The sequence below is a fragment of the Carcharhinus amblyrhynchos genome, chromosome 7 (genome assembly GCF_965287045.1).
Source record: "Carcharhinus amblyrhynchos chromosome 7, sCarAmb.v2.hapA, whole genome shotgun sequence".
Classification (NCBI taxonomy): Eukaryota; Metazoa; Chordata; class Chondrichthyes; order Carcharhiniformes; family Carcharhinidae; genus Carcharhinus; species Carcharhinus amblyrhynchos.
Window position 1 is genome coordinate 52915700 of NC_137330.1, and position 234586 is coordinate 53150285.

At 40.9% G+C, this 234586-nt stretch overlaps 2 protein-coding genes and 1 non-coding gene across 5 annotated transcripts; all 3 read left to right on the forward strand.

Moving 5' to 3' along the window:
* The first annotated feature begins 59093 nt into the window (after positions 1-59093).
* On the forward strand, positions 59094-114627 carry znf512 (zinc finger protein 512). 3 transcript variants are annotated; one of them, XM_080192311.1, is made up of 16 exons: positions 59094-59148; positions 65575-65674; positions 68932-69002; positions 71232-71302; positions 73480-73673; positions 76958-77044; positions 77797-77913; positions 90733-90857; positions 94343-94429; positions 95513-95611; positions 97322-97489; positions 98728-98922; positions 101253-101354; positions 103836-103898; positions 107184-107282; positions 108081-114627. In XM_080192311.1, the coding sequence occupies exons 2-16, from the start codon at positions 65584-65586 to the stop codon at positions 108387-108389; spliced, it is 1878 nt and encodes a 625-aa protein (XP_080048437.1). In that variant the 5' UTR covers positions 59094-59148; positions 65575-65583; the 3' UTR covers positions 108390-114627. The 3 variants fall into 3 exon arrangements, with proteins under 3 accessions (XP_080048437.1, XP_080048436.1, XP_080048438.1); XM_080192310.1 differs by lacking the exon at positions 59094-59148 and adding an exon at positions 59249-59422; XM_080192312.1 differs by lacking the exon at positions 59094-59148 and adding an exon at positions 59544-59621.
* LOC145345810 (U2 spliceosomal RNA) lies at positions 113240-113438 on the forward strand. The gene has a single exon (XR_013887189.1). It is a non-coding gene; the product is annotated as a U2 spliceosomal RNA (small nuclear RNA).
* A 13270-nt stretch (positions 114628-127897) lies between the features above and the next one.
* gtf3c2 (general transcription factor IIIC, polypeptide 2, beta) lies at positions 127898-225663 on the forward strand. Its single transcript, XM_080192313.1, has 18 exons — positions 127898-128073; positions 132650-134278; positions 139868-140234; positions 150793-150899; positions 153740-153817; positions 157049-157147; positions 158560-158787; positions 160205-160316; positions 162809-162926; positions 180512-180543; positions 180706-180835; positions 189312-189456; positions 196871-197032; positions 198969-199056; positions 201277-201405; positions 203718-203924; positions 210508-210612; positions 220103-225663. The coding sequence occupies exons 2-18, from the start codon at positions 132717-132719 to the stop codon at positions 220334-220336; spliced, it is 3903 nt and encodes a 1300-aa protein (XP_080048439.1). The 5' UTR covers positions 127898-128073; positions 132650-132716; the 3' UTR covers positions 220337-225663.
* Positions 225664-234586: the final 8923 nt, after the last annotated feature.

Here is a 234586-nt window from a genome sequence, read left to right on the forward strand (position 1 = left end):
TTGGCGCATGCGCCATGGTCCACTCAGCACTATGCTGCCAGCCTGCCCCCAACTTTCCAGTGTGAATCTCTCTGATGCAATCTATGATACACAGAGTACCGGAAATTCGTGAAACTAAGTACGCCCAAAAAAGTATGCCCCGAAATGGCGGGAAAATCTCCCATGGCTCCATGTGGGTTGGAGGCTGAATATGGTCCTGGCAGTGGACACTGCTCTTGGTAGCAGCACCAGGATTGGAGAGGTACAGACTGTGGATTGGAGAGGTACAGACTGTGGATTGGAGAGGTACAGACTGTTGATTGGATGGCAACACTTCGAGGTTGGAATTCCTGCCCAGAAAAGTTCTTCAACTGGTTAATGGCAATTAATGGTCCGACAGACTTTAAATATCTGTGTGACACCCAGCAAAGGGCATCATGATCAGCACGGGCTTGGAGGGCTGAAGGGCCTGTTCCTGTGCTGTACTGTTCTTTTTTGTCTTGTTCTTTGTTCTCAAAGTGAAGGCAGATTTTTCCCAACTTTTTCACTGGGACAAGCAGGTCTGGTGCATCAAGAAACCCAACCCCATGTTTTCTTACTTCAATTATGATTCTGAATTAGGTCCCAAAATGGTAGCATAGTGGTATTGTCACTGAGCTAGTAACCCAGATTAGTGCTCTGGGGACATAAGTTCAAATCCCATTATTGCATGTGACAGGATTTAAATTCAATTAATAAAAATCTGGAATCGAAAATTGTATCAGTCATGGTGTCCATGGCAACTGCCATCAATTGTTGCAAAAAAAACCCAACTGGTTCACAAATTTCCTTGAGGGAAGGAAATCTGTCACCTTACCCAGTCTGGCCTAAGGGGGCGAAAGGCATGAAATGAAGGCAATTCCTGGGGCGCCATGGTGGCACAGTGGTTTGCATTGTCTCACAATACCAGGGACATGGGTTCAACTGAGTGGACTATCTGTGTGGAGTTTGCGCACATTCTCCCTGTGTCTGCGTGAGTTTCCTCTGGGTGCTCCGGTTTTCTCCCACAGTCCAAAAATGTGCAGGTTATGTTGATTGGTCATACTAAATTGCTCCCTGGTGACAGGCGGAAAAGCAGGGTAAATACATGAGATTAAGGGGATAGGACCTGGATGGGATTGTGGTTGATGCAGACTTGATGGACCAAATGGCCTCCTTCTGCACGATAGGAATTCTATGATTCCATGATTCTATGAATTAAGGCAGACAAGAAGTATAAACAACACCTTTTAAATATTTGTTCTGAGGCTGTGGGCATTAGGGCAAGGCTGGCATGGTACGTTTAGTGACTTGATGCAACTGGGTGATTTGTTAGATCATTTCAGGCGGCAGGCAAACATGCTGATGTAAGGCTGGAGTCACATGTAGTCCATGTTTTTCTTTCATATCTTGATTTTTTTTATACTGCACTGGATTCAAAGTTGTTAACTGTCATGCTCTCTAGATTATTAGTTCAGCAATATAATTACGCCATTACTGTACCCCATCAGTGTTAATGAGAACTGACTGAATTATGGAGCTGCTCTTAATAAAAATGATTGCATAAAACAAAGGATCATAAGAGGAATGATTTTTCATAATTTCACCATAAATGATCTTTTATTCACTAAAGTGGCATGATTTATACTATTTTTCTAATTCATCAATGTTGAGTATGACACAAGTATCTGTATGATTTCCACAGAATAGCTGTGATGATTAATGATTTCATGTCTTCAGGGGGGCATTAGAAATGTTGCATTTTAGCAATTGTACTTTGCTGAACTATTCACAGCTTTCTTTTTCTTTTTGGTTGAGAAGAAGGTGGTTTTTGTCACATCTCTCATGGTCATGGCCCAAGCTGAAGTCTGCTGTCAGGAACTTATTTGTTACTCAGTCCTGTAAGTTCCCAGATCTTGTTAGTCATAGGAGTGAGTTTCCCATTCCGCCCACCACAGGAATCGTAGCGGGTGAGGAGTAGACCATGGGAAAGGTCTGTTAACCCCAGGTTTTGGGGCAAGCGTAGCCAAAAAATCCCAATTGCTTTGGTGGGATTTGAACTTGGAGCTTTAACCTGGGTCTTGGGATGATTCTAAATAAATTACCACTATGCCACTGACTCCCTCAAAAACTACTACACCTGCTATTCCCAGCTGGTTACCCATCAAAGTGCTAACCCAGCCTGACTTTGCTTAGCCTCCAAGATCAGAGTCATATGGTCGTAGGCCACATACTTGCTCCATGGTTACTTTCCTATTATTGTGTTCAAGGCTCATGAGGTATAATTGAGTTTGATATGGATTCAATAATCCCAACTTCAATCATTTCTGTGAGTTTCAATGCCCTCTCATGAGAAAAGTGGGATGGGTAATAAGTGCTGGCCTAACCAATGAAGCCACATCCTGTATTTTTTTGAATGGAAAACCTGGAAGAATCTCACCAAACCTCTGCCATTATCACCAATGCAACTTGTTCCCTTATTTCACATTCCTTTTATTTCATTTAGCTTCTAATCCTCCAGTCTTTTCCCCTGTTTTCTTCTCTATACCTTTCCTCTTTAACTTTACCCACTTCCTTTCATTTTCCCTGCACTATTCACACTCTCCCTTCATTTATTTGCTTCTATCTTTTTGCCTTACTTACCTTCTTTTCTTCTCTTAACTCCATCTACCACAATTGTATATTATTCGTGTATTATAGGCTCCCAAAGAGTCAGCAGGAAATAGAGGAGCAGAAATGTAGACAATTCACTGAGGCATGTAAGAATAATAATTAGATAATTATACCAGGGGATTTCACCTTCCCCAACATAAGTTGCACATGGCAGATCAAATTTGGCAGAAGAAAGTGTGAGGTGAAACACTTTGGTAAAAAGAATAAGGAGGGACAATACAAACTAAATGGTATAATTTTAAAGGGAGTGCAAGAACAGGGGGGCCGAGGAGTATGTGTGCACTATTTTTTGAAGGTGACAGGACAAGTTAACAAAGTGTATGGAACCCCGAGCTTCGTAAATATAGGAATAGAGAACAAAAGTCAGAAAATTGGCAGTAAAGAATTTGAGTATTGCTGAACAAAGACATTTTGTTGAAGCTTTTTGTCTTGCACTCATCAGGACAATCACAAGAATATCAAGGGAAACAACAACTTCATACTATTATAAAGAGTGCTAATTGGTTATCAAGTGGTCGCTGATTGGCAGATGCTTTGCCTAGGAGAATGCACTAATGGTGAACTACAATTAACTACCAAGTGTTGTTTGAAATTTTATACTGAGTAGCTTGACTAACTGGTCAAGGCATTGCCCTGAGGAATGCACCATCTATCACTTATTTCGTTTAGCTGAATGAGTTACAATGTGTGAACACGTTTTTTATGTCTCCAAAGAACAGGGCCCTGCATGTTAATATATGTAGTTTCTGGATCATATCAAGCAGCATATCTCTTCCACTATAGGCAACATGCAAGGTGCAGACAATACCTGACCATGTTTGCAAGACTCAAAATACAGTGTCCAACATTAGGTGTGATTCTGTGATTTTCCAAATAATTTTCAGTGTGCTAAAAATTATGTTGACCCCAGTTTAAGTTTGTCAGTTGAGCTTGCAGTGTGGCACATTTGTGTGTTGTGGAAGCTACATATATTAGTACACAGCATCGGTTCTTTGGAGGGGGCTGAGAAGTGATTTACTATAATGGTTCCAAGGAATGAGTGATTGCAGTGCCATCATAGGGTGGGAAAGCTATGGAAGGCTAAGCTAAGGTTTGATGGAGTTAAAGTCGTGAACGGCTTAGATAGAGATGATCATGAGCAACTGGTTCTGATCACTGAATAGTCAATAATCAGAGGGTGCAGTTTTAAGATGATTGGCACAGATGACACGAGGAAAAATATTTTTGTGGAATTCTTGTTAGAATTTGGATCCACTGCCTGATAGGATAGGTGGTTAAACATTCGATAGTGAAAAAGAGATTTGAACAAATGCAAGTTGGAAAAAAAATTGCAGAGACACGGGGAAAGAACAAGGGAGTGGGATTAACTGGACTGCTCTTCAAATGAACCATTGCAGATTCAGTGGACTGAATGGCTTCCTTCTGTGCTGTAGGTTTACCTATCAGAAAACTGGACTGCTTCATTTCAAGAAGTCAGCTCATGACTGCCTTCTCAAGGGTAACTACAGATGAGTAATAAATGCTGGTGGGCCAGCGACACCTATATCCCATGATTGAATTAAAAAAACATACTTTTCGACCAAATTTACAATCTAGCCAAGTGGAGTATAATGAGAACAATGTGACACATTTTTACTGGTGTCACAGAAATTAGGCTTGGTTAGCTGATGAGTTGGCGATTTCCATTTTTGAAGCAGGTACAGATATTTCCAGTAAAACAGAACAGGTGGTCTCCATTTTTAATTCAAAGACATGACTGAATGCTCATCTGTTCCAGAAGAATCATTGCTCTGGACATATTCTTCCACCCATCTTATTTTAATAATCCTAATCATTCATTTCATTTTCCAGTCATGTTTCTGAAAATGAATGGAGCTTAATTTTATTAAAGAATTTAATTAAAATTTTATTTCTGTGCACTTTCACTGAAAGCATGAAATCCCTCAAGAAACTAACTCATTACTGCAAAGCTTCAGTATTGGTTTCCATTTAAGTTTATAGTTATGGGGTAGTTAGTACAACTGAACATTTGCGGCAAATGTTTAGCAGAAAGTTCCAGGCGATTATCCTCAATACTTAAATCTATGCTGGTGATGTTAAAAGTGTGTTGCATATCTTTAGGGTAAGATCCCACCTTATATAAGATGTCTTCCCCACCTTACCTCTTCTTGGGTTGTATGCACCATCTTCCATTAGAAGCCCCAACCCCAAAAGTTGGCTAGTAGCATTATGAAATTGACCACTGGGAAGTTCTGTACCCCTGAATTTCTCTCTTAGGCACGTGCCTTTGTTCCCATCCTAACCTCTGCAGAGTAAAATGACAATTAGCGAAATTAGTAAAGCAGTAAGTAGAGGATAGATGCTATAGGACTATGCCAAGTTATCCAGTCTTTAACATTATTTCACCTGATTTATTTGATTTGATTAATACATTAGAGAATAATTGGTTGACTGTGAGCTGCAAAGAGGTATAGGCCTGACTTTTAACCAAGTCTGGATGACTCAGGAGCCAGCAGCCAGGATGCTATTCCAGAATTTATAACCCCACTGCTGGATTCCAATTTGCAGAATGGACCAGGTCAAAAACATATAACATTCATTTCAGAATTGGCTGGCTGCACTGCAGCAATAGGCATGTCCTTACTCCTCCTCAATTTTCATGGAGTCCGGCCAGGTTTTTAATGAGTTATCTACCACGCCACTTCAGCAGTGTCATGAACCTTTGTCTGCATGAGAGGACCTTTTATAATTTAGGTTCAACTGAGTAGGCTGCACACTGTCGCTGAGGCTTTCCGGCTCCACAGATTTTCCCATAGCGAAGTGACAATCCATCCAAATCTCATTGACTTTGGTGGGACAGGAAAATCCCAGTCATGGATGGAGCCAGAAAATCCCATGCTGTGTTTTGCTCCATTTGACTTATTTTTGGTTTATGTTGTTTATTAGCATATTTATGCCTTTACTCAAAAATGCACTGTTGAACTTCAGATTTGTCATTGATTTGAGGTATGCTATTCAGTTAATTATATTTAAGTATTCAGTGTTTTTGATGCTGTCATAACACATTTGCAGAAGTCTGTAAGGTTTAATGAAAAACATTTATTCACAAAAATAATGGAAGACATACAAAGTCTTCAAAACTTGAGAATACAATATGCTTTAACTTAAGAAACTGAGCTTCCAAATATTGAATAGCAACCACCTCAGGTTTTTCACATTTTTGAACTAAAATAAAACAATTTCTTTAACTTCAACACAACAGTTGCATTGGGGAAGGTGGGGAGGAAGGGAGGGAGAGAGGGAGGAAGTGAGTGAGTGAGGGAGGGAGGAAGGGAGGAAGGGACGGACAGATGTCTGGAAGTCAATGGCCAAAAGCATGCATCTGGCTCTACATTGCACTCCTCCACTTCTTCTGGCACTAAACCAATTTCAGGGTGAAGGGTCACATGCATGTTTATTGTCATTATGTCCATTCTTACATCAGTGCAGCATTTTGAGTTTGACTTTCATTCTTCCTTTGGTGTAGAGATTCCAAATATTCACCACCATTTGAGTAAAGAAATTTCTCCTAATCTCAGTCTTAAATGGCCTGAAGCTTACCTTGAATTTATGTCCGCTTGTTTTAGAATTACCAGCTAGAGGAAACATCCTATCTACATCCATCCTGTCACACCCCGGAAGAATTTTATAAATTTCAATTAGGTCACATCTCATTCTTTGAAACTCCAGGGAATATAGACTCAGTCTCTCCAATTTTTCCTCATAAAACAATCCCTCTATCTGAGGGATTAATCTGATGAACCTCAGTTGTACTCCTTATATGGCAAACATCCTTCCTTGGATAAGGGTCCAAAATTGTGAACAATACACATGATGAACTCTCACCAAGGCTCTATATTGCTGCAGCTTTGCACGGTCCCAATACACAACCTCTAGGGTACACTATTGGATTGACTCTACAACATTTGGAAGTTAAGCCCTGAAATCCATTAGTCTATACAGTGTCAATGGGCATAGAAGGCTCATGAGCATTCTGCTGAATCCACAAACAGAAGCAAAACATAGGTGCAGTGAGTTACAACAGCAATAATTTGGGTTTATATCACGCCTTTAATATAGTTAAACATTCCAAAGTGCTTCTCAGGACAGTTATCCACAAAATTTGATACCAAGTCACGTTAGGACATCTTCAGATAAATGTTGGTCAAGTTGTGGTCAAAAAGGTAAACTTTTAAGGAATCTTAAAGGAACAGAGTGGTAGAGAAATGGAAGGGTTTAGAGAGGGAATTCCAAAGGTAAGGGATAGGCAGCTGAAGGCAAACGTATTGATGGTGGAGCCATTAATATTGGTGATGCACAAGCAACCAGAATAGGAGGGTGCCAAGATCATATAGAATTATAGGAGTGACAGAGGTTCAGGATAAGAAGGAACTAGACTGTGGACAGATTGGAAAATTAATGTTGATTCTGACATCGGATCTTACCACGCTAATAAATGTCAGCAAGCTGGGTAGTAGGTGAATGGAACTTGATGTGAGTTAGAATATAGGTAATGAGTTTTGCATGAGTTTAAATTTGAACTGCATGAATAAAAAAAAAGTTCTCCTCATTTCTCCTCTAGACATATTTACCAATGATGTTAAATCTATGGCAACTGATTATTAACACACGTCTGATACAATAGTGCTTTTCTACTCTATTAAAACCTCTCATCATCTTGAAAACTTCCATTAGGTCATCCCTTAACCTTTCCTGCTCCAAGGGAAACAGTCCTAACATTTCCAACCACTAGTTACAGTTGAGGCTTTAAAGTCGATTTATTAGTGTCACAAGTAGGCTTACACTAACACGCCAATGAAATTACTGTGAAAATCCCCTAGTCACCAAACTCTGCTGCCTGTTCGGGTACACTAAGGAAGAATTTAGCATGGCTAATGCATCTAACCAGCACGTCTTTTGGACTATGGGAGGAAACCTGAGCACCCAGAGGAAACCCACACAGACATGGAGAGAACATGCAAACTCCACATAGACAGTGACCCAAGTCAGAAATCAAACGGTGCATGACACTGTGAAGCAGCAGTGCTAACCGCTGTGCCACCGTGCCATTCCTTAGTCCCAATTAATGTCCTAATAAACCTCCTCCTTAGGCCTTCCCCAACTCCTCTGATGTACAGAGCATGTTACGCCTTATGGGCTTCGCCAAGTTGACTCGCTAAAACAACATCAATATCTCGTTTTGTGTTCACCAGCTGCGTGTTCATACATCCATCAACTGATGCCAAGTAGCCCTTATATTCCATTCCCCATTTTAACTTCATGCCACTGTATGGTATTCCAATTAGCTCTCTTAATGAGATCAGTGCACATTTTTCGGATGCCAGCTGCTCTGAAGCTGGATGTTTAGTCCAGTGACTCACTCTTTAAAAACCTCAGTCCCAGCCTTGGACTGGCTGGAAAACATCGAGTGAAAACAGGAGATCCCTCCCATTCTGCAGTTTCTGCAGGAAACCTTCATTAACATCCCGCTTGAAGCAAGTAATGCCAGTACAACTATGTGAACTCCTGTTTGGCACTGCCTCCAGACTCTGAAGTTGTACCGTTAAAAAAAATTGATTGTCCTTTTAGATGGCTGGAGACCTTTAAGACCAGACTCCTGGCATAGTTCACGATGTGCAGGTTAAGTTGATTGGCCAGGCAAAATTGACCCTTGTGGCAAAGGATTAGCAGAGTAAATATGTGGGATTCTGGGAATAGGATCTGTGTGGGATTGTGGTTGATACAGACTCAATGGGCTGAATGGCCTCCATCTGCAATGTAGGGATTCCATGATTCTATGATATACTGAGGAAGCAGTGAATGTGAAGCGATAGTTTCACCTGTCTGTGTCACCCTAATGACTTGACCCAGAAAGTACAGGCAGGTTCGAGTCAGACCCATGCAAATTAAACAATACTCAACGTGTGCTGGGGCACTTGGGACAGATAAAGATTGATCCATGGGTTGGAAATGAAGATAGTGGAGAATCCCTGATTATTTTGCTGAGAAAATTAATGACAGTAGTAAAACTTCGAGTTCTCATGTTTTGTGGTGCAACTCTATCTGTGAGGACAGCAAATTGAATCTTCAATCACTTAACCCAACACAAATTGAAGACTTCCATGAAAAGTGGTGTTCGTTCCCCTGTGAACTGTATTGCCTGATTTCAAGCTGTTTTCATTTTGATTTTTGGTTTTGGTGTACTGAAGGTAACAATTTTTTGAAAGCTTAAAAATTGACATTGCCCTACCAATTGAAAAGGCTCAGAAACAGAAAAGGTTAGAAATGGATAACACAAATGTCATATGTACAGTTAGTCTCTGCCTGTCAAATGTAATAAACAACAGTGTCAATTAAATCCAGTTCCTTTTACACCATCTTGTTTGTGACAAAAAAAACTAACAATATTGTTCACTGGAGGCAAAAGGTGGTAGTTGACTCTACAATTCTATGGAACCAGGTTTTCTCTTAATCTTTAGAGTTTATCACATTAAGAACAAATTGGTTAGATTATTTCATGTCTGCACATACATATATATTTAAACATATTCAGCTGATGTAACAACTGAAAGCAACAGTAATTTGCATTTATAACACACTGAGCCAAAGATATAACAAGACATTCGCAGATGAGACCCAAAGATCAAAGGGCTGATTTTTAAGGGAGATGCAAGAGGAGAGATGAAAGTTTCAGGGAGACAATTCGAAAAGTCAGGTATGCACAATAGGATATAGAGTCAGAGTTGTCATGCTGGAAGAGTCTGTGGAGGTGGGGAGGGAGGACAAGACCATAAATGGGTTTAAACGTGAGAATGATAAATTTGAAATTTGATGCTTTAGGTGATGATTGAGAGAGACGTGATGTGGGATAGGATATGGACAGCAAAATTTGGGATCAGCTGATGTTTACGGAGGAGCCCGAAGATGAGACCAACCAAGAGATCATTGGAATGATTGTCTGGAGGTAACAAAGACACAGAAGAGAGTTTCAGCAGGAAGTGGACTCAAGTAACAGCAGCAACTGGCAAAGTTACAGCTGTCTTTTTTGATGGAAAGCTTGTAAAGTCAGAGCTAAGGTAGGGGTTGGAGATTGTATTAAGATGGAAACTCAGCTGAAAGACAAATAGCAAACCAAGTTGGAATGAAAAATGGGTGGAAGGATGATGAGTAGCTGGCAGATCAGCTCAGGGCCTCATGCTTGTATTAAGATCCTTCCGCTAAATTGAACAGCGCAGACCTGCCAGTCCCATCAGCGTCACCATCGCCAGTAAGGTCCACAAGACAAATGTTATTTACAATTTGACATGGAGCAATCAGTGCTTTTCCCAGTTTCTCAGCGCTGCTCAGTGATTAGCTCTCCCCTCCAGCCCTCCAACCATAGTTGTTGCTAACAAGGCAGGCATCCTGAAATTCACCCCTTGGAAATGAGCAAGCTGCTTCCAGTGACATTAAAGGCACTGGCAGATCATGCAAAATATTCGAATGAGGCTTGAAATCTCACTTAGGCTCAAAAGCTTTGGCAACAACAAACACAAGACTTTTTTTTCTAATAATTTTAATATAGTAAAACAAAAGAACATAAGAAATAGGAGCAGAAGTAGGCCTTTTCCCCTCAAGCCTGACACACCGTTCATAAGACCATGGCTGATCTTATTGTGGCCTTAACACTATTTTCCTGCCTGATCCCCAAACACTTGACACCCTGCTAGATTAAAAATCTGTCTAACTCAATGTAATAATGCAAGGTGACTCAATGTGACAAATAGCAACTGAAGGATATATTGGTAAGAAGCATTATGTACAACAAAAGGATTAACAGCACAACACAGGTCTATTCCCAAAGTGCCTTGACTCCAACAGTGAGCACAAGGGACAGAGGGAGATGTAAAAGGAGTGGGGGAGTTGCACTACTGGTTAAAGAGAATTTCACAGTTGTACAGTGGGAGGACACCGGCTAGGGCTCATACAGTGAGGCAATATGGATAGAGCTCAGGAATAGGAAGGGTGTAGTCACAATGTTGGGGGTTTACTATAGGCCGCCCAACAACCAGCAGGAGATAGAGGGACAGATATGTAGGTACATTTTGGCAAGGTGTAAAAGCTACAGGGTTGTTGTGGCGGGAGATTTTAGACTTCCCTTATATTGACTGGACTCATTTAGAGCAGAACTTGTAAGGAGAATCCAGGAGGGCTTCTTGAAGCAGTATGTAGATAGTCTAACAAGGAAAGTGGCCGTACTGGACCTGGCGTTGGGGAATGAGCCCAGCCAAGTGGTCAATGTTTCAGTACACCACAATTCAGTAAGCTTTAAGGTACTGGTGGGTAAAGATAAGTGTAGTCCTCAAGTTAAGCTGCTAAACTGGGGGAAGTCTAATTACAACAATAGTAGGCAAGAACTGAAGAATGCAAATATTTGAGGGCAAATCCACATCTGGAGTGTGGGAGGCTTTTAAATGTAAATTGATAGGGATTCAGGATTGGCACATTCCTGGAAGGATGAAGAATAAATATGGTAAGTTTTGGGAACCTTGGATAACGAGAGATATTGTGAGCCTAGTCAAAGTGAAAAAGGGAGCATTTGTCAAAGCTAGGAGGCTGGGAACACATGAAGCAAGTGTGGAATACAAGGAAAGTAGAAAGAAACTTAAACAAGGAGTAAGGAGGGCTAAAAGGGGTCATGGAAAGTAATTGGCTAGCAGGATTAAGGAAAATCCCAAGATTTTTATACATGTACAAAGAGCAAGAGGGTAGCCAAGGAGAGGATTGGCCCATTCAAGGAAAGGAGAGGGAACGTACGCATGGAGTCAGAGGAAATAGGCGAGGTATTAAATGAATACTTTGCATCAGTATTCACCAAAGAGAAGGACTTGGTAGATGGTGAGTCTGGGAAACAGTGTGTGGATAGTTTGAGTCATATTGAGATCAAAAAGGAAGAGGTATTGGGGTTTTTGAGAAACATTAAGGTAGACAGATCCCCGGGGCTTGATGGAATGTATCCCACTATACTGAAAAAAGCAAGGTAGGAAATTGCTGGGGCTTGAGAGAAATCTTTATATCCACACTGCTTCAGGGGAGGCCCCAGAGGATTGGAGAATAGCCAATGTTGTTCCTTTGTTTAAGAAATGTAGCAAGAATAATCCAGGTAATTAGAGGCTGGTGAGCCTTACATCAGTGGTAGGGAAATTATTTGGAGAGGATTCTTCGAGACAAGATTTACTCCCACTTGGGAATGAGTGGACATATTAGCAAGAGGCAACATGGTTCTATGAAGGGGAGATCATGCCTCACTAACTTGATTGAGTTTTTTGAGGAAATAACGATGATGATTGATGAAGATAGGACAATGGATGTTGTCTACGTGGACTTCAGTAAGGCCTTTGACAAGGTCCTTAATGGCAGACTGCTGCAGAAGGTGAAGTCGCATGTGATTAGAGATGAGCTGGAAAGGTGGACACAGAATTGGCTCAGTTGTAGAAGGCAGAGGGTAGCAGTGGAAGGATGCATTTCTGAATGGAGGGTTGTGACAAGTGGCATTTTTCAGGGATCAGTGCTGGGACATTTGCTTTTTGTAATATATATAAACGATTTGGAGAAAAATGTATCTGATTTGCTTAGTAAGTTTGCAGACGACACAAAATTTGGTGGATTTGCAGATAGTGATGAGGACCATCAGAGGATACAGCAGGTTATAGATCAGTTGGAGACTTGGGCGGTGAGATGGCAGATGGAGTTTAATCTGGACAAATGTGAGGTGATGCATTTTGCAAGGTCTAATACAGATAGGAAATATACAGTAAACGGCTGAATCCTTAAGAGTATTGATAGGCAGAGAGTTCGAGGTGTCCAGATACACAGGTCACTGAAAGTGGCAACGCAGGTGGAGAAGGTAGTCAAGAAGGCATAAGGCATGTTTGCCTTCATTGGCTGGGACATTGAGTTTAAAAACTGGCAAATCGCTTTGCAGCTTTATAGAACTTTAGTTAGGCCACACTTGAAATATGGTATTCAATTCTGGTCCAGAAGAATGCGGAGACTTTGGAGAGGGTGCTGAAAAGGTTTACGAGGATGTTGCCTGGTATGGAGGGCATTAGCTATAAGGAGAGGTTGGAGAAACTTGGTTTGTTCTCACTAGAATGACGGAAATTGAGGGGTGACCTGATAGAAGTTTACAAGATTATGAGGGGCATGGACAGAATGGATAGTCAGAAGCTTTTTTCCAGGATGGAAGGGTCAATTACTAGGGGGCATAGATTTAAGGTGCGAGCAGCAAGGTTTAAAGGAGATGTACGAGGCAAGTTTTTATCACAGAGGGTGGTGGATGTCTGGAACTCACTGCCGGGGGAGGTAGTGGAAGCAGATACGATGATGACTTTTAAGGGGCATCTTGACAAACACATGAATAGGATGGGAATAGAGGGATACAGTCCACGGAAGGGTAGGGGGTTTTAGTTCAGTCAGGCAGCATGGTTGATGCAGGCTTGGAGGGCCGAAGGGCCTGTTCTTGTGCTGTAATTTTCTTTGTTCTTTTAAAGTCCTCCAGCCCCAGGAATGTTCGTCTTCGCTCCTGATGGGCCCAGGTTTGCGTGTCCATGCTCCATTGGCTCAGTCCAGTCACATGGCCTGCAAAGGATAGCCCCTTAAAGGAGCCATGCTACCACAATCAGCCTTGAATATATTAAATTATAAGAACATAGGTAATAAAAATTGAGGCATTGCTTAACTAGGAGCCAGTGTAGGTCAATGAGCACAAGGGTGAACAGGATTTGGTACGAGTAAGGATTTAGGCAGCACAGTTCTGGATGACGTTCTGTTCATGGAGCGTGGAAGATGCAACATTTTTCAATGTGTGTCAAACCTAGAAATAACAAGGCATTCAATGGAGATTTTAAGTAGCATTAACAAAGCAGTGATAGGGTCAGTTACTGTTATTAAGGAAGATGTAGGTAACTACATGGTGAGTGGAAGTTCTTAGTCATAGAGTCACAGAGGTTTACAGCATGGAAACAGGCCAACTTGTCCAGGCCATCCTTTTTTTTAAAACCCTTAAGCTAATCCCAAATGCCTGCATTTGGCCCATATCCCTCCATACTCACTGTACCCATGTAACTATCTAAATGCTTTTTAAAAGACAAAATTTTACCCGCCTCTACTACTACCTCTGGCAATTTGTTCCAGACACTCACCACCCTCTGTGTCAAATAATTGCTCCTCTAGACACTTTTGTACCTCTCCCCTCTCACCTATGTCCTCTTGTTTTAGACTCCCCTACCTTTGGGAAAAGATATTGACTATCTAGCTGATGTGTGCCTCTCGTTATTTTATAGACCTCTATAAGATCATCCCTCAGCCTCCTACATTCCAGAGAAAGAAGTCCCAATCTATCCAGCCTCTCCTTATAACTCAATCATCAAGTCCCGGTAGCATCCTAGTAAATCTTTTCTGCACTCTTTCTAGTTTAATAATATCTTTTCTATAATATGGTGACCAGAATTGCACACAGTATTCCAAGTGTGGCCTGACCAATGTCTTGTACAACTTCATCAAGACATTCCAACTCCTGTATTCAATGTTCTGACCGATGAAACCAAGCATGCCGAATGCCTTCTTCACCACTCTGTCCACCTGTGACTCCGCTTTCAAGGAGCTATGAACATGTATCCCTAGATCGCTTTGTTCTGTAACTTCTTCTTCCAAAACAGAGATATAGGAGAGAATGGAATTTCCGGGGTTGGGGAGGTAAAGACAGATGGCTTTGCTCTTTGCAATAGTTAGTTGGGGCAAATATTTGCTTATCCACTATTGCATGTCAGACAAGTAGCCTGTTAGTTTAGAGACAGTGGAAGGACTGAGCATGGCTGTGGTGATTGCCCAGAACCTATTTCTATCCCAATAATGACGATTTGCTTGTGTCTCTATCTGAGAGTGAAATATTCCAGCTGGATTTCTCCACCCATATTTTCAGCATGTGGGAAAGCTGGCAGGGGTGGAGAATCCAGTAACAATTCTACACCTTTCCACATGTTTCACTGCTGAGAGCCTCCCTGTCTACAAACTAATAGAAGATTCTATTCCACTAGAATAGAATAGAGGCCAATTCCACTTAAAGAGAAACTATTTAAATGCAGTCTGTGCCCCCTAAAGGATAGGTACATTTTGACTGGGGCAGGTGTTGGAATATGCCTGGACAGGAACTATAACTACCACTGGTGGCCCAAGGTGAGCCAGACAGGCCCAGTGGCCCAATACTCTCCTTCTGTGTTGCGTGATCCAATGAGAAGGTAGAGAGAATGGGACAAGGCAATACTAACTGAGGTAAGTATTAACTAAGGTAGAAGTTTTGAACTTGTTCTTCATACACACTTTGTACATAGAGGAAAAATTCTCAAGAAGAGTTGAAATAGCTTCTGTAAATAAAAAAAATTGTCCCCTCAGTGCTTATTCAGCAAAAGAAATGAACATGGTAATAAAATCTTCCTGAATATTTATGTTTGCTTCAAGAATGCAACCTGTGAGCTGAAGACTTTAAAATTTGGATAGCTGTCAGTGTCCCTGCTAACAGTCTAAGGTTTAAGATTAGAGTAATGGATCTCAGTTATCCCAGAAACCCTCTACCAAAAGCTTGCATGACACTAGATCCTTAGATCCAACCACTTTAGTCCAATTAATTTTTTCTCCACCAGTAATTCATGTAACTTATTCAGCGGGTACCCTTTCTTCCAACTCATTAATGCTAATAACTTCTTGTTTATAATTTAGAACTCAGAATGAATAATTTGTGATTTCTACTTCAGGAAATCTTGAGTTAAGTTCTAAAGGCTATTAGCACCCTAATGGAAATTCAAAATAAATCTTTAGTCATTACTCCTCAGCACTTTTAAATTAACTGGCTTCAGACCGCAACAGCTTTTTTCCTGTAAGTTGTCCCACTTCTTTCTGGCTGTTAAAAAAAATCAAAAAACAAGCTATTAATGTACTTCTTGGAGCTGTATGATAATGTAAATAGGGGATTATGGATTCTTTCATGAACTGTAAAACAGTAATCCATTCTGAGGATTCAAATTGCATTATAAATCATACATTATATTCCTCAACTGAGCGTTCACTGCAAAATTCAGTGAGGCCTGAAAATGATGTAGGCAGCATGCAACCTTGGTGCCTACTCATTAAAATGATGTAACATGCAGTCAGTAGTAATCGTGTTGTTGAGTGGCTGCATGCCTGAACATGAGGCACCATATCATGTTAGGCCAATTCCACTTAAAGTGAAACTATTTAAATGCAGTCTGTGCCTCCTAAAGGAAAGGTACATTTCGACTGGGGCAGGTGTTGGAATCTGCCTGGACAGGAACTATAACTACCAATGGTGGCCCAAGGCAATGAGTGGGTCCCAAATCATTCAGACACAGAACTGGAAGCCTTGGTGAAAGAAATAGAGAGCAGTGATGCCTTGTATCCATAACAGAGATGAAGGCCCTTCAGGCAGACACTGCAACAGAGACAATGGAGGCAGATTGCCATCCTGGTCAGTAGCAGCAAGGTAGCCCCAGGGATCTGGATTCAGTGCCACAAGAAATTCAGTCAATTGTTTACTATTGATTCACAGGAATAATCATTGTCGTTGAGTCAAAATCCTGAAATTCCCTATTTCTAACAGTTTGGGAGTACCTATATCACATGGGCCGTAGCAGTTCGAAAGCCCAGTCCATCACCACCTTCTCAATTAGAGTGGGGCAATAAAGGCTGGCCTTGGCAGTGACACCAATAGCCCATGAACAAATGAAAAACATCACCCAAATTGCAGCACACTCACTGACAAATTTCAACAAGATGACAATCAACTGCAGCAACATCTAACCACAGCCATATCCTTGTGTCTCCTTTCAAATACCCAAGAACTGGCGCTTGGCTCAGCAGTTGTGCAGCAGAGAAAATTGGAGGATGGAGAAGAGGCTGATAAGGAAAGAATGCCATCATTCTCACACTCACACCCACCAGCTCAGATACTGAAACTGCATGTTCTTTAGAAGATAGCAGGAAAATCCAATCTCTGCATGGTAAGATGCTGGGCATGAGTGGCCAGAAGCCACATTTCACGTGAAGGGCAGTGCAGAGTCAAGGTCACACACCATTTCTACTGCAAAAGACGCAGATTATGCTGATAGATGCACATAACAAACATTGGGTGCATTGACAGATCTGCCAGAAAGCCTGCAGTCACTAGCAAGGAACATAGAAGAAGCTGACACAAATGTGGCACATGGCTTTGTGAAGAACTTGGGGCTCATCCTTAAGGTGTGGGAGTGCTGGCCCATTCCATTAGCACATTTGTGGACTAAATCATTGGGCAATATTCGACAGCTAGTATCTCAACTTCCATTGCAGCAAAAACAGAAGCCACCCTACATTTGACTGTTGCAGTGGAAGCTCAGCCTGCAGTTGGGTATGCATAGCTATCATGCATGCTCAGACTACCAACCCAATAGTTGTCAACAAGCTTGCAGGATCTCACAGCAATCCAGCAATCTGTGCTTTATCATATTAGAAGGATTGCTGAGGTACCACTCCAGGGAGTGACAATGATTCTGTGCAGCACAAACATGTTGTCCTGTCTCAGGGTGGCAGCTTTTGTTCTCTCAACAGTGCCCATTTAGTCAGTGCCTTTGTTATATAAGAACATAAAGTGCTGCGGATACAAAGTAGGTCTGACAGCAGCAATGGAGCGAGAAACAGAATTAATGTTTCAAGTAGAATATAACACTTCTTCATCTGAGTCTATCAGAAGAGTTCTGAAGAGATATTCAACTCAGTTGGTATGTGACCTCAGACTTTTGTGTCTTTTTCTCGGTGGAAGAAGAGATGGAAGAGAATATGTCTGGGGTGTGTAGGGTCCTTAATTATGCTGGCTGCTTTGGTGAGGCAGTGGGAAGTATAGACAGAGTCAATGGATGGGGAGGCAGGTTTGCGTGATGGATTGGGTACATTCATGACCTTTTGCAGTCTCTTGTGGTCTTGGGCAGAGCGAGAACTATTCCAAGCTTGATACACCCAGAAAGAATGCTTTCTATGGTGCATCTGTAAAAGTTTAGTTTATTCACACCAATAATCAATGAATGAATGAAAAACAACACACACACACACCTCCTTCTACCACAATCACACACACATGTAAGTCACCTCCTTCCACCACAAATTATCTGGTGTCTGGATGGGGCTTTTGTCTTGTGGCTTATAATGACCCAGTCATTAGCCACTGGAAGAGTCATTATCCATATTAATGACCCTGTTCTGGTTAGCTATTGCCTCAGGAGACCCTCAAATTCTGCTACAGGGGTAAGTTCGTAAAGGTGTTAATGATGCCCATTTCCTTTCAATATTTCCTTGTTAAAATGGACCTTGGCAGCCCCAAAAGTGAGATTCCAAGAGCAACACATGACAGCATTTCTCCAGTGCAATCCATCATAACGACTGGAATTTTACTGCCCTGCCTGCCTCTGGAATCGAAGCAGGCGAGGGGCAGATCATGGAAAGGTCCATTGACCTACACCCCCCCGACAAAGTATATTGGAGAAAAACCCATCAGGCTAAAAAAGTTAATTTTTATCAAACCCATGCAACTGGTAAAACAATCACACAAGTTCTGGAAGGAATTAATATACACAGCAGCTTTATGAACAACATCATAATCTAATCAAAAAAGTCTAAGCATGATGAGAGTCAGCCCAATATCACAGATGATCATTGTCATGCCTTTGTGTATGTGTCACCCAAGCTCCATCCTCCAGCACTCTGGGTCAGATCCTTCACAAAGATATTACAAAGTTATTGACTACTGCAATACATGGCATCTTACATTAAATCCTTTATAACCATATCCAATGTATTCTATCTCCACAATGTCAGTGCCAAAAAAGAATTGAATACCTACATGGATGGTCAGAGGCTAAAGCATGATCCAAACCCAACATACTCGAGAGTGACTCTAGCTAGGCTTCTATCCTTCCAGGGACATTTGAAGGAAACAGCAGCAAAGGTCAAAGCCAGCAACAATCCACTAACCAAACACTCAGGGTCTATTATGGGATGCCGCTGCCACAACACTCTGGACCTCAGCACTTGCCCTATCATAACCCACAGCAGAGTTCTGTGCAGCTGTCTGGCAGTAGGCCACAGTTGCACAAGATGTGTCCCATGTGTTCTGTGTTGACAGTGCCTTGTTACAGAATCACCCCATATATTTCAAAGACTATAGGCAAGACATTTTAGATATATTACTTAGTTCAACTGAGCTTCAATAGGTCGAGAGGGACAAAACAGCTCCTTGAATGTAATCCCCACAGAATTCTGAGAAAGGTTGTGTATGGGATGGATCTGGTAGTTAATCCTTTCTAGACGTCCATCTATCCTTTGATAGGTCTGCAGAGAAAGTCATTCAAAAGAAATGTCATTGATTGGTTTGTCTGATTAACTCTCCTATGAATTAAATTTGACAACTGCCTGTGTGTTCTCGGTGCTTTGAACAACTTGATCTGTGAAAACGACTGTTTGGTAGTTTAATGATGTTACCACAGAGGTAATCAACCTACAACTCTAAAGCCATGTTTCACTTTTGAGCCTCGGCTTTTGATGTCTCAGCAACAAAGTCATTTTTGTTTTTCTGTTTATTTCCTAGTTTGTCCCATTTATATTTTTAAAAATATACAAAGGCCATTGATAATGAGCTCAACATTTGGATAAACATATTCAAAATGGACCCACTAAAATACCTGCCGATGATGCCAGGAATCTTGGTAGAACCAAGTCACTGGAAATAGAAAGACATTCATTGGGGAGAGGCCTCGGAACTTTATACCATTTAGGTGATTAAGTAGACCCTACAATCATGAGGCAGGGATATGTGCTTTCACTCAATATACTGGCCCACATATCCCTCGACTGGAAATGTGGAATCCTCTATCTTAAAAATGTTCCCCTTGCTGCGTACCTTCTTGGGCTGGTACCTGTATTTGGGGCAGGGTGAAGCTCCTCTTTGGCCCCTCCAAAGCTTCCCATAAAGCAAGGGATACAATGGAGGGGAGGGGGGCAATTCTCCCAGCCAGGAGACTCAAGCAAAGACCACGTAGCGGGCTTCCCACTGGGCGCTGTGGTTCCCGTCCTTCTCCAGCCAACGGATTTCTGGCATGTCAGCTGTGCCAGAAATCAGTGCAGAGCTGAATAAATCATTATAATGAGGATTAACATATCATCAGCGGGACTGAAATCTCCAAGCCCATAGCCTCTCCCTGCCCCCCGCCAGAAGTGCTTCACTCCTGTGGGGTTTACAACAGCTCCCCACTAGCAGGAAGCTGGTAGCCCAACTGCACTCGAGTGAAGGGGGCCTTTCAAGGCACCCCACGAGGTCAGAGGTAAGGGAGGTGCCCCTGGACATTACCAACTTGGCAGTGCCAGCCTGGCTCACTGGTGCTGCCCAAGCACCAAAATGACTAGGGGGCACCTTGCACTTCCCATCAGGAATTGGGCAGTGCCAAGAGGGCAGGCCAGAGGGGGCAAGGCATAATGGGGTGGGACCTAATGGGCAGAGAGATCATTGAGGATGAGGGTGGGGGATCCCACTTCCACTCTACACTTGGGTTTGGTGATGGAGGGAGGGAGGCCAGCAATCAGGGTTGGACATGGGGTGATAGTGGAGGCAGGAAGGAAGGGCTCAGTCTTCTGGAGCTGTTGAGGGTGGGGTTCAGGACTGTGGGGGGGGTGGTGGTTAGGGCAGTGGGTGGAGTGATTGAAACAGGCTGGTAGGGGGAACATTGAGGCTGGCCTAAACACAGGAGGCCAGCATTCAGGTGACTGGGGGGGGTGGGATGTGGTGTTGCATGGCCAATTATGCTGGGGTCACAGGGCTGGCCAGATTGGCACATGTGCAGTGGCCCATTCAGCACTTTGCTAATGGCAGTTCCAGCAGGAATAGGTCCCACCCTCAAATTTCTAATGAGATTCATAATAGTGTAATCTGCAGTGCTCAGAGTCTGGGAAATTCATTTTGAAAATCCCGCTGAAAAGAAATAGCATGATTTACTCAAATTTTTACGTGAATTCGGCCCTTAGAACTTTTTGGAAGAATCCCACCTGATGTATTTAAGTTTTGGCTTAACTTGCAATCTTTCTGGAAGGGCCATCAATTTTCAGCCCAATGCCTCCAGACTATAGGCCTCAGAAAACTGGTGCTGTACTTTGGGTCTCACTTCATGCACAGCCTGGACAATGTAAACTGAGCAGGATTGCTGCATGGTACCTCTGTGGACAACATTGACCAAGAGTTAACAAATCACCTGCTCACAGCTAATGACATTGCTATCCTTCTAGTTTCACGGAGGTCCATCTGTGTGAGGCAACCATTTGTTACATATTGTTATTTTTCCCATATTTTGTGTGGAGAACTTAGTTTTCCTCCTCAGTCTGAAGACAAATTAGCTTTCATTTTCTGAGTGGAAATTATAAGCTTTATAATATTTATTAATGTGACTAATGCAGATTTAGATTTATTACACGTGTTTTTTTTATATTTATTGTAAATATAAATAGTACAATACTACATTATTCATATAACCTACTGCACATAGCAGCACACACATTTACATCCTCCTCACCAATATCATTATTTTTTCACATAACATATCTGTGGCACAACAAGAAAAGAAACCGAAACAAGATTTTTCATCAAATAATGTTTTGCAGGAGAAACGTCTCTGAGCAACATTAAGGTGGTAGTTATATCTTACAGCATATCTGATTATCACTGGAATGTTGCTTTCGTAGTTAATGACCAAAACTGTCTGATCCAATAACTGTTTTGCGATTTACCGTCAGCCATTTATTACCCCATACCATAACAATCCAAGAGATGTTATTTTATAAAAGTAATAAATGTTCTAAACATGAAAGTAACATTGAGTCATGAGAGATAAAGTAATGAGTTTTTTTGGGCAGCACGGTGGCACAAGTATTGCTGCCTCACAGTGCCAGGGACCCGGGCTCAATTCCTGGCTTGGGCTACTGTCTGTGTGGAGTTTGCACGTTCTTCCATGTTTGCGTGGGTTTCCTCCGGGTGCTCTGGTTTCCTCTCACACTCCAAAAATGTGCAGGGTAGGTAGATTGGCCATGTTAAATTGCCTCTTAGTGTCAAGGGGACTATCAGGGTAAATATGTGGTATTATGGGGATGGGGCCTGGGTGGGATTGTTGTTGGTGCAGACTCAATGTACTGTATAGATTCTATGAAATGCAGTACTTTCAATTCCCATGTTATGGAATTGAATCATATTGAGATTGAAAGATATGGCATCAGAAATGATAAAAAAACACTGATGACCATAGTGAACAATGTCAATCATAGGCCAGAATTTTACTAGAAAAATTCTAATGTCAGAATTCTACCACCCTACTCGCCACTGAATCAAAGTGGGTGAGGGGTGGACAACAGATATGACTGTTGACCTCGTGCAGGAATTTCTGATCTCCCTCAAGTGAGGTGGTAAAATCATGCCCTATGTGTCCAGCTAACATGAAAATGGGAGGGTTGCAGATCTGTTTTCTGGGTGATTTTTATGCCAAATTTGTGCACATAATGCATGAAAAAATAAACTAGATCATTTCTAGCTGCTACAGGCAATGGGCAGGGCTTAATTCACCAGCCAGCAGCAGAGGGAGCTATTGCGCATGTGCAGATCTCTGAGTCAATACATACAATTCCAATAGCAGAGGGCTGACAGAGAGAGAGACAGAGAGACAGAGCTGTCAGGACTCAGCTGTTGCAGCCATCCTCAATTAACCTCCCATCCCACTATCTCAGAGACCTGGGGCTGATTGCAAGCCCCACACCACCTAGAAATGTGGTGCCCTCCCAATCACCCAGGCTGATTGGCCCCCATCCCTCCATCTACCAATTGCAGGCAGAGTGGCAGCTTGGTCCTACCCCCTTCTGGCCCCACCCCTTCAGACTCCTACCCCCATAGGCACTACCCCTTTAGACCCCCACCGCCATAGGCCCTGCCCCTTTTGGCTGCTGACCCCCCAAAGGACCGACCCCTCATAGGCCTGGTGGGCATTGACAAGGTGCCAGGCTGGCACTACCCAAGGGCAGACTTGCCCTTGCCCTTGGCCTCCCTGGGCAGGCTCCAATTTCCTCCAGTTCTACCAACTAGGGCAATACAACTGTACCCAGTTCATGGGGAGTAGATGATTTCCTCACCAGAATTAACCTCTCCCAGCGAGGGCATAAAGGCAACTGAGACCAGATGATTAAGCGCTGGGCTCGCTACTCACATGCCGAGACTACAGTTTAAAAAGCCCATCAATGCTTCTACTTTCTCAGAAGACTAAGAACATAAGGAAATTTGGCATGTTAGTTACGACTCTCCCCAACTTTTACAGGTGCACAGAAGGAAGCATTCTTTCCGGTTGTATCACAGCTTGTATGGATCGAGCTCTGCCCAAGTCCGCAAGGAAAGACAAAAGGTTGTGGACGTAGCCCAATCCATCGCACAAACCAGCCTCCCATCCATTGACTCTGTCTACACTTCGCACTGCCTCGACAAAGCAGCCAGCATAGTTAAGGACCACGCACCCTGGACATTCTCTCTTCCACCTTCTTCCATCAGGAAAAAGATACAAAAGTTTGAGGTCATATACCAACCAACTCAAGAACAGCTTTTTCCCTGCTGCCATCAGATTTTTGAATGGACTTACCTCGCATTAAGTTGACCTTTCTCTACACCCTAGCTATGACTGTAACACTACATTCTGCACTCTCTTATTTCCTTCTCTATGAACAGTATGCTTTGTCTGTGTAGTGCGCAAAAAAAAACTTCTCACTGTATGTTAATACGTGTGACAATAATAACTCAAATCAAATCAAATCAACATTTTAATAAATTTAAATAATTTATTCAGCCTCTTGCTGGAAGTCTGGCTCCAGTAAAATTGCAAGAACTGAAAAATCAATCCTGATTTCTTTGCTCTTGCGAGATTTTACCAGCTCACTCTGTCCATCGATGGGTAGGGCGAATCGGCAAAATTCCACCCATAATGTTATTTTTTAAGTAGATATTCAGCAATATATTGCACAATATTTTTGATGGCTTCCTGCACAATAATGTGTTAATGTGTCAATAGCAGACAACACTTCACTTCCGGAAAATAACTCCTTCTTCTGTGTCTGTACTTCTCATGAATTCCCGTTATGTGTCTTTTGCATTCATGAAGTAAACCAAATAATGAAAAGTTGCCAGCATGGTAACCTCTTTGTCTTGACAATATCACACAAAACCTGAAGCGGATTGTGGAAAATGTGTTCTTGATTTTTGGAACCATTTCAGTTTTTATTCCTATTAATCTTCCTCTACAATAATGTTGGCAAATTTAGCTGTATTTAAATCTACTTTCTGTAACACTGCAATTATGCCATTTTGGGTAGTCCAGCTAAAACAACTCAATAGTTATGCAGGATATTTAAACCCATGAGATAGCTGTGTGGATGATAGTTTTGGAATGTGTTTCTCCTTAGATTTGGTCCAAATGATGTTGTGTCCGGACATTTTTCCGTATCTCATGAGACCGCTTCCCTGGGTCTAGCTAAATGAAGCCAGGGCCTGCTGGCAGCTACTGCAAGTTTAAGAATGTAGTCTGTTGGCAAGTGGCAAAGCAATGCATTGCCCAAGCCCTTTTGAAAAGGCAGGAATAGATCAAGGAAGGAGAGGGAGAGCAGCTGATTATTTTGGCCTGAATGAGAGCTGGCAATATAGGGAAGGAAAGGCTTTAGGAAATTTGGAAGCTGCTTTAATGACAGAGCTTGAAAGTTACTAATCTCTGGGTCACACTCTTGGCTATCTGCTAGACTAGGGTAGGATAGCAAGATTGGAAGTTCGGAATGTAGTGGAAGACATTCTGTTAAGACAGTGTTTTCATTGGTTGGGAGGTTTGCTTTGAGGAGGACCAGCGTTGGGATGGGTTATTGCTGCAGGAATGGGTTTCGTCTTATTGAGCTGAATAATTGGCATAATTTGATAAGTGAAAACTTTAGAAATAAACCACAATTAAAGACATGATAAAATGGTATGAATGAAATGATTAAAAACATGAGCTAGAATACAAGGCAGTAAAGAAAGCGGTTTGACAGGGATAAGTGGTTGATAGTGAGGCAGAATGTCTTGGGCTAAAAGAAGATATAGACGGAATGGTCAAATGGGCATTCCTCTGCTGTAAATGGAAATTAACGTTGAAAAGTCTGAGGTGATACACTATGGAAGGAGTAATTTGACAAGACAGTACTCAATGAATGGTAGGACACTAGGAAGTTCTGTGGAACAAAGCAACCTCGGCAAATTTGTTTGCAGATCTCTGAAAATGGAAGCGCATGTTAGTAGGGTGGTGAAAAAGGCATACAGGACACTTGCCTTTATCAATCGAGCCATAGATTACAAAAGCAGGGAAGTCACGTTGGAGTTATACCAAACTTCGATGAGGCCACAGCTAGAGTACTACGTGCAGTTCTGGTTGCCAAATTATCGGAAGGATATGATTGTACTGAAGGCGGTTGCAGAGGAGATTCACCAGGATGCTGCCTGGGATGGAACATTTGAGCTATGGAGAGAGGTTGCATAGGCTTGAGTTGTTTTTGTTGGAGCAGAGAGGACTGAAGGGTGACCTAATCAAGTTGTACAAGATTATTAGACACATGAATAGAGTGGATAAGGAGCAGCTGTTCCCTTACTTGAAGTGTCAGTCATGAGGGGACATAGGTTCAAGGTGAGGGGCAGGAGGATTGGGGGGAATGTGAGGAAAACCTTTGTCACCCAGAGGGTAATGATGGTCTCGATGCGCTGCCTGGGAGGGTGGCCGAGGCAGGTTGCCTTGCATCCTTTAAAACATATCTGTATGACTGCTTGGCACATCATAACATTCAGGGCTATGGGCCAAATACTGGCAGATGGAATTAGGTGGGAGTTCAGGTATTTCTAATGTGTTTGTGTGGACTCAATGGGCCGAATGGCCTCTTCTGCACTGAATGATCGTATGATTCTTTGATTCTATAAGGAAATCAAAGACAGAATATAAATGGAATTTTTAAAACATATATATTAAGTTGAACAGCATTCAGCAAGATTGTTGAATAGAGCTGAGTTGGGACTCCAGAAGAGAATGGATATTTGAATGGTGGATAAGTGGGAATGAATAAAGATAATAGGGTGGTAGAGTGGTTAGCACTGCTGCCTCACAACACTAGGGACTCGGGTTCGATTCCTAGCTTGGGTCATTGTCTGTGCAGAGTCTGCACATTCTCCCATGTTCTGCATGGGTTTCCTCTGGGTGCTCCGGTTTCCACCCACAGTCTGAAAAGAGGTGCTGTTTAGGTATATTGGCCATGTTAAATTCTCACTCGGTGTACCTGAACAGGTGCTGTGATGTGGCAACTAGAGGATTTTCACAGTAACTTCATTGCAGTGTTAGTATAAGCCTATTTGTAACACTAATAAATAATAAACCTTAAACTTTAAGTCATTTATTTCAACATTTATAGAAGAGGAAGATTTTGTGAAAGAAGGTAAATCCAGAATTGGTTAAAAGTGAGATGAGAAATCTAATGAAAAAAAAGAGAGAATTTAGGTAAGCTATAGGAGAACAAGATACTGGGCGTTGATAGAATGTATTCACAGCTCCTGAACAAAATAAGGGAAGTCAGAGTAGATTGGGGAATCTACTGAGAATGCTATATTCTTCAGAGAACTGAGGAATAGCCAATGTATAACCACTTTCAAAAGAGGGGGAGGGAGCTAATCCAATTAATTATAAGCCAGTTACGTTAATGTCCGAGGCTGAATTGGTTTTGGAATCTTTAAAGGTGAAGTTACTAATCAATCAAGTGAAACAGAAATAATTAAAACCACCAACAGGGATATTGGAGAGGAAGCAGAAAATGCTGGAAATATTCAGCAGGTTTGCCAGTATCTTTGGAGAGAGGAACAGAATTAACCCTATGGGCGCGATGTTATGGGCTCGCCATACCAGTCAATCAGCATGGCGAGCCAAAACTCCGGCACAACCCGGTGTGGCGTTTCCTGCCCTGTTTTGCATAGGATGGACAGCATTTCAATCCTATTAATGCGTCTGGTACGGCTGTTTCCAGCCTCCCAGATGCTTCCCTCCTTGTCAGCAAGAGGCCTCACTGGCAAGAATCACAGCAGAGACAAGGCGTGGTGGCCACACCAGGGGGATCGGAGGCCACTGAAATCCCCAGGTGGTCGGGTACATGGCAGGGCAGTGCCCATTGGGTGCAATGTCCATGGGGGGTTCGTGGTGGGAGGTGGTCTCCTTGTTAATTGAGAGATCAGGGCAGCCTGAACAATGACACCTGAGTTGGTTTCACTGCTGAGCTTAGGCTCCATCCCCCCCCACTGGTGCAAATCTCCCTGCTGTCAGAAAAACTGACGGGTGATTCTCCCAAAAACATTCTAAGTATCAAATTTGTGTGAAAACTGGAGTAAATCCTGCTGTTTCTTCAGCGGGAGTTTCAAAATGAATCTTCTACACTCTGTGCACTGCAGAAGACAAAAAATCCAAGGGTGGGGCCTATTCCCGCGAAAGAGGCTGAAATCAGTGCGTTGAGCAGGGCCCTGCACGAACGCACATCCCTGGGAGATCACTGAACAAACCCACCCAGCGTAGACATCGCTGACCTCAATCCCTTCCGGACGCTGCTGACCTCATCACTGGCTTCTCACTCTCTCCCTACTTGCCCTGTGGATGTTGCTGACTCTTGCCATCCTTCCCCCCCACCACCACAAGAAAACCACTGGCCTCCCCATTCCCCAGTGACCCGGATATCATTGGCCTCCCCATCCCCCAAAAGACTCAGACATCTCTGGCCTCCCAGCCTCCCTATCCCCCATTGACTTGGACATTACTGGCCTCCTGGCCTCACCATCCCACAGTAACCTGGAAATTGCTGGCGCCCCCACCCCTCCCCAACCTCACACACACAGCACTGTATTGCCACGCACATTCCCTACCTGCAAGAATTTCTCCTTGTTGAGTGAGACTCTTGACCATTGCACTGCACCCCCCTGCACACAGTACTTTGTTGAGTGAGAACCTTGAGCATTGCACTCCCTTCCCCCCTACCCATACTTTGCTGAGTTAACCCAATCAGCATCTTTGGAGATGGCTTACCCTCTATTGAAACCAGGTTTCCTGCACATTATTCAGAATTAAATTTAACTACAGGCCCATGACTGGCCCAAACTGACTATACCGGACTCCCTTAACAAGCCAGAGCTGTATATAAGCTGCAATGATGGACACACAGCCAGTCAGGTCAGGAACATGGCCCCAAAGAAAAGTGCTCCCAGATTTTCGGAGACTGAGCAGGCTCGCCTGCTGGACACAGTGAAGGAGAGGTGCCAGCTGCTGTACCCCATTTAGGGCCATCGCCCAAAGGGATCAGGCAACAAGCATCATGTGGGAGGCAGGAGCATCTGCAGTGAATGCCAGGACACTGACCCTTCGGTACGGAGAGCAGTATCGTAAGAAAATAAACAACCTTCTTCGGGCTGCAAGGGTGAGCGTGCATCCCATTCTGAAGCCTGTACATGTGCTGTGCTTACAATGTCAAACTAACCCCACACACCCCAAGGGCAGCCCCCAGTCGCCTACGCCCCGCACCCCCCCCCCCCAACCCCCAGTACTGGCAACCCCCCAATCAGCAACCCCCCCGCAGCGGGACCCATATGGCCAACACAAGCTCCCCAACCCCAACAAACATTGCACTCCATGGCCTTCTACACATCATGCTTTTAATCACCCTTACGTTCCCACCGGAGAAACCTCACGCAATCGGCATGAGGAGGAGAAAACTGGTGGTGGGGTGCTCAAGCTGTGCCTGCTGATGGGATCTGAGCAGCACGCCCTGAAGCTGACCAGGGCACAAGCAGCTCAAATGGTCACCGGAAGCCAGGCATGAAAATGAACATCAGCTGAATCCTATTCCTGACTCTCCTTTGAAGGAAGTGCCAGGCTGTGGGGGCTGTTTTCCCCCTTCCCCTCACGTGTGTTTTTTCTTACCGTGGTGAACCCTGGTGGATCAGGATCTTTTAGTCCCCCCCCCCCGACCCCCTGCTGCTGAGGAACCAACTCCAATGGAGAGCCTGAGAAATCCTCCAAGGACCAAGCAACACAGGCACCAACACAGAGAGTATCGCCACAGTGTGTCCTCTTAGTGCTGAAGCTTCTGGGTCACTTACTGGTGAGGACGTCACAGTCATTGGATGGAGGTGAGCACATCCAAGGGCTTGGGCGCGTGGATATCTGCTGGAGGCGAGGATGCAGCTCGCTCCAAGCCAGATGCCGCACCTCTGGGTTCATTCATCCTGAAGTTGATGGAGGTGTATTAGAAAACCTGGGGAGTTGTGGATGGGCTGTCAGCATCCAAGGCTGTTTAGAGGAGTCAAACAGAGTGGTGTCACAGGAGGTGGTGCTGGCACAGTGTATTAACCCAGGCCAACATTGCAAGGGCAGCGTCTGCAATGGGGAGACTGACGCAGCGGTCTAACTTCATGTGTGACAGGGTTCAGGCCATCCTGGAGAAACAGTGGACCAGGGCAGAGACACAGCAGGCCACCGCTGAAGGTGTCACTGGCATCCTGGAAGCACGACGGTCCATGGCCACGGGTGTCAAGAGCGTGTTGGAGACACTGGTGGCCATAACTGGGACTCTCATTGGGATTCTGAATGCATACTAGTCGCCAGTCTCAGAGGGTTAATGCTGAGGAGTTCCAGAGCTTGGGCTTGCTCACAGAATGCTGTAGCTGAGGGGCTCCAGAGCTTGACGCAGTCTCAGAGGGTTAGGGCCGAGGGATCACAAACTATGAGGCCGATGCATCAGGGCCTCCAGGACTGGCAGGGCCAGGTGACAGTGGAGCTTCTGGAGCTCAGTCCACCTACCTTGGCATCCCATGGAGTGTCCCTGGTGCCTATGATTAGTCTAATCCCTCACCGCACCCCACAGCCAGAACAATGTAACAGCTTGGCTGCAGACAGCATCCTGACCAGCGCACAGTAAGGGAGCATAATGCACTCCAAAGAGACTACAGTGTACATCCCTGTGCCTGGGGACAGCACTTCCAGCTCTCCAGGAACCTCCCCACAGCAAGCAGAAGGTTTCCGGGCCCTGCCTCCAACCTCCTCTGTACTCCGGGGGCTGCAACTCCATAAAATTTACATCCTTGCTCCTGTTCAACACTGCCACGCCAGCTCTCAACTTTTATACAGCAATTGTAATCCCTGCCAGTGTGACGTCATGCTAGAGTGGGGGGAGACACTAGTGGGGGTGGAGATTCCAGTCGCAAATCCGCTAATTAGATGGTGAGGTATGTAAACGCATGTTAATATCCACTTTCAGCATGGATCTGTCAATACGAAAAGATGTAGGCTGGGAGGTATGCTCAAGGCCAGACGCCCAGGGTGAATTACACGGGTCGGCCACTGTTTGAATCTCCTGGCCTGCTGCGCTAAAACATCAGCACAGTGGGGTGGGAGAACTGGGGAGATAGCAGTATCAAACACACCCAAAAAAATCAGACTTTTAGAACGTTTTTGAGGAAATCACCCTCAATGTCTCCGCCACACTTCCAACAAAGTTATAGTAGCACAGCAGCAAAAAAGGAAATTTAGGGCCTACGCTAACAATTAAGAGTAGGTTAATTAGCTTGTTCAAAAAGAGAGCAATAAAGGGATGCAGAAATAGAGAAAATACACAAGATTAGGGCTGATGTTCTAGTGGAAAGTAATTACTAGTATGGTCTTTTTGAATTTGCAGTTTGTCTTTTATAATTTTTGTGTAATTCTATTGAAGTCTATGATTACATCAAATGGCATATGGGCTTAAGAAGAGAAATTGAATGGGGAAGATTAAAAGTGCAGGCAATTGTTCTTAAAGTTAGGTATGGAATGTTGTAGGGGCTTGGAGATGGGTAAGGAAATGCAGAAAGGGATCCTTGACTAAAACAGATGAGACTAGAGGGAGTTTGCAGGGGACGTTGAAAGCTGGGGATTGAAAAAAGCCGCATAGACCCAAGTACAGATGGTCTAGGCTCTATGACGTGGTATACATGGATTTTAGTAAGGCGTTCGATAAGGTTCACCATGGTAGGCTTCTGCAGAAAATGCAGATGTATGGGATTGTGGGTAATCTAGGAAGTTGGATCAGGAATTGGCTATCAGATAGGAGACAGAGGGTGGTGGTGGATGGTAAATATTCATCATGGAGTGCAGTTACGAGTGGTGTGCCTCAGGGATCTGTTTTGGGGCCACTGTTGTTTGTAATTTTTATTAATGATCTGGATGAGGGTATAGTTGGGTGGATTAGTAAATTTGCTGATGACACCAAAGTTGGAGGTGTGGTAGATTGTGAGGAAGGGTGTCATAGTCTGCAGGGAGACTTAGATAGGTTGCAGAGCTGGGCCGAGAGGTGGCGGATGGAATTTAATGCGGAGAAGTGTGAGGTAATTCACTTTGGTAGGAGCAACAGATGTGTCGAGTATAGGGCTAACGGGAGGACTTTGAATAGTGTGGATGAACAGAGGGATCTAGGTGTGTGTGTACATAGATCCCTGAAAGTTGGGAATCAAGTAGATAAGGTTGTCAAGAAGGCGTACGGTGTCTTGGCGTTTATTGGTAGGGGGATTGAATTTAGGAGTCGCAGTGTAATGCTGCAACTGTACACTACTCTAGTGCGGCCGCACTTGGAGTACTGTGTGCAGTTCTGGTCCCCGCATTACAAGAAGGATGTGGAGGCGTTGGAGAGGGTGCAGAGGAGGTTTACTAGGATGTTGCCTGGTATGGTGGGGAGGTCCTATGAGGAGAGACTGAGGGATCTAGGGTTGTTTTCGTTGGAAAGAAGGCGGCTAAGAGGGGATCTTATTGAAACATATAAGATGATTAGAGGTTTAGATAGGGTGGATAGTGATAGCCTTTTTCCTCGGATGGAGAAAGCTAGCACGAGGGGGCATGGCTTTAAATTAAGGGGGTGTAGCTACAGGACGGATGTCAGGGGTAGGTTCTTTACCCAGCGGGTGGTGAGGGATTGGAATGCCCTGCCTGCTGCAGTTGTAAATGCGTCTAGTTTGGGGGTGTTTAAGAGATCTCTGGATAGGTTTATGGACGAAAAGGGATTGGTATAGGCTAGTGGGTCATTGTTTTTGTAACTGGTCGGCGCAACATCGTGGGCCGAAGGGCCTGTTCTGCGCTGTAATGTTCTATGTTCTATGTTCTATGTCAGTGGGGTGGGAGCCTGACTGCCAACTCCGCTCCTTCAATTTATAACATCTCAAAATTATTTTGCTGTTTTTATAAGATAGCACAAATTTCAAGGCAATAATTAATTGCTAAGTGGAAAAAGGCCTTTTTAATTCCAGACGTTTGATTCCTTTTAAGGCTGCCCGCTGGGCACCATCGGGGCTGAGTGTATTATCAACCCCTTCAGTCACATTTTAATTTAATGTTTTAAATTTCCTTTCTACTTCGTCTTTTGTTTCAGGCAGTTCCCCTCCTTTTGGGAACTGCCCCTTTTAATTTGTCCCTTAGTTACTTTGATTCAGTTTATTTGCCGGTTAAAAAGATTAATTCCTTTTGAGGAGATTATCAAGAACAACCTGGCATATCAGAACACGCTGAAAAAGTAGGATACAAGACTACCACAAACTGTTCTTCTGTCTTGTCTACCTTCTCATTCACCTCCACATAGTCACAGCTGCATCACACATGGCATCTTGCGATACAAGCTCCATTCGATGATGTATTGGGCAATCAACATTGTAACATTTGTTCCTTTTCTGTTATGGCATACACAGAGCAACAATCTGCCAGACACTCAGATCAAGGCAGCACCACACAATATCCTTCATCCCTTGAAACCCATAAGCAACAAAACAGTTATATCCTGCTTCAGATGACTTCAGGGATATTACCTAAGAGAAAGGGATTTGGAAAATGCAGCCCCACAACAAAATAAACGTAGTGTCCTGGAGCTAGACTTTCAAACCAGCTTTAGGACTGGGATGGATGTCAATTTGGCCACAATTTTTTAGGGCATTAGTTTGTTTTGTGAAACAGCAGGGCAAATCTTTCAAATCTCCCAAATTACAAGGTACCAATACATTAAGCAGGTGACTGATGGTTTGCTTGCCAGGACGCTATCCTTTGTCACTTTCTCTAAAAACACAATTATGACCATTCAGTACTATTAAACCGGTCTCCGTATCAAAGGGATCAGCAACTGTCTCGTTTATTCATTTCCTATATGTCAAGAAAATATTCTAGATAAAGTAATTTGTTTAAAAAGTTTGATTTGAGTTAATTACCTCTAATCATAACTTTGCCTCAAGTATTTCAGTCATTACCTTGATTGACTTTGCATCCATGTTAATAAGCAAAATGGATCTGTAAGTAATTCATAAAATTTTTGTTTTTTAATGGCAATTATGTCTGTTTTAATGAATTGGTGTTTTGCTGGAGCTGACTAAAAATGATTAATAATAGTATGATTAAAGACCTAAATTATTTATGTTTGCTATAAGAGCATGCAGAGAACACAGCCCCCAGGCTTCTACCAGTGCTGTTCTGCAACTGAATGTTTGATAATGATTGAGAGTGGCCTGAGGTGGCTCGCTCAGTTGTGAACCTGCAATCTCAAAGAAACCTGGTTGAGATCAAAGCAAATCATCTTATTAGGAAATTACAGCAACTGTCTTGTTCTAAATAGGCTGCAATCAATTCATATTCAGTGTTAACCCACAAAGCACTGGTAACTAATACCTTAATAATAATTTGCAATTCCCGCAAGGCAATAATATTGATGAAGACATTGGAATAAAATTGAATAAGACCTCAAAGCAGGCACGCAGATTGTGAGTCTTGATTAACCCAGAACCATTCATTCTGATTCAGGCAGCACACAATTTCATGCTGCCTCTTAATCTAAATGGTAGTAAAACATGCTGTTGGGCAGTTGCAATCCTCAGCAGTGGGCCCAGGTCGATGTAAAAATAATAAGTTTAAGGCTAGCATGCACTATTTTAAGTTTAAAGTTGCTGAAACTTGAAAAGGAGAGGATAATTGGGGGTACATTGTAGTCAGAGCTGGTTTCAGGATACATTCTGGGCAGGATTTTTGGGCTGCACTCACTCCAAACCGGAAAATCTCGCCCAAGGTCAATGGACCTTTGCATGGTCCATGTCCCGTGTGCTACAATTCCTGTGGTGGGCGGGATAGGAAAATTCCACCCTCTGAATTGAAGGAATAATGGTGCAACAGGACAGAAAATGTGCCAGCAGTTTCTCAGATGCAGCACTAAAAGCCTTGGTGCATTAGATGAACAGGAAGTGAGGTGTCCTTTATCCACAGAGGACAAGGAGGTCCACCTCATCACACAGCAACAATGGCAATGAGAGCATGCTAGGAATTTTGGTCAAATTATAATTAAACACAGATGCAAGTCAGAAAGACGGCAGTGAATTATGAACTGTCCTGTAAGATATGACCTGACATTTCCTGTTTTGATCAAATAAGAATAGTTATTTGGATCAATTGGGGTTGTTTTCGAGATAGAACAAACAATTGGCATTTCACGACACACTTTCTTCAAAGAAACTGCTTGTTGGGAATTAAAGATTATTCCTGCTGTTGGCTGAGATCTAATAAACATTAACTTGCATATGTTTAATTATCTCCTTATATATAGTTTTTAGCTTTGACCTCCCTCATCTGAACTAACTTCTTCAGTAATCAAATTACCTTGGCTCTTCCTTTGCACATTTAATACCTTGTTCTAATTCCTTCGTGTTCTGTTTCCCATTGTAAACAACTTTCCATAGATAAAGATTTTTCTGTAATGGTGCTAAGCTTAGCACTCATCTGCAAATAGTCACACCCCATTTTTAAGGTAATTTATGTGTGAGAAGGTCCCAACACAGTTTTTTGAGGACCTCTGGAGACAGCATCTTTAGGGGAGGATGATTCTCCATCACGCATTACTCTTTGTCTTCTACTGCTAGATCCAATCTATTAACATCTCCCGATTCCTTAGCGGTAGAGCTTGGACAAGACCTTTTCATGACTTTGTCAAAGGCTTTTGAGAAATGTAGTATTATCATGTGACTATTTTCATCTCTTTTGAGACTTGAAGTTAGTTCATCAAAAATCTGTTAAAGCCAACTGACTACCTACCCGGACATTGTAAGCTTCAATGTGCTTCATTAGATGAGAATGAACATTATGGTCAAGCAAATTGCAAATGACGCTGGTGAGAGATATCAATCTGTAGTTTTTTAGCTGACTTTTATCCTTTTTTTTGAAGGTGTAAACCTACACTTCTTTCAATCCAACTCCCTTTGAATCTTTCTCCTTTTAAATACCCAAGAACTGACACATAGCCAGCTGGTGGTGCAGAAATATGAAGTTCCAGAGGAACAAGAGACTGATGATGATGAAATGTTATTATTCAATTTCACAGTTGCAGCCACCAGCTGATACAAGTGCTGCATGTTCTTTAGAGAATAGCATAGAGACAGGATTTGTATACATGGAGTCACCGGGCAAGAGTAACCTGCAGCCAAGACAGGGGACAAAAATAGCACAGCTGCCTGCTTGCCAGAAAGCAAGGTCACACATGGTGCAGCTGCAGAGAACTCACGTGAGGATTGTGATGGAGAAGTGTGCAGAACTTGGCACAGGATTTTAGCACTTGGAGCCCATTCTTTCCAGATCCAATTATGATGCAGCATCTATGGTCGATACCTAACTTCCGCACTGCAGCATGGTGAGAGGCCACACAGTGTCTGCCTGCTGTAGTGGAAGCTCAGACTGAGATCATGCAATTTCAGCTGGTTGCCATGCAGCTGCCTTGAAGACTGTGGATAGCGGCGCTCAAAGGATCTCGCAGCAGTCCAGTTATCTGTCCTCCAACAGAATACCAGGAGCAATGAGGTGTCAACCCATGGCTGTGGCAGTGACTCTTGGCAGCATGAACCTGCTGTCCTCTCTCAGGATGGCAGCATTTTGTCCTCCTACTCCCAATGACCATCTCCTTCAAATGGAAGGAGTGATATTTTCTGACATGTTTGCTGCCACAGGCACTCAACAATCCATATCTCCTGATTTCACTTTCTTCATGGAGTATGTTCTGGTCCAAGTCTTGGGAATTATGCATCTTCTTCACTTCCTGTGTATCACACCACGCTGCCTTGTTTGACTGCATGTGACAGCTACTCTGAGGGAGATGTTCTTGAAAGGATTTTCACAGAAACTTCATTGCAGTGTGAATGTAAGCCTACTTGTGACTGATAAATAAACTTTACTTTAAGTGGCATAGAATGATTTGTGAGACATGCGTCAAAGTAGATGACAGTCAAGTGTGTGAGTTACACACGGTTCCTTTCTTACCTGCTCCTTCCCATCTGCTGCTGTAGTTTTCAGCCTGACACATAGAGGATCACTGATGCAATCAAGTGTCCCTCAGACAATTAAGTGACCAGTGGCAGGCCTTCCCCGTGACTGAGATCCTTGGTGGCAGAAGTCCTACCCATCATGAGTTGCTGACCAATCAGACCGGCAGCTCCTCATCCCAGCAGTACCAGTGGCAACAGTGGTGACTGGCAACATTGCATCCACTAGAGGGCCTGGGTCCTTTATCATTATGAGACCCTGGGTCAAAGGTGATTGAGGGCGGGATGGGGGTGAGGGAATGGGGATCATGGGAGGGGATGAAGGGGGTTAGAGGCAAAGGCAGGGTTTTGCCCTCACCCGAGAGGCTGCTAGCAACCTGACAGGGTTTTCTGGGTAGCTTTGCAAGGGTGCAGGAAATCTCTAAACTGCCACTAAATTGCACTGGGTTCAGGGATTCAGGGATAATCAGTGTCAACTGACTCAATAATGAACTAGTTTAATATTCTGTCAATATGACTGGGAATCCCCCATCAACCCCTTCTGCCCTCCCATGTAAACAGAGGAGAATTTTGCCTCTGCCAGGAGACTGACTTAAGGAACCTCCCATGATTAAGTGGGCCTGGCTGCTAAGTTTCCACTGCAGCCCGTTGTATTAAATCCAGCCTGTACTTCTTAAAGGCCGTAATCTTACATCCATGCATCCCAGCTGATTACATTCATTGTAAATACAATCCCGGATCATTGATCAGTGCAAATCCTTTTCCACTGGCACAAAAGCGATGTAACTCACCAAGCAGAAACGCTTCCCATCGTATTAATCCCTGCTATTGTTCTAGTTTGTCATTGTATAATCCCTGTTTTTTCCAGCGTGGCTTCCCTTAACAGCCAGTACTTTGCAAATTTGGGAGCAAAACAGAGCACTGTTGCTTGAGAGCGCAAATCATATTGGAATGTCATTTACATTGCTGTGAAAATATCAGCAGTTTCTCATCATTTTTTTAATGTGTCAATTACTATTGCGGCAGAATTACTGCAGCACTGCAGACATGGACAAATTCTATTTTTTTTAAAGCATTTGCCTTTGCCTTATCCTTATTGTCTGATATGACAGTGAAGGTAATTAAAGAAATGTGTAAATTTTGTTTTAAAAGCAAGTTGAGGTCTCATTCATCTGCAATAATCTCATTGTTCTCAAAGAAAATCTAATTTCTGTTTTCCCTCCTGTATCCTTCTCCCCTCCTGGGTGGACTTGAAATTCCAAATTGATATGCAGACTTGACCTGTCATCATCCTCGCTGTTCACTCTCTGAGATGTAAGTGCAACTGTTTCTCGAATGTTCAGTCCCTGGTGGCATTCTTTTATCCCGTGAAGCCTGCTGTTCTTAATATACACACAGAGGGAGAGTGCATCAATTTGTGGCAGTATGAGCAGGGAAGTTTATTGCTTTCTCACTGACAAATATTTGCTTCCTTGCCCAACATATGCATTCAGAACAATGTGATGCAGTGGGAAAGGGTCAGAGAATTGTTTAGTACATTCCTTTGAAGGTACGACTTGTGGGCTTTTGCTACTTGATGTCACCCTGTACAACAGAATGCAAAGGTTATTTTTTAAGTCCACATTCTGAAAGATTTTTTTTAAATCCATAAAGGTATTTGGGTGGAGTTCTGTGGACTTTTTGAGGAGGAGGAGAAGGTATGGGTAGGGTGTGACTTCTCCCTACCAATATGACCTGATCCAGGAAGGAGTACCTTAGAACATTCAGGGTGGACATCCGTGGTATTGTGGTATGATATGTTCATTGCAAAAATTTAGATTAAATGTCTGTAGGTGGGGAGCTTGACTCGTGCAGCTAGGCAATGGAATAACAGCAATGTCATTGGACTAGTAAACCTGCAAATGCTCTGGGCACATGGGATCAAATCCCACCGTGGCAGCTGGTGGAATTTAACTTCAATTAGCTAATTAATTGGGCATCTGCCATATCAAGCTCAAGTGTGGTAGCTCTGCACAGTGTGTGTCCCACTTCCCTGGCTGAATGTAGGATTTCTCTGGTGAATAGAATGAAGACATATGTGTGTGTGTGTTTGGCGTTTGTTGGGCCCCCAGTGAGAATCTCTCTATGTGGAGTCTTCTCCTTTGACATTAAAGGTTTGATGTGGAAGGTGTTGCACGCAGCAGTCCTGCATAATAGAAGATGGTTCATCAATTTCCAGGCCACCTATATTTTTTGTAACCTTGAGGAGTTCATTGTTCCATATTACCCGAGGTTTTACAAACTGGCAGCCCCATTTGAGGCGGCTGCTCCCCAGTACTTGAATGCACTTCTTCCCTGATCTTTGGCCACCCTATGCTGGGGGGAGTGGGGGTCAGGGGGTGCAGATCAAAGGACCCCCCCCCCCCTTGTTAATGTGTTACTATGTCTGGCCAAGGTAGCCATTAACAGGCCCAGGCAGTGAGCAGTTGATGGAGTCCTTCATCCTGGCCGCTTGCCCCTTATTCATGGTTACATCTGCATCCATTGTTTCTGGAAAGAGGGTACAAACTGCCTGCTTACATGCTTAAGGCCTTGTGTTGGCACCAGACTGCATTATTTTACCCCCAAAATATTATTTAAATTTAGTTTTGATGATTTTCCTTTCAAGTTTTGGGACGGCACGGTGGCACAGTGGTTAGCAGTGCTGCCTCACAGCGCCAGGGACCTGGGTTCAACTCTGACCTTGTGTGACTGTGTGGGGTTTGCACATTCTCCCCGTATCTGCATGGTTTTCCTCTGGGTGTTCTGGTTTCCTCCCAAGATCCAAAGATGTGTGAATTAGGTGGAGTGGCCATGCTAAATTACCCCTTAGTGTGTCAAGATGTGTAGGTATGGGGAATTAGTGGCATAAATACATAGTGTAACGGGGTTAGTGTCAGGGTAGGATGCTCTATCGGAGAGTGTCAGTGTAGACTCAATGCGCCAAATAGCCTGCCTCTGCACTGTATGAATCCTATGATTCTAAGTTTTGTTTAAGTTACAGTGTCCCTCTAAGTGATGGCTCTTTAGTTAATTTAATTATTTGTTTTATTGAATGGAGCGATACTTGACATTGATGGTTTCGGAGCTATGTCTCACTTTGTGATTAAACGTAAAACTGAATAATGATTTTCTACTTACCTTCTCCTTCATCAACTGGCTGTTAGAAGTTCTACTCAATAGAGGTGCATGTTACAGTGAAGAGGAGGCAAGATCTGAAAGGAGGCACTCAAGCCTCAGATCAGGCCTTTAAAATTTTAAGTTTCCTTCAGCAGTTAGAGAAATCTTTGGTAGGTAATCAATCTTTCTGGTGTTTTTCTTCACAATATCTTCGCAGGTCCACAGTAGGATGTACATTTGCTATCAGTAGGTGCAAACATCAGTGGACCTATCAAGGTTGAGCACTCCAAATACATTTGGTCCATGTATAATTTATAAGCACAGTAGTGTACTTCATCATTATTTGAAATTCCAGCATTACTACAAGTAATTTGATCCGCCCTGTGCCCCCCTCCCCCCCACCTCACCCAATACCTAACATCCCTTGTTCTAAGAGGTTGGCTGCATTGATGTTTTGGAGTACCAGCTATACTAATTCAGCAGGCCAAATATAAATCTGTGGAGTGAACATTGTTTTGGTGGTAGCATCCCAGCCTCTTGTTGGATAGTTGTGGATTCAGACATCCTCAGTAAGGGATCCAGTCTCCAAATATTGGGATGACATCCAGCAGGATACCCACATTCACTGGGAATGGCAACTATCCATCCCAAATCCCCACCACCCCCAACATATTAAAAGAGACCCTGTAGTGGAAGAAACCAGACTATGATCTGCTGGGCATAAAACAGTGGAAGAAAATAATTGTTTCACGTGCTGTTAGGCATGGATGAGAGAAGGGAAATGGTGGGGGCAATTTTGAACCTGCACTCTCTGTCTACATGAATGGCAGCACATGCTCAAAATCTGGAGAGCGTGAGTCGTGTTGGTGAGTTTCCGAGTTCTGATTTTCCTGGACACCGCCGACAGAGAGGTGTGAAAAACACCGCGGAACCACAGAGGGGCAGCTGGAGTGAGATTCAGAAGCCCCACTGTCCTGTGGCTCTAACACACATGGATTCCCACAAGTACCTACACCATGCAGTCAAAGCCCTGCCTCATGGAGTTCACACACTGAGCCATGGTGTGGACTTCTCCAGCCATGGACTGCACATCCTGCACCAAGATCCCCACTGCAGACGCCAACCTCGCAATGTTGGCCTCAGTGGGCTGCAGTGACGGCACCACCTCCTCGGACAGAAGGCTATGGGACTTTGGCATTGCACTCTGAGAAGGGCTGCTGTCATTCCTTCCTGATACTCACCACTCTGCCTTTGCAGCTCCAGCAGCTGTATGACGATTGGGCCGAGGGGCACATCACCAGCAAGGACTCGGCAGAGTCCTGGGCTCTTCCATTCCCTGCAGCTGTTGTGAAACAAATGCTGGGGAGTTGCTTATATGGAGCTCCCCAGCGCCTCCAGCAGTTAAGTAGTTGTGGGGTGGGCGAATCAGAGGGAGCACATCACCGGAGCAACATGAAACTTGTGGATATGAAAACTATTACTAATGAGGCATAAGATTCAGCCTGAAAACATGTCGGCGCCGTTGGTGGGAATCACTCTGTTTTTAATGCTGGAACCAGCATCTGCCATCTTTTGGTAAGATTTTGCCCTTTGTTCTAATTTGATTTATTATTGACACATGTATTAACATACTGTGAAAAGAATTGTTTCTTGCACACTATACAGAACATGCCATTCATAGAGAAGGAAACGAGAGAGTGCAGAATGTAGTGTTACAGTCATAGCTAGAGTGTAGAGAAAGATCAACATAATGCAAGGTAGGTCCATTCAAAAGTCTGAAAGCACCAGGGAAGAAATTGTTCTTGAGTGGGTTGGTAGGTGACCTCAGGCTTTTGTATCTTTTTCCCGACGGAAGAAGGTGGAAGAGAGAATTTCTGGAGTGCGTGGGGTCCTTAATTACGCTGGCTGCTTCGCTGAGGCAATGGGAAGTGTAGACTGAGTCAATGGATGGGATGCTGGTTTGTGTGATGAACGGGGCTACATTCACAACCTTTTGTGGTTTCTTGCAGTCTTGGACAGAGCAGGAGCCAAACAAAACTGTGATACAACCAGAAAGAATATTTTCTATAGTACGTCTGTAAATGTCAATGAGTTGTAACAGACATGCCAAATTTCCTTAGGCTTCTGAGAAAATAGAGGCACTGCTGGGCTTTCTTAACTGTAGTGTCGGCACAGGGTGAGCGGTTCAGGTTGTTGGTGATCTGCATCAGAATCAGCAAAGGTTACGACTAGCATCCAAATTAATTTACAACTTTACATGGGATAAAATAGGACATACAGCATAGACACAGGGCAGTCAACCCCACCAGTCTTCCTCATTATTCTCAACCCAAGCATCTTCTGACCTTTCCTCATCTAAATCATTTTAACAGTCTATTTCCTTCTCCCTCATATGCTTGCCTGGCTTCCTCCTAAATGCAGCTCTGCTATTCACTCCAGCTTGCTCCCTGTGGTAGCAGGCTTCATATGCTCATCGCTTGTAAATTAGTGTAGAAGTTGCCTTTGATTAAGAAGTCAGCCCTAGATTTCTGAGGAAGTTATGATGCAGTGTAGCAACAATGAACAAGTATGATTGCTGCTGTGGAACTGTTAGGTTAGGATGCCACCTAGTGAAATGTGGGATTACTTCTTTGTTAAAGACAGTCTTCAGGATAAGATTGTAGCAAAGATGATCACTGATAACAAATCCTATGAAATACAATGCCTGAACTGCCGCCACCCCCAATAAGCTGCTGAATATCAGCTTGCTCCATCTTTTCCAGGAGAATATTGAAATTATTGAACAAATTTGATCGACCTGTGGAAGAAGTGTTTGGTAGAAGATTGCCATCTAGTGCAGTATGGAAATTCAGCAAACGTGGTGAGGATTACATCTGAGACAAGGTCACTTTCGTAGGGAATCATAAACCAAATAAATTGACTTTTGCAAATGTTTCCTGTGCACATAGTCTAAAATGTGGAAAGCAAGTAAAAATTATCTGTAAAGCAGAATTTATTTCAGAACCTGTGAGATTCTCCTCACAGGGTTAGTAGAGATGCATTGTTAGGGAATCTAATACATCTTATAACTTTTAGGCAGGATTCTGACTTAGAAGCATTCAGTCATAATCCTACAGACGGTAGCTTCGCACCTTTTCATAATTTCTGTGCAAAAAAAACACAACGTAAAACATGCAGGAAAAATACAAATGCATTCCTTTTGTTAAAGAATGATTGGAACAGTTGGTTCTGTTTTACTAGGAAAAGCTTATTCACGTGAAATGAATATTTAAATTTTTGATTCCTTATCATCTTCGTTGCGTACTTGTATAATAAATAGAAAAAGTGCACAGTTAGAAACTCAAATGCTGGTGAGATTGTGATTTAAAAGAATTCTCCGCCTAATGTAAAATGGTAGGTTCAATTTCAATAAACTGCACCATTCAAGCTGTCACATATTTGTGTCATTTTTACTCAAATGATTTGCCTGTGACACTGCTTGGCAATGAAGCTGGTTAAAATTGCAGCTTCTGTCAAGGCTGGATTTCAGCTTCAAGAATTAATTAAATTCTTTCAGTCTTCAATGAGAGGAGCTGGCAGAGGACCTCCGTAAGTCAGTGCCTATTATAATCTCAATTCCTGAATGCTTAGCCCAGAGAGGCTGTGAAAAAGAGAAGATAGCTTACTAGCATGCAAGTTCTCCTCACAGGTTTGGTAGAGGTGCATTGTTAGAGGACTCTAATACAGCTTACATTCCTCAGTAACAACCATCCCAGGAGTACCTATTATTATGGCATTCAGTGGTAAAATAATGTTCCAGTCTCTAAAACTGTCATTTCTTGTTGTGATGAGCGCAGGTTCTTTGTACGTGATGAGTTGTTTGGTCAAGGGAATTACATTAGTGCTTTAATTTGATATACGTGTCATTAATGTTGCATCCTGTATGTTTGTTTTGGTCCACTGAGAGAGATATATCACAATATGGATGCCCCAGTGAACTCTAAATCCTAGCATAGCTGTGTTTATATTTTTAGTAAAGTTTGCTTGAAAAAAAAGGAAAGAAATGCATGAAGAAACATTTTCAAGAACACTTGCATTATTCAGATGCTTTTAATTCATTCGAACGCCCACCCTACCAACACTGTGGGTCCACCTACACAACATGCACTGCAGCAGTGACTTAGCAGCACCTTCTCAAGGGCAATCAGGAAGGGGCACTGAAAATGCTGGCTGAGCCAGCAACACCCACGTCCCATTAAATTTTTTTTTAACTTTGTAAACTTGAAAAGAGAATTAAACATCAAACATGCTTGATCTTACTTAACTTCATAGAAATCATATATGCAGAATCTTGTAAGGTGTCAAGAACGTATTCGTCTACATCAGTTATAGGATTATCATTGACAGCTGACCAGTTTCGGGATTGACATTGTCTTTTTAGTGGCTGATCTTAATAAAAATGCTGAAACGTTAATTGACTATCAGAGGTCTGGATTTGAAATATACAGGGAGAATTGGGCCGGAATTTTACCACCTTGTCCATCCACAGGAATCTCAGCAGGTGAGGGGGAGACTATGGAAAGGTCCATTGACCTCGGGCAGGATTTTACAGTTTCAGGATGAGCCAGGCCATAAAATCCTGCCCTTGGACTTTGTAGTGCTTATTCTTTGGTGCTGCAGAGTTCCATAATGTTCAAAATGACATCAGTAGTATGCATGCGCATTTGTAATTTTATCATTTTATCATTGCTTGTAAAGGGAAGAGGGTATAATCTGAATAATTAAAGGCCGGTTAGATTAGGTTGTGGACAAATTATTGGAATTGAGTCTGATGAACAATATAAACTTCTATTCAGAAAGAAATAGGTGTTTCTTCGGAAGGAACTCTTCAAATGCCGACAGTAAATATATACCAAACCTACTCCAATACATAAATCAAAGAAAGGGTTTAATAACGAAACTTCTTACCCCAAACTTGGGGCCTCACCTTGAGACAATTCAAGTTCTCCACAATTCCCAACAAGTTCTTATTTATAGTGGGTCAGCTGACCATCATATCATTCTGCAATTGTTCCATGGTTTACTGGATCAACTGACTCATACAGCTTGTTACCATTGGTCACATTACATCTGATACAAAGTTGCTACCGCTTACATCCTAACAATAGATTAACCAAGATAAAATCAGCATAGATTTGTTAAGGGAAAGTCACATCTGACTAACTTGACAGAAATCTTTGAGAAGATGATGAGTAGGATTGATGAGTGCAGTGCAATGGATGTGGTCTACACAGATTTGAGCAAGTCTTTGTCCAGGTCCCGTGAAGATGACTTGTCAAAAAATTATAAAAGCCCATTGGGATCCATGAAAGAGTAGCAGATGGAATCCAAATTTGATGAGTGTGAGGAAGCAAAGGGTAAAGGTTGATGAGTGTCTTTGTGACTGGAAGGCTGTTACCAATCAATGGGTCCAGGTTATTTTGTAGTTCACCTTATTGATTTAGACTCAAATGTAGGGGCATGGTAAAGGAATTTAGACATGATACAAAAATTAGCCATGTAATTGCCAATGAAGAGGAAAGCTTTAGACTGCAGGGAAATATAGATGGCCTGGGCAGAAAACTGGAAAATGGAATTCAATCCCAAGGTGTGTGGGATAATGCATTTTGGGAGTGCAAAAAGAGAGGGAATGCAAACGGGAGGATGAGTAGCCTGGAGGAAAAGAGGGATCTTGGAACATATGGCAACAGGTCCTTCAAGTTCGCAAGGCAGGTTGATCAGATAACTAAGGAGACAAATGGGCATCATTAGCTGAGGCATATAATTCAAGAGCAGGGAGATTTTACTAGGACCATACACAACACTAATTAGAGTATAAGGATTATGTACAGTTCCGATGACCACATTGGAGGAAAGATGTGATTGAACTGGACAGGGCAAAGAAAAGGCCATGAGGAAAGATTGGGTTTGTTATCCTTGAAACAGAGGCGGCTGAGGGGTGGCTTAATTGAGATATATAAAATCATGAGGGGTCTAGATAGAGGTTAATAGGGGCTGACCAATTTTCTTTGCAGAGTCATAAACCAAGGACATAGATTTAAAATAATTAGTCGAAGAATTATAGGGGAGAGGAGAAAGATTTATTCCACCCAGATGATGGTAATTATTTCTCCAGGATTTTTTATCATTTTTCGGCAGATCTTTTACCAAGATTACTGTTACTGAAATCAAGAAAACCCAATAGAAATCCCTACCCGCCATCCCCACCACCACCCAGAACTAGGAACACATATTTTGCTGTTATCGAAATTTGTGGTAAATCAAATGCTGTAACAACAGGATCAGCAACAACAAAGATCAGTGCCTCAAAAATTGTCTCCGGCAGTTGCTCAAAGCATAAAAAGATTTGAAGGAATTGTTCTGGACTTTCATTGGCCATGTTGTAAATTTCCCATAATTTAGTTCATGTTGCAGGAAACTGGCTCAGCTGCTGACAGTTAACTCAGTGTCTGAGCTGCTGAAGTATTGATAGCATGTGGACCATTTTGTTTGAGGTTCCGCTGGCAGTGCGAATCTCCTGCTCTCTGGCTCCACATACTGTAAAATCACAGGTTTCCTTCTCACAATTTTCTTTTGCTAATTTTAGTTAAGAAAACATTGTTAGCAGCACAACAAATTTTCCCAAAGATGGGAAATGCTGCTTCTCATAGGGTGGCCTCTGAAAGCTACCCAGCAATTTCTTCCCAAGTTATTTAAACAATGTGGCAGTGGGCCAACAAAATAATATTTTTTCAAGTATAGAGGGGTTAATAGTAGCTGTAATCAAATCAAAGATCTCTACTCGACTGTTTATTTATGAGAACCAGAATAAAGGCAGATGGGTTCGTAAGAGTGCATAATTCTTCGAGAAGCAAATCGTATTTTCTTTGGACTACAAACGATTTGTCTATCAATGTGTACCTGGGGGATCTGGAGAAAAATATTTCTGGCATCAGAAGAATCACAGTCCAGTTTCATTCAATTTAAAACATTCCAGTGGTCCATTCAGTGCGCGCTGCATTATATATTATCAGTTGCTCAAAGGACAAATATAGATTGTGGTAAGATATCATCATCAGTTTAATTATGAATATTCATTCTATTTATCAAAATTGGGCAGTTTGTTAATGAAATGAAATTATTGCGGCTGAAATTCTAGCACTTTTAGTATATACTGCATTTTATTATATTTATAAATAATGTTAAAGCACACAAAGTCATTACTGTACCAGAGAATTTCCTCAATTGATACCAATATTCACAGTTAAGTTTCAAGCCAGGCAAGTTGATTGTGATTGGTCAAAGCATTGCCATGGGGAAATTTAATTCAATGGTTTGACTTTACACAAAGTTTCCTGGTGTATTCTTTGATTCCACCAGTGAGAATCCAGTTGCCAAACAATCGACATCATCTTCTATAAATTGTTGTTTCCTTTGAGTTTTGGTATTCTTGTGATTCTGGCCTGGTGAGTACAAGATGGAAAACTTCAATTGCATGCCTCTTTTTCTGCAACACTCAACTTCTGTACTACCAAATGACTATTTATATCCCCATATCCCTTGATTCCCTTAATTCCAAAATCCATTGATCCATGTCTTAAAAATACTCAACAACTGAGCGTACCTAGTTTGCAGAATTCTAAAGATACACAACTCTGAGTGAAAAAAAGTCTCAGTTCCAAATAACTGACCTTTCATTCTGAGACTGTGAACCCAGGTTCCAGACTCTACAGACAAGGGAAACATCCTACCAGCAGCTACCCTGTCAAATGCATTAAGAATTGTATGTTCAAGAGGCCCTTTGCATTTTTTTAAACTCTTGGGAATATAAGCCAAGCCTACTCAACCTCTCCTCATAGGACTTTTTTCCCAGAAGCCTGTCTAATAAACCATCCAAGGCAAATATATCCTTCATCTAGTAAAGAGACCACACCTGTACATGATAATCCAGATCCTATCTAATTATAGTAAGACTTCTTTGTAATACTCTAATCCGCTTGTAATAAAGACCTACTTACCATTTGCCTTCCTAATTGCTGGCTGTATCTGCAAGTGATTTGTGATTTGTGTACAAGAACACTTGTGTCTCTCTGCATACCAGTCCCTCACCACTTAAAAATATTCTGCTTTTCTGGCCAAAATGAATACATTCACACTTAGAAATCATAGAAACCCTACAGTACAGAAAGAGGCCATTCAGTCCATCGAGTCTGCACCGACCACAATCCCACCCAGTCCCTATCCCCATATCTGTACATATTTTACCCACTAATCCTCTAATCTATGCATCGATGGCCAATTTTAGCAAGGCCAATCAACCTAATCTGCACATCTTTGGAAGGTGGGAAGAAACCAGAGCTCCTGGAGGAAACACATGCAGACACAAGGAGAATGTGCAAACTCCACACAGACAGTGACTCAAACTGGGAATCGAACTCAGGTCCTTGGAGCTGTGAAGCAGCAGTGCTAACCACTGTGCTACCATGCACATGATATTCCATCTCCCATGTTCTTTTCCACTCACTTGATTTGTCTATGTGGTTTCATTGCCTTTCTGCTTCCTCCTCACGGCTTAAATTCCTACCTAACTTTTTTTGAATATATTATATTTAGCCTCATCATTTCTGTCATTGATATAGATTGTAAATTGCTCGGAATCAAGCACTAATTCTTACCACACATCATTTTTTTCGTTTGTTTTGGGTTGATAGGCTGAAATTATTATTTGTTCCTACTTTCTGTTTTCTTCCTGTCGTACAGTTCTCAATCCATGGTAGTATATTACTCCCAAATCTCATGATTTCTGATCTTGCATGAACCTATTGTGTGGCATCTAATCAGGTATCTTTTGAAAATCCAAAAACAGTACATCCACTGCTGCTCCATTATCTAGTTCAAACTTCAAAACCTCCAACAGATTTGTCAAACACAACGAAGATGATTTTACCATTGCACCCCACTATGGGGCAGGGTCAAACCAGGTGTCCTGTTACCAGCAGGGTGGGGGGAATCGGTCTGGGTAGCAGGGGTGAGCGGATTGATATTTCCAGGTGCAGTGGGGCTTGCAATTGGCCGTGAGCCCCTGTGATAGCTTGGGGGGGGGTACTGGGTCTCGGCCAGATGCAGCAGCGGAGGCCTGACAGGCCTCTCTCTTAGACAGGTGTCTCTCTATTTCAATGGCAGTTAATATTGTTCATGTGCAGCCACAGATTTCTGCACATAGGCAATAATGCATTTTGCTGCCACAACAGGCTTGTTGGCGATTTAAGTCCATCTCTTTCCCCTACAGGTGAGGAATCCCCTACATGGTTCAGCCTATTTTTTTCTGCACAAAGATACTGGATTTGAATTCACCCAAAAAGTGGGTCAGAAACTTTCCCGTTTTCATGACCATCCTAGGCAGAATTTTTTTGATCGGATCAACTCCGATTTGTCTTTCTTAAGGATGAAACTATTGTTGATTGTTGTAAAAAAAAAACCCATCTGATTCACTAATGTCCTTTAGAGAGGGAAATCTGCCATCCTTACCTGGTCTAGTCTACATGTGATTCCAGATCCACAGCAATGTGATTGACTCTTAAATGCCCTCTGAAATGGCACAGCAAGTCATTTAATTCAATGGTAGTTAGAGATTGGCAATGAATGCTGCTCCAGCCAGAAATGCCCACATGAATGGACAAAAATTGTGTTGACTCTGGCCAATGGTATTATGATTCCCTAGGTGTCCTGTTACAGATTAACAGATTCTGGCACTTTCCTTACTATTGGCTAAACTGCCTCTTTACTCTCTTTCTCCTTTTTTGAATAACAGAGTAACATTTGCAACTTTTCAATCCACTGTGGAACCATTCTAGAATCTACACAATTCTAGAAGATCAGATGTATCCACCATCTCTTTCACTACCTCTTTTAAAATACTAGGTGATAGGCCATTGATTTCAGGGATTTCAAAGTTTTTAGTCCCATTAATTTCTCCGGTACTATTTGTTTATTAATGCTAATTTCTTAAAGTTATTCATTCTCATTAAGACCTTTGGTTCCCCATTATTTTTGAAATTATTTGTGTCTGCCATTGTTTTTATGCCCCATTATAAAATCACTCCAGTATCTGTCTCCAATGGATCCATGTTTACTTTACTAATTTCCTTCGATTTAAATGCCAACAGAAATATTTACAGTCTGTTGCCATGTCTCTTGCCAGTCTACTGTCATGTTCTCCTTTCAATTTCCTTCTTAATTTACTTACCCACTTCTTTTGAATGCTAAACTCCTCCCAATTTTGTGGCTTACTGCTTCTTTTGGCAACTATTTTCATTTTTTTAAAATTTTAACCCTCTGGTTAGCTATGGCTGGTTCATTTTTTTCTGTGGAGCTCCTATATCTTAGGGGAGTATGTAATTGTTGTGCAATTAATACTTCAATGTTTGCAATATCTTATCTACCCTCATATCTTTTAATGTATTGTGAAAAGTCAATTCAATCCTTAACTCAATGTAGTTTGCTTTGTTCTGATTTTAAACCCGAGCAGCATGGGCAACAATAGTTGAAGGCCACAATTATGTGAGCTGTCAATAAACATTATGAAGTGTAAACTAAAGCTCACTGCCTGCTTATCTCATTATAATGAAGGTTCACAACTAATTTACTCATCTTGGCCTGTCCCCATGATTAGGTGCTACTACCTCCATCACCCCAATTTGTGGCCCAAAAATGGGACCACACAAGTTTCTGCCACAATGCCCCCTCAAAGGAAATGTATTTATTTATTTTCTCAGTGAACGGTTAACCAAGATGCAAAAGCAGCAGAAGTGAAAGTGTAATCGCAGGAAACTTAATATTCAGCACCATTATTCATACATTACAGGAGTTAATTGACTGAAGCAATTATTTTAAAATTCAATATTGAGGTGAAGGTCAATTCATAAGGACAATTAACAACAAAGATGCTGCTCACTTTAACAGCAAAACTAAAAGAATGAAAACGTTGCAACAGAGTGGGTCATTTAACCACTTAGTGGAGTTTATTAGATAGGTGTTGCTTGCTTACAGCCCAGGATGGAAAAGAGGGGAAATCTCCCAAATGCCTCTCGTGACGTTACCATGTAATCATGTGACATAGTACACAGAGATGTATCGATTTACAATACATAACATCCCTCCTCCTTTACTCCAGTAGTATGACAATTAACATTAACTTTAACTCTTACTTACTATGAACAATAATTACTTTACTAAAATTCATAAAATCAGTATGGGAGTCTTTTAGGAGGGCGTCAGCTCCAGTTAGGCAGAATCCGTCGTTCAGGAGTCTTCCCGAATATAGTAGCAGGTACCCATTTGTCCCTTGAAAAGTAGTTTCTCACTAAAATTCTTTCTCATCAATCAAGACCTCTTGGTTTTGATGTCTGTTCATGGCAAGTAACTTGGTTTTACTGTTGTCCCTTTATTATGGTAGAGTATCATGCAGTAAGAGCAAATCAAATTTGATTCTCAACTTCCTTTTTAAAAATAAATATTGCTAGTGAGTTTGTATTGTCACATGGGCTGTGTTTCTGTAGGATATGAGAAAGTTGTTTACTCTTTTGGCTAATGTTCCTTGATCCTTTGATGCCTTAATGGCATTCTTCAATGACTGTAACAACCTCTCCAGCAATGCATTGGTAGAAGAATGATAAGACGTAGTCTTGATATGCTGTATGTCATGGTTTCTGAGGTAGTCCATGAATTCCCTTGACATGAATGGCATACCATTGTTGCTAATTAATTGTTCCAGGTTGCCAAATGTGGAAATTCTTTGTCAAGTCGTTTGATTGCCTTTCCAGTAGTCATCACCTTCATCATCGTGATTTTGGGCCATTTGGAAAGTGCATCCACTAGGATGAGAAACATATATAACAATTGGTCCTGTGAAGTCAGTATGAATTCTTTGCCATAGCTGCCTCAGCAAATCGCATGGGTGAAGTAGTTAAAGGGGGGGAGTATTTTATATCCTAATGCATAACTGATATTGTCCTAATTTTTCTTCATTCTGTGAGCAGGATTTTCCGGCCATGCTCACCCCAAGTCCAGAAAATCCTGCCTGAGATCAATGGACCTTTGCACAGTCCTTCCCTGCCTGCTATGATTCCCATGGCGGGTGGAATGGGAAAATTCCACTAGGTAAGTCTACATCTGGCCACCAGAAATAGCTCCTTGTGTGTTATTTCATCTATAACATCTCCTGGATATCCTTCATGGAATTGATCCCGTACATGATTCCGCAAGCATGGAGAAATGATCACTCCAATCCCCCATAGCAGTATTCCATTTCTTACCATCGACTCAAGTTCCCTTGTGTGGTACAGCTTGAATTCCGGATTGCTTCTCTGTTTATCCAATGGTATTCCTTTCCAGATCATGTCCTTGACTTTGCCCATCACCAGATCTGACTGCATGTATATTTGTAAGTGAAAAGTTGTAATTAGTATATTACAAACCTGGGAAAAGGACAAGATGTACACATAATTCTCATGTGATACTGCTTTGTCCCAAATTGGTAGACATGATAGAGCATCAGTGTTCATGTGTGGCTCAGATCTTTTGTATTTAATCTCGCAATTATGTGTTGATGAGGGATCATCTCTGCAAATGACTCACTGCTAGAGACAACATTCCTTTGTTGGACTAAAGATTGTTGTTATAGGCCTGTGGCCTGTTAACAAGGTAAAATGCCTTGCAATCAGATATTGATGAAATCTCTTTATTCCAAAACTATTCAAAGGGCTTCCTTTTCCAATTGAGCATAATTTTGTTGAGCGCTTGTCAACATTCTCAAAGTGAAAGCTATTTGTCTTTCATTTTCATTTGGTAATATGAGAAACAACTGCACCTTCCCATAACCAAATGTGTCACATCGATTTGTATTTTTAAGTTGAGGTCTAAATTAACGAAGAATTCCAATATCATTAGCACATTTTTGACTTCATTACATGCCTTTTCGCAGTCTTTTGTCCAAGTTGGCTTTTGGAGTAAGTGTTGTGCTACTCTAATTTATTGGACACATTATAGGGATCACCTGGAAAAGGAGGGTGCTTGATTATGGGTGTAATTCTATGAGTTTGCCTTTTTCTGGACAAGTATTGGGAAGAGGAGTTGTGGTCAAACACAGCAATGCCAGCTGCTGCAGGATAGAGGGCAGGAAGGCAAAGAGGGTAAGATAAAGTACATGCCCACCATGGACACAGAATATCCCTTTTCCTCTGGGTCATCATCATGGAGACCTATTGTCTAATGTCTGGAAACTTGTGCATCCTCCACAAGTTCCATAGTTTCTGAGCCATCAGGCAACTTGTGACTGTGTTTCAGCCAATAGACTACAAACTTTCATTGAAGTGGGGGAGAGAAGCCCACATACAGCACTCCACAAAAATCGTATCTAATCAGCGTTTCAGTGCTATACCTAAATCTAGGCAAATCCAAATTTTGGTAATACAACACTGGCATCAACCCTGTATGTGAAAAATTACACAAGCAACAGGACAAACCCAGCAAAATGATGGAAGGAGTCATAAACAATGTTATCAAGTGGAACTTACTTTGCAGTAATTTGCTCATGGATGCTCAGTTTAGATTCTACTACAGCCTGTCAAATTCTGACCTTATTACAGCCTTGGTTCAAACATGGACGAAAGAGCTGAATGCCACAGGTGAGGTGAGAGCGACCACTCTTGACATCATGGCAGCATTTGACAGAGTGAAACATCAAGGACCCAGCGGTCAAAAAAAATCCTCATTGTTACTTTATTGGCATTGAAAGATTCTCTCAGAATATTTTAATCTTTTACAGACAATAGACTGGAAAATAATGTTTTTGTTTAAAGTTCCTCTTGATAGTTTTCTGCATTCATTGAAAAGATAAAATCACCTTATTCTGTGCATCTCCATAGGCTTTTGAATAAATTTGATGGAAACCACTCTGAGCCTATTGATGGGTCCAAATGCAGGGCTGTGGATGCAACCTGCACTCAAATCAAGAGGCCCAAGAATTGATATAAGATGGTCAATGAGCCTCATCTTCATAGCAAGGATAAGCTCCCATCACTGTTTGTACCTTCATAGGCAACACCCATTGAACAAACCCATTTTGGGCTGCATCAGCAGTCCAAGTCCCAAGGGAAGCATTGGAGCAAGCTATGGGAGTGATCAATATTTCGGTGGAATTTGGGGAGTGGCTCTGCACCTCCCCAATTCATAGGAAAGATAATTAAAACACACCTTGGGAAAGCAGTTGCAGGAGCCACTGAAGAATCCTAACTCGGCAGACCTGACATTTTCTCCACTCATGAGGTGATTGTTTTTTCAAAGGGTTCCTTTACATACTTTATGCCACTCATACATTCACAAGGCTTCTAAGGCCTGTTAAAGGCATCCAACTGAAATGACAGAATAACAGGCTCCTGAAATTTGGCAGTGGGACTAAAACCTGTGCAGATTTTATCCAGGCAGTCCTGTTACAAGGTGCAAGGAGGCCCACAGATTCAAATACAAAGCTCTTCAGAGGTGACCTGTAAAATAATTGTAGCAGTAAAAAAACATGGTGCAGAAGCCACGTGAATAAATCCTGAGTTTGTGAAGGCTTCCAGCGTTAACACAGTGGGCTGAATGGCCCCCTTTTGTGTTATGACCATTCTCTGATTCTACTGTTTACCCTGAGTTTTCAACTTGATTAAAACAAAGCAGACACTTGCATTTTTCATTAATTTCCTTTGCAAAATCAGGGCAAGATCACCAAATAAATATGGACAAAAGTCTCAGCCTAGCTTATCTCCTCAGAAAGAAATCACAAATCACACCTCAGTATCCCACAGTCTCTTCATTGGTTCCATGGTATTTGCATTGATTAGGTTACCAAGGAAGTATAATCTACATTTTAATCATTATTCAAATGACAAAGTAACATGTGTTGTTTTGAATTTATTTTTTATTTGTTTCCACTTGCCTCTCAGTCTCAGTTTAATATTCCAGATCTACTTTTCCTATTTTTGTTATTTAAGAACTCAGTTCTCTGTTGCCTCTTTCTGAAGGTTGCGATCTCTAAGCATCCTGAATGTTTGCTCATAATTCAGTTCTCTGGGTCTTCAGGGACTAAAGATGTCCTCAATATCTTGGTGACCAGAACTGGACTCAGTACTGAAGCGTCAAAATCTTACTGCTGTTCACGCTGCCGGGATCTTACGATGCCGTTGATGACAAACTCCCACCACGGATCTCCCAGCGGCAAGGGGTGAGTTCAATAGGAAACTGCATTGGCAATGATGGGCCATAAGATCCTACAGCCAGTGAGTGGTATGCCACCTCCTGCCACCATGAAACATGCCATGGAGAGGGAGCAAAATCCCACCCATTGTGTGATCCCGTAGTGCTGTACAGATTAAGTGTGATTTCCTCCAAACTGGTCTCAAGGCAGTTTTATGGTTCAGCATGACAATTGCTTTGATAGCTATTCATCAGCAAGATTGAATATGTTGTGACAATTTTCACCAACACCTTTAAATTAAATTCAGTTTTACCCTTCTTAGAAGTGGATTTACATGATTTTCTTTCTTTCCTTTCGTCAAAGATGTGGGGAGCGTTCTGGATGGATGGATTAAAATGGGCCATGGGTGGGATTCTCCTGAAAAAATTTGAAGTGCTGAATTTGTGTAAAAACTGAATTAAATCCCTAGGGATTTTCAAAATGAATCTCCCACACTCTGCACACTGCAGAGTGCACTGGTGTAAATCTCATTAAAATCAGTGGGCGGGGCCCATTCCCACTGGAGATGCCAGCAACATAGCGCTGAGCTGGCCATCGTGCAGGCACCAATCTGTCATAGCAGAGATCAGTGCATACGCAGTAGCCCCGCACTGCCAGCCTCCCGACTGCTGGCTAGCTCCACCACCCTGCATCACTGGGCTCTCTCTACTGATCCCAGCCCGCCTCAATCTCCCCCCATGCCCCTCCCCAACCCCTACCATCTGGCCTCCCTCCCTCTGTCACCAGGCCAGAGTGCTGAGTGGCAGCAGGACCCCCCCATCCCCACTGATTTCTCCCCCAGAGGCCCTACACTGTATAGGCTGTGCTCCCTCTGGCTCCACCTCACCCACCTGGCAGTGCCAAGGTGCCATCTGCGCATTGCTACTTGCCCCTTGGGCAGTGTTGAGGGATAGGTCGGCACTGCCGGGAACTCTGTGTGCAGACATCAGTCCCGGGCCCGCTAATGGGATGCAAATCCTCATTATGCTAATTTATACAGCTTGGTGGTGAGACAACCTCACCCACCCCATTGATGTTACACTGGAAAATTCTGAAGACGAAGGTCAGGCATTCATTTCACCCACTCCTTCCATATCTCATCCATTGGGATGCCTATGGATATCCCTGGGCTACCCAAGGAAATCCAACCAGTTAAGCCACAATTTGGTCCATAGATGCCCACACATTTATTCCATATCCCTTAAACCCTCAACAACAAAAGCCAATTGATCACAATCTTGAAAATGTTAATTGACCCAGATTACACAGGAACAAATTCTATGTTTTTGCTTGGGATGCTTCCATCTTTTGAAGCTGCTATATCAATGCAAGCTGTGCTTTACTTTTACACAAAGTCACTAGATGCTTATCAATGAGAAAGTCCATTTGGCCCACTTTAATTCCTCCATTGGAACTCCCCTCATTTTTGCAACTAACCGTTTTGTTAATGATTCCAGAGTTTCCACCATTCTGCTGATAATTCCATTATAAGTGATGCTCATTTTCTGTGTGAAGAAAATCCTTTTCATAACAGCCAATGTTATCATTTGATGATTTGAACTTACGTCTTGACAGTTAGATGCATTAGTTTTCATCGGCCGTTGTTTGGCCCCCTACATTTTCTGTATACGTTCTGACATGAAACAATTTCCTCTCCAGTTTTGTTTGAGTTTCCAGCATCTGCAGTATTTTGCCTTTCCTCTCCAGTTTATTGACCTGTTGGGTGTGCTGTCTTCTGGATGAGTTGCTAATCTGAGGTCACTTCTAAGGGGATGTAAAAGCTTTCATTGCACTATTTCATAGAAGAGTCTGAGAGAACTCTGGCCACTCCAAGTCAATATTTATCTGTCACTAAAGCATATGATCTGATCATCATCTCACTGTTCTTTGTGGAACACAAGTATATGGAATACAAGAAGAGGAGCAAGACATTTTGCCCCTTGAGTCCGCTCTGCCTTTCAATGAGATCACAGCTGATCAGCAATATAATTCAATTAACCTGACTTTACCTCATATCTCTTGATTCCTTTGGCTAACAAAATTCAATCAAACTTTTTATTTAAATTAACAATTCATGTAGCATCAATTTCCATTTATCACTCTTTGAGTACTTCCTAATTTCAGTTCTGGAATTTGGCTGTGCACAAATTTGTTTCTTATTAAAACTGTGGCTATCATTTCAGAAAGTACTTTATTGTTCGTAAAGCACTTTGGAACATCTTGGGGTTGCAAGTCCTATTGAAGGGCTGCAACTGGGGCAGTACAGTAGTTAGCACTGTTGCCTCAAAGTGCCAGAGACCTGGGTTCAATTCCAGCCTTGGGTCACTGTCTGTGCAGAGTTTTCACATTCTCCATGTCTGTGGGTTTCCTCTGGGTGTTCCGGTTTCCTCCCACAGTCCAAAGATGTGTGGATGAGGTTGATTGGCCATGCTAAATTGCCTCTTAGCAACAGAGGGATTAGTAGGGTAAATATGTGGTGTTATGGAGATAGGGCCTGTGTGGGATTGTTGTTGGTGCAGACTTGATGGGCTGAATGGTCTCCTTCTGCGTTATAGTGATTCTATGATTCTAACTCCTGACGGACTGAGGCTTCAGTGCAAGGACAAGTGCACCAGGGAGCCAGGTTGCACATACTCAGTTTCTGACACCTGCAGGAATGGAGCAGTATTGCTGCATTGTGTGCAGCAACAACACGTTGCAGTGTGAAAAATAAGCCTATTGACAAAGCTAGTTGGGAGATGAAGTAGCAGCAGCTTGAATTAGCTCCGTGTGTAGCTCGGGCTTGGCAAAACCCGTGGGGAGCTAGTGTTCAGAGCAGCCCAGCAGCAGTTGATAACTCCATTCTCTTTGAGAATTGGGGTTCAGAAAAGCTCAGAAGCAGGAGTGTGCTGGTCAGGGCAGTTTGATAGCTGAGTTTGAGCTGGTGATTAGATGCTGGGGTGCAGTGTTGTCAGACCAGTGGTACACAGTTTGGAACAAAGTAATTGAGTAGCTGGGAGGTGGGCAGTGATTGAGGCAGTCTAAGCTGCAGTGCAGTTGATGGACAATTCTTTCTAGGCAGAAGGAATAGGAGCTGCTGCTGAAGAATTCAGAGGCTAAATGGTCAAAAGACAGGAGCTGAAATCTCTCATGAGGAAGACAGCATTTTTAATTTGTTTTTTGGTTACTCACATTTCTCACTGACATCTTGGTGGGTTGCTAAGAAATTCATGGGGTTGAATTTCCCCATCCTGTCAGCCACAGAAATTGTAGCAGGCAGGACAGAAAATTCAGCAGACCGTGCAAAGGTGCATCAACCTCAGGTGGGTATTTCTGGCCTTGGGATGAGTGCGGCCAGAAAATCCCATCCATGGGATGTTTTGTTTTTTCTTCTCTACCAATGAATGTGCAGTTTGTGGTATGTATGAATGCCTATTAATTCAGGTTGACTGCATTAATTCTAGATGTTTTTATTTCTTCATGTGATGTGGGCATTGGTAACTAGGCCAGCATGTGTTGCCCATCCCTAATTGCCCTTAAAATAAGTGATTTGTGGCCATTTCAGAGGGGAGTTAAGAGTCTCATTGCTGTGGATCTGGAGTAACATGTAGATCAGACTAGGGAAGGATGGTAGGTTTCTTTCCCTATAAAACATTAGTGAATAATACGATGTATGTGAATAGTAGAAAATATTCTGTTTGTTTAAAACTGGAACATTATGGAGGCATTCCCTTTACAAAAACTGGCATTCACTTAATTTACAATAGAATTTACAGATCCCTAACTGCATTTTATTACAATTGTGGGGCTTAGAATAGTAACACTATTGCTTTCTCTTTAATATTTGGGTTGCACACACCTCTTTCTATAAGTAGCTGCTACTGCACTCCATATCTTTATTTAATATCTGGATTGTGTTCTTTACCTCTTTCTCTAGACTCTGGATTGCACCCTCTCTAACTCTCAGTCTGAAGCTCTGGGTTGCACCCTCTCTAACTCTCAGTCAGAACTCTGAGTTGCACCCTCTCTAACTCTCAGTCTGAAGCTCTGGGTTGCACCCTCTCTAACTCTCAGTCTGAAGCTCTGAGTTGCACCCTCTCTAACTCTCAGTCTGAAGCTCTGGGTTGCATCCTCTCTAACTCTCTGTCTGACGCTCTGGGTTGCACCCTCTCTAACTCTCAGTCTGAAGCTCTGAGTTGCACCCTCTCTAACTCTCAGTCTGAAGCTCTGAGTTGCACCCTCTCTAACTCTCTGTCTGACGCTCTGGATTGCACCCTCTCTAACTCTCTGTCTGACGCTCTGGATTGCACCCTCTCTAACTCTCTGTCTGACGCTCTGGATTGCACCCTCTCTAACTCTCTGTCTGACGCTCTGGATTGCACCCTCTCTAACTCTCTGTCTGACGCTCTGGATTGCACTCCTACGTTTCAGTTGCAGACGCACATTAACCCAAATGTGCGCAGCTCCAGGCGGAAGTGTCGTCTGGAGCCACTCCTTGCCCCGGTGCGGCGGCGTCAGTCTGTTCTGAGCGTCTGGGATTTTAAAGGTAGTGTAACTGCGGCATTCACTCATCATTTAAGATGAAATAATGCCTGGGAAACATGCAATGGAAGTTGCAGTCCTCTCTGCTTCTCACACTGCTGGCCTGGTGTTGCACCGAGCAGTGGAGAGGGAAGGTGCACGGAGCTGCCAGCCTTGCTGCTCCCTGTCCTGCGCTTAGTTTTCTGGATATTGTAGAGGAGGCGGTTTTGTTGTTAACGCCATTTTTTGAAGGGATTGAGGGAAGGAAAATATTGTAATGTTTGCACTGTGTGATCATGGTAAGATGAGGGTTGGAAGTGGAAAAGTCAGCTGTTTTTTTTTAAAATGTTCGTTTTGAAAATGAAATTTTAAATTATTAACTCTTTGGACCTCTTTGCTCTTGTGAGTGGAAGTGAAAGTTCAAAGAGACAGTATCCGCCTGTCTTTCTCCCAGCTTCTTGCCTCTTTCGCCTCCAGCCTGCATTGTTTCTGTTCCAGGTATGTTCTACAGGAGCTAGGGAGGCCTTAAATCCTACTTACTAATTTCAGTTAAAACACTGACTATTGTCTGAGATAGAGGGAGCAGTATTTTCAGTGGGACTGTATGTACCAAGCTGCAATTGATTTGAAATTATGGACTATTGCTGCAGAAATAGAGAATAATTAAAAGCAATAAGTATGAATATCCTTTGTTGGTATCCACTCCGTAGGACAATTGTACTGACCTAGGCATCAGCAGTTATAATACTGATTACTAGCTATACACTTGTCCCTCTTGTATTTTGGGAGGAGTGCAGTATTCTTGTGCTAACTGGGTGAGAGAGAAATGGTCTCATTGGTCTGCAATGAAGTTACAATTGACTGTTTATATCTTAAGTCTCTTATTTTGGAGACTTATGGATCTTCTCTCATTTTTGAATCTATTTTCACTGATTCCTGATTTTGAGAGAATGTTATTAAACAAGTTAATCAACTTCCTTGACCAAAATGCTGACTGATATTAGTGTATGTATTACATATTTTTCTTTGCATGCAGTTGTTTGAACTCTCAAAGCATTTTACTCCTTTGCTGAAGCATTGACTTGTTGCCAAAGTATGTTGATTTGACAATTATTTTCTACCTACTATTTTGTCTGCTATCTATGTTATCGTTGCATGCATGTCAGCAGAGTTTCAACAACAACGTGTGTGTGCATATGCAAAGCATCTTCAAAACATTTAAAAGACACCTCTCGAGTATTACTTAGACATTGAACCACATTAAGAATGCCAAGTCTTTAGTACATATTACTTGGTTACAGAGGTTGGTTTTAAGGAGTGCCAATGTGGGATCAAAGAAAACTAGAAAGCACAAGAGGAAAAGTCCTTGGGTAGCTTGCAAGATTGAAGGAGATTAGCGCTATGATGATGGTGAGGACCTGAGGGAGTAGTTTGAACCTCACCTCTTATTACACAGTTACTTCTATTAAAGAATCATAGAATCATTTCTGTGTCCCAAGAAGTAGTTGGAATTGTGTGTTATAATCTGGGACCCCAACTTGTTATATGAAAGGAAATTTCTGATTTGTGGAAAGTACATGTTTGATTTAACCTGAAAGAGTTGTCTTCAGAAAGCTGTTGGTGGGTAGCCTAGGAATGAAGGATTTAACAGAATGAATGGTGCTTATGGACTATTGTCAAAGATGTTCCTTCACAGGAAGATGTGACTGAAAATGAGGAGTAGAAAGAGAGAGTGAATCCAGAAAGGATTACCTCATGAAAAAAAATTAGAAGTCCAATAACAATAGTGAGAAAATGGAGGAAAATGTTCCTGAAAATAATTTTTAAGGAAAGTAATTCAGCAAAGTTATTGCACATTGAGTGAGTCTCCTGGAATCAGAGGTATGGTGGAAAAAAAAGAAAATTGAAATAGAAAAAGTAGCAGCTGAAACCTGAATACTGAGGGGAAATTAAGAGTTAACAGGATGGGAAATAATGGATGAATGAAGAGAGCTGATGGTAATGTGACTCAGGTGATGCAAAAAAATGCTACTAAAAGACAAGAACCACTAAGTCACAGATTGAAAGAATTAAGGACATTAGCTTTAATTTATTTTAATGTGTTTTTATTGTTAGTTATTCTTGTAATCAAATATTAAAAGAAGGATTGATTTTAATAATTGCATGATCCTATTACAAGGTCTGGGAAGCCTTGCTCATGTTAATGATGCTCACAACTCCTCAAACTACAACTGCCTGACTTGTTTCTGATCTACTACAGAGACTTAACTATTGCTAATGACAGTTGAACAGAAGTACAAAATTGGGGGAAATATCAGAAAATGCTGGAAATGCTTGGGTCTGACAACATCTGTGGAGGGAGAGAGAGATAGAGTTAATATATTAAGTCCAGAATAGCATTTAATACCCTATCTAGCTTCCCTTTGACCTTTTTCTAACTTTGTTCCTCCTTTTATATGAAGTGAAAGATTATTGCACGGAAGTGAAAAAGATATTTTGTGTAAAGGCGAGTGGCAGGTCAGATAATTTAAGAATATAAAGAATATCGAAGAATGATAATAAGATTGATAAGGAGGGGAAAGCTGGAGTATGAGAGAAAGCATGCCGGTAATATAAATTTGGACAGTAAGAGTTTCTAAAGATATTTAAATATGAAGACTTAGAGTATAAATCTGATCAAAAATGCATCTAAGGAATTGGTAGATGAATTAAACAGGTATTTTGCAACTGAGTTCACTGGAAGACACAAGTAACATCTCAAGTAGCTGTAAATCAGGAAATGGAAGGGAGGAACTTGGGAAAATTAAATCACCAGAGAAGTGTTGAGCAAATTGTTAGGTCTGCAGGTCTGGATGGACGTCACCCTAAGGTCCTGGAAGAAGTGGCTAATGAGATAGTTGATGCATTGGTTAGTTTTCTAACTTTCCCTGGTAAGGTTTGGGTAAGGTTCCAGTAGATTGGAAGATAACAAATGTAACTCCATTATTCAAAAAGGGAGGGAGATTGAAAGCAGGAAACCATAGGCCAGTTAACCCAACATCTGCTAGGACCCATTAGTAATGATGATATTGTAGGGTATTTGGAAAAATTCAAGGCAATCAAGAATCAACATGGTTTTGTGAAAGGGACATCGCATTTAACCAATTTATTGGAGTTCTTGAAGGATGTATTGTACTTAGATTTCCAAAACACATTCAGTGAGGTGCCACACCTAAAGTTATTGTGTAAAATAAAAGCTCATGGTGTCAGGGACCAACCTATTGGCATGGATAGAAGATTGGCTAGCTAACAGGAAACATTTGGCATAAATGGGTCTTTTTCTGGCTGGAAGGGTGTGATGAGTGGTGTGCTACAGGGATCATTGTTTGGGCCTCAACTCTTTACAATTCATACAAATGACTCGGATGAAGGGACTGAAATTACAGTTATTTAATTTGCTGACAACACAAAGTTGGATAAGAAAGTAAATTGTGAAGAGGATATAAGGAGGCTGCAAGGAAATATAATTGAAGTGAATGAGTAAAACGCTGGCAAATGTGGGTAAATATATTTTGGCAAGAAGAATAAAAATAAGCTTATCTAAATGGTGAAAGATTGCAGAGCTTCTAAGGTGCAAAGGGATTTGCGTGTCCTAGTGCATGAATCACAAAAGACTAGTATATGGATAGAGCAAATAATTAGGAAAGCTAATAGAATGTCCTCATTTATTGTGAGGAGAATTAATTATAACAGAAGGGAGGTTATGCTTCAGTTATACGGGCCATTGGTGAAACTACATCTGAAGTATTGGTTTCCTTTATTAAGGGAAAAATGTAAATGCATTAGAAGCTGTTCAGAGAAGGTTTACTAGATTGAGTGGATGGCCTTATGAGGAAAGGTAAGAGAGGTTAGGTTTGTATGCACTACTGGAGTTTGGAAGAGAATGAGGCCATTTATTTTATAGCTTCCACCTGAATTGGATCTATCAAATTGCTTCACCTCGCATTTGTCCAGATTAAATTCCATCTGTAATTTCTCCACTCAATTTTCTGGCCTATCTACATCCTATTGTAATCTCACAGTCCTCATCACTATCCACAACTCCAGCAATCTTAGCATCATCTGCAAACTTCCTAATCAAACCAACTATGTTTTCTTCTGAGTCATTTATATATATATGACAAACAACAGAGGAACATCACTAATTATAGATCTCCATTCAGGAAAAACACCCTTCCACCACTACCCTCTCTTTGGCCAAGCCAGTTCTGAATCCATCTAGCCAGTTCACCCCGATAACGTGCAATTTAACCTTTTGTCGCTGTCTGCCATGAGAGACCTTGTCAAATGCTTTACTGAAGGCCATATAGAAAACATCCATGGCCCTTCCCTCATCAATCATTTTTGTCACCACCTTAAAAAAAAACTCAAGTAAATTTTTCCCTTATACAAAACCATGCTGTCTGTTGCTAAGACCATTCAGTTCCAAATGTGCGTAGATCCTAACTCCTTTCTTCAACAATTTCACTATCACTGACGTCAAGCACACTGACCTGCAGTTATCTGGGTTAGCCTTCTTAAATAATGGGGCAACATTGGCTATCCTCCAATTCTCTGGGACCTCATCTGTGGCCACTGAAGAAATAAAAATTTCTGTTAGAGGCCCAGCAATTTCATCTCTTGTCTTGCTCAGTAACCTGGCATAGATGCCATCTGGCCCTGGGGATTTCTGTACCTTAATGCTGTTTTTAATACACCTAACGCTTCCTCCCGTGTAATGATGACTTGTCCTAAAGGGTTTACATACTTCTCTGAGACACCACCAATCAATGTGTCCCTCTCCTTTGTGAATACTGATGTAAAGCACTCATTAAGGATCTCACTCACTTCCTTTGGTTCTGTGTGTAATTTCCCTCCTTTGTCCTTGAGTGGACCAACTCTTCAGCTACTCTTATCTGTGACATATGTATAAAATGCCTTGGGATTCGCCTTAATCCTGTCTGCCAAAGAAATTTCGTGACCCCTTTTTGCCTTCCTAATTCCTTGTTTGAGTTCTTTTCTACTTTCCCTGTACTTAAAGGTCGGTTATGGTATGCACACACAGGTCACTGGAGAGCAATTGAGCGTGTGATTTTTTTTTTCAATTCCTGTTTCCTCAGGAACTTGGTTGATGCACCACATGGTTTCACTAAACATACACATCAAGTAAAAGCACACTTATAGGTGAAATTAGACAATGAAGGAGTAAAAAGCCAGAGGCCCTATATGTTTTTAACTAAAGACATATTAAAAAACCTTGAATCAGCTGAAATTGCTTTGCATTCTCATATCTATAAAATATGACTTGGCTCCATTGATTTTCCTGCATGCAACTATGCTGAGCAATCATAAGTCAACTATATATGGCCTAGTGGTATTATCACTAGAGTATTAGTCCAGAAACTCAGCTAATGTTCTGCGGACCCAAGTTCGAATCCCGCTATGGCAGATGGTGGGATTTGAATTCAATAAATAAAATCTGGAATTAAGAATCTACTGATGACCATGAAGCCCTTGTTGATTGTTGGAAAAACCATTCTGGTTCACCACTGTACTTTAAGAAGGAAAATCTGCCATCCTTACCTGGTCTGGCCTACATGTGACTGCAGAGTCTTAGCAATGTGGTTGCCGCTCAATTGCCTTCAGGCAACTAGGGATGGGCAATAAATGCTGGCCAACCAGCAACATCTATGTCCTATGAATGAATTTTTTTTAAATCCATAGATGTTTTAAATATCAGTGTCTGTTATTTTTACTCAGAGGCTGGTGACAGTCTGGAATGTGCTACCTGGAAGGAAGATAGAGGCAGACCTTGCATCCTTTGAACAGTGCCCAGATGAGCACTTGGCACGTCATAACATTCAAGGCTATGGGCCAAGTGCTGGCAAATGGAATTAGGTGGGAGGTCAGGTGTTTCTCTCATCTCGGTGCAGACTTGATGAGTCGAAGGGCTTCTTCTGCACTGTATGATTTTTACATGCATAAACATAAAAGCTACTTGAAATAACAGCTGGGAATTCTCCTTTACAGGTCAGGTAGAGCTCAGGTATAGTTCATGAGCTTTGTGACATCAGTGATATTGTCACACAACTGGTACCAAGGGCCTAAGATCAATCTCTGCACACTTCTGTATTCTTTCAATCTGGGCAGGTTGTACGTGTGTGGGGCCAGGGCATGTGGAATTTGACCAACGGACAGTTATAGCCAGTGTGGATCGACAACAGGTCATCAGACACATGGTCTGAATAAAGAGTGAATGCACATGTACCCAGTATGATGGTCTCCTTCAGATTTAAAATCTTTCGAACCTCTCCCCTGTGCTGCTTGTGTTAATCCTGAGTTTATTATCTTGTTACCGATTTTCCCTGTTAATATTTCTTAAGCCTGAAAATACATTTCATAAGTCCATTTTTTTTGTTGTTGTACTTTGCAGTTTCTAGCAATGGCACAAAAGAACAAGATCAACTCTGAGGTGGAGGTTTCAAGCAAGAAGTTGTTAAAAGCAAAATCAAAACAGAAGTCAAAGGCACGAGGTAAAAATGAACTCTGATCAACACACATGCAGTACACTGATTAGTAGAAACTGGATTTTTTCACATTCTCTTTTATTTCCGTCCCCCCCCCTTCACTCAAACCTGTCACACTTCTAATTTTTTCCAGTTCTGATTTAAGGTCATTGACCTGAAACATTAACTCTGTTTTTCCATGCACTTTCCATGTCAGTGGGCGTGACCTTGTTTAGATTGTTTGGAGTGCAGCTTTTGTGCAAAGACTATGGGCCAATTCTGGGTGTGATTGGGACCAAGTTTGTACTTGGTATCAAGAACCAAAGAATTTTGGGCCCACAGTTTTGGTGAGACTGCAATACAAATATAAGAACAGTATAGCACAGGAGCAGGTCTTTCAACCCACCAAGATACCTGTCTAATCTAATATTTTCTTGCCTCTGCATGGTCCATATCCCTCTATTCTTGCCTATTCATGTATCTCACTAGATGCCACCTCACCTGAGTGTTTCCAACATTTATTCTTTTTAGATTTCAGATTTCCAGCATCTGTAGTATTTTGACTCTGAAAAGTAAATGTTCAATATCTACACTTCTCTTTTAAATGGAAGTGTATTTTGGAAAACAAAAGCGCTCATTGTGTTATTAATGACACTGCAAACTGGTGTGCCCTACATATGGTCTATCTACAATCATCAATGCTGCTTAGCAGAGCAAGAAAAGTTAGTCATTAACTTTATGTCCTATTGCATGCTTTTAGATGACCTTGCGTTACCTGGATGCATGGTTATTTCAGAATAAACAGAAATCCCAGTTTGGATACTATGATCAACAGAAATTGTGGGATTGCTACAAATATCCTCCACCTTTGGTTTGATTTGAATTTGGATGTAAAGGAAGGAGAAGAATGTAATTCTCAGGACCAACATTTCTTCTCAGTCCATGCCCACTGCAGACCCCACCAAAGTGTGTTAACTTAAGAAGGTTGCAAATTTAGAAGTTCCTAGTGGATTCTAATGCCTATATGGATGCATCTCTGGCACTCAGACATCCAGTGTCGGGATGGGAGTTACCCCAACTTGCATGCCGCATTAGTGAAAGAGCTGCAGTTAACATGTCTTTTTAAGGAAACTTGTCTTGTTATCTTCAATGTGCAATCCATACCTATTCCTGTTGGACATACCTGTCATCCAATATGGAAGCCTTTTGCTTGTAGCCCGGCACTTTCCATGTCAGTGGGCGTGACCTTGTTTAGATTGTTTGGAGTGCAGCTTTTGTGCAAAGACTATGGGCCAATTCTGGGTGTGATTGGGACCAAGTTTGTACTTGGTATCAAGAACCAAAGAATTTTGGGCCCACAGTTTTGGTGAGACTGCAATACAAATATAAGAACAGTATAGCACAGGAGCAGGTCTTTCAACCCACCAAGATACCTGTCTAATCTAATATTTTCTTGCCTCTACATGGTCCATATCCCTCTATTCTTGCCTATTCATGTATCCAAGCCAGGCATTTTCACTGTGAATCACTTTTAATGTTTTGAGGTACCAGTTTGAATTTTTGCAAGTGGTGTTCATATTTATTTGTTTGCTATTTCCAATTTCATAACAAAATGTGGCTTTCTGGCTGTTTTATGTGATCAGTGGACTCTGGGGTGGGGATCATTGAAAATTAAATATATGCTTGCATGAATATTTTTGTTTTTGCTTTAAATTGCTCCAATAATTGTATGAAATGTATAAGAATAATAGATTACCTCAATTCAGTCCTCTCTGTCCAGAAACTGAGAATTTAGATCCAGGTGTTTTATTACTTCTTTTGATCCTGTCTACTTTGCAAAATGTACAGATCTTGATGGGCTTCCTACTAAGGAATAACATTTGGAAGTAACTTGCTAGAGAGTGAAACCTGAATATGTAGTGTAATTGACTGAGAACATGTATTTAAAAGAAAGCTAATAGAAGCTGATAATTTGGGGACACCTTTTTAGAATGTATTTTAGCCTGAGCCTCAGGTCTGCCACAACTGCATAAAGCCAGTCAGAAATATGCCTTTCCCAAGTGAAATTACTGAGCAGCTTTCGTGTTATGTCTGACCACTTGTTACTGAGATTAACTTAATCATACAAAGCCATTTTACCAAGGGTACTTGCCATTACAGATTTTCTCAGAGTCCTATTTCAATTCAATAAATGTGCCACTTGCCAGCCATTTCAAATACATAGTGTTTTAAAGTATCGCAATTTATTATAACTTGCCCACAGGGCCAGATTTTGAATACCTTGTAAAGCCTGGAGTGCACCTCAAGAATTTTTTAAGATAAATATAATGGAAACAGAAAGATGAAAGAAACAATGACCTTAGATTTTCTAAAGAAGTGCAGAAATGGACATAGTTTTGTGCTGGCAGTTAAGGAATTCTGATTTTTGTTTCGTGTGCTAATGTTGGCTTTACATTTGTGCAATATTGAATTGTCGTGTCTCTTTTGCTACTCTACCATTTTTGTTGGTTTTTCTTTTTGATGCAGTTTTTTAGTATCACCAGGATGTGACTTTTCTAGGCACCACCACCACCTAAAAACATGCCCTCCACCATTAGCCCACAATGGAAGCAGTGTGTACCATCTACAAATACATTGCTTTAACTTGCCAAGGCTCCTTTTAATCAGACCTTCAAAACCTGTGACCTAGAAGGGTAAGGGCAGCAGATGCATGGAAACACCATCTGCAAATTCCCCTCCAAGGCACAAACCATACTGACTTGGAAATATATCTGTTTCCTCACTGTTGTTGGGTAGAACTCCTGGAATTTCATTGCTAGCCAGACGGTGGGTGTACCTACACCACGTGGACTGCATGGGTGCACCACCATCAGGTTCTCGAGGAGAGTTAGGGATGAATAATAAATGTGAATGCTGCCCACACCCCAAGGATGAGTTCTTAAAGCAGACTAGTTTGACAAGTCAGTATTGTCATATATAAATAGGTTTTGAAGTGTACAATGTCAGAAAGAGAATTAGAACCAAGAATAAACCTAACATAAATTGTAAAAATCTATGATGTACAGCTCTGTGTCTTAAGAAATACATCCACTTTTTAAAGTTAATACTCATTTACTTATCTCATTCTGGATTCTTAGTAGTTCTTTCTTTCCTGTTTTAGTAAACATTGCCAATTGCAGGTGTTCAGAATGTATACAATTGTACGGAATGGAAATTTCAGTGAATAGATTGGATAGGCAAGGTTTTTAGATGAGGTTTTAAAACATATTTTACTTATTATAAAGGATCTAAAAAAGCATCTGGAGGTGGAGATAAATCCTCAAAAGGGAAAGATGCTGAACACCTGGGATTTCAGGTACGAGTCTTGTTTGTTCTTTTGAAGATCGGCTTGTAAGTTGAGAATTTCTAGCCCACACTTTCAAAATTAAACTAACGCTCTGACACTGTCTTATTTCCCATTGCATCTTAATTTCTCTTATTTATAGCTTCCTGTGTAAGAGGAAACCAACCGTTCTAGCAAAAATTGTGGTATGGTTAAGGAATTTCCTGCAGCTGCAATTTGCAGTTCGTAGAATCATAGAATCCTATAGTGCAGAAGGAGGCCATTTGGTCCATAGTCTGCACCAACCACAATCCCACCTTGGCCCGATTCCCCATAACCCCAAGCATTTACCCTAGCTAGTCCCCTGACACTGAATCAATTTAGCATGGCCAGTCAACCTAACCCGCATATCTTTGGACGTGTTCATCAGTTGCATATAACAGACCGGCAAAATATTTAATCATTTTTAATTTCCATTGCTGTTTTCTTTTGTTTCTTCCCTCAAGGTGACAACTTGTTTAGGTATGATTTTCTTAGGCACTGGTTACACCACCTGATGCCTCAGCCAAGTCTGGCTCTTCATGTATGAGCTTAGACAGTGACTGCCAGCAAGATATTGTGACTTATTCACTGAGTTGCTCCATTGGTATCATTGGCTTTTATCTGTGTCACTGTGTGTTAAATCATTTGGCCTGACCACTCCATGACAGTTGAGCCACCTATCTCCCATGTTTTGTTTTTAAGTTCCACCTTAAATGCTTCTATAGTATTTGCTTTAATATTAGAAGTTTTCCCAAATTTATAGTATACTTATCCAGTGGCTTATCTGGGAAATCCTCCTCTGCAAGGATGCAGAAGACACTTCAAGGCTGAGAAAGGTGATTCCTGACTTAGCAAATGTGTCAAGTTGATAAACTTCATCTTTTTGGAAGAAGGGTTGATGGGTGCATTCGATCCAAACTTTGTCATTCAGGAAGTGGGAAATTATGGTAATCTCTGGCGGGCGAGAAGAGCCCAGGATCGCCATTGGACAGTTTTTGGTTGGGTTATTCAGCTCTGACACATAGGGTGCTTCTTAATCATATACACAAGTCCAGAAGGAACGTTTACCCTACGGAGTGACAAATCTGCCGATTCAGTAATCAGTGATTGTGACTTTTATAATGGCTGCATTCAGTGTTCACACAGCATCGCAGGAGGAATCAACTCTGTAACCTGTTCTCAGCAAGTCCATCAGTCATTATAGTATGTTAATAAGATTCCCACCCCTCCAGTATTTGACTGCAGCCTTTTCTTGCAGACTCTGCCACCCAACAGACAGCCTGTCAAACTTGGTGCTGACAGTCAGGGAAGAGTGAAAAAAATTCAGATGAGTTCCTGCTGTTAAATTCAGCAGAACCTCGGTGCTTCCTGCGTTTGAGTTTCCTGTCGACTGCAGGTTCCCCCACCCACCCGCTTCCTTGTAAAATGTCAGTAAAGGTATGCCTGATGTGGGCTTGGGCTTGGCCTTGCCACTAGACCTTCACCATACTCTCATGTATTTTTCATTAGGAGCTGAGAAAAGCAATCTTTAAAAAAAAAAGGCAGGATGGGAATGTAGTAGATTAAAAGTACGGCTCTCCAGCTGCCAAATTAAAGCATCTTGGAATTTATTAATAAATCTTAGACAATTTTCAACAATGCTCAATAGGGCAGTAACCTGCCCCAGGTGGAATCTCACCCATTTCCTTCCCATTGATTTTCAATAGATTGAAATCGGGCTGAATTGCACAATTGTTATAGTGCAGCAGGAGGATGTTCCGCAGGGGGGGAGATCTTCATTCAGTCTGGACGGAAATAACCTAATGATCAAAAATAGTGCTGATGGCACAGTATGTGGTGAACTTCATTCTCGCTGACTTCACAGTTCTCTCATGCCTCAATGTTGAAAATGTTAAGCTTCTAATCTTGAAATTTCAGCATATTTAAAATGGCCTGTGTATTATGATTGGGAAGGATATAACTTTACATTCACCTAACGTAGCTTCTCTTTCACCTCTCTGGGATTGTGGCATTTAATGATCGGGTATATGATGTTTTATTTCTTAAATCATGAAAACCAGGTGTAATTTGCATAGATCATTTGAATTTATTGAAATATTGATGCACATTGGAGAGTAAAATTGCCTATTTGATTCCCAGATTCGTGGAATATATTCTTTTCCCAGTATCTGCGTTCTACCTTAATTTTAAAATTATTTACAAAAATGCTTTTCTTCCCAGACTGCTGAACATCCTGAAAAGGAACTAGAACCAAGAATACAAAAGATAAAGATCACGTTGGGAGATGAGAAGTACGTGCAGTTTGCTGGACTATGTCAATTGTTTTCATTTAAAGTTCTGAATAGAACATTTCACATCTGTAATTTCTCTTCTAGTTTATCAGGTTCCCCTTTCATAGAACCCCACAGTGCAGAAGGAGGCCATTCGGCCCACTGAGTCTGCACCAACTCTCTGACACAGCATCCCACCTAGACTCTGTTCCCTCAATTCCATGTATTTGCCCTGCTAATCCCCCTAACCTATACATCTTGGGACATTAAGGAATGCAATTTAGCATGGCCAATCCACCTAACCTGCACATCTTATTAGAGCCCTGGAGGGAAATCTATGAAAATTATTTGTCATGCATTTTTGTTTTTACAGTCAAGAAGCCTTTTTATCCTTACTTCCAAAAGCCGAACACATCCAAAAAGCAAACACTATTTTTTTTGAATGTACTGTAATGTGAGCTTGAAAGACCCTCACCAACTTTTGTCCAGGAAGTCTAGTTGTTTGTCTGCATTGTTTACGCTCAGACCCACTTGTCTTACCTTGTGAATTTTAAGGTTATTTGTGCTTTTATTTTACCGTGATCATGCCAGAAAGACCATCAGATATCTTTATGGAACATTGCGAAAAGGAAGCATAATTCGATGTCAGTTGCTAAGAAAGTCATACAGTGCAGAAAAGGCCTGTTAGCCCATCGAGCCTGCACCAACATAGTGCAACTCCAAAGTGGAGTCATTGCAGAAAACTAATCATGGTACATCTGTGAGACAAATGAATGAGGAGTATGTGGCTGCAATTGCATCTTAAAACCAAGCATGCCTGAATACCGAAACACAGACAGCCTTAAAGGTTTTGGATAGAATCATAAAACCCCTGTGGTGCAGGAGGAGCCTGCACCTATAACAATCCCACCCAGGCCATATCCCTGTTACTCCATGTTAGTCCTGCTAGTCCCCCCAACACTAAGGGGCAGTTTTGCATGGTCATCAAACCTGCACATCTTCCTAGGCTCTAATGAAAATTATTTGTCATGCATTTTTGCTTCTACAGCCAAATATCTGTTACCCATACTTCCCTACTCACCTGCATGTCTTTGGTGTGTGGGAAGAAACAGGAACACCTGGAGGAAACCCATAGAGACATGGGGCAAACGTGCAAATTCCACACACAGTCACCCAAGGCCGGAATTGAACCCAGGTCCCCGGTGATGTGAGGCAGCAATGTTAATCACTGTGCCACAGTGGGTAAAGAATACTTGACCTGTAGAATTATTGGACAAGAGAACGGGCAGCAATGTGAAATATTTTGTAACGTAGTGAACTTGTTATGCAAAATGCATCACTCAGTAAGATGATGGACACATTCAGTAGTTGCATTCAAAAGTGAATAAATATTTAAATAAGAAAAGGCTTTGGAGAGCTATGGGAAAGAGCAGTGGAATGGGATTTGTTGCATAGCTCTGCTGAACAGCTGGTATAAATACACTGAATTAAGTGGTGACATTTTGTACATTTTTATAAAAAAGTGAATTGCATTTATAGTGCATCCATTCATGTGTATCTGGTTTGTGCCCTAATTTATACTAACTTGAGTACCGCTTTATATATTACTACGTTTTAGCAGCACAACAACAGGCTGCTTCACTAACTAGTGCTTGCGTGTGTTAATGCTCCATGTGAGCTTCCTCCCACCTCTTTAGTTTGGGATTTATTAATGACTATATTTTATAATCCCTGATTTGTATCTCACAAAAAGTGGGGATCTCCAGCAGTGCTTTCAGTTAGCGTACTCCTGGTTCTCCTTCCCATAGCAATTAAAATCATCTCTTTGTGAACCATGGGCATGATAGTACACTGGTTAGCACCAGCCCTGTGACACTGTCTGTGTGGAGTTTGCACATTCTCCGTGTCTGCGTGGGTTGCCTCTGGGTGCTCCAGTTTCTCCCCACAGTCCAAAGATGTGCAGGTTAGATGGATTAGCCATGCTAAAATGTCCTTTTAGTGTCTCATGATGTGAAAGTAAGGAGAAGTAGGGAGGTAAATACATGGGGTTATGTGCTTAGGGACTGGGTGAGATGCTCTGTCGATACAGATTCAGTGGGCTGAATGGCCTCCTGCACTGTAGGGGTTCTATGCTGTTCTCCAGTGTTTTGTTTTGACTGCTATTAAAACAGTCATGATGTTTACCTTTTTTTACCTAGGGCTAAACAATACAAAAGTAATTTTGTTACCAAGGACAGCCAAGAGGAGTCTTTTAGCGATGATTCATCCTCGACATCAGACGATAAGGTCAATGGAGAGGATGATGGACAGCTGGCAATCAGAAAGCCCAGATATTGGTTAGAGATGAAGGGGATGGAGGCATATGTGGAAAAATGCAAGCAGAAAGGGAAAGGTAAATTACAAATCTTATCTTTATAATTGTGTAGTTTGCACACAATCTCCGATTTTCATAACCTTGGAGCTGGGTAGATCATTTTGAAGAATCAGCATGTATCAAGATGTTACCAGTACACTAATAGCATCAGCAAGTGGCCTTTGTCTGGAAGTATGTTATCTGTGATTCCTTCACTCGCATTCTTGATTATCCAAGATAGATTTGGTGGAAGTTGGAATTAGTTTTGCATATATCAACTGAGGCGCAATTGCCCGTTCTGTATTATTTCACAGATTCTGTTATGCTCTGAATTCAGAAAATAAGTAACTGTTATCTGGACGCACAGTACCTTGTAGAGTTTACTCTTCAGCAAGCCAGCAGTTTGAATGATGCCACCTAGAATTACGACTCTGTACTTTCAAGTGTACCTCTTTTTTTTTAAAAAAGAGAATGAAGAAACTTGGAATCTATCTGCACATTCTCAGAATAAATCAGATAATCTAAGTAGACAACGTACTTACCCGAGGTATATGGTTATTCTGATTATAGCACTTGAGCTGGCCCAGATACAATGGCTGAAGGGTCTCTGCACTGTAAAAATGTGGGATGTTGAGGGTGGGGTGGCGGGTGGAGGGGTGTGAAGAATTCCATTTGTTAAGGCATTTCACTGAAGTTTTACTAATTTACTTTTCAATTGAGGTTTCGAAAATCTCACTTATTCTGCAATTTTAAAAAAAGAACTTCCAGGTCAGGTGGCATCTATGGAGAGAAAAATTTAATTTGAGATTTCATATTTTTTGATCTTTCAGCAGAATAGTAAAAAGTTAGATGTGTAACGAATTTGACAATACAGAGGAAGGGAAAGGCAAGAAGGATGCGAAGATCTGTCATGGGTGAAAGATAGGAGAGAAAAGAGGGTGGTGGCCTGCAAAAGGGAATTGTAATGGGACAAGCAGAGAAATGAAAGTTAGCTTTAGAAAAGGTGTAAATGGCAACAGCACAATCGTCATCAACAATCTGGAGAATAGAGTGGGTGTATATTGAGTCCAAACAAATAAGGCTTGAAGTGCTCGTCCTTGAGCTACTGTTGGGCACCATTAGGAACCAGGTAGGAGGCCAAAGCTGAACCAGGGCAACATGGTGGCACAGTGGTTAGCCCTGCTGCCTCTCAGCTCCAGTGACCTGGGTTTGATCCCTGACTTGGGTCACTGTCTATGCGGAGTTCGTACATTCTCCCCATGTCTGCATGAGTTTCCTCCAGGTGCGCTGGTTTCTCCCACAGTCCAAAGATGTGTGGGTTGGGTGCATCGGTCATGCTAAATTGTCCCTTACTACCCCAGAATGCATCGGTTAGAGGGATTAGAAGTGTAAATAATGTAGCGTTGTTAATCGGGCCTAGGTGGGATTGTTGTTGGTGCAGACTCGGGTCAAATTTTGCAGGATTCTATAATTCTATGACTGAAATTGGAATGGGGCAAAGAATTAAAATGTTAAGCGTCAGAAAGCTCAGACTAGTGATCATAAATAGTTGTGCTATTAGCCATTCCTAAGGAACAAAATCTACTTTATAGAGAGATTGCTATTTTAGTGCCTTTGTGGACAGGGGGTTGCTGGAACAAATGGGACATGACCATTGAATTTTTATTGTTGCAGGCTGATCCATTTTACAGAACTCAGGATAGCGTTAGTACAACTTAACTGACAAGCCTAGATCAATGGTAGCAATTGATTGTTATAGATGAGCTCTTATTTTCAGCAGTGCATAACTTTTTTACTTATTTATTTTCTGGTGTGTTTCTTTACCGGTACTTAAAATTTAACCTGCAATACGATACCCGCTGTAATGGTGAGTCTATTTGCTACCTGCTTTCAGCTTCACTTCAATTCAAATAAAAATCGATGGATGCTGAGCAGAGAAAAAGAGTCAATTTCTTAAGTATTGGGCAGTTTGGTAGGTCGGTATGCAATTCTTCCATTTTTGTGACCCGAGTTCAAATGCAGTCAAGAATTCAGATACAAGGCTTTACATGGCCAGCTATATTGATCCTAAGTTAAATTATCTTTGAGAGTTGCAACTCTTCTATTTAAGAGTATAAATCTGTCAAAGTTTGGTACTAGTTGCTGGTCTGAGAAAGGATGGTGTGAAAAGATCCAAGTGCTATAGGAGGGCAACTCTTGTGTTCCCTGCATTTACAACAATTAATTAGTGTTAAGTGCTTTAGGAAATCCTGAGATTGGAAAAGGTGTTTATAAATGCGAGATTGTACATTCTTTAGGATAGAATTAAAACGTATAATGAAGCAGGGTAGAGGAAGCTTCACTTTGCATTTTTTTTGATTACAGGAAATGGAAATCCTGAGTTCCCTGATGAATGCAAAATTAAAGTTTGCAAAATTAAAGTTCACAAAATCATTGTTTAACCTGTTGGTTCTCTAATATAAATTGTCTTTTGTTCTCTGACTTGCACACTTTTTTCCTTTATCTTGAATGCATTTTTATTTCTTCTGCTGAGGTGTGTGTGTCACTGGCAAAGCCAGCATTTGTTGCCCATCCCCAATTTTCCTTCAGTGTTGCGGCTTACTAGGCTATTTCAGAGGGCAGTTAAGAGTCACATTGCCATTGATCCCAAGTGACGTGGAGGCAGACCAGGTAAAGATGGCAGATTTCCATTAGTTTTATGACAATAACTTGATGCTTCCCATTTCTGAGCCCAGCTTTCAATTCTGGATTTTTTTACATTTGGAGTTAAATTCCACCACCTGACATGGTGGGATTTGAACGCACGTGTGTATAAACCATGGGGCTCGGGTCACCAGCCCCACGACTACTAATACATCATTCACCACCATCCACCACCCTTGCTCCCCCAAATATAACAATATTTAAACCTGGCCTAAAATGACATTTTTTACAAAATAGAGACTGCGTTGCAGCGTAATTATCTTATTTGTTTTTCAATGAGTGGAACACAATATTAGATCTATGATGAGAATTTCTTGCTGTGCTGATTTGTTTTAGTTGTATTGCATTTTACAGCGTGTCTTCCACTTTTCGGTGCCACCAGGCTAAGCAGATTGCTTGCTGCAGCACTTGCTAGGCCCTCTTCACCAGATTTCTTTTGTGATGTATGATCCGTTCAACATCTGTTGAATTTAAATTTGTAATTTTTGTGGTCCTCTAATCTAACCTAAACTGTGGAGATTAACTACAAAGCTATGCTTATATATTTGCATTCTGTAATCATAGCAAATTAATAGATTTGAAGTATTTCTATTGCAAAATGTTGTGATGTTCTATTACAGTGGACAGGAAGGCTTTGCAGAAAAAAAGGAAGATAGATAATGTTGACACTGATGAAGAATCTACCAGGAAAGAAAGAAAACTTACAGGTACAATTGCTTCTATTCAAGAAATGTCAATTAGTTGAGCGACATAATATGCAGAGTCCTTAACATTTTGACATGTTTCTCAAAGGTGGTTAGCACCTTTCTTCCTCATCAATTAATCTTGATTTATCTTAGGTTTTCTTATTAAATGCATTCTCTATATCTCTGGATCTCTTCCAGGTATAAATTTCTTCAGTCTGATCTTTGCTACATAATATAGAGTCATGAATCCTTCAAATATACATTGTCCCCATTTCACATCTAGTACTGGGAACTGGTATACACCATTACATTGTGTGACAGTTCCTGTATTCTCAGAATGATTATTTTAGGGGTTTGTGCTGGTGCTGTAATGCATCACACATTTTTAGTGTCACAAGCAGGCTTACATTAGCACTGCAATGAAGTTACTGTGAAAATCTTCTAGTCGTCACAGGTACACCGAGGGAGAATTTTAACATGGCCAATGCACTTAACCAGTATGTCTGTGGGAGGGAACTGGAGCATCCGGAGGAAACCCATGCAGACACGGGAGGAATATGCTGTCTGATTTACTTCGTAATGATGAATATTGTCACCCTTGTTCTTAGTGCAAAATCCAGGCCATTGTGTTAATGCTGTATTTATTCCAAATGAACTTGATTGTTACATGAGATTTCAGTGTGCAGTAAATAAGAAATACTACTTTTCTGGTGTTATTTTAAAATACTGAATGTGGATATGTCAATTATTTCAATTATTTGTTTTTTTAATAGTAACAAACAAGCATGGTAAAAAACGAAAATCCTTTAAAGTCAATGCAAAAGCACAGAGTCCAAAATCTAGAAATCGCTCTCAGTATGTGAGGAAGGATCCCCCTTCGTACCCAGCAGGTATGAGGTAAATGCTGCTGTGTTGACAGTAACTCAACATGATAAAGCTTCACTTTTTTTCTTGTGTATTTCTGCTGTAGTTTGTTGGGATGCTTATGGACATCGTTTGAGAAATATTTTTATTAGGCTGCTAACTATAATTGCTTATTATGGTAATGAGCAGCAACCTGTCAAGGGAGCTCTTGAAGCTTGCCTTTTAAATCTTTGAAAAAAAAGTTGTTTTTTAAAAGACTGTGTGCTATTTTACTCTGTCAGTTGACATAAGCCAGAGGGCTCCTGTTATTGGATAAGGGCTGCATGGCTGATATCACAACCTTCCATCACAGCAGAGCGCCAGTTCAGTTGACAGCTACACGTGGGTAGAAGCTTTGTTTAGCTGAAGGAATCAAACTGTAGTAAGTGGGTTTTTATGAACGAGTTTTTTTTTGATGTAATGAAGTCTGCAGAATTTTTTTACTTAATTGTACTTTGTAATTTCTGCATGGGTCCCAAGGTCTGTCTTTGGTGGGTACTACATAAGTCGACATGGCAGCTGTAAGGGCAAACGGTGGGGGAGCATGGACTTGCATGAGTTGGCACTAAATTGTTGACAGAGCTATAAAAGGTGAATGGTATAGGCTGATATGTGGAGGGGCAAAGATTGGCGTCAAATTTATAAAAGGCTGAGGGGTTGGTGAAGAGGAATAGGTTGACATCGGGGGAATGAGGAGCTGTAGGGTTGTGGGGCATAACATGGTAACACCTTCGCATGGGAGCAAGAGCCATATGGAATGGAATGGATAGAGGGGGCATATATTGACATTGGGGTGGGTGGAGGACACACCTTGGCATGAGGTGGGGCATGGGGAGTGCAGGCTAAAAGGATGTTTAATGTTTTATTCGTTTTAAAACTTTGGATATAGTGCCAGATTCCAGTGCAGGTCTCTACTCTACTCAATCTGCCTCCATATCCTCAGTCCTTGTGGAGTCATCTACCCTGACTTCTAATTCAGCCTGCCCTCTGCTCCCAGGCCCCCCCCCCCCCCCCCCCCCCCCAAAAAAAAATCAGGTTATCTTCATGCAGTCAGGAATTCTCCTGTCTTTGCACATCTGACCTGTGTGTGACAATCTGGAATCTGGAGTCACTGAAAGAAATTTCTGGATTTTGTGTTTAACTGCTGATGTGGATTCCAGAAGTTGCTGTCCATTTCTAGGAAGTAATGAAGACAAAGGCTGACAGTTTAGCTGTTGATTATACCTCCAATATCTGGAAAACTGTGTCCCTCCCCCTCACTTTACTGGCATTAATAACAATCCTCATATATCTGGGATTCCTTCCTAAGATAGGTTTCATTATTAATAGCTTTCCCCAGTTTCCAGTGCCTTCTCAAATCCTGCCCCCTCAACCACACACAGTTACTTCCACTAATCTATTCTCAAAGTGCCATGTCACCTCTATCAAAATCAAAGGTCCTACATAAATGCAATTTGTTAGATTGCTGTAATGTGGTTATTAATGATTGTTATGGGAGGGACTATACTCTGGTTGACTCTCCAGTGCCTCCTGAGAGCAGCTAGGGATGGGCAATAAATGTTGGCCAGCCTGCAATGCCCATGTCCAACAAATTAATTTTTAAAAAACTATTTATTTAGAGGAATGTTGTTTCCTGTATTGCCAAACCTGAGGAAGGTGACAACTTCATTGAGTTTTTAAACACCTACTTCAGATGAATGTTCACAAACTTTGATGGAAGAGACAATATCTGAGGAGCTCTGAATGCTGTAGTTTCGATATGTGCATTCTGATTGTTGCAGCAACTACATCACCACTGATGAATATAAGGGACTTGTCACTAGAGGGTGCTGTTGTCTAGCTTTTTGCTTTCAGTGATTAAGCTAAGACAAATTTATAACGTTTTGCGAGAGCATTGATGGCTGGGGTCATTGAATTTATTCAAAAATGAGTTAGTTAGATTCTTATAAAAAGCAAAATAATGCTTTGATAGATTCTTGATTGACACAGGTTTTGGGAAGCAGATTGGAAAGTGGAGTTAAAGTCACAATCTGATCAGCCATGAATCCCATTGAATGGCAGAACAGGCTTGATGGGCCAAGGGCAAAGTTATTGCTGGAAATATATTTTCCAGTGATAGATTACTCCACATTGATTTAGAAGACTTATTCAATTCTGATATATCATGGTAAGCTCACCAGTAGATAAGTTGTCAACTTTTGTCTGATTCTGACTGATCAGTATATTGATCCATAGAAATCTAGATTACTGTACCAAGATGTTTGCACTGCTCTACACCAGCACAATCCAGAATTCATCACACAAATGCATCATCACACCTTTAGCGTGTGTATCCAAATATTTATTCATTTATCTGTTAATAGAGCCATAGAATTTTGCAGCACAGAAGGAGGCCATTCGACCCATCGTGTCTGCACTGGCTCCCAAAAAAGCTACACTGCTGGTCCCATCCTCCAGCTCTATGTCTAAAGCCCTCTAAATTCACCACTTTGCAATATGTTTCCAGCTCTCTTTTGAAAACCTCCTATGGAATTCGTCTCCTCCACTTTCCCAGGCAGCGCATTCCAAATCCCAACAATTCTGAGTAAAGAAGTTTCTCCTCATTTCACTCCTAGCTCTCTTGCTGACCATCTTGAAATTGTAACTCCTAGTCACTGACTGACATACCAACTAGTGGAAACAGAATATCTTTCTTTAGTCTGTCAAAATTGTTCTTATATTTGAACATTTCACTAATGTCACCTCTTGATCTTTTCCACTCCAAGGAGAATAAACTCAATTTCTCTCATTTCTCCTTCTATCTAAAATTCCTCATTCCTGGTATCATTCTAGTAAATCTCCTTTGCACTCTCTCTAGGGCTTTAATATCATTCCTGAAATGAGGTGCCCAGAACACCACCACTATAATGTGGTCTGACCAGTGATTTACAGAAGTGCAATATCACTTCCTTGCTTTTATACTCTGTGCCTTCTATTGATAAACCCAAGGTTCCTATAAGTCATCTTAACTGTTTCAACTTGCCTGACCACCTTCAGAGAATTATGCACTTGAACCATGAGGTCCCTCTGCTTTTGTACTTCTCTCAAAGTTGTACCATTTGAGCCTGTGTTGTTTCCCATGTTTCTTCTACCAAAATGCATTTTGTAACATTTCACTTCATTTTAAATTCATCTGCCAGGTGTCTGTCCATTTGGCCAACTTGTCACCATCCTTCTGCAGTTGCTCAGCATCGTCCTCTCAATTCACTATTTTCTCCCAAGCTTAGTATCGTCTGCAAATTTGGAGATTTTTTTTCCCCTCAACACTCATCTCTAAATTGTTTATATTAAATCAGAAAAATATAGGGTCCCAACATTGATCGCTGGGGAACACCACTTTCGAATAGTCTCCTGATTGAGAAATCCACATCGATACCTACCCTTTATTTCCTATCTCTTAGCCAATTGCTAATCCATGCTGCTGAGGACCCATCAATCCCAAGCATTTCTAACTTGCTAACTAACCTACCATGTCTTACCGTATCAAAAGTTTCTTGAATGTCCTAATGTACAACAGGCACGACACTACCCTCATCCACTGCCTGTGTCACCTCGTCAAAGAACTCAAATTTGTCCGACGTGACTGGCCTTTGACAAAGCCATGTTGACTGTCTAGTATGAACTTATTTTTCTCTAAGTGTATATTTATCTTTTCCCATATCATAGATCCATCAGTTTTCCCACTATTGATGTCAGGTTGACAGGTCTGTCGAGGTATCCATTGCCCCTTTCTTGAACAATGGCATCACATTTGCAATCTTCCAGTTCTCCAGGCCCTCTGTTTTCAGAGAGACATGGAAAATTTCTGTTGACAGCTCCACGATTTGCTCCCTTGCTTCTAAAGGGATGTATTCTAGGATGCATTCTATCCCATCTGATGACTTCTCTACCTGGAGAACTGCCGGCCCTATTAGCCCCTCTTTATCTATCACTATGCTGCTCCTGTTGCTCAGCGTCTACATTTTCAACTGGGCCATTTTCACTGTCTTCTAATGTGGCAAAGACAAGCAAAGTACTCATTCAGTACCTCTACCATACCCTGTGCTTCAGTGAACACTTCACCCTGCGTGTTCCTTATGGGCCCCACTCTATCCTTCACTAATCTTTTAGCATTAATATGTTTGATGAACATATTAGATGAAGTGGTCTGTGCCTCAAACACTTCCTATGCAAAATATCCTGCACTTCAAAGTTTGTGCAAAGCTGTTTTTCTTAAGCACTGCAATTTGATCACTCCTCCCCCAACCACTCCATCGAACTCCTTCATTGTTTAAAAGATGTTATTTATTCTCCAGCTTTTTTGCTGTGGTGGAAATACTCCTTGCATTTCAAATCTGTCTGATTGTACTCACCGTTCCTGGTGTTACCCTGGCAAATCCATTCTGTCAATTCTCTTTAGATTTGATGTGGCAATGGTTTGTTGGCTTCATCTAGAATTATGTGGAATGTGCGGATGGGATTGAGCGATGCTGCTGGCAGCAGCTCAAACTCCAGCTAAGTAGGTTGGAGCTGAGCTCCACATCATGGTATTCCATGCAAAGAGTTATCAGTGTGGACGATAGATGAAAGTCAAATGAATGGATTATTGGCTTCCTCTCTTTCCATCTGTTTACCAGTTCCGCTCTTATTCCTTTCTTTGATCTTGCTTTCTTATTATAAGAAATAGCTGGGGAAGCAAATGAAATGCACTGAATTAGTGTTACCCTGGTAATGCAGTGGCTTGGTAGGGCATGTGTAGCAGTGCCTTGCCTGTTTACAAAGTTCAGCAGTCATTAATTCTTTAATGTCCTTTCTATAACTAGGTGCCCAAAGCTCCACAGAATACTTGAAATGTGAGCTAATCCAATAACTTCCATAATATCAGTTCACTCCTTTACTCTTGTATTAAAGATGCTCAAAACTGGGTACAGATTTCTATAGGCGGGCCAGTAGTTTTCATAGATTCAGCATTGCATCTTTTTGTCAAACTTTTGGTATAGAGTATAAGAGGTAGGTTTAAAGGAGCACTATAATGGTGGAAAGAGAGGCCAAAGAGGTTTCAGAAGTAAATTCCAGAGCTTAGGACCCTGGTAACTATATAGTTCTTCCTCCACTTCCCCCACCCAACCACCTATTAGTGGAACGATTAAAATCTGGATGCGCAAGAGACCAGAAATGAAGGAGAAGAAAGATCTCAAGTTGTCACATTGGTGGGGATTACAGAGATAGGGAGAGGCTGGGCCACGAATGGATTTGAAAACAAGAATGAGAATTTTAAAATCCAGGCACTCCTTAACTCAGTGCTACTGTGGGTTAACAAAAACAAGGTGGAGTCAGACATGGTGCAAGTTAAAGTATGAGCAATAATTTTGGATGACTTCAAGTGTTCAGAGGCTAGGAAGTGACCAACAAGCCAAGGTGACATTGAGTTGGTCAAGTCTCAAGGTAATAAAGATCTTGATGAGGATTGTGGCAGCAGATGAGTTAGTTAGTTTTAAGTTGATGTTTGTTTGTTTATTATTTATTAGTGTCAGAAGTAGGTTTACATTAACACTGCAGTGAAGTTACTGTGGAAGTCCCTAGTTGCCATACTCTGGCATCTGTTCAGGTACACTGAAGGAGAATTTAGCATGGCCAGTGCACCTAACCAGCACGTCTTTCCGATTGTGGGAGGAAATCCGAGCACCTGGAGGAAATCCATGCTGACCTGGGGAGAATGTGCAGACTCCATACACAGTGACCCAAGCCGGGAATCAAACCTAGATCTCTGGTGCTGTGAGGCAGCAGTGCTAACCACTGTTCCACCATGCCATGGCAGGGACAGAGTCCAGTGATGTAATGGGGATGTAAATAGGCGGTTTGGTGAAAGCACAGATATGTTGTCATAAGTCAATCTTGGGTTTGAATATGGGACCAAGGTTGTGATAATCTGGTTGTGTCTTAGACAACGACCAGGAAGAATAATGAACTTGGAGATTGGGATACCGAGTTTGTGATGGAACCAAAGATACTGGCTTCAGTCTTCCCAATATTTAGTGGGATAGAGGAAGACGAGGGATGTGACAGAAGCAGTTTGAACAAATGATCTTGATCCTCGTGACAAAGACATATGTATGAGCTCCTTGCACCCTTGAGGTTAGAGAAGATGAGGTTAAGAAGACTATTTGCAGTAGAGAAAAAGGAACCAGGTGTTATTGTTCTAGGATTATCTGGGAATAATGGAACATTTTAACAGACAAAAGTAGGACTCAATAGTGCTTCATGAAATTTAGCAAATGGCTGAATCACTTGTCAGTCATGTCCATTCCAGTCTGTGTTCCTTCAACATAAAGAAGTGGAGATGACGGTCAAACCAGGGAAATGGCCCACTTAAGGGAAAGTAATGGGGACAAGGACCTCAGATGTGGAAGTGAGCGTGCGGTTGAGCAGATCAGTAGTTGTAAAAATATTGCAGTGAATGGAGGGCTGGAGGTCAACAAATGGGGCTTTGAAGCATGGTTTAAGTGAATTGGGAAAGAGTATTTTCTGGGTCAGCCAAAGAAGAGAATAGGATTGTGAAGGAGAAATGGAATGGTGGCGGAGAGTGGTATAAGTAATAACGGCAAACTTTTCTATGATTTCCATCTTGGAGTAATGAGGACGCAAAAGATGGTTAGGTCAGGACGAAGCTATAACTATAGGTTGGGGAATTTAGATGTTGCTGGAGGTTATAGGGGGATATGAGGGCTGTGAACTCTACAAAGAGACAGTTTGATGAATTAAGATGGAGGTTGAAATCCCCATAAATGGGAAGTGACTCAGCCCAGAAGGTGAACAGTGCTGAAAATCTCTTGAGAACATTGTTTTAATGTATCTGGGTGGGCTGTAGGGAACAAGTTAGGGTGGCACAGTGGCTAGCACTGCTGCCTCACAGCGCCAGGGGCCTGGCTTTGATTCCCAGCATGGGTCACTGTGTGGAGTTTGCACATTTCCCCCTGTGTCTGCGGTGCACTGGGTTCAATTCTTAAATTGCTCCGTAGTCAGGGGGTTAGCAGGGTAAATAAGTGGGGCTATGAGGATAGGGCCTCGGTGGGATTGTGATCAGTGCAGACTCAATGGGCCAAACGGCCTCTTTCTGCACTGTAGGGATTCTATGAAGTATTTTAAAATTGAGGTTAGGGTATGGAACAAGCTGAAATACTGAAAGAACACCAATAGTGCCGGCAGAGTAGAGGGGAAGACCAAGGTCTGATTTTGGTAATAAGAGCCACACCATCGCTGTGATAGTCTGGACAGGATAATTTTAAAGTTTTACCATGAGCTATAATTATCCTTGACGAATACTTCCCAAAATATGTTGCCTTGTTTCTGTAGGTTAAATTTCATTTCTACTCCATGTTCTAACAAAGTCACATCTTTCTGAAAAAAAAAATAGAAAATGCTGGAAAGACTCAGCGTCTGTAAGGAGAGAAACCGGTAACATTTCAGATTTCATCCGAACTGGGAAAAATGTTAGAAGTGTAATTAAGTTTAGAAAAAGAACAAAGAGGAGTTTTTTGAGGTGGTTACAGGATTGATGAGGGTAATGCTGTTGATGTGGTGTATGTGGACTTTCAGAAGGCATTTGATACAGTGCCGCACAACAGACTTGATTAAACTTGTAGCTTTTGGAATGAAAGGGACAGTTGGAACAAGGATACAAAGTTGGCTGAATAATAAGAATTAGGTAGTTACAGTCAATGGATATTTTTTGGGCTGGTGGAAGGTTTCTAATGGTGTTCGGCAATGGTTGGTATTAGGATCCTTACTTGTTTTGGTATATATTAACGATTTAGAACTTGGTGCGCAGTGGACAATTTCAAATTTTGTGGATTATACAAAACTTGGAAATGTTTAAACTGTGAAGAGATTAGTGTAAAACTTCAAAAGGATACTGGCAAGTTACGGGGATGGGGCTTGGGTGGGATTGTTCTCAGTGCAGGTTTGATGGGCCAAATGGCCTCCCTCTGCGCTGTAGAGATTCTTGTTGATTATAAGTTGATGGATTGGGCAGATAGGTGGTAGATGAAGATCATTGAAGGTGGCAAGACAGGTGGTGAGAGCAGTTAATGAAACACAGTATTCTGGGCTGCTTTAATAGTCATAGATACAAAATCAAGGAAGTTATGCTGAACTTATACAGGACAGTAGTTAGACCTCTGGGTGCCACATCACAGGAAGGGTGTGAATGCATTGGAGAGAGTGCAGAAGAGGCTTGCACAAATGGTTCCAGAAATAAACAGGATCAGCAGGCATTTAGAGATTCAAGGACAGCATGGCTTTGAGAGTGGAAAATTGTGTTTCACAAATTTGATTGAGTTTTTTTGAAGGCGTAACCAAGAAGGTAGATGTTGGGCAGTGCAGTTGATGTCTGCGTGGACTTTAGCAAGGCCTTTGACATGTACCGCATGGTAGATTGTTGCTTCAGATTAAATCCCACGGAATCCAGGGTGAGACAGCTAAATGGATACAAAATTGGCTTGATGACAAGCCAGAGGGTGTTTGTAGAGTTGTTTTTCAAACTGCAGATCTGTGACCAGCAGTGTGCCTCAGGGATTGGTGTTGGGCCCACTGTTACTTATTTTAGTGATTTGAATGAGAATATGGGAGGCATGGTTAATAAGTTTGCAGATGACACCAAGATTGGTGACATAGTGGACAGTGAAGGTTATCTCAGAATGCAATGGAATCTTGATCAATAGGCCAGTGGGCTGACGAATGACAGATGGAGTTTAATTTAGATAAATGTGAGGTGATACATTTTGGTAGCTTGAACCAGGGCAGGACTTACTCAGTTAATTGTAGGACTTTGGGGAGGGTTACAGAACAGAGATCTAGGGGTACAAATTCAGAGCTGCTTGAAACGGAGTCAGAGTGGCGAAGAAGGTATTTGGCATGCTTTGTTTCATTGGTCAGAACATTGAATGGAGGAGTTGGGGCATCTTGTTGAAGTTGTACAAGACATTGGTAAGACCATACTTGGAATACTGTATTCAGTTCTGGTCAGCCTATTTTAAAAAAAGGGATCTTTTTAGTTTAATAAGAGTGCAGAAAAGATTTACTAGGATGCTACCGGGACGTGATGGTTTGAGCTATAAGGAGAAGCTGGATAGGCTGGGACTTTTTTTCTCTGGAGCGTAGAAGGCTGAGGGATGATCTTAGAGGTCTATAAAATGAGGGGCATAGATCAACTAGATAGTCAATATCTTTTCCCAAAGGTAGGGAAGTCTAAAACTAGAGGGCATATGTTTAAGGTGAGAGGGGAGAGATACAAAAGGGTCCAGAGGGGCAATTTTTTCATACAAAGGGTGGTGTCTGGAACAAATTGCCAGAGGTACTAGTAGGGGGATACAATTTTTTTCTCTTAAAAAGCAGTTAGACAGTTACATGGGTAAGATGGATATTGAGGGATATGGGTCAAATGCAGGCAATTGGGACTAGCTTTGGGGTTTAAAGAAAGAGGGTAGGCCGAAGGGCCTGTTTCCATGCTGTAAACCTCTGACTCTCCTGTGATGGGGTGCAAGACATAAGAGATATAAAGATCAAAGGGAGTGACACTGGGACAAGTAAATAAAAAATGTGTCTAGAGGAGGTGTGAATGGCAGACTGACAAACAGTTGCTGCCTGAAAGCAAATACATTTGAAAATCAACCTCCAGCATCCACCTTCCTTGTTCTCCTCCTCACAGCCTCCTTTTATCTGCTTCCCAAGGTCTGCAATAAGGACTAGATTAAAGCAAAATGCTGTAAACACTGAAATTAAAATAAAGTGCTGGAAAAACTCAGGCTGGCAGTAACTGTAGAGAGCAAAAGAGTTTAGCATTTAGAGTCCAATATGATACTCGTTCAAAACTGCAGAGAAGTAGGGATGTGATGGATTTTATGTTGCTGAAAAGGGGGTGAAGGGGTAGGTGGACCAAAAAAGAAGTTCAGGGATAGGTCAGAGGACAGGGGAGATTAAATAACAAAAATGTCATGGAACCAAAGTGAAGAGTCCAGAGCAGAATTTAATAGCAGAATGAAGGCCAATACTCTCTGAAAACCACATATCGGGATGTATTAGGAATAGGTATTACACTTCCTGTGATTACATCCGAAGGTGCTGTGGGAAAGCAGGGAGGTATTAGAGATGAAAGAGGAGTGGACCAGGGTATCACGGAGGAAATAGCCCCTTTGGAATGTTGACAACGAGGGGAAGATGTTTTGGTTTTGGCATCGTGCTGCATTTGATAGAAGTGGTGGAGGATTATCTTTTGAATCAGCAATGGATTTCTCTGGTAGATCTACCTTGCTAAACTGATGCCTTCTCCTTAGCTTGATCCCCTCCCCGTTGAGTCTCTGCCTATCTATATCTGTGATTCTCCTGATCCCTTTCATCACTTGAACAATTTCCACCTCTTCTTCATGGATATCGAATTTCCCTACATCTCCAACCCCACGAAGATGGCCTGACAACTCTACTTTTTCCTCAGAGACCAACCTTTCTTTGTCCAGCACGAATCAGGCGGAACTTGTTCTCAGTGAACAACTTCACCTTTTAATTTCAGTTACTTTCTCCAAATTAAAGTCATTGCTATGGGACACTATATGTGTCCGATTCATGCCTGCCACCTTATGGAACATTCCCTATTTCAGTCCTACTTGGTGGTGGCTGGGTAGCCTTCATCAATATATAATCTGGAGCATTGACTATCAGTACTTGCTCTGACCCTGAACTGGAAAATTTCATCAAGTTTGTTTCCAATTTCACCATTTATCACCATCATATTGTCCATCTTTGACTCTTTCCTTCTCTTGACTAACTTCTGTCTTTTCCAGTGCCCCACAAACCTATATTAAACTGAACTTCCCATGACTTCTACCAGCTCCAGTGTGATGTCACCCTCCAATCACATCCTTCCCTTTCAGCATTCAAAATGGGCCATTACTTTCAACACTGAATTGACCCAAAATGTTAACTCTGTTTCTCTCTCCACAGATACTGCCTGAACTGCTGAGTATTTCCAGCATTTTTGTTCTTTTCTCTGATTTCCAGCATTTGGCTTTGTAATTAAGTTGTTTTAGTTTTCTTCAGTCATTCTGCTTATGTTTGTCCTGTGGAAATTCTGAGGCTATATATCCTTTGCACACATTGGTGACTAATATAGCACCTCGAATCTAAACATCCTTTAATTTCCCAGCCATGTTGCCACATTCCTTTAAGTTTACCAATATGCCTCGTATGCGGCACTTTGATATGCAACATCCACTGCATTTTCTGAATCAATAGTTCTCAATAATACCTCAAAGAACTCCAGGTGAACTTCAATTCAGTCTGCATTATGCCCTCCTGACAATTCTCCTCAATTAAAGCTAGCTGGGCTGGTACATAGTAAGGAGTCTCTCAATACCAGGTTAAAGTCCAGCAGGTTTATTTGGAATCACGAGCTTTTGGAGCACTGCTCCTTCATCAGGTGAACATATCTGGATAAAAGGATATTGTTTGTTCTGGATAAAAGGAAGTTGGGAGGAACACTAGTATCTGGAAATTATGGGAAAAGGGAAGATTACATGCGCTCCCTTTTGGGGACATAGTTTATTCTTTTCTCCTTTAAGAACATAAGGAATAGGAGCAGGAGTAGGCCATCTAGCCCTTCGAGCCTGCCATTCAATAAGATCATGGCTGATCTGAAGTGGATCAGTTCCACTTTCCTGCTTTCTCCCCATAACCCTTAATTCCCCCGTCTATCAAAAACCTATCTACCCGTGACTTAAATATATTCAGCGAGGTAGCCTCCACCACTTCAGTGGACAGAGAATTTGAGATTCACCACCCTTTGAGTGAAGACGTTCCTCCTCAACTCTGATCTAAACTGCACGCCTCCCCCCGCCCCCCTTATTTTGAGGCTGTGCCCTGAACAATAGTATGGCATTGGTAATTAAACAGTCCTTTGCTGCAACTCTCCTGTGCAGTAATGTTTGAAAGGTTGTGATCAAGGCTTCTTTCAGCTTTCTGAATTGCATACCATCAAGACCTGATGCCTTTCCACTTAACTTTTCACCAGTTTGTTGCAAAGAAATTACGTATCTATTACCATCCTACTAAATTACTCCAATATCTAATTTGAGTATCCAACCTCTTGTGGTTTAATTTCCACTGCTGCACTCTTCTTAGAAGAAATCGAGGCAACGTACTTATTTCTACCAGCCTCCATAAGATTTTCCTTTTTCTTCTCCAATAGATTCTACCCTTTATCTATTTTACTTTTAATATACGCTTATAAAATCTTTTACTATTTTCCCTCTGTTACCGTTCAGTCTGTTTGCATAACCCCTTGTTAGCCTTTGTCATCTTTGGTTCTTTCCTCTCTCCAAGATTTTACTTGGTTACCATATATTAAGCTGATCTTTCTCTACACCCTAGCTGTGACTGTAACACTACATTCTGCACTCTCTCCTTTCCTTCTGTAGGAACGGTATGCTTTGTCTGTATAGCGTGCAAAAAAACAATACTTTTCACTGTGTACCAATACATGTGGCAATAATAAACCAAATCAGTTTTATAATTATTATCAGCCTTAGATTTGTAATACCCCTTTTTTGTTTCTGAAATGTCACTTGCTGCTGTGCTCCTTTTGAGCAACACTTGTTTTTACTGCACTTGTTTGAGAAAGGGAAGGGGAGACTTGAAATGTTAGTTCCTGAAATTAGTTAATCAAATTTTAGATCTAAAGAAAATAAGTGTACATATTAGATGTTTAAGTTTTAATTGCAGTTGAATTTAATTTACAGGAAGTCGGGAGGAACATTGGTATCTGGAAATTCTGGAAAAAGGGAAGATTACGTGCCCTACTTGTAAGGCTGTCATGCGGAAGACAGTAGAAGGACTGAAAAAACACATGGCAAACTGCAAAGAGGTGCTTATTAGTTTCAGTGTAAGGTCTCCCAGAGAGTATGGAACTTAAATTTCGTCACAACCTGCTACAAACTGGATCAGTCAAATAACTTGCAACATTAATTGATATTGGGTAGTATTGTTACTCCATTATAGCTGTCACATGCAGTTTGCAAAATATGGATTTGACAGTAACAAATGCATTACCCATCATTTTGAGTTGTACATTCAAGCTGCTTCATGTGCCTCCTCTGGTGTAGATATAACTGTGTTTTGGAAGTTCACTAATGTTAGGAACTTTGTATGAACTTCTTCCCACTGCGTGATGTTTGTGTGAGCAGGTGCTTCCGTTTGCTTTCAGGTTGACTGAAGTTTCTCACTGGTGTACCATAGGAACTGTGGTAGCCAGTTTGCAACTGCCAAGGTATCATGAATACAACTATGGCCAGATAATCTTTTTACTTGTGTTGTTTGAGGAATAGATATTGGCCAGCTTAATCGGAGGTACTCCCACACTCTTTGGAATGGTGTCATGGCATCTTTTACAGCCTCCTAAGAGAGCTGACTGACTTCACTGTCTTGTCATCTGCACTCTTCAAATTGACTATTTCAACATACTCCTAGCTAGTCTCCCATATCCTACAGTCTAAGCCCGAGATCATCCAAAACTTTGCTGCTCGTGTCTTAACTCGCATAAAGTTCTGACAGAATCTGGTGAACTGGTGCGGCAACAATAATCTCTCCCTCAATGTCAACAAAATGAAGGAGATAGTCATCAACTTCTGGAAGCATAGTGGAGAACATGTCTCTCTACATAATGGGGATGAAGTAGAAATAGTCGAGAGCTTCAAGTTTTTAGGTATCCAGATCATCTGTCCTGGTCCCACCCGTGCCGACATGATAGTTAAGCCCACCAATGCTGCTGCTTTCTCAAAAGACTAAGGAAATTTGGTATATCAGTCACAACTTTCACTAACCTTTACAGATGCAGAGTAGAAAGCATTCTTCCTGATTGTATCACAGTTTGGTATAGCTCCTGCTCTACCCAAGACCACAAGAAATTACAAAGGGTTGTGAATGTAGCCCAAGCCATCATGCAAACCAGCCTGCTACCCATTGACTCTGTCTACACTCCCACTGCCTTGAAAAAGCAGCCAGCATAATTACGTACCCCACGAACCCGGACATTCTCCCTCTTCCACCACCTTCTGTCAGGAAAAAGATGCAAAAGCTTGAGGTCACATACCAAGCTACTAAAGAACAGCTTTCCTCCCTGCTGCTATTTCGAACGGACCAACCTCATGTTAAGTTGGTCTTTCTCTACACCCTAGCTATGACTGTAACACTACATTCTGCGCTCTCTCCTTTCCTTCTCTGTGAACTGTATGCTTTCTGCATAGTGCGCAAGAAACAGTACTTTTCACTGTATACTAAAACATATGACAAATCTTAAAATCTTTATCTTAGAATCACAGAAACCCCTACAGTACAGAAAGAGGCCATTGGGCCCATCGTATCTGCACTGACCACAATCCCACCCAGGCCCTACCCCCATATCCCTACACATTTTACCCACTAATCCCGCTAACCTATATATCTCAGGACACTAAGGGCAATTTTTTTTAGCATGACCAATCAACCTAACCCGCACATCTTTGGACTGTGGGAGGAATCCCATGCAGACAAGAATGTGCAAACTCCACACGGTGACCCAAGCTGGGAATCGAACCCAGGTCCCTGGAGCTGTGAAGCAGCAGTGCTAACCACTGTGCTACCATGTCACCCCCACAGTTATCCCTGACTTCAGTTGGAACAAGGTGACCCAGAAGGAAGAAACATTCCACAGAAACAAAACACAGGAACAGAAGGCAAATCCCAGAAATTAAAGAAGAAAGTCCGAGAAACCAGAGAGAGGGACAGGAACAACTTCTGGGCAAAGGAACAGAGAACAGGAATCTGGGGGAAAGGTTCAGCTCAGTGAGGAACAGGGAGGGGTGGGTTTGCGAGGAGCTAGAAATTAAAGGTGACCCAATGTTTGCTGACTCCTTACTGTGGCTCTGTAAAGCAGTGGTGTTCTGTTGGTATGGTTGGATGTCTGAGAGTGTGTGTGGAACACAAATCTTGCATCCACATGGTGTTCCAGGACAGAGAAATATTAGAAGGTAACCAGAGCTGGATCCTTAGTGTGTACATTGAGAAAAAACATTTGGGAGAAGGCTCCAAGATATGTTCTTCAAGAGCAGAGATTGGAATCCTTTATCTGGAAGACATTCCAGTGAGATCTGTTGGCTCAGTGTGACAAACATCTGGGAGGAATTGATGAGAAATCCGTAGATGACGACGTGGGTCATTTGGTTTAAGTGTGAGGTGTCTGACTACGTTTCACTTATGGACTGAGTACTTGCTGTGAACATTAATGAGTATAAGATAAATCTTTTAACTTATATTGATCTAAATATATTACCTGTAAAGGAATAGTGAAGTGAAGGAGTAATTTATTACAGTTCATATTTTCTTGTTTAATAAATGTTCTATTAATTTGTTAAAAGTTCATCAGCGGACTCCTGTGACTCTGTTCAGTAGCTGCATTCCATGTATCTAAGCAAAAATCAAAGTTGGTATTTATCAAGCCAGGTTCCAGCTTAGGGCCTGATTTTTTTTTTCTTCCCCCAGTAGCAACATCAGTTGGGATTGTAACAACCCACCAAGAATCCTGTGCTCATCTAATTCTGACCTCTTGAGAATTTCTGAAATTAATCCCTTCATCATTGGTGGTCATGCCTTCAGTTGCTTCAGCCCCAAGCTCTGGACTATCCTCCCTCCATCTCACCACCTTGCTTCTTTTTAAAACACTCCTTTTAAAACCTAGTCCTTTGGTGACTTGATGTCTCTATAGTGGCTCTATGTCATTTGCTTCATAATGCTTCTGTGTAATGCCATGGGCCATTTTATTATGTTCATTGCAAAGTAAGGACCTAATTCTTGGCCAAAAGGTGGTGCCTCCATTGGTATCGCTCTGAAGTGTCAGCCTGAATTATGGATCTGGTCATTGGAGTTAGGTTGAACTCAATACCTTAGGATTTGGTTGACACAGACATCTTTTCTACAGTCTGTTTATTAATACACTATCATTGGTGTCCACTTAACACACGCAAACCCGGGCAGCGCTCAAACAGCTGACATTAGTGATATCAGAAGTGGAACTCAAATGGCATTACTAAATGTGCCATGGATGATGATTGACTGGTGGTTCCGTGGTGGATGCAAACTAAACCTTAAATAATTCACATGCCATTTCTGTCTGAAATGTTTCCAAGATTATTGCATTATTTACTTAACATTCAAGTGATGTAACCTAAAGTATTATAGAATTTTCTCTGTTTAAAAAAAACTTTGAGTTGCTGGTCACATTTTTGTTTAAGGTAACAGATGATGTTTGTATTCTTGGCAATAGAATGAGGTCACAAAAAAGGTTTTGACATACCACTGTTGCTGTTTTTCTTTTAGGAACCCTTTGTATGCCAACATTGTGGAAAACAGCTGAAGTCTCTAGCTGGGCTTAAGTACCACTTAATGGCAGACCATAACAACATGGTAATCAAAGTAAAATTCTTTTGTTATTGCTGCACATGATGGAGCTGAAATATATTTTTGTTTCTACTCGGATCCCATGAAATAAACCTGACTTCTTGGGTCATATTGGTAGAATGGCATGTCTTCTGGGCAGCAAACCCACTCCAATCTCCTCAACCGTGCCATCAAGTTAGCACAGCTATTCTAAATCATATCTGAGCTTTGTTTAACATCACTTTCAATGTTTTAATGTAACATAAATACTTAAATGACATTCTGTCTAATAGTTGGAGAGCTCCTGAAGTTCAACCAGTGAGTGAAGCAAGTTGACAGGGCTACTAGCTAAACAGTATCTGTGCAACCAAGTATCTTTCATTTACCCAGCTCTCTGCACTTAATTTTGGCACATGCCATTCATACAAAGTGTGTGTGTGTGTGTGTGTGTGTGTGTGTGTAAATAGGGTGAGCATCTTAGTGGTGGTAAGATGGGATCTTTGTCAAAATAATGCGAGTAACATAATGAACCAATGTTGTATACAATTCTTGCCTAAATTATAGAAGTATTTAAGTTATATAATCTGAGAATGAGGAAACTGTTTTATAAGGGAAGTGTTGTTGATGTATAACTGTCAGCTGTGAGGAATAAACCATTTTTCTACTTTTGGGCTCACTAAGATTAGTTCAAAACATATGTACAGAAGGTGGGTCAAGTGCAGTGAGAAGCTTCTGGAACTCTGCCCCCACACCGTATCCCTTGGATCCTAACCTTGCGAACAGTATGACGTTTCTGTTTTGTATTCCAGTCACCCTTGTAAGATTACCAAATTTTGAATAGGTTTGTGGTCTTAAAAGAACTTGTTGAGATTATCCAAACTTATTTCTGCATTAACAGGAGGTCGAGAACTTGTCTTTCTGAAATTGCTTGGCTTCTGGTTCTTCAGGGTGCTAACTCAGTAAGTCGGATCTGATGATTTATTTTGATCTGTTTCAGGACGGAACCAAATGACTTCTAAGCCTCGACCAGAAATGTCCATGTAGCATTGACTAACTGTGTGCGTGCATGCTCACAATGCTGGAATAATGCTTTAATTTTCTTCTATTCAGCCCATTTTGAAAGATGGGGATGTGGTTGATGAACAGACTGATAGGGAGAGACTGCGAAAGGTGTTGCGGAGAATGGGTAGACTTAAATGTCTCCGTGAGGTAAGTGCAGAAAGTGTTGAATGTGGCTTCTGCGATTTCCTAGCGTATTGTTTGTAAAATTAAATGTAAACTTGCAAGTTGCAAAGTGTTTAGTTTGATTTACTGCTTTTGAAAATATACGGAAGAAATATAAAGTGTCACAATCTTACAGCACTAGAGTATTTCTGCAATAACATTCCCCCTCTTGCCCCATAACCTATAGCCTATTTAATTTACTCTTTGAAGAGAAAAATATTAATTTTACAGTGGATTGACTCACATGGACTAACAAAGCAGTGAACTGTTTAATCTTGCGCCTCCGTCCCCAGTATTGTTCTCTGTTTCAGTGAAAGCAGAGAGTAGAGGGTTTCTAACAAGACCTTTTCCTTGCTCAATGTGCACTGGGTAGTAGCAATTTCAGCTCTGTAACTGGTGTCATTAAGGAGGATGACTTATTTGTTTTTCCTTCCCTCGCACATTTCCTTTTTTTGATTGAAAGACAGATCAGTTTGTTGTACATGCTCTTGAAATTTTGATTGGAATTGATATATGGTGAAGCCCTGTCATCTGAAGGGGTTACATTCCCCTGAAACCTTGCAAAAGGCAAAATTGCAAACAGGGAACATGCTTTTGAATAGGATCTGATTTAGCTAGGTTCTAGCCATGAGAGAGCAGTATTACGGTATTGTGTTGCAGTTTCTGTATACAACAGCTTGGGAGTCTCTTGTGCGCGGGTGAAGATTTCAAATTTGAATAGAGTAATTGTTTTGATGAAAGATATTTTGGTAAATGATATTTATAGTTGGAGGGAAAACAGAAGACCCAAGAAGTTTGAGTATTAGTTTGTCACAGTGGTGTCACCACAAATGGCAATTGAATATTTTGCCTGGACTTTTTATTTTTTTTAAAATCCTACCCTCTTCCAGCTGTCCTACAGGTGCACCACTGCCCTGCTTTTGCCTGTCTACCAACTCGATTTGGCTGTCAGTGAACTCACTCCCCTCCTGATTGACTGGCTACCTTCGAGTCATTTTAGGTTCTCGGTCTCTTGTTAATGCAGGCCCAACATTAAATCAGTTTGGCCTTCTCGATGCTACATGTGCACCACCTGCCCAAACACTGCAGAATACTGAAAATACTTACTAGATGGCACAATGGTTAGCACTGCTGTCTCAGTGCTAGAGACCCAGGTTCAATTATGGCCTTGGGTGACTATGTGGAGTTTACACATTCTCCCTGTGTCTGCATGGGTTTCCTCCAGGTGTTGCAGTTTCCTCTCAAACTCCAAAGATGCGCAGGTTAGGTGAATTGGCTATACTAATTTACCCCTTAGTGTCCCAAGATTTGTAGGTTAGATGGGGCCAAAGGCTGGAGGACCAGAGGAGGGCAAGGAGGCCTTTGGCCCCGACATATTGGCTGCCCCTCAGAGCAAGGTAGGAACTGCCGATTCATGATGAAACCATGGAGAAGTGAATTTCACTCTTGCGGTAAACAATGCAGTGTACAGAGAACAAAGCACAAGTAAGTGGAAACGTGAACCAGGAGGGTGTGAATGGAGTTGAGGGTGTAAGTTACATCAATCATATTGGGCATATCAGAAATGACCAAAAGGGCTTTGGCTGAACTGTTTTAAAGTCTACGCAACATATTTCTTCACATATAACATTACTACTGCTTACGTTGGGTTTCTATTAAAATGCTAACTGTGTACCTTTTCTGATATTCATTCAGGACTGTGGTGCCAGTTTCACCAGTATAATGGGTTACCTCTATCACTTGAAGAAGTGTGGCAAAGAAGAATCTGAGCTAGTGAAACAATTATTTAAATGCCAGCATTGTGGGAAGCTGTACAAGTCAAAAGCAGGCCTGGATTATCACATGAAATCAGAGCATGCCCCGGTATGTGTCTGCATAGTTCTCCCCAGTATTTGTCTGTAAAATTTTGTTTTCCATGAAATCTTCCTTCATCCTTCCTTGTTGCCAGTGTTGGCCAACACTGTACATAGATCTGGATAAGAATGTTATGCCCACATTGTTGAATATTTTCTTGTGTAGACACTTTTGATTTGACAATGCTGTGTGTGTACCTGGCCCTTTATAGAATCCCTACAGTGCAGAAGAAGGCCATTCGGCCCATTGAATCTGCACCATCTCTTTGACAGAGTGTCTTACCCAGGCCCTATTTATAAGAACATAAGAGCTAGGAACAGGAGTAGATCATTTGGCTCCTCGGGGCTGCTCCGTCATTCATGGCTGATCTTTTTGTGGACTCAGTTCCAATTACTTACCTGCTCACCCTTAATTCTTTTACTTTCACAAATCTGTCTATCTTTGCCTTAAAAACAAGAAAGCGTCAATTGCTCCACTGGACAGGGAGTTCCACAGATTCACAACCCTTTGGGTGAAGAAGTTCCTTCTGAGTCCAAAATCTGCTCCCCTTTATTTTGAGGCCATGCCCCCTAGTTTTGGTTTCACCCATCAGTGGAAACAGCCTCCCTGCTTCTATCTTATCTATTCCCTTCATGTTCCCCTGCCCCAGGGACATTAAGGGGTGATTTTATCATGGTCATCTTTGCATTGTGGGAGGAATCCAGAACACCCATGGGGAAACGTCTGTGTGAAGTTTGCACAGTCACCCAAGGCTGGAATTGAACCTGGGATTCTGGCGCTGAGAGGCAGCAGTGCTAATTAGTGCTGCTCCAGCTGATTTCAGCTGATCGATAATGCACCTTGAGGTTTTTTCCTCTTTCCTTTCATCTGTTTGACTTTACAGGGTGTTAGTTAAGTGGGCTAGTGGAGAGAACATTGGCATATTGTTAGCACTTATCGTGGCATGGAGAATTCATGCATTCAGCTAGACTATCTGAGGGGGAAGTGCTGAACCTTAAAGCAGAGATTACACTTCAAAACTCCCTCTCAAAGGAACAGGAATTACAGGGTAGATGAACTCAACTCTCATTGTTGCCAACGTAGCAGAGGGATTCGCAGAAATAACCAGAAACTAATGTGCTCCTTGTTATAGTGCCATTGCTGTAAATTTTGACTTCTCTCCTCCAGTGTATGTTTAATAAGGTAATGTTTCATATCTGAGTGTTTGCTAATCAACTAATTCTATGCACTGGTGTCTCATTGACCAGTCACCAGAAACCACAGATGATGAAGCTGCTGAAAAAGAGAGTGAACCGGAATTGGAGAGAACATCCAGTGGAAGAGTGCGGAGGATCTCTGCCAAGCTGGCTGCTTACCACCTGCATGAGATAGTAGCAGATGAACTTGCTCGAGAGTGGCCGCGAAGGAAAATTCAACGGGACTTGGTGCCTGATGATGATAAGGTGAGAAAGATGTTACACAGCTTGAAACTTGTTAATTATCCAGATAGGTTTGATAGCTATCAAATCAACAATTTCCTCAACTTTTGCTGCCACTTTTAAGGAGGGCACAGTGAGAAATCTTGCAACACCAGGTTAAATCCAACAGGATTTATTTGGAATCACGAGCTTTCGGAGCACTGCTGCTTCTTCAGGTGAACGAGCAGTGCTCCGAAAACTCGTGATTCTAAATAAACCCTGTTGGACTTTACCTGGTGTCGTGTGACTTCTTACTGTGCCCACCCCAGTCCAACGTCAGCATCTTCACATCATCCACTGAGGAGAGTCTTTCACACTGTTTTATAAAGAGCATGAGGATTTTGAACCTGCTGGTCCATGCTCCAATTGCTGTTTGACATTTCAGAAGTTATTATGGCATTGTTTGGAAATGCCTTCATGTTCTGTATATTGAAGTGAACAGGAAGTAACAGTCTTGTTTTTTTTTCTTCCTCCTCTCCTGTAAGTGGTATCTCTCTTGAAGGCAAATGGATGCATGCTTGCCAGGATTTATTGATACTTGACCAATTGGTGTTTGGCTATTTAGTATATGTGAACCTAGACAGTGAGTGATAGCAGGTAACTGGCGAAGGCTCATATTCAAAAACCTCTCCCAGCATAAGACTGCTGGGGTCAGATAGTTCAGCAAAGATTTCTACCAAAGTTACACCATAGAAACAAGCTGTTTGGATAACGTAAACGTGCGAGAATACTTCAAGAGAACTTTCTTTCCCCATCCAGATAGCTTGCTGTTCGCGTTTTTCTTCGGCTATAGATTATTGCTCCTCCTTCGATCATAGGAGTGGATGCAGGGAGATTCTTGTGACATTGCAGTGGGTTCAGGCTGGGTATGCGGTTGTTCATGAATAGTGCTACTGGTTTGGGGTAGGTAGATGCAATTATGGCAGAAGTAGCCATAATTGTAACAATGTACAGGTTTTGGTGGTTGGAGCAGTGAGAACACTCTTGCTAAGAGGTGAAAGGTTGGGCAGGAAAGGGGAGAACTTTCCTTCTGGCATTAGATTGTGTTGTGCTTATGTTCTTATGTGCTTATGCGCTGAGAGCTGGGAAGGAGAATAGGAACTCAAAGTGCTGAAGACCATTGAGAAAATGGAGGCCTAAAGTGTTATGGATAACTGCATTGCCAGTTAATTTCTAGAATTCTTGCGTACTTTGCATAAAATCTAAATGTTATTTTAAGGTTATGTAAAAGGGTGTTGCCATCATTATGTAGTTGAGTGAATTAGAAGGTTACTTCAGTAAGATTTGTGATTTGTTCTACAAACGTAAAGTAAATACATCTAGTATGTAAGATCATATTGATATATCATCTGGAGAGGCAATTGGTATTGAGGTGTGATGTAGGAAAGTAATGTTTTTGCAACTTTTGCATTAAATGCAAAGGACATCTGACAAGATAGAGGTGACCGTGTACTATCGGAACGGCATGGTGGCACAGTAGTTAGCTGTCTCACAGTGGCAGGGACCTGGGTTCGATTCTTGGCTTGGGTCATTGTGTGAAGTTTGCACATTCTCCCTGTGTCTGTGAGTTTTCTCCCACAGTATGAAAGATGTACTGGTTAACTGCATTGACCTGAACAGATGGCGGAGTGTGGTGACTAGAAATTTCACGGTAACTTCATTGCAGCGATAATGTGAGCCTTACTTGTGACTAATAAATAAACTTTTTTTTTGATGGAATTTGGAATTGACCTAATTCATAGCTACCTTTTTTCTTTGATACATTTTACAAAAAACAAGGTAAGTGTCAGATTTAGGGAATGGATTCCACTTTCTATGGTCCACTTTTGTGGCCAGGGAACTCTTTTTTTAAGGTTAGTCAAAGTTGAGTTAAATTGGAGCAAACAGAGTCAAGCTTCCCTCTATAGATATTAACTTTTGTAAAATACAATATTGTATGTATAGTTATTTTTTTTTTCCAATCTCTGTCATGTGGGTCTAACTTTCCTAATGTTTAGGATTATTGGCAGTTTTATGAACGTCCACCAATTTGAGATTTACTCGGACAATTTTAGTTGAGGGGTCATGGTCAGCAGAGAGGGGAAAGAGTCACTAATCGAATCATGTTGGGCTGAATTCAAATCTGTGTGCGATTTTTGTGAATTCAAACAATGTATGTGAGAGGTGGAAGTGCTGTGTGCTAACATTCTACATCCTGTCCCCTCAAGGCTTTTCAACAACACACTTCCTAAAAATTTGGTTTGTCAGGCCAAAATTCTGTATTTCAGAACATGTGTAATAGTGATTTTTCTCTTTTTCCCCCCTCCCCACTTCAGTTAAAGTACACACGACCTGGCTTGCCTACATTCAGTCATGAAGTGCTTCGCAAGTGGAAGAATGAGATGAAAACCTATAAGAGAGTGCAGTGTCCAAACAAGGTAAATACAGTATCCCTTGTGTATTTTGGTAGGGATGTTTGTGAAAAAGTACCACTTTATTTAAGTCACTATGGAAGAGTGTTCTACCTTGCACCAGTGTATAATGTTGTCTTGCCATAGGTCATTATGCAACAAATGTTTTGGGCAAGTTTCCTTGTAGTGTGTATCATCTACAAGATGCACTGCAGCAACTCAGTAAGCCTCCTTTCACAGCACCTTGTGTCAGTAGGTCAAATGAATTGCATTATGGATTCTGCTGGAAAGAGCTGCTCTGTAATACAGTATATTACCAAGTCAACTGATTTGCTTCCTTGAATTTGCGCAGAAGTGGGATTGATTCTGCTGGTATTTCTGTGCCCTCTGCAGGAGTATTAGTGACGTCACGAGATTGTTTGTCCCTATCCATTCAATAATGGGTGACTTTAGCCATGTTGAATATGAATGGTAATTTACTCCAGTTATATGGCATAACCTTATGTCTTTGATACGTACGTTTTCCCTGTCTTACTGGTTAATTTAAATATTAATTCTGATCTGAGAGAAATATTACACTCCTTTCCCATTCCCATTCATTTTTTTTAAAGTTACTATTAAAAAGAATTTTGAAGTAACCCCAGTTTCTATATGTTATCTTCATGGAATCCTCATTTAGTTGCACACCAACTCATTAATGTAAATAGCTAACACCCCTGAAGAATCTGCTGCTTCATTGTAGCTAATGTAGATGTTAGCTGCATGTAAGTGAAAGTGTTTTGTACAAATTCAGGATTTGTGTAAAGGGATCAGATAGCACATGAATGACATCCAGGATCAAAAAGATGTCAATTGCTTAGTTGTTATTTAGTGAAGAAAGGGCCAGGAAGAGGAAAGCATTAGAAATAAATCAACTCAAGAATTATTCTGAGCACTTCCTGACAGCTTGCTTTCATGGTAGAGAAAGAGATTTGACAGTAGACACATATGGATAATTGTGCACTAGAAGTGGAAATAAAATCAATACTGGTGGTGAGGATACTTGAAACTGCTGGCCCAGATTTTTGCTCCTGGGTTGGGTGTTAGAATTACTGAATAAATGAAATGGATTCTACCTGCCATTTCACAGTTTGATTGACAGATACAAGTAGTTACAGACTGTGATGTGGGACTATTATTTCCAGTGTTGGTTGGGGATGAATGAAAATTTTGTTGCTATTAGATTTTATTTAGTTAAAGGGATGTAAATATAGTAAATGGGATTTCATCATTTGAGTGATTTTTCTCCAATATAGTGTATTCTAAAATAAACAATCAGAACAATTTTATAGAACTTGATTTGGTTAGTACTGCTGAATCACAGCACCAGGGAGCTGGGTTTGATTTCCAGCTTGGGTCACTGTCTGTGAGGAGTTTGCACATTCTCCCTGTGTCTGTGAGTTTCCTCCGGGTGCTCTGGTTTCCCCTCTCAGTCCAAAGATGTGTGGGCTAGGTGGATTGCCCCTTAGTATCAGGGGGACTAGCTAAGGTAAATACTTGGTAATAGGGATAAGACCTGGGTGGGATTGTGGTTGGTGCAGACTCTGGGCTGAATGGCCTCCTTCTGCACTGAAGGATTCTATGATAATTTCATCCTTGCATGGGTTCTGATGGCTTTCTGATATATGTGCATGCTAGGTAAGTTGCCATTGTAAGTGCAAAGGATTTTTTTCGGTGGGGGGGGCAGGGGAAATGCATGCGATTTTATAAATGGCTACGGGTGAGCAGGGAATAAGTTGGCCTGGATGGGGCATGGGGAATATGTGTAAGAGGGACATCATGTTTTTATCTGTACTTCTAAACTTTGGACGCAGTGCCAGAGCCCAGAGACAGGCCTTCCATCCTACAGTAATATTGAATGGCTGTGAAATCAATCATGCAGCACTAATCCAGTAATGGTAACATTAAGGCTTATATCAACGGATGAGAGTAAAATAGCAAGCAATCGTTTTTTAACACTCCAGTTGTTTTTCAAAAGGCAAGAATTTTAAATGCCTTGACAAGCGCCCTTCGATATGTGTTTCTGACAGTTTTGACAGGTCTGATAACCATTTCAATCAGCTTGGCAAGTCTAATGTGCACACTTGAGGCCTACCGAAATCCCACTTCAGTGGAGACAGCTGATATATTTAAATAGTTAGCTGAATCCAAAAACCCTGGATGCACAAAATGCTTTCTGTCCCCATTCCCACCCTTGCAAAAATTGGGAGGTGCTATGTTCAAGATGGGGCTTAAGTTTTTTTTTGTCACAGCAGAGATGCTCTCCATACTGAAGTTCTGAGCCAGTATATTGACCTGGAATTCCTTGTCATTCAACTTTATTTCAGGGATGCATTTTTTGAGTACAACTTGTTAATTTTGTGTATTTCAAATTTAACAGCTGAGTTCTTAGATTCTATGACTTGCATGAAACTGAAATGTTTGAGCTAACCAATATGTAATTGCATTTAACAGCTAATTCTTTTTTAGGATTGTGGTTCTAATTATACCAGTGTATCGGGGTTGAAAGCTCATCTTGGTTCTTGTACAAGGGTAAGTATGACTTTTCTTTAAGGTTCAGAAAAGAGTGATTTATAATAGATCTCTGTGGTAAGGTATGTACTGGAGTTTTGACCTTGTAGAAGACTCTCTCATGGCATGCAACGCTTTGTACTTGAGCTGTATCTAACCCTTTTGTGGCCAGCTGACAGGTTAACTTTAAAGCCATTCAGCTGTTCAAGGACGTTAGCCTACCATCGCTATGAATTTTTCTTCCTTTTAACTTTGCTTGATTTGTATAGCAGAAGAAAACTGCACAGCGTTATTTTCCCTTTTTTTGGTGAATGTTGCTCTTATATTAAATTTTACTCTATTTCTAGACTGTTGTTGAAGGGGGGGAAGATATTAGCGTTTATCTGTGAAATTGTGAGATAGCAGACAAATTTATTCTCCCTACATACATTTTCAGGTGCATATCAGATTAGGACTTAATAAAACACTATATGATAGGACCTACTATCTTTGCATGATTATTCCAGTGGACGTAAGGATTAAGACATAGGGTTCAAATTACATGGATTAAATTTTGCTCCAATTAAAGGTAATTCCATGCAGAGGAATGCTTAAGTATAGAGGTTTTTAAAAAAATGCCAGTGAATGTATATTTTACGTAACATTTTCCCTGTCCTTCTCTTTCTTTTGGGTGAGCATTTATAATTGCAAAGAATTTTCAAATAAACCCAATTCCATACTTCATAGCTTAGTTATTTAGGAATTTCATCTTGATCCGTGCAATAATTCAATGGCATTTCTGTTTTGAATTCCTGCATTTGAGCCAAAAGATGCTTTATTTCCTTGTGTCTATCCTATTGGTGTAATAGTTTCATGAAAAGATGCATTTGTTTTTATTGGGAATCCTGGACAAAGAATGGCATAAAAGGTTAAAATGCCAGACATCTCAGAAAAAAGTAATTGTTACATGTTGCTGCTCTTTAGTTTCAAAACCCTGAGCACAATGGGAGGAATGAGGGAACTAATAATTTCTCCTTTATATGTAGGAGGCAATGTGGTATATTTGTTGCTGAAGGGCAAAAGAAAGACAAATGCAATGGGGCAATTGTCCTGATGTATTAATTAAGTCTGGCGAGAGACAGATGAGAAAGGTTGGGAGACGTATTGAATTGAGCAATAAGCTTTAACTATGACCTTGCCAAGAGAATGAAAGGTGTTTAAAATCAGTTTTTCAGGCTTAGACAAACATGATTTTTAGAGAATTAAGACGTGAGGTATGTTTGGTGTGAAATGGAAACCAAACTCTTTCTAATTTGGGTGGTGGGGAGGGGGGATTGCAGGTTGTGTTTTAGCAGCTAGGAGATGTGGACATTATGTTTGAAGTCCAAGGAGAGTGAGATGAATGAAAGTGGGAGATAATAGATTAGAAATAGAGCCATTAAAAATTGTACATAAGACATGGCGCAACTGCCTTTTTAAATTCATTCATGGGACATAGGTGCCAGCATTTATTGCCCATCCATGGACTTGAGAAGCTGGTGGTGAGCCATCACCTTCAACTGCTGTAGTCCATGTAGTGTAGGTAAACAACTGTTGTTAAGAAGGAAGTTCCAGGATTTTGACCCAACAATAGTGAAGTAAAGGCAATATATTTCCAACTCAGGATGATTACTGTGCTTGGAGGCGCATTTGCAGGTGGTGATGTTCCCATGCATCTGCTGCCCTTGTCCTTTTAGTTGTTGGAGGTCGTGGATTTGGAAAATTCTGTCACAGGAGCCTTGGTGAGTTTCTGTGATGCATCTTGTAGATGTACACTGTTACCAGTGTCCTTAAGTGCGAGAGGGAGGAAATGATTAAGGTGGTGGCCAATTATGTGGGCTGCTTTGTCCTGGATGGTGTCATGCTTTCTGTCGGATCAGCACTCATCCTGGCAAATGGAAAATGTTCCATCACACTCCTGACTTGTAGATGTTGACAGGCTTTGGGGAAATCAGGTGTTAAGTTATTTACCACAGGATTCCTAGCCTTTGACCTGCTCTGGTAGCCACACTATTTACATGGCTGGTGCAGTTTCTGGTCAAGGGTAATTCCCACGATGCCAGTGATGGGAGATTCAGTGATGGTAATGCCAATGAATGTGAAGAGGTGATGGCAGAAGATAATTTTAGAGATGTTCTTTAAAGTTTGAAAGTTTATTTATTAGCGTCACAAGTAGGTTTACATCAACACTGCAGTGCAGTTACTGTGAAAATCCTCTAGTTGCCATACTCCGCTGCCTTTTTGGGTGCACTGAGGGAGAATTTGGAATGGTCATTGCTCCTAACCAGCACGTCTTTTAGACTGTGGGAGGAAACTGGAGCAGCTGGAGGAAACTCGTGCACGGGAGAACGTGTAGGCAGTGACCCAAGCCGGGAATCGACCCCGGGTCCCTGGCACTGATTCAGCAATATTAATCACTGTGGCACTATGAAGAACTTAAGAACATAAGGACATAAGAACATAAGAAATAGGAGCAGGAGTAGGCCATCCAGCCCTTCAAGCCTGCCCCGCCATTCAATAAGATCATGGCTGATCTGTCGTGGCTCAGTTCCACTTTCCCGCCCTCTCCCCATAACCCTTAATCCCCTCTCTTATCAAGAACCCATCAACCCGCTTCTTAAAAATATTTAGCGAGGCAGCCTCCACCACTTCAACGGGCAGAGAATTCCAGAGATTCACCACCCTTTGAGTGAAGAAGTTCCTCCTCAACTCCGTTCTAAACCGCCCCCCCTTTATCTTGAGGCTGTGCCCCCTAGTCCTACTGTCTTTTTTGAGAACTGAAAGTTTGTTGCTTCATTTGACTGGCACGGAGTAGATAATGATGCAATGATTCAGCCATTGTACTCAGAAAATGGCAGTGTTTGCATTAATGTCATTGTCTCCTTTTGCTTTCTATCAATTGAAAGAAAAGTGCATAGTGTGATGAGTTGGACACTGAACTTTCATTCTCTATGACATAGGTTCAATTGCCATACAGACTCGGCCTTCTGTGAGAGTTATAAGTATCACCCTCAATTCGTGCTCTGTGCTATGATCAAAATAGAACAAATCTTCTACGAAGGTTGGGACTAAGGCCAGGAGAGTAGATGCATCTATACTGTGCGACTACGTGAATTTTGCCTGATCTGAAATGCTTGATGCGTATGTAGCTGTCTGAAACATCAAGAGTCCATCCCTAAGGGTTGATGTTTCTCATCATGGGTGAAAAGAAAAGCCACAGTATCTCAATTAAGCTTGTTATTTTATTGGTCTTAATTGCTAAAACTTGTGTTTTTTGTAAACTAATAGGGGGAATATGTTGCTGGAAAGTACAAGTGTCTGCTGTGTGAAAAGGAATTCAGTTCTGAGAGTGGAGTGAAATATCATATTAATAACGTACATTTTGAGGTAAAAACCTTTATAATCTTAGTGACCTACATCTTGGCAATCAGCTCAATAATAATTAGTTAATTGCTTTGCATTTTTTTTACACCCAAAGAATTGGAATCTTACAATTATGTTATTCCAAGTGTATGTTCAATTAGTGGATTCAATTAAATTGCACCACTTTAGATATCTGGGTATTGGTGGGAAGGTAGGGAGTCTCTGACTTAATTTACAAATGGTGCACCATGCTGAATTACATTTATCTCATTGTAGATAACATCAAAGACTTACAGACTTTTGTTATAGAGCAGGGTTTATAAGTTAAAAATGTGAGTGCAATCCATTTGTCTGGCTAACTGAGATGTTGTCAGTAACTTCCTCATAATCTTATCAGAATACCGGCTTGAAATGGTGGTTGAGTTCAACAACGTGATGTAGATGAAATGACATCAATATTTCATGCTGACCCATCCCCATGTTTATGGTTATGTCTTGGCTAATGTTCGTTTACGTTCCTTGGTTCAAGAAGTAGTTCCTTTAAGCCTGTCTCTAACTTTAAGTTACTTTTTTTAAAAATGATTTTGAATAAGACAAAAATAGAATGCTATTCTTTATTCTATGTAATCTTTTTAGAAATTGATCCTGTCAGTGGAGCTCTCTTCTCAAAAACATTTGTTTTTGATTGTACCCTAGGCTGATGCATTAATTCATGAACTATACAAAATTAATGATGAATAAAGTAAGGATGATTAATGTAACTGTGCTTTCCCCTTTTCACTGGTTTATTTATGTTTAATATGGTAATACTTTTGTGGACAGGACTGGTTTCTTCCCACTTCTAAAGCAGCTAAAGAATTCAAGCCTTTGGTGAAAATTGGCAAAAGACAACCTAAGATATCAACCAAGAAAAAGTCATCTACGAAAGTTGGCAAGAAACAAAGTGCCCACTTATTATCAATGAATGAGGTATCCTTCCTTAAAAAGGCTCATGAGCCTTCAAAAGAACGTGATCAGTACAGATTTACTGATAGTGAGGACGAACTGGAAGAAGAAGAAAAGGTGGGAAGCTGGCACCTCAAAAGACCAAGTGCAAAAGCTGAATTAAAGACGGATCGCGCCAAGAAATAAACAACCCTGGAGGATAAAGAATCGTGAACAGATTATGTAGCTTAGCAGCAAAAAACAAGAACTATATGGGCATTGATTAAAACACAGTAACAGTTCTGCAGATAAATATAATTTATTTTATCTACAAGCTTTGTTTTTCATTTTAAGTTGTGCCCTCATCCCTATTTGTTATTGGGAATAAGGAATTGGACCCTGTCAATTTTGAGATGCAACGTTGAGAAAGTGGGGGGTGGGATATAAAAAGTCCAGGTTGCGTAGGTAGACTTAGTAAAGTTGTGTTTTTGTGTAATGTAAACCTTCCACCTTAAATTTCCTTAATAGTTGTAGTCTGAAGTCCACATGATGGACATGCTGTACTATTTTTAAAAAAGGACTTCACCTTTTATATATAGGAATCCGAAGTCTGTCAGTATAAAATAATTGGGTAAATGTGTTCTGCTGTGCACCACTGGCTTAGACGAAGCTAGAAGTCATTGGTACTGGCAGTGACCCAATTGCTTTTTATATCCTATTACCTTTTTGTGCAAGGGAAAAATTCAGGTTAGAAATCTGTTTGACTGAACATTGCCTATTTAGTGGGTACATGAGGTGGGGGGCTGGGATTGTGATGTGGGGTGCTATAGGAAGAATGTCCTTATTTATTAAAACATTGTTTGTGGTACATTTGAAACTTTAGAAATGTCTTATTGCAGTGGCTAGTTACTAAGTTGTGCTGATTTATAATGCCTTAAATCTTCAGGGCCAGGGATGAGAATACTTGTTGTAGGATCAATCTGATCTTTTGACATTTTCTTATGAAAAGAAATTCTAGATGGTCAGTAGTTTTGGTGAGTCACTAGTAGATTTCAGAAAGAAAATACTGCATCTTAGTTTAAAAGCAATCTATACATGCACTATGTTAAATACACTAACTTGCTTTGCTTGAGAGGATATGTAATTATCAGTGGTTCAACATCCAGTATATTCCAGTTTACAGGAATACCTCAAACCTCCTGAGTAATATTCCACAAACAGTGAAACAAGTAAAGTTAGACCAATTCATTTTAAAAAGTTAATCAGAAGATCTTTTTTAGTATCTTAAACATTGATAGCTGTGAGGTGCATCTTCATGTGATGAGGAAACTACTGTGACATCCAATTAATTAGACATCATGAAGAATGTGTCCTTTTGCTATGTGATGACTTTCACTGTTTACAATACAGAATTAATCATAACATGATAAAAACATTCATTTTTAACAATTCAATTTATCTAGCTCTCAGTCCTTTAGTCTTATCTTGGTATCAGTGAAGGCAAATAAATTAAAATAAAACAATGTTGTTAAAATCCATTTTTGACAACTAATCATGATGCATACTTGATGCCAAAATGAGTAAAGTTTATAGGCTTGATATTTGATTATTTAACCTGCTTGGCTATATATTTCTTGGGAAGCAATCTCAATAAAGCTTGTCAGCCTGTATCCTATATTCTTTCTTTCAATTGTTCTCTACAAATGCTGCTTTTGAAACTGTTGCTTTGAAGCTGTCCTGGTTTTAGTGTGGTGTTGGCAGTGGTCCTAATAGAAGGTCATTGATCTGAAACATCCAGCTCTTTTTTTTTTTCCTCTCTCTCCATAGATGCTATCAGGCATGCTGAGCATTTCTAGCATTTTCTGTCTTTATTTCTGGAATCCAGCATCTATAATATTTGAGACATGTTTGGATGGGTGACCAAAAGCTTAGTTAAAGAGGTAGGTTTTTAACAGTATTTGAAAGAAGAGATGTAAAGAGGCAGGGAGGCTTAGGGAGGGAGTTACAGAAGTTGGGGCAAGCAGCTATTGGCAGAATTTCCCGAATTGGTTATCCCTCCAGCACTTCATTCAGTTGGCTGTTTCGTTATGAGTCTAGGTCCCTGGGCAGTCAAGGGAAAATGTACAATGGATCCAATTCTGTTCTTGTTGGATTTTCACTATCTGGGGATAGTGATGATAAGTGAGAGCCTAGGCTGTTTTTCTTTCCCTCCCTGACCTTGAAGCAGTGAAGTCCATTATCATGTTTGCATGCTGTCAGAGCAGAGATCAATTAACTCAAAGACCCACTAGAAAACTAGTTATGTTAATGATTTAATGCTATTGGTACTGCAAAGTATTGAAAAGTAAACATATCTTTAAATTTATATAACTGGCCCACAAATAGAAGTTAGAGGAAACAGATCATTTTGGTCATTGAGTTACGAACTTTTCTGAACTCCAAAGATCTGTGAATTCTCAGTCATCAAGCATATTTAAGATTTGAAATTGATAAATTTGTGGACACCAAGCAAATCCAAGAGTATGGGGATCAGGTGGGAAAGTGCAGCTGAGATATTGATGGAGGGGCAAGCTTGAGGGTCCGTATGGTCTGCTCCTTGTTCATTCCTGTTCCTGATTTCTTGTGCTTGTATCTTCAATCATTGATGGTTTGGGATCAAAAAGCAATGCAGCCTTTGAATTACTTTATTCAATAGAAACCATGTGATGTGCCTTTAAATGTAAGCTACCTTAACAGATGCATTATTTGAGTACAATACTTCTCAAAATTTGCCTTTATCTTCATGGAGGCACTGTTTGTAACAATTAAATCAGTGACAGATTGGTGCTTTTTACATCAGAGGCATATTAAAAGGCTTCCAACTTTTTTTGAGCACCAGGTTTTTATCAATTATGTAGTTTATTTTAGTCTATCATGGTCTTGTGACTTTTTTTAATAGGTAAGAACACAGTAAAATGTTTTAAATACCATTTAAGGTACTACTGCTAACTTCTAACCCAAGAACTTGCAGGAAGTTTGTTACATGTAACCTTCCCTTTATATAAATTTAATGCTAATACATTTTTAATAGACACTTTAGTCATTTTTTATTGGAGGCTGAAGAAATCTTACATTCTTGCATTAGAATTAGTATTATTTCCAACATTTCTTGTAAATGGCACAGACAAATGCAATAATAATTATGAAAACGTACATTTCATTGCACCTGGCTTTCCAGGAACCTAAGGCTCAAAATTGGCAGAAAATAGTTTGTGTGTGTGTGTCGAAATGTTAGCCTCCTGGCCCAGGATTCATTCTGGTGTAGCTATAATGCAGTTGCACTACTTTGGCTACTGAATATATTCTGCATTTTCACAAAGATCATCTATTCAGTGGAGCTGGATTCATTTCTGTATACGTACTCAACAAGTAAAATCTTGGTTATAGCAACAAAATGTGCATGAGTGTTTGGTCTGGTAGTTAAGGAGGGAAGAAGGCAGATAAAAGGTAATACTGAATATGAGAAAATGAACCATGACCATCAGCAGGACTAATCCAGAAGTTGAATTTTTCTCTCTCTCAAATTCTGTTTTTCTATTCTTGTATACTATTCGCCAATTTTTTTCCTTCGCAACATTACTGGTGAGTAGGCTACATAGTTATAGACAGCAATTCACACCCATTCTCAGAGGTAAAGGGTGGGATTTATTGCAGTCGATACGGCATGTTTTACAGGGCCCATAATTGGTTGGATCTTTCGGTCCCACCACTGTCAAAGGGGTTTTCCATTGTTCACACGCTCTGCCGCCACTGTTGCTGAGACTGGAAGATCTAAACTGGTGGGAATGGCCGTAATATCTCATCCAGTTTTGAAATTTTGAAATAAACTAACTGAGTTTAAGAAATAAGCAGTATTTTCTATCCAGCCTCATTGTATTCATCATTGTTAATGAGTTGCAGCAAGTAAATAAATTTATTTGAGCCTAATTTGTAGCTTGATCACAAACGTTGCCATGTTTACACTTTCAGAACTCTTCCCTTCCAGTAAGCCTTCTGAGACATTAAATGGCATAAAATGTTTAGGTTCTGGAATTACTCAGTGGGATATCAGCACCTAATGCACTCGTCTAAAATTCATATTCTCACTTTTTCAACAATGGTATTAATGCTTTCATTGTAAATAGGTCAAAATAGCAGAGGAAGCAATTACAGATTAACATATTAAGTGTTCACATGTTAGGTATTTACTACTGTGTTTCCTGTAGTAAATTTTAGGGTTTTATTGTTTTATTATGAAATAAGCAAGTAAAGAAGAAATGTAAGTAATAGAAGTACAACAAAGTGCTGGAAATTTGGAACAAGTCAATCAACATGAAAAAAATGTTTGTTGATTAAGGACTCTTTCACATGTGAGTATATATAAAACCTTTTTTTACATGGTTTTTTTTTTACATGTTGCCTGACCTGTACATTTTCCAACATTTTTTTTATATCTTCATTTATAAAACTGTTCTTCACCTGCAATTCCTTGAACTTCGGATGTCTCTCATAATGAAGTGTTTTTTCTTTTAAGACTAGTTCTGGGATGTTGGGTCAAGATTCTGAGGTGAAGCAATGTACTATATTGACACGATGGGTATATACAAAAATGTTGTTAGGTAGACTCTTCACAAAGTCAGTATTGGTGTTCCATTCCTTTCAGGGAGTGAAGAAAGATGTAGTTGCCCAGATCTGTATTTAAGCAGCTCATCAGGAGGTAAGATGTAGTTGCCCTAATCTGTATTTATGCAGCTCTCTAGGAGATTACACCATTTTGATGTATTAGGTAATTCTGCTTTTTTAATAAGAGAAACTTGTATTTTATGTATGCAAATAAGTATTTAAATTGGTGCAGAAAACTTGAATACAAAGATCAACTATTTGTATGTCAGTAAACACATTTGTTCAAATGTTTATCTGTCTGATAAATGAAACTGTTTATATCCTCTGAGTTACAGTAGTGAATGAAATAAACGTGGGCTTAACATGTAGCTTTGAAAACCTTGTTCACTTTGATTTTACCCTACAGAACAATTGTGACGACATCTCGGCCTTTTTGGCTAAGATCAAGTGTAGTATCGACATGCTGTGCTTGATTGGAGTCATTAGGTTACGTTTTAGCTTCATTTGAAGCAATTTTTAAAAGCAGCATCTTGGCCTTTGGCTAAGATGCAAATGAGATCAAGTTTTGGAGGAGGAGCTATGCCTACTGCAATCAGCTTGGATCATGTAGATCAAGCCTAAAACAGGAGGTGAGAGCCCTGTCTTGTCAGCTTGGATCGGGAATGTCTCGACTTGCTGAGAGTCTGAATTGGACTGGATTTGATTGAATTGGAATAAAAAAAAAATCGTGACATTGACTTTTCTGTTTCTTGTTTCCAGCTCAATGTAAGAAATGTATAATTTCCCCCTCCCCCATGCAGCCATGCTCAGTTGTATTTGTCTGGGCAGGGATTATCACATCTTGAACTTCCCAGTATTTGTCTTTTTTCTGGAATTACTAAGCCTAGTTCAGTTAAACAGCGATTGCGTATCATAGCATCTGTATAAAATCAGAGATACACTTTGTAACAGATCTTATTTGGCATGAGTTTCTTACTTTTGCAGTTGTTGCACAGTTTTGTAATACAATCTTTGTTCAGAATGTTTAAAGAAATTATGATTCTCTTGTCAATTTTCTGAAATCGAAAATTCATTTAAAGAATGCAACAGTTGGATCAATGCTTTGTATGTCTAATTTCATGGAAACTTTAGCTGGGATTTTCCAGCCTTTCACACTCTGCTGCCAGTGCCAGAGAGGACGGAGAATTTGGCACTCAACCAAATCTCCATTCACTGCAGTGGGATAGAAGAATCCCGCCCATTTTCTTGCTCTCCTTTTCAGAGATCGTTCAGAATAAGTTCAGCCTAATGATCTGATCCTGAAATATTTGTCTCTCCATTTGTTCAGGGAGGTGCGATGTGTCCCAGCCCACGTGTTTCACTGTGCAATTTGTTTTACATGCCACCTTTGTGACTTAAACAATTACTTGTTTTTATGTAACATAAAATAAGGTTATAAATTATTTGGGCTATAGTATTGCTTATTGACATCCTAAAGGGCAATGGCACAAACAGATTTGTGAAGGAGTAGTTTGTACCTTGACTAAAATAGCAGTCCTTATGGTCACTGTTCTTAACCACTCAGGGCATCAAATTCAGCATTTAAAGTTTGCCATCAACAGATACACCTAAAGCAGCCCTTGAGTAATTAGTCTGATTAAGTTCTACTGTGACTTCTTAATACAGGATTCATTGTAAACACAACTGTGTGTGGATGCAGTGAACGTATCACTTTAAATGTGACCATCACCCAAAGTATAGTTAAGTATTAATGTGCTTGTAATGTAGTTGCTGGATTGACTGTTAATAAAAAAAAAAGTATTGTTATGACCATGTCCATCTTTTTGTTAATTTGTGCATACACTTACTTCAAGTCTACAGTTCTCTCAAGAAAAATAACATCTCCTTTGTCTGATTGTACCAGTTAACCTTTATATTGGTTTGCAAATTTAATATAACTATCAAATAATTAAGTGGGAAATATAATACAGTACCATGTCAGACATTGTATCATGTTAATGTTGTACAGATACAATTGACTGCAATTGTGAAAGGATTGATATTTTCATTGGTATATAAATGGCAGTCAAATATCTGAAGCAATGAGAAGTTCTACCCATTGTCATTTTTAAGGGAGAAAACTCTTCTCTAATATCTGTGGCTACTGGTGTTTTAGAGTTCATTCTCTGTTTTTGCTGAATGGATTTCAAAATACTCAGTAAAGAGGTAAGTGACTTGCCTTTCTACTAGGTGCCTGAGGACCTTTTTTCTACAGCAACCCTGTATGCAAACAGAATTCTGTTGTCTCCCACTAGGCCAGAAATGCCTTTGAAACTCTCTCTGGTTTTCTCAATTTAAAAACTCCAGGCTAGTTTAAAGTGATGTCTCTGGAACACAAAGGAAAAAAGAGGGCTGAATAAAGGGAAGCACCCAACATCTCTTGGTTTTCTACTGAGCATAAAACTGCTAAGAAACTTGAGTATGTATTGGGGAAGATGGGCAGGCAGCAGCTAAAATATCTCTTGTTTAAACATTCATGCGATGTAGGTGTTGCTGGCAAGGTCAGCATTTATTATCAAAATTAAATGCCATTGAAAATATGGTGATGTGATTTTTTTGTTTTGAACTGCTGCAATTATTGTGTAGGTACACCCATAGTTCTGTTGAGAATGGGTTTCCAGAATTTTGACCCAGCAACTGTGAAGGAATAGTGATAAAAGATCAGGATGGTGGGTGCTTGGAGGGGTGCCTTTCCAATGCATCTGCTGTCCTTTGTGGTAGAGGTGGGTTTATAAAATACTGTCAAAGGAGACTTGATGATTTGTAAATTGTATAGACTGCTGCCATTACATACCAGTGGTGAGGAAATTAATGTTTAAGCTAGCAGATGGGATGCAAATCAAGGGGGCTACTTTGTCGTGGATGGTGTTGACTTCCTTGGAGCACCAGTCATCCAGGCAAGTGGAGAATATTCCATCGCACTCTTGACTTGTACCTTGTACGTGGTGGACAAGCTTTGAGTCAAGTGGTAAGAGAGCCACTGCAGAATTCCAATTCTGATGTGCTCTTGTAGCCACAGTATTTTATCAATGGGGATTCTCAAGATTTTGATGGGGCTCAGCTATGTTAATTGCTGATGACGAGGGGCATTGAGTAAGTGCTGTCTTTCGGGAGAAGATCATTGCTTCGCAGTTGTGTTGCATGCATGTTATTTGCCACATGTCAGTCCAAACCTAAATGTTGTCCAGATCTTGCTGGAGTTAAAGGTGCTGAGTTTGCTGGAATGGAGCATCTGAGTGCTATGATTGGATCTTTCGCCTTCTCTCTTGCGCTCTAGTTATTTTTGCACCACGACTGCTGGAAATGCAAGCTGATTACTTTGCAAGGTCAACAGGATATCTGAATGACACGACCAACAGTCTGTTTCCTTAGTTAGCTACTAAACTTTAGGACAGAGATCAAAGAAGAAGGAAATAAGATGGATTTGTGTCAACTTGGACACATAAGGGAATAAAAATTGAATTGAAAGAAAAACCTTTTTTTTAAAATCTCTTGGAATAATTTATTATTTGTTAGCATTCTTTCTAGGTTGCAAAGCTTGAGTGACATTTCAGGAACATAAATATTAGTATAAAAAGGATCCCTTTATTGTGAAAGAGAAACCCTAAATTTTTCCAGAAAGGTTCATTTATAATGTAAATCCAGCAGTTCCACAATTCATGGGGAGAATAACAATGAGCTGCTTTCTTTTTGAGCCGAATGGTGCACTAGTACAAATTGTTCAGAAGCTTGTGATGTTTCACAACTGGCACTGTTATCACTTCCTCACCATGATTTGTTGAGGCTTTATTATACTGGACAATGACCTACTCCAAAGAGAAAAGCTAACCATCTGCAAAAACTCTATTTCACCAGCAATTTCCGCACCAATGTGATTTAAGGGTACTATCACTACATCTTTAGTAAAGATTAGTTACTGGACAAAACTTCACATGACTATAATTCTCCTCCCGTGCAGAAGTCACACCTCTGGGTTTTGATTAAACTAAAGGGAATGTAATATATTCATTCTGGCCAATTCTTCTTTCCGAGGGCTATACCAGAGTATATCAATACTGAAGACTGCTGCAACATACAAGATGGTAATAGAATTGCAAAATGGGCATGTAAGTGGTGAATTTATATCAATATGGGAAATGGTGCATTTCGATATGATGAGAAGGTAACCTAGGAGTTCCTGTTCTGATGCAGGGCTGAAGTGTGATGGAAGAGCTTTAAGAACAGTGGTCAAAGCCTATAGTTGGGATTCCCAATCCTATTTCTTGTGCTAGTAATTTTTATTGGTGCCTGAAAAGGTGCAGGGTGGGAGTTCACAGACACAATTGTGAATGTGGGCATTTTGTAACTTCTGAAGTTTGGCTGCAGGCAGGCTTCAGCAAATAATTTAACATCTTTTTGTGGAAGTGATTTTAGAGATGGAAAGAATTAAAAGCCAACACAAAGGTATTACTTTGCATGCCATTTTGAACTGCTGTAGCCTAAGTTGTATCTATTCTAACTAAAGGTTGATGACAGTGCAGTGCTTGAAAATGGTAAGTGACCATTAAATAATGAGACTGCCACATGTCAAAGAATAGCATTGTGAAAGTGGAAATTAAGACCCACTAGGAAGCTATAACCAAACAATTTATTTAAGAACACAGTTAAAACATAACAAAAAGAATCAGCATAATGTTTACCAATTACAAGGCTTAAACATGAGACAGAATAACTCCTAACAGCTAGCTATTTCTGCTGTTCTAATGTAAAGCAATATCCTACAGCCATATCCCCTTCTCCAGCATTAGCACAAAAACAAGTATGCTTGTAGGATGTTGGATTTCCATCTTTATAACATTTACAGACAGAAATCCAAGCCAGCTGTTTGCAAAGAAGGATACATCTTCCAACAGCACATCCTTAGAGGTAAACCCAGTCTCTGCAACTTCCAATATGGCAACGCTTAAACAGCAAAACTCCAATTGCAAAGAGGAAAAAGGCATTGCTTCTCTCCACTTCAAGCTGCTTCTGAAACCAAAACTAAAAATTGGAATGCCCTGTAGAAAAATAACTGTACCCAAGCATATTTCCTGACATGTCAATTATCCCAAATCAAGCTCTACTCTGCAATCCCAGGGAAACATTAAAACCACACAACACTACATTAGTTCAGATTAAAATCAACATGGTATCAATTATATAGCTTCAGTAACGTTAAAGGACACACCAGCTACAGCCAACATGGTGCTGACAAAACATGATATTTCTTAAAGATACAGTAACATCATAACTTCAGATGCATTAGGGTAGATTAAATGGATAAAGTGTTACTTTGCATTGAGAAAATTGGAAGTATAGCCCAGTTTGAAATCTAAAGTGGTAGTGTGAAATGTCCTAACTGCTTTCACTTCTGTTTCAAAGCTTTGATGTATGAACTTTGGGCTGTCTTCAAAGGCTCCAATGGATTCTGTTCAGGGTTTGTTTATGCAGTTCAGGGGAATTTCAGTTTGTCTTTTTAACACAATAGATTATACTAAGCAAGGTTTATTTACAGAGCTTTTCAAAGATTTCTGAACTTTATTGTAGGGATCATGAGCTCTGTTTATAGTTGATACAGTGATGGATTCAGAGGTGAGCTTGATGGGGCAGGTGAGCCCCACACTGATCTTCAGAACTGGATGGATGTCTTTGTGAATGGACATATGCCTTTTATTCTGGCTGCCTCTGCAATTGGTCCATCTCTATCTTGGGCCTGCTATGGGAGGTGGATGGCGCAACTCCAGACCACCATCACTGCCAGATGAAAATCCTACTGGTGGGTGGGCAATGCTGAGAGGGAGTTGGGATCATGAAATTGGGGAAAATTCTATCTCCATGGTGAAAATCTGGCTCAGGGAGTTTAAATGTGGTAGAGGCATAAAAAGTTCTAGGTATACAGATTTCACAGATCAATAAAAATACAACACAGCAAAACCATAAAAAATGCGAGCAAAGCACTGGAGTTTATTTCCTAAAAGAAATCAAAAGCAATAGTGACTTTATATTGAACAGATACAGAATCTTGGCTAAATTATATCTGAAGTACTGTTCAGTTCTGGTGTTACAAAACAGATGGAAATAATGGAAGACTTCCAAAATGTTGTTATAAGGCTCATCAATTCTGTTAGTGAATACCCTGAATGGGTTGGGGCTGGGGGAGGGGAAAGCATTGATTTTCAGAATGGACAGATGTCTTTGTGAATGGACATATGCTTTTTTTATCCTGGCTGCCGCTTCAATGTATCCACCTCCATCTCTGCCTTGGGCTGGCCATGGGAGTTGGATGGTGCCACTCCAGGCCACCATCTCTGACAGTGCTGGCAAACCAGGCCAGCTACAGTCTTGCTGCCCACAAAATTCTATGATCCCAACTTTCTGGAGGGTGCAGAATTTGGCTCAGTTAATTTTCATGCAAATACACCTTGTACCGATTAGTGTTATTTGGATTTTGGAGTGAACGTTGGGTGGCACGGTAGCTCAGTGGTTAGCGCTGCTGCTTCACAGCTCCAGGGATCTGGGTTCGATTCCTGTCTTGGGTCACTGTCTGTTTGGAGTTTGCACGTTCACCTCGTGTCTGCGTGGGTTTCCTCCCACAGTCCAAAGATGTGTGAGTTGGGTTGATTTGGCCATGCTAAAATTGCCCTAAGAACATAAGAACATAAGAAATAGGAGCAGGAGTAGGCCATCTGGCCCTTCGAGCCTGCCCCGCCATTCAATAAGATCATGGCTGATCTGTCGTGGCTCAGTTCCACTTTCCCGCCCTCTCCCCATAACCCTTAATCCCCTCTCTTATCAAAAACCCATCAACCCGCTTCTTAAAAATATTTAGCGAGGCAGCCTCCACCACTTCAACGGGCAGAGAATTCCAGAGATTCACCACCCTTTGAGTGAAGAAGTTCCTCCTCAACTCCGTTCTGAACCGCCCCCCCTTTATCCTTTATCCTTTATCCCCCTTTGCCCTGGTTAGAGGGATTAGTGGGTAAATATGTAGGGATATGGGAGTAGGGCCTGGGTGTGATCGTTTTGGTGCAGACCTGATGGGCTGAATGGCCTCTTTCTGTACTATAGGGTTTCTATGAAACTACCAAGGCTATCCGTATTGAACTTACCAACGGTACCTATATATCCAACTTTCTCTCTATCTGCAGTTGCGGGATCAGAATGCCTTTGTCATGCCTGTTGGCACAAGCACAGCTTCAACTTCAGACAATCAGTAGAAAGTTGAGTTGCTGTGTTTGGATGTTAAATATATCAAGATAACTCGAATATTTATCATCTAATTTTCCACACTGGGTCATAAAAGGTAATCAAAGTGCAATAAAGGAGAATTGAAGTACAGGTCAGTAAATTTTGCCTGTAGATCAGCTAAAGTATATGCCTATGTATCTGGCCTCCACAGTAATAGGTATTGAATTGGAGCTGCTGCATATAACAAAAGTTCTACAACAAAGCAGAAATGAGTAATTTCCACAAAGGGACGTTAAATTGTTAGCAATGACTTACTTTAGAAATCAAAATCCTATGTTATTTAACTAAAATACTTGCATTCATATAAAAATCTATTAAATCTTAATGGGAATATTTGCAGAAAATAAGCAGCAGTTTTATTTTCAGGTGACAACCTTGGGTAAAATATGAGTCCGTAAACTCACCTGGCTTATTTATTGATTTTTCAAATTAAATGGGAGTAGGCTACTTGGGGCCCTTAGGCCTATTCTGCTACTTCAATAAAATCATGGCTGATCTGATTGTAACCTCAACCCCTCATTACCACCTTCCCCTGATGCTCTTTCACTTTTTCCTCAACAAGAATTGATCTAGCTTTGCCTTTAAAATATTCAAAGTTTCTGCTTCCACCATCCTTTAGGGAAGAGAGTTCCACAGTTTTGAGATCTAGAAAATAAAATCGCCACATCTATCTTTAATGAGTGACCCCTTATATTTAAACAGTGACCGCCTAGTTGTATATTCTTCCACAAGAGGAAACATCTTTTCCATACCCACCCTGTCACGCCCCCTCGGGATCTTCTATTTTTCAATCAAATCATCTCTTACCAACTTTTACAGATGAATCACAGGAAGTATTCTTTCTGGTTGTATCACAGCTTGGTATGGCTTGTGCAAGAAACTGCAAACTGAATGAAGCCCAATCCATCATGTAAGAGTTAATCCATTAACTCTTGTCTACACTTCCCACTGCCTCAGAAAAGCAGCAGCATAATTAAGGACCCCAGACATTCTCTCTTTCATCATCTTCCATTGGGGAAAAAGATATAAAAGTCTGAGATCATGTACCAACTGACTCAAAAAAAATTCTTCCCTGCTGCCTTCAGACTTTTGAATGGACCTACCTTGTATTAAGCTGATCTTTCTCTACACTCTAGCTATGTTGTAACGCTACATTCTGCATTCTACTTCCCTTCTCTATGAATGGTATGCTTTGTATAGCACACAAGAAACAATACTTTTCACTGTATGACAATAAATCAAATCAAAATAAATTCCAGTGGCTACAAGCTTAGCTTGTCAAATATTGCTCATAAGACAACTGTGCTTTTCCAGGTGTTGATTTGATAAACCTTCTCTAAACTGCTTCCAACAAATTTTCCATAAATAATACTGTACACAATACTCCAGATGTAGTCTCGCTGATGCTCTGTAACTGAAATGTAACCCCTCTAATTTTGCATTCAGTTTCCCTCACAAACAGGTTTCCTAATTATTAGCTGTCATTGCATACTAACCTTTTGTGAGTCAGACACTAGGACACTCCAGAATCCTCAAACATAAGAACTAGGAGCAGAATTAGGCCATCTGGTCCCTCGAGCCTGTTCTGCCATTCAATAGAATGATGGCTGATCTTTTTGTGGACTCAGCTCAACTTACCTGCCCGCTCACCATAACCCTTAATTCCTTTACTGTTCAAAAATTTATCTATTCTGGCCTTAAAAACATTCAATGAAGTAACTTCAACTGCTTCACTGGGCAGGGAATTCTACAAATTCACAACCATTTGGGTGAAGAAGTTCTTCCTCAACTCAGTCTTAAATCTGATGCCCCTTAGTTCTAGTTTCACCCGCCAGTGGAAACAACCTCCTGGCTTCTATCTTATCTATTCCCTTCATAATCTTGTATAGTTCTATAAGATCATCCTTCACTCTTCTGAATTCCAATGAATATAGTCCCAGTCTGCTCAGTTTCTCCTCATAAGCCAACTCTCTCAACTCTGGAATCAACCTAGTGAATCTCCTCTGTACCCTCTCCAGTACAGTATATTTTTATATAGCAGTATATACCAGGACTAAAACTATACACTACTCCAGATGTGGCCTCTTCAGCACCCTATACAGCTGCAACATAACCTCGCTGTTTTTAAACTCCATTTCTAGCAATGAAGGACAAAATTCCATTTGCCTTCTTAATTACCTGCTACACCTGCAAACAAGCATTTTGTGATTCATGCACAAGGACACACAGGTCCCTCTGCACAGCAGCATACTACAATTTTTTACCATTTAAATAATAATAGTCCATTTTGTTTTTGTTCCTACCAAAGTGGATGCCCTTGCATTTACCAACATTGTACTCCATCTGCCAGACCCTTGCCCACTCAGACTATCTATATCCCTTTGCAGACTTTGTGTCCTCTGCATACTTCACTCTGCTACTCATCTTAGTGTCATCTGTTAATTTTTACACAATACACTTGGTCCCCAGCTGCAAATCATCAATGAAAATTGTAAACAATAGCGGTCCCAACACTGATCCCTGAGGCACATCTTTAGTCACGGTCGCCAACCAGAAAAATACCCATTTACCCCCATTATTTTCTGTTAGTTAACCAATCCTCTATCCATGCTAATATATTACCCATAACACCTTGCACCTTTATCTTATGCAGTAGTCTTTGGTGTGACACCTTGTCAGATGACTTCTGGAAATCCAGATATCCATAAGGTTCCCTATTGTCCGTGCACGTAATGTTTTCAAAGAATTCCATCACATTAATTAAACACAACCTGCCTTCATGAACCCATGTTGTCTTCCCAATGGGACAATCTTGGAGCTTTGCAATCTCTCAACATTCAGATATGTTTTTTAAAAAAATTTTTCCTGCCAAAATGGACAATTTCACATTTTCCCATTTACCAAATCTTTGCCCACTCACTTATCTATATCCATTTGCAGCCTCCTTATGTCCTATTTACAACTTATCCTACCTCTTTGTGCCACCAGCAAATTTAGCAACAGTATCTTTGGCCCCTTCGTTCAAGACATTTATGTAAATTGTAAAAATTTGAGGTCCCAGCAATGATCCCTATGGTAAACCGCTCATTACATCTTGCCATCCAGAAAATGCCTCATTTATGTCTACTGTTTCCTGTTAGCTAGCCAATCTTTTATCCATTCTATTATATTATCCCATACTATGAGCTCTTATTTTCTGCACTAACCTTTTATGAGGCACTTATCTGACACCTTCTAGAAATCTAAGTACAGTGTATCCACTGGTTCCTTTATTCATAGTACATTACTTCTTGAACAAACTCAAATTAATTAAATATGATTTCCCTCTCACAAAACCACACTGACTCTGCCTGATTGCCTTGAATTTAATATATTATGTGCCCTGTCAATATATCTTTAATAATAGCTTTAACATTTTCCCTATGTGGATTGTTAAGCTAACAAGCTCCTTCCCTTTTTGAATAATGGTGTTGTATTTGCTAATTTTCAGTCTAAAGGATCCTTCCACAAAACTAGGGAATTTTGGAAAATTGAAGCCAACACATCAACTATCTGACTTGCCACTTTTAAGATCCTGGAATGAAGTCCATCAGAAACCAGGGACTTGTCAGCTCACAGACCCAACAATTTACTCAGTACCACTTCCCTGCTGTTTGTAATTTTCTTGAGTTTCTCCCTCCATCTCAATCCCTGATTTCCATCTATTTCTAGTATGCCACTTGTATCCTCTGTAGTGAAGATGAATGCAAATGAATGATGGGGGACAAGTAAACAACTTACTAGAAGAGGAGGCTCAACAAATATCCCCAGCCTCCATGATACAGGAGCCAACTTTGTCAGTGCAAAAGAGAAGGCTGAAGATTTGACTTCAGTCTTCAGCCAGAAAGGCTGACTGGATGATCCATCTCGGTCTCCTCCATAGGTCCCTAGCATCACAGACATCAGTCTTCAGCTAATTCGATTCACTCCACTTGATATCAAGAAATGGCAGAAGGCACTGCATACTGCAAAAGAAATGGATGCTAATGATCTTCTGGCAACAGTACTGAAGACTTGTGCTTCAGAACTTGCTGCACCCCTAGCCAAGCTCTTCCAGTACAGCTACAACACTGGCATCTACCCAGTAATTGCCAAGTATGTTCTGTACACAAGAAACAGGGCAAATCCAACCTAGCTAATACCACCCCATCAGTCTATTCTCGATCATCAGTAAAGTGATAGAAGGGGTCATAAGCAGCGACTATCAAGCGGCATTTACTCAGCAATAACCAGCTCACTGATGCTCAGTTTGGGTTCTGTCTGGGTCACTCCTGACCTCATTACAGCCTTGGTTCAAACATGGACAAAAGAACTGAATGACGAAGATGAGAGTGACTGCCCTTGACATCAAGACAGCATTTGACCAGCATCAAAGAGCCCTGGCAAAACGAGTGAAGAAGAATAGGCACAGTGCGAAACTTCAACTGGTTTGAGTCATACCTGGAACAAAGGATGATGGTTGGCGGTCAATCATCTCAGTTCCAAGACATCACTGAAGAGTTCCTCAGGGTAGTGTCCTTGGCCCAACCATCTTCAGCTGCTTCATCAATGATCTCCGTTCTATCATAACATCAAAAGTGGGGATGTTTACTGATTGCGCCATGTTTGGTACCATTTGTGATGACTCAGATACTGAAGAAGTCCATGTCTAAATGTATCGAGACTTAGACATTATCTAGACTTGAGCTGACAAGTGGCAAGTAACATTTACACCACACAAGTGCCAGGCAATGACCATCTCCAACGAGAGGATCTAATCATCACCCTGACATTCAATGGCACTACCATTGCAGAATTCCCCACTATCCACATATTGGGGTTACCAGTGACCAGAAACTAAACTGAATAGGCCATGGAAATATTGTGGTTACCTGAGCAGGTCAAAAGCTAGGGATTCTGTAGCAAATAACTCACCTCCTGACTCCCCAAAGTTTGTCCATCATCTACAAGGCACAAGTAGGGAGTGTAATGGATGAGTGCAGCTCCAACAACACTCAAGAAGCTTGATACTGTTCAGGACAAAGCAGCCTACATGACTACTATCCCTTCCACATACACATTCCCACTCCCTCTACCACTGACAAACAGTGGCAACCATGTGTACCATGTACACGGTGCACTGCAGGCACTCACCATGGTTCTTTTGACATAACCTTTCAAACCTATGACCACTACCATCTAAAAGGATAAGAATGGCGGACACCTGAAAACACTATCACCTGGAAGTTCCCTCCAAGCCACTCAACATCCTGACTTGGGAATATATCACTTTTACTTCAGTGTCACTGGGTCAAAATCTTGGAACTCCCTTCCTATAATAGCACAATAAGTATACCTACACCTCAGGGACTGCAGTGGTTGAAAAGGCTGCTCACAACCACCTTCTCAACAGGAGCTAGGACTGGTCAAGTCAGTAATGCCCACATCCCATAAATGATTTTTTAACAATTTGTTCCATTCATCTGCCATCTCCTTTTCCATTATTAATTCTCCAGACTCATTTTCTATGGGACCACCAATGCTCGCTTAGTAAACTCTTTTTAAAAAATATCCATAGAAACACTATCTGACTTGTATTTCTAACTAGCTTGCTCTTGCATCCTATCTTTCCCTAATTAGTCTTTTAGTCATTCTTTGCTTTTTTTTAATATTCTGTCCAATTTTCTGCCATCAATCCTTGTGCAATTATGTGCTTTTTTAAGTTTAATAAACTCTTTTAGATAATCATAGATGGTGGGTCCTACCCTTAGAATTTTTCTTTCTCACTAGAATGTATCTATTCTGTGTATTCTGAAATATACCTTCTAAGTGTCTGTTAATGTAGACTCTCTATTGATCTACCTCTTTACCTAATTTGCCAGTTCACCTTTGCTAGCTTTGCTTTGCTGCCTTCATGATTGTCCTTATTTAAGTTCAAAATCCTGGCTTTGGACCCACTCTTCTCTCCCTCAAACTGAGTGTAAGTTCTGTCATATTATGATTGCTGCTGGCTGGTGGCATTTTCACTATGAGGTCAATAATTAGACCTATCTTGTTGCCTGATTTCTTTTGTAATCAAAACTGTTCGACCTGGCTTTCGAATATAGTTTGTTCAATGGCATTTTACTCAACGTATCACTTTATATTCTGTGTTTATTTCACATCAAGCAAGTTTGCATTTATGTTGTGTCCAAGATAGAAGAATATCCCAAGTTGCTTCTGTGATATAATCAGAGAAAAAGTAGAGAATTAGTGGTGAATTAATAAGATTACAGTTGGAGTATGTGCCATTTGGATTCTCCACTATAGGAAGGACACTGAGGTATTAGAGAGGGAAGATCAGCTACCTGGTATTAAAAATGAGAAATACTAGTTTCCAGGGATTAATAGATCAAAAATGAAGGGATATATATGAACTTAAGACGGAATAGGATAAGCTGCTGAGACTGGGGAATGTAAACCTTCCATTAGTTATTTAAGCAGAGACCGTCAGGGGATTGGAGTAAACATTTGTGGAGTCCGTCGAATCTCTCCAATGCAGAAGAGGCCATTTGGTCCATCAAGTCTGCACTGACTCTGACAAAGTATCTTATCCAGGCTCGGTCTCCCACCCCATCCCTGTAACTCTGTGCGTTTACCATGCTAATCCACCTAATCATCACATTTTTGGACAGTAAGGGGAAATTATCATGGCCAATCCACCTAACCTGCACATCTTTAGAGTGTGGGAGGAAACTGGAAGAAACCTGCGCAGAACACAGGGAGAACATGCAAACTCCACACAATCACCCAAGGCTGGAATTGAACCTGGATCCCTGGCACTGTGCGGCAGCAGTGCTGCAGCCTTTACAGAATAATACAGGATCTTTTGAGAATAATTTAGGATTGCTAATGCTGGAGCCTTCAGTATGTGACTTCATGCTTCGCCTCAAACAGCCTTTTCTTTAATCTCCACTATTTCTACAACTAATCAATAAAAGTGTTCAATAAAATGAAAAACACTTTTCGAGTTTTTCACCTGAATTACAGCAGTGTCCACAAGATCGAAATTTAATTGCTGGAACAAAACTCCAGAGCAGTCTTTGGACCTTAAGGGTTGGCAATTTTGATAGCTGATACTATACAATCATGCAGCTACAGCACTGAAAGGAAATCTCAATTATATAATAAATTGGCTTGTGTGTGTCAATTAAAAATAGACTCTTGAAGTTCGAGCAGATTTTGCAAATAAACTATTCCGTTTTATAATTGCGCCTTTTGCATTAATAATAAACTTCGAACAAAAAGTTTAATGGACCTAACGGCAGATGAATTCTGGTTTCAATTCCATTGGCCGCATGCACAGATGAAAAAAATAGCCTCTTTGGATATTCCAGCAAATCTCCCATGAAATCCTGAAATATGACCTTGTAATTTGGCAGACGTTGGTACAGACCATTGCCCAGTTTCTCCTGCCAGTATCCAGCATTATAATCAGACAATGGGACGGCCTCTTCTTTGCCAGCATCAAAGATGGCAGTAACATCTTCAAATCGGCATCAGCGGTGGGGCGTATTGGATCCAGCTAAGCGCCCGGTCGCTTTTCTTTGACGTCAGCACAGCGCGGTCTCGGCGGCCCCCGTCGCCCCGCCCATTCAATTAGTATTCATCATGACGTTCGGCGACTCGGCCTGTGAGTGGCCAATCAGACTGTCAATCAGACGGGGGGCGGGGAGTTGCTAAGCGTCGCCCCTGGACGGTGGCCCGTTGGGTGTTTGGCAGCCGGGGTGTTGAATGGCCTCTGAGAAAGGCGAGGGAGAAGCTGGAAAATTAGACAAAATAACGGCGGCTTCGAGCTCCACGTGTACCCGGGTCTGAGCTTCATCCTCATCCGTTCAGTGAAGGAGCCTGCGGACGCGGGGGAGGGGGCGGGGTGCGATGAGACAAGGTACTGAAGCTTTACAATTGATCTGAGGCCGAGGCCGGTTGTAATGGGCCCAGCCTGTCTCTCCCTCCCTGGGTGAAAGCCCCAGGCAGCGGCTCTGACTGTCCCTCTGCCGGCTGAGCAGGCTCAGTGCTCGGTGTAGGCGGCAGTGCCAGGCTGCCCTGGCTCCCAGCAGATTATATCATCTGCCTCTGTCCGCTGTCACTCTGCTGCAGATGCCATTCTCACCCAGGTGGTTATTTCTCCCCCATGTTCTCTTCCAAGGACTCTGATTTGTTCTACAGTGAAACACCTCGGGCAGCTGCTCAAATTCACATCTTCCAGCTCTGGAGCCTAACCCCCTGTTCAATCGTGAAAGTACAACATGGAGTTAGTGAATAGTGTACAAAACACTCCTGTCTTGCCCTCCATCCCCACCCCCTCTTAATTACCCCCCCCCTCCACCTTACGAAAGTAGCTTATTGTCATTTGCATCTACTGGGTCTATCACTTACCGTCTCCATCACAACGGTTGTCATTATAGTTAAATGCCAAAGATACATCACAAAGATGATCAGACAAATTGGCATCAAGCTAAGGAAGGAGATATTGGGATAAAATGTCAAAACTTTCGCGTAGTTTTAAAGAGCGTTTTAAAGGAGAGAGGTGGAACATTTTGGTTATGGTGACAATTCCAGAATTTAGAGCCTAGCTCAGAAGAAATAGGATCAGAAGTACTGCATTGACTGTTCTGCCATTTGATAAAATCATAGCTGATCTGATTGTGACCTTAACTCCACTTTTTTTCCCTGCCACACCACCCCCTGTCCTTGTAAGTCAAAAGTCTGTCTAACTCAGCCAGGTATACAATCAATGCCTCGCCTTCTGTGAGTTCCAAAGATTAATGACCCTCTGAAAGACAAAATCTGTCCTCATAATCACTTTAAATGGGAGATCCCTTATTTTGAAACTGTACCCCCCTCTTTACTAGATTTCCCCCAGAAGAGGGAACATCCTTTCAACATCAATCCTGTCAAGCCCTTAGAATCGTGTATGTTTCAGTAAGATCATCACTATTCTAAACTGCAAGAGTATCAGCCCAACTTGCACAACTCGCCCTTGTAAGACAGCCTCATCATCCTAGTAATCAGACTAGTGAACTTTCCCTGAACTGTTTCCAGTCCAACAATGGCTGGAAGCTTGATTGTCAGTGGGGGATAAACGTGAAGCCAGAATTGGTGAAATGCGGGACTGAATGAAGTTGAGTTGATTTGATTTATTGTCACATGTATTGTTTCTTGTGTGCTATACTGACAAAACATACTGTTCATAGAGTATATGAGGAAGAAGAAAAGGAGAGAGTGCAGAATGTAGTGTTACAGTCATAGTTAGGGTATAGAGAAAGATCAACTTAATATCAGGTAGGTTCATTCAGAAATCTGATGGCAGCAGGGAAGAAGCTGTATGTGCCTTCAGACTTTTGTATTTTTTTCCAATGGAAAATAATATGTCCAGCATGCGTAATGTCCTTGATTATGCTGGCTGCATTTCCGAGTCAATGGATGAGACGCTGGTTTGTATGATGGAGTAGACTGTGCTACATTCACAACTCTTTGTAGTTTCTTGTGGCATGGTTTTACAGTGCTGCTTCATAGCACCCAGGGACCTGTGTTCAGTTCCAGCCTTGGGTGACTGTCTATGTGGATATGGTATGGAGATTCCAGTATTGGACTGGGGTGAACAAGGTAAGAGCTTACACGACACCAAGTTATAGTCCAACAGGCTTATTTGAAGTCACAAGCTTTTGGAGCACTGCTCCTTCGTCTTCACCTGACTTCAACTGACGAAGGAACAGTGCTCCGAAAGTTTGTGATTGCAAATAAATCTGTTGGACTAAAACTTGATGTCATGTGACGTCTCATCTTGTCTGATTGGAGTTAGCACATTCTCCCCATGTCTGCAGGTTTCCTCCTGCAGTTCAAAGATAAGTGAGCTAGGTGGATTGGCCATGCTAAATTGCCCTTTACTGTTAGGGGAATTAGCAGGGTAAGTATGTGGGGTTACAGAGATAGAGCCTGAGAGGAATTGTTGTCGGTGCAGAATTAATGGGCCAAATGGTCTCCTTCTGCACAGTAGGGATTTTGTGATTCTTGGTCAAAGCAGGAGCCATATCAAGCTGTGATACATCTGTTTCTGCAGTGCATCTGTAAAGATTGGTGAGAATCGCAGCTGAATTTCCCAAGCCTCCTGAGAAAGTAGAGATGTTAGTGGACTTGCTTAACTATAGCGATGGTGTGGAAGGATCAGTACAAGATTTTGGTGATCTGGATACATAGAAACTTGATGCTCTCGACCGTTTCCGCTTCATCCCCATTGATGTAGACTGGGGCATGTTCTCCACAATGCTGCCTGATGGTTGGGATGAGTGGAGGCATGGGAGTATTTGAATAGGAGGATAAGAATTTTGAAATCAACCTGTTGATGGGCTAGTAGTCAGCGTAGGCAGTGGACACAGGAGAATGGCACTTTACAAGTTAGGATATTCGTAGCAGAGGTTTTAATGATCTCCAGGATGCAAGAAGAGAGGCTGGCTAGGAATGTGTCAGAATAGTCAAGTCTGGAGATAATCAGAGCGTTGAAGAGGGTTTTAACAGCAGGTGAAGTAATGCAGGGGGCAGAGGGGAGAGATATTAAGGTAATCAGCAGGTACCCATTTTTAATATTTTTTACATTTCTCAATTTGTATGCAGTTTTTAAAATTCGATTTTGGGATGTTGTTGCTAAGGTTACAATTAATTGCTTATCTGTATTTTTTCCTAAAATATACTTTATGCATAAGGCTTGTAAAAGTACATTATGAAGTGTTAAATGTGAACTGTTACACGTACAGTATGCACCTCACTATACTCAGCATTGCAGGTGATATTTACAATGTATATTTACACTTCATGTTAAGCATTTTCTGTTGCACACAGCCCAAGGGGTTTTATATTGTTTCCAATCCCTCAGTGTGTAATGGTGGGAGACCCTTTCTCCATTGAGCCTTTGCAAAGGCTGTCCCAAGTTTTGTGTGTCCCTCATCATGTAGTACTGGACGCTGGAACATGCCAGTCTGCAATATTTGGTTGTTGACCAGCAAGTCCTGGACAGACCAAGGAATATCTTTCAGTACATGGATCCCCCAGCAGCACTTGATGTTGATCTCAGTGTGCTCACTTGGGAATAGCTATTGAGCACTGAGTCCTGCATTACAGAGCTGCTCGGGATGAACCTTGATGAGAGCAACTGCATCTCTCTCCTGCTTTGCAGTGGCACATTTCCAGAAGGAGTTTGATTACGGTCTGTTTTCCACCCAGCTACCTAAACGGTGGTTTATGGAGAGAGTGAGTTTCTAAGTATGCAGGAAGGATCTGACTGTGAGGGTTCTTCTCACCATCAGCGAAGCTGCATTTTGATGCTTGTTTGAAAGATCTGTGGTGATTCATTATGCCAAATGACTTTGAGAACGTTGTGTGCATGGACTTATGCTCAGAGGTGTTTTTCTGCACATACATTTCCATGAGGGGCAAGTGACATATCAAGATCCAACTGAGAAACTGTCCATTTTCGCTCACCACACAAATAGAGGTTGGTTTGGGTGACTACCATGTGGCTAGACCTTGTCATACAGAGCAATACCAGAAGCACCTCGCACCTAGAGTCATAGAACCCTATGGTGCAGAAAGAGGCCATTCGGCTGATTGAGTCTGCACCGACCATAATCCCACCCAGGTCCTACCCCCACATATTTTACCTGCAATCCCTCCAACATACGCACCTGAGGACACTAAGGGGCAATTTTTTTAGCATGGCCAATCAACCTTACCCACACATGTTTGGACTGTGGGAGGAAACCGGAGCACCCGGAGGAACCTCGCGCAAACATGAGGAGAATGTGCAAAGTCCACACAGACAGTGATCCGAGCCGGGAATCGAACCCAGGTCCCTGGAGCTGTGAAGCAGCAGTGCTAACCGCTGTGCTACCATGCTGCCGCATGATGACCATGTGCTAATTTAATTCTTTAGAAAAATATGGAACTATACTTAAGATTGTTCCTGAGACACTGGGGCTTTGGAAGTGTCAGCTGTGAAGTACAGCTTATAGAATATTTTTAGTGAGTTGCAATACACTTGCAGTATATTGTTCTTTGGCTTTCTCTGATTACTGTGAGGTCATGAAGAAACATCCAAGATGTATTATCAGCCAAATGCGTACTTTTTTAATGTGTTTTTTCTGTCGAAAAAATTAGGGCAAGCTGCTCAATAGCTTCTCTTAAGTTCTTAAGGTCTTGGTATTTAGAATTGAAGCTTATTGTCATTGCTAAAATCATCAAAATTGAGTATAAAACAGTGATTGTAGCCCAGCACCCAAACCATATGTGATTGTATGTTGTTTGCTACCATAAGCTCAGAGATACAATGCACAAGTAACCTCTGTTGTATGCTGCTTAGTTGGAATTTAGGCTTCGCAATGTGAGCATGAATATGCTAAAGACAATGTTGTGTGAAATGTGTCCTGAACTGCAGCAGTGAATTTGAAATCTTCTGATTTGTTTTCTAGATTTTAATGAAATTGCTGAGCCTGAGCTATTCAACTGCCTGAAGTGTACAAGGAGGAAAATACATTTATGGAACCAAATCTTCAGGAAGCCTGTGAGGCTGATGCAGAAGAAGCGCAAAAAAAGGTTGTGTCTGTAGGAACTGCTCAAACTTCTAAGGACACTACATCCCAAGCAAATAACGATCGATTGGGACCTACAGCCACTAATTTTCACATGGGTATCCCTGCCGAGAACTGTGTGCACTCGGAAACAGAAGCCACGTGTATGCCTGGTGGTACAGAAAGAGACTGTGGGAATTTAATGTTCGTAAGCAATACTAGTAAGCGTACTTCATTTGTATCTGAAGCATCCATGCCAGTTGCTAAACCAATGGTTGCTATTAGAACATCAGGACAAGCAACAACTGGTAACAAAACTCCACAAAATGACAAAGGTCGACTTGTCCCTGGCTTAAAATTAACAACTGATCTTTTTACCACAGGTGTGATAGCTTCTGGTGTGTCTGCAGATGAAACCCACCTAACTATTGGTACAACCCTTTTACAGCAAAGTGGTGATGTTAAAAAGGAGAGATACAAATCTGCAGAGAGTGATTCTACTGTGGGTAGGAGTACTCTGATATGTACCAGTCTCCCACCCAAGCATCTGGCAGTATCACAGGAGAGTACTCGGGAGATAGAAGGACAATTGAGAAAAGTAGTAAAAGATCAGCTGATTGATCATTTAAAACATCCTGCTGCAGATGAGAAAAGTGCAGCTCTGAATCAGTGTGGAATGGAGTCTTGTCTAGCCGCTGATAGACTACCTATGCAGCAAAATACAGGCAAAAAACGGGGGCGATGCAAAAAAGAGCAAAATAACTTGATGAGTAATCCAACAGTGGACCTCCATAACACACCTGTGAATGGTAGTTCTAGTGAAGCAAGAACTGATCCTGTGAATGTCCCTAAGAAACGAGGAAGAAAACCTAAAAGTGCAATGGTTGCTCCTCCAAAGGAAATTCTCAGTTATGGTAACATTGAAAATGGTGGTGGTGATGTGATGGAAACTCCTGAACCATTGACGATCCCAAAGAAACGAGCAAGAAAACCTAAAGATGCAAAGGCAGTGTCTGTTAAAGTAGTAGTACCTCAACCTTTATCAATGGGGGATTGTAATATTGCTGAGAATGGTGGTGGTAGTGAATTGGGAGCTCCTCAACCAGTCAAGATCCCAAAGAAACGTGGAAGAAAACCTAAGAATGCAAAAGCAATGCCTGTTGAAGGAATAATACAACAAATTCCATCAATGGGGATTTGTGATATTGCTGAAAATGAAAGTGTTGGTGAGATGGGAACTCCTCAACCAGTGAAGAGTCAGAAGAAACGAGGAAGAAAACCTAAGCATGCAAAAGCAGTGCTGCAGAATCAGTTAGCAGCTACTAATAGTTCGGAAAATGGTGGTGATCCTCAACCAGTGAAGATCCAGAAGAAGAGAGGAAGGAAACCTAAACATCTGATGGTGCCAAAAGAAGAGAATACAGATACCCATGGGTTGCTGAGGCCAATAGTCCAGAGATTATTGGAAGAGAGTGGTGCTGATGATGAACTAACAGCAAGTGGCCGACCAAAGAGGCGTGCAGCCAGAGCGTAAGAAAATTATCTTGTTGGCCACACACGCATGATTGAATTGTAGCTATGTGTTCCTAGTGGGCAAGACATCCTGCCAGGAGTGCAAAATTGGAAAATTAGTCTTCCAATGTCAATATGAACAAAACAAATCGGGGAGAGATCAAGACACTAAAATCAGTTTACATTAAGTATGAAACAACCACTGTGTGTGTCACTGATTCCAGTATTTATTGCTAAATTTGTCATGAAGCCCATAAGATTGGTCTCTCCCCACATCGTAATCAATGGTTGGCACTAAAATTTAGTGATGAATAGGATGTACTTGATTGACTGATGGTCGATACATTGGTGTATTGTAGGTTGCTGCCAGCCATCGCTGGGACGTGGGCATTCTCACTGTGTCTCACAGTTAGGGAACATAATCAGTGTTCAGAGCAAAAACGTGGAATATGCTACTTGCTATGCTTGAATGCTTTGGCAAATGGAGATGATGACCATAATTTTCATACTAATATGAACAAAACCATTGCAGTGTTATCAAGCTGATTTCCTAGAACATTAAATTTGTTTTCTGGAATTTTTTTTTTAAAAGAATTATAAATGTTTTCAGCTTCCCATTTATACTCCCCCATTATAAACTTCCTGGTTTTGAACTTCAGTTGTATTTTATGCTGCATTTTACACAACAGCAATTCATCCTAAAGGGGATGGAGTTATTCCCTGTAGCAATGTGAAATTTCAACATGTGCTTTTAATCTGCGCTAGCTAACCGTAGGCTGTGCTCAGGCAAAAATTACTGTTACCTAATTTTCAACCAAAGTTAACATTTTCAAACATTTTTAATTTCGTGGGATGTGTTGTCACTGACAAAGCCAGTATTTTTTTGCCATCGCTAATTACTCTTCAACTGAGAGGCTTGCTCATAGAATCTCTACAGTGCAGTAAGAGGCCATTTGGCCCATCAAGCCTGCACTGACAGCAATCCCACCCAGGCTCTGTCCCCGTAACCCCATGCAATTACCCTGTTAATCCCCTTGACACTAAGGGGCAATTTAGCATGGCTAATCAACCTAGTCCACACATCTTTGGACTGTGGGGGGGAAACCAGAGCACCCAGAGGAAACCCATGAAGACACGGAGAGAACATGCGAACGCCACACAGGCAATCACACTCCAGGCTGAAATTGATCCTGAATCCCTGGCGCTGTGAGGCAGCAGTGCTAACCACTGTGCCACATTCATCAGAGGGCGTTTAAGAATCAGTCTCATTGCTGTGGGTCTAGAGTCACATGTAGGCCAGACCAGGGAAGGATGGTAGATTTCCTTTCTTCTTTGTTTTTTTAAAGGACGTTAGTGAAGAACTGAGTTCTTACGATAATTGGTGCTAATTTCATATCACCGATACTGAGACTTTCTAATTCTAGATTTGTTTTTAATTAATTGAATTTAAATTTGACCAGCTACCATGGTAGGATTTAAACATGTGTCCCCATGGTATTAACCTGTGTTTATGGATTACAAGTCTGGTGACATTACCACTAAGCCACCATTTGCCATTAAACAAAGGGAAGATGAGGGGAAATCATTTGTAATCATTGCCTTTCATGAGCTGAGGATGTGTCAAAAATACTTTAAAAGCAATGTAATGCTATCATAATGTAGGAGAAGGAGGCCATATTGCACACAAGACCTCACAATCAGCAATGGGCTACATAACCATGCTTTCAAAGATTAAAGCTGCAAATCACAATGTAAGTTGTTTTTAGGTCATAAAGTGACTTTGATTTTCAAATTATTAAACAAATTGTACACCACTAGAGGATTTTCACAGTAACTTCATTGCAGTGTTAATGTAAGCCTACTTGTGACACTAATAAATAAACCATTTGTACAAAACAAAAGAATTTGTGAATACAACTCCTTTTTGGTCTCTCAGGTTATCTCTCGTGGCTTGGTTGCTAGTACACTTACCACAGAGTCAGTAAGTTCTGGGTTCACACCCCACTGCAGAGACTTGAGCACGTAATCCAGGCTCTCCTATGTTATGATAGTGGCTACATTTCCAAAGTATTATGTTGCTTTTAAAGCATTTTGACACATTCCTGAGTCATGAAAGGCATGATTATAAATGTTTTTCGGTGCTGCTGATGAAAGGATAAATATTAACAAGACACTAGAAGAACTCCCTGCTCTCTCGAGGACAGATTTGGTTTAACTTCTCATTTAAAAGTTAGCACCTCTGACAATGTAGTATTTCGTTACTACTGCTGTAAGAATGCGAGCCTTAGATGTTAAGTGTGAGTGCTTTGGTTCTTACTGCAAACTGCATGTGCTTGATTCTGGCTGCTGTCTCCCTGAGGGTCTTAGTCACTATAATCCTGGCTCCAAAAGGAACCTCTGCTCCAAGTCCCAGTTCCTGTCCCAATTGAAGATGCAATTACTTTTTCTTCTCTTTTTCTCTATCCCTTCACAGAATTTTAAAAAATTTGTACCAGGTGAGGTGTGCTCACCTCTGAGGCGCAGTAGAGTTTGTTCCTCGAATGAAGCACCAGCCCCATATACCTGCCAGGAACAATCAGGTAGCTAATTGGTACAAAGAAGCATCACAAGAGGAGGGAGAATCTCTTTAGAACATAGAACAGTACAGGCCCTTCAGCCCTCGATATTGTGCCAAGCTATGTCGGAACCCAAGATCAAGCTATCCCACTCCCTATATTCTGGTGCGTTCCATGTGCCTATCCAATAACGGCTTGAAGATTCCTAAAGTGTCCGACTACACTATCACAGCATGGAGTGCATTCCACACCCCAACCACTCTCTGAGTAAAGAATCTACCTCGGACATCCATCCTATATCTCCCGCCATGAACCTTATAGTTATGTCCCCTTGTAACAGCTACGTCCACCTTTTAACATTGTGTAGGAGCACTGTGGTAAAAAGGAGATAATCCCCATAACCCCGCACGTTTACCATGGCTAATTCACCTAACCTGCACATATTTGGACAGTGCAAGGAAACAGGAGCACCTGAAGGAAACCCATGCTTGTTGGCCATGACATATGGAGAACTCCTCTGCTCCCCTCTGAACAGTGTTATGAGATATTTTACATCACAGGGCTTCCATTTAATGTTTGATCTGAAATAGTGAAAGTGTTCCTCAGAACTGTCACAAAAGGTTATGATTCAAGTCCTGGAGAGTTGCTTGAAGCCACAACCTACTGATTCAAGATCAGAGTGTTGCCCTTGTGTCAAGCATTCACTTTGCTGAATAAAATATGGCATAGAATCAAGAGTGGTACAGAGCAATTGCACAGAACGTGCAAGTGATTAGAACTTTGACAGGTAATATCTGCTACAAATTGAACCTGCTACGTAAAGGAAGGAAAAAATGATGACGCATGGGCTCCATAAGATGCAGCATTCACCCCTGAGCTCTAGCCGTACTCTGGGAAGGAGTTAAAGACAAATTTTGAAAACCTTGCATTTATGTAACATCTCATCATGCTTATTACACCAAAGCTTGTCAGAGCCCACAGTTACATTTATTTTTTAAATCACTGTTATGTAGAAGAATATGCTCAGAACAAGGTCCTTCAAACAACTAATGGAATAAGTGACCAGTTACTGTGCTTTGGTTAAGAAGTAAGAAATCAGTCCCCTTTGCAAATAGTACTGTGAGATCTTATACTTACACCTGAACAGGCAGCTGGGGCCTCCATGTAGCATCCCATCCAAAAACTGAAATTTTTGGCAATGCAGCATTTCCTGGGTATTGCACTGAAGTATCAACCTGGGTGTGTGCTGAAACTCTTAGAGTAGGCCAAATCCCCAAGCTTCTGTCTCGGGTGAGAGTGCTACCACTAAACAAAATCCTATTACTTTTGATATAAGTATGTCCAGCGAACGCAAAACATCATTCAGTAAAACTATTAGAATGATAAACTCCATACAAATCTGAAAGTCAAGATTGAACTGTACAGTTTTGTGCTCATCACAGAGACAAAAGGAATGCATTCAAGTTTTGGAAGTAGTGTGAGAGCCTGAAGACGACTCTTGATGTTAGATGCCCAAAGAAATGCAAGGTTTTCAAGTTTGAAAGCATCCAAGAGGGGACCTTCTAGACATACAGATTGCAGATTATACAAATGATAAATCTGAAAGATTACTTTTAAGTTAAATAGTGTAAATAGAAGCACCACTGGCTCAAACTAATTGGCATTAAATCTAGCACAGATATTTGAAAATCCCCATATTGATTAACACCTGATTTGAACTCTTGAGTAGAAGATGCGAAAACCTTGCATCATTTGAAAGTCACTTGTATACTTTGTAATTCTTTTAATTCATTCATGTGTGTCACTGGCTGGCTAGCATTGATTACTCATTCCTAGCTGTCCTTGAGAAGGTGGTGGTGAGTTGCCTTCTTGAAATGCTGCAATACAATTGAGTGACTTGCAAGGCCATTTCAGAGGCCAGTTGAGAGTCAACTACATTCTGAGTCGCATGTAGGTGAGTCCGGGTAAGGACGGCAGATTTCCTTCCCTAAAGGACATTAGTGAACTAGATGGGTTTTTCCAACAGTCGACAATGGTTTTGTGATCATCAGTGGACACTTAATTCCAAATACTTTTTATTGAATTCAAATTTCATGATCTGCTGTGGCAGGATTCAACCCGGGTCCCCAGAACATTAGTTGAGTTTCTGGATTAATAGACAAGCAATAATACCACTAGTCCATTGCATCCCCTAAAATGGATGTTTAAACCAAAATGGATCTGAACACTCTTACGCATCCATAATTGGTTTGTTATATGATAACGTACGTTAGAGTAAGATTAAAGTTCACTCTGGCCTATTTCCACTGTCTGAACAGTTCTGCTTATTGAGATGTTTCTCTGGCTTTTCTGCAAGTGTTTGCCAATTAGTATCATATTAAGAACCGTTTTGTAACATCTAGAGTCTGAGTTTAATTTGAAGTAGGTTCTGTTACATCACATGGCCATCTTTTTTTTTCTTATGATGTGTTTACTTCCTTTTGTCATGTTATATACTATCCAGAATCAGTCTCCGGTATCTAAAACTGTCTCTGGAAAGTGACAAGGTGATTGACTGTTTCACTCTGTTGCAAACACTTTATCTCTGCTTGATACTGGCTCTGATGGTTACCGCACAACTGAGATTAATAACCCACAATGTGGAAGGATTACAGATTTATAATGAGTTATTTCCCGATACAATATGCTGACCTCTTAATGCATTGTAGTGTTTAATTTTTGTTTCTGTGTGTCCGTGTAACCTGTCAATTATTGGGCCACTTGGTTTATCCTTTTGAGAACATTATTTTATCTTCTGTATGTTTGACCTTTTCCCAAAATAGTACATAGGTTAAATTGCATTGTATTTTTAAAGTCATACTTTGGCTTATGTTGTACATATGATGTAATTGCTTGGTTGAGGGTGGATACGGGTGGGAGGAGAATGATTGGGGAATGTGATGGAAGATAGCAGGCTATGTATCATCCTATAAAGTAGCCTGCACTTGTCTGTGTTATCTACTGTTAATATGTCTTTAGATTACCTATTAAGTTGCATTGTGTTTTCTTTCAGTGCCTTGCTTTACCTGCATGAAATAGTAGAGGAAATAAAATCACCTACTTATAAAGTAGATGATGTGGCTTGCAATACAAATGATAATGAACCAGACCAACCCACGAATCAATCACAGTCCGAACAGTGCTCCCCTAAACAAAGAAGAGGGAGGAAGAAGAAAAAAATCAATGATGTTTTTGATGACTTGTCAGATGACAAAGATTTTGTGGTCTCTGATGGAATAACTGATGAAGAAGAGGAAGAGGAGGAGCAGGAGGAAGAAGAAGAATTGAGTGAAGTTGAAATGTTCAGTGATGTTTCTGAATTGAACCTGGATGACTCTCACGATGGGGAAGGGCAGAAGCAAAGAAGGAGTTCAGTAAATGTGAGTTATTTAGATTGCAGTCCACTTCTGTAGCCATCTGCATGTAACCGTTGCATGTATGTTAAGTGGTGACTTAGGATGCTATATTCTGAGCATGCAGCAGAATCTCACACAATTGTCCCCAGTGTATTTTAATGTTTTGGGACCAGACTGGAAATATTAATAATTTATTGGATGGTATGGACACAGTCGGGGTAATTTTAAGACTAGCTGCCTGGTAAGAGTGTGTGTGAAAGGAGTTAAAATTGTCCTGGTGGCCTATTCTTTACATCCTGCGTAGATATTGCCACCTTCAACATTGAGCTGTTTTCTGAGTTGGCAAGAATATCACCCAAAGATCCCGGCTTTATATATGCAGATCATGTATGTTGACACTCCATTAGTTCCCCTACAGTAATATTCTGCTTTTAGCATGGAAAATATGTAATTTTCTCACCACCAGAGGCTATTTAAGATTTTTTTTTGCTTCTCTTGTAGTACCAGGAGGAGCTGGATTGCTCCTCCGAGCTCCATGAGGAAAGTTTAAGTCTTTCTTTCTTCAGTGTTGCTTTTCCTTGGTGCAATCCAGTCCACTTTTTTTTGGAAAAGCAATGGCAAGCAGCTCAGGAAATTAGTCAAAGATCTGATCAGTCTATGATGTCTGCTTTCCTCCTCACTGACCTCCCTCATCCTCAATGGGATTTTCTTCTTGTTCATCTTCCAAGGCAACGATGATCATGTTCATCATCTGTGGTGTTTGTTTGGGTTCTGGTGGGTACGAGGTGACTGCTATGGCTCATCTGTGCCCAGAAGGTTCCACTTCAAATAGGATAGCGCAGGCAGTTTAACTTTGAACGAGTTGTTGGCCGAAGATTTCTTCTCCTTGCAGTTTCTCTGCCTCTGATATTTTCTTGTTTATGAAAGAGGCGGACAGGTTTTTTATTTGATTGTGCCAGAGCCCGAACTTCTCCCGGGATTCAAAGTCAATATTAAAACTCATAAGCAAAGTCTCCAAAGTGGCCTTGAAACAATTTGTTTGGCCACCATTATTGTGTGCCATAGCTTCGGGTTCTCCATAGAAGATTTGCTTTGGTGAGAGGAGGGAACCGAGTGTATGGTGTCGAAATTTGCTGATGACACCAAGATTCGTCGAACGGCAAATTGTGCGGAGGGTGTGGAGAGTCTACAGAAGGATCGAGATAGGCTGGGCGAATGGGCCAGGAAATGGCAAATGGAATTTAATGATGGCAAGTGCGAGGTGGTCCACTTTGGTAGGAATAATGGTAGGAAGGATTATTACTTACATGGCGAAAAACTGCAGCAGGCGACAGTGCAGAGGGACCTCGGGGTCCTTGTGCATGAGTCGCAAAAACCCAGCTTGCAGGTGCAGCAGGTGGTCAGGAAGGCGAATGGGATGCTGGCCTTCATAGCGAGGGGGATTGAACATAAAAGTAGGGAGGTCTTGCTGCGTCTGTATAGGGCATTGGTGAGGCCGCAGCTGGAGTACTGTGTGCAGTTTTGGGCGCCGTACTTACGCAAGGATATTTTGGCCTTGGAGGGAGTGCAGAGGAGGTTTACTAGGCTGATGCCGGAGTTGAGGGGGTTGAGCTATGAGGAGAGGCTGAATAAACTAGGCTTGTACTCGTTAGAGTTTAGAAGAATGAGGGGAGATCTCATTGAGACGTATAAGATGATGAATGGGATGGATAGGATAGAGGTGGAGAGACTCTTCCCACTCAGAAAGGATGGTAGGACTAGAGGGCACAGCCTCAAGATAAAAGGGGGGCGGTTTAGAACGGAGTTGAGGAGGAACTTCTTCACTCAAAGGGTGGTGAATCTCTGGAATTCTCTGCCCGTTGAAGTGGTGGAGGCTACCTCGCTAAATATTTTTAAGACGCGGGTTGATGTGTTTTTGATAAGAGAGGGGATTAAGGGTTATGGGGAGAGGGCGGGAAAGTGGAACTGAGCCACGACAGATCAGCCATGATCTTATTGAGTGGCGGGGCAGGCTTGAAGGGCTAGATGGCCTACTCCTGCTCCTATTTCTTATGTTCTTATGTTCTTAAGGTGCCTTGATTAGCCTGTCTCAGCGTTATGAGGATACTTGGCATACCAGCTCAGGTGAGCACCTAAGTGTCTGGTATTTTGTTGAGCCATCTGATGTTCAGAAGGCAGCTCAAGTGAAAGTGGTTGATATTCTTGGCATGATGCTTGACACAATTGGCAATACTGCACGCGTAGACCAGAGTGGACATAGTTATTGCTCATAGACTTTCAATCTGGAAGGCACACTTTTCTTCATTCCCAGACAGACGTTCAAAACCCGCCAAAGGCTACACTTGCTTCGGCAATTCTTGCATGTCTCTTATCACCAACATAGACAGGCCGAGAGAACGTGCTGCTGATTTAAGTGAATTTATCCTTTGCTGACAGGTTCTTGTCATGGATTGAAACTTTGGGCTTGAAATATGGCTTTCCTGGAGAAGGTTGATGCATGTCTTCTGTTATCTTTGTGCTGACTGTGAGTCTGCAGTTGTCACGTGCATAGGAGATTTAAGTTCATAAATACGTTGCATATCCAGCCCTGAACCGGCAGCAAGTGCGCATTGGTAAACGGGAAACCACAAAGCATGTCCTTGGAGATCTTAAGCCTTTGCCACCCCTTCCACTGAAAGTATTTCCGATATTTCTTCCAAGGAGATCTGGACTGCCTGTGTCTACTGAAACCATAAGAAAACCATGGCCGTGGCAATGAGGCAGACAAAGGCGTTATTTCTTATGATGTGGACAATATTGGCATCATCACATTTACAGCTCACCCCTGAAGCAATTGTGATAGGGCCTTAAACTAAATAGTTGGTGGGGGGGTGGGGTGTATGGAGAATTAGAACATCAAAGTTAAAGGATAGAGTAGAAGTGCAGGTTAATGATGAGGACTTTCAACTGGTAAAAGGAGCCGAGGGCTCAGAAGAGTTTTGTTATGTTTCGTTATAGAACCGAGAGTACAGAAGATGGCAGGAATTCAACCTCAGGCAAAGCAAATAGGGTGACAAGTATGAAGAGGGAGATGGTCAATGCAGGACTGAGGGTGTTGTACCTAAATGCGCGCAGTATACGGAACAAGTTAAATGAGCTTGTTGTGCACGTTGAAATTGGCTGGTACGATGTTGTGGGCATCACAGAGACATGGCTGCAAGGGGGTCAGGGCTGGAATCTAAATATCCGAGGATATGTGTCCTATTGAAAGGACCAGCAGATGGGCAAAGGGGGCAGGATTGCATTGTTAGAAAGGAATAAAGTTGAATCGATAGCAAGAAGCAATATAGGATCAGAAGGCATAGAATCTCTGTGGGTAGAGTTGAGGAATCACAAAGGTAAAAAGACCTGATGGGAGTTATGTACAGGCCTCCCAGCACTGGTCAGGATGTGGCACAGAAAATAAATCAGGAAATAGAAAAGGCATGTAAAAAAGGCAATATTACAATAATCATGGGGGACTTCAGTATGCAGGTGGACTGGGAAAATCAGGTAGGTAATGGATCCCAAGGAAAGGAATTTGTGGAATGTCTAAGAGATGGTTTTTTTGAAGCAGCTTGTGACAGAGCCTGTAAGGGAAAAGACAATTCTGCATTTGGTGATGTGTAGTGAGGCAGATTTGATTAGGGAACTTAAGGTGCAAGAACCCTCAGGTGGTAGTGACCACAATGTGATAGAATTTGCCCTACAGTTTTAGAGGGAGAAGCTGGAGTCAGATGTAATGGTATTACAATTAAATAAAGATAACTACAAAGACATGAGGGAGAAGCTGGCCAGAGTTGATTGAAAAAGGAGCAAAGCAGGAAAGATAGTGGAACAGCAATGGCAGGAGTTTTTGGGGGTTATTTTGGAGGCACAACAGAAATTCATCCCGAGGAGGAGGAAACATGCTAAGGAGAGGTTAAGGCATCCGTGGCTGACAAGGGAAGTCAAGGATAGCATAAAAGCAAAAGAAAAAGCATACAAAGTGGCCAGGGTTATTAGGAAGCCTTTAAATTAAAAGCGGAGGAATTTAGAGGAGCTAAGAGTAGTGGGCGAGAAGAGGATTGGGAGAGGTTTAAATGTCAACAAAGATTGACAAAGAAGTTGATAAAGAAGGGTAGGAGAAACTATGAAGCTGGGCTAGCGCTTAATATAAAAAAGGATAACAAGAGTTTTTATAAATATATAAAAAGGAAGGGGCTGGCTAGGGTGAACGTTGGTCCTTTAGAGGATGAGAAAGGGGACCTAGTGGTAGGGGATGGGGATATGGCTAAGGTATTGAATAACTTTTTTGTTTCTGTCTTCACGGAGGAGGATGTGAATAATTTGCCGGGTGTTAGTGATGGAAAGGTGGTAGGACTGGAGGGTCTTAATGACATTACTGTTACTAGAGAGGCGGTGCTCGACAGACTGGAGGGGCTGATTGTGGACAAGTCCCCAGGGCCGGATGGAATGCATCCGAGGGTTCTGAAAGAAATGGCGGAGGTGATAGTGGATGCCTTGGTGGTTATTTTCCAGATGTCGCTGGATTCCGGGGAAGTGCCGGAGGATTGGAAAACGGCTAATGTTACACCGTTGTTTAAGAAGGGTGCCAGGCAAAAGGCGGGGAATTATAGGCCAGTTAGTTTAACATCTGTGGTAGGTAAAATGTTAGAATCCGTCATTAAGGAGGAAATTGCGAGGCATCTTGAAGGGAATTGCTTGATAGAGCAGACGCAGCACGGTTTCATTAAAGGGAAGTTGTGTCTGACAAATTTACTGGAGTTCTATGAGGATGTGTCTAGGGCGGTGGATAGAGGAGAGCCAGTGGATGTGGTCTTTCTGGATTTTCAGAAGGCGTTTGACAAAGTACCTCACAAGAGGTTATTGCAGAAGGTCGAGGGACATGGAGTTGGGGGTAGGGTGTTAGCGTGGATAGAGGATTGGTTGTCAAATAGGAGGCAGAGAGTGGGGGTCAACGGGTGCTATTCGGATTGGCGGGTGGTGACTAGTGGAGTGCCTCAGGGGTCGGTGCTGGGGCCTCAGTTTTTTACCATTTATATAGATGATCTGGAGGAGGGAACCGAGTGTAGGGTGTCGAAATTTGCTGATGACACCAAGATTGGGGGAACGGCAAATTGTGCGGAGGGTGTGGAGAGTCTGCAGAAGGATCTAGATAGGCTGGGCGAATGGGCCAGGAAATGGCAAATGGAATTTAATGTTGGCAAGTGCGAGGCGGTCCACTTTGGTAGGAATAATGGTAGGAAGGACTATTACTTACGTGGCGAAAAACTGCAGCAGGCGACGGTGCAGAGGGACCTTGGGGTCCTTGTGCATGAGTCGCAAAAACCCAGCTTGCAGGTGCAGCATGTAGTCAGGAAGGCGAATGGGATGCTGGCCTTCATAGCAAGGGGGATTGAATATAAAAGTAGGGAGGTCTTGCTGCAGCTGTATAGGGCATTGGTGAGGCCGCAGCTGGAGTACTGTGTGCAGTTTTGGGCGCCGCACCTGCGCAAGGATATTTTGGCCTTGGAGGGAGTGCAGAGGAGGTTTACTAGGCTGATACCGGAGTTGAGGGGGTTGAGCTATGAGGAGAGGCTGAATAAACTAGGCTTGTACTCGTTAGAGTTTAGAAGAATGAGGGGAGATCTCATTGAGACGTATAAGATGATGAATGGGATGGATAGGATAGAGGTGGAGAGACTCTTCCCGCTCAGAAAGGATGGTAGGACTAGAGGGCACAGCCTCAAGATAAAAGGGGGGCGGTTTAGAACGGAGTTGAGGAGGAACTTCTTCACTCAAAGGGTGGTGAATCTCTGGAATTCTCTGCCCGTTGAAGTGGTGGAGGCTACCTCGCTAAATATTTTTAAGACGCGGGTTGATGTGTTTTTGATAAGAGAGGGGATTAAGGGTTATGGGGAGAGGGCGGGAAAGTGGAACTGAGCCACGACAGATCAGCCATGATCTTATTGAATGGCGGGGCAGGCTCGAAGGGCTAGATGGCCTACTCCTGCTCCTATTTCTTATGTTCTTATGTTCTAAAAGCGAGCAGAGGACACCAAAAAAAAATGGTGGGAGGGAGAAGATAAAATATGAGTATAAGCTAGCTAGTAATATAAAAGAAGATGGGAAGAGTTTTTGTTTTCAATATGTAAAAACCAGGAGACAGGCAAAAATAGACATTGAACCACTGGAAAATGAGGCTGGAAAAGTAATAATAGGAAATTAAAAAATGGCAAGGGAACTGGATAGATACTTTGCATCAGTCTTCACGGTGGAAGACACCAGTGGGATGCCAGAGCTCCTGGAGAATCAGGGGCACAGGTGAGTGTAGTGGCCATCACTAAGGAGAAGGTTTGGGGAAACTGAAAGGTTTGAATGTGGATAAATCACCTGGACCAGATGGATTACACCCAGGGTTGAAAAAGAGATAGCTGAGGAAATTGTGGAGGCAGGGAAGGTCCCAGAGGACTGGAAAGTAGATAATGTAACAATGCTGTTTAAGAAGGGAGGGAGGCAGCAGGCAGGATATTATAGGCCAGTTAGCCTGACTTCAGTCATTGGCAAGATTTTAGAGTCCATTATTAAAGATGAGATCGCTGAGTATTTGGAAGTCCATGATAAAATAGGACTGAATCAGCATGGCTTCGTCAAGGGGAGGTCATATCTAACAAATCTGTTAGAGTTCTTTGAGAAGGTAATAAGGATTAGATAAAGGAGAACTGGTGGACATGATTTACTTAGATTTCCAGGAGGCCTTTCTTTGTCAAGGTTCCGGATAGGAGACTGTTAAATAAGTTAAGGGTAAGATCCTGACATGGAGAGAGGATTGGCTGACTGGCAGAAGGCAGAGAGTGGGGATAAAGAGGTCTTTTTCAGGAGGCAGCCAGTGACTAGTGGTGTGCCTGGGGTCGGTGCTGGGACCACAACTTTTCACAATGTATATTAACGATTTGGAAGAAGGAACTGAAGGCACTGTTCCTAAGTTTGCAGATGATACAAAGATGTGTAGAGGGACAGGTAATATTGAGAAAGCAGGGGGACAGGCTGGGAGAATGGACAAAGAAGTGTCAGATGGAATACAGTGTGGAAAAGTATGAGATTATGCACTTTTGGAAGGAGGAATGGAGGCATTAGCTATTCTTTAAATGGGGAAATACTTAAGAAATCAGAAACACAAAGTGAAGTTCTTGTTCAAGATTCTCTTAATGTTAATGTGCAGGTTCAATCGGCACTTAGGAAGGCAAATACAATGTTAGCATTCATGTCAAGAGGGCTAGAATACAAGAGTAGGGATATACTTCTGAGGCTGTATAAGGCTCTGATCAGACTGCATTTAGAGTATTCTGAGCAGTTTTGGGCCCCGTATCTAAGGAAGGATGTGCTGGCCTTGGAAAGAATCCAGAGGAGGTTCACAAGAATGATGCCTGGAATGAAGAGCTTGTCATATGAGGGACAGTTGAGGACTCTGGGTCTGTACTTGTTGGAGTTTAGAGGGATGAGGGGGGATCTTATTGAAACTTACAGGATACTGCAAGGCCTGCATAGAGTGGACATGGATGTGGAGATGATGTTTCCACTAATAGGAAAAACTAGAACCATGACGCACAACCTCAGACTAAAGGGACGATTCTTTAAAACAGAGATAAGGAGAAATTTCTTCAGCCAGAGTGGTGAATCAGTGGAACTCTTTACCTGTGGAGGTGAGATCATTGAGTGTCTTTAAGACAGAGATAAATAGGTTCTTGATTAATAAGGGGATCAGAGGTTATGAGAAAAGGCAGGAGAATGGGGATGAGAAAAAAAGTATCAGACATGATTGAATGGCGGAGCAGACTCGATGGTTGAGTGGTCTTATGATGTTTACAATTGGGTGGCTTCAGAATGCATTAAAAATCAATCACCTACTATAAAACTTGATTGATAGGTTTCCCTCTATGCTGGGCATCAGTGAACCAGTTGAGTTTTCTTAACACTCTGGCAGCTTTCATGTTGAGTATTTTTCTCAGTGCTAGCCCACAAACTGCCACAGGTGTTGAGTTATGTTTCAAGTTGTGCCATGGTGGAATTTAAATTTACAAACATCTGATTGCTAATTCAACACCATCACCTGTACAAAATGTTTTGATTTTTACTATTGCTTCTGAGTTAAATTTGAGAACTTTTTCAACTTCATATCAGTAGCTCTGATACACAGCAACAAAAATATCAATGGCTACGGGCAATGTTTTCATAATGTAGAGATGCCGGCGTTGGACTGGGGTAAACACAGTAAGAAGTCTCACAACACCAGGTTTAAGTCCAACCAGTATATTTGATAGTAATCCCACAAGTTTTTGGAAACGGTGTTCCTTCGTCAGGCGTGTGGAGGGTTCTGATCAGGGAAAGGCATATAAAGACACACACAGTTTACAGAATACTGATTAGAATGCAAGTCTTTGCAGCTAACCTGCTATTCAATTCTTAAAGATGCAGACAATGTGAGTGGAGATAGCATTAGCATAGGTTAAAGAGATGTGTATTGTCTCCAGACAGGACAGTAAATGAGATTTTACAAGCCCAGGCAAGTCATGGGGGTTACAGATAGTGCAACGTGAACCCCAGATCCTGGTTGAGGCCGTCCTCATGTGTGCGGAACCTGGCTATCAGTCTCTGCTCAGCGACTCTGCGCTGTCGTGTGTCGTGAAGGCAGCCTTGGAGAGCGCTTACCCAAAGATCAAAGACCGAATGCCCATGACTGCTGAAGTGTTAACCAACAGGGAGGGAACAGTCTTGCCTGGTGATTGTCGAGTGATGTTCGTTCATCCGTTGTCATAGCGTCTGCATGGTCTCCCTAATGTACCATGCTTCAGGACATCCTTTCCTGCAGCGTATTAGGTAGACAACGTTGGCCGAGTTGCAAGAGTATGTGCCGTGTACCTGGTGGATGGTGTTCTCACGTGAGATGATGTCATCCATGTTAATGATCTGGCATGTCTTGCAGAGGTTGCTGTGGCAGGGTTGTGTGGTGTTGTGGTCACCGTTCTCCTGAAGGCTGGGTAGTTTGCTGCAAACAACGGTCTGTTTGAGGTTGTGCAGTTGTTTGAAGGTAAGAAGTGGGGGTGTGGGGATGGCCCTGGCGAGATGTTCGTCTTCATAAATGATGTGTTGAAGACTCTGGAGAAGATGTCGTAGCCTCTCTGCTCCAGGGAAGTACTGGACGAGGAAGGGTACTCTGTCCATTGTGTCCTGTGTTTGTCTTCTGAGGAGGTTGGTGCAGTTTTTCGCTGTGGCGCATTGGAATTGTCGATCGATGAGTTGAGCGCCATATCCTGTTCTTATGAGGGCATCTTTCAGCGTCTGGAGGTGTTTGTCGCGATCCTCCTCATCTGACCAGATCCTCTATATGCAGGGCTTGTCCATAGGTGATGGCTTTTTAACGTGTTGACTGTGGTTTCCTTGGTAGCTTGGAAATGTCACCATTTCCTTGGCATTGTAAGTTAAAGATGAATTATGACTTTTTGAATTATTAGTGGCGTTGTTCTGTTGGAATCATTCCAACTCTTGATAGTCATTGTGTTGCCTGTTTTGAGACCATAACTAATTAGAAGCTTTCTTAAATTAATCTCGGAGAATAATAGTCTGCCATAAAGGTTTTTATAGTGCCGAACAAGTCGTTGTCAGGTTTATCCGTTGCCTTTGCCATTAATCTGCTTTGCACATTTTGATCATCTTCAATGGGTGTTTTCAAGAGCTTCAATTCAGATTATTCCTTTGAGTTTACAGAATTTAAGAAGGTGGCAGCGACCTTTTTGATTTGACTTTGACAACAATGTCACCATTAAGTATTTCCAACTCAGTTATAGCATGACTAAATTGAGAAAAATGCCTCAAAAAGGGCTGAAAGGAAAACAGTAATGTTTTGGCAATTCAATTATGGGTGTTTTTAATGATGTAAGATAGACTAATTCTGTCAGTCTGCACACAGTAGTTATATGATGCAAGTCAAGTAATTTCTGTTGATTAGATATTGTGTTGTTCGAGCATGCTTCTCCTTCAGGTACAATGCCCTACGAGGGTGTTGGTGGCTTAATTGGACTGGCCTGTGATTACGCTTGGCAGAGTACTGCAGAAGTTTGCCATTATCTTTGGCAGTGTGGCTGATCAGAAACTTCTCCCACACTTTACCGCCTACCATCACGCATATTGGAAGGATTTACAGGCTAATAATCAACCTGTTTGGCCACATAAAGCGCATACCTTCCATGGCCTTCAAGTCCTGAAGTGGGACTTGAACCCGGAGCTTCTGGACCAGAGGTGGGGAAGCTACCACTGGACCACAAAACCCCTCTTCCTCACATACAACATCACAAAGTGTGCCTTTTGTCACTTTAATAAATCTCTTTAGAAGAAGCCAAGATTAAATCCTCAGTGTAATTTATTGTATCAGAGATGACATGTCCTTGACATACAGAGCTTAGGCTGAGGTTAGTGTAATTTTGATGATTGAACTAGTTTTATTTGGGGGCCTTTTGATCTGAATATTGGATGTTATAGAAAGAAGTGTCTTTAAAGAAATAACTTCTAAGTATTTTATTTTCAGAAACAATTCTGCAGTACAAAACGTCGGCTATTTGGGAACTTTGCAAATGGCCTTCCTAATACAATAATGGTACCAGTGTGGGAAGCTACAACAATTACAAGAAAACAGTAAGTCTCAGGGCTCCTTTTTTGATTACAAAAATAAACAAGTAAACTATGATAATACACCTACAGATGTGATTATATTTTAGATTTTGAAAATGTAGTCGGTTTATCTAATATACAAATCTCTTTTGGGACTTGGGATATTTGACTATGTAGCTGATACTATATCAGTACTAGTTGTGTTTTGTTCCTTATAAGTGCTGAGAAGTAAGTGAACTGTTTAAAGCATTCACAATATTTGAATGCCCATAGATGCTTTTCTTACTTTCCTTTGTCTTCTACAACTTTACCTATTAGTGTTATCCTTCATTTGTATCCTAAATGTAAAGGTATCTGTCTATACCTTCACCCAGTGTCACTCCTGTTCCTCCTGGGTCCACAAGGTGGTGTTTCTTAAACAAATTAGAGATCCTTGGTGAATCCTGAAACCCACCACATGCCCCCTCGTTGTGACTAATTTCTCAAAAGGGTCCTTTAATGGATATTAGGTTTCTACTTTACTCATTTGTGTGGCCTAATGCCTGTAGGGCAGAGCAGAGGAATTGAAAGTTGTACACTGGTAGAATGCAGTGAGGAAGTGGACATGTTTATGAATTAGTGTGAACATTTTAAATTCAGTACATTGGTGGGGGGGAAGGTTGAACAAGGGAGGAAATGAAGCCTCCAGAGAGGCTTGGTGAGAGTAGAGGCCATAGACATTTCAGTCATGACTAAAGACAGCAGAATGTTATACATTAGAATGAATGTAATGCAGAATTCAGAAGGCTGGTGAGGAAATCATTGGCGTCAATGCAGAAGCAACCAAACCATAATGCTGTTTGAGGTTGCATCAACAGAATTAAGAGATCATGGAGGGAATTGAGTGCGAGAATGAGCATTTTAAACTTAATGCATTTGGGTTAAGAGGAAACAAGGGTGTGAGAACAGGTTTTCACTAGTGGTACAGAGCAATCAGAATGCAGGCAGGAAGTGGAAGGTAAATGGTTTTGTGAGGAGCAAGAAATGAGGTTTGACAGAGTGAAACCTGTTAGAATTAAGCAGTAATACAAAAGCAAAATCCTGTGGATGCTGGAAATCTTGGGGGAAATAGTGCTGGAAGTACTCAACAGGTCAGGCAGCATCTGTGGAGAGAAACAGATGGCAGAATTCTCCCATCCTGGGACTAAATCCCATGGCGTGATAGGAGCTGGAGTGTTTCCCGCAGCAGAGACTGGGAAGAAAACATGCCAAATCTTCCGGCATGACCCCATTAGTAATGCAATTTAGTATATTCGATGGTGAGGTAGGCCTGATGGTGTGTAGTCCGCCATATTGAAAAGATACCAAACATCCCTAACCACGATTGAAAAAAGGTGAACCTCCTGAAAATAAAGACAGATTGCTGGGAACACTTGAGCTGGAAGATGAACCGCTTGAAAACGATGCTAATTTTCCAGGAATTTTTGAGATTGGAAGATGGAACCCTCTCCCATTCAAATCTGGAAGGTCCACCTGCAGATGCGCCCCCCCACCTACTGCCATGGTGTTCCAGGTCGAGGGTTGCCAGTGGCCTTCATCTTGAACTCTGAAGGCATCCCCGGACGTTGTTCAGCAGCATCGCAACTTCTGCATGTCACGTTGTTCCAGATATGTTTCATAACGGTGTATTCTCCTGCTGGTAGTGCGCAGAATCGGGTGTGGGTGGTCAGGCATTCATTTGAGTCCATTAACGGGATGCGAATGAGTTTCACACTGGCCTCTAACAGGTTTCCCGATCTGCCATGGTGGGAAATAGCCGAAGATTAGAGTTAAGCGAAATTTAAACCTGATTACACATTGCTTTTATCTGAGGAAGTATCCGGGAAAGAGAGGGATTCTGGGGCAAGGATAGAGTTTACCTAATGGTTAGTTGGTGAATATTCTCCTAAAATGATGTAAAATAACTAATCTGGTAACATTGGTGGTGGTGTAATTCAGGCATTTGGTGGAGAGATGGAGCTGCAGGTATATGTACATGTATGGAAATTTATCCCATGCTTGTGATTGATGTCATTGAAGAGTAACATGTAACCAAGACATTGGTGGTGCCCAATGATAGAACTTTGCAGCACCCCTGAGGTGACTGTCTAGGGACAAGAAAAATAATTGCTGAAGATATGTTGGTACCTGAGCTAAATAAGGATGCTTTGTGGAATTTGATCATTGAAGAGAATTGATGGGGGAGGATAGAGTGGCTGATCATGTGTAATAGCATGAAGAGGCTGAGGAAATTTATGGTAAAATAAATTATGTAATTTGTTAAGTAGCCCAAGACTTTCTGGGTACTGTAGGGTGTAAAACAGACTGAAGGGATTAAATTGGAAATAGTGGCAGATGTGTGTTTGAAGGTGGCTGACAATGATTCATTTGTTGGTTGAGAGGAAAGGGTGGTTAAATATGGGGCAATGTTTGGAGAGATTTAGAAATAAGCATTTTGAGGAGGCCATGATGGCAGTTCTCAAGGAGCGGAAAATGTGTGTGTTCAAGGAGTGTCATTAAAGCTGAAAATTGGAGAAAGGACAAGTATGTGTAGCCATGAGTTTAAAGTTTATTTATTAGTGTCACAAGTAGACTCACAAAAAAAAAACCACAATGAAGTTACTGTGAAAATCATGCAATGGGCATGGTGGAGTCTATGAGAGTAAATGCGAGGTGGAGAGTCAGGGAAGGATTGGGTTAAAAGGTTGAAGTAATTGAGCAGATAGTCTAACTATTGAAAATGTGAAAATCAAATAACTCAATTTCTTTTCTTGCATTTACTTTTTTTTAATTATCAAGATAGGAAAGTACATAACTGAACTAAATTTTTTTTTATGTTCCAAAAGTCGAGAGAAACATTACTCCCCATGGGTATTTCCACAGTGGATGCCTTCAATACAAGACTGGAGTTTTCTTTCTCAAAGGTAATAACTTTACAAATTATTATTGTTGATGAGGAACTCCATGTAATATACTACATCTGTCGAATCACTTATTTATAAAATTCAGACTTGAACAGAAAGCAAATATTAAAACTATCTGCATGTTTACACATTAGTATTTACAATATTCAATTTCAAAATGCTCTGAGAATCCCATTGTCAAAATTTTTATGGCATCTGTACATTGAATTAACATGCAATGCCAGCTAAGTTTGTCGATGAGTTGTGATAGAGTTTTCATTGTAAACATCCCATTAGCATAAGCAATATTACAATTTAGTAACTCCTTCCCTGGTTACACCACATTCGCTAATGATGATTTGTGAGGCTAAATGAGTTATAGGCTCAGCACACCAAGTGTAACTATGAAGGTGAAGACATTTTCCCTGAATGCTTTCCTCTATATGCTCTTTGAGCCTTTGTTCCAGTTTCTGTTTTACACCACTGGCCACATTCCAAATTCCAGATCTCCCATTAAACATCACAATTAGATCATGTCTTAATGTTCCTAATTTAAGGTATTGGCCACAAAGTCTCTAAGCTGGATACCATTCTGGCGAATCTGTTATATCCCTACCTTCCCTCAAAGCCATAATGTAAATTCCTAATGTTTAGTGCCAGAACATGAACAGTGCATTCCAGATGGGATTTGACCAAGATCTGTACAACAGAAGTATAATTTTTCTCACTTTTTAATTCAGCCTTCCCTTGAGCCAATTGAGATAAAAGTGTTATGTAAGGATATGTTTTTCCAGATCGAGGTAGCCTATTTAGTAATTTTGTAAAATATTGAAGAAAAATTCTGTATGCCATAGTTTTGTTTGAAACCCTCCCTTACAAACATCATTTGACAGCAGGGAGTGTGTGGTCTGACCACAGGAATCTGTTTCCCGATAGAGAGATTCGGGGCATGTTCTGGTTCTGGGAATCCCAAGCCTTGTTCTCTGCTACACTGTTGACCTTACTAAAGGTTGACAGAATGGTCATTTGGCCCATCATGCCCATACCTGTTCTCTGCTAGCCCCACTCCCATTATCTTTCTCCATAGCCTGATACATTTTCTCTCTCGGTGTTTATTCAATTTCTTTTTGAAAGCCATGATTGAATCTGCTTCCACCTTACTCCATGACAGTGCATTCTAGATCCTTGCCACTCACTATATAAAAAGCAATACTGCTCATGCTGCTATTGGGTTCTCCATTCTGTGTAAATTTCTCATGATTTTGAACAAAGAAATAAATACTTTTTGAGAAGGATGTATCATCTGTAGTTGAATAAAGTTAAGGATCATAGCAAATTGAAAGAAACACTACAAATCTGCAAAGATTAGTAGTAGGTCAGAAGATTAGTCAAATTTTAAGAACCAGCAAAGGATGACCCAAAAATACAGAGAAAGTTGAGTATGAGGGAAAGCTAGTTAGTAATGTCAAAAAAGAAAGTTTCTACAGGTATTTAAATAGGAAAAATGTAACTAAAGCTAGTGTTGTTCCTCTGTAGAAAGAACCTGAGAAATTGATGATAAAAAGGATACGGTGATGGCATTGAACAAATAATTTGTGCCTGCCTTAGCTGTAAAAGGCTTCTACAACAAGACTTAGAAGATTTCCCAAAGATAGTTGAAAATCAAACGGTGAACAGGAGGGAGGAACTTGAAGCAATCATCATCACTAGGGAAAAGGTGTTGGGAAAATTATTAGTCCTTAAGGCTAACAAGTTCCCAGGACCAAGTGGCCTGCATCTCAGGGTCTCAAAATAAATAGTTGCAGAGATGGTAGATGCATTGGTTATAATCTTCCAAAATTCATTAGGTTCTGGAAGGTTCCCAATGAATCAGAAAATAGCTAATGTAATATTGTATTTAAAAAATGAAGGAGACAAAAAGCAGGTAGCCTAACATCTTTCACAGGAAAATTGCCAGAGTTCATTAGTAATGAGATTATAACAGGATATGTAGAAATCATAATGTGATCAGGCAGAGTCACCGTGGCTTTGTGAAAGGGAAACCATGTTTAACTAACTCATCAGAGTCCTTTGAGGAATTAGCACCTGGCACAAGATAGATGAAGGGGAACCTGTAGATGTGTGGTACTTGGATTGCCAAAAGACATTTGATATGGTTACTACACAAAGACAAGAGAACATGGTGTATGGGGTAATGTATTAGAATGGATAAAGAATTGGTTAACTAAAGGGAGCAGTGAGTAGGGACAAGTGAATCTTTTTCAGATTGGCAAGCTCTAACAAGTGAACTGCCACAGGATCAGTGCTAGGGCTTCAACTATTTATGATCTACATTAATGATTTGGATGAAGAGACTGTATGTATGTTATCTAAATGTGTCAATTTCACCAAGAAAGATAGGAAAGTAAGTAGTCAAGAAAAGGTAGCAAGCCTGCAAAGGGATATCATCAGGTTAAATGAGTGGACAAAACTTTGGCAAATGGAGTATAATGTGGGAAAATTGACAGGAAGAATACAAAAGCAATATGCTATTTAAGTGGGAAGAGATTGCAGAACTTAGTGGTACAGTGGTATATGAGTGTCCTGGTGTATGAATCACAAAATGTCACTGTGTAGGTACAGCAAGTGATTAGGAAGGTAAATGGAATGTTGGTGTTTCTTTCAAGAGGAGTAGAATATAAAAGTAGGAACATTTTACTGCAATTTTACTGGGCATTGGTGAAACCACGTCTGGAATACTGTGTACAATTCTGGTCTCCTTATGGGGGAAAAAAATATATAATTACATTAGAAGCAGTATAGAGAAGCTTCATCGTCGCAATGAAGTTTTTATCCAATGAAGAAAGATTGATCAGGTTGGGCTTATATTTGTTGGAGTTGAGAGGAATGACAGGTGATTTCACTGAAACATACAAGATCCTGAGGGGACTTGACAGGGTAGATAGTGGGAGGATGTTTCCATTCATGGGGAAGACTAGGACCTGGGACACAGTTTACAAATAAGGCTTTTAAGAGAAGAACCTTTTACACTCGGAGAATCTTTAGTATATAGAATTCTCTTCCCCAGAGAGCTGTGGAAGCTGGGTCATTGAATTTATTCAAGGTAAGAGTTAGACAGATTTTTGATAGACAAGGGAGTCAGGAGTTACGGGGGACAGATAGGAAAGCAAAATTGAGACTGCAACTAGATCAGCCTACTCATGTTCCTAAGTCCTATGTTCCTATAACCTAACATGATTTTGTTTCTTTTAGCGAATCCCTTAAATATTTGCCCAATGAAGCAAACTCACCGATTTTTACAATTAAAAGGGAAGGACTTCGAGAAAATCCCATAATTCAGAGACTGAGACGGTAGGACAAATTTTCATTGAGGCAATGAACAGTATTGATTTATCAATACAAAAATAAAATACTGCAGATGCTAGAGATCTGAAATAAAACAGAAATTGCTGGAAATATTCAGCAGGTCTTGCAGCATCTGCGGAAAGAAAGAGTTAACATTTCAGGTTGATGCGTTTTGATGAAAGATCAAAGTTTTCTGAGGTGTTACATACACAGTGACAACAGGTATGCCTGTTCTTCTCTAGTTCTTCCTCCTGCCCCCACCCAGCCCCTCCCAACAAAACAATTGGCAGAAGCAAGACCAGCAAACTATGGACATTCTTGCTGGAAGTATTTTTGGACCTTTTCCCAATTAGCTGTTGTAACACTTATAGAGGATCTCTAGAAACTCCATTTACATATCTTGTCACAGTTTCGCCTGATCTTTCATCATATTTACATTGGCTGTCGGGAGAGGAAATTCACAGGTGACAAATTGGGAGACTATAACTACATAGACTTGAATAATTTTGTGCAGGCATGCTATTTCACGTAGCAGATTGATCTTTGAGAGTCAGTGGGGCTTAATGACCAAATTCACTCACTCCAAAGGAAAATTTAATATAGCATGCCTCTGGAAATGCAGGTGTACCTGATGTAGCACTTCCTTCTGCACATTCCTCCTTCCTTTTAAAAGAAATATTTTGTGGTATGTGGGAGTTGATGTTAAAGCCAGCATTTGTTGCTCGTCCCAAATTGCTCTTGACCGGAATAGCTTGCTGGGCTACATTACTGTGGATCTGGCATCACATGTAGGCCGGACCGGGAACAGATGGGAGATTTTCTCCCTAAAAGATAATAATGAGCAGATGGCTTTTACAACAGTCAATGATAGTTTCATGGTCGCTAAGACCATCTTTCAATTTCAAAGTTTATTAATTGAATTTAAACTTCACCTGCTGCTGTGCAGGGATTTGAACGCATATCCCCCGAGCATTAGCCTAGATCCCTAGATTACTAGTCCAATGTTATTACCACTATGCCACTATCTCCTCCTTAAAATTGCAGATCTTCAACAGATCAGAAATTTCAAGATGCCTTGGCTGTGTTCCCAACCAACGTCATTTTAATTGAAAAGTGGAAGTACTGAACAAAGGAGGGAGATATCTCATTCTGCTTCTTGGAATTTTTTTTATGTTAAAACTACCATATCAATTCAAGTTATTGAATGAAACTGAATTCAAATAAAATGAACAAAAAGTGATGCATTTTCTGTGTCACTGTGATCACTCTGGCCCACTGACGCTGGTAAGGATCACATGCTTGCTATCTGGAAGAATCTGGTTGACAAATGTATTTTTGAGACGCACAGGAAAAGCAATAAATTAATCCTAATTTTATGTGATGTGTTTGTAATAAAATAGACTTTTGTCATTTTGCAGATTCCAGTCACTACCTGCTCACAAAGATCGCTGGGATATAAACTTCTTTGTAGGTGGTCCTGTGTGGTGTCTGGAATGGTGCCCAACCCCAGAGGGCTCAGCTGCCTGTCAGTATGCAGCTATTTATTGCAATAAAGGAATGGATGATAGGCATAAATTGATGGACCAGCATGCAGAATCAACATTGCTTCAGATATGGCAAGTAGGAGACCTCCAACAGGAGCAATGGTGAGTGAGCAACACTAAAAATGACCAAATACTTGGGGGTTCTTGTAGGAAACGAACATAAATAATAGTGTGCTTTGCTGTGAAAAAATAACCAGAAGCATTCAGTGTCTGTGGTGTTATTCAATCATGAATATTAACTTCACACAGTAAAAGAGAAACTTCAAATTTCTGTCAAACTTATAAGTGAATTTCCTGTCATTGGCTATATGATTTATAAAAGTAATGAATAAATCAGTGTAACATTTTATTGTGGAGTCTCAGTCCTTCAGAATTTAATTCATGTTGGATATTTAAAAAGAAAATTAAAATTTGGCAACAGTGAGGAAAGAGGTGGAAGCAGTTATATGGGTTGCATTGGAGTGGAAATTAATATTTTCACAGAATTCAACAGGAAAGTAATGTCACCATCTGTGTGGAGTTTGCACATTCTCCTGTGGCTGCATGGGTTTCCTCTGGTTTCCTCCCACACTCCACTAAGGTGCATGGGTTAGGTTGATTGGTCATGCTAAACTGTCCCTTAGTGTCAGGGAGACTAGCAGGGTAAATACGTGGGGTACGGGGCCTAGATGGGATATTGTTGGTGCAGGCTTGATGGGCTAAACCTTCTGCATGGTAGGAATTTTATAAGTGAGATAAAGATTTATTGTTTTATTTATTATTAGTGTCACAAGTGGGCTTATATTAACACTGCAATGAAGTTGCTCTGAAAATCCCCTAGGCGCCAAACTCAAGTGCCTGTTCGGGTACACTGAGGGAGAATTTAGCATGGCCAGTGTACCTAACCAGCATGTCATTTGGACTGTGGGAGGAAACCAGAGCACCTGGCAGAAACCGATGCAGACATGGGGAGAACGTGCAGACTCCGCACAGACTGTGACCCAACCCAGGAATCGTGGTGGTTGGGGGCCAGAACATATGAGAACTTACCAGACCTTTATGCCTAAAGAAAGGTTGGAGTGAGTTTCCTTTACTGGGGCAGCCTATTTCCAATGGGGAGACCCGTGGATGGAAGAGCTGCCTTGGTGAATCCCCATACGCAGCCTTGAAACTAACTAACATTGATTCAATATACTCCCCTACCCAGCGATTTGCTCAGGCTAAATGAGGTCAAATTTTCTCAACCTGTTTGACATAGAGCTTAGTTCCCAACTCCAAAATTTACCCATCATCAAGACATTTAATTCTGCTTCCCCAATAGTGATGCCTCCCTATTTCATCACTGCTGAAAGTCTTTAGTTATGCTTCTGTCCCCTCAATTTCTCCAATGACAAAAAGTTTTATGTCACTTCTCATAATCTTTCTACAATTGCGTGGCAGTTGTCCTGGGTGGCAGAGTGGTTAGCACATGTAAGGTACAGAGCCTATGCTGTGTATTATGTTGAAAATAAAGTATATTGTAAATCCTTGTTTTTTGTAGCCCTCAACTGAATGCTGCTTTAGCTTATTGTATTGCCACTGACTACGGGTGCATCTGGGATATGAAGTGGTGTCCCAGTGGTGCATGGGAACTGCCAGAAACCACTAGAAAGGTAATTTGCCTGCTTTGTTAAAGTTTGTTTAAATGTTTATAATCCACCCCTTTTTTAAGGAAAGCATATTTGGAGACTTATTGAAATTTGATATTTGTTTTGTTTTGAGAATGTAGGATAATTCTTAAGATTATTTGTCTTACTTTAGTGAATTTGAAATTAATTTGAGGGAAAATTTGGCTAGTGTCCCAAATAAATGCATCTATTGAAACATTTTACTCAAATATACATTCCTATCGTGGACACCCAGTCAGAACCACCAGAGATCATTGTAATATTTAATGAAGGTTTTACACTGCTTGTACCCTTTTATATAATTGGTCTACTTCTATGCTTCAGTTGCCACATGGTAAACTTACCCAGCAAACTGTGGCAGCAGCATCCAGTAAGGACTCTGCAGGAGTGCTCAGTAAAAGGCACAACCATTCCATACTGATTTGTCCTTTTAGTCTGCTGATTAACATATGGACCATTTGCTGTCTGCTACAAGTGAATTTTGACATTTGAATGTAGTTTTGGGCCAGTGCTGGACTACCTTTGTCTGCTTTGCAAACAGTTTATTCCAACCATGAGTGATCTGGTATGACTATTTTTGGGATCGGAGAGGGAGCAGTGAAAAGGACTGGAGAATAAAAGCAGAGGAAGCAGGTGGCACTGTGCAGGACACCATTCTCTCTGTGAATCTTCAGGATGACCCTCTCGTGCCTCAGCTTCACTGTGAAACAATGTCTGAGATCTCTGCTTTTCATCAAGGAGACTTGTCACCAAGCTACGCCAGCTGCTGGAGTGTAAAATTACAACTTGGGCAGCACTATCTGTTGCCCTTGCCTTTTATATTGGGATGGTTTCAGGTTGCAGCTGACAATTGCTTTGCATTGCTGCCTCAGGGAGGTGACAGCAAATCTCAATGATGGGAGGAGGATCACATGCATCACATTTCCTATGAAAAGAGATGCAGGGTGAGAATGTGTTAGGTTTTGCTCACTTTTCTGTCTTTACCCAAGTTCAAGATACCACCTCTGCCTCTCTGCTACTTATCACCAGAATGGTATTGTCCCCAATACCTGCAGTGAAAGAAATACGAGCAGCCCTTTGGCGTGCTCAGGCAATGCTTTTTCTGTCTTTGCCCATTCAAAAGGATCTCTGCAGTACATTCCTGCGTGTGATTTTGGACGTATGCTGCATATCTTTAACCCTTATTGCTAAATTGACCACAAAAAGTGGAGAATGAAAAGCAAGAGCATCATTTGCCAATAGCCCTTGATGCCAAAGTTCTTGGAGAACAGGTGATTAAAAAAAATGCTTCACCTGAACCACTCCTCTTGTCCCCTATACATCAGCAGTCAACAGACCCACTATTCTTCTAATTATTCATGTAATTATAGAATCCCTACAGTGCAGAAGGAGGTCATTCATCTGGTTGAGTCTGCACCTCTGCAAATGTACCTTGCCCAGGCCCATCACTCAGCCCTATCCCCGTAACCCCGGGCACTTAACCATAGCTAACCCACCTACCTGCACAGCTTTAATTATTGTCCTCATAATTACTATCTGATAGCTTTTCTGCAGTCCAGTTTCATGGGCCTGGCCACAGACACTCCCAACATCCAATCAGAACAACTCAATTCTTATTGATACAACAGTTAAGTGCTGAATTAGGAATATACTTCTGAAGACATATGGTGCCTCTGTGTTCATGTCATATTTGTGTTAACTATCATAGAGTTTCTATAATATGTAATCCTAGTGGCTACAATCTGTCATTGGAATATTGCTGGATTCTAATTATAGCCACCTAAAATGGCTCTGATGGATGACCTTAAGCGGTTCTGGACAGTCTGGCCCAGTCGGTGTACGGCACTGAGAAGATCACTGATGGAGTGTCAAGCAGGAGTACAAGTGTATTGTCACTCTCCTGGGATCATGCAACAGTAGTCATTGACTCAGCATTAGAACAATTTTATATAAAATGTTTATGCATGTACCTGCTTTGTCAGAACCTTGCCATAACACTTGGATTAGTATTCATGTTATTTAAGATGTGAATAGCAGCTACTTTGAAGGACAGGACTCTCTTTAAAGTAGGAAGTTTAAAGTAGGGTATGAATTTTGGTGCAGGATATTTTTACTAAAAGCAATGAGATTAATGACAATATAATCAGCTTTGGTGATCTTAAATCATCAATAAATGTTGAACAGCTCATCAAGAGAATGTAACTATTCTTGGAATAGTAATACGGGATCTTTTAAATCCACCCATGAAGGGTGACAGAACCTTGGCTTATTATTGATCTAAAGAGCCTCTGAGTGTGGCACTACCCCAGCCTTGCACTAGAGTGTTTGGCCTGCATTATATGATTCAGTCTCTGCAGTACAGCTTGAAACAACAAGTCTGTAAGTGAGCCATGAGCAGGTTACTACTGGTTACACCTGATACTGTAAACAAAGTGCAGTAGTAAAGTCTTGTTGATTTTCATTTTTTTTTCCCCTAGAATCCTCAGATGGCAAGGCTCGGTATCCTAGCAGCTGCATTTTCCTCTGGAAAGGTCGTCGTCTACAGCTTGCCACACCCAGAATCCTTAAATATGTATAAAATGAAGTATTTAAAAGGCAGGTGAACGGTGAAAATTAATTGTGATTTAAATTTGAAGTACAGCTTTAATTATTCTCCATTCAGAAAAAGGGACTTTTTTCACCATGACAATGATCTATTCTCATTCAGTTGGAAAGATTGTTTTAATAACAGCTGCTTTTTGAAGAGAAGCGTTTCTTCTCAACTGGTTATATTTGTAGAGAATTACCTTCTGATGTGAACAATTTTAAATATTTGATACATTGCGTACTTGAAATAGATTTACATCTTTCATTTGTCATGCTTGAATAATGAACAAAATACAAATGTTGAACCCAGACATAAATGGTGCATTTAGATTGAGGGACCTATTTGCTCTTCAATATGCGAAGGGATTGATGAGTTCTCAGGAGCATAAATGAGGAAAAGAGATACCTCTACCCCCTTTATTTGCCCAAGTATAGATCTCATAGGAGGTTGGATTAATGGCACTTACCACAGGCACAGGCAGAGGGAAGATGTGATAATGAGCTAGGAGATGACACAATTGGTTATGCTAGTTTATTTCCGCCATAAAGTACAACAAAGGAATATGTTTTGAGGACTGTGCCAAAGTTGTAGGCATTTGACATTGCATCCAACTCTTTGCAATGAGAGAATTGGATTAAGGCAGACAGCAAAGACCAGACGACTCAAAAACCTAGCTTATCTTTTCTCAGAAAAATCAGACCAGGATTGGAGATGTAGAACTTGAGTCGACTGATTTTGATCACAGTCACAGGTCCTGAAACACAGCCATTTGGTTTAATGTCCGCAATTGTCTTCAGCCATAAAGCCTTACCAAGGGGTGAGTTGTGCATAGGATCTATTGAGTTTCGGCAAAAATCTTGAGCTTCATGTGAGTTCTGCCCTGATACCAAACTTGGGGGAGCATGAAAACCAGTCCTGAATTGCTTCGAAGAGTAAATTTGAAAAATATTTGCCTCAGGTTGAAAGTACTGCTTGATACTAATGATAATAAGATATTTGGGGTCAGTAGAGGAGATAAATGGTGTCTCTGCAGTCAAGGTAACTGGATGCTAATGAGGACTTTTGAATGAAACTAAACCTTCTGACAGATTTGATATTCTGGTACCTGATCTAAGCAGGTACCGAATACTCTCAAATGCTGTTGATAATTCAGTGACCAGTTTGCCTGAGCCATGAAACCTGTAGAGATGGCTTATAAACTCAGACATAAGTGGACAGTTTCACATTATACTCCATCTGCCACCTTCTTGCCCATTTGCTTAACTTGACTTTGAGACCTGTAAACATGGTAATGGGTTTAATGACATGAAGACCATCCAACTGGTAAGGGATAAAATTACGTTTTTCTCTCTCACAAGCAATGTGCAGATTTGTCACATGAGGGCAGCAGATAGTTGTAGGTATAAAAGACACTTTTTGATTTCTGCTTTCCTAGTTTCCTTTTTTCCTTGGCCCACAGTACATTTACATTAGTACACAGTCACATTGAAATGCAGTTCCATGGCCACATAGTTTATGTGTGTGAACTTAGATCTTGAGTGTTGAATGGTCTAGGCAACATATTTTGACTGACTCTGGTCTGAGCCTGATATCCACATGCATATTATCCAGCAAGGAAGCGATCAGGAGCAGGTGCTGCAGCCTTGCGGGGGGGGGGGGGGGGGGTTGGTGGTGGTGGTGGTGGTGGTGGTCAGGAGGTGAATTATCATAGTATTGGTGTGTCTGGTCCAGTAGAGTTTCTGCTCAAGACTAATCCCAGGATGTTGACTATTGGAGAATTTGCAATAGTAATGCTGTTGACTCAGTAAGAAGTCTCACAACACCAGGTTAAAGTCCAACAGGTTTATTTGGTAGCAAATGCTACCAGCTTTCGGAGCGCTGTTCCTTCGTAGGTAAATGGGAGTTCTGTTCACAAACAGGGCATATAAAGATACAAACTGAATTTACAGAATAATGATTGGAATGCGAATCTTTACAGCTAATCAAGTCTTAAAGGTACAGACCTTTAAGACTTGATTAGCTGTAAAAATTTGTTTTCCAATCATTATTCTGTAAATTGAGTTTGTGTCTTGATATACCCTGTTTGTGAACAGAACTCCCACTTACCTGACAAAGGTGCAGTGCCCCAAAAGGTAGTGGCATTTGTTACTAAATAAACCTGTTGGACTTTAACCTGGTGTTGTGAGACTTCTTATCCCAGTCCAACGCCGGCATTTCCATATCAATGCTGTTGACTGTCATGGGGAGATGGTTAGATTCTCTCTCGTTGGAAATGGCCATTGCCTAGCATTTGTATGGTGCAAATGTTCCTTGTTACTTGTCATTTGTCAGTCCAAGCCGGAGTGCTGTCCAGGTTTTGCTGCATGTGGGAAGGGACTGCTTTAAATCTGAGGAGTTATGAATGGTTCTGAACACTGTAATCATAAGCAAACATACCCACTTCTGACTTTATGACAGGAGGAAGGCCTTGATGTAACAGCTGAAGATGGTTGGGCCGAGGACGCTGAGGAACTTTTGCAGCAGTAACTTGGGACTGAAATAGACCTTCAGTATCCACAATCTTCATCCCTTGTGCTAGCTATGCTTCTAATTAGTGGCGAGTTCTTCCTAATCCCCGTTGACTCTAGCTTTGCTAGGGCTCCTTGTTGCCAAGGGCAGTCACTGTCAAATCCCCCCTTCAGCACATCTTTTTTGTCCATTATTGGACCAAGGCTGAAATGAAGTCAGGAGGCAAGTAATCTTGGCAGAACCCAAATTGAGTGTCAGTGAGCAGATTATTGCTGTGTAAGTTTGGTAGTAAGCTTGGTAGCACCATTAGTGACCGTCACTTTGCTAATGATCGAGAGTAGAGGGATGAGGTGAAATGCCAGATATGATCTAAGGAGATCCATCAAAGATGCCAAAAGACAATACCGGACCAAGCTAGAGTCCCAGGCTAGCCACACCGACTCCCACTGACTGTAGCAAGGTCTGCAAGACATAACAGGCCACAAGATGAAGGCATGTAAAATCAACGCACCCCTCCCTGATGAGCTCCGTGCATTCTTCCCGTTTTGAGCAAGAGGTCAACTTCCACCCTGGAAGCCCTGGATGAACCTATATCTGCGGTCACCACTGCAGATGTCAGAGCAGCTTTCTTGAAGTTAAATCCATGGAAAGCAACTGGCCCGGATGGGGTACCTGGACGTGAGCTCAGATCCTGTGCGGATCAGCTGGCGGGAGTATTCACAGACGTCTTCAACCTCTCTTTACAACAGTCTGAGGTCCCTGTCTGCTTCAAGAAGATTACCATCATCCCGGTACCTAAGAAAAACCAAGCAGCTTGCCTTAATGACTATCGGCTGGTGGTTCTGACATCCATCATTATGAAGTGCTTCAAAAGGTTAGTCATGGCCAGCTTCCTGGACTACCTGGATCCACTACAGTTTGCCTACCGCCGCAGCAGGTCCACAGCAGATGCCATTTCCCTGGCCCTGCACTCAAGCCTGAAATACCTAGATCAGAAGGACACTGATGTCAGTCTCCTATTTATTGACTACAGCTCAACCTTCAACACTATTATTCCCACGAAACTCATCTCTAAACTTTGTGGCCTGGGCCTTGGCACCTCCCTCTGCAACTGGATCCTGAACTTCCTAACCCACAGACCACAATCAGTAAGGATAGGTAACAACACTTCCTCTACGATCATCCTCAACACCGGTGCCCCACAGGGCTGTGTTCTTAACTCCCTACTATACTCCTTATACACCTATGACTGTGGCCAAATTCCACTCCAATTCGATTTTCAAGTTTGCTGGCGACACCACCGTAGTGGGTCGGATCTCAACCAATGAAGAGATAGAGAGTCTGGTGAATTGGTGTGGCAACAATAATCTCTCCCTCAGTGTCAACAAAACAAAGGAGGTTGTCATCAACTTCAGGAAGCGTAAAGGAGAACATGCCCCCGTCTACATCAATAGGGAAGAAGTAGAAAGGGTTGACAGCTTCAGGTTTTTAGGTGTCCAGATCATCAACAACCTCTCCTGGTCCCCCCATCCTGACACTATAGTTAAGAAAGCCCACCAATGCCTCTATTTTCTCAGTAGACTAAGGAAATTTAGCATGTCAGCTACGATGCTCTCCAATTTTTACAGATGCACCATAGAAAGCATTCGTTCTGATTGTATCACAGCTTGGTATGGCTTCTGCTCTGCCCAAGCTGCAAGGAACTGTAAAAGGTTGTGAACATAAGAACATAAGAAATAGGAGCAGGAGTAGGCCATCTAGCCCTTCGAGCCTGCCCCGCCATTCAATAAGATCATGGCTGATCTGTCGTGTTTCAGTTCCACATTCCCGCCCTCTCCCCATAACCCTTAATCCCCTTGCCTATCAAAAACCTATCAACCCGCTCTTAAATATATTTAGCGAGGCAGCCTCCACCACTTCAACGGGCAGAGAATTCCAGAGATTCACCACCCTTTGAGTGAAGAAGTTCCTCCTCAACTCCGTTCTAAACCGCCCCCCCTTTATCTTGAGGCTGTGCCCTCTAGTCCTACTGTCCTTTCTGAGCGGGAAGAGCCTCTCCACCTCTATCCTATCCATCCCATTCATCATCTTATATGTCTCAATGAGATTTCCCCTCATTCTTCTAAACTCTAACGAGTACAAGCCTAGTTTATTCAGCCTCTCCTCATAGTTCAACCCCCTCAACTCCGGTATCAGCCGAGTAAACCTCCTCTGCACTCCCTCCAAGGCCAAAATATCCTTGCGTAAGTGCGGCGACCGAAACTGCACACAGTACTCCAGCTGCGGCCTCACCAGTGCCCTGTACAGTTGCAGCAAGACCTCTCCCTACTTTTATATTCAATCCCCCTCGCTATGAAGGCCAGCATCCCATTCGCCTTCCTGACCACCTGCTGCACCTGCAGGCTGGGTTTTTGCGACTCATGCACAAGGACCCCGAGGTCCCTCTGCACCGTCGCATGCTGCAGTTTTTTGCCATGTGAGTAATAGTCCTTCCTACCATTATTCCTACCAAAGTGGACAACTTCACACTTGCCAACATTAAATTCCATTTGCCAGTTCATGGCCCATTCGCCCAGCCTATCTAGATCCCTCTGCAGACTTTCCACACCCTCCGCACAATTTGCCGTTCCACCAATCTTGGTGTCATCAGCAAATTTCGACACCATACGCTCTGTTACCTCCTCCAAATCATCTATATAAATAGTAAATAGATGAGGCCCCAGCACCGACCCCTGAACATAGCCCAATCCATCACACAAACCAGTCTCCCATCCATTGACTCTGTCTACACTTCCTGCTGTCACGGCAAAGCAGCCAGCATAATTAAGGACCCCACGCACACTGGACATTCTCTCATTCAACTTCTTCCTTCAGGAAAAAGATACCAAAGTCTGAGGCTATATACCAACCAACTCAAGAACTGCTTCTTCCCTGCTGCTGTCAGACTTTTGAATGGACTCACCTCGCATTAAGTTGACCTTTCTCTACACCCTAGCTATGACTGTAACACTACATTCTGCATTCTCTTGTTTCCTTCTCTGTGAGTAGTATGTTTTGTCTGTATAGTGCGCAAGAAACAATACTTTTCACTGTATGTTAATACATGTGACAATAATAAATCAAATCAAATCAAATTGGCTGGATTAGATTTGTCCTGCTTTTTGTGAATGGAACATATCTGGGCAATTTTCCACATTGTCCGGTAGATGTCAAGTGTTGTAGCTGTGGTGGAGCAGGTTGGCTGGAGGACAGTTAGTTTTGGAACACAAGTTTTTCAGCACTAAAGGTGGGATGCCATCAGAGATCGTTGTGTCCAATCACATGAAGGGAATTGAATTGGCTGAAAATTGGCAGTTGTGATGCTGAGGGCCTAGAGAGGAGGCTGAGTTGGATTCTCCATTTGCCACTTCTGATTGAAGATGATTGCAAAAACTTCAGCTTTGTCTTTTGTACTGAAGAGTTGGGCTCCCACATCACTGATGATAGGGATATTTTGTGGAGCCTCCTCCTGTGACAGTTCTTCAATTGCTTATCACCATTCAAGACTGGATATGACACGATTGCAGAGCTTAGATCTGATTTATTGATTGTTGGATCACTTAGTTTTGTCAATAGAATGTTGCTTCCACTGTTTAGCATATAAGTAGTCCTGTGGGTGGCTTTATCAGGTTGATGCTTCATTTTTAGGAATGCATGACTCCTGAAATGCTCTCCCACACTCATTAACCCAGGGCTGATCCTCTCGCTTTGTGGTAATTAGAGAGTGAGGGATGCGGCAGGTTGCAGATTGTGGTTGAATGCCGTTCTGCTGTCGCTGATGGCCCACAGCATCTCATAGGTGTTCAGTTTCAGATTACTAGATCTGTTCTGAATTTATTCCATTTAGCACAATGGTAGTGTCACATTGCAATGGATATGGGGCGACACAGTGATTAGCACTGCTGCCTCACAGCGCCAGGGTCCGTGGTTCGATTCTACCCTTGGGTGACTGTGGAGTTTGCACATTTTCCCCATGTCTTTGTGTTTTGAAATTTTTGAAATCTTTTTTGCTGTGGGTTCAATATCTAGCTTTGCCAAAACAGGCAACCTTTCTATGGAGTCTAATCTTCCTTGTTCACATAGATGCCCCTAGAGTTCCACCATCTCCATCTATTTATCACACTGATGACCTCTTCTGTCTTTATTTTCAGTGGAACTGTTTTCTTTGCTGATTGACCTGTTGCATTTTTGATTCCATCATACATACCCTTAGCATTTCCCATGTTGAAGAGCATCTAGATGTGCTGGCAGAATTATTACCAGCAATTATTGACCATCTAATAGCCTGTTGGATCCTGAGCCACTCTTAGTGCATTCAGCATTTTCTCACTCGGATTTCACTTGAAAACGGACTGCTTGGCTTCAAAGGTAGATTCAATCACTGATTTTAGTCTTGAAAGAATCAACATTCTTTGGATGTCTATGGGGCACCTTATGCCATGTTTGGTTCTGAAATAAGATGTTAGTTATATAAAGCTGAATATATTAATCCTGAAAATACAGTATCCCCGTAGGTACTTTTGTATACTAATTCCGCATAGTTGAAGTCTGGAACAGCCTATTACCCAAAGCAATTGAAAATTTCAAAACTCAGACTGACTTTTTTTTCACTGCATGCAAGTAGTAAAGGGCTACAGAACCAGTGTGCACAAATGGAATGAGGCTGCAGATCAACCATGGTCTAGCTGAATGCTAGAACAGGCTTGATAGGCTGAATGGCCTCCTATTTCTATGATTGAAAGCAGATCCATCTTTTCGAATTCCTTTTTCAAAAAGCATTTAAAGCAACTAAATGGTATTTCTAACTTAGATGAAATTGCCCCTTTTTAAAATTTTGAAACCCTTGAGAAACTTTTGTTAAATAAATACTTGTCAGATAAAGACAAATCAGTGATGTATAATACCAGACTTAGAATGGTCATTAACAATGGGAACAATTGTAGTCTTTCAACCATGTAATGACTGGAGGCTTCCCAGTAAAATGATTTTTAAGTCTTATTTAATTTCCCTTAGTTTACCCCAGCTGAACTAGTTTCAAATTCAAAAACTCCATTACATTTTCTAGTTTTCCTTGCCATTGCGCAAAGCCATGTGAAGATACCCTCCACTGCCTGCACCTGTAGACTGGTTATCATAAAATACCAATTAGTGTTTGGAGATTGAAAAGTGTAATAAAAGGCTTATGGACTTCTGATGTATCATCAACGTCTGAATGAACTGGTCCACTGGGGAAAGATAAATCCTCTCTTTATCCTCAGTGTCATTATTGAGAGCAGTTCAACACATTTTCTTGACTTGAGAATAAGCCCAGGAAGTAACTTCCAAGTGATAGTTGCTTTACAATTCTTTTATGTAATGATCAGGTGAAGAATAATAACTGTTTTAATTGATGCAATGATAATTTATTTGAGATTTAAATTGACACCAGAACACATTTATTTTCTCCTTATGTCAGCCAGGTTTATTTTTCCCCCGAACCTTCTCTTTTATTTTAACTCTTGTGTTCATGTTCTATTAGATGGCTTGGAAACATAGAATCACTGCAGTGCAAAATGAGGTCATTTGGCCCATCGAGTCTGACTGACAACAATCCCACCCAGGTGCTATCCCCATAACCACATGTATTTACCCTAAGAATCCCCTTGACACTCAGGGGCAATTTAGCATAGCCAATCTACCTAACCTGCACATCTTTAGACTGTGGGAGGAACCAGTGCACCTGTAGGAAACCCATGCAGACATGGGGAGAATGTGAAAACTCCACACAGACAGTGACCTGAGGCCAGAATTGAATCCAGGTTCCTGGCGCTGTGAGACAGCAGTGCTAACCACTGTTGACTGAATTGTCTGTCTCTTTGGTTTGTGTTATTCCCAGTGCTTGCTTTATACTCAACTGCCGTAAGGCAGAACTTTCCCATAATTTGTCCGTGTTGGGCTCTGACTGAAAACTGATGCGTATCTCTTCAGATGCACCAACAAATGTTGAGACCAGATCTTGTACCACCCTAACAAAAACAAATGCAGCGGGGAGGGGGGATTTCCACCACTAGCCCCATACACATACCTCCCCTCTCTCTCTCTCTCTCTCTCTCTCTCTCTCACACACACACACACACACACACACACACACACACACACACACGTCCCCATTTGCACACATTCCCCCCCGCCACACGAACACATATTTCCCCCCACACACCTCCCACCACCCCCCAACACACACACACCTCCTCCCCCACAAATATACTTCCCCACACACGTGCTCACACACAATTCACCTCTTCCCTCCCACACACACACACACATACACACACACGTGCACCTGCCCCCCACATACACACAAGTCTCCCTGTCTCACACTCACACATACGCGCACACACACACACACACACCCCCCCTCAGTTGGGCTCCCCAGAGTGCCTGTCCAAATAGTTTTTTGTTGGTATCTGTATTCTGTTCATTTCTGTTTTTGTACTGTACATCATAAAGTCCTTGGCTTCAGGAAAGTGTATCTAATAAGGCTTGATTCCTACCTTGTAAATATTGTTAGTTTGAACTACTATGAAAGGTTATTTTGACAGCTGAATGATAGACTACAACTTGACTTTGGCAAAGGCAACATACAGAAATGGAAGAATCTTGATAAAAACACATTGTTGCATCATAGTGAATGTGCCGTGGGTGTAAATGTGCCTCACAGTAAAACTAAACAGGATGATCAATTTGTTAAGAGAAAAGGGTGTCATTTCACTGAATTTTCTTTTTGCAATTCTGATTTAGGACAACACTTCCATGTTGAACAACCCTCATAGGGAGCAATATCAGACCACCACCACTAAACTGAGCTGGATTACTATAGCTCCTCCCTGCTTTGCAGAAATACCTATCCTCTTCCACTATATTAACAACTGAGCTCCTCGCCTGACACACACACAGCAAACTCGCTACTGCAGAGGTCATTTCCCACCTTTCCTGTTAGATAGTTTGTTAGCCTTCACTCTCCCTATTTAGGCCTCCTGTGCTCTCTCCCTTTTGACCTGAAGACAGCATGTGGTATTAGCTTTCGACAAGCAATAATTTATATTAGCTATCATATTTAAAAACTTAAAAGTATATATTCAGGATATAGCATGCAATGAGTAGTTAACTGAGTATTCCAAAACAGGAAAGTCCCAAGTTTGCTTTCCAGTCCACATTAAATTTAATGCAGAAGTTAAGGAATTAAAGTGAGATGTCAGGCAGGTAATTACAGCATTCAGGTTCATCACTTTTTCAGTACGCTGTCACAGCATTGTGCTGAGCTCACTTTTACATTGCTTCTGCATAGCACAGCGTGTCAAGCCACAGCAACATTTAAATGTGTAGTTAACCCTATCTTAAAACCATAATGTCCAAAGCAGACTTGCCATTAGGCTAATGGTAGCAGGGTTCAATCCTTAATGGTGAAGACAATGGATGCTACAACTTTGTTAGATTGTTGGCAATATGAGAAATCAGCAAAATAAAAAGTATGTATTCTCATCATGTGCTGCTGTTGGGTAGCAAGTACTGCAAAACAAAGGTGGTCAGTGGGCATGGAGGGAAAACAGCTCCACATTCCTCCACAATGGGAAACATCCTCTCAGTATCTACCGTGTCAATTCCCCCAGAAGCTCATTCGTTTCAATAAGGTCACTCTTCATGCTTCTAAACTCCAACGCATGTAAGCCTGAACAACTTTCCCTCATAAGACAACCCTTTCATTCTTGGAATCAACCAAGCGAAACATCTCTGAACTTCTTCCAATGCAAGTATATTCCTCTTTAAATAAGGAGACCAAAACTATATATAGTATTCTAGATGTGGTCTCACCAACAGCACAGCTCTAGCAAGAATTCCTTACTTTTATACTCCATCCTTCTTGCAATAAAGACCAATATTCCATTTGTTTTCCTTAGAAATTTGGATGCTAACTTTTTTGTGATGCATGTGCAAGGTTACCCAGATCCCTCTGTACCACAGCATTCTCCAGTCTCTATTTAAATATTTTGTTTTTATATCCTTGCCACTAAACTGGTTAACTTCACATTTTCCCATGTTATTCTCCATCTACCAATTTTCGATCAACTTTTAAACCTATCTATGACCCCTTGCAGATGCTTTGGATTTTTACAACTTGCTTTCCCACCTATCTTTGTATTGTCAGCAAATTTGGGTCCAATACACTTAGCCCCTTCAGTTCATTAATATAGCTTATAAATAGCTGAGGCTCAAGAACTGATTTCTCTGGCACCCTGTGAATTAAATTTTGCCAATTGAATATGACCCACTTATCTAGACTTTGTTTTCAGTGGATTAGCTAATCAGCTACCCTCGATAATATACTGTCCTCAACACCATTAGCTTTTATATTGCGCAGTCACATTTACTTGCACCTTATCCCAATACCTTTTTGAAATCCAAATATATTATATCTGCAAATTCCTGTTAACCACTCAATCAACTTGAATAAATATTGTGTGTGCACAATTTCCCTTTAATAAAACCATTTTAACTCTACTTGATATTATTAGGATTTTCTAAATGTCCTGCTAGTACTACTTGTCAGTCCTTAATCCCAGTACTTTAATTTTGTATCTTTTTCACTATTGATAATAAACCTCCTTCCCTTTTGCCCTGTGATTTTCTACTATTATTGCTAATAGTGCTTTTAATGTCTTCTGTCATGAATCACATAAGTCTACGCTGCACTTCTTCCAAGGCCAAGTTGGACTTTATACTCTACTTCTTGTTTCATAAAGGTCAGCATTCCATTAGTATTTTGATTACTTTCTGTACTTGTTCGTGACATTTTCATGGTCTGTGTACTTGAACCTCCATTGTTTCCAGCTTTCCAACATTTAGAAAATACTCTGTTCTATCAATTTCGGTCCAAAAAGAATTACCCCAAATTTGCCTCTACTGAAATCCATTTGCCACAGTTTTGCCCATTTATTCAAACTATCAATATCTCTTTGTAAAATTATGCTTCCATTTACATTCTTACACCTCTCAATGTGTGGTTTTCATAGAACATTGAACAATACAGCACAGGAACAAGCCCTTTGGCCCACGATGTTGTACCGAACATGGTATCAAATTAAACTAATCCCTTCTGCCTGCCTTTGATCCATATCCCTCTATTCGTTGCATATTCATGAACTTATCTAAAATCCCCTTAAATGCCTCTATCATGTCTGCCAACACCACCATGCCTGGCAGCACGTTCCAGACACCTACTGCTCTCTGTAGAGAACAAAATTGCCCCTCACTTTCCCTTTCTCATCTTAAGTACGTGCCCCCTCGCATTAGACATTTTGGTTCTGGGATAAAGATTCTGATTGTCAACCCTATCTATGCCTCCTATAATATTATAGACTTCTATCAGATCTCCCTTCAGCCTCCACCGCTCCAGAGAAAACAACCCTAGTTTGTCCAGTGGCTCCTTATAGCTCATACCCTGTAATCCAGGCAATCCTGGTAAACCTCTTCTGCACCCTCTCCAAAGCCTCCACACCCTTCCTGTAATGTGGCGGCCAGATCAATTTAAACTGTTAATTAAGACCATTAATAGTTCAGGCCCGAATACAAATCTTTGTGAGATACGACTATCTCACAAAGAGATAGAGTAACTGACCACTATCTCTACTCGCCGTCTCCTTTCCCTCAGCTAATTTCCCAACCAGGTCAATAATTTGCCTTTAGTTCCAATTTTAGCTAACAATGGGTTATGAAAGTATTTACCAAATGTCTTCTGGAAGCCATAAATAACATCCATACATATTTCCCTGTCCACTACCTCTAGTCACCCCTTTGTAAAAATTCAATCAGATTCATCTGGCGTGACCTACCCTGTGCTCATTTTCTACGATCCAATTTCAAGGTATTAAGTCAATCTATCCTTAGTAAACTGACAACAGATGTCACGGTAACTAGTCTATAATTCTTTTGCTTCCCTCTGTCATCTTCCTTAAATAGCAGTGTGGAATTGGCAGTTTTCCAAACTAAAGGAACTGTTCCTAAATCAATAAATAATTGAAAGGTTATAGTTAAGCCATCTGCAATGTTCTCACTTTTTTATATACCCTGGGAAAGAAACCATCTGGTCCTAGAGATTTGTCGCTCTTTAGAGCTGTTAATTTCTCCATTCTATTATCTTGCTTACATTAATTTAATTGAGACCCAGAGTTGGATTTTCCAGCCACTCATGCCAGCAGGATCTTCCAGTCCTGCCAATGGTGCATCCCCCACGCAGGTTTCCCAGCGATGAGAGGTGCATTAAATGGGGAACTTTATTGACAACAGGGGGGAACCAAAGGATCCCGCCGCCAGTCAATGGCAGACCACCTCCACCACTGCGAAACACGTGGCAGGTTGTGTGAAAAATCCCTCCCCCTAGCTCTGAGACTTCTTGGGATGTCCAATATTCTCTACAGTAAGCACTAACAAAATTATGATTCAATATGTCTCTTATTTCCTTATTATCATTGACAACATCGCTGTTATCAATTTTCAAGGAGCCTACATTGTTCCTGATTCCTTAATGGAATTGTGAGAATCTTTTTTGTTGATTTTGATTTTGCAAGTTTTTTTTCATGCTGCCTTTTTTGGCTCTTACAATTTGCATTGCCACCTTATTGCTGCTCTGTATATCTTCTCTGTGCACCGAATTTGTGCATTTTTGGCATTTTGTATACTTTTAATCTTTGTCTCATACTTCCTTTGTGGTCCATGACTGTAAAACTTTTGTCCTTCAGGGTTATAACTGGTTCTGTATCATGTTAAATCATTTATTCATGAACAGAATTGTCCACTTTACTGTGAATAGTCTCTGCCTCATTACATTCTGACTGGAATCTGAGGAGCTGTCCCATGTTTCCCCTCTTAAACACCATGTTTTACTTGATCGTATTATGTTCTCTCTTTGATAAATGCTCACATGCCATTGGGTTGTTAACTAAACCTGACTCATTCCTCATAACTAAATCTGATCTGGCCTGCCACCTAGTTGGTTCTATTATAAAAAATTTATCATCAATTTCATGAGTGCATCCATTTATCATGGATGCACTCATGAAATTCACTATCTTTATGAAAGGTGTTAGTATATTATCCCAATCTGCATGAAAGCTTGAATCTTCCACTCAAACCATCCTGTCTTTGCTACATGCTTTCCTGCCTAACATCAACATTTATACGAGCTGCCGTCAGGACACTAGACACAACTGCTGCTAGTTTTAAATCTTCTTCATTTAATTCTACCCATAAAGCCTCCACTTCCTGCTTCTCTCTTGTTATATCTTCACATATCTTTGAAGTGATTTCAACCTCCATCATTAAGGTTATTCCTCCCCTTTATCATTTTTCCAATTGACTTTGTAACTTGGTATGTTTAATTTCCAATCCTGACTCTACAAATAATCATTTGTTGTGGTACAAAACTTGAGTATTGCTAAAAAAAATTTTGTTGAAGCTTTTCATCTTGCACTCATTACAACAATCTCAATACCAATGTCAGAGGAAACAACAGTTTTATACTGTACGAGAAGAGAGTGCTGATTGGTTGGCAAGTGGACTGTAGTCAAAGCATAGCCATAATGGTGACTGACAGTTAACTGCCAAGCATTGTTTGAAAATTTAAAGCAGGCAGCTTGACTCTGATTGCCCTGATGATTGAACAGGTGCAGTGTGTGTCTACATTATTTCTGGAAAGAACAGGGCCCTTTGTGTTAAAGTATATAGTCTCCAGTACACACACGTGCACCACAATACAAGCCCAATTGACCATCTTAAATTGGATCTTGATATAAGTTTTAGCACACTGAGGATTATTTAGCAAATGTTGTCCAATCACAAAATCACATTAAATGTTGGACATTGCTGATGTGTTATTCATGATTCCAAGTCTGGTTGTACTGCGCCTACCCCAATGGTGAAGTTCCTTCCTTATTCATTTGTGGGACATGTGCATCACTGGCTGGCCAGCATTTATTGCCCATTCTTTTTGCCCTTGGAGGGCAGTTGTGTATCAACTACATTGCTGTGGTTCTGGAGTCACATGTAGGTCAGACCAGATAAAGACAGAGATTTCCTTCCCTAAAGGACATTAGTGAACCAGATGGGTTTTTCCAACAATCGACAATAGTTTCATAGTTATCATTACACTCGTAATTCCAGGTTTTTTTTTTAAAATAGAATTCAAATTCACCACCTGCCATGTTGGAATTCGAACTTGGGTCCCCAGAACATTAGCTGAGATTCTGTATTAATAGTTTCGCAATAATACCACTAAGCCATCGCCTCCCCAGTAGTCTGATCCCAGTACTGATGCCAGTGTTCCAAGAAATGGAATCCCACTTTCCCACACTATTCCTTCAACCATATGATCGCTCTAATCTCCCTTTCCTGTGCCAGTTTACCTGTGATTCTGGTAGTAATCCAGAGGTTATAACACGGAAGATCCTTTCCAATTCAGCTTTTGGTTCATGGTACTCTCTCCAAGTAGAATTTCTTTATTATATGTTTTCCATTATTGATGGTGGCAGCATAGATCACAATGACTGGATTCTCCCTCCCTCACCAACCTACTTTCAAGCCCATTAATCTATCCTTAATCTTACTGGAACTAAGTATTTTGTGCCTGTTGGATAGGTTCAGTTTTGCAGTTCTTCATCCTCTACCTCACCGTGGTCCCCCTTAACACAAATCTATTTTGAACCTGCACCTCTATACAGCATGTGACTGAATTCTGAAACAAATTGCCTTCTGTTGGAGCGTCTCCAATTCTCACTCCAGTTCAAGGTCATATTGCTGATCCAGGTTTATGTATGTGTGGAGTTAGCTGATCTCAGTTGAAACAGCAGTTGGGATGCTTCACCTGGCCTCGGTTCTCTTAGATTGTGGAATTGCCCAATTCTTGCTCCTAATTGCTTTTTGGAAGTTTGTGTGTATATATGTCAGGCTAAGATAAATTGGATTTAGCTGTGATACTGCTACCTAAACTCTCAGATGTCTAATAGAAACTGTAATAGTTCTTAGAGTATGATCAATATAGTACAAACAGAGCTGGATTCTGGAAAACATTGATTTACAAAATATATATTTTTAAATACATTTTAATTTGGGATTGCATTCAATGTTCAGTTGTGCTACAAAATGTTGTTTGGTCCCTGATTTTTTTTTATTATTGCAATCTGCTTACATTATATTACATTTACTTTCCCATCATTTACCAGAAAAATCTGTGGCAGCGTTATTTGCAGAGTTAGTTGTGGCTAGAAAGATAAGAGCTCCTGAAGAAGGTCCTGGAAGGTTAATTAATGTTAAGAGTCTTTTATCGTCAATTTGGCAGGCAATTTTCTCTTGAGGTTTACAGTGCAGTTGTAATTACAAAATTCCGGCCAACCTCAGAACCATATAGCATGCAACGTGAATACTGTCAATTTATTCACTACCTTTTGCTTGTGGCTTCATCTAGAAAGCTGTAATAAATATAAATCTGACTCTTGGGAGTACATACCTTTTGCTGCTTGGAGGTGTTGGTACTTAGATAATTGATTTTGTGTGTACAATAAGGTTGCCTCATTTATTCAAGTTCCCAGTGGAGATGTGCATTTGACTGTTAAAGGCAGGACCAGTATTGTTTATTATAAAATGAGGAGATTTTTTATCATATTAAATTCAAACGAAAGTAAAAGACTTGAACTGTCTATATTCTAACTTAATAGCCTTTTAAACTACATTGGCCCCCAAGTCGAAAGCTTGTATTGTATGTAGATGCTGCTTTTCACAATCCATTAGTGTCAACTGTTGACGTAGCAACTTGAACAAAGACACTTATCTGCGATGCGTTAGACATTTATGTATTAGTGATTATTGTGGTATGACTTTACCATGTGTAAAAAGCCTCTCTCCTTTGGCTTGCAAGCTTGGGGTGGGGGTTTCCTGGGGTTGGGGGGTGATGTGGGGTGCAATGTTGGGGGAGAGTAATGGTTATTTTGAGTTTGTGATCAGATCCAGTAAAATCTTCTCACTGACCGGGTGCAGGGCGGAGGTGGTGGTGCAAGGAATTTGAGGATTATTATAAGTTTCTGATATGCCTGATTTTTTTTTACTCAGTTGCACCTCCTGGTGATTTTAACTGACATGCCCATTGCAAGTCAGCTGCCCCCGCCATTATCAAAACAGATGGGAAGCAGCAGATGATTAGTAGACAGGAGTTGAATTTAACCAGTCGGAGACAAGAACAGTCACTGACAACAAGAGAAGTAGGGTTGTCAAGGCAGTTCTTATAAGAAGGGGTAGCCCTGATCAGGGATGGCTTGTGGCTTCAGGAGGAGCACTCCATTTTGTGCAGCAAGAAAGAAACATGTTTCTGTTTGGCTGCCATCTGGCCTGGACTCTCATCCTGTTATCTTCTCCCGGTAGAGAAGCCACATCAAATTTCCCACTCAGACTATTATTATTGCAGCCTGTGCTGGAAGGTGTTATCAGACTTCAATATACACATTGAAACAAGGACCCTGCCAACTTCAAATAGGTGCCTTTGTTGTTTGTTCAGAGGAGCAATTTAAAATAGAATCCAATGAGATCTGTGCAGAATGTTGGCCAAAGACTCGCCTGGATGATTTTAACTATCCACTTTCTGCTGTTGTGACAAAATAGCCCCATTTGTTTTTAATTTAAATCAGATTACATATAATAATTCTGGTACTGATAACAGAAAGGAAACTCTTCAATTAATATTGGGGATGTTTGCCCTAAAGCCTGAAACCTGGAAATTTTCTTTATTGCTGCTTGCTCATAGCATGCAACTTGAATCATCCTATCCCTTTCTAATCTACAGAGTTATTTTACAAACAATCAAACTCAGATTGACCACAGTCTGTATAAGTTACAGGTGGCACAATCTAACTGAAAATTTATGTTTGCATGATTCAGGACCAAAATATATTAAGTACAGTTCTTTGTGGTATTTATCAGTTTATCCAGTATTTTTTCTGAAAAGTCTTGTTTTTCATTTTTATAGCTTCATCTATTCAAGGACCAATCATATGCAAGGTAATTAATAAATGATTTACCTAGAAAGATTAAAGCTTATCTAAAATGACAAGTCATGCATTAATTTATTGTATTTCCATACTTTGCAATTAAATGTAATCTTTTGCAAACAAGTTTAATTTCATTTTTTTCTGATTACTAAGCATCACTATTACTTTTCAGGTGCAATGCACTGTCATTCTGGAGATCGGATCAGTTCAGTTTAGTGGTTCCTCACAATGTGGACAATGTTTCTGCCTTGACTGGATGCCAACTGGGGAACACGAATATTTGGCAGCAGGATTTTATGATGGTATGTAACAGTTTGAGTTTTCAAACTGCAAAATCACTTCCCTTATTCCAGCAACTAGATCTGTATGATCTCGTTCCTTAATTGTGTGTGACGAGCAATAAAATAATATTCACGGATATATTTTAAGCTATCGCCTGATCCAACCACTAAACTAACCTCTAAATTATGTAGTATTATTGCTTTTTAGAGAAAGAAATGTGCTATCCTTACCTGATATATATGACTCCAAATGACTCCATACCCACAATAATGCAGTGGATTCCTATCTCCCCTCCAAAATGGCCAAGCAAGCCACTCAGTTATATCATGCAGCTACAGAAAAGTCAAATAAAAGTAAAACCAGACAGATGTATGCATTAGAAATGGCAAAGGCATAATACCCTGCCCAGTCGACCAAGCAAGTTCACTTCTTTGATATCTAGAGTCTTGCCCAAAATTGAGACAACTCCTTAATAATCTGCCTTCGGCATATCATATCCCTCCAGCGGGACAGATCCATCAGAGGTAGGGGTACAGTGGACCAGAGAGTCCTCCGCATTGACATTGCATGCCATGAAGTTTTGTGGCATCAGGTCAAATGCGAACAAGAAAACCTCTTGTTCTTTATCACCTGCCACCTCTCCCCTCAGCCACTAGATCAATAATCCTTCATGTTGAGCAGCATTTGCGAGAAGCATTGAAGGTAGGAAAGGTTGGGCAGGGGACTTTAAAGCTCATCACAAAGAGTGGCTCAGTGACACTCAGTGACTGCGCTGACTGAGTTCTAAAGGACTTATCTGCCAGCCTCATCCTGCCCCAAGTGGTGAAAGAACCAACAACAACTTGATCTATTCTTCACTAATCTACCTGTTGCAAGTGCATTTGTCCATTAAGTATCAGTAAGAATGAAAACTGATATGGTCCTTATGGGTGCAAAGTGCAGTCTTCACATAAAGGACACCATCCAATGTATTGTGTGACACCATCATTATACTAAATGGGATAGATTCAGAATAGATTTAGCAGCTCAAAACTGGATATTCACGAGGAAATGTGGGCCATTAGCAACAAAAGCAGAATTGTGCTTAAGCGTAATCATTAAATGTATGGCCTGGCTTATTCCCCCTCTACAATGGAGGAGTGTAGGAGAGCCTGTCAATGGCAGCACCTGACATAGCCAAAAATGAGGTACCATCCTGTCGAAGCTACAACATAGGACTGCATACATGCTAAACAGAAGAAGCATGTTATAAGACAAAGCTAAGTGACTCTACAACCAGCAGACCAGATGAAAGTTTTGCAATCCAGCTGCAATTAGTTGTAAATGTTGATCGACAGTTAAACAACTAACAGAAAGAGTAGGGTCCATGAACATCCCCATCTTGAATGATGGCAGAGCTCAACATGTCAATACAAAAGATAAGATTGGAGCATTTGCAATCATCTCCAACTAGAAACTTGGATGACCTGTCCCAGTCTCCTCCTAAGATCTCCAAGATCTCAGATACCAAGTATGAGTTAGTTTGATTCACTCCACAATGAGTGAATCAAACTAACTGATAATTGGTATCTGTGATATCAAGGAATGGCTGAAGACGTTGGATACAGAAAATCCAATACATCATGACATCCCACAAACAGTACTGAAGAAGTGCTCTATAATTAGCCATGCCCTGAGCCATGTTGTTCCAGTAAAGAATTTACTTGAAAATTCTGAAAACACAAGCATTTACCTGAAAATAGGGAAAATTTCCTGACGTGTCTCCACCACAAAAGCAGGCACATCAATGCAGCCAAATACCTTCCCATGAATCTACTCTCGATCATAAAGTAATATAAGGGGATGCAATAAAGTAATGAAGTGAAGCTTGCTTGGCAATAACCTGCTAATCGATACTCAGTTTGAGTGCCATCCAAACCACCCTGCTCCAGACCTCATTGCAAACATAGCCCAAACATGGACAATTGAACAGAATTCCATAGGTGAAGTGAGAATGTTGTCCTTTACATCAAAGCAATACTTAACCAAATGTGTTATCAAGAAATGCTGGTAAAATTTAATCTAGGAATCTGGACAGAAATTCTCCACTTGTTGAAGTCGTATCTGGCACAAAGATGTGATTATTGCCCAAGTCTAAACTGCAGAAGTTCTTCAGGGTAATGTCCAAGATCCAACCATCTTTAGCTGCTGCTTCAATGACCTTCCCTCCAACATTGTGTTCGATACCATTTAAAACTTCTCAAATACTACATGTTGTCCTGGACAACATTCAGATTTGAGCTGATAAGTTGCGAATACTAGTTGCACCACACGTGCCAGACATTGACTGTTTCCAGCAAAAGAAAATCTAACTATCTCCCCTTAACACCCAATGGCTTTACCATCAGTGAAACTTCCATTATTTACATCCAGTGGGTTATTAGAAACCAACAAACCAGCTTCATAAATACTGTGTCAGGAACAAGTCAGGGGGTCTTCCTGATTTCCCAAAAATTGTGTACCATCTGCAAGGCGTGTGAGTAATGGAATACTGTATACTTGCCAGGATGAAAGCAGCTCCAAGAATACTCAAAAAGCTCCACACCATCTCAAGACAAAACAACCAGTGTAACCAGCACCCCATTCAGAACCTTAAAAATCTACTCTCTCCACCACCGGTGCAAAGTAGCTACAGGATGAACTGCATTAACTCACCAAGGCTTCTTCAGTAGCATCTTCCAAATTTACAACTTCTCCCACCTAATCTTATTCTTAATTCTTCATTTTTACCACTAGAGTCCTCAGTTGTGCTTGATTTACAAGGTGCAAGTAACCGGAATTTATTAAGCAAGATTTTACATATACTTAACACAAAGCAGTAAAAACAACGTAGAAGTCTGTCAAGATCCAGGAGTTCTTGAGTGTTGCCAGTCCAGGCAATGTCTTTTTTTTCGCCTGTCTTTGAAGTGATGTTGAACTATGTCCAGAAGAGTCATATCTAGAAGCCAAGGTATCACTGTGCCAGGAAGAATTATAGTTTTCCAATTTTTATCTCCCAGTCTCATTATTCCTCTTCCCTAATTTGGATATAGTGCAAACTTACCTCTTCCATGGGCTATGGAACCAATGGTGCAAGCATGCCAATCCACCTAAGCTGCACATCTTTGGACCAAGGGAGGAAATCGAAGCACCGAGATGAAACCCACACAAACATGGGAGAATTTGCAAACTGCATACAGTCACTCATGGCTGGAATCGAACCTGGGTCCCTGGCTCTGTGAGGCAGCAGTGCTAACTACTGTGTTGCACTTAAAAAAAAATTCTAAATATTCCTCCCCTACAGACACACCCTCTCCCTCCCAGGGAACCACTGTGGTGATTGCCCCTTAAAGGGCAACACCGTGGAAGAGGGTCACCAGTCTTGGGGGACCAGTTGAGACTTTGGGGTACCCGATGGTCTACTCTAGGGCAGTGGTGGGTGGGGTGGTCGTGGTGGTGTGGGGGCTGCTAGCCTCAGTACATTTTTTCTTTATTAATAAATACATCTTGTGTTCCTGGCAAACATTACACTCCCCCTCCCCCCTTCATGCATCCAACCCCAAACCTCTTCAACAGATGCTTTCATGGGCACTGCTCCCTGCAAGGGTCCTGTCCAACTGTGTCTCTCCTCCCCTATCCCCTAGGGTGGGGTGGGGAAGTGATTGTGTACTTACTTGTGCACTCCCAGCAGAGACTGTTCATTAAGCTCCTGTTTTACAAAAGCTGTTCTAAACCCCGCCGATGTGACTTCATATTAGCTGGAGGGGTGAAGGAAGTCCAATGTGGGTGGGGGAGGGGTAAAAGAGCAGGGTAGCTCGCTAATTATACCAAAATGTATCATAGTTGGGTTCCTGTCATTGCATGGTGTGAATCCAGTTATGTCAGTGGGGGAGGGGGATCAACCAGCAAAGAAATCCTACGAGCATGAAACCTGTTTTGGGACTCCCACTGGATTTTCCACACCCTCTGCCATTCCTATCTTCCAAAAATAGGGATGGAAAAAAGATTTTTTTGCATATTTGTTGACATAATGGTTACCAGAGCTCTTTCTCCTTTGGGAAAGTTGTTTGTACAAAATATTATTGCTATAAATGCACTAAAACTGAAGCGGACAACAATAATCCCATCACTTCTCATGAGTATTATGAAAATACACACAACTAATTGACTAACATAGAACATAGAACATTATGATATAAAGCAAATACTTTACGTTGACCCAATTTTGTGTGTTGTCAGTTCAGTTCACTTAACGGAATAAGAACTCGATCCCTTAGATACATTAATGTACCACCTTAATCATTTTTATTCTCAATTGAATAAAAAAAATCTTAAAATGAGTCTCTATGGCCATAAAGCTAAATGAAAGCACTGTTTAACATGTGGAACAGCAAGTCCAAAAAAGTTAATTACATTGTTCTCTCACTGTAATACTCTTTCATCATGAATTATGGTCATTAATTTAATATAACCTGAAGGGGAAAAATGCTTAAAGACTGCTCGTTGGGAGAGCATAACTTTACAATAAAGTTTCTTTTATACAACTCAATTTTCAATTTTCAATTCAAGTGAGTGACCTGTTTTTTAATATCCTGTCAATTCTGTTAATCTCTTTACTGAGTAAATCTGTATTTTTTTTCCTTTAAGTTTGATTATATAAGTTATCTTAAACTTCTGTCCATTTATCAAGACGGAGACTGAAGTCGTTGATTCAGAGACTAGAGTGCTGAATCTTAATAAAGGAAACTATGAGGATATGAGGCGTGAGTTGGCTTTGATCGACTGGGGAGAGTTATTTGGGGATGACAGTGGATAGGCAATGGCAAACATTCAAGGAACACACAGGGGAACTGCAGCAACTGTTTATTCCTATCTGGCACAAAAGCAAAATAGGTAAGAGGGCCATTCTATGGCTTACAAAGGAAATTAGAGAGAGTATCTGATCTAAGGAAGAAACATACAGAATGGCAAAGAGAAATAATAGGTCTGAGGATTGGGAGCAGTTTAGAATTCAGCGAAAAAGGACCAAGGGATGATTAAGAAGGGAAAGATACAGCATGAAAGTAATCTTTCAGGGAACATAAGACTTACGCTAACAGTTTCTATAGATACATGAAGAGAAAGGTTGGTGAAGACAAACGTAGGTCCCCTACAAACAGAAATGGGGGAAATGTATAATAGGGGACAAAGAAATGGCTGAGCAACTGAATGTATACTTTGGTTCTGTCTGCACAAAAGAGGACACAAATCAAATGCCAAAACTGTTGGAGAATGCAAGATTTAGTGAGAGGAAGAACTGAGGGAGATCAATATTAGTAGAGAAATGGTACTGGGAAAATTGATGGAATTGAGTACTTAAGGAGGTGGCTCCAGAAATACTGGATGCATTGGTGGCCATCTTCCAAGATTCTATAGACTCTGGAACAGTATCTGCAGATTGGAGGATAGCGAATGTCACTCCAGTATTCAAAAAAGGTAGAGAGGAAACAGGGAATTATGGACCAATAAGCTTAATATCGGTAGTGGGGAAAATTCTTGAATCCATTATCAAGGACTTTATAGCAGAGCATTTAGAAAGCAGTGACAGGATCAGACGGAGTCAGCATGGGTTTATGAAGGGGAAATCATGCTTGACAAATCTGTTGGCATTCATTGAAGATTGACTGGTTCACCCTTGTTAACTCCATTAGTTAATGTGGTGTATTTGGACTTTCAGAAAGCCTTTGACATAGGCCCGCACAAGAGATTATGGTGCAAGATTAAAGTGCATGGGATTCGGGAAAGTGTATTGCGATGGATAGAAAACTGGTTGGCAGAGAGGAAACAAAGAGTAGGAATTAATGGTGCTTTTCAAATTGCCAGGCAATAACTAGTGGAGTGCCACAGGGATCGGTGTTAGGACCCCAGCTATTCGCAATATATATTAATGATTTGGATGAGGGAACAAAATGTAACATCTTAAAGTTTGCAGATGATACCAAGTTGGGTGGGAAGGTGAACTATGACAAGGATGCAGAGATCCTTCAGAATGATCTGAACAGATGGGTGAGTGGGCAAATCAATGCCAGGTGCAGTATAATTTGGATAAACTCGAGGTTATTCACTTTGGAAGCAAAAACAAGAAGGCATATTCTACCTGAATGGCTGTAACTTGGGAGAGGAGAGTGTGCAGCGGACCCTGGGTGCCCTTGTGCACCAGTCCTTGAAGGTAAGCATGCAGGTGCAGCAGGCAGTAAAGGCAAATGGTATGTTGGCCTTCGTTGCAAGAGGTTTTGAGTACAGGAGTAGGGATGTGTTGTTGCAGTTACACCCTTGGTGAGGCCACACCTAGAGTATTGTGTATAGTTTTTGTCTCCTTTTCTGAGGAAGGATGTTCTTGCTGTCGAGGGAGTGCAGCAAAGGTTTACCAGGCTGATTCCGAGGATGGCGGGACTGATATATGAGGAGAGATTGACTAGATTAAGATTGTTTTTGCTGGAGTTCAGACGAATGAGGGGAAATCTCATAGAGACTTATAAAATTCTAACAGGACTAGACAGGGTAGATGCAGGGAGAATATTCCTAATGGTGGGGGAATCCAGAACCAGGGGTCGTAGTCTGAGGATTCAAGATAGATCATTTCTTCACCCAAAGAGTGGTAAGCCTGTGGAATTCATTACCAAAGGAAGTAGTTGATGCCAAAACATTGAATATATTCAGGATGCAGTTGGATATAGCACTTCGGGTGAAGGGGATCAAAGGTTACGGGGGAAGAAGCAGGATTAGACTATTGAGTTGGATGATCAGCCATGATTGTAATGAATGGCGGAGCAGCTCAAAGGGCCAAATGGCTTTCTCCTGCTCCTATCTTCTATGTTTCTATGTTACTAAGTTGTATTGGAATCAATTATGCAAACTTTTTCCCAATTTCCGTTTTCTCATTTTTGCATTCTACCAGCAAAAGAACAAAATATATTCATCACAGCAAAAGAGTTTCTCTGAGATGACAGTTTCCCCACAAGTTTAGATTCAACCTGAGGGGAAATCTTTACGTGCTAGTAATTCTGAAAGGAGAGAACTATCATGTACCTATCTCTTGAATAAAATCATTGAGAAATGTCTTCGCTCCATCCTTGGATTAGCTTTAAGGGGTCAGTGCTTCACACTGCATCCAAAAACAACTCTGCCAGTTAATTGTTCCAAGTTTGTATGTTTCATTTAATCTTCTTTCTTTATAAGTCAACCTGGCCTTATAGACCCATCCCAGTAACTTGCACAACCCAAATCTCAACTTGATAACCATCCCAACCCTGCATAGGTATGTTTTTGAGAACAAACACTTCAATATAATAGAGTCAACTGACTAGCAGTGCTCAAACATTTCCAAAGAAATGCTTTTAAGGTTGTACTATAAACTTATGGAAGGTGCTGTCCAAGGAACCTTGGTGAGTTGCTACATTGCATCTTGTAGCTGGTACACACACTGCCACTTCGTCGGTGTTGGAGGGATTGAATGTTTTTGGAAGGGGCAGCAATCAAGCAGGCTGCTTTATCCTGGATGGTATTGGAACTGCACCCTTTCAGGCAAGTATAGAGTATTCCATTACACTGAAGCAGTCCATGTCCAAATGCAGCAAGACCACGACAATATCCAGACTTGGACTGATAAATGGCATGTAACATTTGCATTACAGAAGTGCCAGGCAATGACCATTTCCAACAAGAGAGGATCTAACCAATATCTCATGACATTCAATGGCATTATCATTGGTGAATCCCCCACTATTAACATCCTGGGGGTTACGATTGACCAGAAACTGAACTGGGCTGGCCATACTGTGGCTACAAGAGCAGGTCAAAGGCTAGGAATCCTGTGGCCAGTAACTCACCCACTGACACCCCACAGCCTGCCTACCATCTACAAGGCAGAAGTCAGGAGTGTGATGGATTGCTCCCCACTTGCCTAAAAGCACTCAAGAAGCTCAACACATCCAGAACAAAGCAGCCTGCTTGATTGGCACCCTATCTATCAGAATAAACATTCATTCCCTCCACCACTGACCTACAGTAGGAGCAAGTACGACCATCTACCACATGCATTGCAGTAACTCACAAAGGTTCCTTCAACAGCACCTTCCAAACCCACAACCTTTACTACTTAAAACGATATGAATGACAGATGCATAACAATGGATAAATTCCCCTCCAAGCCACACAGCGTCCTGAGTTGGAACTGTGTTGCCATTCATTCACCATCATAGGGTCAAAATCTAGAACTCTGGTCCTTAACAGCACTGTGGTGTTCCAGCAACACATGGTCTGCAGCAGTTCAAGAAGGCAGCTCACTACCACCTCCTGAAAGGCAATTAGGGACGATAAATGTTGACCTAGACAGTGACACCAACATCACATGGATTTTTGTTTTAAATAACTTATAGTATTTGCACTTCTAATATTTTAGACTGTGTAACATGTCTTTTTTTAATTGCTCTACATTAGGTACAGTTGCTCTCTGGAATCTGAACACAACATCGTTATTGTTACGAGTCCAACAAGGAGATGGAACCTTGAAGGTCTATCCTTTCCATTCCTTTGTTGCACATGATCATGCTGTCAAGGCCATTGTTTGGAGTAAAGCCCACAGGTAGGAAACTAAGAGTATGAGAAAACAAATTCAATCCTGTCGAAACAAAAATTATCGATTTTTCTGCATCATCCCAAAATATCAAGGGATATGGGGCAAAGATATATACAGTTAAGTTGCAGATCAACTATGATCTTAATAAATCATGGAATAAGCTTGAAAAATGACATGGCCTACTTCTGTTCCTACTGTAACAGACAGAATTTGTGTTTCTTTTTTGTTATCAATGATCAATATGTTTGCGTCTAAAAGGTATAGGATTTATTACCCTCCAAATGATGGTCCTAATTTAATTAGACCCAGCAGCAGGCTTTGTGAGTTTATTTTTAAATACGCATACATTTTCCCCAAACACTTAAAATGCAACATCTCACTCACTGGACCCATCCTATCATTGATTAAATACTGATAAAGATAAAACAACACAACTACAATTTATGATTGTCTCACTTTTTTATAAAAGGGCTGTTTGAATGTGTTATGTTTTAGAGTTGAAGTGAAGGTCTTGTAAAGGAGAGGATTCTCATTAGCTGAGAGGTGTCTTGTAGTCAAATATCCAGGACTTTGGTTTTTAGATGAATTCTTAAGTTGGAACAGATTCAGGGAGTCCACCTCCCACTTTCAAGGTTTCGGTTAGCTCCATAGTGGTTCAGTGGCTTTCTGATAGAAAATCATCTCGCTGTTAATTTAAAAGCAAACAGAAAGCATGACTGATAAAAGCAGAATACTGTGGATGCTGGAATCTGAAACAAAAACAGAAAATGCTGGAAAATCTCAGCAGGTCTAACAACGTCTGTGAAGAGAGAATAGAGCCAATAAGTTCTGGATGACCCTTCGTTCTGGCTCTATTCTCTGTTCACAGATGCTGAGATTTTCCAACAATTTTTGTTTGAGAAAGCATGACTGTCTCATCATGTGACCATGTTCAAGACCAGTGTCTTTTTTCAAATAAGAGTGTATGGTTAGTCTAATAATACATCCTGTGTAAGAGTTTGAGACAGCCAGTGTCTTTGTATCTGAATAACCTATCCTATTTGAAGTTACTTTTTTGAATTAGTTTTAAGAAAAAGCATTATGTCTACATCAATCTGAAATGTTCTATTTTGAGACAGAATTAGTTTCAATACAGAAGAGAAATGAGGTGATCTTAAGTGGCTATCTTTTTGTAGCCTTTTGTACTCAGTTTTTAAAATGTAAAAATTAAAGTTCAGAATATACCTGGACATGACCCTGTGAAATCCATTTATTTCCTTGCTGGTGTTCCGGGCCAACAACTAGATAGATCCACATAAAGTTGTTCTGAGCCAAAAGTAATGATGGATAAGGAATTAAGGGTTATGGTGAGTGGGCAGGTAAGTGGAGCTGAGTCCACGAAAAGATTAGCCATGATCTTATTGAATGGTGAAGCAGGCTTGAGGGGCCAGATGACCTACTCCTGCTCCTAGTTCTTACGTTCTCATAAGGATTGCTGCTCCTTCTGTTGCTTTTGTGCATCCTGTTTCTCCCCTGTGGAAGCATACTACTCAACAGTGTAGAGTTGAGGCTGCATCAGACTTGACACTGCAAATTAAGGTTACAGTGGCACTATATTACTAACTGGCACCAGTATGTCAGGATGCATTTGCAAGACCTTTTTCCTTCAATAGTTTGATAGGCGCTGTACAATATTTCCTTGGCAGAGACTGTGGCATTGTGGCAGATTAAGTATAATAAGAATTCAATACAAATTGTTGGAGCAGAGTGGAAAGTTTTATTCTGCATCTGGCACACCCCAGTGAAGTACAGTGTAAAGGAAATAGATACCCAACAGAAAATTAAATTTTAGAATTTCTTGTGGCTGACATACCTGATATAAAATGAGTTCAAAGCAAAAATTCTTGTGTGTTTCAAATATCAGTTTTGAAAATGAGCTCCAAAAGCCAACAAAACAAGTTAGTTGGCAAAGACAAAATTCTCCGGATGTCTGAAATCCGAAATAAAAATAGAAAATATTGGTAACACTCAGTAGGTCTGGTAGCAAATTCATTGGCAATGTTTGCATAGCAGTATGCAAATTCCAGGTGGTCTGTGAAAAGAGGCAATATTTTAAACCATTTTATCATATTTCTTGCCATATGTTGCATCACACTTATGAATAGCATTTGGTAGAATTGTCACCTACTGAGCCAAATACAGCAGCGTCTGCACCAAAAAACAAATAGCAGATTGATCCCTTTTTCTCCCCTTCAGCATTCATTAAGTATGTTTCTCACCAGCACAGCTGCAGTTTATAACATCCTACTTTTTCAGATTGTGATAACAATCTGCCTCTGAATTGTGGCCACTGTAGAGAAAGTTTGAAGAGAAAATTAGCCTTAAACATTTTACCAGCAGTGTTGATCTATTTTGTGTTAGATTATTGTAGTATTTCTTTAGTGTTGTTGAATTTTGTTTGTCATTTGTGTAACTGCTCCTGCCACCTCCAATGATGGGAATTAAAAACTGCATTTTTCCCATACATTCCATGATGTTATCATTTTTGAATGGTTATATATAACTTTATTATCTTTCTGTGAACAAGATTATTATTCATCAGAAAGAGAATATATATTGAGAGCACTTGTCCTTCCATGACCCCAACCCTGTCAAGAGTGGTATTCCTCTTTAAAAATTGCTTGATGTCTGCATTTTTAATAATGTGCATTCAGTCAGATTCTCTTTGTTTGTGAACATTAGTCCTGTATCACTGCACCTTCTAATTTCCATTGAAAATCTTATTGGCCTACGAGAATTGTTAACTTTTATGTTGTCCTTTCCTCCCTACACTATTTTATACTTTCCTTTTCTTGCACCTAGAAATTTTATAATTGTGGGATGATCTTTAAGAAAGAAGGAAATATGCACTTATCTGCCATCCTTCACATTCTTTACACAATTCATACTAATTGTCTACTTTGCAGTTAATTAGTTACTTTTGAGAAGCAGTTGCAGTTGTGTGGGCAGGTGTTTTAACCAATTTATACATAGTTAACACCTCAGCACTGCAATGGAAATGGGAGCCTAAAGCATGTTTTCTGATTCTGGTCTTGGGGATCAAGGCAAGAGTGCTCCACCAGCTAACTGAGTCTGAGGTCTCTGATAATCTTGCTGTTTTATATGACAAGCAAATATAATGTAAGTTTTATAAAAAAAAATATTTTCAGGATGCATATCTCACTGGCAAAGTCAGTACTGATTGTCCATTCTTAGTTACCATTGGAAGGTTGTGATAGAGCTTCTTCACAAACCTCTGGTAGTCTTTTGATGCAATTTGAATAACTTGCTACACAATTCAGAGGGTAGCTAAGAGGCAACCGTGTTAGTGGCTTAATGTCACACTGGTTTAACACAGCAAGATTTCTTCCAGATTTCTTCCTTTTGCCACTGATTCCATTCCTTTACACACTGCTGAATCAGACCGTTCACGACTTTGCTGTCCTACTTGACCTTGCGTTGAATTTCCAATCTCATACCTATTGCATTGCCCTGGCTTCTACTTGCACCAGCTAATATCACCCATCATGGCTGCTAATTTGCTACCTCTAAACTTGATAATTCCATGTTCTCCTGATTGGCCTCCTCACCTTGCAACCTTTGTAAATTTCAACTCAAGCCACCCTCTGCTGCCCATATCCTAACTTGAGTCGAGTTCTATTCACCAATCACCCCTGTGTTCACAAACATATGTTAACTCTTATTCTAGCAACATTTTGATTTTTGAAATTTTCATTCTTGCTTTTAAATTCCTCTTGAGCTTTACTCCTTTTCTATCCCTTTAAATTTCCACAAGCCTAAAACCCACTGAGATCTTTGAACTCTGGTCTCTTGTCCATTCCTGATTTTCAACTGTCTGCAGTTGACAACTGTGCCTTCAGCTGTCTATGCACTAAACCTCTCCACCTTTCCTCCTTTAAAATGCTGCTTAAATCTACCCCTTGGTCAAGTTACTTACCTTAATATTTCTTCTTGTGGCTTGCGCAGCACCTCGGGATATTAGAAGTATTGTATAAATGCGAGTTGTTGTTAAGAGCATGAATGAATTCATTTGGTTTTCGTGAGAATCTGCAACAGTTTCATGGCCATTTTTATTTTATTCACAATTTTTTTTTTTACCCTGTGTTCAAATTCTTATACTTTTTAACCAATTTTCACTGGATTATTAAACCAGTAAGAAGCCTCACAACACCAGGTTAAAGAAGCCCAACAGGTTTATTTGGCAACATAAGAACATAAGAAATAGGAGCAGCACAAGCTTTCAGAGTGTTGCTCCTTCTTCAGGCAAATGAAGAGTTGTGTTTACAAACAGGGCATACATTGACACAGACTCAATTTATACGATAAAGGTTGGAATGCAAGTCTTTACAGGTAATCAAGTCTTTACAGGTACAGACAATGTGAGTGGAGAGAGGGTTAAGCACAGGTCAGAGTTGTGAATTGTCTCAAGCCAGGATAGTTAGTGAGATTTTTCAAGCCCAGGCAAGTCATGGGGATTACAGATAGTGTGACATGTACCCAAGATCCCAGTTGAGGCCATCCTCGTGTGCAGAACTTGGCTATCACTTTTTGCTAGGTGATTCTGCATTGTCGTGTGTTGTGAAGGCCGCCTTGGAGAACGCTTACCCGAAGCTCAGAGGCTGAATGTCCTTGACTGCTGAAGTGCTTCCCGACAGGAAGGGAACAGTCCTGCCTCGTGATTGTCGAGCGATGTTCGTTCATCCTCTGTCGTAGCATCCGCATTGTCTCGCCAATGTACCATGCCTGGGAACATCTTTTCCTGCAGCGTATCAGGTGTCTCCAAGGTGGCCTTCATGACACATGACAATGCAGAATCGCTGAGCAAAAACTGATAGCCAAGTTCCGTACACATGAGGATGGCCTCAACCAGGATCTTGGTTTCACATCACACTATCTGGAACCCCCATGACTTGTTTGGGCTTGCAAAATCTCACTAACTGTCCTGGTTTGAGACAATTCACACCTCTTTAACCTGTGCTTAACCCTCTGTCCATTCACGTTGCCTGTACCTGTAAAAACTTGATTACCTGTAAAGACTCGCAATCCAACCATTATCTTGTAAATTGAGTCTGTGTCTATGTATGCCCTGTTTGTGAACACAACTCTTTGCTCATCTGAATAATAATGGTATTCTCCTAAGACATTCCATAGAAAGCAGAGTTCCTCATGTATTAATTCATTTGTCTCTACTATTTGAAATACATTGGTTTGATTTTATTTTTGATGCTTTTGTATATGTCACTGGGAAGATAACTCTTGCTATGTTAAGCAGCCTTCTCTTTATCCAAAGTCATGTTGGATCTGTCCAAAATAATGTGTTCACTTATTGCATGCATATTAAACTATTATAAAACCAAAAAAAGGAGCAATGCTCTGAAAGTTTGTGCTACCAAATAAACCTGTTGGACTTTAACCTAGTGTTGTGAGAATATTTACTACCCCAGTTCAAAGCCGGCATCTCCACATCATTATTAAACCAGACCTCTGGATTACCAGTCCATAACCAGAAGGACATTCCTTGTAATTTACCTTCTGCTTTTACCTTCCTTTTGTGAAGCTTTGTGAAATTGCTTCACATTATTACCAGAAAGAGGCTTAAGATGCATGGTAATCTGACAACGTGGCATCTTACCATATCATTTTAGTAAATTATATTTTATACTATAATTTTAATACTAACTTGCAAAGATCATGATTTTTCCACAGTTCTGCAAATGAGTGACATTTCTCCTGCTGTTCTACATATAATATAGTGCATTGTCTGTGAAAAATATATCATTTTAGTGCAGAAATTTAAGCATTGTATTTCAAAAACTAACATTCATCAATTTTTAGTTCATTGTTCTTTATCTCGATTAGTTGATAATATTCATATCTGGAGTAAAGAATCCAGTTTTGCATGTTTTACTTTCAGTTCTTCAATATTTAATTTTTTTTATGCTAAAGTAATGGATTTAATTGATTCTCATCTCTTTTATATTTACTGACCTAAAAATGTAAAACTGTTGAATTTGCAGTATTCTGAACAAAGAAGATGTTGAGTGTTATAGTCGATCCTCCCATTTTCTTTATGTTCCCAGTAAATTGCAGTTTCCATAGCTGAGCCCAACTTTAATTGTCCATAGGTAAGCTAGTGTTCTTTATGGAGAGAAACAACATGTCCTGTACCTTTTTGGTTATGCATCAGAATAAGCATGGGATGTACACTTTATGTTCTGATTTTTTTTTTATATAATTCAGACTAAAATAGCTGAATAACATTTTCACAAAAGCAGATGTAAATCGGTAGATACCAGCGGTTCTGTTGCACCACTCTTTAAATTGTTTATGAAAACTAAAATGTCAAAGTAGTTTGATTTGTAAATACTTTTTTTTGTTCCTTAACTGTGATCTTCATGATTCTTGCACGAAATCTATCTTGCCCACACCAGTGATCTGAATGTGATGTTGAAACCAGAGAATTGAAAACAGTTTGAGGAACATATTCACACATTAACAGATCTCTGACTGGAAAGTTGTTGCTCAGACGCAGCAGTGAGAGTTGCTTGGTGGGGTGAGGGGTGGTGATGCCTGCATTTCATGTTCATGAACACTAACCTCTAAAAGGAATTGATGTCTACAACTCACTTTTCCCAGAGGATAGCACATATTTAAAATGCATTTCTGTAAGTCATTTAAGAAAAAGTCTTAAAACATTTCCGTAATTTACAGCAAGGCAGTGTTCAGCACTTATCACAGGAATTACAGAATATTTGCAGTAAGGGATTTAAATGTTCAAAAACTGTAACAGTGGAGCTTGAAAGGTTTAGAAACACCATCAGAGCCTGAAGCTTGTATGTTGTCATCTATAGAATGATAATTTTCCTATTTTTATAATGTTCGCATTATAAAAATAGTATTGTTTTGTATTGTTTGCCTTCTCAGAAGTTTTCTACTTTGCAATAAACAGAATGCAATTATCATCTTAACCAAAGATTTATATGGAATTAACTTTATTTTGTAAACAGTTTTTAAAACACTGAATTGGGGATTTGTTGATGGAAGTTCTTAAATTTTATGTAATATAAAGCCGACTTCAAGAAATTTTTTCCCTATATGTTGAAATGTTGTATGTGAAATGAAGGCACACTGTCAAATTTTTAAATTAGTTCGGAAATGCAGTGTTAATTGCCAACCAGCATAATGCACAATTGGTGTATCAATAAAGTAATCTAGTATGAAATTAAGATTAACATAAATTATTCTAGATTACAGTTTTGTTCATTAGTAATGAAATTAATTACAAGTGACACAAATACTAAAGTATCAATATGTAATTTGTATCTTGTATTTTAAGATCTTGTTAATTTTATTTATTTTCTCTCAAATTGTCTGTTAATAGCAACTTTTTAGTGACAGCTAGCCCTGACAGGAAAATCAAGTTCTGGGACCTCAGGAGAACATACCAACCAGTCAATGAAATCAAGCGATACTTGAACACTGAAGTTGCTTGGTTGCTTCCCTGGTGCGGCGTTATGGTGGCACAGGAAAATTGCTATGCTGCGTAAGTTTCACAAACATTTTGGGCCAAGATATGTAACATTAAATGTGTGACGTTATTTTATGAATCTTAAATCATCTTAAGCTACTTCATCAAGTACCTTCCCTCCATCATAAGGTCAGATGTTGGGATGTTCGCTGATGATTGCATAGTGTGCAGCACCATTCACAACTCCTCAGATGCTGAAGCAGTCCGTGTCAATTTGCAGCAAAACCTGAACAACATTCAGGTTTGAGCTGGCACGTGACAAGTTCCATTTGTGCCACACATGCCAGATGATGACCGTTTTTAACAAGAGAGAATCCAACCATCTCCCCTTGACATTCAATGGCGATGCCATCACTGAATCCCCAGTTAACAGCATCTTGGAGGTTACCATTAACTCTAAACTTACTGGACCAGCCATATACATACTGTGGCTTCAAGAAGAAGTCAGAGGCTGGAAATTCTGTGATGAGTAACTCACCATCTGACTTCCCAAAGCCTACCCACCATCTACAAGTTACAAGTCAGGAGTATTATGGAATACTCTCCACATGCCTGGGTGAGTGCAGCTCCAACAATACCCGAAGCTCAACACCACTCAAGACAAAGCAATCCCTTTGGCTCCACTTCAGCCACCACCTTAATTTTTTCTCTCCGAAGATAATGAATCTTTGGCATTCTCTTCCTCAAAAGCAGAGTCTCTGAATATTTTTAAGGGAGAGCTTGATAGGTACTTGATAAACAATGGGATGAGAGGTTATTGAGAGTATTGGGAATGTGGAGTTGAGGTTACAGTCAGATGAGCCAGGATCTTATTGAAAGGTGGAGCAGGCTTGAGGCCCAAGCAGCCTACACCTGCTCCTAATTTGTACATTAACCATTCATTCCATCCGCCTCCAATGCACAGTGGCAATAATGTATACTATCTACAAGATGCACTGCACCACAACTCACTCCTTTAACAGCTCTTCCCAAACCTGTGACCTCTACCACCTAGAAGGACAAGGCCAGAAGGTGCATGGGACAAGCCACACATAGTCCTGAGTTGGAACAATATCGCTTTACTGTCACAGGGTTTAAATTCTGAAACTCCCTTCATAACAGCATGGACTGCAGAGGTTCAAGAAGGTGGCTCACTTTCAAATTACGGATAGGCAACAAATGCTGGCCTAGCCAGCAACGCCCAGGTCCCATTTATTCAAAGAATAAATAAAACCTCTCTTTCTTCCATTAAGATGCTCCTTAAATCTTACCTCTTTGAACCTTACCTCTTGATTGTGCTTTGATCATTTGCCTTAATATCCCCGCATGTGACTCATTGTTAAACTTTTTTTATGACTGTAAAGCACTTTAGAATATTTTAGTATGTGAATTACCCTGTATAAGTGGAAGTTGTTGTTTAGCTGTGTTAAATGGTTAAGTGACCTGATACAGCACATGATTTACGGCCTGGATGAGCTCAGAAATGATCATTTTCAGAACCTTTTATGTTGGATTACAATCCTCAGACAGCAATTTATGTTGCATATATTAAGTGTAGAAATTTAAAGGATTAGTCATTCTAATTATGAATAAGCTATCTGACTCAACCCGAAATTGAAGATACTGTTGGAACTCTTCATTCCCATCTATCATTTGTTGACCTGCTGCATTTTGATGAGTTAATTTGGCTAGATTGAAAAGGGAAAAGGGTTTTGAAAAAATGTATCACATTTCTTAATGCATGTATAAATGTGCATAACATTTAAAGTGTACTGTCAACTTTTGGGAAATTAGAAAATCTGATCGGACCAAAATTATGATCTGAAGACAGGCAAAGTGATCACAAAAGTTAGTTTGTTTGTCATTAACTTCCTGGAATCATGGGCCAATTTATTTGTTGAGATGACATATGTTTATATTATTCATATGTTCATATTATTAACACCAGACTTAAGAATTGTTTCTTTTACAGGTTTGGACTCAGTGGAATTCACTACGTGGATGCTGGTTTTCTTGGATTTAAGCCATATTTTGCCGCTCCAAGAGCAGGAACAGTCTGGGTAGGTTTATTTATAGTTTTATGGTCAGTTAAGAAAAGTATATCTAAATGGGATACAGGAGCAATGACTCTGGGAGTACGAATACACAAGTCATTAAATGTAGCAACCCAGCTTAACAAGGCCATTAAAAAAACATACAGTAGACTACTTTTCAATTCTAAAGATAATGCTAAACGTATTGAACCTTGCTGAGACTATTTTGGTCTTCATCTCATAAGGTATTAAAATACTGGGAAGATGTTAAAAAAGATTTACATGGATGATAACAAAATGTAGGGGTGTATACCAGTTAGGTATATGAAGAGGCTCCTGAAAAGGGGAGGTTCCAGGATGACCTAAAAGAGGTTTTTCATATTATGAAAGATTTTCATATAGTAAACATAGAAATTTTCCACTTAAAGAGCAGAGAAAACTAGAGATGATCAACATAAGATAGTCATCAAAAAATTTAATCAAAAATTCAGAAGAAATTTATTTACCAAGAGAATGATGATATGTGGAACTTTGTACTTGAGCGAGTAGTTGAAGTGAATAGAACAGATGCACAGTTGAAGAGACAGAAGAAAGCAGGGGAGATTTTTTTCTTGGTAGCGTAGAATTGTTTGTTTTAGAGAAAAGTGTGTACAAAGAACATAAGAACCTAAGATTAGGTGCGGGAGTAGGTAATTCAACCCCTTGAGCCTGCTCCACCATTCAATAGGATCATGACTGACCTTGTCTCAGCCTCAGCTCCACTTTCCTACCCATTCTTCATAACCCTTTGACACATTATTAATTACGAATGTGCCCATCTATTCAAATTTACTCAATGTCCTGGCATCCACCGCACTCTGGGATGGTGAGTTCCACAGACTCACAACCCTTTTAGAGAAGTAATTTCTCCTCATCTCTGTTTTAAACCTGGCAACTCTTATCCTAAAAGTACAACCTCTTGTTCTAGACTGTCCGACACGAGGAAGTATCTGCTCTATGTTTACTTTGTCAATACCTTTTATCATCTTACGTATCTCAATCAGATCTCCTCTCATTCTTCTAAATTCCAGAGAGTATAGGCCTAAACTGCTCAACCTCTTTTCATACGACAAACCCTTCATCTCTGGAATCAATCTAGTGAACCTGAGGTGTGAACAAATTTACTTTTGCTTTGTAATTGCCCTATTAAAAGTCATTAATGATGAACGGGTGTAGTATTTCACACCTGCAAAGGCAAATCAAAAAATGGTGTTTCCCACAGTCCAAAGATGTGCCGGTTAGGTGGATTGGTCATGCGCAATTGCCCCTTAGTGCCTCAAGGTGTGTAGGTTAGAGTGATAAATATGCGGGGTTATGGGGATAGAGTCTGAGTAAGGTGCTCTGTTGGAGTGTCATTGCAGACCTGATGGGCCAAATGGCCTTCTCCTGCATTGTAAGGATTCTATGATTCGAATTCAGACCTGACTTTAGTGAGCACTGATACATCTGTCGTTAAGGCAAGTGATTTGGTGTGTCTTAACCAATTTCACAAATCTCTGAAATTGCCATGCAAGCAAGGATTTTAAGTAAATTTTGCAGTGAAAATAAGGAAACCAAATAATTGCATATAATGCCTTCCATGATCTCTAGATGTCCCAGTATGCTTTATGCCAACAATGCACTTTTTCTGAAGTGCAGTTACTGCTTTAATGTATGCTGAAAAGTCATTTACCCAATAGCAATTTATGTCTCCAGTATTTTCCAATATTTTAAAATATGTTTAGCATTTTTAAGAAAGGATTTCCTGCTCCTGCCCACAATTTTCTAATGTTATCCCTTTTTTCTCTCTGCCTTACCTGTTACTTCTCTAGCTAGGCAATTAGCTATTCTGAGAAGTTGCTCAGAAATACTTTCCCCACCCCGCTGTCCCGCCATCAAATTTCTGTCTCCAAGAAACATCATGATTGAAGTTGTAAATGCCACAGATTGGAAAATAAAGCTGCGTTATTGGGTGCTGAACCTATATTTATCCCTACTGAGTGTGGTCTTCCATTTGACTTATTAATATAATACACTTGATAATCTGTCATACGTCTCTGCTATTCACAGCATCTGATACAAGATGTGCACGGTCTTAAAAATGTCTAAAAACACCTATGCTTTTGAAATATTTCTCCTCATTCAGGAAAACAAAATTCCCAACAGTTCTCTTTAGATTTTGTACATTGTTTATTTCTTAAAGAACCTGTTGTTATTTTTTGCTTGCAGAGTATTTCTGGCTCTGATTGGTTGAATACCTGTGTCTCAGGAGACAATACTGGAGAAGTGATGGCTGTGATCCTTCCAGACTGTATGAACAACACAATGAATATCAAGCGACCAAATGAGCGTCGTTTTGTAAGTGTCTGTTAACATGTTGGCCATATCTGATGTTTAAGATACTTGATTTATAATCATTTAAAGAAGCCTGTTTAGTAGCATAGAGCTTAAATTGTGGAATATGTATTTAAAACAATGTAAACTATATTTAAAATATCAGTACGTAACAATATGAATTTATAATAGGACACTTTTATCAAAATAAAAAAATGGCGTTGATCCATCTTATACTCAAATTCATCTGCCATGATTCATTGCACAAGGTTCAAAGCCATTCGCGATTCCAAAGATACTGTAACAGTCCATGTCTGCATGCAGCAAGACCTGGACAACATGCAGCTTGGGCTGATAAATAGCAAGTAACAAGTGCCAGGGAATGACTGTCTGTAGCAAGGGAGAATCCAATTATCTGCCCTTGATACTCAATGGCATTACCATCACTCAACCCCCCCACTATCAACATTTGGGTGTTACCATTGATTAGAAAACGGACTGGACCAGTCATATAGACATTGTGGCTGCAAAAGCAGGTCAGAGACTAGGAATTCTGTGGCAAGTAAATCACCCAAGTCCCAAAACCTGTCTACCATCTACAAGGCACAAGTGTGATTTTCACTTGCCTGCATAGCACAGCTCCAACAGCACTCAAGAAGCGCAACACCATCCAGGACAAAGCAATCACTTTGGTGTCTAATCAACCATTGATGCACTGTGGTAGCAGTGTGTATCATCTACAAGATGCCCTGCAGCAACTCACAAAGGTTTCTTTGACAGCACTTTCTCAACTCGTGACCTCTATCGTCAGGAAGAACCAGAGCAGCAGATATATGGGAACACTGCCGCTGAAAAGTTCCCCTCTAAGCCACATACCCTTGTGACTTGGAACAGTATTGCATTCCTGCATTTTTGCTGGGTCAGAATCCTGGAAATCCCTCTAACAACACTGTGAGTAAACCTACACAGTAGGAAGTCTGACAACACCAGGTTTAAGTCCAACCAATTTATTTGATAGTAAACTCACAAGCTTTCGAGGTTTACCTCTTCATCAGGTGAATGGAGAGTTCTGGCCTCAGACAGAGCATATAAAGCACAGACAGTTTACAGATTACTGATTAGAATGCGAATCGTTACACCTAACCTGCTATTCAAGTCTTAAAGTGGCCGACAATGTGAGCGGAAGGAGCACTGATCACGGGTTAAAGAGATGTGTATTGTTTCTAGACAGTACAGTAAGTGAGGTTTTGCAAACCCAGGCAAGTCATGGGGGTTACAGACAGTGCGACATGAACCCAAGATCATGCACTGATCACAGGTTAAAGAGATGTGCATTGTTTCCAGACAGTACAGTAAGTGATCATGATCTTGGGTTCATGTCGCACTATCTGTAACCCCCATGACTTGCCTGGGTTTGCAAAACCTCACTTACTGTACTGTCTGGAAACAATACACATCTCTTTAACCCGTGATCAGTGCTCCTTCCACTCACATTGTCGGCCACTTTAAGACTTGAATAGCAGGTTAGGTGTAAAGATTCGCATCCTAATCAGTAATCTATAAACTGTCTGTGCTTTATATGCTCTGTCTGAGGCCAGAACTCTCCATTCACCTGATGAAGAGGTAAACCTCGAAAGCTTGTGAGTTTCTATCAAATAAATCGGTTGGACTTAAACCTGGTGTTGTCAGACTTCTTACTGTGTTAACCCCAGTCCAACGCCAGCATCTCCACATCATGGTAAACCTACACCACATGCACTGCAGCGGTTAAACCTGGTAGCTCACAACCACTTTCTCAAGGGAAATTTGGGGTGGGGGATTAATGCTAGCCTAGCCAGCATCTCCATGTTCTGTGAACAATTTTTTTTAAAATTGGTAACAGTAGTGGGTTTTTAAAGAAAAACAGCTCTCTTCCCAAAAAGGAAATGTTACAGGCAAATAATTTAAATAAATTCAAAGATAATTTTTAAGTTACATTTAATTGTAAACAATTCATTACTTTTACAACAAATATGCCAGTGTATATAGTCTGTATAGTTGAAGGCCGTCTCTAACAAGTACCTGCAATGTTCCACCTTTCAAAGGTGTCACATGTTGAGGGCATTAAAGCTCAGGTGTTTCATCTCCAAATGTATAATTCTGTATTTTTTAAATAATCAATTATTTCTTAAATTACCAATTAACTATCCAACTAGCTAAATGCAAATTAATCAAAAGCATCAATGAGGAAAGCATCCAGTTAGGCTAATAATTTTTAAAAGCAAACTTGAAATAACTTGAACATAACTTCTTGTAGTGCATTGCACCCTTGCATATTCACTATTATTTTTGTGCAGCCTATTTATAAAGCTGACCTCATTCGTCACAGTGCTACCAGTAGCATTTCCGCTATCAGCTCAAATCAAGAAGAGAAAGAGGCCAGTTTCCAAACAAGTTCTTCGGAAATGGAAAAGGAAGATTTAAATCCCAGTCTTATCACTGAACCAAAGACTTATAGTGACACAGTGAAGAAATACTACCTAATGTTTGATGATACCGACCTGGTAAGTAAACACAGATCTGTATCTGACTTGCATCATGTATGTCTCAGTGCAATGCTATGAAACATTCACAATCAGTATATATAATCTGCAAAGTGCTTGGGCCTGTGTGTGTATGCGTGTATTTACTGAGGTGCTCTTGAATGTGCTTGTGTACACAATGTCTTTCACTGTGCCATTTAATGTGATGGTGGTTTTTGGACAAGTTTCTTGTTTTTACTACTAAAACCACAGCAATCAACATTTTTTTAAATTAATTGTTTGATAATGTTTTATCTAAAATGCATTTCACTGTCAGAAGTCAATGGAACATTTTTATAAATAAATGCATTCCTATATACACAGTGCATTGGATGCAGCCCATTGACCAAGCCGCTTTAGTTGAAGTGATTCAGCTGCACAAAACATAATACACAAGTACAAATCATCTTATCACGTGGAATGCTTCACCTGTAATGAATCAGCTGCTTATGTAGTCTAAACACGGGACTTGTGATTAGAGTATACCGCTGATAATGAATATAACAGGGTTAAATTACACGCTGTGAGAGAGAAGCTAGCACTATCAACCAAGCTGCGCCTTGTACAACCTGCTGGATTTTTCTTCCTGATTCCATCAATTTTGCACCTCTGTTGAAATTTTAAAAAATTACCCGTTGAATTTAGCTAGATAGTGTGCTTTTAAAAATATTCTTTGGAATTCTTCAAGGTGAATGATATTAGTTCTGGGGATAACAATTCTTGGAGAGGTTGCCCAGGAATTCACAACAGGTCGGAGTATTTTTATGTAATCAGAAGGAGAACTGATTTTCTCCAAGAATAATATTTTTAAAAATTGGCCCACTTTTGGGATTGCCTCCAGCAATGTCTGATTAGACTGTTCCCCATCATATTGAACTAAGTTTCTTGCCTCTTTCAGGCGTGAGTACTGGCCATCCATTTCGAGATCCACCTCAAAACTTGTGTTAAGGTGGGCTGTGGGCAACTAGTGAGGTGAGACTTCATTTTTAGAAGAACGCTTTTGGTAATTTATCACCTCATTTTCTTGCATACACATCCTGTGTATGGCAGGCAAAAGAAAAATGCTTCTTGGAAAGACTTGGAATGATCAGTTCCATCAGTGGGAACTGGCAGAGAAGCCAGTGTATGCTATACCTGGGTATGAAGCTAGCCAGGGAACATGATGAAAAAAGTGTGGCATGGCATTAGGCTAGATTGTGGTTTATGTAAGGTAGCAAGTGAGAAAAAGACAGCTGAAGATATGGGTAGTATAAATAGAACTTGAAGAAGGGACGGAAAGATAGGGAAGAATTCTGTGAGCATAATGAAATGGATCAGGCTAATCAAGAGTACCTGAGACTAAAATCCCTTTGTACTGTCTTTGCACAGCCTATAAATGTGTTTGCCTTTATGAGACCCACACACTCACATTACACATTTACTGCTTAAATAACAAGAGAAGATTCTGGAAAACGCAGCAGGTCTGGCTGCACCTGTGGAGAGAGAAACAGAATGAACATTTTGAGTGCATTTGACTGGTCTTGAGATTTCAGATTTTCAGCTGTTGAGATATTTTTCTTTAAATTTACAGCTTTGTTTGGCGTAGGGGCTTTTACGGGAATAGAGATGGATCCTGAGACTTTTGAATGGGCAGATGCTGAGGCCAGGTTATTCCTGAGTATAAACCATTCATTTGAACTGGTGAAGTGTATTATGGTGGGACGGTGCTAGAGCCTGGTCTTGCTATTGATTTGTAATGACAGGGAAGCAGCACGCAGCTGTTATAGAAAACTAAACAGGTCCATATTGGTAACAATAGGAGTGCCACTTACAGCAAAAGTATTGATCCGAATTCATTGAACTTTATTGCATTACCTGTTATAATTAATATTAGGAATTGTTATTGAGGTATTACTCGATTATAATAATAGGAAGTTCACAAAGAAGAATTTTGATATATGACAATTCATTGGAAAGGAATATATCATTGCCTCGCCGTAATGGTTATTTTGATGTCATCAAATGGACAGATTGCATTGAGATATTACTCAATTTACTGAGTTTTAGAAATAATATTTCCAGTGTACATCTGGGGTCATTGTTGGCTTTAGCACAGTGAGGGAAGAGTCCAAGTCATAGTGGCCTTAATAACTACAGTGTAAATTCAATACGTGCAAAGTTTAGGTCACTTTTAATTTTGGAGCTTGTTTAGGTCTAATTCTGGGAGAGAACATCTGTGAATGACTCCATCATTGTAACTGTTATTGCTTCTTGTGGCTTCTCCCATTTTATGTTGGGTTGCCACAAGGCTGCTTAATCACCCTTTGCCACCTTCTCCTGTCAGTCACCCATTCCCCTCCCCAATCCCACTGCATTTGTCTCTCATCACCACAATCTTTCCATCTGGTCTGAGGCCTTTCTCCTCTTCTTCCTGCCCCAGTCCCATTTCCATTATCATTTCCTTCACTGAAACCGCTAAATTGAGCTTCCTTATCCTGCAGCAGAATGATAAAGCCACATAAAGCTGTGTGTATGCGTCTGTTAAAAGAATAGGGGTAGTATGCTTAGCAAAAACTCATGTCTGGTTCATAAACAAGAATTTTCCAGAAAGTAACCAAAGCAATTAACAATACTAAAGAAACTGCTATGAAGTTTTTAGTTGCTGTCATAGTACAAACTGGCACTATAATTAGTGGAATTTAAGGTACAATGAACAGACAGATGATAGCATGAGTTCATTTGTTGAAATGAAGAGAATATTTAATTAACTATAGCAATTGGTATAACATTCAGCTGAACATTTCTTGAGAATGTTGATGTGGGGCTTGGGAGAGATGAAATGATGGTAATTGATGAAGGTTTTTAAATGAATTTTATGCTTAATAGAAAGAAAGGCACCCAAGTTGTAGGAAAAGTCAAGGTTTGCCTTCGAGGTAAGGATTCTGGCCTTCTGGAATAGTTTGAGTAAAGCCAATGGTGAAATGACATAGTCTGGGGAGTCTTCAGCAGATGGCAAGAAGCCCCTGCCTGTGAGCCATGTTTCTCAATACCACAATGATCCCCAAAGATCACATGGACATGAAGGGTCTTGTTCACAAATGAGCAAACACTTTGGAGACAGATATGAAGGGAAAGGTATTTGTGCATTGGTGGCTCACAGAGTGCTTAGCTCACTACAATTCTAAGCAACAGACTGATGAAATAGCATCCTGAGGTATTTTGCTATGATGTGCAAATGGTGTTCTAATTGTAAACAAATAGGCTATGGAGAATTAATTTTGCTTTATATCATTGGTACTTGCTAAGATGTGCAGAATCTGTTATTTTATAAATATATGTGCTGAATTGTACATAGAGTATATTTAGTTATTGATGGGTATGTATAGTTAGATTCAGATAGACAGAGAACTCAGTTCTGGTATAAGGTGCAGATTGTAGGTAATAGATGTGCTTTGGGCCATTGTCTAAAAGAAAAAGCATTTGCCATTCTGTGGGTTGCAATCAACAAGAAACTGGTGGAGTGGAATAGAATACAGCAGATGGCATACCCTAGGCTGAGAGAGATTAATTTTTAAATTAATGAAGGATGAGGTACTTAATCAACAGAGTGCCTGTCAGATCAGCCATTAAGGCCATTGCAAGTGCCTTGTTGAAATTATTGGCTTTTTAGAAGCACTGCACATCCTTAGAATGATCAAAGCTGCTCATTGAAGTGCATCACAAAGATAACCAAGACAATAAATTCTGTTACTTTTTTCAACTTTAAAGATGCTTAATCACAGCAGTAAATCCAGGGACAATTTCAAGGTCTACATAATTCAAAAGCAAATTCTCACTGAGCTGCATTTTGTTGGGCATTTGAAGGTTAAAAACTGAATAAGATTTTAATGAATGTCAAATTCATTTGGTTGGCCAGTGAAGGATTGTCTGTTTTGTAACAATGATACAATAAACATGAAATTGTTCATTATTATGCCTTTCCATTTGATAGCTGGCTGCATCACCAAAGATGATGAAGCAATTTGGGGAATTGTGTCTTGCATCATTAACTCAGCAGCTGTGAAGTAGATTTGCTGTGCTCCAAATGTGGGTGTGTACAACGTAACCATCAAATACTACAGTTTAAACTGATAACAAGCCTGTAACAGAACAACCAAGTGGATCACAGAGACACCCATACAAAGAATTAGGAAGTAGAGTTGCTGGTGGTGCTAAACTGGGTAGCTTCAATTTTTGCAACATTTAATTACAAAACATTCTGGTTTGTCCACAACTTGATGTTCAAATGCAGTCAAATAGGAAGGCTACAGTGGAATTGAGGGTATTAGTGGAGAGGTAAAACTTTATATCAGTGACGTACATATCATGTATTTGTGTCTGTATGTATGCATACTGACGCATATATAATATTGATACATGTGTATATTTGTGTGTGCGTATATGTTTGTGTGTATATAACAGTAACATTTATATGATGTGTTTAAGAAAATAAAATGTCCCAAGGAACTTAGGAACAGAAATAGGAATACACTGAGCCACAGAAAAATATTAGGCCAAGTGATCAAAAACTTGATAAAGTTAGTACTTTTCAAAGAACATCTTACAAGAGGAGATAGCCTGAGAGGCTTTGGTAGATAATTTCAGAATTTAAGGCTAAGGCATTTGAAAGCACAGCCACCGGTATTAAAGCAATGAAATAAAAATAAATTACTGCGAATACTGGAATCTGAAGTGGAAAATGCTGGCAAATCTCAGCAGGTTTGACAGCATCCATGAAGAGAGAACAGAGCGAGTGTTTTCAGTCTGCATGATTCTTTGTGTTCTGGCAATGCAATGAGAGAACTTCAGTGTCTGAGGAATTGCGAATGATGCTGAACACTGCAGCCATCAGCAAACATTTTCACTTCTGAACTTATGAAGGAGAGACAGACATTGATGAAGCAAATGAAAATGATTGGACCTAAGACACTACCCTGAGGGCCTCCTGCAATGATGTCCTGGGGCTGAGATGAAAATGTGTGTTAATGAGTATGTGTGCCTGTCTATCTCTCATGCTTTCTCAGCTTTACTGCTGGAGTCACTTTAACAAGACAAAACTCAATACGCCTGAATAAAGAACTTGCATTTACATACTGTCTTCAATGTCCCAAGATGTTGCAAAGCATTTTACAGTCGACAAATTATTTTGCAGTGCCAGTAGGTAAAACTTGAATAAATTCAAAAGCGCAACATTGCAGGTGCTAGAAAACAGAAGCAAAACAGAAAGTGCTAGAAATACTCAGCAGGTCTTGCAGCATCCATTCTGATACAAGGTCATCAACCTGAAATGTTAACTGTTTCTCTTTTCACAGGTGCTGCTGAATATTTCTAACATATTCTGTTGAAATTTGATTCCATGGTTGTTTAAGATGATATTGTGCCCAAAAGGTTATTGATTGAATGTTTTGTAGTTGTCAAAATTAACCTTTGTTGTTAATGATCTCTGGAATTCTCTGCCCGTTGAAGTGGTGGAGGCTACCTCGCTAAATATTTTTAAGACGCGGGTTGATGGGTTTTTGATAAGAGAGGGTATTAAGGTTTATGGGGAGAGGGCAGGAATGTGGAACTGAGCCACGACAGATCAGCCATGATCTTATTGAATGGCGGGGCAGGCTCAAAGGGCTAGATGGCCTACTCCTGCTCCTATTTCTTATGTTCTTATGATAGAACCTGTGTGTAATAATCTAAGCTGAGTTGCTACATTTAGAGCTTTCTTTCATATTAGAGTTTCACCTTTTACAGTGGCATGATACAAGGTCACATTGGTGAAAATGCCACCTGTAATTAAAACAGCAGGAATTTTTTAAGGGCAATAAATCAACTTATACTTTTTTTGGAGAAAAATAATTTCACAACATTTACCTGTCCCATGCCTTTGAAAGTAAGATTTTTATACTCCAGTCATAGATTTAAAGCTACTGAGATTGTTGGACTTTTCATGATTACCATTGGGAAGATTAAAATTTTGTAAAATGGAAAGGCACAAGTGGTGACTCTGCTCATTGGCAGATTCAAGATCCCGTGGAGTTGGGGGATATCCTATTGCAAAGGGGTTTGGTGAAGCAGGTAAACTGGATTCAGAGTATAACTGTGAGGGCGAACCTCCTGGATCTGAGAGCTTGTGCCTCTCTTTAGCTGCTGGGTTTCCTCAGGCCCAAAAAAATCAATCAAAGTTAAACTTAAAATGGTGGTTCATTGTGAGACATGTGGCCTCATTATAATATTTAAATTGCCAACCCACCTACTGGAAGTGGCTACTGGGAGCAGTTGCTTGACTTCCCACCACTCCTAAAGACCAAAGCTGGGAGGTTTGGGGTCAGGATTCAGATTTTATACATTCCACCTGACCCAACAGATCTCTTTAGGGGACTTAAAATTCCCTCCATTATTTTTATACAGTATGTGATGCTGCAACTGTTCACTAGAATCAAACTGTTTCATCACTTAATACATAAATGTCTAATGTTGGCACAATGTAGTGATTATATGTACTTCATGTGCAGAAAACTGTTCCATTCTAACTTACAATGCTTTTTTTATTTTATAGAAGAGTTTCAAGAACCTATTTTCCAGAGAGCCTTTTAAGAGAATGCAAACAATAGACAAAGCAAAAACGTATCCTGACCGAATGCCACTAGAATCTGTATACAAGGTAATTTGTGCATCACTGCTGCATTGTGCATAGTGGGGATCAATATCTGTGATAGATTACAATGCTTATTCATAATCGTAGCCACAGACACTCATCCAGAATGTTAAGTTATCTAAAACATGCTCCATGTCAAAAAAAAAGAGGAATTGAAATAGAAATGTGGGATAGATCTGTATTTTGGACAAGATGCTCAAGTAAATTCTTCTCCGCATCTTCACCACAACTCTATTTATGCTGAAACTGGTTCCCAACAAGCACTAGAGAATCAAACTCCATTATCTTGTGATTTTGTAGTGTCTCCAGCAGAGTCTGTTGATTGCAGTTCATATCTCATATTGCTTGATATGAACCAGCTTACTGTGTGTTTTTGATGGGAACACCAAGAAGGAGGAAGACGGTCTTTCAGCTACAACTTACATGCTGCGGGCATTGATGCTGACAAGCTTCTTAGATGTGATGCTAGAAATGCCATTCACAAGATAGGAAAAAAAACCATGTTGTGTTTTATAAATGGGGTCAGTACAAGAGGTTATGAAAAATCTGTGCGAAATAATAGTTGGGCCATAAAATTCTGCGCATACATTTTGAGTGCCACATTATAACAATCAATTGCATCGAGTACATATAGCTTAGGTTTGCTAGGATGAAAATCTGTAGTTATGAAGAGAGATGGGGTGCTAGGACTATTCTCATTAGAACAGAGAAGACGGGTGTACGATGTAATGAAAGCTTTTGTTTTAATTGTGAAGGGTTTTGATGGGGTGAACAGTATTTTTCCACTGGGTGTGAGCTTCTGAATTTTGGTAAAGGAGTGTAGTTAGGAATACTTATTAACTCAAAGAATTGTTAAAGAATGGAATGAATTTCCAAAGGGAACGTTTAAGGCAGATATGTTGACGCTTGGCTTCAGCTTCCTCTTGGCAATGGAAGTCGAGGTGTTCAGCTCCTTTCCAGATGACTTTGCTCCTCTCGGGCCAAGGATTTCCAGATTCAATGGGAGTGCTGCATTTTCTCAAGTAGGCTTTGAGAGTGTCCTTGAAGCATTTCCTCTGCTCTCCTGGGCCTCGCTTGCCGTGTCAAGTAGAATTTGTTTAGGGAGTTTTGTATCAGACATGCAGATGGTGTGGCCCCGCAGAGCTGATTGAGTGTGGTCAATGCTTTAATGCTGGACTTGGCCTGAGTGAGAACATCGATGTTGGTGCATCTTAGACCACGAGCTTTGTGCTGGATTTGAGGTCTTAGTCTTCAGACACACACTGCCTCAGGCAAACTGGAGGTTGTGCTGGCACACTGAATACAGTGTTGAACCTCATCATTGATGTCTGCCTTTGTTGACCAGAGGCTCCCAAGGTATGGAAAGTGGTCCATATTGTCCAAGGCCTCATTATGGACTTTGATAACAGGAGGGCAGTGCTTTGTGGTGGAGGCAGGTTGGTAGAGGATCTCTGTCTTATGAGGTGTTTAGTATGAGGCCCGTTCTCACAAGCTCCAGTGAATGTATTATCAATGGCTTGGAGCTTGCACAGATGCATGCATCATCTGCATACTGTAGTTCAGTGAGACAGGATGATGCGACTTTAGTTCAGGCCTGCAGACAGCAGAAGTTGAACAGATTCCTGTTTGCTCTGTAGTTTAGATCCATTCTAGCAGGGAGCTTGCTGAGGGTGAGATGGAGCATTACTGCAAGGAAGATTGAGAAGAGCATCAGTGTGATGACACAGCCTTGTTTGCCAGGGAACAACCACCACCCCCTTCAGTTTAATACAGCTGCTAGCTTTTAATGCTCTGTTTGCACCAAATGCTTTTCATTTTTGATTGACTACAGAGTAATATTATGCTAGATTTCTACGCATATAAAAAGTAAGAGCATGCATGTAGAAGCAGTTATTCTATATGTGTAAAATACATATATGTATCTATATGTAAACAATAGTTAAACGTTGTTAGCTCCTTATGTAGTTAAACTAGCTTGCAATTGCTGTGCCAAGTTATGATGGTTGTAATATTCTAAATATAGCAATTATTTTCCTTTTCACCATGTACAGAAGTAAGCTGGCAGAAATAATTTTTTGAAGCCTATTGACTGAGTCACAGATTTGAATGGTCAGACTAATGAGCAGATTTCAGTAGTTCACAAAAAGCTGCAAATTGAATAAGTCCCACAAGATGTAATGCATGAACTAAATATCCTGGTCCCTCTCTTAGTCACCAGTCTCTGTCATTCAACCCTGTCCACCACAATACTTGCTAACAGCAAGAACATGTATAATTGACAAATCCTGAATAAAATGTGGTTTCAATCTAAATGCAGTATCTGCACACATTGGTATGTACTTGAAGAATAATACATAAACCACTCAAGTGACATCGGTATAACGGCACACTCCACTCAGTTCGTTATCCTTTATGAAACAGCTAAATGTAAATTTGCAATTTATTTCAAAGATCGGTTCCAACCCACTCCCCTCCCAAAAGGCAGGAGTTGAAATATTACTGGAATCTTGTTTTCAATAAAGAATGTCCCATGTAGGAGAGGATTTGTACAGGGTTAGGATCTAACAATCACAATGTGATTACAGTAAGGAATCTTACAGGTTTATCATAAAAATGTTGAATTGCTTATTAATTTCAGTGACAGACCTCAATCATCCTCATTCCAGGTGTTTTAAAGTTTATTTATTAGTATCACAAGTCATCTGACATCAGCACTGTAACTAAATTATTGTGAAAATCCCTAGTCACCACACTCAGACACCTGTTCAGGTACACTGAGGGAGAATTTAGCGTGGCCGATGCACCGAAGCAGCAAGTCTTCCAGACTGTAAGAGGGAACCAGAGCACCCAGAGGAAATCCACGCAGACACGGGGAGAATGTTCAAACTCCATTTGGACAGTAACCCAAGCCGGGAATCGAACCTGGTTTCCTGGCGCTGTGAGGCATCAGTGCTAACTGCTGTGCCACCGTGCGCCCCGCAGTGATATCTCTGAAGGCATTGCTTTGCATCTGGTAACTCCTACAGTGTATTTTGGTTAATGCCAATTATTGTTCAATATATTGTACTCATTTAAAAATAGAAAATATAAACTAATTCATAGGCTTTCAGATTAAATAATTATATTTGGGTTATTTTGCTAATATTCTCATACTACACCTCCTTTACGTTCCCACATCATCAAATTCCCTGCTGTTTATCATTGTTTATGTCTTTGCTACGTGTCTCTCTCAAACATTTTAACTGCACCCTGTGGTTTTGCTGGGAAAGTGCACAACTAACACCAAATGTTGATGCTGTAACCTAATGATACAAGTATGATCTGTAACCCTCTCTGTAAATAAGGTGCAAATAAGAACTAGGAGCAGGAGTAGGCCATCTAGCCCTTCGAGCCTGCCCCGCCATTCAGTAAGATCATGGCTGATCTGTCGTGGCTCAGTTCCACTTTCCCGCCCTCTCCCCATAACCCTTAATCCCCTTGCCTATCAAAAACCTATCAACCCGCGTCTTAAATATATTTAGCGAGGCAGCCTCCACCACTTCAACGGGCAGAGAATTCCAGAGATTCACCACCCTTTGAGTGAAGAAGTTCCTCCTCAACTCCGTTCTAAACCACCCCCCCTTTATCTTGAGGCTGTGCCCTCTAGTCCTACTGTCCTTTCTGAGCGGGAAGAGCCTCTCCACCTCTATCCTATCCATCCCATTCATCACCTTGTATGTCTCAATGAGATCTCCCCTCATTCTTCTAAACTCTAACAAGTACAAGCCTAGTTTATTCAGCTTCTCCTCATAGTTCAACCCCCTCAACTCCAGTATCAGCCTAGTAAACCTCCTCTGCACTCCCTCCAAGGCCAAAATATCCTTGGGTAAGTGCGGCGACCGAAACTGCACACAGTACTCCAGCTGCGGCCTCACCAGTGCCCTGTACAGTTGCAGCAAGACCTCCCTACTTTTATATTCAATCCCCGACGCTATGAAGGCCAGCATCCCATTCGCCTTCCTGACCACCTGCTGCACCTGCAGGCTGGGTTTTTGCGACTCATGCACAAGGACCCCAAGGTCCCTCTGCACTGTTGCATGCTGCAGTTTTTCGCCATGTAAATAATAGTCCGTCCTACCATTATTCCTACCAAAGTGGACAACTTCACATTTGCTAACATTAAATTCCATTTGCCAGTTCCTGGCCCATTCGCCCAGCCTATCTAGATCCTTCTGCAGACTTTCCACACCCTCCGCACAATTTGCCGTTCCACCAATCTTGGTGTCATCAGCAAATTTCGACACCATACACTCGGTTCCCTCCTCCAGATCATCTATATAAATGGTAAATAGCTGAGGCCCCAGCACCGACCCCTGGGGCACTCCACTAGTCACCAACCGCCAATCCGAATAGCACCCATTGACCCCCACTCTCTGCCTCCTATTTGACAGCCAATCCCCTATCCACGCTAACACCCTACCCCCAACTCCATGCCCCCTGACCTTCTGTAATAACCTCTTGTGCGGCACCTTATCAAACGCCTTCTGAAAATCAAGAAACACCACATCTACAGGCTCTCCTCTATCTACCGCCCTAGACACATCCTCATAGAACTCCAATAAATTCGTCAGACACGACTTCCCCTTAACGAAACCGTGCTGCGTCTGCTCTATCAAACAACTCTGCTCAAGATGCCTCGCTATTTTCTCCTTGATCACGGATTCTAACATTTTACGTACAACAGACGTTAACCTAACCGGCCTATAATTCCCTGCCTTTTGCCTGCCACCCTTCTTAAACAACGGCGTAACATTAGCTGTTTTCCAATCTTCCGGCACTTCCCCAGAATTCAGCGAGGTTTGGAAAATAATCATCAAGGCATCCACTATCACCTCCGCCATTTCTTTCAGAACCCTTGGATGCATTCCATCAGGTCCTGGGGACTTGTCCACAATCAGTCCCTCCAGCCTGTCGAGCACTGCCTCTCTAGTAACAATAATGTCATTCAGGTCCTCCACTCCTACCATCTTTCCATCGCTAACACCCGGCAAACTATTCACGTCCTCCTCCGTGAAGACCGAAACAAAAAAGTTATTCAAGGCCTCAGCCATTTCCCCATCCCCTACCACTAAGTCCCCCCTCTCATCCTCTAAGGGTCCAACGTTCACCCTAATCAGCCTCTTCCTTTTTATATATTTATAAAAACTCTTACTATCCTTTTTTATATTTAGCGCTAGCCCAGCTTCATAGTTTATCCTACCCTTCTTCATCAACTTCTTTGTCATTCTTTGTTGATATTTAAACCTCTCCCAATCCTCTTCTCGCCCACTACTCTTAGCTACTCTAAACGCATCCGCTTTTAATTTAATACTCTCCTTTACCTCCTTCGTTATCCACAGCTGATTATCTCTCCTCCTACGATCCTTTTTAACCATCGGAATAAATTTCTGCTGAGCACCAAGAAAGATCTCCTTAAAGATCCTCCACTGTTCCTCAGCAGACCTACCTTCCAATGCGCTCCCCCAATCAACATTCGCCAATTCCTCTCTCATCCTATCGTACTCCCCTCTGTTCAAACAAAGGATACAGGTCCGGGAACCCACTTTCTCCTCCTCCATCTGGATCAGAAACACCACCATACAATGATCACTCTTCCCAAGAGGATCCTTCACCACAAGGTCCCTAATTCTACCTGCCTCATTACATAACACCAGATCCAAGATAGCTCGCTCCCTCGTTGGCTCCAACACACCCTGTTCAAGGAAACTATCCCGGCAGCATTCCAAGGTTCAATGAAGGTTGATTCTTTTAGCATAAAGTATTGATGATTCTGAGGTTGATCACAGTTGACTAGCTCAATCTATATAATCTTTATAACTAGTCCTTTTCTTCCAACCATCTCGATGATTATGCAGACATATAATTGAATAATAGATATTATTAGGTGTGAACTACGCTGGTGAAGAATTCATAAAGCCTGTTTTTTCCAAATTTTTTTTGATACCCATTCCGCCGGATGATTGATACCTTACATGTTGTGTAAAAGATTCACAGTGCATTTTTAGAAATTGCTGATCACGTTTATAAAGTTTAACTTAGCATACACAATTCCAGGTGCAATCTTACAAAGACAACTGTGTGGAGTTTGCACATTCTCTCTGTGTCTGTGTGGCTACACACCGTTTAAAACCTGATGTAGCAAGTGGTAATTCAGTAATTAAACCCAGCACCCCCTCAGTAGACCCCCCCCCACCCCATCATGTCTTCCCCCTCTGAACATCTGACTACCTCATCATCCCCCTGACTATCCCATCATCCACCCAACCAGCCGCCTCCCCTCCCAGCCCACACCCCTTCCCACATGCACCACTCCCTTCCCTCACCCATCGCCTGCCCCTCGCCCAACCCCCCTTCATTCACTCACTCTGCCTCCTCTCGCCCATCCCTCTTCCCTCACATACCACCGCCTTCCCTCACCCATCTCTCCTCCCCTCGCCCACTCTCTCCTTCACTTACCATCTCCTCTTCCCTCGCACACCTCCCCTCCCCTTCCCTTCCCTCACGCACGTGCTCTCCCCTTCCCTCTCACACCTCCCCTTTCCCTTGCCCGTTCACATCTTCATTCACTAATGCGTACCCGTTCATTGAAAATCTAGACCCTTAAAAACTTATCTGAGTATAGCAGTTCATAATATAAAAAAGGTGGTCTTTCCTGTCCTCCCTTGACCCTACTGCTGGGCTAAGATGGAACTCCCCTCTATCCATTTCACTTGGGTCAGTAAAATCTTAGCAGGCAACAGCCATGTGTCCAGCACCCCTGCTGCCCAGAAGACCCAAGCCCTTATTCAGTCAATTTAAATTGTATTCAAGTGCTTGATGCATTGATTTTTTTTGTCAGAGTGTACTATGTTAGCCAGACTATATACTGTGCAAACAGTAATAAGGTTTTGGTGACTCTCTCATTCCTAAGGAAGGCAGGCACGTTGTGTGGTTCGAATCCAGAAAATTGCTGTGCTTGTGCCGATTTCAATAAAATTTATATTAGATTACAGTTAATTTAGCATGCAACAGAGATTACAAAGCCAGTTTGAGATGGTGACAAATTTATGTACAACACAGACCATCCAAAGTCTTCAATGAAGGAAGCTGCACACAAATCCCTTAGAAATGGTGGAATGATAAAGGAAGATTGAAGATATGAAAAGCTCCCCAAGCCTAATTAGATTTCAAGGTGTCAAATTTCCTAATATTCATCATACTAATTTGATTCAAACAAGTAACTTGCTATCCAGTTGTAAATCAGATGAGAAGTCACCAGGTTATAGTCCAACAGGTTTATTTGAAATCACAAACTTTTGGAGCGCTGTTCCTTTGTCAGGTGAAGTGGAACGAGGTGCACAGGCACAGAATATATAGATGGAGTGACAATAGCCCAGCACTGACAGGTCATCAAGAGTGTCGGGCTGGTGTCGTGTGACCTCTAGTCCATCTCAGTCCAACACCAGCATCTCCACAATTATGAATCGGTATTGGTCTGTGGGAAAAGCAACCGATCGTGAACTTCATTAACTTTTTTCCTGTCTTTAATATGCTGAGTGATACCTGCTGCTTTGGCGAACCTTTTGGCCATCAGCCCTAATATAACCTTATGTGACTCCATGCTTTGTAAACCTCATTTGAAGTGCCTTTGGGGGTTTTTATTAAGGTAAAAGTGCTATTTAAATACGAGTTGTTCTGATTTCTTTATGCCATCAAATAATTACAATGTAAATAAGCAAAATAATGCAAAAATATATATAAACTAAACCATAAACTGCATTTTGGAAATCTGGGATCTTGGGTTTGAGCTTTGTGTTTTTCCAGCAGCTTTCTTTAGCCCACCATCCCCAAGGTGGGCTGCATCCAGGCTTGCACCTGGACCCGGCGCTGCTTCCCCTGTTCTCGAGTGGATGCCCCTTGTCAGGACACCTCCATCCGTCTCTGATCAGTGGTAATTGAGACCTTCAAAATCTTCTGTGGCACTGTTTTCTGCTGATTTCAGCAATGCGATTGACCACACTGGAGTCCCTAGTAACTAGCATGATTAAGGATGTCCATGAGAGTTATAAGGTGTAAGATGTATTTTCCTTATTTTTGTTGGATTCTAGAATGCATGCTTTTTTGAAGGCAGACATTTTATACCCTGTAAGGACTGGATCTGAGTTTACCCCAAATTCTACCTCCCTTATCTTCATGGGTCTTTTGGCATGGAAACCACCCTCTTCAGGATTAAAATGGATACAATGTCCAAAAATGTGCGATGGATTGGCCATGCCAAATTATCCCTTAGTGTCAGGAGAACTAGCTACGATAAATGCATGGGGTTATGGGGATAGGGCCTGGATGGGATTGTGGTTGGCGCAGACTCGATGTGCCTAATGGCTTCCTTCTGCACTGTAAGATTCTATGTTAATAGGCATAAATCATACAATCAATCCAGTTCAGATGCATAACCTACCTTAGTAGAAACCCTCCGTATGTAGGTATTGTCTTTACTCTTCTTTGTTTTTCAGTTGTTTTCTTCATTATGGATTTCACTGTGCAGGACTTCCTTCCTGCCGACACACCTTAATTTCTCAAACTCTCATAACTTCAATTGCAACACATTTATTTATTACTAATTAAATTCCCACTTTTTATATTTTTCCTAACTAATCTTTATTTTCTCTGAATTATTCACATATTCACTCTCAATTTGAAAGATTGCTTCTCTTAACTTTCTGTCCTTTCTGAATATTGACTTCTTGCTGGGCTACTTTGGGAAAGGACTGTCATTAGTATCTTAGCGCATTGCAATTATTTTATGTTAATGTTGCCAGTGATTCTTGGGAATACATTACAGCAGAACCCAATCCTGTCCTCACCTGATGGCCACAAATTTCCAGCAGGAATAGTTGAATAGCAATTAACTTTAGGAACTTGGGCCTCTTTTCCCCTGCTGAGTAGAGTTCTAAGGCCAGGTTTATCCCTGTCAGTACCTTTGCTGAAATCAACTAACTCACCCGAGTCTGGGGATTGACCCTGGCAACGTCCTGATCTGTATAGCTCACATACTTACTGAATGAGTTGGCCTTCCCAATGGTAAAACAAATCTTTTTTTCCTCTTTTGTGAAATATGTTGTAAAAGATTTATATTTCTCTCAGTTATATTCATCAACCACTACCTTGCTGCATATTTATGACTCCAGTTCTTTTTGCCTATTATCAACTATCGTGTTTGCAACTTCATTTTTCAGCACTCTTTTCATCTTGGTTAATCATTTTAAAGTATTAGAAAAATGTTACTACATTTTTATTGTGCATAGTTCCAGTTTCAGTTAGACTTTATGAAGCATTTTTGTTCACACTAGTTTACTATTTTGTGCTTTCTTTTGCATGCCGTTACTGCATGTTGGTTTGATAACTTCCTTGACTACACAATTAAATCGTATTCAGCATTTTACTCAGTTTTCACACCCACTAATTTTGTTCTACGCAGGTTCGTTTCAATCCCAACCTTGATGCCCACGGATGGATCCTCTCAGCTGGGCAATCGGGGATTGTCCGAGCGCACTGTGTGCGGAGCCTTAACACTCATGTAAGCAGAAAACTGATCAAGGAATATCAAGCACAATTCAGTTCCATGTTCCAACCTACAGAAGCTGAAGAAATTGAGAATACCATCCTCCCAACTGACATGCACAGTGTAAAAACTGCAGTGCAAGCAGAATAATGTGCATCAACATGGCTGGAGGTTTTAAGAACACCATTCTGTGCTGACATGCCTCTGCAATCAGTTTCCCTTGCAACAAATGCAGTGGTGATTTGAATCCCACCTACTGGGTCCAACCAGGGCACAATAACTGAACATGGCACGAGTATGCTTACCTGCCAGTTCAGCAGTGTGTGTTTTTCTAACGTTTGTTGTACAGAAGAATGTGTCTTCTTTAAATGTGTTACTGGAGATCAATCTGTTGAATCAGACACATGCATAGTCCCTGCCATGGGCGGGATTTTACAGCCTCGCTCAGACGAGACCGGAAATTCTTGCCCAAGCTCAACAGAGATTTCTGTTGTCAGACCCTCACCTGCTCCGATTCTGTGGCGGGCGAGGTGGTAGAATTCCGGTAGTTTTCAAATGAAGTAGGCAAACTTCACTTCTAGGCTTCTTTCACTCTCATCTTTTCAATTCTGCCGTGAAATTGAGCAAGATCTTTTTAGTCCCTCGGTATTGCTGTTATACTTTTCTTGAATCTTAATGAGATGTAGGTTTTTTGTCATTTTTGAACAAAGCTTTGAGACCAGTATGGTCTATGTGAACTTGTGTCTGATTTCACAAGATTGGATTTAGGCAGGATTTTAGCTGCTAAGAACAGTTTTACAAAACCACTGTTGTTCAAATCATGAAATGTTGCACAATTACATTTAGAGGTTGCTTTTATTTTAAATTGAGCCAAAAGCAGTTGTCCTTGATTTACTGCTTGTTAGCTTAAGCCTGTGCCTCCAATTTATGGCCAGCTATTAGGGGTTCAGATTCTTCTATGATACAAATCAAAATTAAATTTAATGCAAATTACTAAGATTCTCAATCTAAGAGCTGGTTTGGTTGTTGGTGGCCTGTTTGGAGCTTGGTCTAAGTAAACAACAGGTCAGGTTTGTATTTAAGAAAAAGAAGCACAGATTTGGAGTTTACCTAGAAAACGCATTGCCTGGGTTGAATGGGCATTTGCCTGGTACATACAAAATGTCAGTGATTTATAATAATAACTGAATTTGAGGTGGAATAAAATTGTATTTGGGTGAAAATAAGTTTAATCCTTTCTCTTAACTGTAATTGGTAGTACAAAGTGAGCAATCAGTTAAGACTCCAGAGAATTGGGTAGACTGTTCCTGCATATTTGTTCTTCTTCCTGACATTGTGCAGGTGGAAAGATATTTGTGCCACTGTGGATGTTTCAGCAAAATTTCTTTTAGTTTCAAGATGAAGTGCCATTTTTCCTGGAAAAGTAACCACACTTTACAAAAGTAACCTCACTTTACCAGCTTGGGCCACTGTCTGTAAGAAGGTTGCACATTCTCCCCATGGCTGTGTGGGTTTCTGACAGGTGCTCTGGTTTCTTCCCACACTCCAAAGGTGTGGGTTAGGTGCATTGGCCATATTATGTTGCCCCTTAGTGCCCCAGGATGCATAGGTTAGAGGGATTGGCAGGTACATATTTGGGGTCATGGCGATAGGGCCTATGTAGGTTTGTTGTTGGTGCACTCGATGGGCAGAATGGCCTCCTTCTGCACTCTAGGGATTGTATGATTTTATTCAATGATTCACTGTGTCTACTGGAACTTGTCAAAATTTGCTAATGGAGGGCTACAACTTTAAACATCTGTGGTTCTTGTCTGTGTAGTTTTAGTAAAAAGAAATCTATACTAGAGAATTCCTGTTGAATAAATATTGATGGAAACTGATTTTCCCTTTATAATTTGATAAGTATTTCATGATTTTTACAACTTGGGTACTGTAAAATGGGCAAAGGTCAATTTGCTCACACTGAGCATTGTTGTCATTTCCATACTGCTTTTTTGAGGTTAAATAATGCACTGTGTGTAAAATTAGGCTTTTAGCTGTGAACCTTTCTTAAAAAAAACCTTGAAAAAATTCCATGCTTTCCCCCTTCCCTATCCTGAAAAAAATCCTGTAAAGTTAAATCAGAATTCACAATTTTTCAATTCTTTTGTAAAAGTGATATCTGTTTTATAATTATTTGAATATAACCAGTGGTGTATTATCTCTTTTGAAAATTTCTCTTGGGTTTCTGTTTTATGTTGTGTATTTCATTTATTTGCTGCTGCACGTAGTTTGGGCATTCAAAGATCAGTAAATCTGTAACTTACTGATGTGGTTGGGTGCATCTTGATGTACAGCTACCTCAAACAACAAAATAATTCAGTTTTTGTTTGTAAAGTTTCATACATGCTTTATTGTGATCAGAAGATGCAGAAATACTGGACTTGCACCGTTAATGTTGGTACATCCGACTGTTCAATTGTTTCATTTTGCTCGTTTTACCACTAAGATGGTTTTATTCTGGGATACAAAAGATAATCGCCACAGCTCACACAGTGCTTCCGTTATGCATATATGGCAAACTGTCACACAGAAATGTGTGCTGAATAAATGGGAGAGATCGATATTATTTGTGTGGCTGATTCACATCCCTCCTCACATCTATCACCAGGTCCGTCTGCATATTGAAATTATAGATCTACTATGATGAGTATAGATTTTTAAATTATTGTCTCTTTTGCTTGGTAAAACCACAACTTACTCATCTTTCATTGTAGGCAGAGGCTGATACAGAGATCTGCACTTTGAATACAGACGCATCTAAACTACCAGCTATATATAAGCTTGCTTTTTCTCATTGTACAGAATATAACATTAAATTGTTCCATATTTGAAGTTGCTGGCTAACTGCAATAGTATCATTCTTTATTGATTGTTGTGACATGCAACATCTTGGCCTTCTGTAATGTGTTCACAACAGACTCTTAAATTAGAGGAATGTTTAGCTTTAATCCTATTTGAAAATCAACTAGATAGACAGAAGACACTATTAATATGCAGCATGTGGAGAAGTAGTTTGGTGTCATAGATGTCTCCGTGTAAGTGTCTTATCCTATAGTGTGGTATGCCTTTCATTCAAGTATTGATTTCTCCATTTGTAAATTTTCAGTCATGATGGGAAAATCTGCTACAAATACATTAATAAGTTGTTTAATCTAATGCAGTTCCCACATTTACTTGTTTGTTTTCAACTTTGATCCTCTCTGGGCAAGGCACCAGACGAGTGAGTTACTCCCTGGTCTGTTGTAAAGACTATATCCAGGCACTTATAAGTTGTGATGTAGAGGGATGTTGCCCTCCATCATTCCATTTGAGAATCATCTCCCTGATTAGTATAACTGAAATTGAAACAACTTGCTGCTTGGAGAATTATGGATATTAACTACTTCATATCACCCTGCTCTCGAGATGCACTTTGGTCTAGATTAGTGTTCAGCCATGTTCTACGAATCTCATTTTCTTAAGTGTTCTCTGAACTTAAACGAAAAACAATCAGAGTACCAAGAAAGCTGGGTCAACAAAATAAAGCTTTCAGAAAAGTCATTTATTCAGTTAGTTCATACATGAACAGAGCTCAGTCCCAATTGTTTTAAACAATGCTCTTCTATGTTGTAAAATGAAATCATTTTACCTTTTTTCCTGTTCATTATTTTTGAGGAGCCACCACAGGATCATTCTCCCTTGCCTCATTTGGCTTAGGATGTTCAATAGGGAATGACACAAATGGGGGATTTTTTTTAAAAAATTGTGTTCCAGTTACATTTTTGGAAAATAAGGGTTCCAAAATGAAACTGATACTTATTTTCTGTCTTGTATTTTAAATGCTCTATTCTCCTCCTTCCCTCTGCCCCATACTTTGTCAATTGAAGGTCTGTTTTAATTTGTTTTTATTGTCTACTTGCCATTGTTCTGATATGATTAGACTGGGATGTTTTTCCTAGAGTTCACTAAAATGTTGCAAACAGAAGTTCCATAGTTTTCATCATGCCAACACACTACTTGAAAGACAAGGGACGAAATTTTCTTGTCCTGCCCACCACGGGAGTCATAGTGGGTGGGACACTGACCATACAAAAGTCTGTTGACCGGGGTGGGGGGTGGTTTCCAGTCTCGAGTGCAGCTGAAAAATCCCACCTAAAGACTAAAATGTTACATACACAACTTTTTCATTGTTTAAATGCCTGTGCTTAAACTTTACAGGGGATATGATGATCCAATTCTTTTCAGAAATTACAAAGTTGTGGTTGCAGTATGGAGAGTAAAATGTTGCTTTTGGTTATAAACTGTTCCAGTATAATTTGAGTTAATTCATATGTTGTGGTCCAACCATAAGAATACTTTTCTCAGTTACAACTTTAGGGAAACTATGGTCTGTGGCATATTGGAATATTGGGCATGAACACAACATTATGACTGCTTATGTATAAATAAAATGTTTGCATTGTTGGATAATTGGCCTTAATCATGAAGTGTTGTCAACCAGGTGAATTTGACTGAATTTGATTGAAATAGTATCCTCAGGTTACTGGTGTATAGCCTTTTAAATGTTTGCATCTGATTCTTATGAAAGGACCAAATGAACCCTCTAACCTGGTAAGTGGGTGGCGACCATCAAGTCTGATACATTTTTAATTTGGAGAATCAAATATGCTAATTTAACACAAGTCTCTATTTGTTGGCTCATTATTTGTTACAATATTTGTCTTCACAATTTTGGCTTTTGAAGTGATTATGGGTGGCTAGTGATTTTGTTTTCTGGCTGCTACATTTAAAGAACACTGACATTTTCATGTTGGTATGATTTAGTTCTGTTATACAGATTTGTAATGCATTATAATTTTCTTAGGAATGCAAGTTGCAGATTTATTGGATTAAAAGGCCTAAGTACTTAATTGCCCTTATTTCCACTGTTTAGTTAAAGTCCCAAAGAGTTTTGTAGCCAAGGTGGTAGAATTCTGTCAGTTAATTACCCAAGGCTTATACAACTGCTGTTCCAATCACTGTTCCAGAATGCAATTTTAATTTGAAAGAAATAAAAACATGAAGTGGGATGTAAAAAAAAGCTAAGCATTGTTGTTTCTCTCCATCATATATGTTTTGTAGAAGGGAAAATGGTTCCTGGTTGGCTATACCAAAGCAACTGCCCACCTTATTTCTTAAATTGGTTCCTGCTGGTTAGCATTCCATAGGATCTTGGCTAAGGTCAGGCTACTTACCCTTTACAATTAATTTCTCAACTGCTTACTTGAGATCATGTTGTTGTGATATTTACTGCAAATATATGTCTACCTGTATTTTATAATTAGAGTATGAGTCATACTCTTCCATACTCAGGCTTAAAAATTGTCTCAAACTGAGTGGTTATATCCTTTTATATTTAAATGTTACTTTAGCCCTGAAGTCATAATATACAATTAAAACACTTCATTTTTTAAAAACCTGTCTGCTTTCTTTCCCATGTTTATTTGGGTAACATTCTAGTAACCTACTAAGTAAGTATTGACTTGTTTCTTGTTGCAAGGGTTAACTATGGCAGTGCATTATTTGGCCAAGCCTTTGGCAATCATAAAAAGTGTTATCAGCCCTCCCAAATTGTTTTGAACCCTCCAGAAATTAACGATTAAATACCCGATGGAGATTCTCGTGGGTTTTGTCAACTCTGTAAATGTGATTTCTGGTATGAAATTGAGTCACTGAGACAGGGACGATCCGGGCACCAGTCTGTATTGGTGTTAACTAGATTGTAAACAAGGTAGATACCAGTGGATTTGCCAAAATCCATGGGTAACAGAGGAAAAAAGTCATCCTTTCATGATCCTGTTGACTCGCAGGGTTACCTGCAAATTATTGGAAAGAATCTGCTTCCTCTCAGTGATGCACAGACTCATCAAAGTCCAGTTTGACTATCTGTGTGTTGGAATACTGAGGGCTTACATTCAAGCCATATCTAGTAAAAAGTGACATGAAAGGCTGTCTTAAGTTTTTCTCTGACAAGCATGTCAACCTAAATCCAATTCAGCACTAAAGAGATGTGGTTGTATTCCTCTTCCCCAGGAGAATGACTCATAGTGAGCCAGCAGATTTTTTAAAAATTATTTTACCAGGACATAACTTGCTGGACCAACATTTTTATTGCTCATCCCTAACCTGCCCTTGAGAAGGTGGTGGTGATCCATCTTCTTGAGCCCATGTGGTGTAGGTTGTCCCACAGTGCAGTTAGGGAGGGAATTCCAGGATTTTGATCCAGCAACAGTGAAAGAATAGCAATCTATTTCCATGGCAGGATAATATGTGACTTGGAGGGGAATTTGCAGGTGGTTCCTATGCATCTGCTGCCCTTGTCCTTCTAAGTCGTGAAGGTCCTGGGTTTGGAAGATGCTGTAAAGGTGCATCTTGTAAATTGTACAGACTGCTGGCATTGTGCATCAGTGGTGGGGGGGTTGAATGTTGCAGGTGATTGATGAGGTTGGCACATGTGGCATGAATGTTATTGAATATTGTTCATGTCTTGCTGCATTTGGGCATGGATTACTTCAGTATACATGGAATCATGAGTGGTGCTGAACATTGTGTAATTAACAGTGAATGTCCTCGCTTTTGATCTTATGATGGAGGGAAGGTCATTGATGAAGCAGCTGAAGGTGGTTGGGCTGAGAACTCCATCCTGAGGAACTCCTGCAGTGATGTAATCATTGACTTCCAGCAACCACAACCATCTTCTTTTGTGCTATGTATGATGCTGAACAATGGAGAATTCCCCCACTACTTCCCATGACTTCTGTAGATGTGCTCATGAAGCTTGCTTTTCTACCTCGAATCCAAGCTGCATTCTTAATGATGTAAATGAGCTAGATAGTCCAACTAGGGAAAGAGCCATACTGGAGCTGCAGATAGTCCAACTAGGGAAGGGGCCACACTGGACCTGGTATTGGGGAATACCAGGTCCAGTGTGTTATCAGGTGGTCAATGTTTCAGTAGGGGAGCAGTTCGTGAACAGTGACCACAATTCAGTAAGCTTTAAGGTACTGATGGATAAAAGTAAGTATAGTCCGCAAGTTAAGGTGCTAAATTGGGAGAAGGCAAATTACAACAATATTAGGCAAGAACTGAAGAATGTAGATTGGGGGCAAATGTTTGAAGGAAAATCAACATCTGGCATGAGGGAGGCTTTCAAGTGTAAGTTGATAGGGATTCAGGACCGGTGCATTCCTGTAAGGATGAAGGATAAGTATGGCAAGTTTTGGGAACCTTGGGTAATGAGCAATATTGTGAGCCTAGTCAAAGAGAAAAAGGAAACATTTGTCAAAGCTAGGAAGCTGGGAATACAGGAAGCAAATGTGGAACACAAGGAAAGTAGAAAACTTAAGCAAGGAGCAAAGAGGACTAAAAGGGGTCATGAAAAAGCCTTGGCCAGCAGGATTAAGGAAAACATGAAGGCTTTTTATACATATTTAATGAGCAAGGGGGAGCCAGGGAGAGGGAGAGTTGGCCCACTCAAGGACAAGGGAGGGAATCTGTGCATGGAGCCAAAGGAAATGGGCGCGGTATTAAATGAGTACTTTGCATCAGTATTCACCAAAGAGAAGGACGTGGTGGATGATAAGCCTGGGAAAGGATGTGTAGATAGTTTGAGTCATGTTGAGATCAAAAAGGAGGTGGTATTGGGGTTCTTGACAAACATTAAGGTAGACAAGTCTCCAGGGCCTGATGGGATATACCTAGAATACTGAGAGAGGCAAGGGAGGAAATTGCTGGGACTTGAGTGAAATCTCTGTATCCTTATTGGCTACAAGGGAGTCCCAGGGGACTGGAGAATAGCCAATGTTGTTCCTTTGTTTAAGAAGGGTAGCAAGAATAATCCAGGTAATTACAGGCCAGTGAGCCTTACATCAATGGTAGGGAAATTATTGGAGAGGATTTTTCGAAACAGGATTTATTCCCTGGAAATAAGTGGACGTATTAGTGAGAGGCAACATGGTTTGGTGAAGGGGAGGTCGTGTCTCACTGGAAGTGACGAAGATGATTGATGAGGGGAGGGCAGTGGATGTTGTCTACATGGACTTCAGTAAGACCTTTGACAAGGTCTCTCGTGGCAGACTGGTACGGAAGAGGTGAGATCAGAAGTGAGCAGGCAAGATGGATTCAAAACTGGCTCGGTCATAGTAGAGGGTAGCAGTGGAAGGGTGCATTTCTAAATGGAGGGCTGTGACAAGTGGCGTCCCTCAGGGATCTGCTGGGACCATTGCTGTTTGTAATGTATATAAATGATTCGGAGGAAAATGTAACTGGATTGATTAGTAAGTTTGTGGACAACATATAGGTTGGTGGTTTTGCAGAAAGCGATAAGGACCAGCAGACGATACAGCAGGATATAGATCAGTTGGAGACTTGGGCAGAGAGGTGGCCGATGGAGTTTAATCAGGATAAATGAGGTAATGCATTTTGGAAAGTCTAATAAATAGGAAATGTACTGTAAATGGCAGAACCCTTAAAAGCATTAATAGGCAAAGGGATCTGGGTGCACAAGTCAATGAAACTGGCAATGCAGGTGAAGAAGGTGATCAAAAAGGCATACAGCATGCCTGCCTTCATTGGCCGGGGCATTGTATTTAAAGATTGGCAAGTCATGTTGCTTTATAGAACCTTAGCCACACTTGGGGTATAGTGTTCAATTCTGGTTGCCACACTACCAGAATGATGTGGAGGTTTTGGAGAGGGTACAAAAAAGATTTACCAAAATGTTGGCTGGTATGGAGGGCACCAGCCATGAGGAGAGGTTGGAGAAACTTGGTTTGTTCTCACTGGAAGGACGGAGGTTGAGGGGTGACCTGATAGAACTCTACAAGATTATGAGAGGCATAGACAGAGTGGATAGTCAGAAACTTTACCCAGAGTGGAAGTGTCAGTTACTCGGGGGCACAGGTTTAAGGTGCGAGGGGCAAGGTTTAAAGGAGATGTACGAGGCAGATTTTTTACACGTAGGGTGGTGGGTGCCTGGAACTTATTGCCGGGGACGTAGTAGAAGCGGATATGATAATGACTTTTAAGGGGCGTTTTGACAAATACACGAATAGGATGGGAATAGAGGGGTATGGTCCCTGGAAGGGTATGGGGTTTTAGTTCAGTCAGGCAGCATGGTTGGAGGGCCAATGGGCCTGTTCCTGTACTGTAATTTTCTTTGTTCTTTGTTCTAGAGGAAACTCTTCCATTGCCTTCCTCAGAATTCATAGCTATGGAGTTCTGAGTATATATAGTAAATATATATATTTTATATGTGTAGTACCACACACACACACAAGATTAATCTGCTTTGGGATTTCACTCTTTGGCCAATATATTTTTATGTCAGGAATTCCAGCATACACTATATACAAGCTATAATTTTCCAGGAGCACATGATTTAAAAATTATCTTGATTATCCAGTTCATATGGTCAGCTGGGTAATGTTGGAATATCTTTTGGTCTGTATCTCATCACAAAAGGAAAAATGTTGCAAGAGAAAAAGCGAATAGTTGCAACTGAAGTGCAGTACCTGGCTATACAAGAGTACCTCCTTCAGTGGTGTAGATGTTAAAAGAAAAGCATGTATATAAACCCTCTAGTCAATAAATGAATAATAATTTTCTCTATAAAATATGATAAAATGTTTATTTAAATTACATTTCATGCATTGTTCCAGATACATTTGATAAACTTCACTTGAAAAATTTACTATTTCTCGTATCATTAATGAAAATTGTTTCTTAAGAGGTACCAGAGACAATATTGGGACAATCCATTGAAAACCAATATCCAACATATATGATATCAATCTGCAAATGCTCAGGAATGGGCTGGCCTGGGATTGCAAGATTGGCGTGTGAAAATGGGAAAACTGACTACTGTAAGCAATCATTCTAACTGACGTGAAAATATTTTGAAAGCATATAACATCTGATGTACAACACTCCTGTGCACATGTACACACATACAAGCACGCAAGGACATTTGCCTCAATTTACAAAAACTATACAACAGAGAACATTGGCTTCTGGAGAAATAGACAACTTTATGTTACATGGAAATCCTTCAATACTTCAAAATTTGACGTACGCAGCAAACACAACACACACACAAAATCCACACCATAATCATCAAACAAGAACATTCACAAAGAACACAAACAAATCCCAGTTCTTATTTTGACCACAACTTATAGTTCAATTTATTTTTGGTGACTTTTTTTCACTTGTTTTGCACCTTGGACATTATTTTAATGAGATAAATCGGATCACACCTACATGCATCATATTTGCCTAATTTGGAGTAATAGACTCATTTTACAAGCCTCTAGCAGTTTTCCTTTAAAACAATTAGTTTTGTTGGAATGGGAAGTGATTCAGATTTCAGAGTACGGATCCAGAATAAGGTGACGATAACAAAATCCTTTATAAATGAAAAAAGCTCTTGTTCCTGATGGAACTCAGACCCTATGCATTTAAACCCTCAAAGCATCCTTTCTGTAGAGACTTTGTCCAGGCAGCAAAGATTAATAACTGTCAGATAAAAAGATGACCTGGTAATATCTCTCCACAAGAAGAGAAGTGTGATTAAATATTCCCATTGGGGTGCGTCATTGTAGGACTAAATGCTACTTCATGGATTTTGGGATTTGGATTCAGTTCCACAATCGTGCACACGAGCCACTGTTCTCAGCCATTGAAATGGGAAGTTTTTGGCAAGTGGCAATAAATCAGTTTTTCACTGAGAAGAAGGACGAAATGGGAACCTGCTAAGGCTGTCCAATGCATGATTCTTTTTGACTGGTGTCAAATTTGAGAACAGATTGAGGTCTCAGCTGCCAACTTTGTACCATATTGCAAATTTGTAAGAGAGGGGAAGATGAGAACTTCTTTTTGTTGTGAAATGCACTTGTCATTGCTATTTGTTATTTTTATATCATTTAACATACGTTCCTTACATTATAGCAAGCAATAGCTACACGTCATAAATTCCTTATTGACTAATGAGTAATGGGATATCTTGAGGTTATGAAAAGTACTATAAAAATGTGAGTCATCCTTTTTTATAGTTTTCAATGATTAGTTGAGAGGCTGTGTGTATTTCTGTGAAATTCTTCATTTTTAAAAAAAAACCCCTCCCACTCTCACATTTGTAGCCAGTTTCCTTCAGTTGGGAGAAAGTCAGTCTGAGCAATGGACATTCAGTCTAATTTCTGTGAATAATAAATGTACACTGGGGAGGGATGGCTCAATCACACTCATGCACACAATGTAGACATATGAACATCCAAAATATCACTGCTGTGGATGGAAAGATGGGCAAGTATGTAAAGGTATTTGACACTCATCTTCTATCACTTACAATCACTATCAACATTTTTCTCCTCTTCTGGTCTTATAGTCTTTCATATATTTCTTTAAATCTTTTTACAGGATAGTTTATTAAGCAAACATTTCTTTTACAATGGGTTCCTTCACAAGGAGGTATATGGAAAATCTGGAGGTATATGGAAAATCCACAGGTATACAAAGGCACAGCAGTACATGCATTATTATTAGGATTCATTTGGAGAGTAGGATTCCAAAATGTTATTTTGCAACACATCTAAAGTTTCAGATGAAAACCATTCAAGTAAAAAACTGCCCAGATCTTATTAAGAACTGAGCTGCATAAAGCTCTATGAATATTTCAACATGATTGCTGCAATTGCTCTGAGACCCATGGAGTTCCATTGTGGCTACCCTTAAGGCACTTTTACATTTTGGCACTTCAGTAGTTTGAATAATGAGGGAGCCTTGTTCATATGAAGTTTTCTCTTCCCTAACCCCTCCCCCACTCCATCTCCAATACTAAAGTAATCCCAATGGCCTTATCCCAGCAGTAAAGTCTGAATTGTAGACATATGAAAATATGACTACATATTTTGTTAGAGTTCAACTAATGTCAGATGACACCCCTAAGGAGTCTCGAACCATTGCAGCCTGGATTGGGAAATTATTTAAGAGTTAAACAGTCACTTAAGTGTTGCTGCAAACTGGAATCATTAGAAGTACCATACTAACTACACTCTTACATATAAGATTTCTTAAAATAAAACTATTTTCAAACTGCATCCATAAATTCTTTGTTCTATTCCCAACAAAACACCACAGAGTAATCAGCCTTGGCAAGACAATGATTGGAGGCAATTTGTCGGAAGTTATTCGTTTCTCTATATTCAATGTCAGTTGGTGGTTCACATTCCATCACTGAGAAATATTTAGTCATCTCTTGTGGGTTTGGGATAAAACAGTGTTATCTATATATAAATAGACTTTGAAATGAGTACAGACTTTTGGCAGGTCATTCATGTAAAAGGGAACAGTAAAGGACTTAATTCCCCACGGAGCACCAGCGCAATCACATTTGTGATACCCAGTGATCCGTTGCCAACAACTCTGTCTGCACAGATAAGATTGAAGCTACTTTGCACCATTACTTGAGAAGTCAATTTCATGGAGTTTGTTACTAGGTATAGCATGGGTGATTGTTTCAGAGCCTTTTTTTGAATTGGGATACTATCTTTGCCAGTATTGTAAACCAACTGATAAACCAAGATGCAGAAATAGAACACCATCCAGAAAGCCGATCAGTAACCTGGTTAATTTTGTGCTCTGCGGTTAAACGATACAGTTGACAGTGCATTGTTTTCCTCATCACAGATCACATAGTGGTGCCATGCAGTACTTGATGTTATTAACTTGGATATAGTATGCTTAAATTAAAAAAAAACCTATTGTACACGTTGTGGAAAATATTACCGGAGAGAAAATACCAGCCACAGTAGATTGCAGATCAAATCCACAAGTTCTGTCTACAAAGCAATGGCTGGTAATCGTGAACAAAACCTAAAGTTTATTTATTTATTAGTGTCACAAGTAGCCTTATATTTACACTGCAATGACATTGCTGTGAAAATCCCCAGTCGCCACACTCTGATGCCTGTTCGGGTATACGGAGGAAGAATTTGGCTTGGTCAATGCATCTAAGTGCAAATCTTTGGACTGTGGGTGAAAACTGGAGCACCCGGAGGAAACTCATGCAGACATAGGGAGAATGTGCAAACTCCACACAGACAGTGACCCATGCCAGAAATTGAATCCAGGTCCCTGGCACTGTGAGGCAGCAATGCTAAGTTTTATTTAAATTGAAATTATGGATTGTTAAATTGGGTTGGGCTTGAAACTTTTGAGATCTGCAGTATCTGGTTTTGATGGTTCAGTGGGTGGAAAAAAACAGCATTGAGCTACACTATGTAAACAGATCAGGGAGACTCCAGTTTTCTGTCCTGATCCATGCTGAGTCAGCAAGAATGAAACTGAAAATGCAACTAGAGTTCATTATCCCAAGTCGGAAAAAGAAAAGAGATGCAGAGTCAAGATATTTGCACCTGACCAGTTTGTGGATAGTGGTTGAGAATAGAATGCATCTCGATTGTAGTAACATTTGTGAACTGATGTTCACTTCAGGATTACATAAATGGTCACATGGAGAAGGTACACAAACATTACTGACATCATCATACCCAGCACAATAACAGTCTTCAAAAACATTTTCAAACATAAAACTATAATTGGTTAGAGGATAAAGGGAACAATATGACCAATTTATGTCTTATGGAAGTGTTGCAAAAGAAGCCATTCTATGGTATCTTGACTCCTGCTGCTGTGAAATGTAAATGTGATTTGACACTAACTTATGATCTTGTTTGCATTTGATTCACAATGGATTTGAAACCATTCTACCTTCTAATGATCCAGCACAAATCCATAAAGTTGAATGGTTTATAACTCTCTTTCTTTAGTTACTTAGGTCTCCTTTAGGGATTTTGAATTTAAAGACCTAGACTGTAACCCTGATAACACCCATGATAGTGATCATTGGTGACCTGGAGCTTTGGACAACATCAATAAAGATCTGGAATCATTTAGTTTTGGAAATGAGGTCCTTAATAAACCGAGAGAAATTGAGAGCTTTATAGCTGGGTGAGTTGGAATCTTCCTTTAACAGTTCAAAGGGGTGGTGGTGGTGGGAGGGAAATTGATGTCAGCTCGACTACTCCCAAGATGTGGATCTAGTTACAGAATTTATAGACTACTGCTCTGTTGACTCAGCAGCTTGCTCATACAGTAGCCTCTGAGCTGCTTCTACTGAAGCACAGACCTGCAGGAAGGAAACCAGTGCTGTTATCCAGGTTTGTGTCTTTCCGTTTTATATTTTGTTTAGTGTGGAAAAAATTGGACTTCGTTATACCCAATATCTACATGACAGGTGGGGCTTAAAGGGCTAATTTTGCAACATAATGTCTTATATCCCAA

Excerpts from the sequence above, each read along its gene's own strand:
- znf512 (XM_080192310.1), top strand. Across the intron at positions 77,914-90,732 it reads TCCCCCTTCGTACCCAGCAG|GAAGTCGGGAGGAACATTGG; the intron begins GTATGAGGTAAA and ends TTTAATTTACAG. Across the intron at positions 90,858-94,342 it reads ACATGGCAAACTGCAAAGAG|GAACCCTTTGTATGCCAACA; the intron begins GTGCTTATTAGT and ends TTTTTCTTTTAG.
- gtf3c2 (XM_080192313.1), top strand. The coding sequence starts at position 132,717 with ATGGAACCAAATCTTCAGGAAGCCTGTGAGGCTGATGCAGAAGAAGCG. Across the intron at positions 153,818-157,048 it reads TGGAGTTTTCTTTCTCAAAG|CGAATCCCTTAAATATTTGC; the intron begins GTAATAACTTTA and ends TGTTTCTTTTAG. Across the intron at positions 160,317-162,808 it reads TGCCAGAAACCACTAGAAAG|AATCCTCAGATGGCAAGGCT; the intron begins GTAATTTGCCTG and ends TTTTTCCCCTAG.